The 219972-nt window shown below is 39.6% G+C and overlaps 4 protein-coding genes and 1 pseudogene across 7 annotated transcripts; 4 read left to right on the forward strand and 1 right to left on the reverse strand.

Moving 5' to 3' along the window:
• Positions 1 to 18151: 18151 nt before the first annotated feature.
• NRROS (negative regulator of reactive oxygen species) lies at positions 18152 to 42054 on the forward strand. The gene is made up of 3 exons (XM_069472742.1): positions 18152 to 18333; positions 35963 to 36083; positions 39829 to 42054. Exons 2-3 carry the CDS (start codon positions 35976 to 35978, stop codon positions 41797 to 41799), a joined length of 2079 nt encoding a protein of 692 aa, XP_069328843.1. The 5' UTR covers positions 18152 to 18333; positions 35963 to 35975; the 3' UTR covers positions 41800 to 42054.
• Positions 42055 to 64520: 22466 nt separating this feature from the next.
• Positions 64521 to 65325, forward strand: LOC138386372 (large ribosomal subunit protein uL11-like; annotated as a pseudogene).
• Positions 65326 to 74763: 9438 nt separating this feature from the next.
• Positions 74764 to 79144, reverse strand: CEP19 (centrosomal protein 19). 3 transcript variants are annotated; one of them, XM_069472743.1, is made up of 3 exons: positions 79091 to 79144; positions 75802 to 76001; positions 74764 to 75126 (listed from the first exon to the last, which is right to left on the reverse strand). In XM_069472743.1, the coding sequence occupies exons 2-3, from the start codon at positions 75926 to 75928 to the stop codon at positions 74765 to 74767; spliced, it is 489 nt and encodes a 162-aa protein (XP_069328844.1). In that variant the 5' UTR covers positions 75929 to 76001; positions 79091 to 79144; the 3' UTR covers position 74764. The 3 variants fall into 3 exon arrangements, with proteins under 3 accessions (XP_069328844.1, XP_069328845.1, XP_069328846.1); XM_069472744.1 differs by having other exon boundaries at positions 75802 to 75942; positions 79091 to 79112; XM_069472745.1 differs by lacking the exon at positions 75802 to 76001 and having other exon boundaries at positions 79091 to 79115.
• A 301-nt stretch (positions 79145 to 79445) lies between these two features.
• On the forward strand, positions 79446 to 110532 carry PIGX (phosphatidylinositol glycan anchor biosynthesis class X; the record flags this gene model as incomplete). The annotated part of the gene is made up of 6 exons (XM_069471989.1): positions 79446 to 79809; positions 83106 to 83169; positions 93756 to 93897; positions 104349 to 104562; positions 106244 to 106344; positions 110260 to 110532. Coding segments are annotated over 6 exons (1029 nt in total), but the record flags the coding sequence as incomplete, so codon positions are not given.
• Positions 110533 to 113864: 3332 nt separating this feature from the next.
• PAK2 (p21 (RAC1) activated kinase 2) lies at positions 113865 to 200715 on the forward strand. Of its 2 annotated transcripts, none has more exons than XM_069475170.1 (15): positions 113865 to 114101; positions 155720 to 155927; positions 172949 to 173049; positions 173412 to 173559; positions 175171 to 175202; positions 176174 to 176281; positions 179820 to 179952; positions 181419 to 181482; positions 182720 to 182768; positions 183532 to 183644; positions 184817 to 184934; positions 187172 to 187271; positions 189476 to 189672; positions 197488 to 197625; positions 198085 to 200715. In XM_069475170.1, exons 2-15 carry the CDS (start codon positions 155741 to 155743, stop codon positions 198169 to 198171), a joined length of 1575 nt encoding a protein of 524 aa, XP_069331271.1. In that variant the 5' UTR covers positions 113865 to 114101; positions 155720 to 155740; the 3' UTR covers positions 198172 to 200715. The 2 variants fall into 2 exon arrangements, with proteins under 2 accessions (XP_069331271.1, XP_069331272.1); XM_069475171.1 differs by lacking the exon at positions 113865 to 114101 and adding an exon at positions 128641 to 128690.
• The last annotated feature ends 19257 nt before the right edge of the window (positions 200716 to 219972 follow it).

A 219972-nucleotide genomic window follows, 5' to 3' on the forward strand; every position in this document is an offset into this window, starting at 1 on the left:
GAGGAGGGCTTGAGGCCAGGAGTTGGAGACCCACCTGGGCAACAGAGCAAGACCCTATCTCTACAAAAAATTAGTTGGGTGTGGTGGTACATGCCTGTAGTCCCAGCTACTTTGGAGGCTGAGGCAAGAGGATCACTTGGGTTTGAGGTTGCAGTGAGCTATGATCAGGCCACTGCACTCTAGACTGGGTGACAGATTGAGACCATATCTCAAAAAAAAAAAGAAAAGAAAAGAAAAACAAACTCCATTATGGGGAAATATGCATGTGTTTGTCATAGATAACCTATTTACATATCCAAAACCCTTTTACCTTCTAAAAGCAACTATAAATATTCTGGGATTATGAGTGCTGCTTGCTGGTAAATGGGGAGCTGGCTGGGAAGGCAGGAATAAGGGGTGGAGACCATCAGGCTTCCGTGGATGCTGTGTAACTAGTAGCTGTAAGGAATCAGTACTAAACTTGTAGAGAATGGCCATAATTTTTATCTGCCTCTACCCCTTCTGATAAAAGCACCCTAAGTTCCTTTATGATACCAGTCCTCCTCCACATTTAGTTCATGTAGTTTGAGTGGAGCTTCAGGAGGAGGCATATGACTCAGTCCAGAAAAATCAGCACATTCCATACCCCCCACCACAGCGACTGACTAGGGAAGAGGCACTTGGCCCCAGGTCACACCAAGGAGACTCAGTCTTGGGCCTTTTGCTGAACTATTTCAAAAGAGGCCATGTTTCCCTTAGAATTGCTGAACTCTTGGACCATTGGCCTGCAACTGCCAGAAACATCCTCGATACCACCTGGGAAGTGTCTGCCACACAGAGGAGAGCAGGGCTGAGGGCTGGAGAGATGTGATTTCTGCCAGCATTGTTTTATGTTTGTTTGTTTTTTTTTTTTTTTTTGAGACAGAGTCTCACTCTGTTTCCCAGGGTAGTAGGGTGCCGTGGCGTCAGTCTAGCTCGCAGCAACCTCAAACTCCTGGGCTCAAGCAATCCTTCTGCCTCAGCCTCCCGAGTAGCTGGGACTACAGGCATGCGCCACCATGCCCGGCTAATTTTTTCTATATATTTTTAGTTGTCCAGCTAATTGCTTTCTATTTTTAGTAGAGATGGGGTCTCGCTCTTGCTCAAGGTGGTCTCAAACTCCTGAACTCAAATAATCCACCCACCTCGGCTTCCCAGAGTGCTAGAGATTACAGGCGTGAGCCCCCGCGCCCGGCCTGCCAGCATTACCTCTTGTCAGACTTTTTAATTACCTGAGCCAATAAATTCCCCTTTTGCTAAACCAGTTTGAGTTGGGTTTCTATCACTAATAATTAAAAGAGTCTTAATTATTCCACATTGTACTTTAAGATACTTGTATAAATTACCTGGAGGAAGGCATACAAAAAATAGGCAAATAGAGAGACTGGTATTAAATCCTTTTAGGTATTAAAAAGTCATACTGATGGGAATACTTCTGCAGGGAAACCAAAACTATGTGAGCAGTAGGAAAAGTGACTGTTAAGTTTGGTGTAAGCAAATGTTGGTAACACATTCAGGAAACAATTTTAATTCTGTTTCTAGTATGACAAGTTGCAAGGCAAAGAATGAGAGTCATTAAAAGCTCTTCAAGAACGTATTTGGCAGTTTCCAGACAAGGCTTAGAAAAACAAAAACAAAAACAAAAAACAAAAACAAAACAAAAATACGAGAACATATTGTGTGAAGATGCTACTGTTGCTGTAACAGGTAACGTGATTTACCCCATGTTATGTGGAACAACAATGTGCCAGATTTATTCCCTTTGACCTTCCAGATCCATTCTCTTCCTCTCCCCCTGCTCTCTGCTCAGGACAGTAGACCTGTGTTGACTACTGTGTCCTCTGGCTCCTGGCTGGGATCCCCACCGGAGAGCCCTAGCAGGACGTTAGAGGCAGGAAGGAGAGAACGGTTGGGGTATTTGGCCTCCTGGCTGCCTCCAAACAGGGTCTGCTCAGGGAGATCACTTCCCTGGAAGAGAAGTCACAGAACTCAAGGAGCCATCTCCACGTCACTTCTGGGCTCTCACCTTCTGGGTTCTGATCATCGTTGCCTCCCCTCAGACCTAGGGATATTGATAGCCCTTTGTGGCAAGTCCTGGGCTCCTGCACTGCCACGACCACATCTTTGTACTAATCCCCTTAGTAAACCCTCCTCAAATTGCCTAATTCGCCTGTGCCAACTCTTTCCTCTGGTATGACATAATGTGTTGCAATACACATTCTATGTCCACACTTGGAAAATTGCATCTGATTGTGACTGCTGAGCCTCAGGAAAAATAGACGCAAGGTAGAAAAAGTCTAAAGGAGAGGAACCGAAGTGGTCAAGAAGCCAGGAGTGAGACAACAGTAAGATCAAAATGTGATGCCTGAGCATCAAATCTTTACATGAATAACTTATAGATTTGATTATAAAATAGAATGTTCAGGCCGGGCGTGGTGGCTCACGCCTGTAATCCTAGCACTCTGGGAGGCCGAGGTGGGTGGATCGCTCAAGGTCAGGAGTTTGAGACCAGCCTGAGCAAGAGCGAGACCCCGTCTCTACTAAAAATAGAAAGAAATTATCTGGCCAACTAAAATATACATAGAAAAAATTAGCCGAGCATGGTGGTGCATGCCTGTAGTCCCAGCTACTCGGGAGGCTGAGGCAGTAGGATCGCTTAAGCCCAGGAGTTTGAGGTTGCTGTGAGCTAGGCTGATGCCACGGCACTCACTCTAGCCCGGGCAACAAAGCGAGACTCTGTCTCAAAAAAAAAAAAAAAAAATAGAATGTTCATATTGGGAGCACATCTTGAACTTGAAGATATATATATATATATATATTTTTTTTTTTTTTTTTTTTTTTGAGACAGGGTCTCACTCTGTCACCCAGGCTAGAGTGCTGTGGCATCATCATAGCTGACTGCAGCCTCAAACTCCTGGGATCAAGAGATCCTCCTGCCTCAGACTCCCACGTGGCTAGGACTACAGGCATGCACCACCACACCCAGCTAATTTTTCTATTTTTCATAGAGACGAGGTCTCACTCTTTCTCAGGCTCATCTTGAACTCCTGACCTCAAGTGATCCTCCCGCCTTGGCCTCTCAAAGTGCTAGGATTACAGGTGTGAGCCACCATGCCGGGCCTGAAGATATACTTTAAATAAATAAAATGAAGTATTACTTCATGCAGAGGATTGTACACTCATGAAACCCATTACCCTAAGAGGTGGTAAAATTTGAAAGTAAAAATCAATTCCAAAAATAGTTTAAATACACAAATGAAGGAGTTTTAAGTCACCAAGAAAAACTTGAATTTTGAGGTTAATATCAAGATGAGAGAAAGGGAAAGGGGCTGGCTGAAACAGAGCTGACCAGACAATTCTTATGTCTAATAGTAAAATAAAATTTTGAACAAAACTTAGCAGAGTTTTCCACTTTAGTTGACCTTTCTGAAAACATATATCTTATACAACACATCTACTCCTTTCATTAGAATTCCGAACTACTATCTACTATTCTCTCAAGACTTTTGAACCGGGGGTCCATGGACGCAAGGGGTCTGTGTGCACTTATGTTTCAATATAGTTTATTTCCTCTATACTCGTATGCATTTTATTTTCTACATTTACAAACATGGTTCTGAGGAGTCCATAGGCTTTGCCAGACCACCACAGGAGTGTGTGGCTCAGGGTCTAAGATTGCCTTGTGGACTGAACCAGCCATCCGCGTTTCCCAGTGTGTAACGGAGAAGGGCTCTGCCTTGCTTCAAACTCTTGCAAGAATCCTGATTACCGGGGCACTTCCTAGCCCTTGGTCTGGTTGCAGAAGACACAGAGGACAGAACTGGGGCAGAAGCTAGTAAGGGGCCTTCACATGCCAAGGGCCTGTTTAGGAAGAATGAGCTATGGGAGCTGTCTTCTAGCCAGAGCACCGCAGTCACATCCCTTCCGTGGTTGCTCTAACATGACTCTGTGTCTTTGGTTCCATTCTCTGATCCCATTCTACAGCGCTGGACACACTTGGGACCATCAGACCGATGTCTGGGCCTCTTCACCCTTCCCTGCACTTCGGAAGCCACACAGCCCTGAGCCAGCCCACTCAGCCCGTCATTGCTTTGTTTTCAGTATGTAACCCTTTTCAGCCCAGACTGGTGACCCCAAGGGTTTGGATCCCTCAGCTTGGGCTCCTAGTCACTGGGCCCAGGGGCCAAGCGTCTGCCAAGTTGAGGACCACATCATACAGTTGTGCTGGGTCTTTGCACAAGAGCTCTCAGCAGAGGGCAGAAGTGGAGGCTGAAACCTAGCCTCTGTTTTACTCACCACGCCCTGTGCCCGTGGGCTGTATCTGGCTGGAGGGGCGCCTTTTCTAACTCACAGATAGGCATCGCGTAGCGGGGCCCTGGTGGTACTGCCTACCTAGTAGCTAATCCTTCCCCACATGGTTCATTGTGCAATTTAACCTTCATATAATGGAAGCCTCAGCATTGAGGGGTCCAAAGTTCTGAATAGTTACCTAGTCTATGCCCAACCCCAAACACTATGTCTCACTCCCGCTCCAGAAAGCATGGTATTTTGAGATCACCCTCCCTTCCTGCGTTTAGTTCTTAAATTGTGCCTGCAACAATCTCTCTCCCCTCTCTGTCTGCTCATTGATACATCATTATATCCTCATAGATTAGCCAAGAAATACTTATTAACTATCTTTAGTCTTTTATCTAATTCATAATGAATATCTTTGGTAGACATAATCAAAAGAATATAAAACTGATAGCCACTTAAACTAAAATATTTTAAAACTTGTTTTTAGCTAAAAATTGAAAAGTAAAATCTTCATGACAAAAAACTTTTTTTTTTTTTTTTTTTTTTTTGAGACAGGGTCTCACTCTGGCACCCAGGCTGGAATGCAGTGGCATTGTCATAGCTCACTGCAGCCTCCAACTCCTGGGCTCAAGCGATCCTCCTGCCTCAGCCTCCCCAGTAACTGGGACTACAGGCACCTGCCATGACACCCGGGTAACTTTTTTTTTTTGTAGAGATGGGGTCTCGCTATGTTACCAAGGCTGCCCTTGAACTCCTGGCCTCAAGGGATCCTCCTGCCTCAGCCTCTGGAAGTGCTGAGATTATAGCCCTGAGACTGGAGCCGTTTCTTACAATTTTTTCCTGCCTTGAGTTAACTTTTCCTTTGGGCGTTTCAAGTCTAAGAACATTCCCTTTGACAGAGAAAAGAGAAGCAAAATACAAATTGAGGAGTTCTGCTTTCTCTTTGTCACCCACCAACATGACAACATTGACCACAAACAGCGTATCCCTTTTTTGCTTTGAATATGACTTTTTTTTTTGAAACAGTCTTGCTCTGTCACCCAGGCTAAAGTGCTGTGGCATCAGCCTAGCTCACAGCAACCTCAAACTCCTGGGCTCAAGTGATCCTCCTGTCTCAGCCTCCCAAGTAGCTGGAACTACAGTTGCATGTCCTCATGCCTGGCTAATTTTTCTCTTTTTAGTAGAGATGGGGTCTCACTCTTGCTGAGGCTGCTCTCGGACTCCTGAGCTCAAGCAATCTTCCTGCCTTAGCCTCCCAGAGTGCTGGGATTAGAGGCGTGAGCCACTGCGCTCAGCCTGAATATGACTTTATGAAGCCTTTTATAGGCGTCAATTCATGTGAAGCTTTCACTTTCTCAGAAGTACATCAGACATTTCAATTACTCTGTTCGTCTGTGGACATAAGTGGGCCTCCCTCCTCGGCCTCCCAGAGTGCTAAGATACAGGCGTGAGCCACCGCGCCCGGCCATGGATGTTCCTAAGTTACTAAATTCTTTAGCATTTTTTTAACATCTCAAGCCACGATGTTTTCTCTTAATTGTTAAAATCTAAAATCTAACTGTACCCTACCATTTCTCCCACCATCACAAACTTGCAGAAGACACAGTTCCTTTCTCCCAAGCTTCCTGTCATTTCCACTCTGCCAACCAATTCCTCCTTTTGGCCAAATTTAGGTTCAGGGTGGCAGTTCCCCTTAGTACTTCCTCTACTCCCTGGAAGATGAAATTGTCAGCAAGCAATAATATCTAGCATCTCTTGGGTTCTTACTGTGTGAAAGGCAGCTTTACTATGAAGAAACAGAAGCACAGAGAAGCTAAGTATCTTGCTCAAGTTCATCCATCTGGCCGGGAGTGGAGCGTGGGCGCCGGAACCAGGCTCCGACTGCAGAGCCCAGGTCCTGTCTTTTGCTATGGGCGCCTGTCATATGGTCTGGGTTCATCTGGGTAGACTTCCAGCTGGCCTCCCATCAGCGTCTCCCTGCCTCTGGCTGCCTTTGTGATTTGGAGGGTCTGTGGTCCCTTTCTGTGTCTGGCTGTGGGAGCTGTGGGAATGCCCACCACAGCATCCCTCTGGTACCTCTCTTCTCCTTCCACCCTCAGCTTGCTATCCTTGTGACCCACAACCCGGCACACACTCCACTCCCAGCAGGGTTTCCTTGGTTACTTCCCAAGATGTTTTCATTTTCTCCCCTGGCAATTCATGCAGAAAGGCTTTTCTTAAACATCTTTTCTTCCTCCTGCCTGTGGACATTCATTATAGACTTGCATTCATTATAGACTCAGCAGGCAGAAAGACAAAGGTGGCATACCTCTGGGGACCGCTTGATTAGAGGCAGGTTCCCAAGTAGAATGATTATTCTGTATGTATCCCTCTCTAAACAGTTCTGCTTTTTCCCTCCTAAATTTTGATAAGTTTGGGGAATGTCACAACTCTTGAGTTTCTCTTTTTTTGAGACAGAGTCTCACTCTGTTGCCCGGGCTAGAGTGCCATGGCGTCAGCCTAGCTCACAGCAACCTCAAACTCCTGGGCTCAAGCAATCCTTCTGCCTCAGCCTCCTGAGTAGCTGAGACTACAGGCATGCACCACCATGCCCGGCTGATTTTTTGTATATATTTTAGTTGTTTGGCTAATTTCTTTCTATTTTTAGTAGAGATGGGGTCTCACTCTTGCTCAGGGTGGTCTCGAACTCCTGAGCTCAAACGATCCTCCCACCTCGGCCTCCCAGAGTGCTAGGATTACAGGCATGAGCCACCGTGCCCAGCCATATATGAATGTTTCTTATACAAACTTTCTATTAATAATTTTCAGCCAACCCGTGTGATTGAGGGCATAGTAGATTGAAACAAGTATCATTTCAATGAAATGATTTTAAATTCAGTGTTACCAAATTTAGCCTATAAACCACTATAAACTTAGAAAGTATTCTTTTCCTATCAATAATTCCAATTATCATGGCTGTTATTATAATGATACAGAATTGTAATTTCAGAATAGCTTAAATAGCAATTATAGCCCAAGCTGCAAATATTCCTATCACATAACCAACTGTAAGTCAGTTCTACCAATTCTTATTTTTAAGTTTGGTCCGAGATTATTTTGCCGATGTATATTTATTGTCTATTAATGCTTCTGCTAATATTTTGAGCATGTTTCAAATATTTCAGTTCTTTCTGTATTATTATACAGTTTTGGATAACATTTTACTGCTGTTCTTTTAGATGTACGAGGTCTAACTTACCCTAAAGTACAACCGCCGAGAAACACCATTTCAGAGTATCAGACACTACTGTCTCTGAAAATAATTCTATCACTCTATTTCCCAAGTGCCTCCGTTTCCTGTAGGGTGGTGGACTGTCATTTTTGACCTTTGCTGACTGAATCGCAGCGCCAGTTTCCCTGGGAATCCAGCAGCTTTGCATGTAGCTGCAGAGAATGTGGTTTTACTCTAGCAAGACTTGTAGTTATCATTGCTTTCTGCTAATTGCAGGAAAAACATTAATCTACTTTTCTAAATCCCGGTACCTCTTTTATTCCTCGATCTCTCCTTCTTCCCCCATCACTTCTCTCAACTTGGAGGGTTTCTTTGTATTTTTTTCCTACTTGGAGAACGAGTCAGGGTTCTTGACTGTAAAAAATAGAAACTGATTCTGGCTCACTCGAGCAGGAGAGGGATTGATTGGAAGGGTAGTAGGTAGATGTCAACGTGAAGGCTGGAGATGCAGATGAGCAACTGGCAGTACCAAAGGGCAATGGGTGTCACACCCACAGTCATGGTCACTCCATGGGGACAGCCTGGTTGGAAGTCTCTATCGCTGTGACTGCTGAACACTACCTCTGGCACTGCTGCCACCACTGCCTGAGACTGCTGCTGCCAACTCTGGAGCCAGGCAGCTTCTTCACATCACGTGCTCCAGGCCCATGGTTCTTGGCGCACATTCAGGCGGTTGAGCCTGGATCACAAACCACACTCTAACTTCTAAGGGATAGGGCTCTGTTTCCAACCAAGACTACAGAAGGAAAGGTGTTTCATGAATATATATTTGGCATCTGAAAGTAAAAATATTTCACTGCTGGGCTGGGTGCGGTGGCTCACACCTATGTAATCCTAGCACTCTGGGAGGCTGAGGTGGGAGGATAGCTTGAGCCCAGGAGTTTAAGAGTAAAAGGGTTTAGATGCTGAGCACCCCTCAAAAACAGCCCCCATAAATATTGACCATTCTAGATCCCAGCCTGAGGTGCATAATCCTCTTACTCCCAATAGAAGAAGGGAGTCATTTCTGCTCTCAAAAGGATGAGTGCCTCTTGCTCCTTAATAGGGAATATCAACTTCCTGCAGTTTTCTGATCTATAATAATGTAGAATTGATTTCTATATTTAAATCATTTAAAGGTGTAAATATTTATGTATTTATATTTGTTGCCTTTATATAATTATATTTAATATTTTACAGTAATATAATATAGAGTTTATTAATATATTGGAATATAATTAATGTATATTCATGATCTCCTTAGTAACCATCTCCAACATAGGATTAAGGATAATTATATTTTAAATAAGAAATCTTAGCTTTAAAAATCTTCAAAACATAACATTTAAAAACCTTTAAACAGATGTTAAAGGGAGAGTTCAATAACAGTAATTTTTTTTTTTTTTTTTTGAGACAGTCTCAAGCTAGAGTGCAGTAGCATCAGCCTAGCTCCCAACAACTTCAAACTCTCAAACGCCTGGGATCAAGCAATTCTCCTACCTCAGCCTCCCACGTAGCTGGGACTGCAGGCACCCGCCACAACACCCAGCTAAGTTCTCTATTTTTTGTACAGACAGGGTCTTGCTCTTGCTCAGGCTGATCTCAAACTCCTGGGCTCAAGCAATCCTCTCACCTAAGCCTCCCAGAGTACTAGTATTACAGGTGTGAGCCACCGCACCCGGCCAAGCAGTGAAATATTTTTACTTTCAGATGCCAAATATATATTCATGAAACACTCGGCAGCAATTATACCAAGAGAAACTCTGCACTTTTAAAATATATAGTTAAAATGCTGTCATTCTGTTCAACTAGCTTTAAGATGTTGCTAGCTGCTCTAATGTCCCATCTAATTTGCATTGTAAGAGTTAGGAAACAAGATGTTTTATATAAATGTGTTTTCCAGATAATTGGAGAGTATCCATTTAAACACTAATGTTTTTCATTCTGATTTAAAAAAAATTTTAAACAAATCATACACTTTTCTTTCTTACATTCAAGACACTGAGTCTATGTGAATCTATTCTTTTTTTCTGGTTTTATTTATTTTTATATGACAGCTTTATGGAGATATAACTCACATACCATACAATTCACACATTTAAAGTGAGCAAGGCAATTTTTTAAGCATATTTACAGAGTTGTGAAACCATCACCACAATTTTAGAACATTTTCAGCACCTCAAAAGGAAACGCTGTACCCATTAGCTGTCACTCTCCATTTTTTCCCCAACCCCCAGACCTAGGGAAGCACTAATATTTCTGTCACTATATATTTGCCTATTCTGGACAATTCATACAAATGGAATCATATAATATGTAATCTTTGGGGGCTGACTTCCTTCATGTGGCATAATGTTTTCAGTTTGTCCATGTTGTAGCATGTAACAGTACTTCATTCTTTTCATGGCTGAATAATATTCCATTGCATGGATATATACCGTATTTTATCCATTTGTCAACTGATGCACATTTGGATTGTTTCCACTTTTGTGGCTATCATAGATAATGCTGCTATGAACATCCAGGTACAAGGTTTTGTATAGATATATGTTTTCATTTCTTTTGGGTCCCTAGAAATGGAATTGGTGAGTCATATGATAACGTGATGTTTAACCTTCGAGGTTAAACAGACACAGACTGCTTTCCAAAGTTTCTGCATCATCTTACGTTCCCACCAGCAGTGTATAGAGTCCCAATTTCTCCACATCTTTGCCAATACTTGTTATTATCTGACTTTTTTTTTTTTTTTTTTTTTTTTCTTTTTGAGACAGAGTCTCACTCTGTTGCCCGGGCTAGAGTGCCGTGGCGTCAGCCTAGCTCACAGCAACCTCAAACTCCTGGGCTTAAGCGATCCTACTGCCTCAGCCTCCCGAGTAGCTGGGACTACAGGCATGTGCCACCGTGCCCGGCTAATTTTTTGTATATATATATTTTAGTTGTCCACATAATTTCTTTCTATTTTTAGTAGAGACGGGGTCTCACTCTTGCTCAGGCTGGTCTCGAACTCCTGACCTTGAGCGATCCACCCGCCTCGGCCTCCCAGAGGCTAGGATTACAGGCGTGAGCCACCGTGCCTGGCCTATCTGACTTTTTGATTCTAGACATCCTAGTGAATACAAAGCAGTATCTCATTGTAGTTTTGATTTGCATTTCCTTGATAACCAATGATGTTGAGCATCTTTTCATGTGCTTATTGGCCATTTGTATACATTCTGCAGATGTGTGTTAACATCCTTTACCCATTCTAAAGTGGGGTTATTTGTTTATTATTGAGTTGTAAGAATTCTTTATAGAAGTTAGTCTGTTTTTGATGACATAGAGCCTTCTTTTGAGCATCAGTGACAGGTTCACAGTGACACAGAGGGGCTCTCGTGGAGCCTTGGCAGTCTGCCCTATATTCAGAGGCAACACGATGCTGTCAGGGAGGATGAAAAAGCAGTTACAAAGGTAGGTCCTCATAAATTTGTGCATATCTTTTTTCTTCCTCTCTCTTTGCTATCATCCCTTGTTCTCACAGCTCTAAATATTTACTGTTATCCTAGGTAGAGGCCAAAGGTGACTCAGCTTCTCCCATCAATGAGGTGCCTGGGCTTTGAGACAGTTTTCTGCAGTGTTTTAGTTAATTGTAGTTGCCAGGAGTCTGATTTCTGGAAGAATTAGGTAGCTTTTTCTGTAACTAGAAATGGTAGGTTGAATAGGGTGGGACTAATTGGGGCAGGTTTTGGGGAAGTGAGTCTTTAGTAAAATCTCCCAGGCAATGGTAAGGACCCGGCAGAGAGGAGAGATTCCAAGGGAGGGGAGCAGCGAGGGGCGTCTGAACGCGAGGTCTTTAGAAGGGAATTTGCAGGATGAATGGGAAAGGCATCGTTGGTAACTATGGTGAGAAGCAATGAAGAGGAAGAGTCTCCATCAAAGGGCGAAGGGTCTAAATTCAGTCTTTTAGCGCAGTACTAGGCTGATGATAATTCGTTCTGGTAGGTTAATCTTCCTCTGTTTGCGGTGTGGAAAAAAAAAAAATTACTCCTCCCTGTTTCCGCCTCACCAGCCTCCCCTCCTCTGCCGACCCCACCCTGCCCCAGCTTGTGGCTAAACTGCCCAACTGCCAGCTCAAACCCACACTTCCCAGCATGCCTTGTACCATGCAGAGACCCAGTCCCCGCCATTCATTCTGCTCCCCAGCTGAAAGTGGCTCTAGCAGGTCACCTTCCAGATTCAGGGCGTCCACTGCAGAGCCTCTATCTCTCCGGGGGCCTCTCCTTCCTACCTCCCCTGTGGCTGAAGCTGCTACCACTTGACAGCAAACCACACTTGACACAGGAAGAGCAGGGCCCATCGCCCCAGGCCTCCATGAAATCAACAAGGGTGTGACCCTCCCCGGCGAGCTGCTTCTAAGCCTTCCGCCCTGCTTCCTCTCTGGGTCTCAGCAGGCCCAGTAGGGACCCCTCTGGTGGTCTTATCCTTGGCATGTAGAACTTCTGGGGGTAGGTGGGTATGAAATGAACTAGGGAGCTTTGGACCCCTGCTTTGTGGCAGTTTGCACCTTGCCCCACTGTCAAGGCCCTGTGGTCTGTCACGGACACTTCCTCCTCTCCTATGCATTCCTACACTTCTCAGGACCCTGCAGCTGACTCCCAGCCCTGAACCCTCCCTTTTCCAGGAATCTTTTTTTTTTTTTTTCTTTTTTTAGTACAGATGGGGTCTCACTCTTGCTCAGGCTGGTCTCAAACTCCTGACCACAAGCCAGCCTCCCAACTTGACATCCCAGAGTGCTAGGATTACAGGTGTGAGCCACCATGCCCGGCCCCCTTTCCGGGAATCTATCACCACATTTTTACCTTTGCTTGGGTATCTGGGGGTGGAAGGTGCATTCCAGACCAAGGAGATAGCAATGACGAGAGCCCTGAGACAGAAGCCTGCTTGGTCTGAATGAGGAGCCGTGGGACTTCATGCTTGAGTACAGTGTGGGAGAGCATGGAGTCAGAGGCAGCGGATGGGGGACAGGATCATGTGGGGCCTTGAACCCCTGGTAAGGACTCTGGGATTCATATTCGAGAATTATGAAAAAGGACTTCTAGGCCAGGCGTGGTGGCTCACGCCTGTAATCCTAGCACTCTGGGAGGCCAAGGCGGGAGAATCGCTTGAGGTCAGGAGTTTGAGACCAGCCTGAACAAGAGCAAGACCCCGTCTCTACTAAAAAAAAATAGAAATTATCTGGGCAACTAAAAATATATACAAAAAAAAAAAAAAAAAATTACCCGGGCACGGTGGCGCATGCCTGTAGTCCCAGCTACTTGGGAGACTGAGGCAGTAGGATTGCTTGAGCCCAGGAGTTGGAGGTCGCTGTGAGCTAGGCTGACGCCACGGCACTCTACCCCGGGCAACAGAGAGAGAGACTCTGTCTCAAAAAAAAAAAAGAAAGAAAGAAAGAAAGAAAAAGCACTTCTTGATGATCAACAAATGACGTTCCAAATCCTCAACCTCTCCAGCTGCTCTAGAGCAAATGACACTTTAAGCTTCATTCATTTACAAAACTTTTGATGAGCACCTACAAGGTGCGAGATTGAATATTGCTTGGGAACAAACCCTAGTCCTTGCCCACCAGGACTCACTGCCCAGGGACAGGCAGAACTGTCAAGCTGAGCACGATGTCCCACGGGAGGCGCTGCACAGAGCCACAAACGCCGTCCTGTGGAGGCACAGAGAGACGCCACCATCTTTCCTATGATCTCCTCCTTGACTGGCCTCATCTCGACCCATCATCGTCTTTATCTCTTCTTCAGTGTCCAACCCCACGCCCAGTCCCATCCCGTGAGGGTCCAGTTCAGAATCCTCCCAGCGGTTGTGCCCTTTGTGCTTGCTTCCTCCCATGACTGTCCAGCACCTGGTTACTGTTGTCCCTGACCGCCTTCCCTCTGCCCTGAACTGGACCGTGGTCCACTGCGTGTGCCCCTTCCCCTGGCTGTCCTGCCAGCCGCACTCAGACGCTGACAGGTAGCTCCCCTCGCATCTCGTTACCTTTGCACAACATGAAACCTTTGGTCCCATATTGATACTGCCCATGTTTCCAGAAAACGAAAGGCAGCGTCCCCACAGGGGTCAGTCACTAGGGTTGGTTGCAGAGGGAGGCTGTGGGCAGCAGGAGCAAGAGGAGCTGACATCAGGGTCTGAGAGCCCCCATGATGAAAGCAGAGGAGTGAGCACGCCAGGAAGGGCCCTCAGCCACCCCCACCCCCGACACACACACACACACACACACACACACACACACACGGTGCCCTCAGTCTTTGCCTTGACCCCTAAGCATTTCCAGGACCAACGTCATGAGGGGTTGAGTGGTACCAATGTGGGCGGTGGCCTCTCCTCCTTCCGGTTTTCATTTTTGGTTCTTAAAAACTTCATTCCAAATGAGGGAAACGAAACTACTGAAGAATCTTCCCCCGCAGCCAGCTGACACGGGGCAAGAGAACAATTCCCAGTTAAGACCCTAAAGGAAACCCCCTCCCTGTCATGCGCTGAGGCCAGGAGAAGAGGGGAAGGACCAGCTCACTGCCAGCCAGGCCCGGCCACCAGGGTGAAGGGCCCGACGGAAGGGCTGCCCTGGCTGTGGCTACAGCAGAGACAAGAGCAGAGGACCACCCTCTTGCCTGCGGGGAGCTGCCAGTCCCGCTTCCCTACCGCTCCGTCGCTGTGTGCAATGCCCCGCGTGCTGCTCTCTCACAGGCCCGGCTGGAGGGAGGAAGACCCTGTTTCTCCCGCTGAATCCTTGGCATCCTCTGCCCCTTCACCGTCTCTGCTGTCAGCCCCCCAACCCCTGGCCCTCAAGTGTCTGGTTATCATCTGGGAAAGCAGCAGGAGGGGAGGGCAGAAGCCAACGTTCCTTTTGACCTCTTTGGGAGACTGACAAGTCCCTCAAGTGACAAGCAAATACAAAGCTTGGTTTAAGAAAGAAAAAAAACCAATCCAAGCCCTCAGAAGGCAATAGCTAGAGAATTACAGACATGGTAGTTTTATTGCCTTCATTCTTCTTTTTCTCTCTTCTCTCCTGTCCTTCCTTCTTTGAGCGAATATTTACTGAGCCCCTTCATGTGCATTCGACAGTATATTTTTTGGGGAAAACACATGACCTCTGCCCTCAAAGGTTCATAGTGTAGTGGAGGGAACAAGACAAAAATCTAAAAAATGAAATCACAACAAGAGATGTCATGAGGCCAATGGCTGGGGCTGCCGTGGACACTGGTACTGTGTGTCCAGAGGGAGAGATGGCAGTCGCAGTGGGGAAGGCTTCCTGGAGGAGGGGGAGCCCAAGCCGTGTCTTTGGGATGAGGGGGGTTGAGGTGGGCAGAGGAGAGGCCATTCCAAGCAAGGAAACTCTCTGACAGAGTACAGAGTTGGGGAGCAGTTGCTCTGTGTTTAGGGAAATAGTGAGCCGCCCAGACTGGGTGAAACCCCCTCGCAGGCCATGTGTTGACGTGTGGATGGTAATCATGAGGAGAGGCTGGAGGCAGGCTCATGCCGAATGAGGCATCTGGACTTTCTCCTCGCGTTGGAAACTGCTTTCTTGCTTTCGCCTCAGATCTCTCGGAGCTCCCGGTGTGCTGCTTGACACTAAACTTGCTTTATTACTGTCGAGCAGGGAGCAGGTACAAACACCACAACACATGGAGCAGGCACAAAGAAAGAGGCACCGACCAGGCATGGTGGCTCACATCTATAATCCCAGTGCTTTAGGAGGCCAAGGCAGGAGGATCGCTTGAGGCCAGGAGTTTGAGATCAGCCTGGGCAACATAGTGGAATCCTCATCTCTACAAAAAAATTTTAAAAATAGCTGGGCATGGTGGTGCACGCCTATAGTCCTAGCTACTCAGGAGGCTGAGGTGGGACGATCACTTGAGCCCCAGAGTTCGAGGTGGCAGTGAGCTATGCTCATGCCACTGCACTCCAACCAGGGGGATGGAGCAAGATCCTGTCTGGGAAAAAAAAAAAGAAAAGAAAAGAAAAGAAAAGAAAAGAGAAGAGAAAGAGGCACATAGTCTCTGAGACTCTCACCACTGGGTAGGGGGGTGTGGTTGGCCAGGACAGGCAGGGCTGGATGCACCATGGGTTGTGTTTGAAAGGAAGCCCTTTGGTCCCCTCTGTCTTGAACAGCATAGTTGGAAGGGAGCACAGAACATCCAACCAAGCCAGAGAATCCTGAGCTGTGCGGTCAGGCTTAGAGCCTTGCTGGCTGTTTTCAGCTGCTAATCTGCATTGGTTTTAGCTGGAAGTCTTAGGGTCCCACCTGCTGAGCCAGCTTGCTGCTAGCCTAGAGGACAGCTGTTGGCATTATTTGCCAACCAGCTGGCTTGTTGGCCATCAAGACCACTGGTTTACTAAATTTTTTTGAGGCATAGCAGCTTCCTTTCTCAAAAGAAATCCTATAGAGAATCTCAATGTAGAAAACATTTAAAAGTGGAAATTCTTGGGATGAGGAGGGGATGGAATATCTGTAGTCCCACCCAGCCAGTCCTCAGGCATCCAGTTCTCAGTGAGGAACCCCTGAACCTGCTGGACCTGGCTTTAAACTACTGATTGAGGTAAGAGATGCTAGGGCCAGCCATTAAAGGGCTTTATGCAGGGAGTGAGACAATCCATTACACATTTTAGAAAGATGCCCGTGGCTGCTGGATGTAGTCTACATTGGAGAGGGACAAGATTAGGGACAGGGAGCCAGCTTAAGGAAGCTATTAAAATGGTCCAGATGTGAATTGATGAGGTCTAGACCCAGGGCACCGGCCCAAGGATGAAGAGTAGGGTTGGATTCAGGAAACATTTCCAAGTTAGAATCAGCAGTTGGCGATAGTTGGGTATGAAGGGTGGAGTCTAAGAGGGCTGGACTGCCTGAGTTGAAGCATGCCATAAATGGTGACAGCCACACAGGGAGGGAGATCAGCTGCGACAAAGGACGTGAGTTCAGTTCGGGATACATTGTGTTACGGCAACTCTAGGTCATCTGGGAGTTGATTGACTAGTAGACAGTTAAAAGTACAAGTCTGGATCTTCTCTCAGAAGAGAATGTTGGAACTAGAGATTAAAATTTGGGAGATATCAACATATTGGTAGGCACGGAAGACATGGAGCAGAGGATGTGCATGTAGTGAGAAGAAAAAGGCCTGAATCAGAAACTCTGGTTTGTAACAATTTGATCTTTATTTAGTTTTTTCACTGGTTTCATTGTTATTACACATGAATATTTTAGAGAGCAGCAGCAATTGGCTGGATGTTTGGAGCAGAAAGGACCTACTTCTGTTCTCACAGGACGGACATGTCAAGGATAACAGTGCTATCCAGCATCGTAAATCACCAGGCTACAAGAGAGGTGACCCCACCCTACTCTGACTCTCCAGATTTGATGGGAATCAGAGATCAGAACCAGAGGCCCCTTCTCTGAGCCTAGTATGGTGGTCCACACCACTCGCTCAGCATTACAGCAGACACTGTAAATGTTCTGCCTTCTCCACTAGACGGGGAGCCCTTGAGAACAGGAGCTCTGAGATAATGCACATAAAGCTCTTTGCACAGTGCCTGGCACCCCTTCGGTGGTGGCTATCTGGTTAATTCTCCTTATTCTTTTGAATTCTTGGCAAGAGCTAGCAAGGAACTTTGTACACATGAGGTATTAAAAAAACCCATCCAGGCCGGGTGCAGTGGCTCACGCCTGTAATCCTAGCAATCTGGGAGGTGGAGGCGGGTGGATTGCTTGAGCTCAGGAGTTCGAGACCAGCCTGAGCAAGAGTGAGACCCCCGTCTCTACTCAAAATAGAAAGAAATTAGCTGCACAACTAAAAATATATAGAAAAGATTAGCCAGGCATGGTGACCCACGCCTGTAGTCCCAGCTACTCAGGAGGCTGAGGCAGTAGGATTGCTTAAGCCCAGGAATTTGAGGTTGCTGTGAGCTAAGCTGACGCCATGGCACTCTAGCCCGGGCAACAGAGTGAGACTCTGTCTCAAACAACAACAACAACAACAACAACAACAACAACAACAACAACAAAACCATCCATGCAGTCTATGATCAAGAATCTCAAAAAAATAAATTAATTAATTAAAAAAAAAAAGAATCTCATGGCACTCTCTGACAGTCTACCACAAAGCAAGTTCTTTTTCTTTTTCTCTTTTTCTTAGCACAGTGCTGGGCCCATAAAAAGAGATTATTCATAACGGCTAGTTATGTGGATAAAACCAGACCAGTTGAATGGATGACCCTTCCAGACGGTAGACTCTCCCCCTTTACAATTGGAAACATTTGTTGCCCATTCCTGAAGTCTGCCAGCTTGGTCCTTGGATAGGATGTTGAAGAGTTTCTGGGTCACCGGACCTCACAGGCAAGGACCCCCAGCTGGCCACCCCCGCCAACCCTTAAACAGCAAGAAAGCCTGGGGAGCCTGGTTACCATTTCCGGAAATCATTAAAACATCCCACCTCTTTGGTGACTAAATCTGGCAGGTATTCCAAGGGGCCACTGCTTTCCCGCCAGGCCTGCTCCCATCCCCCGCGCCACCGCGCTGCAGTTCCCTCTAAGATGCCTATCTGTGCGAGCCTGAATGCTGAGTCGCTGAGCAGCTCGCTCTCCATGTGACTTCAGTTTCCGTCTGTTCCTTCCGCAAGTGCTAAAATAATCTGATGCCCCAGAGAAAGGAGGCAGCCCAGCCCCGCGTTTGGCTGCTCTCGAGGAGGCCGGAGCCCCTGGAGAGGATGCGCCCCACGGAGCAGCCTGGGCCTGCGGGAGCCGTGAGTATTTCCTGCGCGGGGGGCCTCCCCGTGGGCAGCTGTGGCCCTTCGCGAGGGGGGCGGGCTGGGGCGAGGTTGGGTGGTAGGAGGTCAGTGACCGTGGTCCGTAGCTCAGGGCTGACAGGGGAAGCTGTGGCCTGCTGCATCCAAGCTGTGCCGCCTCCGCGCTGGGTTTGGAGGCCACAGCTCCGGGTACAGGTGGAAATACCTCCCTGTAAGAGCACTTAGAGCTGAAAAAGGTGGTGTGGTGTGGTGTGGTGGAAACAACGAGGGCTTCAGAATCAGTCGTGGGTTTGATTCCTGGTTCTGCAGGGAGAATGTGAGCAGTCAGTAAACGTTTCTGAGCCTCGGTTTTTCTCATCTGCAAAATGGGAGCAATAAGGCTCCCTCCCTGGGCTGGGTGACTGGATATAATGAGACTACTCTGTGAACACTCACCATGCTGAGCGCTTGGATCTCCTTTCCTGCCCGACAGCATGGATGGAGAATCACTATTTCATAGAGATACTAAGACTTGTTAACAGCAGCTGTATTTATGCATATGTTATGGATGTCTTCCACGTGCCAGGGGCGTCCAAGGCCCCGGAGACAGCTGCGAAGAAGATGGGCAGAGTCCCTTGCCCCACAAAGCATTTGTCCTTGGGAGATTCACTAGGGTTCTGCTACTTAGATCCACAGCTAGTAAGTGTCAGAGGGAGGCTAGAACTCAGGCCCTTCCGACCCCTTTTCCAGTGCTCTTGCAAAGCCCTCATGGCCTCTACATGTGGGCCAGATTCTGAAGGGGTCAACATATATCCCCACATTCCCGGGGGCTGGACAGAAAAAAGCCAGGAGCTGCTAGTGTGACTCCATGCTGCCCCCAGAACGGCCTGTGGCTCCACTTCACCCCTGAGAGAAGGTGAACACGTGCCCCGTGGTGGCTGGGACTAGAGGAGGCTGAGGCAGGGTCCTAAGCGTGGAGCCTCTGGACAGGGCTGGCCCCGGGGCGTGCGCTTCCAGGGGAGAGAGGGGACCTCACTGGAGGTTTCTCCCATGATGGGTACAGCCCAGAGTCTGCATGGTAGAAACAGAATTTATGGAGCTGGCCTGCCACCCGTTTTACCTACTGGCTGTGACACAGTCTGTTCCCATGGATGTTGCTGGTTTGCTGGACTTTATAGCTCTGAGACTTATTTATTTTCCTCACACGCCCGTAGCCATATGTATGCCTGAGAGTTCCCAGAGGGGTGTATAGAATTGTGGGCCCAGGTAGAAACAACTCCTGCTTTAGGTTAAAAAAACAAAAACAAAAACCCAGCTTTCATCTAATGGTTGCCCTCATAGAAAATTCATGAAAACTCGTGTATATATGTTCCCCCATAGTTTGTAAGCCCATCATCCAAGAGCAGGCACTTCCCAGAGAGTAGGCTCCCGTTGTCTCTGTTCTGAGGTCTCTGGTCTTGTTGGCTGGTTTGGAAGAGCACTGCTGGTACCCATCATAGCTGCATCCTGGCTGCGGTGCATCCACGCTGCCACGTGTACACTAGACTCTTGTACGGACAACTAATGTGCCTTATGTCATGCTCAGATCTGCTTTGTAGCCACATAAGTTAGGGGAGGGTGGGCTTTCAACCGTGACTGAAAAACACTATCTTTCTCAGGTCATGCTTGTTTGTAACATTCTTACAGGTGTCTCTGCTCACTGATGCTCATTGATATGTCATTGCACATCAGTGACAAATGTTTATAATTTTTTTTGCCTTTGGTAGAGCTTCTTTATTATACTCATCCCTCCCCCTGCCACCATTCTTCTTAACTGTATCATGGAACAAGTGCCATGTGCTCCATGTGGGGGGTGCTCTGGGGTAGGTTGGGCGATGATTTCTGAAAGCTCAGAGAAGTGAGCAGAAGCAAAAAGGATACTGACGTGTGGATCTTCTAAAGCCTCACACACAACTCTAAACCTGAGTCCAGGGATCAGATTATTAGATAGGACTCTTTTAGTTGCAAATGACAAAACCCAACTCAAATTGGCTTCAGCAAAAAAAGAGGATTTATTATTTCAAATAAGTGAAAAGTCTGTGGGCAATAGCTTCAGGCATGGCTGGGTCCAAATGTTCGAACTGCATTGCCAGGAATCCATCTGCCTCCACCTCAGCTCGGCTTTCCCCTGTGTAGGCCTCACTGGCAGGGAGGTCCTGAGTTGGTGGCGAAGATGGCTGTTGGTGGCACCAGTTTGGCCTCTGAAGCAGAAAGAGAAAGCCTCTTTCCCATTACTTCTAGTAACTGTCTTTGCATTGATTTTCACGGGCTTGGCTTCTGGGACGTGCCTGTTATAATCCAATCACTGCGGTTAGGGAAATGGGGTGCTCTGTGGGGCCCAGCCTTATTCACAGGCCACACCCTGGACCCAGGAGTTGGGATCAGACCCTGAAACATTGACTTTTTAAGAAAGGAAGGGGGTTGGTTGTGCAGCGATATAAATGTATTTAACACTACTGAACTGTACACTTAAAAACAGTTAAGTGTACTGTGATAACTTTTATGTTACGTGTACTTTAATCACAATTAAAATTTTTTAAAAGAAAGACAGGGGGTGGTTTTCTCAAAGGGGAATTGAGGAGTTGTTACCAGGAGAAATGAGTGTGAGTAGGCAAAACCAACCAATTTTGAGAGCAAATGGAATCAGGTGCTGAGACCAAACCACGTGTCTTTTCTCACTTTGATGCGTGAATGACTTCAGAGTCCACAGGGGGACTAAAGGAGGAAGCAGACTCTGCCATGGTTCTCAAGTGATGTGGGCGCGAGGAGCAGGGCTGGTACCAGTTATGGGCTCAGTGAGGGTGGCCATAAAGCCCCCTGAGGTCACGGGACTCCCCTCCTCCAGCCCCACCCCTAAAGCTCGCCTAGGTTGTGTACTGTGCCTTGTGCCCCAAGCAACTTTCTCCTGCCACCTCCAGGAAAGATAAGAATTGGGAGGGGATTTTTCCTCGGGAGATAGCCCTTGGGGCTCTGTCTTTTCACCCTGGCTCTCCTCAAGCAGGACCTAAGCCTCTGAGGCAGCCCAGCACCTACAGTGCTGCCAGGGGCTTATCTTGGGGTATGCCTCATGTCCTCCCAATAACTTCATGTCACTCCATTTTGGATGTCAGCCTGGACAGTGACTCCTCCTGACCCCCCTGCTGTCACTCACTCCTCTCCTGGTCCAGCCCCCATCCCTTGGGGCCCTCCTGCCTTTCCAGGGTCTCCTCTCTGTGGTCCCACCAGGTGCCAAGGCTGAGCTGTCTCTCAGCCTGCAGGGTCAGTGGGGCTTGGGTCTTTCCCTCCCTGGCCCTGGGCCTCCTCCTTTAGGTCTCCCTGTTACCGCCCAGTCTGGTACTGAGACCACCTCACATGACTCCCCAGTGGCCTTTCTCTTGTTCCAGGTTATTGGGCCCTGCCTCAGGTCCTTACACCAAAGCTTTCATTTGGCTTCTTATCTCCTTCTAAATCCCCAGTTTTTTCTAGGCTCTCTAGCTCCCTTTGAAGACGTCTAACAGGCCCACATCTTACCCGTCCCTACAGAAAGCCATGGTCCCATGACACACTCAGGGGTGCTATTCAGAATATCAAGCAGCACATGGCACAGGCACTGACCAGTCAGAATGACATTGTCATTAGAAAGAGGGTCCTAGGGGGCTCTGCTGGATCAGGTGTTATCTCTTTGGTTGCTAGAGCATGGTGGGGGCCCCAGGAGTACCAAGAGAGGGGCCAGGCAGCTGGGATGGGGACTCATGGGATAGCTATCTACCAACAAATACATACCTGTGCACCCCAGGTGACCACTCACCTGACACACACTTCTCCCAGGCAGGTGAACATCCAGCACCTCCTACCTGGGCCTGAACTCAGTTCTGGTTTGGTTTCACTGAATACAACTATGTGACTTTAGCAATTCGCTTTGGCCTTTTTCAGTCTTGGATTTCTTATCTGTAAAATGGAAATAATAAGCAGGGACTTGAATAGATACTTGCACACCAAGGCTCGTAGCATTATTCACAATAGCCAAAAGGTGGAAACAAACTAAATGCCCATCAGTGGATGAATGGGTAAACAAAATGTGGTATGTACATGTAATGGAATATTATTCAGTTTAAAAAAGGAATGAGATTCTGATACATGTTATAACATGGACGAGCCTTGAAAATGTAACTTAAGTGAAATAAGCCAGACACAAAAGGACAAATGTTACACGATTCCACTTATAGGAATACTTAGAATAGGCAAATTCTTAGAGAAAGAAGGAATAGTGGTCACCAGAGGGGCTGGGGAGGAGGGGGAATGGCAGTTATTGTTTAAGGTACAGAGATTCACTTCCTGTCTGTGCGACAGAAAAGTTGGTTGCACAACAATGTCGATTTACTTAATGTCACTGAATTGCACATTCAAAAAGGGTTAAAATGGTAAATTTTATGTATATTTTACCATAATACATAAGGAAAATAATAATGCCTATTAAATAGCACAATATTAAATGAGATCAAATGTCTGTAAAAAGCCTTTGCAACCCTAAGTGCTATTATTATTATTGACCAATAGCATTAAGTTGTAATCCAGTTCTCTTGGCTTCATCCAAGAATTCCCTAAAAATCATTTTTATTTTTTAGGGAGGGAATTTTATAAAAATCACATTACTCCTATTCCTCTGTGAATTCAAGTAAGTTCTAATAAACAAAAGAATCAGCTTAGAACAGCTTGCCAGTATTATTTGAGCAATTTTGAAAAGGACAAAATGATCTCCCTCATAATCTTGAGACTACACCAGGAAAACTTTATTATTTTTCATCATTACATATAAAAATACCCATTGAAGAGCAGGGCAGGTTGGGTGCGGTGGCTCACCCGTGCACTTTGGGAAGCCGAGGCAGAAGGATCGCTTGAGGCCAGAAGTTCAAGACCAGCCTGGGCCACAGAGCGAGACCCCCCCATCTCTACAAAAAAATTTAAAAAATTAGCCGGGCATGCTGGCATGCGCCTGTAGTCCTAGCTATTCAGGAGGCTGAGGTGGGAGGATCGCTTGAGCTGAGGAGTTCGAGGTTGCCATCAGCTGTGTTTGCATCATTGCACTCTATCTGGGGTGACAGAGCAAGAACCTGTCTATAAAACAAGAAAGAAAAGCAGTGCATTACAGAGGATATCACTCATTCACACTTTACGGTGTGCTGAGAACATAAGGCAGTGGTTATCAATTTTTTTCTTTTGTAACAACACAGAAATATTTTCCCCCAAATATTAATAAAATATCTGACTTTGCAATCTCAGGATGCACTTCAATTGAAGTGACCCAGAAGATTAAAAAAGTAGAAGACACTTTTTCTTCAAAGTTAAATCACTTGGTGTGCATTCTGAAGTATTTAGGGGAATGTACTGATGACTGCAATCTCTTTTGAAATACATCAAAAAATAAGATGAATTAAAGGATGGATAGAAGGATAGACAGATGGATGACTATATGATAAAGCAAGTATAGTAAAATGTTAATATTAGAATCTAGGTGGTACATATACCAATGATCACTGCCTAATTTTTTCTGTTTTTCTACATGTTAAAATTTTTTCATGAAACGCGGAAAAGTGAAATTACTAACAATACCTAGTAACTGTTCACTTTCCTTTTCACAAACATAAAAATCATATAATAAAAAATCCAAAAGCTTCCACAGGAGCTTTAACTACCTATAATATACAATCATATTATATGGGTTATTAGATTATTACTCAACTGAACTATTAGGCTGTGATAGGCCTATTAGGCCTTGCAGGATGAATAGGAGTTTGGCAAGTGAAGATCTGAGAAAGTGTGTTTCCCACAGAGGAAACAGCATGTGCACATGTGTGGTTTAGTCAAGGATAACAAGTATCCCAGGATGGCTGGGGCTTGTGGTATTGAGGTTGGGTTGTTGCAGCAGTCACAGACCTGGTTTGAATTGCAGCACTAACATTCTCTAGCTATATGGCCCAAACCTTCGTGAGCCTCAATTTACCATGTGTAAAATGGGGATGATAGCATTTACCTAGTAGGGTTTTGTGATAATTATTATATGTAAAGTATTTGGCATTGCGCTTAATCCAAGGTGAGAACTCAATTAACATGAGCTATGACAGCTAAGAGCCCGGAAGGAATCTGGGAGCTGTTTGCAGCCCTTGAATACGATCCCATTGAATCGGTCAATTGTCAGGAATCCATATCATCTCATCCGGCAGCTGTACTCTTTCTCTGGGAAACCAAGTGGGGAGGGGGGAGATTTTTCATTTCTATTCCACTCTGGGTGCTAAATCTCTGTCATCACCTACAATCCCTGCCCAGAGTCTCCCACAGACACTGGGTGGTCTCACCTCCCCTGAATGTCCCAAGGGCCACACTCTGCCACTCCCATGGGTGGGAGGAGGTACTGCAACTCCTTCCTTGTATTTATTTCAACACCAGCTCCCTGTTTGCACACAGGGACTCTGCTTTCCCTTTCACACCGACACCACCTTGTCTCACTGCAGAAAATGTCTGCCCTGGGTGTTGGGGTGTCCTCCTGCAGGCCTTGGAGTGTGGCGAGGGTCCCCCTCCTGCACTTGAAATGAAGTCCACAACATTCCCTTGTGTCAACAAAGCTTTTTCACACACATTCTCTTATTCAGTCTTGACACGACCCTGTGAGGTCAGCAAGGCAGGTATTGTCACTATGGCCCCCATCAGAGTGCAGGAGCCATACCTGGGCCCAGGTCTCCTATCCCCAGTCCAGGGTCCCTTCCTCTACAGGTCTCACCTGCTTCCTCTTACCGAGGATGGTGGCAGGTAGTGACCCCCTCAGAAGTGACCAGAGAGAACAAACCTGTGATACTGAAAGGAAATGACATGCTGCAGCATTCGGGGCTGGGTGTCTATCCACAGAGATTATGTGGGTCTCTCATACACAAAGGTGGCCCTGAGGAGCCACCACCAGACATGCAAGAGGAAGGTATTATCTTCCAGTGGGAGCAGATTTGCAATTTTTTAAATACCTGTGGCCTCATGCAGCCTGTGGCCATGGAACACAACAGAGTGAACTGACCTCTGTTGGCTCTGACGGGCTGACGCTGACCACACAGGGAAGCCGGTTGACTCATCTGTGGCCCTGAGGAAATGAGGTCTGAGCAGGAAGTGCTCAGAGTGGGCTGCACACATGCATTGCCTGGAGTCACCCCAGGAAGAGCCCAAGGGAAGAAGGGTTGAGTGGCCCTTAAACCTCCCTCCAGGTGGAAGCAGAGCCTGGCTCATTCCCAGAGAAAGTCTCTTCTCACAAGCTCTGGTGGAGCCTTGGCTGACCAGGAGTGCAAGGCTGGGGTGGGAACCAGAGATCTGTATTTAAATGGTGCTTGGGAACCGCTGCACTCACTCCTGAGCCACCTTGTCCATATAATTTCATCTCCCTAGGCCGGGCGCGGTGGCTCACGCCTGTAATCCTAGCTCTCTGGGAGGCCGAGGTGGGCGGATCGTTTGAGCTCAGGAGTTCGAGACCACCCTGAGCAAGAGCGAGACCCCATCTCTACTAAAAATAGAAAGAAATTATATGGACAGCTAAAAATATATATAGAAAAAATTAGCCGGGCATGGTGGTGCATGTCTGTAGTCCCAGCTACTCGGGAGGCTGAGACAGGAGGATCGCTTGAGCCCAGGAGTTTGAGGTTGCTGTGAGCTAGGCTGACGCCACGGCACTCACTCTAGCCTGGGCAACAGAATGAGACTCTGTCTCAAAAAAAAAAAAAAAAAAAAAAAAAAAAAAAAAAAATTTCATCTCCCTGGCCTGAGTGTTCTCACCTCCAAATGGTGGTGGGTAGTCCCTTCAGAAATGCTGTAGTTCTTCTCAGAAGGGTGGTCAGTACCAAATTTGAATCAATGCGCATTTGCCAGAAGGGTCACGTGCAACGGATCTGTCCTTTCTCATACACATTCTCAGGAGCACACATTCAAGAACTGCCACAAATTCTAATGCTACAGCTCTTCATTTACTTGTCCAGGCTGAGAGGGGGACCCAAGTCCTGGAGGCCAACGTGAAGAGGCCTCCCAGTAGTACGGTCAGCTGCTTACAAAGCAGTGATCTCCCACCCTGGGTGTGTTTAAGCACAGGCAGGTTGACAACCTGCCAGGGACATTAGAATGATGATGAAGACTACTTTTTGAACATTCTTTTAAAACTTTTGTTAATACAGTAGCAGCCTGCAAAACAGGAATTATTATTCCCATTTTACTGGGGAGGAAAGTGAGGCCCAAGGTCAGAGCCAGGCTTTCAACCTGTTCCATCTGTCCCTTTAGCCTGGGCTCTTCCTTCACCCCTTACAGCCACCATTCCAGGGACTGGGCTATGAACATGCAACCGTAAATCTAAATCCCCTTGACCATGAAAAAGAAAGGTGATGTCCATAATGAAACTTATTTTAATTATTAGTCAATGATATTTTTCCTATGAATTCCAAACATGATCATTTTAAGCACAATCACAATAATTTCAATTCTAAGTACCTATAAGAAATTCTCTATTTCAGTGATATTTATCAGGCTCTGATTATGATGTATATATTAATTTTTAAGTTATTATAGATTAATTCTATCCTTTCAAAACTTGACTTAATACAGCAATTGAGGCTGATTTTTGGAAAATTAAAAAATATGAAGAAGCAAGAATACAGATACAGAAAAAGTAAATATCGGGGTGCCCTTCTTCCCACTGTTGAGATTCTGATATGCAGCCTTCCGAGTATGTTGTATGCACATGCATACAACATATGCATATTCTTGCATATTCTTTTAACAAACTTGAGGATTGTACTATATGTTCTGCTTTGGACTTTCTTTTTTTCTTTAATGTTATTTTATTATGAATATCTTTCTATGTCAATAAATATATTGCTCCCAAAGCATTTTTGATTGCAGCACACTGTTCCTATTACATAGTTGTATAACAATTCATTTAACCAATTCTTCCATTGTTGGACTTTTGAGGATTTCAATTTTTCGTTATTATTACTAATGCTAGAATGAATATTCCTTTAAAAATATTTTAATATACATGATAATTCCATAGGATAAATTCCTAGAAATGGAATCATAGAATAAAAAAAAAAAACCCACGCTTTCAAGGTCTTTGACAAATTGTGCTAAATCTTCCTTCAGAAAAAGTGTGCTGGCCAGGCGCGGTGGCTCACGCCTGTAATCCTAGCACTCTGGGAGGCCAAGGTGGGCGGATCGTTTGAGCTCAGGAGTTCGAGACCAGCCTGACCAAAAGCGAGACCCCATCTCTACTAAAAAAAAAATAGAAAGAAATTATATAGACAGCTAAAAATATATATAGAAAAAATTAGCCAGGCATGGTGGCACATGCCTGTAGTCCCAGCTACTCAGGAGGCTGAGACAGGAGGATCCTTTGAGCTCAGGAGTTTGAGGTTGCTGTGAGCTAGGCTGACGCCACGGCACTCACTCTAGCCTGGGCAACAGAATGAGACTGTCTCAAGAAAAAAAAAAAGAAAAGAAAAAGAAAAAGTGTGCTAATTTGCTTCTCCACCTGGAGGGTATGAGACAGTTCTTAGAGGGGTAAAAAACCCAAAAGCCATTGTATTGCCTATATTTTAACAAATTCATTATTAAGAGAAAGAGAAGGAAATCTTGAGATCTGAATTCATACATCACAGTTCTAAATGCTCTGTTGGCCCAATCCTCAGTTTGCAAGTTCTTTTTTAATGTACCCAGCATTTGAATATTGATTTTTTTCAAAATATAAGAATGTGTTAATTCCCTAAAAAATGCAGCCAGTTCTTTGCTTTTAAAACCATTCTTCATTTTCTTTTACATGTAATTTCAAAATCATAATTATATCTCAATTTTTAAAAAGTATATACATGGCTTATATTAAGGGAAAGGGAACACATGGTATCTTTTTAAAAGTTTTAAACATCTCCCTTAGATTTGATAGCCAGTTATTGAAGTTATCCTAAATTCACTTATCAAAAGTTGAATAGTTATCATATTGAATGTAAAGTTTGGGCCAAATTTGTTGTTGTTGTAGTTTTGTTTTTTTTTTTTTTTTTTTGAGACAGAGTCTCACTCTATCTCCCTGGGTAGAGTACAGTGGCATCATCGTAGCTCACAGCAACCTCAAATTCCTGGGGTCAAGTGATCCTCCTGCCTCAGCCTCCCAAGTAGCAGGGACTACAGGCCCATGCCACAATGCCTGGCAAATTTTTTTATTTTTTAGTGGAGACAGGGTTTCACTCTTGCACAGGCTGGAGTCGAACTCCTGAGTTCAAGCAATCCTCCTGCTTCGGCCTCCAAAAGTGCTAGGATTATAGGTGTGAACCACCGCACCCGGTCAGTGTGTTAATTTTTTGTAACTTTTTTAAAATTAAATTTCATACTTATAGAAAAGTTGCAAAAATAGCACAATTGATTCCCATAAACTTTTCCCCCAGATTCAACAATCGTTAACATTTTGTGTCACTTTTGCTTTCTCTCTCTCAATGTGTATATATATATATATACACTCACACATATGTGTATATAATTTTTTCAGTGTGTATTTTGTAAGAACAACGATCATAAATCTGGAAAGTTAACATTGATTCAACACTATTATTTCTTCCCCAGTCTGTATTCAGCTTTGGCCCCAGTAAAAATGTACAAAATTGAATTTTGAAAATATTCAGAAGTGCCCCAGTAATGTCCTTCGTAATAATTTGGTCATTCAGTTGAGAAGTCTGCAGATTTCTCCACTATAAAGTTGTCATTTTGGCCTTTGTAAAATTAAAAAGTAACTTGTGAGGAGATACTTTAAAACTATATTAGTATCTTGTTTCCCAACAAATTTTGACTTTTTATTTTTAAAATTTCTTGCATCTCTTGATGATTCTTATCTGCAGGATACACTTTGAAAAATATATTGCTGGAACACATTTCAGCCACTTTCTCTAAATTTTAAGAGGAATTTTAAGGTAGCATTATAAAGATAGCTTGTGTTCTTTGGAAATATGTCTTAATGTGTACAATTTTGTCCTTTATATTTAGGCCTGTTAAAGAGCCCAAGCCGTGTTTTAGTTAGGTCTTTTGCTGCCAAGATGTAACAGCTGAGCCAGCCATTGGGGGTGGCCGTGGAAGGGTGGTTATCATGAGAAAACATGAAGCTTGGAAACTAACTTGGCCTTGGTGAGAGCCATCAGGCCATCAGGAACCCCACAAGGCAGGCTTAGAGCCCATTCTCTCCACCCTCTCTCAGCCTGCTTGGGCCACCCTGTTCCAACTTCTCTGATCCTTGCCCTCCGTTGAATGTTCTATTCTTTTCTGTTCACGTGCCTTGCTGTCCACCTCTTCTTAGCAGCTGCTTCCCCATGGTGAGATCCCAAAAGAATTCATCTGTACCTTCTCTCTGTGTGCCCCGTAGCTCCAATTTGCACAGCTAATTACCTCATTCTCTCCCTGTCTCCACACCGGGATCACCCATATGGCGCTGGCAGCATAGAAGGGTTGACCCCCCTTGGTCAGGTATTTCCCCCAGATTCCGTCAGTTTGCTGGTGGTGGAGGCAGGTGGTGTGGGATTCTCCCAAGGGCTGCCCCTCCAGGGGGCTGTGGGTGTGGTGGACACAGCATGGACCTGGAAGTTCTGTTAGCGCATCAGCCTTGTTTCCTGAACTACAGTCGGGACGCATGATCTGTCACTGCTGTGCTCCGCTCAGATATGAGAAGTCGTCTGGAAGCTCTAGTTTGAATGTCAAAATTTTGGAATTTTCAGGACTTTGTAAGGTTTATGTGAATATGCATTTTAAACTTAACAAGTGCTTACTGAGCACCTTTCTGAGAAGAATGTTTGAAAAAGGCGTGATAAAAATTCCTAGAAATTTTGGGACAAAAGATTACCATAATTTTGCCTTCCCCCTTAGAAACTCCAACATTTATTTCATTTCCTCATTTTTTAATTTTGAAAATTTTGAAATTTACAGAAAAGTTAGAAGAAAGAACAATGCTAGATTTACCAATTGGTGATATTTTGCTTTCACTCTCTCCATTGAGCCATTTGAAGGTAGGTTACATAAATTATAGACATCACGAAACTTCACCCCTAAATACTGCAGCATGCATTTCCCAAAAACAAGGGCACTTTCCTATATAACCGCAGCATCATTATCATACCTATGAAAATTATCAATAACCTGTTCATATCACCTGTACATCTAAAAACACATCATTTATTACACATTTAAATTTCCCCAATTATCTAAAATTTTTCCTTTAGAGATTTTTAAAGGTCCCAAATCCACTCAAGCTTCATGCATTGCACCTGGTTACTTGTGATCTAAACAGACACCACCCCACGCCCACCCCCAGCCTTTCTTTGTGTTGGAAGACTTTGACCCTTGAAGAGTCCGAGCCAGCTGTCTTGCAGGACATCTTACAGCCTGGGTCTGTCAGATTGTTTCCTCATGACTGGATTCGGGGCAAACATTTTGGCAAGGGGTCCACCGGGATGGTGCTCTGTGATTCCCAAGGCACCACACTCAGAGGGTCAAAATATCAGGAGGTCTCACCATGGGGGATGCCAAGTTTGAACATTTGGTGAAGGTTGAGGTCCCCCTAATTTTGTGTTAAGAATCAGAGAGACCAAAGCAGCTTGCCTGCGCCCCTCAAATGCTTCCTGGGGGAAGGGACTGTGCGAAGTGGTCACAGACGGGGGCTCTGTTCTGTGTCATCTGTTCTCTGTGCCCGTCATCGGCTGCCCTTCCCCTTCTCCCAGATCCCACATGGGACTGGCTCCTTCATGTGTGCACGAAGGCAGACTCCCTTTCCTGTGGGCCCTCCACTGGCCGCCCAGTGCCCCGTGTGTCACGGGCTGTCCATCACACGTCCCCACGCACACCGCTGCGCGCTCTGCCTCAGCACATTCCCTCCCCCAGACCCGTCTAGAAATACGTGTTTCTAGCACAGAATGCCTGTGATGCCCACTTTCTCCGCAAGACCCCATTGCTTAAAGCTTTTCAGCGTCTGTGGTTATTTTGAGGAGGAAATTCTCAATTACATGGTAATACATGTATAACACTTGCTAGCAGCTCCGTTAGCAAAGAGGTTACAGTCCCAGCTCTGGCAGCAGCTGCTCTGGTAGTAGCAGTGGGGGTGTGGGAGCTGGGCCGTGGGGAGGGGTCTAGAGCAGCCCTAGCAAGAAGAGGCAACCACCCTGGCCCGAATATTTCTGCTGTCCACGGTGCCCCCAAATATTAGAAATCCAGCATCCTTTCCTTAAAACAAAACAACACAACAAGAACACTCCAATCTAAGTTAGTCCTTAGTATTCCCATACTTTTGAGCATGAGGAGACCTTTTTATGGTCAAAAATACCTGCAGATTGGCCCCTACTTGATGGCAGCTGTGCTCTATTATCAGCTGATTAAGACATTAGATAAAAACAGAAAGCTACTTATTAAAAGAATTAATAATCCTTAAAAAAGAAAAGTTATATTTTATTAATATGGGAAAATCTACCTCTATTGGAAAAAAAGGAGTATACATATGTGATTAAGTGTCAGAGGGACTGACAAAATAGAGATGCTGCTCTACTTCTGAACTATTGTGATTTTAGTGATAATAGGGACAGGGATACTTCAGGACTTCAAGAAACAGAAACCAGTTGAAAGATTTCACACACCCTTCATTTCCTGTCCACTGCAAAAGCAAGCAGCATCCATTTGTCCCCCACACTGAAGCCACTCCTTGGCCTGCATGTGGCCGGGTTCATCCGTCCGAGCAATCCTGTGCCCCAATCTGACATGATCGTGGGGGTGGAAATGGAAGTGTTGCCCCAGCTTCCAGCCAAGCCAGCAGGATCAGGGATGCCCTTTCCCAAATGGGTAAATGTCCCCATCCCTTCTCTTGTTTTGCACAGCCCATGGGGCCATCCAATCATACTCTTTTACCCTACTTGGGTCAGTGAGGCAAACCCTATTATTCTGTGGAAGCAAAAACGGCAAACAAGCATAATTTCTACAACAAAAGGGAATCTTCGCAGCCTGGTGTACATTCTTCTTCCTCACTGGTCGTGTTCTCCTGTTTCAGAATACAGTCTCAATTCGTGTTGGTGTCATGAATGGATCTATTCTCACCACTTATTTATTAGGACCAGGTCTAGAGGGAGAAAGCCAGGCCAAAAACTATGTTGTCTTTCTGCCTAAAAGGGAACACCAACTCTTAATAGACAAGGGATGGCTAGGGGTTGAATCGCAGGTTTTCATGATACCAATTAGAATGCATCAGTTTTCCAAACGAGACAAACCTTGTGAAGACAGGAGCATCAGGCAGCTCGGGGTCCCAGGAACACTGACCGACTCGCAGCCCCCTGGGGAAGCTGCTGGGCTGTGGCACCTGTTTCTGCATTCTGGGCACACTCAGGCTCAGACAGCGTCTTACAGCTGGAGGCACTGCGGAGTGGTCCTCTCCCACTGAGGGTAAGGTGGGGAGAGGGGAAGGTGTTCTGTGCGTACAGGGGAGGGGCATGGAATTTTCCAGTGAGATATGGCTTCTAGACTATTGGACTCTCGGCAGTGCCATGGCTCTGAGGAAGCTTTCTATGGCTACTCACTCTAGGAAGAGTGTTTCTCAACCTGAGTGGTTATCAGTGTGAAAGTCTTAATTTCTTTTCAGGGTCATTGCAGACTTTTAAAATTTATTACTGCTTCATGGCCATTCTCACATCATTGTATCAGAGTTTAACCAGGACACAGAAATCACCGAGATTATTTAAAACAGAGGACACATAATGCAGGAAATTGGCAACACGTGATAGAAGAGGCTGAGACGCCCAACAAGAAAAGAGACAGTCCATGGATTAGCAATTTCAGGAGCTCAAAGGAGGAGATGGTGTAACCAGAGACGTGGGGTCACCAGAAGAAGCTTAAGGATGTCTCTGTCCAAGGGAGACAGGGAGACACAGAGATACCCTGGATTCTCCCTGCCAGCCTCTAACCTCCCCAATCGTGCTGCCCACTGACAAACCAGCTGAGGGCCAGCTGGCTCTCGAGTTTGGGAAACAGCCGTCAGAAGTCAGCCGCCTGCCATCCAGAGCAGGGCAGGGAAGGGAAGGCTCTGAGCACAAGCAGATCTCAACCAATAAGCCTGTTCCTGGGATTAGCCTTGTTCGGGCATTTATTAATGTAGAATTTTTAATCCAACTTTGCTGCACACCTTTTACACATTTAGTATTAATATAACAATATATTCATCCTTCCAGCCAGGTTATTCACTCCTTTTTTCCTGCTTTGTGAGCTGTTCAATTACCTTGGAGATTACGTATAGGATTAACAAGTGCTCAACCAGCTCATTGATGTTTGAAACTCATAAATAATAATTATGTTATTATTAATAACTACCTTCACAGTTAATGAAGCACTTTCACGTACCTGATACTATTTTATTCTGTTAAAACTCTATAAATAGTCATTATTATTCCCATTTTATAGAAGGATAATCTGTGACTTGGAGACTTTATGTGAATTGCTCAAGGACAAAAAACAACTAACAGAGGCAGAATGTAAACTGTAGACTATCTGGTTCCAAATTCCATAATTTCCCCATGATCTCCTGCTGCTTCCTGCCAGAAGGAGTTGCAGGGGGGTGGGAGGGCGGGCACAGCAAGAGTTTCTCTGGGCTAGTTGGCTGAGTATAGAAGGAAGGAGAAGGTATATTTTAAACTTGCACAATTCTTGGTGACCTAGAAATTAAAATTTACTCTTGGGTGTAAGTGACACCAGGCCCATCTAGCATTCTGGTCTGAAGAATTACATTCTCCCTGAAGAGACTGCACTCTTGCCCTTTACACACCTAGATTCAGTATTTTAATAGGCAGAGCTGGCTGTTCTAGAAAGATCAGAGTCACAGCACCATGTACCTCCCCAAGAGTGACAGAAGAGGGGAGAGAGGAAGACAGGGAGGGCGTATGTCCAGGGGTCTCATCTCCCATCTCTCCTCAGTAGAGCACAGGACACCCAGTGAAACTTGAATGTCAGATAAACAATTTGTTACTATAAGCATGTATCTGACATTCAAATGGTGTCTTGCAATTTGCTAAATCTGACAAATTCTGCAAACTTCTCTCAAGGTTTTAGGGGCGGGGGTGGGGGGAAGGGAGCTGGGAGGATCCCGAGGACAGGAACCCATATGGCTCTGCCCGCGCCATCTGTGCCTGTGCAGGCCATCGGGTAGCAATTCCTGCACAGGTGCAGAAGCAGAAGCAGGGGCTGGAAGGGGGTCCCAGTGTCCGCCAAGTGCTGGTGAATTCTGAATTGGAGGTTCTGTCTGTGGTGAGGAGAGTGGCCTGGCCTGAGGTGAAGGTTAATGCTGATTTACTTGGCCTCACTCAGCTGGTGAGCATTCAGATCTGCCCCAACTTAAAATTAGCCTTTGAGACGTGTAAACTTATTTGAAGTAAGGAAGGAGGCAGGGGTGGAAGAGATCTAGATGTGTCAGGCAGAAAGGTCAGTGAGTGGCAGGAATAGGTGAGGAGGCGCATGTCGGCGTTGGTGCCGCTGGCCCAGAAGGCAGGAAGGCAGACACGGGGGCTTTCCCAGGTCGGTGTCAAGTGCGGGGCAGGTGCCATGCTGGGGCCAGACCTCTCCGTCTGGTTCGGAGGAACGCAGAGCTGGGAGGGCAGCCCCTGGGCTTGACTCTCCCAGCAGAGGGGCAGCCTGTGCAACACCTCTGACAGGGAGAAATGACCCTGGCGACTTGTCCTGGAGCTCAGGGAGGGAGACCTGGGGCTGGCCTCAGCCCTGCCACTAAGGCGGTCTGGAGCCATGAATAAGCCATTATTATCTCTGGGCCTTTGTTCATCTGACAAATACCACGGTGTGGGTCATGTTACACTTCCTTATGGTTCCTTTTAGTTCTAAAATTCTGTTGGTATATGTTTAATTTCAAGCCTTATCGTGACTGCCGTTTTGTGTACACTGGCCGGGCAAGAGGGCTGGTGCGCACTCTTTATCAATAATCTTTATTATATCTGAAGATTGCTTTTCCATTTTCCCCTCAATGCTTACCCCTATCCAGGCAAACCATCAAAATGCTTTTTTCAAAGGGCTATATTCAAATGAGTTAACCAATGAAATGGAGACTTTTCTAAAAGCCTCGTTTCAGCAAAACACTTAGTAACTCTAGGGGAGGACAGGCTGCAATTAGCATTTCAATCCCAGCTTGCCCTTCATTTGTTCACTCATTCTCTCAGCAAATATTTATTGAGCTCATGTGATGCATCAGGCAGATTTGAGCTGCAGGGAGGGAAATTTCAGCAGAACTGCAACACCCGGGAAACTCCAGGTGACTTGAGACCTCGTTTCTCAAACCCTTTGCTTCTGCCTGCTGTGCTGGACGCATTGAAGTTTAGCATTCAGCCGTCCCATCCATCAAATGGTAGAGGCAAACAAAATGAGTCTTTTTCAGTAGTTTTAGTGAAAGGTGAAAGGGTTGGATAAATTGAGGATTTGAATAACCTGTGGGTTCCACCCACAGGAGGAGCTGTGGGCCTCCAAGACCAGACATAACTGGGGACTGGGTCCTTCCACCGAGCATGCAAAGCAGCCCTCGGGGCTGTCCTTCTCACACCTGCCTCCTCCGTAGGGCTGCGCTTGAGATGGAGTTGCTGCCCCTTTGGCTCTGCCTGGGTTTTCAGCTCCTGACAGTGGAATGGAGGAACGGAAGTGGAATGGCCACAGCAGCTGCCCAAGGGGGATGCAAGTTGGTGAGTTTTCCCTTGAACTCTGCTTTGTCTGTTGCTCCTGTCCTGATGAGATTGAGTCCTTCTGGAAAGCAGATGGATTGTCGATCAAGAAGGACAGGGAATGAATGAGTACGAATCACTCTGTGCCTGCCCAGCTCCATGCCACGTGCAAGCTGCTCTTTAACCACAGGTTTTTAACATGATGCCTGGGAAAAGCCAGGCAGCCCCTGCCCCACCTTTTTCATACCTGCTAAAGACAAGAGGCCCCAGAGACAAGCCTAGGTCAGTATCCTGGAAGAAAAGTACCTTGTTAAAAACCTGGTTGGTTGAGCTCCACTAATGGCATTAGGATCTCTGCGTGAGGCATATTAAAGCTGGAGAAGCCCTGCCTCGGAGTTTCTGCATGAACCGACAGCAAAGGCTTCCGCAGCCTTGCAGAGCATGCTGCGTGCTGCCCTGCAGAGCCACATGCTTGACCTCGCTGAGGCTTAAGGAGACCCAGAGGGTGGTTCCCTGAGCCTGGGCAGTTGTCCTCTCCGGGGCTTTCAGCCTGTATATGGAAACAGATGTGCGTCATAATTGAGCACATTTCTAGCGATGTTCTCCCTTGCCTATAACTCAATGATATCAAAAGTCTGCTCAGGAAACACACAATAAATATTCCTTGAGCCCTAGTACATCCTAGGCACTGGGAAGACAAATTGGATGTCAGGCTAATACTTACATTCAAGAATGTGTTCTTAAAGCTGATTAATCTTACAAACCCAGCTGTCATCGTTCTTAACCACTTACAGTAACCTCTAACCACTATAGTACTGTGTGTTCCAGTATGGTATAGGGGTTACGAGCCAGACTGACCAGGTTTAAAACCCAGCCACACCACCCATTAGCTGGTGACATTGGGGCCACCCTGTGCCATAGTTCCCTCATCTGTAAAATATAGTGGTAATAATAATACCTGCTAATAATACCGTCACACTGGGTTGTTATGATGATTAAATGAGTTAATACATGTAAAGCACTCAGGACAGTGCCTGGTATATAGTAAATGCTATGTGTTTTATCTATTATCATTAATTTTATTATTGTTAATCTCGGCTACATTTGCCCTTCACCATTCCCTTACAGAGGCAATAACAGATCAACTCACAGTTGCTCCTCGGGGGTTACCCCGCCCACGAAGAGGAAGGGATAAAGGTGAATTCTTTGACAGCCTTTCAGAGTTCAGTCTACACCCTGCCTGACCCTCTCTGGCCTTGAGGCAGGAGTAGAACTTGGCTGCCAGGGAGCCCAAAGAGTGGGTTTCCTGTGGGAATTGAGGACAGAGAGTTCGAAGGCCAGCTACCCTCCATTGCCCCTCATGACTTTGGCCATTTGACGTTGTAAGACAGTGGACGTGGGAAGGTTTTCTGGTGCTGTGATGTGGCCATGTGGTCCGTTTGCAGCACTTCAGTGGGGCCACGGGGAATTGCAGAGGTGCGACCCCCATGACTGCACGGTTGTGTGGAATAGGGTCTCAGAGCTTGAGGAAATCCCCTGACCACAACGTTCCCCAGGGAGTCTCGGTGGAGGGGGAGACCAACACTTACTCAAAGAAAGAAATACACCTTGTCTCCGGATGGGGAGATCCAATTTTGTAAAGATGGAAGTTCTCCTCCAAATTAGTTCATAATTATAATGCAATCCCACTCAAAATTCCTAAGACTTTTTTTCAGAAAGGGGCATGTGGCAGGAGTTTGACATTCATTGTAATGTTCATCTGGAAACTATAAACAACTTAAATGCTCAGTAATAGGAGATTGATTAATTAGATCATAATAATAATTCTAGCTAACATTTATTAAGCATAATAATTGTGTTTTATGTAAATAATCACACTAAAAAAAAACCCATTAAAAATTACAAGTATAATTTCCATTTACAGACAGGGTAATGGAGGTCTCCTCTGGTTAGATAACCAGCCCAGCATCACGCATTTGATAAAAAACAGAACCAAGAGAGGCTGGCCCTAGAACTCTTGCTTTTAACCACTGTGCTATTCAGGCAGTGAAATGATATAGTTCCTAAAAAGGATGTGACCAAATTTATTTTTACTGCCAAGGCAATATGTCTATCATACATCACTGAGGGGGAAAAGTAGATTACTGAACAATTTGTAGAGTATAGTCTTGTTTTTTTTTTTTTTTTTAAGAGAAAGTACGTAATATCTTAGGGAAAAAAACATAAGGAAATCTAACAAAAGGTTAGTGGCATTTCTCTGAAAGTCTGAGATTACTGAAGAGTTTAGTTTTCTATATGTCAAACAGTATCAATTTTTAATTGTTGGAAGCTTGTATTTTAATAATCAGATAAAGAACTTGAGGCTGTAAGAGGTTAGCTCCCCACCCAGGGTCCAAAACTAGTAAGTAGCAGAGATGAGATTCAGACAGGAGTCTGTCATCTCTCCAAATCTGTGCTGTTTCCTCTCTCTCTCTCGGGATTTTCCTCCTCTGTCCCACTACCCTACTTGCCCTCTGGGATTACACCCACAATTTTAGGTAATCACTGGCCTTGTCTACCGACCAACCTGTAGAAAGGAATGACATTGCTCTTCTGTCTTATCACTTAAAACTTTTTTCCTGGACACCTAACTGACATCCTACAGCTGGTTGATTTTGCCAATTTTGCAAAGCATAGGTCTGAATTAAAGTATCCTGGATTGTGTGATCTTTGCAGTGAGATGGGGGTCGCCTCTCCGTCTGCCTCCTTACACTGCACTGCCTTGGGCATTCAGAGCTTTGGGCTCGGGCCCCAGCACTGCCGTGGCTCCTCACTGCTCCCTGCAGACTCACCTGACTTCTTGTTTTTTTTTTTTTTTTTTTTTTGAGACAGAGTCTCACTCTGTTGCCCAGGCTAGAGTGAGTGCCGTGGCGTCAGCCTAGCTCACAGCAACCTCAAACTCCTGAGCTCAGGCGATCCTCCTGTCTCAGCCTCCCGAGTAGCTGGGACTACAGGCATGCACCACCATGCCCGGCTAATTTTTTCTATATATATTTTTTAGCTGTCCATATAATGTCTTTCTATTTTTAGTAGAGATGGGGTCTCGCTCTTGCTCAGGCTGGTCTCGAACTCCTGAGCTCAAACGATCCGCCCACCTCGGCCTCCCAGAGTGCTAGGATTACAGGCGAGAGCCACCGCGCCCGGCCTCACCTGACTTCTTGTACAATTCAGAGTGGTGATGAGCTCCCAAGCCCTTTTAAAAGGTAATATTTATCAATCCAGAATACAGGGGTGCCTCCCATGCACAATTACTTTGGGTGAAATGAAGATGCCACAGTATTGTCGATTGTCAGTGGCTCTGTGAGATACACAGGTGTTATGCAATAGTGATAATAACGTAATGGCAACCATTCAGCAAGCACGGACTGCCTGCCAGGTACTGTGCTAAGTTCTTCAAGAGAAGCTGCTGGTTTAATTTCACAACAATCCTCCAAAGTAGGTATTATTTTTATCTCCATTTTTCAGAGGAAATAACAGACTTAGGCTAAATTATTTGCCCAAGGTCACACAGGAAATAAATGTGTTTTAAGGGAGGCCTGGAACTTGGCTGCCAGCTGACTAGTTAAGTGTGATAGTAAAGAACATTTTCCTATCCTATTTTAAAATTATCATCTCTAGCGCCATTTCCAGTGGTTGCATGGACAGTCCAATGGATGGACTGAGTTTCTGTGCATAGAGCTCTGCCTCAGGGCCTCCTCCCTGCTGACCAGTGTGTGTTTGGACCTAGGTGGGTGGAGCTGCTGACTGCCGAGGACAGAGCCTTTCCTCCGTGCCCAGCAGCCTCTCGCCCCACACCCGGATGCTCATCCTGGATACCAACCCTCTCAAGACCCTGTGGAATCATTCCCTGCAGCCTTACCCTCTCCTGGAGAACCTCAGCCTGCACAGCTGCCACCTGGAACGCATCGGCCGCGGTGCCTTCCAGGAGCAGGGCCACCTGCACAGCCTGGTGCTGGCTGACAACTGCCTCTCAGAGAACTACAAGGAGACGGCAGCTGCTCTCCACACCCTGCCAGGTCTGCAGAGGCTGGACTTGTCTGGAAACTCCCTCACGGAGGACATGGTGGCCCTCATGCTCCAGAATCTCTCCTCACTCGAGTCTGTGTCCCTGGCCAGGAACATGGTCATGAGGCTGGATGACTCTGTCTTTGAGGGCCTGGAGCACCTCAGGGAGCTGGATTTGCAGAGGAACTACATCTTTGAGATTGAGGGTGGTGCTTTTGACAGCTTGACTGAGCTGAGACACCTCAACCTGGCCTATAACAACCTCCCCTGCATCGTGGACTTTGGCCTCACACAGCTGCAGTTTCTCAACATCAGCTACAACATCCTGGAGTGGTTCCTGGCGGCCGGCGGGGAGGCTGTCTTTGAGCTGGAGACACTGGACCTGTCTCACAATCAGCTGCTGTTCTTCCCGCTCCTGCCCCAGTACAGCAAGCTGCGTACCCTCCTTCTGCGGGACAACAACATGGGCTTCTACAGGGACCTGTACAATGCCTCATCGCCGCAGGAGATGGTGGCCCAGTTCCTCCTTGTGGACGGCAACGTGACCAACATCACCACTGTCAACCTCTGGGAAGAGTTTTCCTCTAGTGACCTCTCAGATCTCCGCTTCCTGGACATGAGCCAGAACCAGTTCCAGTACCTGCCAGATGGCTTCCTGAAGAAAATGCCGTCCCTCGCCCACCTGAACCTCAACCAGAACTGTCTGATAACGCTTCACATCCGGGAGCACGAGCCCCCAGGGGCGCTCACGGAGCTGGACCTGAGCCACAACCAGCTGTCGGAGCTGCACTTGGCTCCGGGGCTCACCGGCTGCCTGCGGAGCCTCCGCTTGTTCAACCTGAGCTCCAACCAGCTCCTGGGTGTCCCCTCTGGCCTCCTTGCCAATGCCAGTAATATCACTACACTTGACATGAGCCACAATCAGATCTCGCTTTGTCCCCAGCCAGGTTCCTCAGAGGAGGTGGGCCCCCCCAGGTGTGTGGATTTCAGGAATTTGGCATCTTTGAGGAGCCTCTCTCTGGAGGGCTGTGGGCTGGGGGCTTTACCAGACTGCCCGTTCCAGGGGACCTCCCTCACTCACTTAGACCTGTCCAGCAACTGGGGCGTTCTGAACGGGAGCATCGCCCCTCTCCGAGATATTGCCCCCATGTTGCAGGTCCTTTCTCTGAGGAACGTGGGCCTCCGTTCCAGCTTTATGGAGTTGGACTTCTCTGGGTTTAGGAATCTGAGGGACCTGGATCTGTCGGGAAATTCTTTGACCAGCTTCCCGAGGTTCAGGGACAGCCTGGCCCTGAAGACCCTGGATCTCCGCAGAAACTTGCTCACAGCCCTTCCCCAGAGGGCTGTGTCTGAGCAGCTCTTGAGAGGTCTGCGGACCATCTACCTCAGTCAGAATCCATACGACTGCTGTGGGGTGGAGGGCTGGGGGGACCTGCAGCGTCTGCAGTCCTTGGCCGACTGGGCCTCGGTCACGTGCAACCTCTCCTCCAAGGTCTTCCGTGTGATGGAGCTGCCTGCGGGCGTGCCGCAGGACTGTAAGTGGGAGCGGCTGGACATGGGCCTGCTCTACCTCGTGCTCATTCTCCCCAGCTGCCTCACCCTGCTGGTGGCCTGCACCGTCATCTTCCTCACTTTTAAGAAGCCTCTGCTTCAGGTCATCAAGAGCCGCTGCCACTGGTCCTCCATATACTGACCTGGCTGCGTGCTAAGGTTAGAAATCTGGTCTGCGCGTGTGAGGACACTTTCTTGGCTAGATTTCAAGATCTTATGCAGAGGCCAAGTCTGATGAATTGAAGTCTAAATTAAAATTTAAAATGTTTCCATCCCTTAGTCCCTTCAAGTTCTTCCTCCATCATTGTGAGTTCTCCTCATCCTGGTAAAATATTTATTAAGTGACAGTCTATGAAAATAAAAGATAACATATCTCATAAATATTTTTTAAATCAAACGCAGTTTGTGTCTTTTCTTTTTTTAATGTTTATTAGTGGTTTCACTTAGATTGTTTTTTAGGGTCCTTCCATTGGTGACATCTATGGAGCTGAAAGGGTGGCAATTCAGTGGTGGCCTACAGCAAAAACAACTCCAAGAGCATGTCCCAGGGATGGTGAGAGTCAGTGTCTCTCCCCTCCTGCCTGGCTGGCCTGTATTGCCACCGCAGTCAGAATGGGCCTGTGGCAGGGCCCTCTCCAGGTGCCCCGGATCCATACCTGGAGTCTCTGGCAGACAGACATGACTCTTCCGTGGAAAAACTAAGAGAACAATAACTGGGCCCTGAGTTTTTCCATTCAGTAAACACCAGATGCAGCCCTTGTTCTGATGGAGAACGAAGAGGGAGGCAGAGAGCAGTTCTGCTAACTTATGAACCCTCCTAACTCTTCACAAAGAAATCACAAGTTCTTAGTCGATGTTCAGTGTCTGTATTCACCAGAGTCCTAGTTTCCTTTCTCCCTCGATGAGTAGTGAGCAATTTCTGTGCTCCTCTCCAGGGGAACAGATAACAAAGACACTGCCCCTGTCCTTTTGGTAGTTTAGAATTTACACTTTGAACTTTTTATCCCTGCTTACTAAATCATAAAAAGGGATTAAATGCAGTGGGGGAGGGAGGAGGGTGGAGAGAGGGTAGAAATCCAACCAACTGATTGCTATTACCATGCAGACTAAATGTCAGCAGAAATGTTTAGGCAAATCAAAGAGATAAAATCAGTGGTCTTACTTTGACAAAGCAGAAACTTCCCTTGGATTCTCCACAGGGGTTTGAAAAAGGCCATTTCAGTAAGGCTCCACATTCAATAGCATTAGTAGCAGGCCCTGTTAGATTTTGCCCTTATTATAACCCCAGTTTTCCACACTGCTCCTACCTAGTGCCTGGGATGTCTCTCAGATTGCCTTGAAACCTCTGTCTAGTCCTTCTGGGCAAGCCCAAACAGCTGATGCCCATCAGACCAGACTCTCCTGATTTCCTCTCTCCCTCAACAAAACCCTTTCCCTGGGATCCTGCTGTTTCCCCAATTAGACAAATGAATCTATCTGTGGCTGGTACATTTATGGCTTCTCTTTTTTTTTTTTTTTTTGAGACAGAGTCTCACTCTGTTGCCCAGGCTAGAGTGAGTGCCGTGGCGTCAGCCTAGCTCACAGCAACCTCAAACTCCTGAGCTCAAGGGATCCTCCTGTCTCAGCCTCCCGAGTAGCTGGGACTACAGGCATGCACCACCATGCCCGGCTAATTTTTTCTATATATATTTTTAGCTGTCCATATAATTTCTTTCTATTTTTAGTAGAGATGGGGTCTCGCTCTTGCTCAGGCTGGTCTCGAACTCCTGAGCTCAAACGATCCGCCCACCTCGGCCTCCCAAGAGTGCTAGGATTACAGGCGTGAGCCACCACACCCGGCCTATGGCTTCTCTTGAGTTCATGTGTCACCCCTGTATCGGTCAGTGTCCTTAGTTTCTTGCAACTGAAGATGGTTCTGTCTGATTTAAGCAGCATAGGAATTTAGTAAAAGGATATTGGGAAGCTCTAGACTCTCTGGGAGGGCTGAAGAGCAGGCTTGGAAATGGGAAGCCCAGCCTGAGCAAGAGGGAGACTCCGTCTCTACTAAAAATAGAAAAATAATTAGCAGGGCGTGGTGGCGCACACCTGTAGTCCCAGCTACTTGGGAGGCTGAGGCAGGAGGATCGCTTGAGCCCAGGAGTTTGAGGTTGCTGTGAGCTAGGCTGATGCTATGGCTCTCTAGCCAGGGCAACAGAGCAAGACTCTGTCTCAAAAAATAAATAAATAAATAAAATAAAGAAAGAAAGAGAAAAAGGAAAAAAAAGAAAATGGGCAGGAACACGGGCTACTGTACAGCAGTTGGGACCACAGCCCAAACCATGCCATGAACAACTGTGAGACAAGAATGCAGCCACCCCTTATAGGGGATGCCATGTTCTGCACTGCTGCCACTGCCACAGGATCACTGCCACTGCTGCCACCACTGCTGCAGTAAACACTCCCCCAATTCTGCCACTGGCTCCCGATGCATAGTCTGGAGCAAGTGCATGGCTGGTTGACCTTAAGTCTTGTGTCCCTGTCCTGGACACAGGAAGGACTGGGAAAGCAAACGCTGTGCCTTTTGGTGAGGTGTCTGTGGCAGAAGATGGGCTCTGCTTCCTCCAATACTCATAAGGGGCAGAGTTCTCAAAACATAGAAAGGGAAGTGAGATGCTGAGCAGACGAGAAGAATGTCAAGTAAGTACCATACCCTTTTAGACAGCATGCACATTTTAGCAGACGACTTCTGTAAGCAAGTTCTTAGCATAAAGGAATGACTTGAATGATGGCAACTCCAGACAGAAACTCAGGCCAGCAGGGGAGACAGTTTGGGATCCAGCATGCCTTTTGAAGCCCCTCAGGTTACAGCTGACCACCCATCCTTCCTGTTCTTAGGGTCTGGCCTGGCAGGAGGGCAAACTGAGAAGTCAGGACAGAGCCCTAGCCCTGCCTGTGGCAGCGACTTCAGAGGACTGTGGGCTTCCTTATCAGTTTGTGCCATTGCTAGGATCCAAAGGCGATTTCCTAGGTGTTTTTCAGTGTGGTAGGAGATTAGATAGGACAGGTAGCTTTCTGCCTCTGGTCCTGAGCTATGGATTCTCCAGCAAATTCTGTACTCTTACCCTACTTCCCCCTACCTCTACCTGCAGGTCCACTCTAATGTCCACTCAAAGAGTGCTAGAGAAGGAAGGACCCACAGAGTTCCCTGGGGGGGACCAGAAATGTCTGCCTAAGATGTCCCATCCAGCCCCACTGGGCACCAAGTGGCTCTCCCTCAGTGGCTGGGAAGTGGGGGGCCACCCTCGATTACCACATGCCAGAATATTCAGACAGGAAAATATTCAGAATCACAGATAAATAATGTCAGAGACTAGTCTATGAACATGAGTTAACAGTAATTCAGATTTTGAAAATCTAGTCATAAAACAAAAGTGTAAGATTTTTCTAGAAGAATGTAAGTTAGGAGTCAACTGATCTTTTTAAAGGACCCCAGTTGCAAGTAACTGGACAAACTAATCCTTGGTTCATATTGCTGGTCTCCTCTGGTCCTCACTGATGCATGCATGGCCCACTCTTACTTACTTACGTGACAGACAACTTCCATTTGCCCCTCCCGATCCGCTTTCCACCCTTTCCCGCCCTGTCCCAGGAGCAGACCTCAGTGGGCTCCCTCCCCCGTTGGCTTCCAGTTGTATTTGGCTGAGAAGGAGCCTTGGCAAGTTAGAAAGGAGGAGCAGAGTGAGGTCAGAATATTTATTCTCCTGACTCCTCCCTGTGGCTTTTCCTCAGACTGGCCGCACACATTAACCAAAGGTCATGCCCTTTCAAGGTGGCCCTTTGTACACAAATCTGTGCCTTGGGGTTCTAGGAAGTATTCACTCCACAGGTCCCTCCGCTCTGAGCCTGGGACGGGTAACAGGTCTGCCTCACCAGCCCCGTGTAATTGTGCTGTCCTGTGGCTTGCCTTTCCCTCCCCTCCCCTTCATATGTAGTCCCTTTGTAAAACCTCCCCGAGTTGTCCTTGTTTAATGTGCCGTCTGGTCCCTGTTGGGACCCTGAGTGATGCAGTTGGTTGTTCATGTAGTAATACTGGTATCAGGGAGCCACAGGATGCTGGGTGCACCAGGGCTAGGGAAGCACATGCCACAAAGGTGACATCCCTCTGACTCACTGTGGGTGGACGTGAGGGAGGTGGTGGACGTGAGGAAGATGGCACACCTCATTGTGTTACCAACTGTCGTCATATTTTACCCAAATTAGAGTGGGAGAAGTTTCCAGCCCTGGAGACCTTCTTTAAAAGAGGGTAGGTGTTGTGATGGCCAATGCAAACAGACGATGGTAGGAGGAAAAAAGTGTTATAAAAATATATTCCTCCCTAACCAGTCATCTTCTACTCTATCCTCATCAGTAATTACCAAGCACCTATTTTGTGATAAGTGCTTTATATGGATAATTTCACTTAATCTCAGGGAAACCCCTAGGCCGAAAGCAGTTTAGATTTGCCCAAGGTCACGTAGAAGATGTGAGCATCATGCTACAGAAGAGAAAGCAGCTCCAGCAAATTGACGTCTTATCAAGTCTATCAAACTGTCAGCTGATGGTGGTTAGTGGTTGCTGAACGGCACATATTTTCTGATTAAATGGCAAACCTGGAGAAGGGTCATACGGGGCAAAGGTGAGGAAGCCCAGAGTGGGCCAAGATCACTCACTTCAAATGAAGCTGTTCGGCAGGCAGCAGCACGGTTTGGAGGTAATTTATTAGTACAACCGAGGAATCTGACTTAATTCCTTCCTCCTTCAGCTGTGCAACATCTTCCTGCTGAACGATCAGGACCAAAGGCTGACATAAGAGGACTCTGGTTTTGCCATAATTTTAAAAGGTCATTGTGGGCATGGGCACTGATTAGGGAAATCATCTTGTCAGGGAGAAGATTGTTTCTGGCATAGTCACCTGATCCAAGATTTTCAAATGTAGAACCCAACTTTGGTACATGCGATTTCTCATAGAAGAAAGGTTAGGGTAAATACCAGTAGACAAAGAACTTACTCAGATACTAGAGTTGTTAAAACACTGACCCATTCACTCCAGGACCTCCGAGCACTCAGTTAGTTCGTTCTTGGTTCTCAGCATTACCAGGGATGGTAGATGTCAGATGAGGGCCGGCTAACCCCAGGAAAGACTTGAGAAGGATTGCAATGCATAGGTCTTGACACCCCAGATGAGGTGTCTCTCAAATTATACTTTTCAGGGCTCTTTAAAAACAGTCTTCTGGCTGAGTGTGGTGTCTCACACCTGTAATCCTAGTGTGGGAGGCCAAGGTGAGGGGATCGCTTAAGCTCAGGAGTTTGAGACCAGCCTCAGCAAGAGTGAGACCCTGTCTCTACAAAAAACAGGAAAAAATTAGCCGGGCATGGTTGCGCATGCCTGTAGTCCCAGCTACTCGGGAGGCTGAGGCAGGAGGATCGCTTAAGCCCAGGAGTTTGAAGTTGCTGTGAGCTAGGCTGACGCCACGGCACTCTAGCCCAGGCAACAGAGTGAGACTCTGTCTCAAAAATAAATAAAATGGAAAAAATAAAAAAATAAAAACAGTCTTCTTTAGTGATTGCTCCCAAGAGCCACCATGTCTTTCACTCATCCTAGACATGGTTTTTTTTTTTTTGAGACAGAGTCTCACTTTGTTGCCCAGGCTAGAGTGAGTGCCGTGGCGTCAGCCTAGCTCACAGCAACCTCAAACTCCTGAGCTCAAGGGATCCTCCTGTCTCAGCCTCCCGAGTAGCTGGGACTACAGGCATGCACCACCATGCCCGGCTAATTTTTTCGATATATATATTTTTAGCTGTCCATATGATTTCTTTCTATTTTTAGTAGAGATGGGGTCTCGCTCTTGCTCAGGCTGGTCTCGAACTCCTGAGCTCAAACGATCCGCCCACCTCGGCCTCCCAGAGTGCTAGGATTACAGGCGTGAGCCACCGCGCCCGGCCTAGACATGGTTTTTAATGGTCCCATCTTCATGCACGTGCAAGGACCATCCTCAGCAGCTGTGGTCGCTCCTCACGCACTCAGCCCTGCACTCCCACCACCTCCAGATCCCTTCATATGTGAATATGAAAACTAGATTCCAAACTCCCATCATATCTAAAACTCTTATCCCTGGACACAATGAGTTTGTAACCAATAATAAACAAATAACTCTTTGCTTATTTCAAACGTGTTTAGCTTATAAAGGGCAGCACAATAAACCATTTTACATATAAGAACATGCAGATTCTGACACCAAAGGAGTCTGTGTCTCAATGATTGACCCTTAGCAACTTTACATAACCGTATCTTACACGTTGCTGAGACTGAGAGAAGTTTCTTGCATTATCTCAAAATCTCAAGAGAGATAGACGGTGTTAGCAGATCACAGTTTGAAAACAGTCTTTCCCACAGATCTCCAAGAAACTTTATCTAAGAAGAGGGCGTGGGGAAGGTGTATGGCCAAACCAAATTCCAATGGAGGCAGAGTGGGTGTGAACACTGGAGTGGCCTGAACAGTGCAGCCCCGCTGGGGCCTCCCAGGCTCCGAGGGGGAAGTGGGGCCAGCACAGGCAGGGCACGGGCAGCGATGAGGACGGGGAGAGGGTCATGCTTTCTGGAGGGTGGGTGGCTCTTTTCCGGCTACTGTTTTCAATGTGGTGAGCACATCCCTTCAGCTTAATGCCCTGGAGAGGAAGCCCAGCGCTTCCTGTTATCTTACCAGTGCTGCAAAATGCAAGTTAGAAATAAAGAAAAAAGAGGAAAAGGGAAAAAAATGGGAAGTTCTCCTGGCTAGCTCAGGAATGCCAGCCTTTAGGAGGAAACTCAGCTCACTTTTTCCTGTAGACATAGAGGAAGAGGCACCTCCCAGATGTTGATTGTTTCTCAAATCAATTGGATCCAGAAAATAATGTCTTTCTATAAAAAAGACATTGTGAAAAACAACATAATAGACAACAAAGTTGAAGATCTTAAAAGGAAGAATAAGGAGATATGTATACTGCCAAAGAAATACACCTATCCCCTGCTTAGTGCCCTTAAAATCTTTCCATTCTGTAAGTCTCTACCCCAAAGTTTTGCAGGGTTTGAAAGAATCGTTTTAATATTAGATTTTGTTTTATTGTTTTGCTACTATGAGCATCTTAGCTAGCTACACAATACTCTGTGAGATTTAGTGGAAATAACATCTTGGCTTCCAGGGTGGAGTATGCAGATGGTGCTGACAGGTCACTGTGTATTTACATATTTATTTATTTATTTATTTATATCACCGTAATCAATATAAATAAATTTATTTTTAGTACCACCATACAGTTTACCATTCACCAAAATATAGCCTCTGGTTGGCTTGTTTTCACTGACAAACTTTTTTCTTCTGTTCTTCAAACAGTATTATCCCCATTAAAATTTTGCTTGGCCATGTGTGTTCGCCACGCCCTCATCTCAGATAAAGTCTTCCGGAGATCTGTGGGGAGGACTGTTTTCAAACTGCCACCTGCTAACGCCACTTCTTCTAAAATCTAGAGATTATGCAAGAAACTTCTTGTCTTAAATTGTCAAGCCAACCCTGACTTTCTTGAACTAGAGTTCTTAAACAGTATCATCTTCCTCCATCGCCTGTGTTTCAGTTCACAGAACATCCTTCCTCTGAAAGAGAGATAACAGCAACAAAAATTCCACCTTGATCATAATGGTTGATTAGAAAAAGAAACTCCCCTCCAATTTTCAGACTTTTCAGAAATGTCATGCTTTCCTTTTGAAATGCTTCCCTAATTTCATTTCCTACAATTTTCCTAACAGGCAACTACTGACTGCCCCATAGGTGGGGACAAAAGCAAAGAGGCTCAGACACCTTTGTTGCTATTGTAACCTTAGGTTGGTTGTTTTTTAATTACATCCAGCTTTGTTTCTAAAGATAATGTTTTACTACTCCTCTTTGCCATTAAGTTTCAACCATGTTTTCTTGTTTTCTTTTTATGAAAGATTCTCAAATGTTCCACAATACGTATCAGATCCCAGAGGAATGACCTTACATTTGTGCCCAGTAACAACCTGAGGTGCAGGAGGTCCACAGAGGGAGCTCCTCGGCCCCGCCAGCTGGCACTCCGTGGTCGTGGGGAACTTTGTGACACAGATTTGAATTAAGTTTTCTTGTTTCCTTTTCACTATTGGGAAAAAAAAAAACCTGTCACTAGTTACAAAAATGCTTACAAATTCTACTATGGCATTAATCAGATCACATACAATGCAAATGTTCATTAAGAAAGGGAGACTATACAAATAAAACCGAGGAGTTGAAAATGATCATGATATAACAGCAGATTTAACATTATGTGCATTGGGTGGCAATGAAAACACAATGCGCCATACGAGACATGCCACATTGCTGAGGAAAATCAATGTATTTAATGGATCTAGAGAAACTAATTGCTCAAGGTAAGGCAAAGAAATATAGACCCTCACCTAATTTCCAGTTTCACATGAATTTTAATGGTGTTTGGATATGTGTATAGGGATAGATGAAAGAAGAAATCACACATTTAAAAAAGAAAAGGGTCCAAACATGGAGAAAGAATGAGATACCATCATTGTTTAAATAAAAGTTTAGTAGTACAGTAGAAATTCAAAATATAGAAAAGTATGAAATAGTTCAGTAGATATATTGTCAGTAGGGCATATTATGTAATAGAAAAAAAGAGGAAAAAAGTAAAAATATTTGTAAAGACAGTTGCATTTAGAAATGAAAGAACTGTTTGCACAAAGGATGTGTTCACAAACAAAAAATGGGCCTTTACCAATTCAGTGTCTGAAATACAATACTGTGTGTGAAAGGAGGGAAAGTACAAAGTCTTTTTAAAATGTGCTTTTTTTACTTTTGACCGCTGGCACTTTTACTGCGGTTCCCATGGAGGGCGCAGTTCTGCAGCTATTCAACTTTCTATGGGTTTTTGGGTCTCTCCCCCCTCCCCCCCCCCCCCCCCGTTTCCAATCCTGCCCCAGCACCTGGGAGGTAGAACATCATTGTTCAACTTTTGAAGTTTATTCAGACCAACAGTGAACCCTTTTAACAACCTGACATTTTTTTTCTTCTGCATGCTATTAACTTGAGTACTCCCTACTTCTTGGCATTTAAAATCTTGTAAATAGGTACAATTTGTTTCTCAGGCTTCAAAGGAAGAAAAGAGGTAATATTAATACTTCTCTGAGAAGCTCGGCCTCTGGTGCCTGGCATTGAATCCGAATGGCTCACCACTGAACTTATCACCTTCTCCCTTCCTGATTTACTTAATCTTTTTCCTCCTCAATTTGCATCCATTAACTTCCCTTTTATTTCACTTTCAGGTGCTCTTCTCTGGTATACTTTTGTGAGTTCATGACCATATTTTATTTCTTTTGGGGGAGCTTAGTTTCCCCATGTTGACTTCTTTGCTCATGAATGTCTCTGGAGCCCTTGCAAAATGTTTTTGCACTTACTGTTTACTTTTGTAGTTTGTTTGTTGTTTCAATCACTGTATCATGTAGGGAGCTGTATTCCTGTTGCATGGTAACTAAGACGGTGACTGCCATGGCTTGTTTGTAAAGACTCAAATGGTGCCTGGACTTTGATGTTGTGAGGTTTGTTCTTTCTCAGAGGACAATTTAATTTTGAGTTGCTAGCCGAAACTACTACGTTGTCATATTACTGGGTTTCAATATTATATTCTAGATCCTGCTTAATTTCTGGTGGTGGATGACAGCTCTCATCACCGTTTTGGAGATGATTGAGTATAGCCTCTTTTGGGGACCTGTATCAAGTGAAGGAGTGTTGCTGGTTAAACCATACCAATCCTCTGAGTCATCAATGGCTAACAATGTCTATCTTTTAATGAAACATATTGTTTTTCATAATCCCAAGCAGCCCTTTTCCCCATATATAATTTTTTTAAAAATCAACCATTTGGTGATAAGCTTTTCCACTGTCAGTTCCTGCCTGGGGCTTATTTCAAGCCAAAATGCACAGAAATCTTACTCCCTGTTGCACGGCCCTCGGTGTGCTGTAGTGAGGGAATGGTAGAAAGGGAGGACAGTCCTGGGTCTGGCTTTAGAATCCACTCTGAGGCGACTCAAGGTAGAGGAGCAACACCAGTGTAGCAGAAAGTGCCTTTGACTAGGAGTTATGCCTGAGGTTATAGTCCCAGACTGGCTTCTAACTAGATGTGCACCCTTCAGCCAGGCATTGCCCTCCTGGACTTCACCTTCCCCACCTACAAAATACGGAGGTTGAACTAGATAATTTCTATAATTTCCTGTAAATCTAATATTCTGTGATTTTAAGAGCTTTCTGTTAGATTATCTGGGTGAATTAGGCAAACATTATAAATATTTATAAATAAAATATCTATTATAAATAAAATCAGAAAGAGTGGGAGAAGTCAGCTTAGTTAAGAAATGGAGCAATGCAGAGGTGTTTGGTTTGCGATGGCCCAGAGATGATCACGAAGCAGTCTTTCCTTCCTAGCCACTTTTATCTTATTGTGTACAACTGTGAGCTTCTAGATCTGCAAGAACACATGTGAGGATTTTTTTTATTTGTCATCTGGGAGAGTTTTAGATAACTCATATCCAAGAAGTCCAGTAACCCTTGAGACTGGTATGTCTCAGCTCTACCTTTCCCAGCCAGGTTTCAGGATCTCCTTGTGGGATGCTGACCAGGAATCTCCCTCTTAATGCCCCTAGAATAGGTTGGAATCCCCCCACACCAGTTGAGAGCAACTGAGGCGGACACGGCAAGAGGAAGGTTAGAAATGACTGAGCATGGCAGAGGGTACTCTACTGGAAAACTGCCCACGGGTTTCTTGGTATCAGTCAACCAGAGCTTTAAAGAAACAGCTTCTTCACCCCACCCCACTCCCAACCTCAAATCTGATGTCCTAACCAGGGAATTGCAACTCAATGTCTTCCCTATGCTTTCGATATCATAAACCTTTTAGGTCTGTTAACTTTGAGGAATATGCATTTATTTGCTTGGGGCTTATTTCCAGTCCAAATGCACAGAAATCTTACTCCTTGTTCCATGCCCCTCAGTGCTCTACAGTGAGGGAATGGGCACAGATCCTTAGGACCTTTATTCATTCAGCAAATATTCACTGAGCTCCTGCTCTGTGCCAGGTACTACTCAGCACTGGGGATACATACAAAGCTATTTTTTTTCCTCATTGTTGTCACTTATAAATTAGTTTTTGTACGTCCATGTCCCAGTCTCTCCACTGTTTCTGACTCTCCTCAGTATCCTTGAGAGCTGAGTACTGAACTACTCTGGTTGGTACCGGCCCGAGGTACTCCGTGCTATACTTGGGCAATGACAGGCAGGGTGTGTAATATAAGCTCTTTTCTGTGTCTTCAGTTTTCATAATTTAATGTGCTCCCGAAAAAGGAATCAGTTTCTGTTCCTGTGTTAACCACACATTCGCCACATAATACAACACAATAGTCCCTTTCTATTCTTGGTTCCAAAGCTGGGTGACACAGAGCATCAATTTGCCAAAGATCCAGTTATCCAACAGACATATTAGTCCAGACTCTGATCTCAGATTCTCAAAGAAAGTGGAAATCAAGTGGTATTAAGTAATATTGGCTTAGTCCTGGTGCCAGTCAACTGTCCCTTTACTTTCAGATCTGTTCTTCGCCCTTCCCTGCTTTGCTCTGGATCCATCCATACCCATATAAAAAAATGATTGAAGAAATAAGTAAATGGGGAAAAAGAGACAAATCTTCCTTGCAGAAGAATTCCAAATAACGTATGTAGATACTCCTCACTCTAGGAGGTGAAGCTTAACTTCCTCCTTCTTTCTCCCCCAACTTAGTGACTCACTTGCAAACAACGAAATATAGAGTGAAAAGCAGTAATTTTACAGTGAAGCAACCTGGCGGATACTACTTTAACTAAGTGATCAAGGTTAATATCACCAGTGATATCATGTGAATATCATATACCCCTAGATAGGATGTGATGGGCACATCATCTCTGTGGTATTCCTTCAAAAAACCCATAACCCTAGTCTAATAAGACAAACCCAATCTGAGGTACATTCTACAAAGTATCTGACCAGTATTCCTCCAAACTGTCAAGATCATGAAAAATAAGGAAAGACTGAAAAACTAATAACTAAACACAATGTAGTATTCAGGATTGGTCTCTAGAATAGAAAAAGATCATCAATTAAAATATCTGGGCCGGGCGCGGTGGCTCACGCCTGGAATCCTAGCACTCTGGGAGGCCGAGGCCGGTGGATCGCTGGAGGTCAGGAGTTCGAGACCAGCCTGAGCAAGAGCGAGACCCCATCTCTACTAAAAATAGAAAGAAATTATATGGACAACTAAAATATATATATACAAAAAATTAGCCGGGCATGGTGGCGCATGCCTGTAGTCCCAGCTACTCGGGAGGCTGAGGCAGTAGGATCGCTTAAGCCCAGGAGTTTGAGGTTGCTGTGAGCTAGGCTGACGCCACAGCACTCACTCTAGCCCAGGCAACAGAGTGAGACTCTGTCTCAAAAAAAAAAAAAAAAAAAAAAAAGATATCTGGTGAAATATGAGTAAAGTCTGGAGTTTAATTAATAGTTATATCTTAATGTTGGTTTCCTAGTTTTGACAAATGTATTAGGGGAAACAAATTGGGTGAAAAGTGTATGGGAACTTTCTATACTACTTTCACAACTTTTCTATAACTCTAAAATTATTCCAAAATAAAATGGCTATTTAAAAAATTTCCTAGCAACATTATCAGGAAGAAAAAACACGAATTATCAATATTAGGAATAAAAAGGAGACTATTGCTACAGATCCTACAACATTAAAAAGATAGTAAAATATTATAACTATCCTTGTGTAATAAGTTGGACAATTTAGATGAAATTAGCAAATTCTTTGGAAAATACAAGTAAGTACAACTGATACAAGAATAAAGAAAAAAATCTGAATATTCCTATAAGTTGGATCTGTAACTAAAACCTTCCCACAAGGAAAACTTCATGCTTAGATGGCTTTAACAGTGAATTACTAAAAATATTTAAGAAAGAAAAAATATTAATCTTCTTCAAATTAAGAGGCTGAGGTTAATCACTTGAGCCCAGGAGTTCAAGTCCAGCTTGGGCAATATAGTGTCTCTGAAACAAAAGATATATAAAAATAAAATAAAATATATTTTAAAATGTTTTCAAAAATCTTCAAATACTTTTAAAAAATAGAGAAAAAGGGAACACTTTTCAACCTGATTTATGAGGCCAGCAAAATCCTGATATAAAGATCTGAAAAAGGGCCGGGCACGGTGGCTCACGCCTGTAATCCTAGGATTCTGGGAGGCCGAGGTGGGAGGATTGCTTGAGGTCAGGAGTTTGAGACCAGCGTGAGCAAGAGTGAGACCCTGTCTCTACTCAAAATAGAAAGAAATGATCTGGACAGCTAAAAATATATATAGAAAAAATTTGCCAGGCATGGTGGCACATGCCTGTAGTCCCAGCTAATTGGGAGGCTGAGGCAGAAGGATTGCTTGAGCCCAGGAGTTTGAGGTTGCTGTGAGCTAGGCTAATGCCATGGCACTCTAGCCCTGGCAACAGAGCGAGACTGTCTCAAAAAAAAAAAAATCTGAAAAAGGCAATGCAAAAGGAGAACATTATTGGACAATATCTTTAATAAGATTGGATATAAATATCTAAACAAAATATTAATAAAGTCCAGCAATAGACAAAAAAAGATATTCTTTTGAGACAGAGTCTCGCTCTGTTGCCTGGGCTAGAGTGCTATGGTGTCAGCCTAGCTCACAGCAACCTCAAACTCCTGTGCTCAAGAGATCCTCCTGCCTCAGCCTCCCAAGTAGCTGGGACTACAGGCATGTGCCATCACACCCAGCTAATTTTTTGTATTTTTTTTAGTTGCCTGACTAATTTTTCTATTTTTTTTTAGTAGAGACAGGGTCTCACTCTTGCTCAGGCTGGTCTCGAACTCTTGACCTCAAGTGATCCTCCTGCCTCAGCCTCCCAGAGTGCTAGGATAACAGGCATGAGACATCACATCTTGTCCAACTTGATATTCTTATGGAAAAAAAAAAAAAGAACCTTGATCCTTCACTTCTCATCTTACTCAAAATTTCATTTGAAATGGATCATAAACTTAATTGTTAAAACAAAGTTTCTAGAAGAAAATAAGAGCATATCTTCATGATGTTAGGATAGGTAAAGATTATTTAGCCATGACACATAGGCAATACACACACACACAAAATTGATGAGTTAGATTGGTTAAAATAGAGATTATTTATCAAAGACACTACTGAAATAATGAAAAGACAAGTCTTACATTGGGAGACTTTCACCATATGTGCATCCAACAAAAGACTCATTATCTGAAAATATAAAGAACTTTTACAAATCAATAGGAAAAAGAAAACCTAAATTTGAAAAATGGGCAAAACACAAACAGTATTTCACAAAAGTATATCCAAATGGATAAATAAGCACATAAATAAGGTGCTCAAATCAGAAAAATGCAAATTAAAACCCCAGTAATTTACTAACACACATCTACCAGAATGGCTCACCTTAAAATTACTAATACCAACTGTTGATGAGGATATGGAACAACTGAACTTTATCCATTGCTGGTAGGAATTTAAATTGACACAATTTTGAGAAATTGTAGCATAGTATCTACTAAAACTAATCATATGTGTCTCCTATAACCCAGCAATTCCATTCCTAGTATATATTTGAAGAAAATGAGTCCACCAAAAGACATGTACAAGAACATTTTTAGCAGCTTTATTCACAATAACCCAAAACTGGCAACAACCTAAAAGTCCATCAATGGACCACTGGATAACCAAACTGATATATTCATATAATGGAATGCCACACAGCAATATAAAAGAGTAAATTACTGTTATATGCCACACAGTGAATAAATCTCACTGCTCAATGTTGAGCAAAGAAACCGAATGCCTTGGGAAAGTTGAAGGTAGGGGAATAAAGAAAAATAACTAAAAAAGAAAAAAAGAAACCAGATGCCAAAGAGTATATACTGTTTGATTCAATTACGTTCAAGAAAAGATGGGCTGGGCAAGGTGGTTTATGCCTGTAATCCCAGCAATTTGGGAGGCTGAGGCGGAAGAATCACTTGAGAACAGGAGTTCAAGACCAGCCTGGGAAATATAGCGAGATCTTGTCTCTACAAAAAATAAAAAATAAAAAAATTAGCCAGGCATAGTGGATACTGGCATGCACTTGTAGTCCCCAGTTACTTGGAAGGCTGAGGCAGGAGGATTGCTTGAGCCCAGGAGTTTGAGGTTGTAGTGAGCTATGAAGCTATGATCGAGCGAGCCATTGTACTCACTGTAGCCTGAGTGACAGAGCTACAAAAAAAAAAAAGAAAGAAAGAAAGAAAAAAAGATGAAAATAATCTGTGATGGTAGTAGTTAGTTGTTAGTTTTTCGGGGATTAGGAATTGACAAGGAAGAGGATGAGCCTTTTGGGGGTGCTGGAGATGTGTTATACCTCCACCTGGCTGATCACAGGGGTGTATACGCATGTAAACATTCATTGAACTGTTCGTTTTAAATTGGTGAACTTTACCTCCATTAAATAAAACGAACTATGGAACGATAGTAACCAATCTAGACAATGATAACAACGTAAACAACAGATGATAAAAGCCTGGACCAAAGCAATAAATGCGGAAATGGGTGCCTGTGTGTGGCAGAGGGAGTCGTAGTTTCTGAGATGGACTCTTCGGGATTTAGAATCAACAAAGACATCTTGGAAGGAAAGATAAGTGTAATGATAAAATAAATTTATTTCTTCGGCAATTTTATTAATATGTTGTATTTTAAAGGACACTGTTGCTTTAAATATTTGATATAAACAGTTTTTTAAAAGTGAATTGCTGAAGTGTTACAACCTAGCTTAGAAAAACTTGCCAAAGGGCTTGTTAATTAATGAACACACTTTGTGTAGACAACATGCTACTCCCTGTGAGAAAGAAAAAAAGGAGCTGCAGGAAACAAGCTTGTAAATAACAGAAAGGAGGGAAATACGCTTCCTCCAGCCGGTAAGGAACACGCAGAGAAAGGATGTAGGTGACTATCCTTTCCCCCACCCTTCCCACCCTGGACTTTTCCCTCATGGAAGAAGGGAAGAGATGCAGATATATTTGCTGGGGGGATTTTCTGTGAAGCAGGGTGTAAAAAAGATATTATGGACCACCCAAACCAAGGCAATTTTTCCGTTAATAATTAGCATCTATTTGGTAGATCACAGATGAGGTCCACGGATCTCCTGACCCACATCATGGCCACCATGAAAGTAAGTCTTAGCCTAAACTTGCACACACACATAATGTTTATTATCAGGCAAGTACATGAACAGTCTTGGAACTTTTCTGTAGACTTGATGAAGCCCCAGGTCTCCATCCTTTTAGGTACCACTCCATTTCACAGGAAAGAAATGAAACGTTAGTCTCCCGTGAGGATTCAGCTACCATCTTGTCAAACTCAACTTGCCCAAGTCTCTTCTGAATCAGTGGCTGGATCACAGGACCATTTAGGAGTCAAGCTGAGAGTGCTGTTCTACAGGGTGTGGGCCACTGGGCCTGTGTCCCTGCCCCTGCAATGGCAGGGAGTGCTCTTCAATATTTCCAAGAATCCGCACATCTGGGGTACCACCTTTGCCGGTGAAACCCCTCTAACATCCATTGTGCTGGTTAACAAAGCCTCCCATGTGACTGGACACAGAGCCATCTGAAGCATTTGGTGGTGGGCTTCACTAACCATCCCTGGAGTGTATGCTCCGGCATAGCGCATCTAGCCAGCCCTAGCTTGTAGATCCAATCTTGGTAACACATGTTTATATTAGATGTGATTCTGCTGGAGTCTTTAAATTACAAGACAATAGAACAGAAGCTGTCACAGAAATGGCTTCCCAACGGAGGGACACAAAGTCAAGGTTGGTGGAAGGGGAGGAGGCTCTGACAACTGGAACAGAGCTGAAAGGATTATGAATGAAAAAAATAGAAATAAGTGGTGGTGGTGGGGGAAACATGAAAAAAATGAGTTGCAGTAATAGTGCTTGAAGCTTTCTTAATGTGTTGCTTTTAATAAAAGGAGATTGAAAACATTTTTTAAACGTAGAAATCATAGCTATCTTCAAGTGAGCTCTAAGAGAGCTCAGCCCATAGATTACCCAAACCAGTGTTGAAATCCTACCTCTGCCACTCATGAATAGTAGGCTAGGTTGCCTACTATTTACTTCACTGTTCACCTTAGTTTCTTAATCTGTACAATAGGATCAGAAATTCCTCTGTGAGGAAACGAAAAGCCCAAACCCCACAGACACCTGACATTGGCACACTCCTGCCCCCTGGTGGCAATTTTCAGAACTATGTGGGCCATCGCGAGAGCAAAAGTAAAATGTGGAAGCTGTAAAGTAAAAACCATGAGTTGCCTTCCTTGTAACACACAGCAGTGTTTGAATTAATTTTCCTGCCTCCTCAGGGCTCTCTCCCTCCTAATACTCTCAGTAATGCAAACACACACTGCAGGAAGTTTCAGGAGTCATCTACTTACCCCAGAGGAATTGTATGCAGCATTTGTTTTCATTTTTAATTTTCTTTTTCCTCTAGATAGCACGGATTTGTGGGGCACATCCACGTTTTCATGTCATTAGCATGACCTTTTTAGGAGATGTGATCATGGAGTCAAAACAAGCCATTTAGAGACATGCAAAATTCAGCTGGAGGTCATTTCAATATGTAACACTGCTATAGCACTGGCGGGTAGAAAGAATACGAAAAGATTTCAAGATTGAAAGAAGCACTAAATTGATTAATTAGATTTAATTAAGGAGTGAGGCAATTGAGTTATGGAAGTTCACCCATTCTAAACAGGAGGTGTCCATCCCAAAATACTTGGCGTGAAAAAAAAAATAAACAGGAGGTAAAGTGGAAAAAAGTTCAAAGATTTAGGAGGAATTTAAATTGAATTGAACTCAAGGGAATAGGATTACAAACCCAAGCCCATCGGTAAGGCAACTTTCACTTAAAAAATTATCACTTATTCCCCCCTTTTTACAACTGTAAATGTGAGCTTGCAGTTAGAGTGGGAGAGGGGAAAAAAAAGAATGAAGGAAAAAAAGTAGGAGGAAGATTCTAAAAATGGGGACATAGTAAGGGAAGGGATGGGAGCAAAGTCCTGGCATATAGATGCCAAAATCAAAACTCTTGCCCTGTTCCTTAGCTGCTTGGTGTCCACACTAGGGCCTTTCCCACAGTCTGTGGCCTTGGCACCTTCTTGTTGCCTCTAGGTTGAGCAGGGCTCTTGCTCTGTTGTCCCACCTGGACATCCTTCAGTGGGTGCTGGCCAGGGTCCTATCCCCACCCTTCACATCTGGAGCTTCTATCTGCTACACTTTCTCCCACTGATGCTGCCTCAGGCCCAACCCTGGGTAAGGTTGTGATGTGGCTGAGGTGTCTGGGTGTGATTCAAGAATTCTGGAAGGAGTTTGGGGTTACAGCTTAGTAATTTACCAAGTCACAGTCTCCTGGATCCTTGGTTTCCTTATCTATAAAATGGATATATCTGTCTTCTCTAGCTCATAAGAAGTTGTAAAGATCAAATGTGTAAATATATGGGCAAGTGCTTATGAAAGGTGAGGCTTGTATCACTGTAAGGGGGTGTCATTGATAACTAGTATATGACAACCTGCTGCCTCCAGCCTTCCCCATGTGAACCCTATGGTGCTCTCAGGCTCCCTCCATCCTGCCTGTCTTTCCCCCCTCCTATCACAACCTGCTCTTTGTATATATCTGCTATCTATACCTTAGTATAATAATGTTAAATCAGAGATGTATATGATTAAATCTGAGATAATTATACTCTGTCCAGAGATATTTGCATAGTAAGTCGCATCTCTATGTGGGTGGTAAAAACATCTAGTACTTGTTCAAGAAATCTTAACTGACAGTTTGGGGTAGGAGAGAGAAGCAAGGCTTTCCACTGAATTTCATGCCTGAATTATCCCATCTGAGCTGGAATTCAGTGTGAATCTTTGGACCAATGTTTTAAAGGGCTAGCTTTCGAGACTTCCATTTTTTTCTTCTATGCACAAGGTTTTTTTTTTTTTTTCAAACTGGGATCATATTACAGTCACAGCATCCAGTGGACCAACGTGGTCCGCTGAGAGACATGCTAGTGAGAGAAAGTGTACAAATTCTGAAGCCGGATGACTTGGGTTCAAATCCCAGTTTTCCCATTTATTACCTGTGAACTGCTCTGGGCCTTAGTTTCCTTATCTGTAAAATGGGGGAAATTAACAGTATCTATATGCAGAGGTTTGTTGGGAGGATTAAATAGGTTAATAGGTCTAAAACACTTGGAATAATGCCTTGCACTTAGTAAGCATTAGCTAGTATTTATTACAATTGCATGTTTGAAAAAATTTAAACCATTCAGAAATTTAATTTTAAAACTAAAAAAACTCCACTTAAGCCCTCTACCTCCCACTTTAACCTCACTCCCCTTTCCACTGGCAAACTGTTAATAGTCACCTTGTGAACATCCTTAAAGAGTTTTTAACTGATTTATTTTTAAAATCATGGAAATACAATATACTCCCTATTTTGCCAACTTGTTTTTCTCTCTTAACCATGTAACTAGGAGTAATTTCTGGGTCACTACGTCTAGTTCTACCTACTTTTTCCTATGGGCTTCACAATATGCTACAGCATAGACATTCCACAGTTTGTTTAACCAATGTCTTATTGATGGGTATTGGGGTAGTCTCCAGCTTTCTGCTATCATGTTCACTTTTTGTACATTCTCTTCATAATTGAAAACCATCAGGCTGAAGCCCAGCAGGGCTTCCTTATTTCACCATCATAGCTCATTTCCTATTGAGCAAAGCTGCTTCCTCAGGTCAGCTCTTGCTACACCCTGCAGGGGTGGGAGCTATTTCTCCAGAAAGAAGAAGTAGAATGATCTGTCCTGGGCCTCAGGAGTAAACACACCCAGTCCCGTGATGGTGCTGCCCACACAGCACCCTGCCCGTGAGGCTCCAGGACAGCTTAATAAGCTGCTACAACAAAATCAACATCACTTTGGCTCCAGCATGGCTGATGGCACTTAAGAGGTCATAATAGTTCTGGCAACAGACAGGCTCCTTCTCACAATGATTTCACCACCTCACTGCAGAGATGTGTGTTCCAGTGTGACTCGGTGCCTCAGTGTCATCCCAGGACGTACTCCTGTGCTTCGGGGTCACTGTGCATACAATTCCCTTGTCAGGAATGTTCTTTCTTCTCCCTTCTAAATAGACAAATCTTCGTTTGAGGACGCATTCAAATCCAATCCCTTTTGTGAAGCTTTCCCAGTTGCTCTAGTCAACGCTAACCCTTCCCTCTGCTGAATTTCTTCAGCAAGAATGCCTTCTAAGTGCATAGCCTCTGTGTGAGGATGAACCCCTGGACCACAGAGCCAGTGGTCGCAGAAAGATTTAAAATAGAAGGCCACCGTATACCTTAATTCCATAGAAATAAAGTTACTGTAAGTGTCCTACAAGCAGAGAGACACTATGGAACATATTGGAGTTAATATGAACAAAAGGGAATTATAGGTTAGAAACACCAACACCCACAACATAAAAAGAAGGAAAGCAAAAACCTAGCATAATATTTCTCAAAGTGTGTTCTGGGGGGGCTTGTTAGAAATGCAAATTCTTGGGTCCCACCCCAGACCTACTGAATCAGAAACTCTGGGTGTGGGGCCCAGCAATCTGTGTTAAAATGAGTCCTGCAGGAGACTCTGATGCACCTTGAAGTCTGAGAACCAACAACTTGAGTAGAGACTCAAAGTTTGTATCTCCAGCAAGATAGAGACTTTAGCACCCACAAGTCACAGAAGGTGTGAAGAAAGCAAGTAGAGAGGGCTGCAGGTGTTACTCATGCTGCATCCAAGTCAGCTGCAAACATTGTCAAGCACCTGCTGGATTCTAGACTAGGTGGTAGGAAATAGGGAAACAAATCCAAGTGATATGTGCTCCTTTAAGGGAAAACAGGATGCATAAATAAGACAATAATTGTACAAGAGGCCGGGCGCGGTGGCTCACGCCTGTAATCCTAGCACTCTGGGAGGCCGAGGCGGGTGGATCGCTCAAGGTCAGGAGTTTGAGACCAGCCTGAGCAAGAGCGAGACCCTGTCTCTACTAAAAATAGAAAGAAATTATCTGGCCAACTAAAATAGATATAGAAAAAATTAACTGGGCATAGTGGCGCATGCCTGTAGTCCCAGCTACTCGGGAGGCTGAGACAGGAGGATCGCTTAAGCCCAGGAGTTTGAGGTTGCTGTGAGCTAGGCTGACGCCACGGCACTCACTCTAGCCAGGGCAACAGAGCGAGACTCTGGCTAAAAAAAAAAAAAAAAAAAATAATTGTACAAGATAAGATGGCCTCACTGCCGAAGTGAGTGATAGAGGCTGGTGACTCCCAGATGGGGTCCCCTAAGTAAGCTTGTTACAAATAAGATTCCTAGATCCCACCCTGTAAAATGGAGCCATTCCTCTCCTTGATCTGGACACTGAACCTCAATTAGGGCAGCGCAGGTTTACATAAGCTTCCTTGGCAGCCACTCCACAGTGTGTTCTTCCTGCATCTGCTGTCAATTAAACGCCCTCTGTGTGCTTCACATCAATTGCTATTAAGTTAACTCTTTCCTATCCTGTGCTCTTGCAGTGGATATTTCTTAATGTAAATGCCGGACTTTGTTTTTATCTCCATAATATCTCATCCTGTTGGGGTTAGTCCAGTCACTCAAAATATTATAAAATCTTGACCTTGTTTTTCAATTACTTGCCAGACTTAGTTATCTCAAATTTTAATAAACATTAATTCTGTACACTTGGAAGACAACATATCTGGAGCTCAGGAGAGGTGGAGGCAAGAGATTTTTTTAAACTTCCACGTATTAGGTACTTACTCCATGTCAGATACTGTGCTATGCATACACTATCTTATTTCATCCTTATGCTAGCCCAGTGAAAACAGGTATTAATATCCCATTTTACAAATGAGGAAACTGAGATGAAGGGACAAAGATAAAAGTATCCTGCTCTCTGAGGGGTCTTTTTCAGCTGTTAGTCTCAGTGACGACTGAGCATGCAGATGTTCATACACTCACAGCCATTTAAGCCCCACCAGTGGATGAAAGCCTGGAACGGGAGGGAGGGAGAGCAGAAGAAAAACTCACTCCTCCTTCCTTCTCCCTAGGGTAACATCTCTTCAACTTTTTCAAGGAAGTGAGGTCAGGTGTAGGAATGGACAATAAATAAATAAATACAGATGAAGTTGGATTTTAAAAACAAAGCTTTATTGGTATATAATGCTATAAAATGTGACTTGGTCATACAGGTGTCTGTTACATGATGTTGGAATTTGCATACAGTGGCTTTATCAGGCCAATATAATTGTTCTTCCTTGATTTCCTGTTTAGATTCTGCAGGAGGGAGTGATGATTAAGTGAAGGAGTAAACCCACATGACCCCTACTTTATCTGCACAGCATTTATGACCATCTGATATTTTTCTTATTGATTATTTCTCCCCCGTTTAGTTATGAGCTCTGTGAGAGCAAAGTCCTGGCTGCCTTGTTCTCCTCTGTATCCCTGTTACCTAGACTAGTACTTGGCACATATTAAATGCATAAAATATATTAGATGAATAAATAAAGAATGACTGTAAATATGGCATACACAATCTACATTTTAAGAAGCCTTAACTTTTCCATTTTCGGCTTGGAGGAGCCCAAGGTGCAACTTTCTTCGGGTTCATCCGACACCAGCTGCCTCCACCATGCCCCCTACGTTCAACCCCAACGAGATCAAAGTCGTATTCCTGAGATGCACCAGTGGCCAAGTTGGTGCCATGTCTGCCCTGGTCCCCAAGATCGGCCTCCTGGGTCTGTCTCCAAAAAAACGTTGGTGATGACATCGCCAAGGCAACCGGTGACTCAAAACAGGGGTCCCCAACATTTTTGGCACCAGGGACTGGTTTCATGGAAGACAATTTTTCCATGCATAGGGAAGAGGGGAAGGGGAAGGCGTAGCTCAGGTGGTGATGCAAGCGATGGGAAATGGCTGTAAATACATACAGATCAAGCTTCCCTTGCTGGCCCACCACTCACCTCCTGCTGTGCAGCCCAGCATGGGAGACAATTTTTCCACAGTGGGGGCAGGGAGGCAGAGCTCAGGCGGTGATGCGCAGCCCAGTTCCTAACAGGCCACTGGTAGTGGGCCTCGGCCTGGGGGTTGGGACCACAGACTGGAAGAGTCTGAGGATTACAGTGAAACTGACTATTCAGAACAGATAGGCCCAGATTGAAGTGGTACCTTCTGCCTCTGTCCTGATCATCAAAGCCCTCAAGGAACCACCAAGAGACAGAAAAACATTGAACACACCAGAAATATCACTTTTGATGAGATTGTCAACATTGCCAGACAGATGCAGCACCTATCTTTAGCCAGAGAACTCTCTGGAACCGTTAAAGAGATCCTTGGTCTGCCCAGTCTGTGGGCTGCAATGTTGATGACCACCACCCTCATGACATGATAGATGACATCAACAGTGGTGCAGTGAAATGCCCAGCTAGTTAAGAAAAAAGGAAAATATTTTAATAAAGGATCATTTCTCACACAAACACATAAACATGCAAGATTTAAAAGCAATATAAAGGCTGAGCAAGTCTCACCCTGGATGTGAATGTAGGCACACTGCTTAAATTATAAGAAAATATTGCCAACATCTTTTGCCAAGTCAAAGCTACCTTTTCATAATCTAAAGAACAAATACTGCCCTCTGATGGTACAGAGTTTTCTTTTTTTCCCCCATTTTTAATTTTAGCAGCAATAAACATCCTAGTTTCCATAAAATCAAACTACAAGTGTACGCAATGGCAGAGCCATTGGGAGGGGCTTTACTGTGCTTGCTATATATGTTCAAGATAATTCTCCTACCCTACCCCCACACTCCAACTTTTCCAACTAGATTGCTGCCCGACTTGGCAGTGCTAGGGTGGGCCTGCCCAGAAGTGCTGTCAGGAGCATAGTGACACAGCTTTGCTTGCTTGGGCCAGCTGGGGTGACCTAGAGGGGAGTGACCCTTAACATGGCAATTGTCCTTTATCTGTCTGGCTTCTCAGCTTGGCCTCTTTCCTTTTTTGCCTCCAGGTTTCTGCTCTTGCTTGTTTCCTGCTCTCAGCTCCTCTCATAGGTGGAAATGTAAAAAGTCTAAAATATGTTAGCTCATTGCATCAAAAGGCTAAAAAGATGTTAATCTCTTTATCATATGGGCTATCTGTGTCAAAATATACTTTTCAAAATTTAAAAAACATAATTCTCACATAAATATAAAATGAATATATGTTTAAGACTTATTAACTCATTGGCGTGGGAGACCAGTAAGACGGTAAAGCTGGTTCAAAGAGTATTTTGAAGAACTAAGAATTTACAGGCATTCACAAGGGATGTGAAAATAAAATTGTTAGGTTAGATACAAAAGTAGTTAATGTGGTATAGGGAAACCATAGCTTTCATGGTTGTCTTTTTTACTGGACAGAAACCTTCAAGTTACCATGTAACTGCACAGTGTTTAGGCTCTAATCAACTAGTAAATAGCAAAGTCAAACACAGCTACATTGTTCTAGAAATTTAAATAATCACTGGACAAGCTTTTAAACAATGCCCCAATATGACGAATGTTGGCCCTCATCCTTTGCTCTATTTGTAGCTTTTGGATAATTAACATGTTTATCTATTTTTCAAGGTCTTACCTTCTTTTAGTCTTTCCCTGTTTTGGAGTGTGTCATTACTTCTCAAATAGTGAATAGCAGATATAAGAGAGAAAAAATATAAGTTTCTCAAAACTTTTGTTACTAGTTGATAATTCTAATTTGAAGGTGGGGAGAAAAGAGGAAAAGTGAGGGAAGAGATTAAAAGTTTTGGATAAAATGAACTTTGAAGATTTTATATATTATGGATTTTAATTTATTCATTCTATTTCTGTGATTCATTATCAGAAATAACATACTTGGCCGGGCGCGGTGGCTCACGCCTGTAATCCTAGCACTCTGGGAGGCCGAGGCGGGTGGATCGCTCGAGGTCAGGAGTTTGAAACCAGCCTGAGCAAGAGCGAGACCCCCGTCTCTACTAAAAATAGAAAGAAATTATCTGGCCAACTAAAATAGATATAGAAAAAAAAATTAGCCGGGCATGGTGGCACATGCCTGTAGTTCCAGCTACTCGGGAGGCTGAGGCAGTAGGATCGCTTAAGCCCAGGAGTTTGAGGTTGCTGTGAGCTAGGCTGACGCCACGGCACTCACTCTAGCCAGGGCAACAAGGCGACACTCTGTCTCAAAAAAAAAAAAAAAGAAATAACATACTTTAAGTTTCTTGAGGATAGAGAATGCATCTGAACAAAAAATGTGAAAGTTATCTAGTATCCAGTATATAATAACAGGGAAGAGAGACAATGAAATCAAGAAATATTTAATATACTAGTAGTGATGAAATTTCTTGGCTCTAGTTAAAATTTCCTTCTAAGTAGAGAGGCATATGGTAATCTTGGTGGCCCAACTACACAAGACTACAATCAACAATTAACAAGATCAAGGGTCGTGAAGAATGCAGCGCTAATGGGATTTTCTGACCTAAGATTCTCTCACTAGAAATTGAAAGGTTCCCAGATCAAGTGTCTATGTTTAAGTTAGGATCAAGGAGCATTCATTCATTCAATTTGAAGAATACCCTTTCTGCCTTGAACATATACTGACAAATTTTGGGGGATTTGGTGTTTTTTTGTTTTGTTTTCTTTTTTTGCTTTTGGTAGAGCATGTATAGAAATATTTTTCTGATATCTATATATACATGTATTTATATTCTGATTGTACATTTTAAAACTATATATATTTAAATCAAACCTTTCTAATCTTTCATCACTTCTCTGCACTTTTTCTTTTCCCCTTTCCTAAACATCTATAATTCCATCTTTTTACATTTTCTTCTTCAAATTATTGGTACCATTGCTAAAACCATAGTAAGCATTTTATACCTACCCAAATGACTTTAAGCTCTGGCTCATTCTCTTCTCCTTTTTGTTCCTCATCAGTGTTCCTAAGATCAACATCTGAACTGTTGCTCCTTCAGACTCCTTGATTTCATAAGACTCCATAACTTTCTTGATTTTTATGGACTTCCCTCTCTATTTGTCTTGGTCTGGACCCTGCAGACACTGGATCTCATTAGTGCCAGAACTTGCTAAACTTCTGAAATCTCTTAACTCAGCATTCCCCTTCTCTGACTCCATCGCTTTGTCTGTTTTCTCCCAAGCTTACCTGCCCCAACTTGCTAACCCTGCCCTGGTGCTCCTTTCCTGGTACTCTTGATTGCTCAGCCCCTCCCATTTTACTCAGCTGCCTGCTGGCTGCACAGGACTCCACCAGCCTTAGATTCCAAGGTCCACTGCTTTGTTCCCCCCTTGCCAGTTCCCTGGCCTTCCGGAGTCCCTTATCCTTGCTCTGTTCACTGTATCAATCTCTTTCCAGAGGCCTCTGAGACACAGATGGCCCTTTTAGATCCAGAAATGGAAGAGGCCAATGGAAGAGTCTTGTTTTTTTTTGTTAACAGGAGTTTTTGGCTGCAAGAAACTGAAAAACCATTTCAAATGGGAAATTTATTTTTTAATATATTTATTTTTTTTAGAGATAGGGTTTTGCTCTGTCACTAAGGCTGGAGCACAGTGGCACGATCATAGCTCACTGTAGCCTTGAACTCCTGCCCCAGCTTCACAGCTCAGCCTCCCAAGTAGCTAGGACAACAGTTACACACCACCATGCTGGGCTAATTTTTAAATTTTTTGTGGGGGGTGGGTAGGGGCATGAGAGCGTCTCACTGTGTTACCCCGGCTGGTCTCGAACTCCTGGCCTCAAGTTATCCTCCCACCTCAGCCTCCCAAAGTACTGAGATTACAGGTATGAGCCACCACACCTGGCCCTAAAATGGGAAATTTATCATTTCATATAATAATATGTCCAAAGGTACGGTAGGCTCCAGAAGCAATATTTCAGGGCTCTGGGTCCATCTTTCTGTGATTCTCTTTGTTCTGCCCTCACCAATGGTTAATGTCATCCTTACGCTGGCCACAAAATGACTACAGTATTTCCAGATACCACATTCAGAGGCAACAATGTTTAGAGAAATAGAAGGGCCTTTCCTCTTCTCCAATAAATATAGAACACCTCTTAAATCCTTATAGACCTCCCCTTCACATCTTATTGGTCAGAACCAGGTAACATGGCCATCTCTAAACAAATCATAAACGATGGAATGGGACGACTGGGATTTATTTAGACCAATCAGGATTTGCCTTTGGCTCTGTGACTTGTGTGGGATGCTTATGCCAGAACAAACAAAATTGGACCTCTGTATGCAATGAAGAAGGAGGTTAAGGATGTTGAATAGATATCTGTGGCTGGGCACAGTGGCTCACACCTGTAATCCTAGCACTTTGGGAGGCTGAGGTGGGAGGATTGCTTGAGGCCAGGAGTTTGAGACCAGCCTGAGCAAGAGCGAGACCCCCATCTCTACAAAAATTAGAAAAATTAGCCTGGCATGGTGGCAAGTGTCTGTAGTCCCAGCTATTCGAGAGTCTGAGACAAGAGGATCACTTGAGCCCGGGAGTTTGAGGTTGCAGTGAGGTATGATGATGTCACTGCACTCTAGCCAGGGAGACAGAGCAAGACCCTGTGTCACCAAACAAACAAACAAACAAGAAAACCCCTACAGTATCTGCTATAGTGTGAAATAGTGAACTGTTGAGAGAAGGGCTTTATAGCCATAAAAGTTAAAATTTTTGAGTTTGAAGGTTGAGTGTTAATTTAACCATTAACACTCTCCTTGTAGATTTGACCATGGGAAGCTGTTTTGTTTGTTTTGGGGGGAGAGATGTATTATCCATTTTTGTTTGACACCCCCCCAATCTACTTTCTCCATCTATGTTGAACACACCCAACCTCAGATTTCCACCTGAAAAAAGGTCCCCTGTTCACCTCCCATTTTCACCCTAACGACTCACTCTTTCCCATTGCTCCTCCCCAGTGTCACTCTAATAACATGTCTCTGCTCGGCCCATTAAGGAGAAAACTGAAACCATTAACCTCAACAGGCCCCTGGCATCATAACTGGCCTACATCAGTCTTCTGTCTTGTTCTTCCCTCTCCTTTAAAGCTGTTTATTTCCAGACATCCTGGGGAGTTTCCACAGAGTAAATACTCAAAAGGTGTTTTATTGAATGAATGCATTTATTCTGTCCCTTCTCCAATCTTTTTCAATCTCCACCTCTATGTAGGGCTAATGAAGTTTCACACATATCTTTGGCTCTTCTTGCTTGGTCTTAGAACAATGGTCTGCAGACATTTTTTTTCCTATTTTTTAACAGCTTTATTGAGATATAATTTATATACTTCAATATATATTAATACTATAAAATTCACCTGTTTTTAAGTGCACAAATCAGTGATTTTTAGTGAATTTATAGAATTGTGCAAACAAAACACAATCCAGTTTTAAAGTGTTTCCATCATCCCCTAAATCTCTCTCATACCCATTTGCAGTCAATTCCTATTGCTTAGCCTTCGCCCCAGGGAACCGATAATCTGCGTTCTGTCTCTATAGGGTTGCCTTTTTAAAAATATTTCATATAAATACACTACATAATATACAGTCTTTTCTGTCTGGCGTCTCTCATCATGTGTTCAAGGATCATCCTTTGTAGCATGCATCACTACTTGGTTTCTTTTTATTGCTGAATTATATTCTATTTTGTGGATATTCCACATTTTGTTTCTGCAACACAGAGACCTAGTTGCCAAATCTAGTGGTCTTTCCTCAATTTTCATCCACTACTACTTTTGTCAAAATATTAGATAGGTGATTAAATAATGACAAAACCTTAATGAGTAAAATAATTGGGAAAGTACAGGTAGACAGATCTGGTCTTGTGAATCTCCCAGGACAAAATATTTAAGGTTAAAAAACTCACAGTACCTTGACACATAGGGTACTTGATATATACTTTCTTAATTGATAAATAGAAAAGATTCTGTAGGTCAGTTGTTGGGCTGACTCAGGGGTTCATATACAGTCTCTGGTAAGAGTGCAGGACACTCAGAGCTCCAAATGGAATTGCAATCCCAGGCTCACATGTGAACCAACCTATATCCTTTGATGAACCAGGGAATCTTAAGATCCAACAGACCGAGGCTAACTCAGGGCAAAACTGAACTTTCAGGGCAGCCCTTGAAGGATTGAGCTTCGTAGGCTGAGCCTGCGTCTCCAGAACTGGATTAGAGCTAGATCTGCTCTAAAAAGTGGGGGTTAGGGGGAATGTTAGATTTACGTAATATTGAGATAAGTTAAACTTTGGTTAGATACAATATTAGGCACGGAAAGACTTAAGGCAAAGTCAAGTGTTTTATTGTTTTAATATGGAAGAGGCTTGCATATGTTTACAGACCGCACAGAATGAGCCAGCAAAAGAACAAAGCTGAAGGCCAGGCGTGGTGGCTCATGCCTGTAATCCTAGCACTCTGGAAGGCCGAGGCGGGTGGATCGTTTGAGCTCAGGAGTTCGAGACCAGCCTTAGCAAGAGCGAGACCCCGTCTCTACTAAAAATAGAAATAAATTAGCTGGACAACTAAAAATATATGTAGAAAAAATTAGCCGGGCATAGTGGCATGTGCCTGTAGTCCCAGCTACTCGGGAGGCTGAGGCAGTAGGATTGCTTGAGCCAGGAGTTTGAGGTTGCTGTGAGCTAGGCTGACGCCACGGCACTCTAGCCAGGGCAACAGAGAGAGACTCTGTCTAAAAAAAAAAAAGAACAAAGCTGAAAATGAGAGAGAGAGAGAGAGAAGGGGACACAGAGAAAGAATAATTGATGAAGCAAGGTCATAAGAGAAAGGATCCAGAGCCCTTACGGAAACCAATTTCTCTGCAGAGTGGCAACTGCGGGGAGAAAGTGAGGGCAGAACTTTCCCATTTTACTTTTACACTCTGGTATTTGTTTAAAATTTTAGATAATGAATATGTATTAATTTTAAAATGCAGAAAAATTTCTAAGAGCTCTGCAGAGAAATTAATTTTGGACAGGCCAAGATACATGGAGAAAAAAATCCCCAAACTGCTCAACTCACATGATCTCCCCCTTCTGCTCTAGTTATAGTCAGTACCTCTATTGCATATGTGCTACTTTTGTTGCTTTGGCTAAACATGTAACACCTCAAAGGCAAAAGTTATGGACTATTTTGTATCTTTCTAAAACTTCTAACCTAGCAGACAAATGAGATGTGCTCAATAAACACCGAAAAACGCGAATTGGGAAGTGTGCTGCAGATGACGTTAACATCATCAAAAGATAAATATTCTGCTACATATGGGAATTTAGCGTATGATAAAGGTGACATTTCAAATCAATGGGTTGAAGATACATAATTTAATAGATAGTGGTGTGGGACAATTGTATGGGCATCTGGAGAAAAATCCAGTTGGATTTGCATTTCACATTTTGCACCAAAATAAACTCATATATAAAAAATACGATAAACTTAATCACATTTTAAAAATTCTGCCTAGAAAAATATCATAAAAAAATTTTAAAAACATTGACAAGGTGGAAATATTTGCAACTCATCATAGACCAAGGACTAATTTCAAAGACCAGCAATCCAATAGAAAAATGAGGAAAGGACATAACAGTTATTTCACAAAAAAAAGGCTCTTAAATATGTGATAATACTCAGTCCCACTCAAAAGAAGAGAAACACAAACTATGAGGTACCACTTTCAAATTATAAAATTTGGCCAGGCCTGGTGGCTCACACCTGTAATTCTAGTGCTTTGGGAGGTTGATGCAGGAGCATCACTTGAGGCCAGGAGTTTGAGACCAGCCTGGGCAATAGTGTGATCTTGTCTCTGCACAAAAGAAAAAAAAAAATTAACCAGGTATGGTGACACGCACCTCTAATACTAGCTACTCAGGAGGCTGAGGCAGGAGGATTGCTTGAATCCAGGAGTTCAAGGTTATAGTGAGCTATGATAACACTGCATTCCAGCCTGGGCAACAGCGGGACCCTGTCTCAAAATAAATACATAAATAAATAAAAATAAAGCTTGATTAACACTCTCTATTGATAAATATATGGGGAAAAGGTACACTCTCATATATTGCTGATAGTTTAAGTTGGTACAACCTTTACGATAAGTACTACCTATACACTGGTAAAATACACTCCAACTTCATCTCCTACCATTTTCTCTTTTGCCCCATCTGTATTAGCCACATTGGCCTTCTGCTTTTCCTCAAATATGTCAAGCGCACTCCAGCCCCAGGGCCTATGCACTTGCCTTTTTCCACTAATGCTGAAATGCATATCAATTTTTTCTTACCTCCTTCAGGTCTTTGTTCAAACATTACCTCTTCAGTGAGACTTTCTTCAATTACTCGATCTAAAACAATGGCTCCCACCTGCTCCACCATTCTCCTTTCACCGTTTTTTCTTCGGAGTACTTATCATCTGACATTATTCTACGTATTTATGTTTATTGTCTCTATTCTCCAACTAGACTTTAAACCCTTTAAAAGCAAGGACTTTGTTGTGTATATTGCTGTATTCCCAAACGTAGAATAGTATGTACTTAGAATGTAGTAGGTGCTCATTAAGTACAAATACTGATTGAGTGAATCTTGTGGAGGCCACTTAACAATATCTATTAAAAGTTAGAATGCACATACCCAGCAATTTCTCTTTAGGCATTTATCCTATAGTTATGCTTACACATGTACAAGATGGAGAATGTACAAGGTTATTTGCTGTAGCACTGTATGTAGTAATGAAAGAAGACCACTCAACTTTTAAAATAAATGACCTACATCTATACAATGGAATAAATCAAATACTACGTAGATACAGAAAGATCTGTTCTGATTTCAGATCTAATTCTGAAAATTCTTTTGGTACCTTTGGCAAATATACATATGAGACATGACTATCTTAAGATCCTGATGATAACACTACAAGAATGATTCCACTAATGGGGCACTTAATCGTAAAGAGACTAGCGATGGACAAGTAGCAAAAGTGAATAATTATTTTTAGTTTTATTTAATGAATATTAATTTCCTCATAGAAAACATGGAATTTCTACCATTTAAAAAATATTCTAGTAATAAATGTATCTATACACAGACAACCTTGTTAAACAAAGATCCTCTCTTGTAGATCCAAGTCATGAATAGGTCTAAACTGGCAGTACTTATTGTTCATTTATTATGGATGGATTTCCCACTTTATAAACAAACCTCTCATGGGAAGAGTTTTAGGGTTTCAGAATGTCTTTAGTATATATTTCCTGATATGATAATACAGGATAATTCCCTGTACCATATATGCCCTCCAATCTTGTCAAACTATACTTTGCTTACTGTTTCTCAAATACAAATTTCTTTTTCTTCTTCCCACTTCAGATGCCAATCAAATACAAATTACTATTTCTTGTTGTTTTACTACCTCCCTCCCTCTTCTTTCTAGCTGTCCTCATCTGGAATCCTACACAAGCTTCTATCCAAATATTACCATTTCAAGGACTAGGCAAAGTCCTGTCTCCCTACTAAAGGACAAAGTCTTCCCCTACTATTCTACACTACGATAATCTGGGCTCTAACCTTCTTTCACCTTTATTTAAGCATCTGGCTCTAATCTTTTCACTGCCTAATACTGTAAATTACCTTTTTCACAGGTTTTTGACTTATCTTCCAATTCAATTGTAAGCTCCTCAAAGGCAGATTCCTTTATTCCCTTTTTCCTATATTCCTCGTGCACCTACATAGTAGATGCTATAAATATCCTGGTTTTGAAAAGTAACAGTCAATCCAGTTATGACCCAACATATACATTTAGTGTTCTTTAAAGATTTTTCTAGAATCAATTTATGTACTTTGTATAAATATGGATATTCAGCTAGCCCAATAAATTTTTTGAGTGTCTGGTATCAGAACTCATCAGCTGACTCTGTGTCCCAGCCACAGGACTGCAGTTGTTCATCCTGTGGGAACTCAACCTCAACATCATAAACAAAATTTGGATCATCCTTCTTCTTCTGATTTTTCTCAAAAAGTTCATCCATGATGCTCTTCCTTTTGGCAAGCTCCTTGTCATCTAGTTTGTTCAGGTCTTCCTCAGGATCAATGGTTGTTTCCCGTCGAATTTGTTCCATTGTTTCTGCCAAACTCTGTCCCCACAAGTAACCTCGTAAAAGGCTGAATAACTTCTCTAGCTGCCTCAGGGATACTTGTTCCAGGTAACTCTTGTGTCGTGGATTATTCTTTAATTGTTCAGCAGCTCTGGAGCAATCTAGGAGGGAGGAAAAAAACCCTGTATACAACATACATCATATATACCACAAACAATTGATATACTACAAACTACTTCAAGGGCCAAAACAGAACAAAAAACTCAGAACCCTGAAAGCATTATCTCCATTATAGCCAAGTAGCTATGCGGCCTTATGAGAATGAACTATTATGTATAACCATTCTTTACATTGAGCTTTGAATATGGTGGGGAAGGGAAGGATGCATTTTTTACCTCCTCAACTTAAAATCACTTTGTGGAGATGTTAAATACTTTCAACTGGAGAAAATGTCTGAGAAGAAAAAGTGGTCTTATAGTTTTTAGATAGCAGTAGTGGTACTAACAAAAATCAAGATTATAAATAAACATTTGGAAGGAGAGAAGGGAATTAATATTACTGAATAATGCTATATCATTCAACCCATATAATAATCCCCAAAGGATTAAATTATCAATTATCAAACTGGAAAAAAATTATCAATTCCCTTTTACAGATTAGGAAACGGAAGTGCATTAATTTAGCCAGTGTCATACATCTAGTCTCTGAGTTGTGATTTGAACCTAGGTCTGTCTAACTCTAAAGGCCATGTCACTCCATTGCATGAGACTCAAATTGGTCTTATTAAGTAATTTAGAGAATATTTTTAAAAGGAGGCAAGATAAAACATGAGGTACCTGAAAACTTTGAAAAGTTTCGGACTGGCATAATTCGCTGGCGACTTTTCCCCTTGATTTCATTCTCATAGATTAAGATAATAGCTGGAGGCTGGAATTTAATCCCACATTTCTTGGCAGTGTACATTATTCCCACATACACTTCAGGGTAAATCAGAGGAAATCTGATGAAAATGTGTTAATTGCATAATGACTTCCTGCTAAAGGAAAAAGGAAAAAAACAACAACTCGGTAATGGATAAATCTCACCACCCTCCTCTCTCCTCCCTGGCAGATCTGGCTCTAGTCCAGTTCTGGAGACGCAGGCTCAGCCTACGAAGCTCAATCCTTCAAGGGCTGCCCTGAAAGTTCAGTTTTGCCCTGGGTTAGCCTCAGTCTGTTGGATCCCTAAGATTCCCTGGTTCACTGAAGGATGTAAGTTGGTTCGCCTGTGAGCCTGGGATTGCAATTCAGTTTGGACCTCTAAGTGTCTTGCATTCTTACCGAAGACTGTATATGAACCCCTGAGTCAACCCAACAATTGAACGATAGGTCTTTACTATTTATCAATTAAGAAAGTATGTATCAAGCGCCCTCTGTATTAAGGTACTATGAGTTTTTTGTCCTGACAGATTCATTAGACCAGATCTGTCTACCTTGTACTTTCCCAATTATTTTACTCATTGAGCTTTTTCTAATTACTTATTTAATTATCTATCTTTTCTTCTACTCTATAGCTACTTGAAGGTGGGGAGCATACCCATTTTTCACATCTCACCACAATACCTGGAACAGAGTAGGCATTCCATACATACTTGTTTAATGCTATGTATTAATAAAAGATAGCCCCTGTATATCCTCTAAGTATTTACAGTCTAGAAGCCTGATCAAAAAGGCAGACCTGACACAAATTAGTCTCTTCACATACAATAATGTTTACATGGCTTTTATTTCAGCTTATTTGTTTCACTATATGATATTTTTCCAGTTACAAGAAACACAGGCCGGGCGAGGTGGCTCACGCCTGTAATCCTAGCACTCTGGGAGGCCGAGGCGGGTGGATCGTTTGAGCTCAGGAGTTCGAGACCAGCCTGAGCAAGAATGAGAACCCCTCTCTACTAAAAATAGAAAGAAATGAGCTGGACAACTAAAAATATATAGAAAAAATTAGCCGGGCATGGTGGTGCATGCCTGTAGTTCCAGCTACTCGGGAGGCTGAGGCAGGAGGATTGCTTGAGCCCAGGAGTTTGAGGTTGCTGTGAGCTAGGCTGATGCCACAGCACTCTAGCCCAGGCAACAGAGTGAGACTGTCTCAAAAAAAAAGAAAAAGAAACACAGCTATTTGCAGGTTTATATTTTTATTCTCTCTTCTCCACCTTTAATGCCAAAATACTCATAATTATACAAATTGCTTTAGATGTGGCTATGACATTCTCAAGATTGCAAATGTCAAGAAACCTTGAGGTGCTGGGCATGGTGGCTAGAACTGTAATCCCAGCACTTTGGCAGGCTGAAGTAGGAGGATCACTTGAGCCCAGGAGTTCAAGACCAGCCTGGGCAACATGGTGAAACCTCATCACTACAAAAATTTTTTAAAAAAAATTAGCCAGGCATGGTGGTGTGCGCCTGCAGTTCCAGCTACTAGGGAGGCTGAGGCAGGAAGATCATTTGAGCCCAAGTATTCTAGGCTGCAGTGAGCTATGACAGCACCATTGCACTCTAGCCTGGGTGACAGAGCAAGACGCTGTCTCTAGGAAAAAGAAAAGAAAGAAAAAAAGAGAAACCTTTGAGGTAAAGTGGCTTAGTGTGATGATATCTTCATAAACTCAGTTCTATTGGAGAATCACTATAGCAACATAGTCACTTTAAAAATACTTAACAGTGGCCGGGCGCAGTGGCTCATGCCTGTAATCCTAGCACTCTGGGAAGCTGAGGCGGGAGGATCACTCAAGGTCAGGAGTTCGAGACCAGCCTGAGCAAGAGCGAGACCCCATTTCTACTAAAAATAGAAAGAAATTATCTGGATAACTAAAAATATATATAGAAAAAATTAGCCGGGCATGGTGGCACATGCCTGTAGTCCCAGCTACTCAGGAGGCTGAGGCAGGAGGATTGCTCAAGCCCAGGAGTTTGAGGTTGCTGTGAGCTAGGCTGATGGCACGGCACTCTAGCCTGGGCAACAGAGCCAGACTCTGTCTCAAAAAAAAAAAAAAAAGAAAAAGAAAAAATACTTAACAGTGATTATACATGTTTATTGCAGAAAACTGGGGCAAAGGAGGGGATTAGGAAACATACATAAAATAATCACCCTCGATTACTTCCAGTCTTTTACTAGGTATATATTTTTAAACTATAACATTTTTAATATCAAACATACTATTTCCTAACTTAAATTTAACAACCTATGTGATTATTTTACTAAAATGCAGTATTTTATGACTGCCAAGTGTTTTGTCTTATGAATGTGCCATAATTTATATTAGTCACCACTTATTTTTGGACATGAGAATTTTTACTCTTATGAAATTAAAATACATAAAGAACTGCTTTTTCAAATTCTTGTGGTCTGCCTCGAAATTGATGCGATGATCCTCCCCCACTCTCCTTCCTTTTCTTTTCTTCTCTCTCTTTTTAAATCAATACTACTTCCAGTTCACCTGACTAACATTGTTAGTAAACTTTCTAGGAAATCCCACATAGCACGATATAAACTCCACACATTGAAGCAAATGGCTGTACTCGTGAATGATGTATGCAACTGATACTCAAAATGCAGTTTGACTACAGACTCCTTTCTTTTTAAAATTTAACTTTAATTTTTACGGAAATAATTTTGTGCTCTGTTTGGAATGTAAAATAATTCTATGAGAGAATAAAAAAACTATCGTTCTCTGTCCTACTCTTCATAGGGAACCAGTTTCAATTTTTAAAGCTATGTCTTCCAAAATTTTTCTCTGTATTTCTTAACAACATGCGTATATTGCTATTTTCAGTTTTAGATCGTATTTCTTGACATACACTCTCTTTCCTCTTTGAGACACTCATTGGCCCTTAGAGCCCTCTGTTCTGCTCCAGTCTGCACTGGATGCTCTCCAGGCCTGCTTACAGATTCCATTCAGTTCAGAAAGACCGACAGTCCATGTACCTAATTATTCTTGCTGGATACGAATACATTTCTCCCCAGAGATCAATGACTGCCCATAATCTTAATTACCCCCCACAGCACTTAAGGGGGGGTACGGATTTCCCCAGGGGGTAGACGATCCTCTCCCTACTCACAATCCCACTAGTGAAAGGCTAACTTTCTTACCCTTAGAGAAATACAGAAAGCCCATCTTCTCCTGCAGGCCAACGTCTAAACCGCTGGGAGGGGGTTGTTTCCATCCAACCGCAGTGCACAGAGGAGCACTTCAGTCGATTTTGAGGGCGGGCGGAGCCTGGCGCTGCAGGAAGAGGCGACAGCCACAGCCCTGCCGACGTGACTGTGGACTGAATCCCTCAGCAGGACGCCTGAACTCCGCAAACACCTGGAAGCGGAGGTGGAGGCCGGAGCAGGTAGCGACAAGCGTGCACTCACGACAGCGTGCGGGGGATTCACATTCCAGCCGGGCGCTCGACGAGCCGTTCCCACAGCAACACCCCGGGCGCTCGTTACTGCGCTTGCGCGCTCCTCGCCCCGCCCCCTGCTGAACGGCGAGGGGCGGGGCGGCGACCGGGACCCGGCCTGCCGCCTCGCGCGGCGCCGGAACTTTTGCTGGCCTGGGCTGCAGGGGTACGGCGGGGCACGCACAGAGCTCTCGGCCTCAGTCCCTGAGTCCGCGGCAGCGGGCTCTAGGAGCGGCGTGAAGCGTGTGCAGGCCCCTTTCTCCGTCCGCATTTGGTCCCCGCACGCCCCTCTCGGGCGTCCGCCCTCCGGCGTCCTGGCTGCTTGGGTCGTGGCTGTCCGGGCGGTAGCCTGGCTGCTCCTCTGGGCGGTGACTGGGCGCACCCGCTGGCCCGCCACGGCCTTCACCGCCCCTTCTGACCCTGGTAAAGGGAGGGGCGAGGCTGCGCGAGTGCAGGCGGGGTTTGGGGGCCCCGGGGTGGGAAGCAGGCTGGACTCCCGAGTCCTCTCTGCTCCGCGGTTTGCAGAGGGCCTTCGGTTACCCAGCATGGGACGCTGGAATGGTAGGGTGCTCTGGAGGAGGTTAAAAACAAAGGCCGCGTGCTTTCCTCCTCCTTCCCGCCTCCCCTCTGGTGCTCTTAGCTCTGTGGCCAATCCTGGGTTTCTGGAGAGTCCGGCTTTGTTGTTCCGAGGCGACACTGACCGCTCTGTTACTAAAGTATTGAAAAGGAAGTACAGCCGTGAAGTGTCTTGGGATGATCTTGGAATGCATGAAGCTTCTGACCACCAAGGGGCCAGTATGGCCTTAGCGCTCTGTGAAGTGTGAGAATCCCCAAACTGAATATACAGACTGGGGAAACGAATAGTTTTCATCAATATCTTTGATAATAGACCGGATTGGGCTGAGGTTTTATTTTTCTTTTTTTGACTCTGGGCTGGGCAAACGAAGTGCTGTGGATCCAGTCCTGAGTCAAACACGGCCCCCAGCCGTGATGGAACTTTAATGAGGGAGACAGACGCGTGCAGGAATAATTAAAATAATGTGATAACGTTTGATAGGGGAAGGAAAGTCAGTACAAACCCAGTGAGTTTCTCCAGCTGTAAAATGAGGATGTCAGACCAGTATCTGTCAATCAGTGCAGTTTTTGTGCTTACATATTAGGTTTCCAAATTTATGAAAGGATTATGAGACCAAAAAGAATTTTTAAATAACTGGACTTGATGATCTCTAAAGGGTCTTCCACTGGCATTTTATAATTAAAAAGGGGTCGATATCCAGCGCCAGTTTAGGCTACCACAGTCAAATAAAGTAATTTCTTTTTTTTGAGACAGGGCTCCCTATGCTGCCTGGGCTAGAGTGCAGTGGTGTCATCATAGCTCACTGCAGCCTCAAACTCCTGGGCTCAAGCCATCCTCCCCTCCTGCCTGGGCCTGCCAAAGTGCTAGGATTACAGGTGTGAGACACTGAGCCAGCCAAATAAAGTAATATTTAAGAGGAAAAATCTTAAAGGTGAATTCAGATACAACAAATTCATTTTGAAAATGGTACTTTTGCCTAAAAGTCATAAATCTAGTATGTGCCGTACTGTGGTTGTAAAGTAGCTTTTCTACCATCCCAAGAGGAGTGACTTAGTACTCTCTAGTGTACATTACAATAGAGTTTAAGCGTATTTTTTTTTTTACTTTGTTGCGTTATTGAATATTGTTCATTCTACCTATCTGACTATAGTTTTGCACCCGTTAACCATCCCCACTTTATCCCCTCCTTCCTGTTACCCTTCTCAGTCTCTGGTAACCATTCTACTTTCTGTCTCCATGAGATCGATTGTTTTTAATATTTAGCTCCCGCATATGAGTCAGAATGTGTAAGATTTGTCTTTCTGTATTTGGCTTATTTCAGTTAACATAATGTTCTCTGGTTCCATCCATGTTGTTGCAAATGGCAGGATTTCATTCTTTTGTGGCTATATGACATGCCGTCGTGTATTTATACCACTATTTCTTAATCTGTTCATCTGTTGATGGACACTTGGGTTGATTCCACATCTTGGCTAATGTGAATAGTGCTACAGTAAACATGGGAGTGCAGGTATCTTTTTGATATACTGATTTCCCCTCATTTGGATATGTACCCAGCAGTGGGATTTTGGGGTTATATGGTAGTTCTAAGTTTTTTGAGGAACATCCATACTGCTTTCCTTAGTGGTTGCACTAATTTACATTCTTACCAACAGAACACAAGGGTTCCCCTTTCTCCACACCCTCACCAGGATTCGTTATTGCCTGTTTTTTTTGATAAAAGCCATTTTAAGTGGGGTGAGATGACATCTTATAGTAGTTTTGATTTGCATTTCTCAGATGACTAATGATGTTGAGACTATTTATCTGATTGTTGTAATTTAATTTATAGGTAAATATTGGCCCTTATTTCCCACTCTACCCCCGTTAAAATTAAACATTATGAAGAAAAATCTGGATTTGTATAAGAGGTACATACATATATGTTTATTTGGGAAAGTATTATATGCTTCTTCAAATAACAATTTCTTCAAATAGCTGGGTGAGTGGAAGTATCTTGGGCTTTAAAAGCCAGGAAAACTTTGCTTCTAAACAGTCACTTACTTAGTTGTATGATCCTGAGCCAGTTACTAATCTTTGTAAGTCCATCTTTTTGCCTGTGTACAAATGGCAGTAATTTTGCCTCTTTTGCTAGGTTGTGAAAGTTAAAACACATGTGAAAGCCCCAAGTAGAGGATCTGGCATACAGATATTATTTAACAAATATAATTTTTTTCTATTCTTTTTTCCTTCCTTCAAGTGGTTTCACCTTTATGTTATTTTTCTTCATCTTTTTAGGAATAAATCTTGTGGATTCAGCAATATTAATAATTTATGGTTTTCTGTTTGTTTTAATGTTCTTCCCATAGATTTACAGCTTTTGAAATGGGGCAAAGTTCCATAGCAGAGTGCCTGGCAGAGTTGGTGGTTGGTAGTAACTGAGTTTTTAGTTTTATGGTGCTTACATTGAGTAATAGTTTTGATGTCTGAATTCTGCACGGAGTCAGTATAGTGAGATTTTCAGATATTCTAAAGTAAGTTTATAACAGAACCCTTTGAACCTTTAAGTGCCTCTAGTTTTGCTTTTTTTTTTTTTTTTTAAATCTCTCCCAGCACCTCCACAAGGCATAAATATACCATCTTTCTAATTTTGTAGGCATGGATATTAGAATATACAAGTTGCCAGTATGTATCTGATACACAGTTTCAATGAGCTAGGATTAAAACTCAGATTTCCTGGCTCTTTAGTCATTCTGTTCCTTTTTGGTGTCATGGATATCCTTTATCACCTGAATAAAGTAATATTAATAATTATAATTAATAATAATTAATAATATTTATATGAAGCACTTACTGTGTGCTTCGACATGTATTAAATTCTTTTGACAACTAGCAGAGAGATAAACTATCTTGTCCAAAGCCACAGAGCTATTAAATGACAAACTGATTTGAAATCAGACAATCTAACTCCAAAGTCAACGTTCTTAACCACTATGCTATACTGGAAATAGATTTATATGTAGCTCAAATTGCTTAAATTTTAAAAGTTTTTAAACTGGTTAGATTTTCCAGGCAAGTAAAGCCTATTGAAATAATTCCTTTCTAATTATTTAAATGTCGTTTCATTGAGTGCTTTTAACAAAAGATCTTTTGATTCTTACAGGCATAAGGGCCACTTGTTCTGAAATTATTTTGAGGCAAGAAGTTTTGAAAGATGGATTCCATAGGTAAGTTGCCTGTTGATTTCTCCTTATATTAAAATACTGTCTTGCTTGAGTTTGAGGCTGCAATGAGCTATGATCATGCCACAGCACTCTAGCCTGGGTGACAAAGAAAGACCCTATCTCCAAAATAATAATAATAATAATAATGTCTTAAATAATTTGGAGCAAAATGTGAACAGTTGAAACATGGATAAACTGAAAAATCACTTGCTTTCTTAAAGTTTACCAGTGACAGATTTAGTATAGGTGGTTCACACTTTGAAATAATGATTATAATCACTGAATGGAGAAAAGAAGAAGAAAAAAAACATACTGTTCCCCATTAATAGTTATCTTTCGATATCTGAAAGGAATTGGTTCCAGGACCCCCTGAGGATACCAAAATCCTCAGATGCTCCAGTCCCTTATATTAAATGGTGTAGTATTTGTATATAACCTGTGTACATCCTCCCATGTATGTTGTATATTTTATATATACAGCTAGTAGCTATATATACAGTATTCCATTTAATCTTCACAATGGCTGTGAGATGGATGATATCTTTATTACTTTTCTGATGAGGATGCTAGGGCTCAGAGAATTTAAATAATTTGGTAGAAATTGGGTGATAGAGTTCTGGCTCAAATGTAATTCTGTTATACTTCAAAGTCGTGCTCTCAAGTACTATGATACAGTACTCTAAATCACTGTTTCTTTTTTTTTTTTTTTTTTTGAGACAGAGTCTCACTCTGTTGCCCGGGCTAGAGTGCCATGGCATCAGCCTAGGTCACAGCAACCTCACACTCCTGGGGTCAGGCGATCCTCCTGCCTCAGCCTCCCGAGTAGCTGGAACTACAGGCATGCACCACCATGCCTGGCTAATTTTTTCTATATATTTTTAGTTGTCCAGATAATTTCTGTGTTTTTTTTTTTTGTAGTAGAAACGGGGTCTCACTCTTGCTCAGGCTGGTCTCGAACTCCTGAGCTCAAACGATCTGCCTGCCTCGGCCTCCCAGGGTGCTAGGATTACAGGCATGAGCCACCGTGCCTGGCCTCACTGTTTCTTATTTACTAGACTTGGTTCCAAATCACCAAGCTATTTCCAAAAAGAAATTATCTTTTACTCAGGAGGCTGAGGAAGGAGAATCCCTTGAGCTGAGGGGTTTGAGGCTGTATGATTGTGGCATTACATTCCAGCCTGGCTGACAGTGAGACCCTGTCTCTTAAAAACAAAGAGTGACAAAACCCATAAGGATATCTTCAGAAAATAGAAATCCCAAAATTGTTTGAGACCCTCAGAAAATGCCAGTGATCATTTTTTCAAAAAGGCTTTTTAGTTGTGTTTAGAGCAGGTGTAGTTAGTCTTGCTAATGGGATGGGTAAAGGATTTAAGAGATTATAGAAGTAGAGCTCTAGCTCCTCTTATTAGAGTTGCTTCCACTCTGGGAAGGGCCAAGAAAATATTGGTAGTAGGGAACTGAAGTGCAGAATATGTAAAGGAATTATACAAAAGGGCCTAACTACTGTAAAGGAGTTCAGGATTTCCCCTCCCTACTGAACTATATTTCATTACAGTAGGAGAAAGATTACTAAGCTAACGGTTGCAGTCTTTGGATAACCTGGGAGTTAGGGAGAACTATAGAATATTGAGGTTGATGTAGATTCTGGGCAAAATTTTAGACCACATTATTAAAAGGATGGTTTGTGAACATAGAAGTGATGATCTCTGGAAACTGGCATGAATTTATTACAAATATTTCCTGTATAGAGTTACTTGATAGGTGAATCAAGGAAATGCTATAGTTATATCTGATTTTCTGAAAGACTTTTAATGAAGTTTTACATGTTACATTTGTGAACAAGATGAAGAAATGTGGACTGGAAGATAATACAGATAAATGACTTCATAAAGATTAACGTATACACTCATGTTGTGATTAACGGATTGAATGTCATCTTGGAGGGAGTTTCTAAAGGGTTTCTGTCTTTTAAAAGATATTTTTTTCTGATTATAAAAGTATTACCTGTTCATAAATACATGTATAATGTCCAGAAGGGAAGAGATTATAGATGTATTCCACCTTTATAGAGGCATAGTGAAATAGTGGCTAGAAATGTGGGCTTTAGGGTAAAACTACCAGAATTTAAATCTTAGCTCTTGGATAAGTTGCTTATCCTCTCAGTGCCTTGGTAAAATAGGAATTAATAGTACTAGTTCATAGTTTAATAAAAAATAATCTTCATTGAGTTTTGACAAATATATACACCCATGTAACCACCACCACAATCAAAATATAGAACATTTTATCATCCTACAGAATACCCATGTGCTACCCACTCCCAGCCCAACCACTGATCTGCTTTCTGACATTACAGATTTTCTAGAATTATATGAATGAAATCATACAATATGTGCTTTTTTTGTATCTGGCTTCTTTCACTCAGCATTGTGTCATTGAGATTGATCCACGTTCTGTGTAGCAGTAGTTCTTTTTTGTTGATAAGTGCTGAAATTTGTTTAGAGTTGTTTCTGGTGTTGGGCTATTGTTATAAATAAAGCTGCGATGAACATCTGTGTACAAGTCTTTGTGTGGACATGTTTCCATTTCTCTTGGGTAGATATTGAGATGAGTGGAATTGCTGGGTATATGATAGATATATGTTGAACCTTTTAAGAAACTGCCAAAATGTTTTCCAAAGTGTTTATACTATTTTAAATTTCCACCAGCAATGTATGAGAGTCTGTTTCTGCCACTTCCTTGACAACTCTTGGTATGGTCAGTCTTTTTAATTTTAGACATTCTGGTGGCTGTGTAGTGGTATCTCCTTGTAGTTTTAATTTGCATTTCTCTGATGACTAATAATGTTGAGCCTCTTTTCATGAGCTTATTGGCCACTTGTATATCTTTCTTTGTGAAGTGTCTGCTTAAATTTTTCATCCATTTTTAAAATGGGTTGTTTGTTATCTTGTTTTTTTTGTTTTTTTTTTTGAGACAGAGTCTCACTCTGTTGCCCGGGCTAGAGTGAATGCTGTGGCGTCAGTCTAGCTCACAGTAACCTCAAACTCCTGGGCTTAAGCGATCCTACTGCCTCAGCCTCCCGAGTAGCTGGGACTACAGGCATGCGCCACCATGCCCGGCTAATTTTTTGTATATATATATTTTAGTTGTCCATATAATTTCTTTCTATTTTTAGTAGAGACAGGGTCTCACTCTTGCTCAGGCTGGTCTCGAACTCCTGATCTCGAGTGATCCACCCGCCTCGGCCTCCCAGAGTACTAGGATTACAGGCGTGAGCCACCGCGCCCGACCTGTTATCTTGTTGAGTTGTAAGAATTCTTTATATATATATATTTGATATAAGTCCTTTGGCAGATACATGCATTGAGAATATTTTCTCCCAGTCTATGGCTTGCCATTTCATTTTCTTAGTGAAATCTTTCAAAGAGTAGAAATTTCTAATTTTGTTGGCGTCCTATTTATTATGTTTTTCTTTTATGGATCATTGTTTTTGTGTCCTGTGTAAGAAATCTATGCCTATTTCAAGATCATGGAAATTTTTTTTTAAAACTGTTACATGGGATATGATCCATTGTGAATTAATTTTTTTATATATTTTTAGTAAAGGTTGAAGTTAATTTTTTTCCATATGGATGTCCAGTTGATCCAGCATCATTTGTTGAAAGCACTATTTTTTTCTCAGCAAATTACTTTGACACATTGGTTGAAAATTAATTACCATATATGTGTGGATCTATTTCTGCTTTCTATTCAAAGTAGAATAGATTTGGCTCACAGGCCAAATGGCCTTGTTTTATATGGCCTTGAGCTAAAAATGATTTTTATATTTTTAAAGGTTAAAAAATAAAAGCAAAGAAAAATATGCAACAGAGACCTTATGTGGCATGCAAAACCTAGAATAGTTAGTCAAGCTCTTTGTAGAAAAAGTTTGCTAACCCCTGATCTGTACATCTATCCGTAGGCCAATAACGTTTCTCTGATGGCTAATAATGTTGAGCATCTTTTCATGTGCTTATTGGCCACTTGTATATCTATACTATCGTGATAATTGTAGCTTGGTAGTATGTCCTGAAATCAGAAAGTATGAATCCATCAACTTTGGGGTTTTTTTCAAAATTGTTTTGGTTATTCTAGATCCTTTGCATTTCCACCTAAATTTTAGAATTAGCTTGATGATTTCTTTAAAAAATTGTGGCTGGGATTGTTGAAACTGTGGATCAGTTTGGAGAGAATTGGTATGTTAATATTAATTAATGAGTGTTCCAATCCATGAATATGGCATCTCCGTTTAAGTTTTTTTTCCAGTTTATCTTAACAGTGTAGCTTTCAGAGCATAAGTCTTACATATGTTTTGTTAAATTTATTGCTAAATATTTCATACTTTTTTGATGTAGAGTATTGTTTTAAAATTTTCATTTTTAGTTTGTTGCTAATAATAGAAATACAATTCACGTTTGTATATTGACCCTGAGTCCTCGATGAAATCCCTTATCAATGCTTGTAGATTTTGTGTCAGTTCCTTAGGATAGTCTACAAAGATGATCATGGGTTTGCAAATAAGGACAATCTGTCTACTTTTTATTTCTTTTTCTTACCTTTTTTAACGGGGTAGGATCTCTAATACAATGTTGAATAAAAGTAGTGAGAACAGACATTCTTGTCTTGTTTCTAATCTTAAAGGGAAGAGTCTAAGTCTTTCACCATGAAGTATGATATTTGTGTTAGGTTTTTTTGCAGATAGCCTCTATCAGTTGAGGACATTCTCTTACATTCCTAGTTTCCTGAGAGTTTTTTTCTATGATTGAGTGTTAAATTTTGTCAAATATTTTTTCTTCATCTATTGTGAAAGGATCATCAATTATTCTGTTAATGTGGTGAAGCACATTGATGTTTCCAATAATAAACCTACCACTTGGTCAAGATACATTATCTTCTTGAAATATTAGTGGATTTGATTTGCTAATAACTTGTTAAGGATTTTTACTTCTGTGTTCATGAGGGCTTTTGGTCTATACATTTCTTTTGTTGTGATGTCTTCTTCTGGTTTTTGTGTCAGGGCATTGCTGGCTTTATAAAATAAGTTGGGAAATATTTCCTCCTCTATTTTCTGATTGTCTTATAATCATTGGTATTATTTATTCTTTAAGTATTTAATAGAATTCAACAGTGAAACCATCTGAGCCTGAGGTTTTCTTTATGGTAAGGCTTTAAATATTTTTTTAATTTTTAAAAAATTTTTATATTTTATACAGATTCACAGCAAAGAAATTTTTTTATTAGAAATACAAGATAGGCCGGGCGCGGTGGCTCACGCCTGTAATCCTAGCACTCTGGGAGGCCGAGGCGGGTGGATTGCTCAAGGTCAGGAGTTCGAGACCAGCCTGAGCGAGACCCCGTCTCTACTAAAAATAGAAAGACATTATATGGACACCTAAAAATCTATATATAGAAAAAATTAGCCGGGCATAGTGGCGCATGCCTGTAGTCCCAGCTACTCGGGAGGCTGAGGCAGTAGGATCGCTTAAGCCCAGGAGTTTGAGGTTGCTGTGAGCTAAGCTGACGCCACGGCACTCACTCTAGCCTGGGCAACAAAGTGAGACTCTGTCTCAACAAAAAAAAAAAAAAAAAAGAAATACAAGATATACAGCTATTCAGATACTCTATTGTGTCAGTTTAGTAATTTTTTTCTTTCCAGGAATTTGTCTATTTTATTTAAGTTGTTAGAATAAAATTATTCATAATATTTCCTTATTGCATTGTTAATATGGAAAGGTTGTATAGTAATGTTCCTTTTTCATTCCTGATATTGGTAATCTGTGCTTTTTCTCTTTTTTTTTTTTTTTGTGATCAATTGAGAGATTTATCAGTTTTACTGATCTTTGCAAAGAAAGCATTTCATTGATTTTTCTCTGTTTTTTGTCCACTCTATTTCATGGATTTATGCTCTATTATTTTCTTCCTTTTACTGCACTTAATATCTTCTTCCTTTTTAGTTTTTTTAAAATCGTTGATTTTAGACTTTTTTCTTTTCTAATGTAAATATCTTTGTATTTAAAGCTATAAGTTTCCCTCTAAGCAGGGCTTTAGCTGCATCCTGCACATTTTGACATATTTGTTTTCATTTCATTTACTTCAATATATTTTTTTTTTTCTTTTTTTTAGACAGGGTCTTGTTGTCACCCAGGCTACAGGGCAGTAACATGATCATAGCTCATTGTAACCTCCAACTCCTTAGTTCAAACAGTCCTTCTGCCTCAGCCTCCCATGTAGCTGGTACTATAGGTGCATGCCAGCATGCCTGGCTAATTTTTAAAAAAATTTTTTTTGTGTAGACATAGGGTCTCTCTATGCCACGCAGGCTGGAGTTCAGTGGCCCAATCATAGCTCACTGCAGTCTCAAACTCCTGGGCTTGAGTGATCCTCCTGCCTCAGCCTCCTGTGTAGCTGGGACTATGGGCACATGCCACCATGCCTGACTAATTTTTCTATTTTTTGTAGAGACAGGGTTTCATTATATTGCTCAGGCTGGTCTCCAACTCCTGGCCTCAAGTGATTCTCCCGCCTCAGCCTCCCAAAGTGCTGGAATAACAAGCATGAACCACTGTACCCAGCTTGGATTGGTCTTTTTATCCTTGTATTTCTCCCTGAAGTCTACTTTTTATGATATTAATATAGCCATCTCATATTTGTTAAGATTTGCATATCTTTTCCATCCTTTTACTTTTATCTGTGTCTTCATATTCAGTGTGTTTCTTGTAGACAGCATATTGTTAGGTGTTGCAATTGTATCCAGTCTGTCAGTCTCTGCATTCCAATTGGGGTCATTAGACCATTAATTTTTAATGTAATTATTGATATGATTGGTTTGGTTTAAATCTGTCCATCTTGCTATGTTTTTTCTATTTGTTCCATCTAATCTTTTCTCTTTTTTCTTGCTTTATTTTAAATACATTGAGTATTTTTTAAGCATTCCATTTTATCTTCATTTTTGGCTTATTAACTGTATCTCTTTCTTTTTTAATTGGTTGCTTTAGGGTTTACAATGTGCAATTGTTACCTATCACAGTGTATCTTCAAATAATATTATTCTACATCACAAATACTATGTGAGTCTTTTATCAGAATAGTTTCATTTCTTTCTCCTCTCCTTTATGCTATTGTTGTCATACATTTTACTTTACATTTTACTTGTGTTATAAACCCTACAATATATTGTTGTTAGTTTTGCTTTAAACAATCATATTTTTACATCATTTATTTTAATTGTGATAAAATACCCATAATATAAAATTCACCATCTTAACTTTTTTCTAAAGTGTATACTTTGGTGACATTAAGGACATTCACATAGTTGTGTTGCCATCAACACTGTACATTCATAGAACTGTATTCATTTTGTAAACTCTGTACCTATTAAACAATAACTATCCATTCTCCCTTCACCCCAGCCCCTGGCAATCACCATTCTACTTTCTGTGTCCATGTATTTGACTATTCTAGATATCTCATGTATGTGGAATCACATAGTATTTGTGACTTTCTTATTTCACGTAGCATCATAATGTTCTCAAAATTTCTCCACCTTGTAGCATATGTCAGAATTTCTTTTCTTTTTAAAACTCAATAATATTCCATTGTATGTATATACAACATTTTGCTTACCCACATTCATTCGTTGATGGACACTTGTGTTGCTTTTCCCTTTTGGCTATTGCAAATAATACTGCTATGAACATGGGTGTACAAATAGCTCTTCAAATTCCTGCTTTCAGTTATTTGGGGTGTATACTCAGAAGTGGAATTGCTGTGTCATATGGTAGTTCTATTTTAATTTTTTGAAGAACTGTAATATTGTTTTCCGTAGTGACTACACCGTTTTACATTCCCACCAACAATACACAAGGTTCCAATTTATCAATCATATTTAAAGCAAATAAAACATGAGAAAAAAGTCTTTCATATTCACCCACATATTTACTTTTTTTTCCTCCACAACAGGGTCTCTCTCTGTTGCCCAGGCTGGAGTGCAGTGGCGCAATAATAGCTCACTGCAACTTCAAACTCCTGGGCTCCAGCAGTCCTCCTGCCTTGGCTTCCTAAAGTGGTGGGATTATAGGCATGAACCATGGTACTCAGCCATTTCTGATGCTCTTTTGTTTGTTTGTTTGTTTGTTTGTTTTTGTTTTTGAGACAAAGTCTTGCTCTGTTGCCCAGGCTAGAGTGCCATGGCATCAGCCTAGCTCACAGCAATGTCAAACTCCTGGGCTCAAGAGATCCTCATGCCTCAGCCTCCTGAATAGCTGGGATTACAGGCATGTGCCACCACACCCAGCTAATTTTTTCTATTTTTAGTTGTCCAGCTAATTTCTTTGTTTTTTCAGTAGAGACGGGTCTTGCTCTTGCTGAGGCTGATCTTGAACTCCTGACCTCAAGCGTTCCTCCCGTCTCCACCTCCCAGAGTGCTAGGATCACAGACATGAGCCACCACACCTGGCCCTGTGATGCTCTTTTATTTCTTTGTTATAGATTTATGTTTCCATCTGGTATCATTTTCTTTCTCCCTGAACTTTTACTATTTCTTGCAGTGACAAATTCTCTTTGTGTTTATCTTAGTCTTTATTTTGCTTTTATGTTTGAAGGATTTTCTTCCTGAATATAAAATTCTAGATTGACAGCTTCTTTTCTTTTTATACTTTAAATAGGTTGTTCCATTGTTTTATTACTTATTCTGATCTTGGTTACTCTCTACAGAATGCGTCCTTTTCCTTTGATAACTTTTAAGATTTTCTTTTTTTTTTTTTTTTTTTTCAGTGATTGTATAATAATATGCCGTGGTGTGATTTTCTTTGTGTTTATCCTGCTTGGGGTTTGTTGAGCTTCTTGGGTTTATGGGCTTATGATTTTCATGAAATTCAGAAAAATTTCGGGCATTATATCTTCAAATTTTTTTTCTGTTAAATTCTCCCACCTTTTTCAGGTACTTCAATTATGCATATACTAGACCACTTGATATTGTTTAAATATCACTGAGACTGTTTGTTTTTTTCTGCCTGTTCTTTTTTCCTCTCTGTGTTTCAGTTTGGATGGTTTCTCTTGCTCTACCTCCAGTCACTGATCTTTGCTTCTTTAGTATCTAATTCCTTCTAATCATACCTGGGTAACTTTTTATTTTAGAAATTATATTTTTCATCTCCTGAAGTTACATTTAGTTTTTTTTTTTTTAAAAATCTTCTTTTTCCCTTATAATGTTCAAGTTTTTCTTGAAATCCTTGAACATGTTGGACTTATTTACAATGACTGTTTCAATGTCTTTTCTTATTTTTGTCAATTCTGTCATTTTAGGTCTGTTTCTGTTGACTGATATTTTTCCTGTTTATTGGTCACATTTCTCTGCTTCTTTGCATGTTTAGTAACGTTTGATTGGGTGCTAAACATTGTGAATGTTTTGAATATGAACATTGATGAGGGTGAATTTTGTGATCTTTATTTAAAAAATGCCGGGCTTTTTTTCTGTTGGTGGTTACTTGTTTATCAGCTTGATTCTATTAACCTTTTCTTGTATAGTGCTAAAGTTGCTAGGTATGGTGGCTCATGCCTGTAGTCCTAGGACTTTGGGAAGCTGAGGCAAGAGGATCCTGGGAGCCCAGGAGTTTGACGCCACAGTAAGCTATGATCATGATCATGCCACTACACTCTAGCCTGGGCAACATCTCTAAAAATAAATAAATAAAATAAAAAATAATGTTAGAGTAGCCTTTAAGGTTAATTTATCTACTAAGGCTGTACTGTCTTGTGGTCTCTGCTGAATGCTTCAGTCTGTGTGTTCTGGTTGGTTGGAACTTGAATGTCTTCCTATCCTATGTGAAATTTTGGAAGTTTTCAGTTTTCAGTTCACTTCTCATTTTTTGCCCAGTCTTGTGGAGTTACACCTTACTCATGCTTATCTTAATATTCAGCAGAAACTCTAGGGATTCCTATTTGGATTTTTGGAATTCTTTTTCCACAGGTTTCTCTCTGGAATTTACTACTGTGACTTACAACACTTCAATCTCCCTAAACTTCTATCTCTGTTTCCTCACATAAGCAAGAATACTGTGCTATGCTTTGGATCTCATTCCCTGCACTGTTTCAGATCTGCCTCCAGATGGAAAGCTGGGATAATGATACATTTAGGTTTATTATCTATTTAAATTAATTTTTGTATATGGGGTGAGGTAGAGATCAATGTTTATTTTTGTCTGTATAACTATTCAGGTGTTCCAGTATCATTTGTTGAAAAGACTAACCTTTCCCCATGAAATTATGTTGCTACCTTTATTGAAAATACATGGGTGACTATTTTTGGACTTCATTCCTTTCCACTGATCTTTGTCGATTTTCACACTAATGCTGTACTGTGGCTTATGATATGAATTACAAAAGATCTAATGGCTGATTCTGACATAGTATAAATATTTCGTTTGACTTTATAATCTACTTTTGGAAAATGAATTTGAAATATAGTGTTTCCACTAATAGGAATATAGTGCTATATTATCTTATTTGAGAATTGAATGAAGAGATTTACTGTGAATGTACTTGTCTTACAGAGACCTTTTAATCAAAGTGAAATTTGGAGAAAGCATTGAGGACTTACAGACCTGCCGACTCTTAATTAAACTGTACATCCCGACAGGACTTTTTGTGGATCCATATGAGTTGGCTTCATTACGAGAGAGAAACATAACAGAGGTACAGTTATTAGGGGATTTTTTTGAGAGAAAGTAATTTAGGGATGCCATAATTTGGATTAAGGACAAACAGTAGATAAGACAACACTGTAGCATTTTTTTTCATTTTGTCAAAGTGTATAAAGTGACATTTTTAGAGGTAGAATGGGAACATTCTTCCACAAGTGAGTGATACTTGTCAGGCATAAGCCAAGTAAATTGAGTTAGTTAAATGCTTTTTGGCGGGATGGTTCATAGTTTAGTGACTAACACAATTATATGTGTGTGTGTATAAGTCTTGAGAACATTAATGGTTAGTAGTTAGTGCCTCAACAGCAACTGTGTTAATTGAATAGACATCTGCATAATTTTGGTATGTGATGTCTATTTACTAGGTATCTATATGTCAGATATCTTCATTTTTTCAGAGGAAACAAGGTAAAATTAAGCATTAAAGAAAGATTGTGTCCCACACACTTTACATAAATTAATCTTTATAACAGTGCTGGAAGTAGTATCTTCATTTTATAGGTAAGACACAACGAGGCTAAATAACTTATCCAAGATCATATAGGTAAACGGTAGAGCCAAGAAATGAATCCAGAGTTGTCTAGTTCCAAAGTTGTTGCTCTTCCCAGAACCTTATGTTACCCCTTAGTTAAGAGTTTCCCCAATTTTGGTAAGGTTCACCTGGGGGTACTTTTTGTACAGATTATTGTCTTCCTGGGAAATCTTGATTTTATAGATCTAGGTTGGGCCCAAAAATCTGTTTTTAACAACCTAAATGATTTCTATTAAGAAATTTTGGAGGACTGTATATTCAGGGCACCTTGAATCTATGCTTGGGTTCAAAAAAAAAAAAAGAAAGAAAATTTGGGAGATACTGTCTTAGTTCATAATATTAATCTACATATGAATTTTTTAAAATGTAAAATAGATACATGTGTAGTTATTTGTTATGGCAGTTTATTTCTAAGTGTGGTTTAGGCCAGTTTCTTGTTTCCTTTATTTTAATTTTTTAAATAGATAATTCTCATGATTCAAAATTCAGGAAATATAACAAAGGTATTTAGTGATAAGCTTCCACCTATCTCAACCCCTAGTAACCAAGTTTCTTTTTGTGTTTTCAGTTTTTTGTGTATATTATGGCAGTTTATATACACATACAATTATGCAAGGACCTCATTTGTTTCTTTTCTTCACTGAATTATGAATTCTTTTTTTTGGAGACAGAGTCTTACTCTGTTGCCTGGGCTAGAGTGCAGTGGCGTCATTATAGGTCACAGCAACCTCGAACTCCTGGACTCAAGGTATCCTCCTGCCTCAGCCCCCCGAGTAGCTGGGACTACAGGCATGCACCACCATGCCTGGCTAATTTTTCTATTTTTAGTAGAGATGGGGTCTTGCTCTTGGTCAGGCTGGTCTCAAATCCTGAGCTCAAGCAATCCTCCCACCTCTCCCTCCTAAAGTGCTAGGATTACAGGCGTGAGCCACTGTGTCCGGCCTGAATTATGAATTCTAAATGAGGCTTTTCAAATTTAAAGTAATAGATTTCAAATTTCAACAGTTTTTGGCTTGTAATGACCAAGGTTGGAATCATATTTAAACCTACTTAATAAAATCACCTACCAGAACATGTTCTAAGAAAACAGAATTTTTTGGATAGAGGTACGCAAAAAGAAATCACACCTTTGGTTGGGATGAGATTTGAATATTTGCAGGTTAACTGTTACAAGAGAAGGCGGTAGGTAAAGTTTGCCATTATAGATTAATTGACAAGTTTATATTGATACTGATTTTCTTTTTTTTTTTGCTTCATCCACCATCATGCTATGATATTGATTTTCTGCTTCCTAATCTTCTAACCTAATTATTAATATAAGTCTTATAAGTGTATTTACTTCCTTATTTTAGAAATTTCTAGAAAAATAGATGTCACATTTGTGACATATAGACAGTCACGAGCTGATTTCCTGATATATCAGATGATGTTTCCTTCTGCCTAGCTCAGTTGAGACTCTGGCCCAATTCCTTGTGCAGAGAAATTTTGTTTTGCAAAGATTACTCATCTGGGAAAAAAAAAAGAGAAACTGTGTCATGAGAAGTGGTATTATATGATGAATTTAACCGCGTAGGAGGAAATTTATATGTAGGGATTGATTGATGCTTATATACCTGGATTAAGATCTTGACTGCTCCAGGAGTAAAATTTTCAGCTGCAGCAAATGGAAGTGTGGGTCCAAATCAAGTAGGTAGTGTGCCAACAAAATGGTTTGTAAGGAGTTTGCAATGGTTTGTGAATAATTCAAAAATTAATACAAGCCTTAAATAGGTTCACCAAGGATAAGGCACATCATATAAATATCATTTCATTTTTTAGGTAGGGTTATTAGATTTTTAAATGAAAAGTCTCTCACGGGCCGGGCGTGGTGGCTCACGCCTGTAATCCTAGCACTCTGGGAGGCCGAGGTGGGCGGATCGTTTGAGCTCAGGAGTTCGAGACCAGCCTGAGCAAGAGCGAGACCCCATCTCTACTAAAAAAATAGAAAAGAAATTATATGGACAGCTAAAAATATATATAGAAAAAATTAGCCGGGCATGGTGGCTCATGCCTGTAGTCCCAGCTACTCGGGAGGCTGAGACAGGAGGATTGCTTGAGCTCAGGAGTTTGAGGTTGCTGTGAGCTAGGCTGACGCCACGGCACTCACTCTAGCCTGGGCAACAGAGTGAGACTCTGTCTCAAAAAAAAAAAAAAAAAAAAAAAAAAGTCTCTCACATTCTTTAGAAACAGTATAATAGATTGAAACATAGGAAATTGCTGTTTTGTAGGTCAAAATGGAAACATGTTTTTGAAACCTTAAGTTTTATTCAGTCAAAATATGTAGTGATAGGACTTTGGCTTCTGGACAAGTTGGAGAACAGGTGACAGATTTAGTCTCCCACTTGAAACAAGCAAGAAATAGACAAAATATATGAAATAAAATAGGTGGTGAAGGGCAGTGATACTGAGAGAAGGGAAATAAGCAAGGTGAGCTCTAAGATTGTCCCAGCTTATTTCCTTGAGAGATTTTTCAGGCTGTAATGCAGGAAGGAGGACCCCAAGCAGAGCCTGGTGGACTTGAGTTAAGGAGATAAAGTTGAGATTCTGGAGAGACCAAGGTCATGAGAATTCACAAGAGAGGAGGAGGAGAGAACTTCTTTACAGAGGAGAAAACTCCAGAGATTCACAGAAGGTCCCCCTCAAGTATGTAGCTAAATATTGATAAGTGTATGTATTTTAGGAAACTACCTGATGGCAGGGAAGGAACCAGCTGATGAATTTAGAGGTAACACTGTCTGGCACTCACACAGAGCCAGGAGTAGTACCTCTTCCTACCAATCAGACTGAGAAAATTCTCAAAATTTATTGTGCAGCGGATAGAGTAAACAGAAGAACTTTTATTCAGTAGTGGGGGTTACTTTGTCCTGAACTGAACCTTACTTCAGTCCTGCATAACAAATCTTGTAAGTAAGACCTTCCAAAAATCAAACTGTTTCCAGGTAATTTAACTGTATCCCAAATAAAGCTCAAGAATATTTATGGGAATACAGAAACATCCAGCAACTTCACAATGTCTGGACTCTAATAGAAAATTAGCAAGTATGCAAGGATGTAGGGAAAAATGACCTCTAATGAGGAGATAAATCAATCAATTAAAATCAACCCAGAATTGACCCAGATGTTACAACTAACAGGCCCTTAAAACAGTTATTATAATTGTATGCCATATGTTCAAAAGTTAAGTAGAGACATGGAAGATATTAAAAAGGTCAGCATTGAACTTCTAAAGATTAAAAGTACAGTGTGTGAGATGAAAAATATGTTGGATGAGATTAATGGCATATCAAACATTGCAGAAGAAAAGAATAATGAACTTGAAGATATAGCAATAGAAGGTAGACTATGATATGTTAAAGATGTAAACCCTAAAATAACCACAAAAATAACAAAAAGTTATAGCTAATATGCCAGCAGAGCAGATAAAAATGGAATTATAAAAAATAGTTAATCCAATGGAAGGAAGAAAAAGAAGGTAAAGGGAACAAATGACAGATGTTATAAATAAAAAACAGATAAGATGATAGATATAAACTTAACTATATCAGTAATTGCATTAAGTGGAAATGTCTAAATAGCCCCATTAAAAGACAGAGATCAGAGTGGATAAGAAAGCACGACCAAACTATATGTTGCTTACAAGAAGTGTACTTTAAATTTAAAAACACAAGTTAAAAGTAAAAGAAAGGAAAAAGATATGCTCACACTGATCAGAAAGAAAGCTGGAGTTATTATATTAATATTGGATAAAGTGGATTTTGGAGCAAAGACTATTATCAGAGCTAAAGAAGGTTATTTTGATAATTGGATCAACTGATCATCAGAAGGAAATAACAATCCTAAATATTTATACACCACGTAACAGAGCTTCAAAATAACATGAAGCAAAAGCTGGTAGAACTGCAAGGTGAAATAGTCAAATCCATAATAATAATTGGAGATTTCAGTAGCCTTCTCTCAATAATTGATAGAACAAATAGACAGAAAATTGGTAAGGATATAGAAGATTTGTACAAAACTATCAACCAACTTGACCTAATTGGCATTTATAGAATACTCCGCCCAGTAAGAGTAGCATACACATTCTTTTCAGGTGCATGTAGAACATTTATCAAGATAGATCGTATTCTAGGCCTTAGAACAAATCTCAATAAATTTAGAGGAATTCAAGTTTTACAAAGTATATCCTTTGACCACAATAGAATTAAATTAGAAATCAATAACAAAGATCTCTGGAAAAGCCTCAAGTATTTGGGAACTAAATAACATACTTCTCAGTAGTTCGTGGGTCAAAGAAGAAATCAAAAGGAAAACAAGAAAGTGTTTTGAACTGAATGAAAATGAAAACACAATATATTAGTGGGATGTTGCTAAAACTGCTTAGGGGGAAATTTATAGCACTAAATACCTATACTAGAAAGAAGAAAGGTGTCAAATTAATGACCTCACCTGAGTCTCCTTCAGAAACTAGATAAAGAGCAAATAAAACCAAAGTAAGTAGAATGGAAATAAGGATTATAGCAGACATCAGTGGAATAGAAAACAGAAACACCATAGGGAAAACCAATGAAACCAAAAGCTGTTTCTTTGAGATGAATAAAATTGGTAAACCTTTAGTCAGACTGATCATTAAAAAGTATGTATCATTAGAAGTAACATCTTAGTGTGAGAAAAGTTCTATAACATACATTTCATTTTTATGAATTTTTATATTTTTAGACTGTATAAGTTCTTCAAAGGCACCAATTACTATGTCTTAATTGGGAAATGTTTTGGTTTTTCAAAAGAGCTTTAGTCCAGTCCATGGGAGAAAGATCTGGTAAATGTAGATGTGGCACAATTTTAAAGCTTAATTCATTTAGCTTTGCTGTGGTTGTTTGTGACTTGTAGTTGAGTGTTGTCATGGAAAAATATGGTGTCTGTGTCTGTTAACCAATGCAGGTTGCTCTGGGATTAAATTTTGATGCATAATTTCAATTTCTTAATAATAAACTATTGTTTTAGCTGTGGTGAAATGGAATAATGAATTATTTTTGCAGATCAGCATATAAGTCACTGGACTTTTTGGGGTTGCGTTGATGGTTTTGTACATGTTTGGGAGATTCTCCAGTATCTAGTTATTGTCCCGATCACTTTTGCTTGTCAGATTATGATCCTCTTCAAAATGTTTTTCTGTTGTTTTAAATCTAAAGTGATATGCACACCTCCAGCTATCTGACTTTTTTGGTCACTTGTCAATTGATTTAGTGCCCACTTGGAACATTTTTCTCTTCCCTTTCGTAAGTATGTCTTAAGAAACGCATTGCTGGCCGGGCGCGGTGGCTCACGCCTGTAATCCTAGCAGTCTGGGAGGCTGAGGCGGTTGGACCGTTTGAGCTCAGGAGTTCGAGACCAGCCTGAGCAAGAGCGAGACCCCATCTCTACTAAAAATAGAAAGAAATTATCTGACCAACTAAAAATATATATAGAAAAAATTAGCTGGGCATGGTGGCTGTAGTCCCAGCTACCTGGTACGCTGAGGCAGTAGGATTGCTTAAGCCCAGGAGTTTGAGGTTGCTGTGAGCCAAGCTGATGCCACGGCACTCTAGCCTGGGCAACAGAGTGAGACTCTGTCTCAAAAAAAAAAAAAAAAAAAAAAAAAAGAAACGCATTGCTGAAACTCCTAAGTCTGCTAAAAGACCTGAAACTTTTTGTGTGTTAGCTTCTGCTGGTTCTTAATTAATCTTGGTTTAAAATAAATTTGGGTCTCCATTGATGTTTATTTGTAAAAATAATTTTCTTATTTAAAAAATTGAGATACAGTTCACATATCATAAAATTCACCATGGGTGGGAACAGTGGCTCATGCCTGTATACAATCCCAGCACTTCGGGAGGCCGAGGCAGTAGGGTTGCTTGAGGCCAGGAGTTTGAGACAGCCTAGGCAACATAGTGAGACCCTGTCTCAACAAAAAATTTAAAAATTAGCTGGGTGTGTGGTGGGTGCCTGTAGTCCTAGCTACGGAGGCAGAGGCAGAAGAATCACACGAGCCCAGGAGTTGGATGTTGCAGTGAGCTATGATAATGCTCTGTACACCACCCTGGGCAATACAGTGAGACCCTGTCTCAAAAAAAAAAAAAAAAAAAATCACCCTTTTGATGTGTACAATTTAGTTTTTAGTACATTCACAAAGTTGGGTAGCCATCATCACTAATTCCAGAAACATTTCCAAATGAAACCACTTACTAAGCTCAATTTTTATTCAGTACCAGAAGTGTAATTTTTTGAGCCATCACCAAATAACCCTTTTGTCAACAGAGCCCTCTCTGAAGACCAAATTGCTGTTTCCACCTGCCTTATATCGCAGTTTAAATTCATGTAAAAAAGTATTCTCAATTTTACCGTACTTTTATTTCTATGTCCAAAAAAACCACCAAAAAACAACTCAAGAGGCCAGGTGAAGTGGCTCCCACTTGTAATCCCAGCTTTGGGAGGCCGAAGCTGGATGATTGCTTGAGCCCAGGAGTTCAAGACCAACCTGAGCAACATAGTAAGATCCCATGTCTACGAAAAATAAGAAAAGTTAGCCAGGTATGGTGGTGTGTACCTGTAGTCCCAGCTACTTGGGAGGCTGAGGTGGGAGAATGCTTGAGCCCAGGAGTTAGAGGCTGCCGTGAGTTATGATTGTGCCACTGCATTCCAGCCTGGGTGACAGAGCAAGACCCCATCTCAAAGAAAACCCCAATAATTAGAGAAATTGAAGATCACAATTCATCATAAGTTCTAAATAGCACAATCAAGAATATACTGTATGTTAGTTTCACTTATATTTAATTTTCAACTGGTCAAATATTGGCTGTTTTATATTATTTAACCTAATTGAATAGTGGAATCAGTTTGACCTGTCTTTGAATCTTGGCTCCTGTGCTTATTAGCTGTATTGTTTAACTACTCTGTTACTTCATTTGCTCATTTATATAATAGGGCTAATAGTTTTACCTGATAGGGTTCTTATGAAAGTTAGAGGAGTTAATGTTTATAAACCACTTAGCGAAATACCTAGCACATAGTAGGTGCTCAAAGAAAGGTAACCTTTATTTTTATTTTTTTTAACACCTTATTATTTATTTATTTATTTATTTTTTTTTTTTGAGACAGAGTCTCACTCTGTTGCCCAGGCTAGAGTGAGTGCCGTGGCATCAGCCTAGCTCACAGCAACCTCAAACTCCTGAGCTCAAGGGATCCTCCTGTCTCAGCCTCCCGAGTAGCTGGGACTACAGGCGTGCACCACCATGCCCGGCTAATTTTTTCTATATATATTTTTAGCTGTCCATATAATTTCTTTCTATTTTTAGTAGAGATGGGGTCTCGCTCTTGCTCAGGCTGGTCTCGAACTCCTGAGCTCAAACGATCCGCCCACCTCGGCCTCCCAGAGTGCTAGGATTACAGGCGTGAGCCACCGCGCCCGGCCGAAAGGTAACCTTTATTAGTACCAGGTCATATATGTATATATATATATAGACACACACACACATATATATATACACACACACATACTTGTTCATGTGAGAGAAAAATTTGGGCTAGCCAGGTGCAGTGGCACATGCCTGTAGTCCCAGCTACTTCAGATGCTGTGGCAGGAGTATCTCTTGAGCCAAGGAATTTGAGGCCAGCCTGGACAACATAGCAAGACCCTGTCTAAAAAAGAAAAAAGGGGAAAAAAAAAAAAGGAAAAATTTTGGCTCCATATTGTTTTGGTTTTTATCTAGTTGTACCCAAAGAGAGTTCATTGATGTATTTCTAGCATGAGGTCACTAGTAGTCTTCCTTAGGACTCTGCTCTTGACCCTACTGGTTAACATTTTTATTTTTAAATAAATGAATTTTGGGCTTAAATAAAAATACAGAAGACATGATTATCAAATTTATAAGTGCCATGTAGCTGTCAATAAAATCTCAACAACTTACAAAAATGGACTATAGCTAGAAAGTTAAAATTTAATAGAGGTAAATTCAAAGCCCTGCATTTAATTAATAAAAAAGTCAATCACTTAAAAATAGGATGAGTGTTACTTAAAGTTTTCTGCAAAAAGTGCAAATGAAAAGTATAGGAATGAATAGGTGGAACACAGAGTTTTTAGGTTAGTGAAACTATTCTGTATGTTACTGTAATGGTGGATACATGTCATTTTACATTTGTCAAAATCCATACTATAAGCAACATAAAAAGTGAACCCTATTGTAAACTACAGACTTTAATAATGTATCAATATTGGCTCATTAATAGTAATAAATGTATTACAGTAATACCAGATGTTAATAATAGGAAAAACTATGTGAGTATGTGTGGAGTGGTGAGGAGGTATATGGGAACTCTGAACTTACTGCTCAGTTTTTCTGTAAACCTAAAACTGCCCTAAAAAATAAAGTCTATTCGTTTAAAAAATATAGATAGATAGATAACATACTGAGATAAGGCTGCCAAAAAGCTAATCTAGGTTTTGCCTAAAGAAGGTAATATCGTTACTATATGAGTATTTTAAAAGGAAACTAATATGATGAATGATTTGGAAACCATGTCATAGAAACCAAGAGAACTGTGGATATTTCTCTGGTTAGGAGAAGACTTAGTGATGGTAATATGGTTGCTTTCTGATGTTTGAAGGACCCTTAATGAAATAAACAACAGATTTGTTGCAGACATTGTAAACAAGAAGAACTGGTGAGTGTTATAGGCCAGTACATAAAGTTCCTACTCATGAAAAAGAAGTGACCTTTAACAGTAGATAGATTGAGATGACTCAAAGTAATGAGCTCTCTACAGTTATTGAAAGTAGTCAAGCAGTGACTGGATACCTGAAAAATACCTTTGTTGGGACAGTGGTTTAATTTGACTACTTCTGAGGTCCTTATGACTCATGAGATTATAAAATTCCTTGACTTTTGCCAGTGAGCTCTGTTACTCCTGTGATTAACTGAAAAGGAACAACATGTGAAAAAAAATGTAGCACTTGGTGTCACTGTCAGATAGGAAAATTAGGATGCTCACTGTGATCGGAAGGAATTAATGCTGGTTGTTTCTCTAAGGTATATCAGGGCTTTGCATAGAGAATCTAAAGGACAATTGTTAGTGTGTGTATATATGTCCATACATGCACACGTAGATTATATAATGCCTTTATGTATATATACATATGTGTGTACATAAATATGTATGTATGGATACGTATGTATAATAAATACATTATAACTCAGAACTAATTTCTGCCATATGCATTTTCACTTTTGGTGTAGAATACTGTACTTATTTTAAAATGGTTTTTATAATATTATTTTTTTAAAAACTCATTAACCGTTTTTTCCTTTAACTTTTTATACCCACTATATAGAGAGTGCTGACATTTGCTTTGACTTCCTGACCACAGTGCTCTATCTTACTCACTGCCATCTCACTTGCTTCTCTGAAGAACAGGAAATTATCAAAATGATACCAATCATTTTAACTCAATAGAGGTTTAACTGTTTTTGTCATAATAGTTTTCATACTTACTGAATAATGCTATATTTATTCACAAAATTTTTCCTGGTACCTGTTTTGTCATCTAAACAGAGACTAATAAGGAAATTTCACAAAAATAATTTTTATTAGTGGGAAATTTGGCACCCTAGAGTATAATTTCCTGAGTTTTCTTTTAGTAAGCAAATTTTTATTAAATACAGGTGACATCCTATGTTTTCTACTTAAAATGGAGGATGGAAGGGGAATGGAGATTGTTTATAAGGAAGGTAAATTTGATACTTCTGTGTATCTGTATAGCAGTCTTCTGGTTTTTTGTTTTTTTTAATCTTCCTGATTCATTTCTTCTTTTCAATTAATATTTGTTTTCTTTTTGACAGGCAGTGATGGTTTCAGAAAATTTTAATATAGAAGCTCCTAACTATTTGTCCAAGGAAGCTGAAGTTCTCATTTATGCTAGACAAGATTCACAGTGCATTGATTGTTTCCAAGCCTTTTTGCCTGTGCACTACCGCTATCATCGGCCACATAGTAAAGATGGAGAAACCTTTATCGTAGTCAATAACCCAGATTTGTTGATGTATTGTGACCAAGGTGAGGGTTACAAGTCTTTTCTGAGAGTTGAAAATAAGAATAAAGGTATGGTGGCAATTCTGCAGTCTAGGACAAGGATGCCAAAGCATGCAACTTACTTTCTTTTTAACTTTTTGATTGTAAAATAAAGCACAGATATAGAAAAACTATACAAATACATAGTTTAGTGAATTATTATAAGGCAAATACCCTTGTAACTACCACCAAGGTAAAAAAAAATATAACTTTGCCAGCTACCCTAGCAGCAGCTTCACGTATTCTGTCCCAATCATAGCCTCCTTCTTCCCTCTAAGACTCATTCACTATACTGACTTTTAATCACTTCCTTGTTTCTTTATACTGTTGTTAAAGATGGGCATTCTTAAATACTTTACCTTAGTCTTTCCCATTTATAAAAATCTGGTATTTCCATTAAGTCTCTTAATTTACAGGCTTCTTTCTATCCCTTTCCTTTCTTCAAAACTAATCTGTTGAAAGTAGAGTTTCTCATAGTTGGGGTTTTGCTGATTGTACTAATGATGCAGTTCATCATGTTCCTCTGACTTCTTTATTTCCTTGAAATTGGCAGCTGACTGCAGAGTTATAATCAGATTTAGGTTTGATTCCTTTGGCAAGACTATAGGTGGTGCTATGTTCTTTTATCAGTAGTCATGTAATATAAGTAGACATATAATATGTGCTTTTTTTTGCAACATTGATCCACATTGCCCCTTTGCTGCTTTCTGTTTCTTCATACTGATATTGCAGGACTTGTGGTTTTGGTGTTTTGTTTCCACTTGCATGTATTTTGGTGTTTGAGGGGATACTTTATCACTGGTTTTGTTGCAGATTTTGTCTATGAGTTTTAATTGTTCTTTCTGTTTTTATGTGGGGATTGGGGTATATTTAAAAAACTACATTTTTGCCTTGCAGTCTTCCCAGAATCAAGACTTTTTCTTTAGTTTAAGAAGCTCCTTTCAGATTTTGGTTCTTTGTGTCTCCAAATTTGGGCTGACTTAGAATATTTATAAAAGTTAGTAGCACTGTTACTAAAACCTGGAGATAGGAAGTTTTTACTAATACATTTGCTACCATCATACCTTTCATGATGACAAAATTTTAGTATATGTGCTGCCGAAGCAAGGACCATGATGAAAAAATTAAAAAGTGCCTAGCTATATTAACTTTGCTCATCCAACCTAGTTTTCTGTTTCTATTCATTGTACCTTTTACTTACCCTAAATAAAGTTTGAAAAAGTGCCCCTCCTGAGAGCACATCAGGGGTTCTGGTATTATTCTGTTTTTTGATTTGAGTGCTCTTTTATGGGTTTGTTTCATATGGAAATTTATTGAGTTGTACATTTATGATGTGTTCACTTTTCTGAATGTATATTATATGTCACAAAAAAGTTTACATTAAATTTTTAAAAGAGTAGCCCCTAGTTTGAATGTACTGGGATTTGTTAAGAAGTTGTGTTCAACTTCTGCAAAACCTTTGTAATTTTATAATTTCTTAGCCATTCACTAAAAACGATGCTAAAATAACAGTATGTGATAGATGGGTCCAAATCATGCATGTAATATATTAAAATATTTGAATATTTTTATCCCAACATAAAAGACTTCTGTTGAGATTTAATACAAGCCTAGCCTTGAGTACTAATACAGGTTTTCTAATATCGTTTTCTATCACTTTTCTCAGAGTTCCCAATTTTGAAATGCTGGGCTCAGTCAGAAGTGGCAGCTCCTTGTGCTTTGAAGAATAGGGATATCTGCCAGTGGAACAATATGAAGTATAAATCAGTAAGCTAATATTTTATGTTGTATTTAGATCATGCTTCCTCATTTAAAACTCCTTCTATAATATTTCTGCCACATTTAATGGATTAGCATTTTATATGCTAACATAGAAATTTGTTTTTTGTTTGTTTTTAATGTTTCTTTGCTGCCGATGATAACAGTATTTCCTTATTTGGGTAAAATCACAAAATTACTTAATTTTGGGGCTGGAGATTTAGGGTTAGTCCTATGCCTCATTGGTCCAGAGCATAAATATAGCTGATACGCTTTTTAAAGGTGTGAAATGGCAAAGGAAAACAGTGGCATATTCATCTAGTTTCCCTTTATCAATAAAACTTTATTTTTATTTATAGCTTTTCATTAATTTTTGAACAACAAAATAAACTAACTTCATTATATTACATAGAACAAGTGGAAAAAGGAAAATAAAACTCAAAAGTATCATTTCAACTATGATAAAGTTTCTAGACAGCTGTATTGCTATTTTATATATAAATCTAGGCTGTTTCAGGCCATTTTAATAGTTTTAATCTCCCCAGCTTGTTTTCAGTTATTAAATCGGGTGTAGTATTAATGTCTAATACTTCATTAGCACTGGCTTTGTCTTAGGAGTCTACAGTTGTCTACTTACCCTCTTTAGTTTATGTAGTCTACTTCTTTCCTCTCTTCAGAGTGCTAAGTCTTTGAACAGTGTATCGCTTTCTCTCTTTTTTATCTTTTGTTCCTCTTTTATGAGCTGCCTTTTAACTGATGTGTGTAGTTTATTGTATATGTTTCTCCTTGTTCTTAATTCTCTTTAAGTCCTGCTTTCTTTGGTTGAATAGCACAATCTGTGTCATCATTTTTACAACTTACCTTTTTTGGGGGGCTGGGGGGAGACAGAGTCTCACTCTGTTGCCCGGGCTAGAGTGCTGTGGTGTCAGCCTAGCTCACAGCAACCTCAAACTCCTGGGCTTAAGCGATCCTTCTGCCTCAGCCTCCTAAGTAGCTGGGACTACAGGCATGCACCACCATGCCTGGCTAATTTTTTTTTTTTCTATATATTTTTAGTTGTCCAGCTAATTTCTTTCTATTTTTTGTAGAGAAGGGGCGGGGGGTGGTCTCACTCTTGCTCAGGCTGGTCTCGAACTCCTGACCTTGAGCTATCCTCCCACCTCAGCCTCCCAGAATGCTAGGATTACAGGCGTGAGCCACCGCGCCCAGCTGTTGTTACAACTTAATTTTACAAGAAGTCAAATGAGTTTGCAACAAAAATAGAATAAATTTAAAATTTAAACCAGTAGACACCATAACTGTCAATCAGATGACCATATGACAGATTTATTCACATGTACTATTGTGGATATTTAGATTTGAAGTAATTTCCTTGTGGTTGCTTAAATGTCTACCAGCTAGCTCAGAAAACGACTTATGGTAAAGCCTTACTACAAAGCACTGCCGTTTTGTATTGGAGAACTTTCTTTGAACAGACAGTTGGGAAGATGGATAACTGTGCAGATATCTTATGCAATGTAGCCATTGCCATATGGTACCTGAATTTTTTTTTCAAACTCTAAAATACATCTGGAGAACTGTGTTTGATTTTTTTATGTGAATGAAGAGTATGCTTAATGTTTATTTGTTATTTCTTGACTTAGAAAATTACTGATATGCATTGCTACAAAATAAGTAATGACCCTATTAAAACATTTTGAATTCAGCTTTCCTTAAAAGTGTGTAATTTGAAAAAAGAGATCATAATTAGGAACTTTAAATATATTTTTAAATTTTGTATTATATTTATTCTTCACATATACCAGAAAAATAGGTGACCAATTGCTAAGGTGGTGTTCTATGGTAAGGTTTGTTGAAGGTGTCATTTTTTTGACAGATGTTTTTCAGAAAGCACTTTGTTACAGGTTGGGTTGGTGACTTTAATTTTTTGAGTTGTGACATTATAATTCAAGTATTTTTAAAGAGAAACCAAAAATAAAAATATTCCCAAGTTACCTAAATTTTAATGTTTTTAAAATTTATTTTTAAACCATAAACTTTCCCAGAGTTTCTAGTTGAAGCCCTTTATCTTCAAAACCAAATAGAAAATAGAAACTAAGTTGAACATAAGGGAACTATTGCATTGCTAGTCATGATAAAGGTCACACTCAGTGGTTCAATTTGTGAGTAACAAACTTTTAAAAGCTATTTGGAGAGAGAACGCAAAACAGGAATGAAACGATAACTTAGTTTGATTATTGTTTTAATGTTTTTCCTCTAGGGCTTCAACTTAGATTTCTATATTCTAGTTTGAAACATAGTAAAAGGAAGTAAATGTTTATATTGATTACAGAGGTAACATTGGGATGTAGCAGCAGTCCTCAACCTTTTTGGCACCATGGGCTGGTTTCATGGAAGACAGTTTTTCCAGGGGGGGTGGAGGGTGGGGGAGGTAGGGAGAGGGATGATTTCAGGATGATTCAAGAACATTACATTTATTGTGCACGTTATTTCTATTATTATTACATTGTAATATATAATGAAATAATTATACAACCCACTATTGTGTAGAATCTAATGCTGCAAATCTGACAGAAGGCGGAGCTCAGGTGGTGATGCAAGCGTTGGGGAGCGGCTATAAATACAGATGAAGCTTCCCTTGTTTGCTCGTGCATCCCACCCACCCCCCACTACTCACCTCCTGCTGTGCGGCCTGGTTCGTTCATAACAGGCCACAGGCTGGACCCGTCAGGGGCCTGGGGGTTGGGGACCTCAGGGATATAGCTTTTCTTTTTCTACTTTTTTCTTTCCTCCTTATATATTCCCCTTATCCTTTCTTTTTTCCTTCCCCTTCTTTCCTCCCTTTCCCTTTCCCTTTCTCTTTCCCTTTCCCTTTTCCTTTTCAACAGGGTCTTGCTCTGTTGCCCAGGCTGGATTACAGTGGTGTGATCATAACTCACTGTAACCTCAAACTCTTAGGCTAAAGCTATTCTCCTGCCTTATCCTCTCAAGGAGCTAGGGCACGTCTGGCTAATTTTTAAATTTTTTTGTAGAGGCAGGTTCTCACTATGTTGCCCAGGCTGGTCTCGAATTCCTGGCCTAACAGGATCGTCCTGCCTTGGCCTCCTAAAGTGCTGGGATTATAGGCATGAGCCACCACACCTGGCCTCAGATATAGCTTTTCTTATAATAATAAACTTAACTTTATGTAAAACGGAGAAGTCAGAACAAATGAGAATTAACGAATTATTGTGGGAATTGAGTTTGATTCTGTAACATTAAATGAAATATTGGATCCAAAAGCGTCAAACAATAATGTTATATATATAGTATAGCATTGGCTGCAAGATATTTAAAAGGAAGCCGGGTGCAGTGGCTTGTGCCTATAATACCAGCTACTGGGGAGGCTGAAGCAGGAGGATTGCTTGAGCCCAGGAGTTCAAGACCGGCCTGGGCAACATAGCAAGATCTTGTCTCTAAAAAAAATAGAAAAGAGGGCCGGGCGCAGTGGCTCACACCTGTAATCCTAGCACTCTGGGAGGCCGAGGCAGGTGGATCATTCGAGGTCAGGAGTTCGAGACCAGCCTGAGCAAGAGCGAGACCCCGTCTCTACTAAAAATAGAAAGAAATTATCTGGCAAACTAAAATATATATAGAAAAAATTAGCCGGGCATGGTGGCGCATGCCTGTAGACCCAGCTACTTGGGAGGCTGAGGCAGTAGGCTCGCTTAAGCCCAGGAGTTTGAGGTTGCTGTGAGCTAGGCTGATGCCAGGCCACTCACTCTAGCCAGGGCAACAAAGCGACACTCTGTCTCACAAAAAAAAAAAAAAAAAGAGAGAGAGAGAGAAAAGAAGATCAAATTAAAAGTAAAAAAAAAATAGTGGTCTCACCTTATGACATGCATTTTAAATGTTTCTAACTTCTCTATCCCTTTCTCTCCATAGGTATATAAGAATGTGACTCTACAGGTTCCAGTGGGACTGACTATACACACCTCTTTAGTATGTTCTGTAACTCTGCTCATTACAATCCTGTGTTCTACTTTGATCCTTGTAGCTGTTTTCAAATATGGCCATTTTTCCCTATAAGTTTTATGCCCTTAAGTGCTTTCTATAAATCTAAATAAGACCTAGTCATTTGTGACTACAGGCATTCTTCTAGAATTTACTTATTACTTTTGTCTTTTGTCTTCATTTATGGCTGAAAATATGTTTACCAGAGGAAATTTTGGATTTGCTTGCTCAGCTAATTCCAAAATTTAGTGCTTGTTGCATAGAACCTTGATAATTTTCAAGCATCAAGTGGCAATAGAGGAAACTTAATTCTGTTGAATTAATATGTATTTTGTGAGAAGTTGATTTTGTCTTCATTTGGGATAGAAAAATGAGTTCTTTATTTAGTAGAAACAAATTATTCCTATTTTGTGAATAGAAACCTTTCAATTTAAGCTAAAAATTGAAACCACCATTATAAATAAGAATAAAATGATTTGGATGAAGATCAGTTTTATTTAAATGTAAATTTCATAAGAATGTTAAAGCCACTTTTCCAGAGTTTCAAAGAAAATCATTAAAGTAGAACAGCTAGGAAATTATTAATATCAAAATTGATTATTCCTTTTTAAAGCCCAGGCTGGGGTGCAGTGGCAAGATCATAGCTTACTGCAGCCTCAAACTCCTGGGCTCAAGTGATCCTTCCGCCTCAGCTTCCCAAATAGCTAGGACTGTAGGCACACACCACCCTACCCAGCTACTTTTTCTATTTTTTGTAGAGATGGGGGTCTCACTCTGTTGCCTAGGCTCATCTTGAACTCCTGGCCTAACAGGATCCACCTGCCTCAGCCTCCCAAAGTACTGGGATTACAGGCATGAGCCACCATGCTCAGCCTTGGTCATTTAAAAAAAAATAGTATCTTGTTTCTTGCTCATGTTTTCTAGCTCCTGTCTTCTTTAATCATTTAAATAAACGTATTTTATATTCTGTAACCAATAATTCCAATATCTAAAGTCCATATGGGCTCCATTATTTTCTTTGTAGTTTCTGTTGACTCATTCATGGTGCCTTATTTCCTCAGGTAATGTATTATAATTATATTTTGAGTGCTCATGTTGGGCTTTGGGAATTCTGCTTATCTGTGTAATCCTTTGAGACCGGGGTTAAGGGTGCACCTGTCAGTGAGGATTTGTATTTGTTTCTTCCAGGCCTCCAAGTACTACCAAGAAAGTAGAACCACTTTCTTGACAAATTTGAATTTTCATACCCTTCTGAGAGAAAATTTGTGGTTATTAATTTTAAAGGGAAATTTTTTTCTCCCTCCACACCAACTCCAGGCTAGAGCAGGCAAATGTTCTGTATGTCTCCCTGGGCTACTCCAGGGGATTTTTTTTCCTAGTCTTGGGAAAGTGTAGCCATTTGAGTTTCCTGTCCTATGCAGTCCCAACTTCTTTTATAGGCCCAAGGCCTTGTCTTCAGTCTCCTCTGTCCTGTGCAGCCGTTAAAACCCTAGAGATTTCTGAGATAAATAGGTACCCTCAATGCAATTTTGGCTTCACTACCCTGCTTACCACTCTTGTTTTCTGCTGCTTCTTTGGGTTGATGGTGGAGTTTGGAAGACTACCAGAGGCATTCTCTTTTCGTGCTTGCAACCTTAGTTATGCCTTTGAAAGTATGTCTTATTTTATCCAGTGGTTCTTTTTTTTTTTTTTTTTGAGACAGGGTCAGCTCTGTCGCCTGGGCTAGAGTGCAGGGGCGTCATGATAGCTCACTGCAACCTTAAACTCCTGGGCTCGAGCAATCTTCCTGCTCAGCCTCCTGAGTAGCTGGGACTACAGGCATGCACTACCATGCCCGGGTAATCTTTTTTAGGGGATAGGGTCTCACTCTTGCTTAGGCTGGTCTCTAACTCCTGAGCTCAGACGATCCTCTTGCCTCAGCCTCCCAGAGCACTGGAATTATAGGCGTGAGCCATATAGTGTTTATGTGTGTTTAATAATGGGAGCATTTTTCAGATTATCTAATAATGTGCCATATTGCTCCTTCATTCCTTTCTCTACTATACCCTCCATATCAATTGAGTTTTTGCTCTACATCCAGAGATGAACACAATATGGCTAACTCTCTTTATTTCCACTGCTATCTCCCTAGTATCCATCGTGATTACTGCCTCTCTAGTTTATTTCCTTACTATTCTTGCATTTCTGTACCCTATTCTCCACATAGCAAAGTGCAAACCACGTAACATCACTTCCCTGCTTAAATTGCTTTAATGGCTTCTTGGAATAAAGTGCAGTTTTCTTACCATAGTATTCAAGATCCTTCATGACTGAATCTTGTCTGCTTTAGTGTTTTCTTATGTTATTCCCTTCTTGTACTAAGCCCCAGCTACACAGGCCTTCTTAACTAACCATAGCAAGCTCCTTTTTTCCTCTTCCTGCCTGTAATGCTTTCCCCTGGATGTTTCTCATTGTAGTCTCTTTCTTTCTATTCTTAGCTTAAATGTTACCTCCATAAAGAGGCCTTCTCTGGCCACTCTATCCAAAAGTACTCTCGCCCAGTTTTTTCCTGATACCAGATAGCACTACTTACATCACTGTATTTTCATATTTGTAAGCTTTACAAAGGCTAGGTGAATCGTGTTCATCCTGTATCCCTGATACCTAAAAATGTTTGGTACATATTGGACACTCAAATATTTGTAGATAAGTGAATGCATTGATTAACTCTGTGGCTAAAACAGGGAGGCCTTAATTTGCAAGGAGATGGGACTTTTTTTTTTTTTTTTTTTTTGAGACAGAGTCTCACTCTGTTGCCCAGGCTAGAGTGAGTGCCGTGGCGTTAGCCTAGCTCACAGCAACCTCAAACTCCTGAGCTCAAGCGATCCTCCTGTCTCAGCCTCCCGAGTAGCTGGGACTACAGGCATGCACCACCATGCCCGGCTAATTTTTTCTATATATATATTTTTAGCTGTCCATATAATTTCTTTCTATTTTTAGTAGAGATGGGGTCTCGCTCTTGCTCAGGCTGGTCTCGAACTCCTGAGCTCAAACGATCCGCCCACCTCGGCCTCCCAGAGTGCTAGGATTACAGGCGTGAGCCACCGCGCCCGGCCGGGAGATGGGACTTAATTTAGCAGCAAAATTAAGAGTTTTGTAGGTAAAAAAGGAAAATGGATAATGGATGAATTTCCAGAAACAAATGTCCTGGAGCCAGATATGTATAACAACAATCATCTATCAGCATCTTCCTTTTGCAAAAACCTGACTGCAGACAATGGTGTATTAAATGATGAACTGGCTGTCCTTCTCAATACAGACCACCCAAAAAAAAAAAAAAAAAGGCAGTGCCCACCACTAAACTACAACTCCCAGCAGCCCCTGCGCGGTCCGCCGATTAGGAGGAGGTGCTCGTCTCCGCCCGGAGAGCTCCAGGGTTGGGGCGGGGAGGGGCGGTGTTCTGGCCCCGCCTCCGCCCCCCGCCCGCTCCACGCCGTCGCCCTCCCCCAGGGTTGTGGCCACGCGCAGCGGCGGCGGTTGTTCCGCTTCCCCTCCGGCCCGGGCCGTCGCCATTGCCGAAGGCTCCCTGCCTTCCCCTCCCTGGCTCCCTGCCTTCCCCTCCCTGGGCCTAGCGGTAGCAGCGGCTGCGCTCCAGCGCCGTTCCTCTTCCCGCCCCGCTTTCCCTTCCCTCCCGTCCCCTCCCCGCGCCGCGCGCTTGCCCGGGGCGGCTCCGTAGCCAGCCGGGAGCTCGGACGGAGGCGCCTCGCTGGGGCGGGGACCTTTCCTCGTCTAGGGTAAGTATGCTTACAGGCCCGCTCGCCCGGGACACGGGCCGTCTCCTTCCTCCTCCTTTCTCCGCGGCCTGGCCCGGCGGGAGCGGCCCGGGACAGCCGACCTACTCGGCGCAGGGCCGGGAAGCTGCCACCTGCGTGCTTGCAGCCGCGGCTCATGGGGCGGTGGCTCATTGTCTGCTCCCTAGGGCTGTTTTCTTCTCCGGCTTTAGCCCGAAATGGGAAGCTTGCTGGACTGGTGAGGTCTAACTCTTCCTGGACCCAGCCCTCCCCTGAACCGTGCCGCGCCACCGGCTCTGCCCTCTCTGTCTACCCTTCCCTCGCGTTTCAGCCTCTTCTTTTTCTCCGTTTACTTTAATGCTGGACCAAACCTCTTGGATTTCGTTCCTTGATTTTTCCTCTCACTGATTCTCAGCCTTTCCTCGCTAGCTTTCTGTTCACCCCCGTCTCGAGTACCTTTAACTCTTCTCAACTCCAGTGTGTATAACCTCTTTTCCATATTCCACGTTGGTAGAAACGTATAGTTTTCCGGGGAGTTGAGGGCCACCGCTTAAGAACGGAACTTTCTGACCTTCTCATAGTTCTTTGATCTTCAGCCAGGAGTTGAATATTTGCTTCTTTAGGTAACTTAGGTGAAGTTAAGGTTGGTTTTTCACCATGTTTGGCTTTCTTTGAAACACACAAAACGTTGCCACAAATTCATCAGTAGAGTCAACCTTTTGACACATTTTTTAAGGATAAAGTCATCCAGGAACCGAAGTGTGCAGAGTAATTGTCATTATCAGTTGGTGTGAGGTTGTGCCCATCCTTGTATCGAAATTTTAATGGGAATATTCTCCGGACAGTGAGAGTGTGATTTGTTTCTGCCTTGATAAATAACCAGCTCCCATTGATATTATCTCAGTACTACTTTACAAGTTATCTGTGGTTTCTTAGTTTTCTTTTTTAACCTTTAGAAAAGACAAAATGGTTAGGCCTAAAATTAGATTACGAAGAGCTGTGTTTTGGATCACGGTTGTGCACGTCACATTTTTTCCCCTGCTGTGTTTGACTCTTCCGCTCTTATAAGTAGGCAGGATATTGAAATGTAGAAGAATTTGCTTCGGGGGTTTTATTTTTGTAGAGTTGTCCAAAAGAATAACATTCAATAAAGTTAGATTGGGATGAAGGCAGTGAATAGTCATTTTTAAAGCAGGTTAAAACTTGTCAACTTTACCAGAAGCTTTGTGGCATTTGTAAAACACACTCCTGTTCATATATATGTATATATAGATATGGAAGATCTTTTTCGTGTTCTCTTAGGGATATTGCTTTAAGGCAACTGTTTCACTTTGTTATCTTCAATTTTTAAGTCTAGCTATTAATTAGCCAAGAACACTGATTTACATTTACATTATGAGAACTGAACCTCATGTTTTTTTACCTGTAGTATATGTAGGTCTTAAATCAACTGTTAGATTTTGGTAAAGAAGGTTGACCTAATTCGGTGTAGTTTGTGTTTTCACTAAATAGTTCCTTGTTACCTTTCCCTCCTGCAGGCTCTAAAAAAAAATGGCTTAATACTCAGCTTCAATACTGTCATTTGGTAGTATTGGTTGCCCTTAACTTAATGGATATGTTATTGCTCTTGGGGATTAAGGTGTAGCAATGTTGGAGTATGAAACTTGGTCTATGTCAGCTTCTCTGCCAGTTCTTTCTGTAAGCAGATATTTTTATTAAGGAAGAGTTCCTGGGTAGTTCACTTCTCTTAGGGCCCTGATTCATGGTTTGCTGTCGTTCAGAGAGAGAGTTATTCTTCTGGACTTAGTGACATTTAATACTAACCCTGAAACCCAAATTCATAAAGTTACCTAAATTTGCAGTTGGCATATATCTACTAAACAAATGAATAGGGGTTCCTATGGTTCTCTGATCTTTATGATATAGGCAGGTTTCCAAGTAAGTGTGGTTAACAGTTTGTATTTCTTTTCAATTATACTTCCTAAAGAGAGAACTTAGAACTTGTTCAGGTTGCTAAGGATAAACTTTCAATTACAGTAGGTATTGTTGAATTATTTCTATCTTCAATCTGTCAGTATTGGTTATTATAATAATATTTGAGTATAACATTTCTTTTGTCTTTCAGTTTTCTTTTTATTAAAACTTGAAACTGGGTTGGTTATCTTCAGGGTTTTGATCAGTTTGTTCTCATAAGCCCTTCCAGTTATTAGAGGGTTAACTATTTTCAGAGTAATGAGAGGGAAGGTGTTAAGTTACTTGCAAATTGTGCCTCAGAGTTCTTCCTTACATCCTTGTGCCTTGTCCCAGCAAAAAAGTAAAGGATAAAATAGCCCCATTGCCCTCAAGAAATACTGCTTGTTTTCTGTTGTGATGAGAATTGAGTTTCATTCCCTTTTCACTTCTTAGGATCACCAACCTGGTTAAAAGTAGTCAGTCTGAAAATGCGTTCAGGTTTTCAGAGGTCTAGCCTGTTACCTATCTCTGAGGTATGTTAGTACTTATTCCATGTATCCCAGATGGTTAGGAGCTGGAGTCCTGGCTTTTCTGCTTTACACTGGGCAAGATACAAGATTTTTCAAGACTTGCTTTTCTCATCTGTAAGATAGGGATAATAATAACAATAATACTAATTATGTAGGGCTATTTAGATCAAATGAGAGAGAATGCAGGTAAAGTACGCAATGCTTAACAAATGTTAATAGTCTGCCCTGGAATTTTTCAGGAGAAAAAAATAAAGTAGTTTCACTACTGAAATAAAATACAGATTTTTGGAATACAGGTTCTCAGATTTTAAAAGTATGCATATTCATCACAGAAAATTTGGAAAGTAGAGAAAACTATTAAGACAAAAATCACCTCAGTTTCAGCCAGCCGAGATAGCTGTCATAACAGACTAGAAGAGTGAGTTTTTTTCCCCCTTATTTTGGGAAATTAAATTTTAAAAGCAGTCATGCTTATTATAAAAGGTTCAAACAAGTTCATTAAATATTTAGAGTAAGAGCCATGTGTGGTTGGCTTGTACCTGTAATCCTAGGGCTTTAGGAGGCTGAAGTGGAAGGATCGCTTGAGGCCAGGAGTTCAAGACCAGCCTGGGCAACATAGGGTGAACCCTGCCTCTAAAAAATTTTTGAAATTAGTTGGGCGATGTAGTGCATGCCTGTAGTCCCAGCTACTGAGGAGACTAAGGTGACAGGAATATCCTTTGAGCCCAGGAATTAGAGGCTGCAGTGAGCTATCATCATGCTGCTGCACTCCAGCCTGGGCAACAGAGTAAGAACTTGTCTCCAGGCCGGGCGCGGTGGCTCACGCCTGTAATCCTAGCACTCTGGGAGGCCGAGGTGGGCGGATCGTTTGAGCTCAGGAGTTCGAGACCAGCCTGAGCAAGAGCGAGACCCCATCTCTACTAAAAATAGAAAGAAATTATATGGACAGCTAAAAATATATATAGAAAAAATTAGCCGGGCATAGTGGCGCATGCCTGTAGTCCCAGCTACTCGGGAGGCTGAGACAGGAGGATCGCTTGAGCTTAGGAGTTTGAGGTTGCTGTGAGCTAGGCTGACGCCACGGCACTCACTCTAGCCTGGGCAACAGAAAGAGACTCTGTCTCAAAAAAAAAAAAAAAGAACTTGTCTCCAAAAAGAAAATTAGTGTAAAAAATGAAAAGTACTCTTTTCTTACTTTCTAGTCCCATTCCTTAGCGGCATCTACTCACTATTAAGAGTTTTATTCATTGAATTAGAAATAAGTACTTATTGTATATTATATAGATTTTACATTGATTTTAAAATAAAAAATCTGATCATTATGTATTGTTTTCCATATCAGTACATAGAGTGGCACTTCATTTTTTTTTTTAAGTCATGAAATAATACATTGAATGGTAGTACTTTAATTATTCATGGTCATTTATGTTATTTCTAATTTTGAACAACTAAAACTAAAGCCTCAATGCTTTTCCTTATATGTATGTCTTTGTGCCATGCATATATATATAAGTAGTTCCATAGGAAGTATTTTTAAGTGTACATTTAAATTTTGATAGATGCTAAATTGCTTTCCAAAAAGACTTTACCAGTCTATATTTCCTTATTGAATTGTGGAAGCTCTTTACACGTAATAGATATTAATTCATTGCCTTCTGTTTAGGAAGATCTTCCCCTCCCATTCCACCTTTATATTAGGTTGTTAAGTATTAAATGTCTGATTTCTTTACGTACTAAGTTTGACAGTTGATACCTCTGACATTTCACTTTGACACTTCTTGTTTTATTTTTATTGTGAAGGTACATCCTCATTCTTTCAAATGCATATTTTGGCTTGTGATTATCTTTCACATTTTTTTTTTGAATAATTTTTGTGAAACCATGGATAAGTCAAAAATTCACGTTATTTTTTAGTGAGAGTTCCATCGTGGAACCAATGCAGTGCAGACAGCTGGATATATCAATGAAATGTTTGGGAAGGATGCGGCTGAGGAACACACAGTACATAAATGGTTTGAGAAGTTCTGTTCTGGTGATTTTAATCTTAAAAATGAGCCATGTGGGCGACCTCAGGCCAAAGTAGATAATGATGAGCTGAAAGCTGTAGTGGAAGCGAATCCATCCCAACCTATGCATGAGTTAGCAGCAAGGTTTGATGTTACTATTCCAACAATATTGGAACATTTGAAACAAATCAGCAAGGTAAAAGCAGCTGTATAGATGGGTACTGCATGGACTAAACGAGCATCAGAAGAGAAATCCTCTTGGAGCTTGCCTTTCTTTGCTGTCACAACATAAAGGCGAACCATTTCTTTATTGTTATGTGTGATAAAAAATGGATTCTTTTTGACAATTGCAAGCGTTCTGCACAATGGTTGGATGATGAAGATGAAGTGCCAAAGCACAGTCCAAAACCGAATGTTCATCAAAAAAAGCTACTGGTGTCTGTTTGGTGGTCCTGCACTGTTATTATCCACTACAGCTTCATGAAACCTGGTCAATTACAGCCTATGTCTGCTGCAACTGGTTGGACGAAATGATGAGCATACTTGTGATTAAGCAGCTGAGATTGGTCAATAGAAACAGGCCAATCCTCTTGGAAGATGATGCTTGACCACATGTCTCACAAACAATGCTGCTCAAACTACAGAAGCTGGGCTTGGAAACTGACTGTCATCCACCATATTCACCAGACCTGCACCAACTGACTACCACTTGCTCCAGGCTTTGTATCCCTTCTTTTGAGGAAAAATATTCAATTCTCAATTGAATTGTGGAAATGTGGAAAACGCCTTTTGAGATTTCATTGCCACTTGCTCTCCAGGCTCCTTCCCTGTTGGCATAAACAAGCTACTGTTAAGACAAAACTGCGTCAATAGTTTAGGTGCATACTTTGATTAATTGTACTGCTTCTTGTTTGAGATATGATAAACTACACTCTTGCCTCAAAATCGGACATTTCGTATTTAATGACCTAATAAAAAACATTCTTCTGTATTTTCTTCTGGTACTTATAATAATTGTTGTGTTTTAATCTTAATCCTTTTTGTGCCTGGTGGGTGTAAGAGAGTTTTAAAATATAAAATATTTTGCTGCAGAAATAAAATATAGGTATAAAAATATTTTCAGAGTTTGATGGAGATATGTAAATTAGTCACATTATATGGGAGGTTGGGAGAGGAAATACTGTAGTGGTTTGATTGTAAGCATCACATTGGAAAAGAAAAGTAAATGCCCCTCTTGTAACCCTATTTGTCATCTACCTAATTTGTTCTCATCTTTTGAATCTCAGCTTTTGAGTGTAACTTTATTTGGGAGTCTTTCTTGATCCTTCACTATGATTTAGATATTCTTATATATTCTCTTAATATGTTAACCCACAATCTTCCTTTGCAGTATACTGAAAGCATGAGCTACTTATCTGGAAATGAGTTATTCCTCAATTTTTGTCATTTGAAACTAATCATAGAGGGAAGTGCAAGGAGGAATTCAGTAGTGTTGGTTACAAGTGACATATGCATATGGGTCACTTTTTGCTTGTTTGTTTGTTTTGAGACACAGTCTCGCTCTGTTGCCTGGACTAGAGTGCCGAGTGCCGTGCCGAGTGCCGTGCCGAGTGCCATGCCATCAGCCTAGCTCACAGTAACCTCAAACTCCTGGGCTCAAGGATTACAGGCGAGTGCCATGCCCGGCTAATTTTTTTCTATTTTTAGTAGAGATGGAATCTCGCTCTTGCTTTGGCTGGTCTTGAACTCCTGACCTCAAGCAATCTTTCCTCCTCTGCCTCCCAGAGTGCTAGGATTTCAGGTGTGAAGCCACCAGGCCGGGCCCATACAGGGGACTTTTAACTGGTGTTACTGAGTTCTTCCTTACATCTTTCTGATCAGAATATCATATTGGTAATATTTTTCATGGAAATATTTCATACATTTTCAAAAGAGAGAATTTTGGTTTCACATTTATTTCATGACACCAAAGTACATTTTAAAGTATAATCTCATCTTTAAAATATTCCTATTCCTTTTAACTTTGAGATTATTTAGTAATTTATAGGCTTATGAATAAAGCAACGTTGTTATGTAATAAACATGTGAGTGATAAGACATGGGTAAAGCATTTAGACAAAATTTCAGGTGCTGTAAAGAGCAAATTATTAAAGAATAATACGTTACATTGGCAGACATAATAGTGGAAGTATTAGCTAAATGTTTGATAAAGTATCCCTATTATAAATTCTACCCAAACCTTTTCTGCCCTCCTGGTTAAATATTTATTTGAAAAAATAAAATTTTTAAAACATATTCTTTATTCCATTACCTATGGATAACTACTGTGGATATTTTGGTATGTTTCTTATCGGTACTTTTAATTCTTTATATATGTGTGTATATAGTTAATTTTTATGGAATTGGAATCATATTCTGAATAACTTGCTATCTGTTTTACTTAACATTAAATCTGGAATGTTTCCCTTTTTTTCCTTAAAAATTCTTTTAAAAATGATTTGTAATGTTTGCCTAACATTCCATTGTTTTGGTTTGGTTTCACTATTTCCCTATCTCTGGATATGTAATTTATTTTCCAATTTTTAATATAAATAATGCTATAGCTAATATCTTTCTGTGTAAATTTCTGTTTATGTCTGATTATTAGTTTAGATTCTTAGAAGTGGAATTACTGAATCAAAGGATATAAGCATTTAAAAACCCTTCAGAAAGATTTGATGTGTACCATCACTAGCAATATTAATGCCATTTTATTGCTGTCTTCATCAAAACAAGTGTCATTCTTAATGAAATTATTAAAATTTGCTTATTCCTTGGCAAATAAAAAATATATTTTAATTTACATGTTTTAAGTTATTACTGTTTTTGTAGATTTGATTTATTTCCATTATTCCTAATAGTTACACAGAAGTAACTAGATTTTTGTGTTAACTAGATTTTCGTGTATACTGTTTTTTTTTTTTTTTAAAGACAGGGTCTTACTCTTGTTGCCCAGGTGAGATCATAGTTCACTGCAGCCTCAAACTCCTGGGTTCAAGAGAGCCTTCTTCCTCAGCTCAGCCTCCCACCATAGGCTCGTGCCACCACGCCTGACTAATTTTTAAATTTTTGATAGGGACAGTGCCTTGCTGTGTTACTCAGGCTGGATAATTGTTATCTTTATTATTTTACTGGATTTCAATAAAAGTCCATTTACTTTTGTTTCCCAGGTTCATTGTTTTATCTGAAAATAATAGTAACTTCAACCTCCTTTTTATTTATAATAGTTCAATATTTATTTCTATTTTAGGTCTTTATTACATTGGCCTGAAACTCCAAGACTCAGTTAAATAAGAGAGGTGATCATTGTCTTGTAATGCCTCTGTTATTTTTACAATGATGGCAGCTGTTGGTATTAGAGAGAGATTCTTTCTTATTTTATTCTTTTCCTACTTCACAAAAAGTAGAAATGACTTTTGAATTTTTTCAAATGTTTTTGTACCATTTATGTGATAATATAATCTTTTTCTTTTAATTATTGATAAGGATATATAATAGTAAATTTGCTGTTAACCAAAGGTATCATAAGGCATATATTGTGAGGAACCAAAACCCCACTCACATCAGTCGTGTATACAGCATTTATTGAAGGGTTAGGTGAGAATCTCATACAAATTTAATGAAAACAGGCCATATAGTAATGTCTAGTTACTTCTGTGTACTCAGAAATCCTTACTTATTCATAAGTCACTTTTGATAATTTGTATTTTCTTAGGTCATACTCCTTTTAGTTTTCAAATTTATTATATAGGTATATATAATATTTTGTCGTTAAGATCTGTGGTATTCATTTCCACCTTTTATTAGTGAGTTTACTATTTGTCTTGATTTGCCAAATGTTTGTCTACTTAGTGGGTTTTTACTAACTAGTTTTGAGATTTTAATTTTATTTGTTGTTATTATTATTATTATTTTAGAGACAGGGTCTCCCTCTGTTGCCCAGGCTGGAGTGCAGTAGTACAATGGTAGCTTACTGTAACTTCAAACACCTGGGCTCAAGCAATCCTCCTGCCTTGGCCTCCCAAAGTGGTAGTATTACAGGCATGAGCCACTATGCCCAGCCAGTTTTGAGATTTATTTATTCCTTTAATTTTTTTGTTTTCTGAATCCCTGATTCCTACTTTTCTCTTTATTTTGTTCTCCTGGTGTCCCCTCCATCCCAATTTAGTGAATCTTAGTTCCTTTTTTTCTTTTAGTAATAAAAGCATTTAATGCTCTTAATTTGCCTCTGAGTGCACCTTTGACTGTACTCTTTAATTTACATAAATGGTGTTCAGTACTTTCCAAATGGTAGTTCTAGTTCTGATTTACTCTTTGACTCAAGAGGTGTTTAGGATACTTTATTCACTCCTGTATTTTCTTTTGTTTTGGTCAGTGAATATAGTCTTTTGAAATACCTTTTAAATTTATTGAGGATTTCTTCGTGACTTAAAGGATAATCCATTTTGGTAAATGTTCTGTGAAAACTTAAAAGAACATTTTCTGTTAATAATGTATTATCTGACTTTTTTTTTTTTCTTTCTTTTTTTTTTGAGACAGAGTCTCACTCTGTTGCCTGGGCTAGAGTGCCATGGCATCAGCCTAGCTCACAGCAACCTCAAACTCCTGGGCTCAAGGGATCCTCCTGACTCAGCCTCCCAAGTAGCTGAAACTACAGGCATGCGCCACGATGCCCGGCTAATTTTTTCCTATATATTTTAGTTGCCCAGCTAATTTCTTTCTATTTTTAGTAGAGACGGGGTCTCGCTCTTGCTCAGGCTGGTCTCAAACTCCTGAGCTCAAACGATCCACCCGCCTTGGCCTCCCAGAGTGCTAGGATTACAGGTGTGAGCCACCTCGCCCGGCCTATATGAGTTTTATATATACCTATTAATTACATGTAATGATTCAGATTATTTGAGTTACTATTTCTTACTAATAGTTCTTACAAATTCTAGAACTTAGTCCTTACTAGTTAATAATCAATTCTTCTTAACTTTTAAATTTTCTGAATCTGCCAAAAGCTAAGAGGTAGCATTATTTCTGAGAAGCTTGTTCTCACATTGGGACCTTTACATTTTTATTCAGCCCGAGGCCATATTTTAAAGTGGTCTTCCCTCATCACCTGTCTAAAATATCCTCCACCTACCTCCACTCAGTATCTAACTTCTTGTCCTTCTGTGTGTTTATTTTTCTTTTTTTTTTTTTTTTTTTTTTTTTTTTTTGAGACAGAGTCTCGCTTTGTTGCCCGGGCTACAGTGAGTGCCGTGGCGTCAGCCTAGCTCACAGCAACCTCAAACTCCTGGGCTTAAGCAATCCTACTGCCTCAGCCTCCCGGGTAGCTGGGACTACAGGCATGTGCCACCATGCCCGGCTAATTTTTTCTATATATATTTTAGTTGGCCAGATAATTTCTTTCTATTTTTAGTAGAGACGGGGTCTCGCTGTTGGTCAGGCTGGTCTCGAACTTCTGACCTTGAGCAATCCACCCGCCTCGGCCTCCCAGAGTGCTAGGATTACAGGCGTGAGCCACCACGCCCGGCCTGTTTATTTTTCTTTATGGCACTGACATCTGAAGTTATTTTTTTCATTTATTTGTTTTCTTTATTTCTTCGGTACTCTTCACTGAGCTTCGAACAAATAGGTGTAAAATAAGTATTTGTTGGTTGAATGAATGTCACTTTCTTTTATTTCTAATGATTTTTAATATTTTTTATTTAATTAATGGACTTTATTTTATACAGTACTTTTAGGTTCATACCAAAAATGAGCAAAAAATACAGAGTTCCTACATATCCTGTGCTCCCTGCATCCCCCTCCACCAAACCTTCCTACCATCAACATCCTGCACAGTGTAGTATATTTGGTACAATTGATGAACCAACGTTGACACATCATTACCACCCAAAGTCCACAGTTTACATTAGAGTTATCTCTTGATGTTATACATTCAGTGGGTTTTGATAAATGTATAGTGACACGTATCCACTGTTACAGTATCGTACAGAATAGTTTCCTTGGCATAAAATTCTCTGCTCTGCCTGTTCATCCCTCCCTTACCCCTATCCCCTGACAACAACTAACTTTTTACTGACTTCATCATTTTGCCTTTTCTAGAATGTCATATAGTTGGAATCATATAGTATGTAGCCTTTTCAACTTGGCTTCTTTCACTATAGCTCATTTCATTTTGGCACTGAATAATATTCCAGGATGTACCACAGTGTATTTACCCATTTCGTCTATTGAAAAATATCTTGGTTGCTCCCAAGTTTGGTGATTATGAATAAAGGTGTTGTAAACATTCATGTGTAGTATCTTGTTTTCCTTGAATTTTTATTATGTAAAATACACATAAAATTTATCATCTTAACTGTTTTTAAGCATACAGTTCAGTGATATTAAATATAATTATGATGTGCAGCCATCACCATCTGTCTCTAAAACTCTTTCATCTTATAAAAGTGAGACTACCCATTAAGCAGTAACTCCTCATTCCTCTGTCTGTCTGCATGGTTTTGACTACTCTTAAGCACCTAATATAAGTGGAATCATGCAGTATTTGCCTTTTTGTGACTGGCTTATTTCACTTAGTTTGATATCCTTAAGATTCTTCCATGTTGTAGCATACGTGAGCATTTCTTTCCTGTTTTAAGGCTGAATAATATTCCTGTGTGTGTGTGTGTGTGTGTGTGTGTGTGTGTATACTATATTTTGCTTATCCATTTATCCTTCAGTGGATGCTTGGGTTGCTGCCATATTTTAGCTCCTATGAATAATGCTGCAATGAACATGGATCTACAAATACCTCTTTGAGACCATGTTTTTAATTTTGGGGGGTATATACCCAGAAGTGGAACTGCGGGATCATATGGTAATTTTTTTTTTTTTTTTTTTTTTGAGACAGGGTCTTCCCCTATGTTGCCCAGGCTATATACTGCAGTGGTGCACACAGTCATAGTTCACTGCAACCTCAAACTCCTAGGCTTAAGCGATCCTCCTGTCTCAGCCTCCTGAGTAGCTAGGACCACAGGTGCATACCACCACGGCCATCTAATTTTTTATTTTTCTTTAGAGATGAAGTCTCGCTGTGTTGCCCAGGCTGGTCTTGAACTCCTGGCCTCAAGCAGTCCTCCCACCGCGGCCTCCCAGAGTGCTGGGAATACAGGTGTGAGCCACTGCACCTGGCCAGTAATTCTATTTTTAATTTTACTGAGGAGCTGCCACATTGTTTTCCACAGTGGCTGTATCATTTCACATTCCTACGAACAGTGCACAGGGTTCTGATTTCTCCACATCCTTGCCAACACTTGTGTATGTGGTTTTTTTTTTTTTTTGTAGTAACCATCTTAATGGATGTGAGGTACTATCTCATTGTAATTTTGATTTGCATTTCCCTAAGAGTTAGTGATGTTGAACATCTTTTCATGTGTTTATTGACCATTTGTATATCTTTGGAAAATGTCTGTTCAAGTCTTCATGTGTAGATTTTTGTGACTTAAGTTTTCAGCCAATTTGGGTAAATACCAAGGAACATAATCACTAGATTTTATGGTAAGAGCATATTGAGTTTTGGAAGAAACTGCAAAACTGTCTTCCAAAGTGGCTGTATCCTTTTTCATTCCCAACACAATGAATGAGAGTTCCTGTTGCTTCATATCCTTACCAGCATGTGGTGTTAACCATTGCTTTGGATGTTAGCCGTTATAATAGGTGTATACTGGTATCTCGTTGTTTTTCTAGTTTGCAGTTCTGTTAGGATGTATTATGTTGGTCATCTTTTCACATGTTTGTTTCTTTGCTATCTGTATATCATCTTTGGTGAGCTTTCTCTTCATATCTTTTGCCCACTTTTTAATTGAGTCATTTTCCTATTGTTGAATTTTAAGACTTCGAATATTTTGGGCAACAATCCTTTATATGAGATATTTCTTTTGCAAATATTTTCTCCCAGTCTGTGGCTTGTTTTCTCATTCTCTCCATTCTAATGATTTTTATCATGTGTTTTGATGTAATATTACTCGGTGCATGTGTAAATTCTACACTGCTGAAGATCTTCATTATGAATTATACCTCATCAATAAAAGTGATTGTCCTATTTAATATTTTTACATCTTATATTTTACTCATCTTAAATTCTTGTCTGTACTTTCTTTGTTTAATAAGTTGTTATTCAACTTTGTCTTTTCCTTGATGTTTTGTTTTCATTGTCTCTTTTAAATTACATGTAGTTTCTTTCAAATTGCATGTAGCTTTTTTTGTTTTTTACTTTATTCCAAAATTAATGCTTACAATATACACACTCATTGTTACAATGAATGGTTTGTGGTGTTTCTGTTATTTAATGCTTTCTGGGTTTGGTTTTTTTTTTCTTTTTTGAGACAGGGTCTCACTCTCTTGCCCGGGCTAGAGTGCAGTGGCATCATCATAGCTCACTGCAACCCCAGAATCCTGGGTTCAAGCAATTCTCCTGCCTCAGCCTCCTGAGTAGCTGGGACTGCAGGCATGCAGTATCACACCTGGCTAATTTTTCTATATTTTTGTAGAGTTGATGTCTCGCTATGTTGCTCAGGCTGGTCTCGAACTCCTGATCTCAAGCAGTCCTCCTGCTGTGCTTTCCCAAAGTACCAGGATTATAGGCATGAGCCACCATGCCCAGCCAACTTTTAGATGTTTAGAATGTATACATCCTGTTTTTGAAGTCCACCAGTTTAAGTGCATTCAAGTCTAACTCTAAATTGAAAAAAACTTTCTAATTTGTTGGTGTGAAAAAGAAAATTGTTTTGACTCCCTTATATCTGAAGACTGTAATGTTTTTCTTTCACTTTATCCTTTTTTCAAGACTTTTTTTCTTATATTGAGTGTTAACACAAATTATTTAAATTTTATTTAGATGAATTCAATGCTCATTGTTTTCTCAGTTTTACATTTAAATTGATTCATCATGTATGTTATCTAGCATACATTTTCAGCTAATGTTTTTAGTAGGAATTACTGTAAGCCACATTTAATGATTGTTAGATCACTAACTTCCTCAGAAATTCTGTTGATATTGTTCTATGTGGTCTTACATTAATCATTGCGTTTCAGACCTCTTTCCCCGCTTCCATTTTTTGTGTGCCAGCATGATGGAAGGAATTTTCCTTTTTCTTTTTATTGAAATATTTTGACAGATCATATCTTTTTGTTTGTTTGTTTGTTTTGTTTTGAAACAGAGTCTCGCTCTGTTGCCTGGTCTGTTGCCTGGGCTAGAGTGAGTGCCGTGGCGTCAGCCTAGCTCACAGCAACCTCAAACTCCTGGGCTTAAGTGATCCTCCTGCCTCAGCCTCCCAAGTATCTGGGACTACAGGCATGTGCCACCATGCCCGGCTAATTTTTTCTATATATATTTTTGGCCAGATAATTGCTTTCTATTTTTAGTAGAGATGGGGTTTTGCTCTTGTTCAGGCTGGTCTCGAACTCCTGACCTCGAGCGATCCACCCGCCTCGGCCTCCCAGAGTGCTAGGATTACAGGCGTGAGCCACTGCGCCCGGCCAACAGATCATATCTTGTACATGTTCACTAACGTTTTCTGAGACATTTCATTCCTTATGACCTGCACACTTGGTGCTTATTTTATTTTCGAAAATACCTTTTGTTATTACTTTTGTTTCACTTGTTCTGTTTTCTTCTTTGAAAAGGTTTGTTATTAAGTTGGTTCACCATTTCTTTTTTTTTTTTTGAAAAAGAGTCTCACTCTGTTGCCCAGAGTAGAGTGCGCTGGCGTCAGCCTAGCTCACAGCAACCTCAAACTTCTGGGCTCAAGCAATCCTACTGCCTCAGCCTCCCAAGTACCTGGGACTACAGGCATGTGCCACCATGCTCGGCTACTTTTTTCTATATATATTTTTAGTTGTCCAGCTAATTTCTTCCTATATTTTTTTTAGTAGAGACAGGGTCTTGCTCTTGCTCAGGCTGGTCTTGAACTCCTGACCTCGAGCTATCCTTCCGCCTCAAGCTATCCTTCCGCCTTGGCCTCCCAGAGTGCTAGGATTGCAGGCGTCAGCCACTACGCCCCGCCTGGTTCACCATTTCTATCTTCTGGGTAAGCCACTCACATGTTGCCCTTTTATCACTAATTTGAGTTTTTCACCTCCTGTGTTGTCTTTATTTCTGCTATTTGCAATCTTAATTTCTTTGCATCCTTTTAAAGGACCTTGCTCCCTTTCTTCTTCTTCTTCTTCTTCTTTTTTTTTTTTTTTTTTTTTGAGACAGGGACTTGCTCTGTCTCCTTGGCTGGAGTGCAGTGGCATCATCATAACTCACTGCAACCTCAAACTTCTGGGCTCCTTGCCTGGCTACCTTTTCTATTTTTTTTGTAGAGGTGGGGGTCCACTTGAGGGGGGGCATGCTTTTGCTCAGGCTGTTCTCCAACTCCTGGCCTGAAGCAATCCTCCCAACTCAGCCTCCCAAAGTGTTGGGATTATGGGTGTGAGCCACTGCGCCCTTCTCTTTTCTTCTTAAATCACTCACATTTCATCTTGGTTCTTTCTCTGTATATATGCCTGTTTCATAGAGTTTGCCAAATAGTGACTGCAAGTTAGTGCTGTGTCCTGAAGTAATTTACCTTCTAAGTCAAGCTCTGCTTCTGTATGAAGGGTAATCTTCCCTCTTCCTTGTGCTTGTTGTTGGGATCAGTGTTGGAATTTTTAACTGTTACGTATTATCTGATGTGCATTTGTCAGAAATTTTTGCGAATTGCCCTTGCCTCTACAGTTGACGGGGATTCTGGTTGAAACTTCTAGGTGTGTTGCTGAGGGATAAATACACAGTTCCTTGCCTGATTTCCAGTGATTAACACACACTCATTTAATGTGGTAGTTCTGGACTAGAGCAGTGGGATCATATTCTACCCTGGTTTAGTGTATAACTCTCTGAGCTGACATAGTATGGAAACAGCCCTGATTCTAGCATGTGCTGCTATTAGGGCTTTTCTGATTCCAACCTCCTACCCACAGCATGACACTTTACCTGCTAATTGACTATACCTCCCGGGAAGCAATTTGTCAGTTCAGGTTCTTTTGCCCTTACATAGTTCCACCTGTGTGAACCTTACATACACACAGGCACATAGATGGACACTTCCTTGTTTGTTTTCTGGAACTTTCATGATAGTCTCCTAACAAATGTATGTGGAAAGATCAGAGGAGAAGATAAAGAACTCTGACTGCCACAAAAACTGCTGCTGCATAGCAAGGGATGACTGACCAGTTTGTTTCTTTGAGGCAGACTCTGGATCTCTAAATATTAAAGGTATGGCTAGTGGAGAGGGACAGGGTGTATTCGTATCTTCTTCAGGCAGATAGCTCCTTTTATGAGGCAGAGCATGCCTGGTTCATGAACCTTTTTTCAGTTAATATTGAGTGAACTTACAGTCTTGGGGAAATCCTTCAAAGATCTGATATAAATCTTATTCATGGAGATTTGGAACAGACTGCATGGGTGACTTCTGATTGATACCATTATTTACTAGAATAAGCCTGTTCCAATTTTTTTAAGCCTAGGTAACTGCCCACTTAAGTATTGTCAGTCCTGACCTTCATTTTTCTGTAAAAGGTTTTACCTTAGATTGGTAGATTGTCACTTTGATAGTATGAAAGTGGTTCCATTTTGCATCTCTTTGATAAATCTAGTGAAGTTAAAAACTTTTCATATATCTCTCCCCCTCCCCCAATTTTTCCATTTTGAATTGCTGTTTGGAATTTGTGGCCAAACTTAGGGAAGGCTAGACTTCATAGTGTTTAACTCATTTGTTATCACTTTTTTGGTAATCTGTGTTGTTGCTTTTGTGTTCTCTCCCCATTCCCTACCTTACAGGCATTTTTCAAGCGTTTTCTGAGTCTTACCATTTTACTTCATTCATGCTTAGTCATTTTTTCACTTTTTCAGTAAAGTGATTTAAAGTGATTGGGTAGAAGCCAGGGGGAAGAAGAAAAAAAGAAAGAAGGATCACATTTGAAATACAAACTTACTTTCTTTTTTTTTTAATTTTAGACAAAGCCTATCTCTGAAACAAAATTTCTTTTCTTTTCTTTTTTTATTTTAGACAAAGCCTATCTCTGAAACAAAATTTCATTATACTTCCCGTTGCCTTTGTATGTGGGGACCTTTTTCTTTGCCTGGCAAGTTCCTTCTCATCCTTCAATAGCCTATTCTGAATTTTTTGCCTAATTGCTCTCTCATAAATAGGAGCTGTGGGTCCTCTTTTTCCACTGCATTCCATTGGGCCCTATCAGCTCTTATTTATTGCAGAATAGACATCTGTTAGTGTTTTCCCACTGACTCAAAGTTTGTGAGCTCCAAACAGAGACTAAATCTTTGATCTCTAGTATCTGACACATTTTAGACACTAAATAAATGTTTGAATAAATGAATTAGGAGAGACTTATTAAGAATTTTTTTTTTTAACTTTTTTTATTTTTGGAGACCAAGTCTTGCGCTGTTGCCCTGGGTAGAGTGCAGTGGTGTCCATCATAGCTCACTGCAACCTCGAACTCCTGGGCTTAAGTGATTCTCTTGCCTCAGCCTCCCAAGTAGCTGGGACTACAGGTGTGTGCCACAATGCCTGGCTAATTTTTTTATTTTTAGTAGAGATAGGGTCGCTCTTGCTCAGGGTGGTCTCGAACTCCTGAGCTCAAGCGATCCACTCGGCCTCCCAGAGTGCTAGGATTACAGGCACGAGCCATTGCACCTGCCCCCCCCAATTTTTATTTTTTTCCAACCATGTAATTTCTCTGCTTAGTAACTTTTAATGTGAAAGTATCAAAACAAGTATCTCTGGGAAGTGGAATTATGGATTTTTTTTTTTTTCGTTTAATCTGGTTTGAAGTGTTTGTAATGATCATGTACTACTTGTATTATAAGAATAAAAAATGCAATTAAAATCAAACCCCTCAGGCTTCCAGGTGTTCCCTATTGTCCAGCACCTGTGACTTTCTGGCCTCACTCAAGTTAGTCTTATTTCCCACTTCTTGCTACCATATGCCCTCTAATCTCCTTACTAGCTCATGAGTTATATCACACTTATTACTGTTCCTGTTACTTAGAATTCCATCTTCTGGTTAAGAATATGATCTGTTGTAAATGCTGGGTAATAGTATTAGAGATTGAGCAGTGAGAGTTTAGACTATTTAATGTCCTGAGGATTCTCATCCTGAATATATGGTTGTTAAGGTGTGAGGTTTCTGGATCACTTTTATCAGTTGTGAAGATCAAGATAAATCAAACATTTAATTGTCTTAGCTCTCTAGTGACCTTAAAGAAAATAGAATAGTGAATTTATCTTCAATTTTTCCCAGGTCTCCTAGCCTAAAGAAGAAAACCTTTGCTTAACTCTGATGGTGTCACAGATGAAATCTTTTCATTCACTGATTTATTCATTCAACAAATAATGACTCATCGCCTACTCTGGACTGGGTACAATGTCCAGTGTGTTAGTGATACAATGGTCAACAAGATGCTCGCTGGATCCATGCTTGTGGAGTTTTTATAATGTAGTTAGGGAAGACAGGCATTAAAAAAGCAAATCCAGTGTGATAATTGTTAAGATAGAAGGAAATAAACCAATGCTCATGGGATGGGAATAAAGAGACGTCAGAGAAGGTTTCCTGAGAAAGTGACATTTAGGCAAATAGTTGAAGGAGGTGTTTGCCAAGTGGAGGTGTTCGACAGAAAGTAGGGTGATGAACTTATCCCAGTTTGCCTAGGGATTTCCTGGTTTTAACACTAGAAGTCCCATGTTGCAGGAACGCCCTTGGTCCTGGGCAGATGGGGTGGTTAGTCACCAAACAGAAAGCCTCCCAGGAAGATCACGTGTGAAGACCTGAGATGGCTGTTGGAGAAACTGAAAGAGTGGGAAAACTTAAAACCTGTAGAGGGAAAGACTAAAAAGAGATGAGTCTGGAAAGTTAGACACGGGCCTGATCATGGGTGTATGTTTTGGGTTTTAAGAGCCATTGAAAGGTTGTAAGTAGGAGAATGAAGTGATAGTTTAATATTTTTAAAAGTTGCTACCTATGGTATGTAGGACAGAGTGAGAAGGACCTAGAATAAACTTAGGGATAATGAAGAACAGTGATTAAGTCATAAGCTGGTATGACTTGGAAGTTTTGAGGAAGCTGTTTTGGGAATTGGGGAATTACGATACAGGTGGGAAAGCCTGAAAAAATGATTTTTAAAACTTATTTGCCTCTGAGAATATTAATTTCTTAAAAATGGAGAAACCACACATTTTTATTCTGTATTTTTCTGTCTACTGGATAGAAATGTTACTAGCAGAAGAAATAATCAGCAAGTTTATTTAAGTGGTGACTAGTAACTTTTTTTCCCCAGATGTGAAGAATAATAGCATAGAACGTAGGAGGCATTGCTTTGAGGTCCTAGAAATTATTCTTTTCCCAAACACAGCAAATTTAAGAATATTAAATTATTTAAAAAATAAATGGTTTTGTCACCGTCAAAGTAGTCCCACTGAAAGGCTGACTGTGTGGTTATTATAGTGATGCTTCTCTTCTTCAAATCATTTTTAGAACTCTTCTTTTTGAATTGCTCTAGGAGTCTCTGGCACATTCTTTAAGAGTATCTTTTTCACCAGGCAAACTCTGTACTCTTGCCATTGCCTATTTCAGGTGGGTCCCTCTTGCTCTCTACATCTGCCCCACTGTGGTTTCTTTCTTTTCCTTAAATTTTTAAAAACTGAGCTACAATTCATATACGATAATATTCACCCTTTAAGATTACAGTTAAGTGGGCTTTTTAGTTTTTTAAGGTTGGGCAACCATCAGCACTAATTCCAGAATATTTGCATCCCCTCAGCGAAATCTTGCACTCAATAGCAGTCACTCATACCCTACGCTCTAACCACTAATCTGTTTTCTGTGTCATAAGTGGAACCATGCATAAAGAGTCCCCAGATTCAGCTGAAAGACAAATTTTTTAAAAAAGGAAAAAAAATGGAATCAAACATCACGTGGTCTTTGTGACTGGTTTCTTTTACTTAACACAACGTTTTCAAGGTCTATGTTGTGGCATGTATCAGTACTGGCATCCCTTTTTATGGTTGAATAATATTGTGTGGATATACTACGTTTCATTTGTCCATTTGTCAGTACGGGATATTGGGTTCTTTCAGTTTTTTACTATCATGACTAGTGCTGCTATGAACATTCATGTACAGGTTTTGGGGTAGACTTAAGTTTCTGTTTCTTTGAGGTATATACATAGGAATGGAATTCTGGGTCATATCGTAAGTCCATGTTTTCAAAGTGACTGCACCATTTTACGTTCCCACCACTAGTGTACGAAGGTTCCAATTTCTCCACATTCTCACTAGTACTTGCTATTTTCTCTCTTTTTGGTTATAGCCCTCCTAGTGTTTATGAAATAGTGCCTCATTGTGGTTTTGATTTCCATTTCCCTGTTGGCTAATGATGTTGAATATCTTTCTATGTACTTATTGGCCATCTGTATGTCTTTGGAGAAATGTGTATTCAGATCTTTGCAAAAGCATTTTTTATATGTTTATAAATTGAGTGCTTTAGATTAGTGCTTCTCTGGCATGAGGAACACTTAGAGGTAAAAAAAAATAGATTAGTGCTTCTCAGAAACTTTGTGTTTTAGACTAATAACTTTTGTAAAATACTATAAAATAGAAATGAAAGAAAAACTAAACTTATAGATTATAAACCTCATTTTTTTTTTTGTTATTAGAGTCAACTGACTTAGAACATGTGGAGAAAGGCAAAAAAAGTATTTCTTTGAAGACTGGTACTCCACATAACACTGTGAGCAGTACTGCTTTAGATTACTGAAAGGCGTTTGAAAAGTAATGCAAAGTTTTTCATGTTTGAACTCAAAGCAATTGCTTGATTCTTGTATTTTCTGCATTTCTAGCTATGGCTTCCAGTCCTAATTTGTTATTGAGGTAATCCTGCAGAGGGCTGCTTTTGAGGCTTGATGAAAACAAGCGCTTCACACAGATTTTACATAAGGGAGTTATATTAGTATTTTATTGGATAAGTTAGAGGGTACAGTTTCAGCAAAAGGTAACAGGGCAAGTTGGGCATGGGGCCAGTGAGGGATGGCCCTCTCACTCTCTGTTTTTCTCATAGAAGATAAACTCTCATTGTTGGTAGTATTGTGCTTGTTGAAGGGGGGGGTGGGCAGTCTGCAAAGTTTCCAGAAGCACAGAATGGAGGCTTACCATAAAGCCTTTAACACTTCCAACCATATCACCCTGAAACCCCAACATAATTATCTTGTTTGCAAATAATTTGCCCACCTTATTCTGACCATAATTTCTTACCTCATTGTTCACATTTACATCGTTAATAAGTAGGCATCATTCATGTGCCCCGTTACGACCCTGTAGCCATGACTGATCTGTGAGCCTGAACGGTTCATTATCTCATATCTTGCAAGGTCCAGGAGATCTAAGCATCCAGGAATCCAAGAGGGTGCCAGTTTCCTGACCTTTTTGTTTATTTGTTTTAGAGACAAAGTCTTGCTCTGTCTCCTAGGCTGGAGTGCAGTGGCACCATGGTAACCTTGAACTCCTAGGCTCAATCAATCTTCCTGCCTCAGCTTCCCAAATAGCTAGTAGTACAGGTGCCAGCTAACAATGCCAGCTAAGTTTTATATTTTTTATAGAGACAGGGTCTCACTCTGTTGCCCAGGCTGGTCTTAAACTCTGGGCCTCAAGCAGTTCTGCTTTGGCCTCCCAAAGCGCTGGGATTACAGGAATGAACCACCATGCCCAGACAGTTTCCTGACTTTTAAACCTTATAGTCTAGGGACCCTCAAGGATGTATTTTTATGCTATCCAAATTATTTTTTTGTTTTTTTGCTGGTGAAGATTCTGAAATAAAATGGGTCATTAGAAAGTATTTTATTTGTTTATAGTGGCCTTAAACTAAATGAAGGAGTATAGAGTATTTATGAATCATTATTTGAGGTGTGAGTTTAAACTTTTGTTGGTACCTCTGTGTTAAAAGCATTATGTTAAACAGTATCAGATACATAACAGAGGTATGGAAAGTGTTCCTTGCCAGCCAGTTTTTGTTTAGTTTTGTTTTTTGAGACAGAGTCTCACTCTGTTGCCCTGGGTAGAGTGCAGTGGTGTCATTGTAGCTCACTGTAACCTCAAACTCCTGGGCTCAACTGATCCTCCTGCCCCAGCCTCCCGAGTAGCTGGGACTGTGGGTGTGCCTCACAGCGCCTGGCTAAAAATACAGTGTCTTGCTCTTGCTCAGGGCTGGTCTTCACCTCCTGAGCTCAAGCAATCCTCCCACCTCAGCCTCCCAGAGTGCTAGGATTACAGGCCTGAGCCACCACACCAGGCTGCCAGCCAGTTTTTAATCTTGTAGAAAGAGAAGTAAAGTTAGAACCCAAGTGACTGAGTTAAAGGAAGTGTGTAAGTACCATACCAGAGGATGGGACTGTGTCATTCTGGGTCCAATCAGGAGAGAGAAACCATACAGTAATTTGAACATGAAAAGAATTATTGACTAACAAGGAAATTGAGTAATGAGGGATTAGCTAGTAAGAAGTAAATGGAAGTAGTTCTAAGAATAGCGAAAGTAAGGAGCAACTGAGATAGAACACCTTACCTCCCCCCAGAGCTGAGATCCAGACGTTGTTGGAGAGAGCATGGTTATTGATCACTGAATGGCAGAAAAGATTGCCAATAATGGTTATTTCTTGGCCATAGTTGCTAGGCATCTGCCCTCAAAGGTGCCAGGGAAAGCTGTTAACTCTGCTACAAAATTGCCCAAGAAGGGGATGGCAGGGAAGCAGGTGGAGCAGGGTTTGAGTTGATTAAGTGCTGCTGGCCACCTTGCCTGTAGGAGCCTGATGCTGGAGGAACCACCTACCCATCAGGAGTCTGGTGACAACTGGAACCAGGACACAAAATTCTTTTCTTCTATTAATATAATGTGTCTCTAGCACCCTCTACTGATAATGCTTAACACATCATGCCCCTGGCAAAGGAAAAATACATAAAGGTCCCAGCTCCATTTCCTGAGTAAGCATGGAATTGAGAGGATACTAGATCAATAACTAGTGTGGGAATTATATTAATTAGGAGCTCAGAGACGGAGTAGAGATCCTATCAGGTGATAACAGTAAAGGAGGAACTATGAGAGAGAGCTTAGGAGTAGATTTTTTTTTTTTAGACATAGTTTTGCTCCATTGCCCTAGTAGAGTGCAGTGGCATCATCATGGTTTGCTGCAACCTCAAACTCTTGGGCTCAAGCAATCCTCCTGCCTCAGCCTCCCTCCAGAGTATCTGGGACTACAGGCGCTCACCACTGCGCATGGCTAATTTTTGTATTTTTGGTAGAGACAGAGTCTCGCCGTTGCTCAAGCTGATCTTAAACTCTTGCCTCGGCCTCCCAGAGTGCTAGGATTACAGGTGTGAGCCACGGCACCCGGCCTGGGTGTTTTTTTTTTTTTAATTGGAGATGACTTAACTGTTTTTCCTCATGAAAAAACAGCACATGTTCATTTTAGAATAATTAGAATATAGACATTTTTGTTGTCTACAAAGACATATCCAGTGTTAATTGCTGATAAATTATGTCTGAGTGGATATAGCAGGGAGGGGAAGCTTTCTATGACAGTGTTTGCTGCTGCTTTTATATCTTTGTTTACAGGAAAAAATTGGCCTTGAGATGTAATAATGCTAACCTTTATAAACAGACACTTTGAGGAACTGTCTACCTTTGATATTTAAACTGTATGAAGTTTATTTGCATAACTTATTTAACAAGTTAGTCAGATAGACAATACTAGACATTTTGGTGCTATTCAAGTGACCATTTAGGTAAAGATTTTCTGATGGAATGTTGTATCTTGGAAGTGCATCTTTTCTTTGTCCAAAGATTTTTATATGGATGCTCCTTTTAGGAACAGGGTTCTAGCAGACTCGATATGGGAAAGCAAATTGGAAACTGAATCTTGCCCTTGTTGAGGTATAGAGATTAATCCTCCCCTAGATACCAAAGACTTCCGGTTTCTCATGAAAGAGAAAGACTTTATAATGCCATACTATTTCTTGGCATTTACATTTTAAAAATTAGATAGTGCTTCTAGAGAATGAAAACAAATATCTTGGGTGTTAACTGACAGCTGGGCTTATATAAATGGTTAGCATGTATAATGGCAGAACCATTTTCAGAGAAATATCCGATACTACTAAATCTAGACTAGTTCTTGTTGACTTGTTATCCTTGTAACCAGCTTGGTACAGAAGTGAATTGTTTGCTTCCCTATTTTGACAGATTTAAGGAAAAAATTAAAACTTTCATGTAAGTTTAGTTTTTAATCCGTTTATATACAATTTTTGACTTAGAAATATCTGATTTATGCTGGGGATGGTGGCCCATGTCTGTAATCCCAGCACTTTGGAAGTCTAAGGCAGGAGTTCAAGACCAACCTGGACAACATAGCAAAACCTCGTCTCTACAAGAAATAAAAAAATTAGCCGGGAATGTTGGCTCACAGCTGTAGTCCTAGCTACTCTGGAGGCTAGGACAGGAAGATCGCTTGAGCCCAGGAGTTCCAAGGTTACATTGAGCTATGATTGTGCCAGTGCTCTCCAGCCTGGGCGACAGAGTGAGATCCTATTCCCCTCCCCGCCCCACAAAAAGAAAAGAAATATCTGACTTAAAAATACCCTTCCTCTTACTCTCTGACTATGTAGGAGCAATTGTATAGAAACCTGGGTAACGTTTAGAGCAGTGCTGTCCAGTTGGAACTTTCTGCAACGATGGAAATGCTCTTCAACTGCACTGTCCACTATGGTAGCCACTAGCCACATGTGTCTACTGAGCATTAGAAATGTGGCTAATAAGACTAAGAAACTGAATTTTATTTTTACTTAATAGTAATTTAATTTAAATAGCCATATATGGTTAGTATGGCCATTCATGTTGGATACTATAGTTTACAGAATGGTATGTTTGTAGGGAAATAAATTATAAAGTAGAGAAATAATTTGAAGATGACTTTAAGAACAAATTCCTATTTAGAATTGACCTTCCTATGTGGTAGCACTCTATATCTCCAAAATATCTTAATTTGGTAGTGGAAAATTTTTTTCACGCCATTGATGTACTTACTAAAATTTAGCCAACTGAGATCCATATCTTCTTTTAAGGCATCTTTTAAAAATGTGTAACACCTCGTGATGTTTGTTTCTATAACGTATATACCTAGTCTCAGTTCATTTTAGTAAGCATTTGTTACACACATACTGTGTGCCAAGCTCTGTACTGAGTGCTGGGAATACTAAGATTAATAAAGCTTGATTGTTGTCTTTAGCAACTATAGTTGGAATTAAGGGAGAGAGAGGGAGGCGTAAAGTGAAACCTTTAAGTCTTCACTTTTTTTTAACCTCTGTGTGCAATTTGATACTGTTTAGGAATATTCTTTTTTAAAACTTTCGTCATTGTTTAAAGAAACATTTTTTTTTTTAAGTAAGGTTTTTGTTCGTTTGCCTCTCCGTCTTTGCTGGATTATTTCATTTCATTTTATACTCTCCCTTAAGTGGCATGTAGTCTCGGAATTCTCTTCACAGCATACAGGATGATGTGGCAGCCTGCCACTCAGGACCATTCAGGGTTTCTATTTGAGTAGCCTGCTTGCCGTTTGTGACCTTTACTTAGTACCTGGAGTACCTTATATCCACCTTTTATCTGTGGAAGCTCTCCTTCAAGTCATTTACCAAGTCATGTTCTTTCACATCATTGTGATGTGGTACAAGTGATCTCTTACTCCTCCGTACTCATGCATTCATTTAATAGGTACGTACTGATTGCCTACTGTGCTCCAGGTTCTTTTGATCTATGAGGGCAAATCAGGCATGTCACCTGTGGACTGAGACGGTAAAGAACCCGTATGACTCCTCAGTCACTCTCTTCCGTTTTGGTGGTGATGTGTTAAGATGGTGGAACTTTAAGATGGCAGCAGGCTTGATCCCTAAATCACCTTAAGGAGAAGAGCTAACTTTCTCAAACTTAGTATCCATAAGAAGTAAACCATTGTTGCCGTTGAGATTTTGGGATATGTTTGTTAGACAAATGGTGAGCCTTATAAACTGATACCAAATTTTCTTAAGTAGTCTTACCAATTTACACTCCTGCCAGCAGTGTATGAGAATTCTCTTTGTGCCACATCCTTGCTAACACTTGGTTGTGGTCAGCCTTCTTAATTTTTGCTAGAGTAAAAGGTGTAAAATGGTATCTGCTAGAGCAGGGGTGGAGAGCCTCTTCATGTTGGAAGGCCACATTAATTTAGCTGTAATCAAATAAGGCCGCATTCAAGAGCTTCAATTAGATATACTTAAAAATGTACATTATTTTGTAAAAATCTAACTACTAGGTACTTAATAATTTCAAAAAATGAAAACTGTGTTAATTTTAAAGTTAACTAACCTTTTAATGACTTTGTTGTGTCCGCTTTTTGTTGGAAAGCATTTCAATATTTGGTTGCATCTTGGAGGTCTGCAGTTTCAGTTGATCCTGAGGCTGGGTATTAGTCACTTATGACCTTAAGGGCATCTTGATTTGGGTTAGGTAGGAGAATGTAGATTCGTAAATGGTTGAAAAGCAAGAAAACATTTTTCGGGTATATTGCCAAAGACATGGGTGTTCTACTGTATTTTTCTGTATTTCAACTAGATCTTTCTTAGCATCAAACAGTGACTTTAAAATGTCATCTACTTGAGAGCTCAATCAATTCCATCTTTAGTTCTTTAGGTACCTTCCTACTCATCAGTGACCTTTGCTACCTGGGGAAACTGTTCATCCAAAATTCCTTTTGAAGAAGTTTTTTGAAAAAAGCTATCTTTTTTCAAAGATTTTTTGGATTTTTTTGCCACATATCATGTATGGAGTTAGTTTTACCTTGCAAAGAAATATTCAAGTCATTTTGATTTGACATGATGTCACACAGAAATCTGCATTCTTATGGAAATTTTCTTTCAGTAATTCACATTGCTGATTCTGTTCTTAAAATTTAACTCTCTGTTCTCACAGAGATAAAATTTTGACTAACAACTGTCCCTGCAATGGCCAACACACTTTAGAACACACTGAATAATACCTCATGGTTCAACTTCAGCTTGTTAGGAAACTGACTATACTTTGTTGCATTTGCAGGAATATAGTTCACAATACTTGTAACTCATTGCAAAGTGTCACAGAGATTTTGCTGATGCAAGATACAATGAAAAGAAATGAGAGCATCTAGATCGGTTAATATTTTTTTTATCTGTGCAATAAATTCTTCATGTTTTCCTGTCATGGAAAGTACACTGTCTATACATACACTCACTAAATTTACCAAATTCAGTCCAACTTCACAAGATTTATCTTGAAAGTTGTTGAAGATACCTATTCCCCATGTTCTGTTCACAAGAGTGCCCAAAGTGAGTAACTCTTCATAGCAAAGAAAATCTTCTGTTATGACCTGAAGGAAGTATAAATAAAACCTATGCTGAGTCAGAAGTATCAGTTGATTCATCCAAAGTAATTGAATAATACATATTTTCCTTTTGAAGTATTGCATGAAGTTGATCTGTAAAGTTGAATGCTAATTCATGCTGCCGATCAGTTATGGTTCCCCTCCGAAGAGGCAGATGTTCGTACTTTGAAACGTTATCAGGGTCTAAGCATTCTACAACTTTGACAATGCATCCTTCCACAATTTCTACATCTCTGAATGGCTTCCCTTTTTCCCCAAGTATATAACCTACTTTATAAGTTGCTTCAGTGGCATTATTTCCAGATCTAATTGCTGCAAGAAAGAATTGTCATTGCTTTTGTTTTTCATCTTTTAATTTCTGCAGTGTAACCTTTTTCACCTGTCCCTCTAATTTAAAATATTTGTGGTCCTTATGAATGTTATAATGCTGATAAACATTGAGTTTCTTTAATATTGATATTGCAGTATCACAAAGCAAGCAAATCATCTTTAGCAAGAACAAGATGATACTGCAATTCCCAATCTTCATTAAAAAATCTGTTTTCTTCCTTCAGTGTTCTTTTGGTCTTCTTTAACATCATGGGCTGTTAAGCAGACAGCATTAAAAAAATATTGTTGAGCTGTACAATTGTTCACAAATTCCACTTCAAACAGAAACACAGTGCACCATTGTCAAAAGCTGATAACAGACTGGCAGACTCAACCCCCATAAACTCTCACCAACCAGCCTTGTGGGGTAGTGGTGCCAGTCAGGCGGGGGGAGTTAGAACTAAATCATGAGTGTGGACAGCCGTCAGTTTAGCCATGTGGCTTACTAATGTTCTAACTGTGCCAGTCAATCTGGGAGGATTATTTCATTGAAACTTATTTTATTCTTTGGTATTTTAAATACATTCATTTTAAAAATAAAAATATAAAAGATGAACAAAAATGTATTAATAAAAATAAAAGGATTTGTTCTATAAAATTTGAACTCAGTCAAAAGGCCACCCACACTTAAGGACCTAGAAGGCCATATATGGCCTTAAGGCCGCAGATTCCCCAACCCTTGCTAGAGGCTTTAATTTACATTTCCACAATTTCTGAAGTTGGGCATATTCTCATGTGTGTTCGCTGTTTGTCATCTATGAAATGACAGTTCATGTCATATGCTCATTGTTAGGGTGAGGAGCTCACTGCACAGGTAGAGAAATTTTTCTCTCACAAAGATTAGAATAGTTTTAAAGAAAGAAAATTTATTTTACTTCCCAAAGGGTCAGAAGGACACAACACAAAGAGAAAGGAGAAGTGTCAGCATGGAGGACAAGAGATTTTGGTTTTTATTAGGGATTTAAGAGAAAGAAAAAAGACAAAAGTGATTGTTGCCAGCTGATAGCAAAAACAGTTATGTAGCTTCTGCAGCTGCTTTTTTATTTTTTTCTTTGTGAGGCTGGCTTATCAGAGTCCTTGGAATCTGGACTAGCAAGAACTGGAGCAAGAAGCTTGCATCCTGCTGTCTGCTTAGGGCTCTTAAAGGCTGTGAAAACGAACTCTTAAAGATACCATAGGTGGTTAATCTTAAAGACAAGGAGTTGAGTCCCAGGTATTTAATCAGACAAAACAGGGGCAGTGCTGTTGTGAGTTTCCAAAGGACAATTATGTGCTGTGAGTTTATTTCTCCTTCTGTTTGATAGTTTATCTAGTTTATTAGCAAGGCCGTCCTTTCACTCATTATTTTATTGCCTTGCTTGTCTTTTTTTTTTCTTTATATGAATTTTTTTGTATATCCAAAATATAATTTTTGTCACTTTTGTTGCAGATTTATCCTGGTTTGTGACTTGTCTTTTTCTTTAGTTTCGTACATCTTGGTATGATGTAAGGATCTTTCTTTACCTGGATTCCCTTGAGGCAGAGGACTTCTATATCTTTTCCTTGTTAGGAAGTACATTCCCAGGGAGCAGAAGTGTGGGAAAGGGGTGAAACATGGAAGGAGCAGTAGCCAATATGAAAGTGTAACTGATGGCTCGTCCTATTGTATTGTGCCCCCTGGAAGTTATATAAAGTCACTGGATGAGAAAAGGAAATAATCTCTTTCCATCACCGTTAGCCAGAGGCTTACCCCAGAGTTAACTCCCGTGTATTACCAATGTGTGGGTGCCACATGTCATTGCAGTGTACAGCTCAGACATGAAATGAGGTGTTGTCATGTTGTACCTGCATGAAAGGGTTGACCACAGCAAGTATATAGCTGGTTGCTGGAGTAGCAGCTTGAACAAGGGATAGGTGAGGCTAGGAGGATCTGCAAAGACGTACAAGTGGTGTGGTATCTGGTACGGGTTCCAATGTTTGTTTAATTTTTTTTTTTTTTTTTTTTTTTTGAGGCGGAGGCTTGCTCTGTCTTCCAGGCTGGAGTGCAGTGGCACCATAGAACTCACTCCTGGGCTAAAGCGATCCTCCTGCCTCAGCCTCCTGAGTAGCCGGGGCTACATGTACATGCCACTGCGCTTGGCAAATTTTTACTTACTTTTTTAGAGATGAGGTCTGGCTGTGTTGCCCAGGCTGGTCTTACACTCCTGGCCTCAGGCGATCCCTCTTGCTGTTGTCTGTCTGTTTGAAGTGGTTGACTGAGATTAAAAGCACGAAAGTCAGTGTGGAACGGGAAATGAGGGTGGGTGGTGTCCAAGGTTTGAAAGTTGTTCAGTGTCCATGAGACACATGTTTCTCATTCATAAGTACTCAAGATTGAGAATGAAATAAAAGTATTATTTTCTTTCAATTTGTGTGTGTGTGTTTTTAAGATAGTTACTAAGATTTTAGGATGAGAATACTAATGAAGTTGTTTGGACCTAACTACTACATGAATGAAGCTGTTAGGAATTTCCTTTGGCCTAGAAAAACTGTGAAATACTTACTGAGATAGCAAGGGTGTCATGAACTGAGAAGGTTTGGGAACCTCTGTCCTAGTAACTTTATTTTTTTAATGATAGTATAAACAGTATCTTTTTTTTCCATTTCATTTTCTGTTTAGTATACAAAATATCAGTTGAATTTTGTCCTGCAAGTGTGCATTTATCCTAATGATTTATCTATAGTTTTGTAGACAGTCTTATTTATAATTATTGTTACTTGTTTCTTCTAATATAGCAAGATATTGACAACAAAAGAAAAGGGATAATAATGAATTCAGATAAAAACTTTTCAAGCACTTTTCACATCCTGTAGTCTCATGTCCCTACTCACTGTGAGAATAGGAAATAGAGGTATTATTCTATTTTATTGGTGATTTAATGAAGGAACTAAAAGAAAAAGTGATTTGGCTTTCAGTATGCAACTTGATTAGTGGCAGCAGTTTCTTTGCCTAAACTGGCTAACATTTTTTATTTGAAAAACACATTTTGAGTTTCCATGATGTATATAACACTTTGCTCGGTACTGTTGGGGAATAAAAAGAACTATAAAATTGTGATCTCACAAAGCAGAGAGTTCAGTAGAAAAAATATGATACTTAATAGTAGATAATAATAGAGGCATTGTCATAATTTGGTTAATGAGTATTTGCTAAATGTGCAATACATACAATACAAAAAGTTCTATTGTAGATATGTTAATCTCTAAAGATGTAGGAATAGGACAACATGAGAATTTTCAACCCCTGCCAGTTTATACTCAGTTCTGTTCTAATTGTAAAGCTAAATGAGGTTCATGTGTTGTCTGCAAAGTAAACAGTACAAGGATTTTTATCATTTTTTTTGTAGTGAGCAATGGACTGTTAGATTGGACCTTTCTGGTATCTTATTACAAGCAATGTTGTTCATTCTACAAAGTTCCATCACGGGGCAGAGCCCCATGCTTCCCTATGCCACTTGGACAGAGCCTGGGTAGAGTAAGCTCCCAGGGTATCCACCTTGGATACACTAGGATGTTATTGTAGCATTATCTGTAACAGCAAAAGACTGCAGGCAACTCAAATGGCCATAAATAGGGGAATGGCTGAACTAACTACAGTATATCACATATTAAAGTATTATGAAGTTATAAAAACTAATGAGAAAAATTATATACTGCCATGGAGTGATCTCCAGAGTATACTAAGTGAAAATGCAAGATGAGAGGAAAATATATGTATGGTATGCCACAAATTACCTAAGGGGGTGGGGAGAAGGAGGCATGTCAATACACACACATACACATGCTTATATATTCTTTTTATTTTTTTTTATTTTTTTTTTATTTTTTTTTTTTTTTGTTGAGACAGAGTCTCACTTTGTTGCCCAGGCTAGAGTGAGTGCCGTGGCGTCAGCTTAGCTCACAGCAACCTCAGACTCCTCGGCTTAAGCGATCCTACTGCCTCAGCCTCCCGAGTAGCTGGGACTACAGGCATGCGCCACTATGCCCGGCTAATTTTTTCTATATAGATTTTTAGTTGTCCATATAATGTCGTTCTATTTTTAGTAGAGACGGGGTCTCGCTCAGGCTGGTCTCGAACTCCTGACCTTGAGCAATCCACCCGCCTCGGCCTCCCAGAGTGCTAGGATTACAGGCGTGAGCCACCGCGCCCGGCCTATATATTCTTTTTAAATGGAAGGATAAACCAAATTTTTTCCCGGCTTTATTGAGGTATAATTGACAAAACTGTATATATTCAAAGTGTACAACATGATTTGATATACATACACCCTGTATAATGGTTACCACTATCAAATTAATTAACACATCCGTCACCACCCATAGTTACCATTTGTGTGTGTGTGTGTGTGTGTGTGTGTGTTTCTTGGGAGAAGGGCAGGGGAGTGAGGAACCATAATTTCTTTTAATGGTTACACTGGGGGAGGGAGGGAACAAAATGAAGAGGACTGAGTTAAAAGCTAGACTTACATCTTCCTTGTATATTTGATTTTAGAACTTTGTAGAACTCTAGTCATTATTTGTTTTCCTTTAGGAAAGAAGAGGAGCTGTGCTTCACTTTTGGGCACTGACAATACTTAATTTTGCATCATTTAATTAAGTTGTTGGTGAATTAATTAAGAGTTGGTGAACTGACTTCCTTTTTTGAACAGGAGGGTTTGAATCTTTGGTACATGACTGGAAAAATTTGGAGCATATTTGACAACTTTTTATAAACTGCCCTTAAACAGAAAAGTCTGCTGTTCTAATATTAAAGACTTGATTCATATGGGAATTGGTTACAAATCAAATTTTCACGTCACCCCATTAGAGGTGACAAACTACTCACTTGGCCTTATGCCCCCCAATTCCAGAAGGGGCTGAATGTTGGCAGCTGTGTTAAGAAAATATGGTCAGTGCCTGTGAAGTCGAAACTAGTCATGATGCTAAGATTGTTTGGCTTTTTTTCCCCATTCACAAGTATAGTTGATTTTGCAAGTAATTAAATAATTAGTACAAAATATGCAGAAACATAAGCTAGATGTCATTAAAGAGGAAAGTGTTTTGATTTTTGTCTAATGTAATTATCTAATCTGCCTAACAACCTCTCTAAACTAATGTTTATATGAATTTTTAAAAAATCCTAGTGCATATATCTTTTTCTATTTTTGCCAGAGTATCCTTGAAATAGGTTACAAGAAATAGGATATCTGAGTCAAAGGGTCTGTACTCTTAAATGGTATGTTATACTTCTTTCCTATGAAATGAAAATCATAGATTATTAAACCTATCCTCACAAAATTTCAGGGGGAAAAATCAATATAATGTCCTAAATATGAGAAAGAAGAAATAAAAAGCAAAACAGTTTATACTATGTATTTCCATTTGTAAATACTAATCACCACTATACTGTCATTATGAAGTGACAGAGGCTTGTGTCTATGCGTAGGCTGGGCCAGAGTACAGTCTCATCCGTATGGACCACTGTCAGTGACTCAGCCAGCATGAGCATAGCACTCTTGGTGACATGATTTTCTAAATTGTGAGTAAATGTCTGGATAAAGTCTGAGCAGAACAAAGTATAAACTATTCTTGGTTTAGATAATGATTCCATAACTGGAAAATTTGGTGCAAAAACTGCAAAAAATATCTTCTGTAGTAGGTTCCGATAATTATAATTTTTTAAAATTATAAATCAGTACATAGAATGTTTAGGAGTTGTGAGTACATTGCAGAACATCTAATATCTATGACCTCTGCTCACAAAATGCCTGTAGAACTGCTTTTCATTCCTGATATTGTTTATTTTTGCTTTCTTTCTATTTTGATTATTTTTGCCAGAGATGTTTTACTAGTTTTGTGTAAGACTCAGCCTTTAGCTTTATCTTCTCCATCATGTATTACTCTTCTATTACGTAATTTTTTGCTTTTATCTTGATTATTATTTCCTTTCTACTTTCTTTAGGTTCATTTTGCTATTTTGGGAGCTTCTTAGGTTGGACACTTGTTAATTCTTAGTTTTCATTTTCTAATGTAAAAGTTTAGAGCTGTAAGTGTCCTTAAGTGCCTCACATTCTGCACCGTTTTTTGTTGTGCTGGTGGTGAAATATACATGACAAAATTTACCATTTTAACCATTTTTAGGTGTACAAGTCAGTGCCATTAAATACATTCACAATGGTTGTACAACCATCACTACTATCCTTTCCCAGGACATTTTCATCATCCCCAGTTCTGTATCCATTAAACAATAACTCCCCGTTTTACCCTTTCCCCAGACTCTGGTAACCTCTATTTTACTTTCTGGCTCTATGAATTTGACTTCTCAGAAGTGAAATTAATACAGTATTTGCTCGTGTTTGGCTTATTTTTTTCTAAATATGGATCCTTTATAAATAAACTAAATGTTGTTTATTCCTTGTGTCCTCTTTTTCAAAAATTCCAATTTTTTAGAGGTTGGATGTTCTTGATCTGTCCTACATAGCTATTGTAACCTGGCTCACTATTTTCACATATTTGTACATTGTCATCACTTTTGGTGCATTTTCTGCAAGTATACCCATGGCCCTATCTATGTTTTCAGGTACGGTATTCGGTTCTTTGTATTTTTTTTTTGGAGGGGGGTATAAATTTAAGGAATACAAGTGCAGTTTTGTTACATATATTGTATAGTGGTGAAGTCTAGGGTTTTAGTGTAACCTTAGCCCCCCCTCACCCTCCCACCCTACGTTTGACTTATTTTATTTAGCATAGTATTTTCAAGGTTCATTCTTGTTATAAAATGTATCAGAATTTCATTCATTTTTAAGGCTGAAATTTTATTGTATGTATATGACACATTTTGTTTATCCAATCCAGCAAAATAGTTTTTTGTTGTTGTGTTGCTGTTTGGGTTCTTTTGTTGTTAGTGAAAAAACATGGAGGGTGTTTGTTTGTTTGTTTGTTTGTTTTTTTAAGAGTCTCACTCTCTTGACCTGGCTGGAGTGCAGTGGCCTCATCATAGCTCACTGCAACCTCAAACTCAAGTGATCTTCCTGCCTCGGTCTCCTAAGTAGCTGGGCCTATAAGCGTGCACCCCACGCCTAGCTAAATTTTCTGTTTTGTAGAGAGGGGATCTTGCTCTTGCTCAGGCTGGTCTTGAACTCCTGACCTCAAGCAATGCTCCTGCCTTGGCCTCTCAAAGTGATAGCATTACCGGTGTGTCTGGCTGATACATAGTTTTGAAATTCTAAGTCAATTCTAAATATTTTCTTATTTTCATTATGGTGTCTCTTAACCAATTTTTTTAAGAGGTGTTTTAAAATTTCTGAACACGGGTTTTTTTCCTTTTACCTTTTGGTTACTGATTTTCAACTTAATTGAATTTGATTAAAGAATATGTAGTGATTCCAATCTTTTGAAAAATACCTTTTTTTTTTTTTTTCTTATTTTAGAGACAGGGTCTTGTTCTGTCACCCAGTCTGTGGTATGATCATAGCTCATTTGTAGCTTTAAACTTGTGGGCTAAAATGATCCTCCTACGTCAGTCTCCCAAGTAGCTGAAATTACAGGTATAAGCCACCATGCCTGGCTAATTTTTTAAAATATTTTGTAGCAAGCAGGTCTCATTATGTTGCCCAGGCTGATCTTGAACTCCTGGCCTCAAGGGATCCTCCTGCTTTTATCTCCTGAGTCACTGGGATTTCAGGAGTGAGCCACTTTGCTCAGCCTAATTTACCTCATTCTTGAAAGAGAGTTTTGTTTGATCTGCAGTTTATGTTGGCAGCTTTTTCTCTCAACACACTGAGGATATTCTGTGGTCTTGCTTTTGTTGTTGATATTAAGAAGTAAGCTGACAGTCCAACTACTGCTCCTGTGAAGTCTGTCTTTTTTTTTTTTCCTTTGGCTGATTTTAGGAACTCTTTGTCTTTGATGTTCTTAAAGTCACTGTGATGTGTGTACCTGTAGGTTATTTTTTATCCTGCTTCTGATTTATTACACTTCTTCAACTTATGGATCTGTGTTCTTTATCGGTTCTGGAAATTTCTCAGCTATTAATTTACCCTGTGAACAAGTCTCTTCATTCTGTCATCTTCTGGAATTCCAAATAGATGTGTGTTAGACCGTCCAACTTACTCATCTTCTCTTTCCTTTTTTCCTATCTCTTTGTGTCTCTGTGTTGTATTCTAGAAACTTTCTTCAGATATGTCTCCCAATCCACTACTTCTCTCTTCCACTGGGTACTGCTTTTTACTTCAACTGTTGTGTTTTCAGGTATTATATTTTTTCTTACTGAACGTTCTGTATGGTGTTTTTCATATTTGCTCTTTTCTGTTTTTATTTTCAAGCTTCTTACATGTATTCTGTGTCAGCTCATTCCATATCTATTTCACCAGTCTGTTTTGGCTAGTTCTCAATCATGGTGCCTTGTTTTTCTTATTTATTTTCTTATTTTTAACATGAAGTGCTCCTTTCCCTTAGAGCTTTATTGGGACCTGTGTTGAAGTTGATTTCTCCCATGGAGGCTTTATATTTTCTTCTGTCACTCATCAGAAAGTATAACCAACTTGGGACCACATTTAATGAAATCTCTTAGGGGTTTTTTTTTGGACCTCATGGGGGCATGAATTCAGATCATAAACACAAATTTTGTTGTTAGGATTTCTCAGAGACTTTTTTCCCCCTGCTTGCCATCACCAAGCTCAAAATGCTGAAAATTTTCTTCTTCTTTTCTGTCCAGAGGGATTTATTCCTGATTTATCTTTAAATAGATTATAGCCTTTTAGATCCTAGCCTCATGTGGGAGGGACTTCTATTAGACTTTTTAACGTAGGCCGACTCTGGGTTGTATCACCTGTCCTCTGTGACAGCCAGCAAAGTAGAAGCATAAGGTCTTCAGGATTCAGTCAAAATCCTTCGAGAATAACTGGATTAGTAAATTGCTTACTCTTTTGAGTTTCTGGTTTCACTTTGTTTTGGGGCTCCGTGGAATCATCCCTTTCATTTTACTAGCTCACCCATGCATTTTAAAAGATTTGATATGTTATCCAGTCCTTTATTTATTTGAGTTTGAAGCAAGATTTTATTTTCCTTCTGTATTTTTTACCAGTCCCCTGATTGTGTTTTCTGCATCTCTTTTCCTCCTCTTCCTCTTTTCTTTCTGGCTTTCTTATTAGTGGGCCTGATGTTATAGCTGTTGTCACCAAATGAGAACACTCCTTTACTTCTGAGAATTTTTTTTTTGAGACAGAATCTCACTCTCTTTCCCTGGGTAGAGTGCAATGGCATCGTTGTAGCTCACTGGAGCCTCAAACTCCTGGGTTGAAATGATCCTCCTGCCTCAGCCTCCCAAGTAACTGGGACCCTTTCCTTCTGATTTGTGAACCTTTTGTTTATAGTGTATGTTGTTATCTTCAGGTGATTTGGAGGTGTTTTCATTGGTTCTTTTGCTCTCAAAGGTATTTGAGGCTTTTGGGGGGGGGTATCATTGGTGTTGGGGCTCCTGCAGCTTATTGAGAGAGTGTTAGAAATCTGATTAGTGTTGTGTTACAGCATTTATGAGGTACTGAAAAATCAAGGCTCACTTGTTATTTATATAAAATGTAAAGCAAACTTACGCTTTATTAATCATATTTTTCAGTAGTTTATGGTTTATACTTGGAATACCATAGTTCCGCGTTCCCCAACCCCTGTGCTGTCTACTGGTCCACTGCCTGGCTGCAGAGCTCCGCCCCACCCCACCCCCATGGAAAAATTGTCTTCCATGAAACCAGTCCTTAGTGCCAAAAAGATTGGGGACCACTAGTTGATTCCAGTGGACTCTCATAAGTTTAGTAATTTCCACTAATTGGACTGACTGGTTCCAGACACCACTACTTTTTTCATTTCTGCTGTATATTTAGCTACCCCTAGTCTCCTTCAGTAGACAATTGAGGAATTGTTTGTGTTTGAGTCGTGTCACAGTTCAACAATGGGCCTGATAGAAGAGTACAGTGTGTTTGGGGCACACTTTTTGTTTCGCCTACTTGTTTTTCACTGAAAAGTAGCAAAGTGTTTGAACAAATTTGGAGAGAGTCAGTACTTATCATTTGCTCTTTTTTTATAAAACATTTTTGAATAATGGTGGAGCAAAAACAAGGTAAATCAGTATTTTATCATGAATTGTTTTGTATTCAATTATTGGTTTTGGCTAAAATATAAGGTGAATTTAAAGAACCTCATTACAACCTGTATTCGGCACTTTTCAGGCCTTAGACATTGTCAGTTGCAGCAGTGTACTAAAAAATAACACTGCTTTATGGAAAAGAGAACTGAAGTCCATGACTTAGCCGCGAGGGAGGAAAAGTGTAAATCTTTCCAAAGATATTTTTGTTAATATAGGGGAGTTTATATGTTGTTTAGTGAAATGCTGTTTGATTTAAAAAACTAATAGATTCAAGAAAAATAATATCTCATCTGGGGACAGAGTCTTGTACCAGGAATCAGTAAACATTGTTGTCTAATCCATGCATAGTCCCTGCCTTTAAATTGCTTGAAGTCTTGAGCAGGAAAAAACATAAAATAACTAAGGATGTATAGTTATAATTCATTGCCAAAGAATGGTCCGGTATATTAGCATAAGTAAGGAAAAAAGAACATGAGATTGTTAGAAACTTAAATTTTAGTCTTAGTTCTGTTAATAATTAGATTTGTGTGACTTCATGCAAACCACTTACTTTTTAGTGGGTTAGTTTTTTTCACATATAAAATAAGGGAGATGGGCCAGATGAATTCTAATCCTTTGTAATTTTTAATAGTCTCTGAATTTATTTTCCTTTGTAACTCAAGTTCAGAGGATGTGAGAGATCATTTTGAGCAGGGATAGACAGGAATGACCTTACGTAGAAATAATTTTTACTGAGCCTGAAAGATTTGCTTGAGTAGATAAAAGGAATGAAGAAAAATTAAGAATGCAGAAATAAATATATGCACAAAAATTATTTAGGCCAGGAAAGTCCATGGTGTATTTGGACAATATGAAGCACAGGATTTGTGTGGTACATCCATGAGAGATCAGATTAATTCAGCAGTTTGGAGTTAAATGGCCCTAAATGCTAGAGTTTAGTCCTCAGTCTATAGGTTGTGGGCAGCTGCTGAGGAAGATGTAGCCAGGGAGAGTGATACCATATGTTACTTTTAGTCAACTTCTATGCGATGATTAAAGTGTATTTAACCAGTTCTAACTTCTTTCTCTAAACAAAAAATGAGCACATAGAAACTCTTTAGGAAGCTAGAGTTTATTCTAATTCCCTCTGAATGACAACTGAAGATATAAGAGACTAAGAGAAATCCTGAGATTAAGTGATGAAGTCTTCAGCTAAACTGGTGGCAGAGGCATCAATATTGTACCAAGGGTCGTGCTTACATTTATTAAGATCTTATCACTTAATGTGGCATATTACTTAGAATTGTTGCTATCACATTTGTCATCTTGAGTAGTTTCATTAGGGACATCTATGACTCATGTGTTTAATATTAAATTTGAGTTTTGTTTAGGCAGATACTTCTTTAAAGGGTAAGTCAAGGAACCCTGAGGCACAGTTAAGTAATTTGCCCAGAGTTACACATTTAAGTAAATAGCAGAACCAGGATTCCAACGAAAGCTGTCTGATTCCAGACCTTATGCTGTTAACCACAAAACTGGACAACATGTAGCTGGGGTTTTTTTGTTTGCTTGTTTTGTTTTAATTTAAGGTGCACTGGCAGTTTCTAGTCATGTTCTATCTATGAGCCAGCCTTAAGGATAGAATTTGTGGTCTGTTTACACTAAGTAATTATTGTGCCCTGACTGTGTTTTTTAATACATCTTTTAGCCACAGCTCTTATGGTAGTGATTAAGTTAAAAACTACTTATTAGCTGCAGATAACCACTGTTAACATTCTGATGTGACAGTTTGGGAGGCCAAGGTGGGAGTATTGCTTGAGGTCAGGAGTTTGAGACCAGCCTAAGCAAGAGAGAGACCCTGTCTCTACTAAAAATAGACAAAATGAGCCAGGCGTGGTGGCACGCACTTGAATCCCAGCTACTCGGGAGGCTGAGGCAGGAAGATTGCTTGAGCCCAGGAGTTTGAGGTTGCTGTGAACTAGGCTGATGCCACAGCACTCTAGCTGGGTAACAGAGCAAGACTCTGTCTCCAAAAACAAACAAACAAACAAACAAAAATTTTTCATGTGAAAAATATAACTAAATAAATTTAAAAATATTTTGATGCATTTTTTCTATAAATGCTATAATGTATTTTGAAGCTTTGTTACATTATCCTGATTTTTTCACTTAATTTACATAAATAGTGCATATTAATATGTGTTCATAGTGTACCTGAAAACCAAACGTTGTAACTTTGCATGCTGTTTCTGTTGTAACTGGTGATTAAGATGAAAGTGAGCTATTCCAGGGATAATCTACTGTGCCTTGGTGTTATGATCACATTAACACCAAAACATTTGTCTTGATTTAGCCATTCATGAAATAATCCTTGCAATATTGTTCCTAAGCTTTCTTCCTTCTTTCTGTAGCAAGATAGGTCCCCTCTCGTAATGCACACTGATAGCAGCCCATACTTAAGAACAGCCAGTTGCACATTGCATGCACCCTACCCTAAAACAAACCCCACATGATGTTAGGAAGAATCAGCTGATGGCATGTCATCTATACTACCTTAGATCCCACCCTCATATCTTCCTTGGACCAGTCTTTTTCACACAGAGATCTAGATCTTTTTTACTCCCCTTTCCCAGCTCTTCTCTAGCTAGTTATCCCCCAAAATGTATGTTTTTCCTTCTTTACCTTCTCTCATTCTTCCTCTTGTAGGCTGAAAAATAATTGTCATTTTGGCAGATAAAATATACAGTAGTGCTGGTAACATCCTCTCACCGAGGAAAACAAAAGCTATAAGATTTGGAGTAGAATTATGTATAATAATCTCTTCATCCCCTAGTTCTCAAATTGAGCCTACTTTTCTTCAGGTATTAGCATTCAAATTAAAAAATAAAATAAAAATTTATTTTTAATTTTCTCTAAAAACAGTTGGCATTCTTTGTATGTACATAAAGTTTTGTTTACTTTGATGCATTAAATAACCTTATAATCAAATCAAGATACAATTACCGAACAAAATCTTGATTAGGGCTGGGCTCACACCTGTAATCCTAGCACTCAGGGAGGCCAAGGCGGGAGGATTGCTTGAGGTCAGCGGTTTGAGCTTGTGATGAGCTGTGATGATACCACGGTACTCAACCCGGACGACAGAGTGAGACTGTTTCAAAGGAAAAAAAAAAACCCAACAAAACCTTGTTTAGTGGGGAAGTGTGTTGCTACCTTTTTATATCAGAACTAATGTGTAAGTTGGGGATCCCCTCCCTTTTAGTACTGATTTTAATGTATGCAATCCACTTTTTTTAAAGACATAAAATATATACCTATAAGTATGTAGAGACAAAGTTAAAATTTCCACTGAATCAACCATGTGGATAAGAGAAGTTGCCTGGTCAGGGAATTACTGTATCACAGAACCTTGGGAGGGTTGTGGCCATACTCTGCTTCTCAGCCAAGCCCTGGATTTGATTTTGTCAGTGTACCTAGATTGATCAAGCTTCTTATGACTGTAAAACTCAGAAGAGACTAATGTGTATAAATTAGAATATCAAGTTTTCAGAGAGACCAAATACTACATCAGTAGCACAGTCTTCTAGGAATCCTTTAGGAAAGATTATGTGAAGGCTAAGTTGTAACCACAGGGCTGGTGTGCAAGGAATCAGAGGGGTGTTGTTTGATAGGTTTAACAGCCAGGCATCCATTTCTGCTCTAGAGATAGACCTAACAGAGATATCCTGTGGTTAGCTGCTCAGAACATATTCTTCCTCTTTGGAACTCTCTTATTTTAAGATTCCATGTTATCTGTCTTTTTGTTGGAACAGTCTCTTAGAATCAATTGATTACATGGATAGCTTTTGCTATATTAGTGTGATCATGCTTTCCACTTGGCTTTTCAAACATTCCCTTAGCTAACCATTTACCAACTTTATTAGGGGAGATTACCTTTGTTGATAACCAGTTAACGTTGATTTTTCCAGATTTTGCAAATGTTACTCAAAATGGATAACATTTTCTAATTTGGAGTTGTGGCAAGGAGTAGTTGCTACTATTTTGTGCTTGTAACTCTTTATTTTGTTATTAATTGTATTTTTTTTTTTTTGCCTATGTTTCAGGCCATTTCATAGTTCTGAATCATGTCTGATAACGGAGAACTGGAAGACAAGCCTCCGGCACCTCCTGTGCGAATGAGCAGTACCATTTTTAGCACTGGAGGCAAAGACCCTTTGTCAGCCAATCACAGTTTGAAACCTTTGCCATCTGTTCCAGAGGAAAAAAAGCCCAGGAATAAAATCATCTCCATATTCTCAGGCACAGAAAAAGGTAAACAACTCTTGTGGTTTTGTGAGTCCCAAGTATTAATTTATTATATTATAGTATCCCATGTCGATATCTTTTTTGGTAAGAACAATAAAACATAATCAAGAAAACAACTAATGTTAATATATAGACAATATTTAAAAGGCTAGTTTATTTTAAATTGTGATAAAAAAGAATAAAACTATAAAGTTGTTACTCATCCTACTTGTTATGGCCAATGAATTTCTCTGTTCATCTTCTTTATTTTCTGAGACCTTGGCTATAATTTATGGCTTCCTGACATTAATGGGATATAAATCACAAGATATTTGAGGAAGACATGTTGTTGTTATTAAATAGAATTGTGATAAAGGGTCCACAGTCCCCTGTCTGAAATTCCTAGAGCCACCTGTATTTTGGAATTAAGAATTTTTCTGATCTTTGAGTAATAAATACTGTCTTTTTATCATGTATTCGATAAATGCCCTCAGACATATCTGAAGAAGACTTAGTAATCAACACATTGATGTGTCTTCAGCAAAATATTGTCTAGTCTGCAGTTTCTCAGCCTAGGCACTATTGACTTTTTGAGACAGTCTCGCTCGGTCACCCAGGCTACAGTGCCTTAGCTCACAGCAACCTCAAACTCCTGGAATCAGGTGATCCTCCTGCCTTAGCCTCCTGAGTAGCTGGGACTTATAGGCGTTAGTCATTACACCCAGCTAATTTTTTCTATTTTTAGTAGACATGGGGATCTCTCTCTTGCTCAGTCTGGTCTTGAACTCCTGAGCTCAAGCGATCCTCCGGCCTCAGCCTCCCAGAGTGCTAGGATTATGGGCGTGAACCACCAGGCCCTGTCCACTATTGACATTTTCTGGCCAAATAATTTATTGTTGCAGGGAGTTGTCCCTGTGCATTATAGGGCATTTAATAGCATTCCCAGCTTTTACCCACTAGATGTCAGTAGCACCCTGCAACCCAGTTGTGACAACCCAAACCGTCTCCAGACATTGCCAGATATTCCCTGCGGGGCAAAATCAGCCCCAGTTAAGAACCACCAGTATATTCAAAGGCGGGATAAAGACTATAAATAGTCTTGTATAAGTTGAAGTCACTAAAGTAGTTTTGGTGTCACTAGACGAGGAAATCTATTGGTTTTCAATTTTTTTTTGGATTTTTAGAATTGGATAAGGGATTATGAACCAATATTGGATATTAGAATAAGGGTAAGAAATTCATTTTTTAATCACATTAAGCATGGTAATATGACTCTGATAGCTGCTAATAGGTATAAGCAGAGATAAAGATATATCTCCTACATGGAGAGGTAAACCCAAGTGGAAGAATGGTGCTTTGTATATAATACTTAATACACATTTAATTTGAGATTATATGATACATATTCAGTGAAAATTTGGGTTAGTATTAATAAAGGATCAAATCTTGGGTAATTTAGATTTGTAAACAGGACATAATCATTGAACAGTTGAAAACCTGTTCATTTATTTTAGTGTAATAATTACACTTATTTGTAATTTCAAGCCCTTTTTTTTTTTTTTTTTTTTTGAGATAGCATCTCACTCTGTCACCTAGGCTGGAGTGCAGTGGTGCAATCATAATTACTGTAGCCTCAAACTCCTGGACTCAAGCATGCCACCCGGCCTAGCTAATATTTCTACTTTTTGTGGAGAACGGGGGTCTTTCTGTGTTGTTCAGGCAGCTCTTGAACTCCTGGCTTCACACAGTGCTGAGATTATAGGCGTGAACCACTGCCCCCACCTAATTTTGCTTTTATTAAGATTTCATGTGAAGTCATAACTGAAAAGCCTAATGGAAGTATGCTTTTAAAGTTTATTTAACAGAAGCAATAGAGTGTGTATTTGGCATGTTTGAGAATGCAAAATATACTTGGACTGGATCAGATAAAGGATAAAGGGGAAAATGAAACAATGAACCAAAAATTATGCGTGGGAAGAAGGTGAAGAAGTATGTGTATTGCAGAACGACAAATCCATTATCTTCCGAAGTAGTAAATCAGTGTATTTCAAGTGGGAAAACCTAAAAATGGCAGTGTAAACACTGCATTTAAACTTAAGGAGGTTAGGAAAAAATGATGGAGGTTAGTACTAGAAAAACTTGCTAAAAGAGTTGAAATTACGTACCTATGGAGAATCAGAGTCCAAGGATTCTGTTACTTAAAATAGAATAAAACATACTTCGACAGCATTGGAAAGGGGAATAGAAGATGATAAAATGAACAAAACAAAAGAGAAAGTGGGGACAGTCTAGTAACTTGACTTTGGTTAATGGAAGGATTTGTGAGCAAATTGAACATGCGTTTACATAAATGCAAAAGAGCATACCCATCTCTCTGATCATTTGGAGGATCTTCCAGTTTTATCCTCCTTTACCCCTTCTTTCCATTCCTTTTCTCAGAATTTTCAGCTACAGCTAACTCAAGGTCCCCCCTTAACAAAGGCGGGGTGAGAGTACTTCCCATTCAGTTTTTACTGATGATTTCTGAAGTCTTTGTTTTCTTTTGTTTATAGTTAAGATCTGAAAACGTTTTAGTGCTAATCTTAAAACTTTACAAGCTCTTTAAAAAAAAACTTGCCTTATCTAATTTCTTTTTCTCATCCTCTTAAAAATCTGTATTATAGAAAATATCAAACATATACAAAGTAGAAAGAATATGGTAACGAATCCCCATCATCCAGCTTCAACAATTATAATCATTCTGCGTTCACTTGTCTCTTATTTTTAAATAAAATTTACAAATATCAAAATGCACAAATATTAACTGTACAATTTTGACAGATGGATGATACACCCATGTAAGCCATAATCACTATCACTATGTCACATAATAGACCATTTCTATCTCCTCAGAAAATTCTTTAACATTCTATCCCAGTTAACCTAATCTCCCCCTGCCTCCAGGCAACTACTGAGTGATTTTTTTTTTTTTTTTTTTTTTACCTTCAATCAGTTTAGCCTGTTTTAGGACTTTATATAAGTATAATTTTGTTTTAATATTTTACTTTGTGTTGACATCATACACACAATAGTATATATAATACATATATTTTAGTAAAACACCCTTGTACTTAACCACCCAGCCTAGAATTTTATCAGTGGCTCCGAAGTCCCTGTCTGTCGCACCCCATGCTATCTTTCTCCTCCCCCTTCCCAATGTCCACCATTCTGAGTTTTGCATTTTTTTATTCTTTGACTTTTTATTACAATTTTATAACATTTTTTCATTCTCAAATATATGGTTTGGGCATGCCTGTTTTGGAACCTTTTCTGAAAGGAATTATACTGTCTGTACTTTTTCTGGGACACATTTTTCATTCAGCTTTATGTTTTAGAGATTTGATATATACAGCTGTAGTTCATTTATTTTCACTGCTGATATTCATATATGTAACTGTAGTTTGTTCATTTTCACTGCTGTATACTATTACACTGTATAAGTGTACCGTAACTTGTTTAACCAGTTTCCTATCAGCAGATATTTGTGTCATTTTCATGCATAATGCTGCTGTGGATAATCTGGAACATATATCTTGGTGGATATGTGCAAGTGTTTCTTTAGGGCAGTGCTCAAGCTTCAGGTGACCCATTAGTTTAGTTTTTCTGCTAATTAGAATTGTCTGGGAAGTATAACGAACTCTGTGTTCAAGCTCCATCCCATTCCAATTGAATCAGAGTCTTCAGGGGCTTATCTGGGCATCAGTTTTGGTTTTGTTTAAATTTTCAAATGCCCCAGGTGATTAATGTGCAGCTCATGTTAAAAACCAATGGATTATGCAAGATGAAAGAATGAAAAAAAAATCCAGTGCATTAGCGGGTTATGAAATCTGTTTAGTGGATGACACAAATTTGAAATAATCAGAGTATGCTACACATAGCAAAAGAGTTGTTTCATGAAACATTTGTTTCAGCCATATGTGTAGTGGGTTAGGATATAAAATATGTTTCTTTATGTGTGTCTTGGTCAAAGATTTAAAGGTTGCTCAGAAGTATATTCTTAGGAGTAGAATTGCAAGTTTACAGGGTATTCCCATGTTTGACTTGACTAGGTTTCTCAGATTGTTTCCTAAAGTTTTTTAATGTGCATTCTCACCCACAGAAGATGAGAGTTTCCATTGCTGAACATCCTCACCAATTTATATTATAGGACTTTAATTTCTGCCAGTCTGGGAGGTGTGAAATGGTAGCTCATTGTGGTTTTAGTTTGCAGTTCCCTGATTACTTAGGACATTGGGCATTTTTTCAGGTACTTTCTTTGAAATACCTATTCAGGTCTTCCATCAGTTTTTCTCTTGGGTTGTTAATTGTTTCCTTATTTATTAATAAGCATTCCTTATAGTCTATACTAATCGTTTGTCAGCTATATGTTGTTAAATATAGTCTTCCAAGTTGTGATTTGCCTTTAAGTAATATTTTTTGATGAATAGAAGTTAACTTTGATATAATTGATCAATTCCTTTTTTAATAGTTTGAGTTTTTTTGTGCTTTAAGAAATTTTTGTTTAATTGGGGTCATAAAGACATTTTCTTATTTTTCTTCCAAAAGTTTTATAGTTTGCTTTTACAATTTAAATTGTTGAGACATCTGGATTTTATTTTTGTACATCTGTGAAGATACCTATTTTCACTTTTTTCTATAACCTGGATAATTAGTATCCCAGCACCATTTATTAAATCTTCACTCATTTCCCCACTGACCTGCAATATTTACCAGGTTTCCATGTATGTGAGTCTGTTCCTGTGTTCTGTTTTACTCCATTGGCTTATTTGTCCATACCTGAGCTAATACTGCCTGCTGTGATTACTGTATCATAATAATTCTTGATACCTGATAGAACAAATCTCCTACCAGGTTCTTCTTCAAGATCTTACTTATTACTTTGGCCTTTTGCTTTTTTCTATGAATTTTAGAATCTGCTTATAATGTACTGTTTTACAAATGTTGCCAATATTTTTTAGTAGAATTACATTGAATTTGTAGGGCAAGTAGGGGAGCATTGCATTCAGCTTTGTAGTTCAGAGTAGAGACTCTGCCAGAGCCTCTTTGTATAGCTTGCTTGGAGTGGAGTTTAAGAGCACATCGTTTTTTTTCTTCTCTTCTTTTTCTTTCTTTCTTTTTCTTTTTCTTTCTTTTTTTCCCTTAGAGACAGAGTCTCGCTTTGCTGCCCAGGAGGCTGGAGTGCACTGGCATGATCATAGCTCACTGCAGCCTTGAATTCCTAGGTTCAAGGGTTCCTCCTGACTCGGCCTCCCAAGTAGCTAGAACTACAGTTGTGCACCACCACACCTGGTTAGTTTTTTTGTTTTTTTGTTTTTTTTTTAAGAGATAGGGTCTCACTATGTTGTACAGGCTAGTCTCAAGCTCCTCGCCTCAAGCAATTCTCCCATCTCAGCCTGCCATGAGGCCACAATGCACTGCCTCCTTTTCATTTTGAGAGAGAAACATATGGACACACACAGAGGTGTGTAATGTTTGGAGGGTACGGTGCTCCTTGATTCTTCCCATTCCCTGGGGCTCTACCCTCCCTTTCCAATCCATCTTTCACACTTACTGTTCCTACCTGGAAGCTGAAATTTCTGACACAACCCTGTCAGAGGTTTAGGAGGTAAGAATGAGGGAGAACTTTGTATATGTATGCACATTATGCTCTTATGAACACAGAAATCAGCCTGCTTAGCTGGTCCCACTGTGTTATCCCATTCATCACCCTGGTGGTTGCTTCTGGGTCCCCCCATTTCCCACCCCCTTTACTTCTAGCTTCAGCCACCTGCAACATTTCTATAGTAGCATTTTCCCATCTACATCCTGAGTTACTGTTTCTCTCTTTAGTTTTATTGTAATTGCTTTTCATTTTTAAGCATTCTTCATAGATTTTATTGTGTGAAATACAGGGATTTGGTGATGTAGAAAGGTAGGACTATAGTATGTGCTTAGTACATCATCTTGAAATAGTCTAAAAAGGAAAAAATTATATTTTTTAAAAAATCATAATGACCTTAAGACTTTTGTCATCTCTAATATAAAGCCTGATTTAGAGATATTAATTTTATTCTACTAAAAAATGTGTATCCCTTACTGCCATCCTTACTAACAGACAGCTGATATTTTCATAAAAAGAAAGACAGACTTTGGCTAGGCATAGTGGCTCACATCTGTAATCCTAGTACTTTGGGGGGGCCGAAGCAGGAGGATTACTTAAGGCCAGGAGTTTGAGAGCAGCCTGAGCAAGAGCAAGACCTCGTCTCTACTAAAAACAAAGAAGTTAGCTGGACAACTAAAAATATATATATATAGAAAAAATTAGCCGGGCATGGTGGTGCATGCTGTAGTCCCAGCTACTCGGGAGGCTGAGGCAGAAGGATCGCTTGAGCCCAGGAGTTTGAGGTTGCCGTGAGCTAGGCTGACGGCCACGGCACTTTAGCCTGGGCAACAGAGTGAGATTCTGTCTTACAAAAAAAAAAAGAAAGAAAGAAAGAAAGAAATACAGTGATAAGCAAAGCAGATGGTGTCCCTGCCCTCATGACACCATGTAAAAACCATAGCATATAATTACAAACTATAAGAAGTGATGCAGAAAAAGTGTAAGACATCTGTCTAATCTGGAGTATCTGAGAAGGCTTCCTAAGGAAGTGATAATAGAGCTGAAGACTGAAGGATGGGTAATTGAAACAGCGGTTACAAAGTGAGTCCTATGCCTAGAAAAGAACTTGTTTTAATGGCCCAGCCACAGGAGGAATCGTAGCACATTCATGGAGCTGAGTGCAATCCAGTGTGATTTGATGAAAGCAGAGAGGGCGAAAGAAGATTATAGCATGATGTATGTAGAGAAGTACAGGCAGCAGAAGAGGCTGGCAGGGATCAGGTCATAAAGAGCATTGTATTCTATGCTGTAGAGGTCAGATTTTGTCCTAGTGCCTGGGGCAGGCATCGTTACAGAATTTTAAACAGTAGAAAGACCTGGTCACCTTTCTGTTTCAGATAGGAGAGACTGGTAGTTGTATAGAAAATACATTTTGTTGGAGGTCTAAGGCTGAAGTTGAAAACTAGTCAGGCTTTTGCTGTAGCCCAGGTGAGAAGTGGCTTAACCAATCTTATAGTTTTAATAATGAAAATGGCAGTGAGCCATTGTCTTGGCTTATTTTATAAGCTTTATTCAAGTAATGAGTGTTGAGTGGTATAGTGTTTATTAACTAAAGCAGTTTTCACATCTGGTTATTCAACCATTTCTGGTTGGTTATGGCTTAGATCTGTAAACATCCTTTCTAATCTAAAAATTCTAAGATTAATAATAGGAGCCCATACTTCTCTGCCTGTTCTCTATAGAATGCCCTTCTGTGTGCTGGAACAAATACGGTTTCACCGATTTGAAGCTATTCTAGGTCAAAAGAACAACACGGTAATCACTAATTGTTAGACTAGAAACAGAAGAGTATTCCTTTTAAACAGATGGTTTTTTTTTTTTCCTTTTTTTTTTTTTTTAGCGTTAGAGTGTAGCTCAAATGTGGCTTAAAGGATGTGACCGTAGCCTACTTAGGATTCTTTTAAATACCTTTTGTCAACATATGACTCAGGGCCTCTGCCTCTTGGCTGAAGGTTGCTGTGCCTGCCTGCTGCTGTTTTGTTGTCTAATGAAGTGGGAAAGTGATTCTAAGAATCTCTTTCCCCCAGGACACTAGTAAGTTGTGCATTTTATTAAAAGAAGTTTCTTTCCCTGGTCCATTACTTCCTTTAAGTGATCCAGTTGCCTGGTGCACATCCTGTAGATGATTGTGTTTGATAAAGCAGAAGTGGGAACTTCTATTTTATAAAACATGAAAAGATTTCAGATTTCTCCAAAGCTAAAATGTTTACATAAAATTGTTTTTGTTAGTCCTTTCGTTCTTGGCTTCTAGAATTACATAGCAGTATTAAAGACATTCTATATATAGAAGTATCTTTCCAGCACATTGTTTGAGACATGCTTTAGTATCTTTTTGTTTTAGATAGTTTCTAATATCCCTTTCTCTTCCTACTGAACTACTGAAATGTAAGAAGTATTTGTGTGTGTGTTATGTAAAAACAAATGGAATTAAATAGATTTTTAGGATATCAAGTCATTTTCTTTTGAGTGGACTAATATATGTAACTGTATCATGTCTCTTTTTAAACTTTTTATTCTATACCCCTAACATATATGAAACTTCCTTTAATGTATTTCTCTAAACTCTTAACATTCCCAAGTTGCAGAATATGAATGGGCCTTAGACACACCAGGGGTCAGGGATTCTCTTGCTACATGCCTTATCTCTCCCCTTTTTGTATACCTGTTTCATGTTTTTTTCGTATTTCAGCCTGTTCCCCCCCCCACCCCCGGTGTGTGAGGAAATATAGCCCTCAGTAGTTTGGGGCTTTATTTCTTATAACTTCAGTCACTGGAGACAGACTGATTCTCAGGGTGTCATGTCCAGCTTAGTTCAAGTATTCACCCCTGAACCAACTGGTCAAGGGTTCGTGGGGAGCTTTGGGTGACCTGGCTTGAATTAGATGCCTACCTTGGACCAGTCATCTCTGATCATGGTCATATAAGACAATGGTATCTTTCCCAACTTTATGCATAGAGAAAGGGCGAGGAAAGTTCTCTCAGAGATGAGATGCTGAGCAGATTTCTAAGGAAGAAGAAACAAATATTTTCATGGTACATGAAATTGTAAACTATTAGTTTATAGTTGGCTAATAAATACTTCCTCCTATATGCAGGATACTGAGTTAGAAGATGAGATATAAAGACAATAGAGGACACAACCTCAGATTACTCAAAGTCTAATGGAAAATGAGAGGTTGTTTAATATAGATGTAACTGTGCGTTTTAGTAAAGATGGCAAAATTAACCCAGGCTTAACAGTTGTACTACTCTTGGCTCCTTTCCACAACCAGTGTGCCCTGCACTCCTACCATAGCCAGATCTTACAAGTAAACACTGTATGTACCTTGAGAGGTGGTGGACATTTAAGCACATATGTGTCATCGCTAGTCAAAAAAGTAATATTGTGTTTCCCACTAATGCGAGATCAGTATATCTTTGTAAACAAAAAATGACATACAGTAACATTTCTAACTTTATATGTGTAGACCTATCAAACAGCATGATTTTTAACTATGATATTAAGAGAATCTTCTGGTTAATCATAGCATATTGACTACATACTTTTCTTTATTCCCCCTCCCAAGATCCAACTAAGATGACAGAAAAATTTTTTAAAGAAAATATTACAAGGGCAAAAATAATAGGAGAGGAGACAGTAGTGTGCAAGGGGTTTCAATACACATTGAAAGACTGAAGTGGTGGAGAGGTGGCACCTGGCTAAGCAGAGGAAGGGGACACATAACCTAAGTGTTTACAGGTGGGAATGGCTGTGAGAAGTGCATCAATTTCTCTTGTAAAAATCCTGCAGGCTTTAATTTAGAGGCACACAATATCATGTGTGTGGTGGTGGGGGGGTGTGATACACATGCTGGAAACAAGGAATTAATTGAAAAACTGCATAGAAAGTTACCAAAGGCCCTTTAGGACTCCTCTTTTACTCCATACATCCATGGAAATATAAATCCCCATCCTCTGGGGGGAAAAAGAACAGACTCTATTTACATTTATTTTGGGAGAAATTGAACCAGAGAGGCCCCTATTCTTGTCAGGTAGTCAGGAAAAGTTGAAGTACCAGAATAAAAAAGATGGAGTCAATGAAAGTCAACACACTAAACTCCTTTCCTCTGCCCCGCTTTCAGAATACTTGCAGCCTGACTCATAGCCCTCAGACAAGAGACTGGAAGATTTTTCTCTGGATAAAAAGGATAGCCTGGAAAAAAAAATGGTTTAGGTACCCTATACCCTATCCTCATCTTTAGTGAAAATGCTGACTTATTTTCCAGGTTACTTTTTAATATTTTGTATGAGTAGACAGCAAAGAATCACCAGACATTTGTAAGAAACCCTTAAACATAAGAGAGTCCAAAACAACAGGGGATTAAAAAAGGAATTTAGGGCCAGGCCAGGTGGCTCATTGCCTGTAATCCTAGCACTTTGAGAGGCTGACGTGGGAGGATTGCTTGAGGTCAGGAGTTTGAGACCAGCCTGAGCAACATAGTGAGAGACGTCCATCTAAAAAAAAAAAAAATCAGCTGGGTGCGGTGGTTCATGTGTAGTCCTAGCTACTTAGGAGGCTGAGGGAAGAGGATCGCTTGAGCCCAGGAATTCGAGGTTGCAGTGAGCTATGATGATGCCACTGTACTCTAGCCTAGGGGACAGTGAGACCCAGTCTCGAAAAATAAAAAAGGAACATAGAAGAAACAGACAACGTAAGGAGTAAACAAACCCAAAACCCTAGCCTATACATATGCAAACACTATATAATCTTCAAAGAAAGAAGATGAATTGAATCCATGAAGCAAGAAAAGGGCTCTCAGAATGATCAGAGAACAATGAGAAATAATTCTTGAAAATGAACATTTAAAATTACCAAACAAAAGGTATCAATAGGAGGAGGATTGGAAGATAGTTAAGAAAATTCCCCTAGAGAGTTAAACAAAAATATAAAGATAGAAAATCTGAGAGAAAAGGTCTAACTAATAATGATCTAACTAAGGGACTTAGAGTTCCAAAATGGAAGCGTAGAAACAAGCTGGCTTCACCCCTCACCCCACCCAGAAAACCAAAAACCCACAGCACCAAGATTATCACCAGCAATATCCCAGAACGCAAATAGGAGGAGGAGACAGTTCCTGGCGCCACAGAGATTTGAAAAAACTCTGCGTGGACAGTAAGAGAATCGGGCTTCTAGATCCATGATGTCCCTTCCCCCCATCTGCCCAACACCAAGCGTGCAGAAAATCCCCCCCACCAAGTCTCTGTTTCTGCTCTTAAAAAAGAGATCAAAGTGGACAACCAGCCTCCATACCATCTTGGGTTCCCTGACAGGAAGCCTGTCCCTACCTCACCCATTGGGAGTGCCTGAAGGGTGGAATATTCCTGAGGACAGTCACACACAAAGCGGGAGACAGGACTACCATCCCCAGCCCTGGAAACACTGTTCTATAACTCGGCCAAAGGAGACACCAAAATCAGAGTGGCTGTTCAGCAGTACCGCACTGTAGGAGGTTCATTCCACTCCACGGGCACCCTGGGCACTTGTACCCTGGGCACTAGCCGCTTACCAGCCTTCCTACACTACCTGGATTTGGCTTGGGCTGCGCTCTGATTGTTTACCAAGAACAGAGGCAAAGCTGGGCTTATGGTGCCATCTAGTGTCAAATGGAGGCAGCAACCTAGCGGGGGAAGAAATGAAAATCAACAGGTAAATTACAAACAACCTCTAAGCAAACATATCAGTAAAAACCAAAACAAGGCAAACAGAGAAGACTGGAATAAATTACTATAAATAACTGATCCTTCAGTGCAAATACATAGATGTACCTCTGCAAGAAACAATAGCAAACAGGGAACCACGACCTTCCCAAATGGACAAAGCAAGGAACCAGTGACTGACCCTATTGTGATATTTGAACTCTCTGACCAAGAATTCAAAATAGCAGTTTTAAGGAAGCTTGGTAATCTCTAAGATAACACAGAAAAGCAAAAAGAGATTGAAATAATAATACCAAGCAGAAATCTTGGAACTGAGAAATACCTTTGCTGAATACTGAGCCTGGCCCCATTTATATTAATATTAATGGCCAGAATAGGCAAATCTGTGGAGAAAGAAAGTAGATTAGTGGTTGGGCTTGGAGTGGGGTAGGGAGTGGAATGGAGAGTGATTGCTACTGGGTACAAGGTTTCTTTGGGGGATGATAAAAAATGATTGCGGTGATGGTTGTAAAACTAAATATAAAACCCATTGGAGGGTACATTTTAAACAGGTGAACTTCATGGTATGTAAAGAGTTATAGCTTAAAAAACAACATAAATAAAAGATAATAACAAAAAATATTTAGTTGATCCACAAGAAGGCAGAAAAGATTGATAAAGCAGACCTAACTATATGCTGCCTGTAAGAAATCTTTAAAACAGGCCGGGTGCGGTGGCTCACGCCTGTAATCCTAGCACTCTGGAGGCCGAGGCGGGAGGATTGCTCGAGGTCAGGAGTTCGAGACCAGCCTGAGCAAGAGGGAGACCCCCCCCATCTCTACTAAAAATAGAAAGAAATTATCTGACCAACTAAAAATATATAGAAAAAACTAGCTGGACATGCCTGTAGTCCCAGCTACCCGGGAGGCTGAGGCAGTAGGATCGCTTAAGCCCAGGCAACAGAGCAAGACTCTGTCTCAAAAAAGAAAAAAAAAAAAAGAAAAGAAATCTTTAAAACATAAATCCACAGAATAAGTTAAAATAAAGGGACAGAGAAAGGAATGCTAACAGTGAAAAGAAACCTGGACTAGCTATATAAATACCAAACTAGATTTTAGAGCTAAAAAATATTATCAGGGATAAGGAAGTTTATTTCATAATGATAATAGAGTTGGTTCATTAAGATAATATAACAGAACTAAACACTTGTGTACCTAACAACAACTTCAAAATATGTGAAGCAAAAACTAATAGGATTTCAAGGAGAAATAGATAAATCCAGTTATATTTGGAAATTTCAATACACTTCTCAATAATTGGTAGAACAAGTAGACAGAAAATGGGTAAGGATGTGTAGTAGATTTGAACATAACAGTCAACCAACTTGACCTAATGGACACTTATATTTTAATAGAACACTGTACCCCCAAACAGCATATACACATTCTTTTTAAGTATTCATGAAACATTTACCAAGATAGATCATATTCCAGGGCTATAAAAAAAAGTCTCAGTAAACATAGAAGGATTTAAATCATATAAAGGGCATTCTGTGACCACAGTGTAATTAAATTAGAATCAATAATAAGAAGGTCTCTGGAAATATTTGGAAAGTAAATAAAACACTTCCAAATAAATGAAGAAATCAAAAGGATATTTAGAAAGTGTATTAAGCTAAATGAAAATTTAATACTTCAATATTTGTAGGGTACTGCTAAAGCAATACTTAGAGGAAAATGTATAGTATTAAACATCATATTAGAAAAGAAGGCTGGGTGCAGAAACTTGTGCCTGTAATCCGCTACTCAGGAGGCTGAGATGGAAGGATTGTTTGAGCCCAGGAGTTCAAGGCTGCAGTGAGCTATGATCAGATCACTATACTACAGCCTAGGTGACAGAAAAAAAAAGAAAAAAAGAGGAAAGAAAGAATGATTTTAAATCACTGGCTTTAGTTAAGTCATACTAATAAACTAAAAGGGAAGAGCAGATGAAATCCAAAGTAAGTAGAAGAAAGGAAATAATAAAGCGAAATCAATGAAATAGACAAAAAAGCAATAGAAAAAGGCCAATGAAACCAAAAACTGGTTCATTGAGAATATCAGTAAAATGGATAAACTTACAGCCAGACTGACTGGGAAAACAAGAGAGAAGACACAAATTACTAATATTGAGAATGAGATAGGTGGCATCTCTACAGATTGTACATATATTAAAAAGATATGGTAATATTAGTACAAATATGCACCAATAAATCCATTAAGTTAGATAAAATGGAGAATTTTCTTAAAAGGGAAAAATTTCCAAAGCTTAAGAAGAAGTAGATAACCTAAAAATCATGTATCTCTTAGAATTTAGTTTGTAGCTAAAAGCCTCCTCACAAAGGAAATGTCAGACAAGTAGCCTCATCGGTGAATTCTACCAAATATTTTAAGGAAGAAATACTACCAATTCTATACAAACTTCTAAAAATTTGAATACGAGGTAATGCTTCCCAACTTATTTTATAAGACCAGCATTACCTGGATGCCCAAACCAAACACATTACAAGAAATGAAAGCTATGTATCAGTCAGTATTCCTCAATGAATATAGATGCAAAATCTTAGCATGTTTTGGCATTTGGAATCCAGCAATATACAAAAAGGTTTATACATCATGCCAAGTGGATTTCAGTTTAGGAATGCAAGGCTGATTTAACATCTGAAAATCAATCAATGTAATTTACTGTTAACAAAATAAAAAGGATATGCCATACGTTCATCTCAATAAATGTAGAAAAAGCATTTGGCAGAATCCACTATCCATTTCTCTTAAAAGTGTTCTGCAAATTTGGAAATAGAAGGGAATGCCCATAACTTGATAAAAGACATCTTTGTAAAACCTACCACTGTCATTGAATTTAATTGTAAAAAGTGTGACTATTCCCCCTTAGCTCAGGAAAAATATAAGAATTTCACTTCTTACTATTTTTTATTCAACAATGTCCTGGAGTAAGGCAGTAAGCCAGTGCAAAAAAAAAAAAAAAAAAAAGGAATCCAGATTGGAGAAGAAGTAAACCTGACTTTATTCACCAACAACATGATTGAATTTTTATAGAAAATCCTATGATATCTGTAAAAATACTACTGGAAGTAAGTACAAAAAGCTTTTAGGATATAAGATCAGTATTCAAGAGTCAATTGTGTTTCTATATGCCAGCAATGAATACTTGAAATTGAAGATTTAAACTGTGTCATTTGCAATAGCATCAAAAATTATGAAATACTAAGGCAGAAATCTGACAAAAGCAGTGACAGATCTGTGCTCTGTACACTGACAATTACTGCTATGGTGTGAATATATCCCCCAAAGTTCATGTGTTGGAAACTTAATCCCCAGTGCAACAGTTCTGAGAAGTGAGACTTTGAAGAGGTAATGAGAGACCTCATGAATGGATTGATGTCATTATAGTGGGAGTGAGTTTATTATAATAAAAGCAAGACTGGCCCTCTTGTGCAATGTAATGCCTTCTGCCCTGTTGTTATACAGCAAGAAGGCCCTCACCAGCTGTAGCCTCTTGATCCTAGACTTCCCAGCCTCCAGAACCATTCACCAAATAAATGTCTATTGTTTATAAATTACCTACTCTGTGGTATTCTGTTATAGCAGCACAGAACAGACTAAGACAAATACAAATGTTGCTGACAGAAATTTTAAAGACCTAAATAAATGGAGAGATGCACTGTTGTTATAGATCAGAATACTCACTGTTAAGAAATTAAGAAAGAAATTCTCCCTTAATTGATCTGTAGATTCAATGCAATCCCTATCAAAATCCAGCAGGCTTTTTTTTTTTTTCTTTTTTTTTGAGACAGCGTCTCGCTTTGTTGCTCAGGCTAGAGTGAGTGCCGTGGCATCAGCCTAGCTCACAGCAACCTCAAACTCCTGGGCTTAAGCGATCCTACCGCCTCAGCCTCCCGAGTAGCTGGGACTACAGGCATGTGCCACCATGCCCGGCTAATTTTTTCTATATATATTTTAGTTGGCCAGATAATTTCTTTCTATATTTAGTACAGACGGGGTCTCGCTCTTGCTCAGGCTGGTCTCGAACTCCTGACCTTGACCAATCCACCTGCCTCGGCCTCCCAGAGTGCTAGGATACAGGCGTGAGCCACCGCGCCCGGCCTCCAGCAGGCTTTTTGTAGAAATTAACAAGCTTATTCTAAAATTCATATAAGGCTAGGCGCCATGGGTTATGCCCGTAATCCTAGCACTTTGGGAGGCCGAGGCAAGAGAATCACTGGCCAGGAGTTTGAAACCAGCCTGGGCAACATAGCAAGACCCTCTCTCTACAAAAAATTTAAAAAATAGCCGGTGTGGTAGTGCACACCTGTAGTCCCAGCTACTCAAGAGGCTGAGGCAGGAGGATTGCTTGAGCCTAGGAGTTAGAGGTTACAGTGAGCTATGACTGGGCCAATTCACTCTGGCCTGGGTAACAGAGCGAGACCCTGTCTCTAAAGTAAAATAAAATAAATAAAATATAAAAATGAATAATAAAATCATATGGAAAGACCTGCAATAGCCAAACAGCTTTGAAAAAAGGACAAGATGACTTATATTATGTAGTTTCAATGCTTGTTACAAAGCAGCAGTAATCAAGGCAGTTTGGTATTGGCATAAAGGTAGACAAACAAATCATTGCAACACGGCAGAGCATCCAGAAATAGATGCTCATATAAATAGACAATTGATTTTTAACAGTAGTTCAAAACAAGAATCAAAATGGCATTGGCCTTCCTAAATAACAACCCTAGAAATTGTAAGGGGGGAAAACACATTTTTAACCTAAAAAAAAAAAAAAAAAAAAATATATATATATATATATATATAATTACTATCAATTAAAACAAAGAGATAAAATCAAGAGGAGGAAAATAGGATCCAGAAAACAGATTCTAGCACAGGGCACGAATGAAGGATGTTGTGGGACAGCAACCGTGCAGGAGGCTACTATGTGAACTACTACAAGTTAGAGCAGGAGGAGCTAGAGGGAGGTGGTCCAGGGGAAAGGAACTGATGTGTCTACATTTACAGAGAATATTATTGATAGGTGTGTGGCAGAAATACTGCACAAATAACTTACAGAGAGACCTTAGAAAAGGTGGGTAGTTTTTAAATGTAGCAGTTAATAATGCCAATAAAAAGAAAGGATTAGGGTTTCACAAGAAAGGAGATACCACTCCTTTGTAAACTACTTTATAGTATATATTATCTACATAGTCATAATAATGTAAATTTTACTTTCTGAGTGAATATAGCTAGATGAAAATTGGGTTTGATAAGCATTATTTTCCAAATTGTTCAGTATCTGAGATGTTGCCTTTTATTTATGAGTGAACCAGTGCTCCAGGGGGATTTCTCTTCTGCTTGTGCCCTTTTATTCAGGCTTGGTGCTGGTCAGTCCTGTGCTTCTTTGTCAGGACACTGTCCAGTTGTCCCCACCCCTGCTTTATGGCAGAACAGGTTATTTTACTTCATTTACCAGTTTTCCATCAACCAGTGTGTTTTTAGGGGAAATCTCTTTTCCAGAGTAACTTTGTTCCTAATCTGTTTTAGGAAAAATATAAACATATAAGTGCCTGATTATTAATCTTATTTAAATAGGCTGATTCTTTTTTTTTTTTTTTTTTTTTTTTTTTTTTAATGCCTTCTAGGAAGTAAAAAGAAAGAAAAGGAACGGCCAGAAATTTCTCCTCCATCTGATTTTGAGCACACCATCCATGTTGGTTTTGATGCTGTTACTGGAGAATTCACTGTAAGTTTACCTAGTTGGGGTCATTTAAAACATTAAAACCAGCACTCAAACATTTTCCTTTAGTATTAAATTTGAAGTTAACTTTTCTATCCATATGTTCACTGTGAATTCTTGCTGTTACGCACTTCTTGTACGTATTAGTGGTTGGATATTTCTTTTTCCTAGAGAACTGAGCCTATTAATAATAATTATGCAAAATAGATCTAGAAAAATAGACCTTTCGAAAACTAGACTTTTTAAAAGTTAGTTGAACCTACAATTGTGTAGATTGGTTTATTTTATGTATTTTGTCATTTATCTCTGGAAATTGATTTTATTAGAGCAATTAAACCACAACTAATTTCTGAATATATTTTTGTTAGGGCATGCCAGAACAGTGGGCTCGATTATTACAGACTTCCAATATCACCAAACTAGAACAAAAGAAGAATCCTCAGGCTGTACTGGATGTCTTAAAGTTCTATGACTCCAACACAGTGAAGCAGAAATATCTGAGCTTTACTCCTCCTGGTAAGACACTGGTAAAAGACTGAATCAAATGGAAGAGATGTGAAGTACTTCTAGATAAAAAAGATTACTTCTGGAAAAATAAAAAGCTAAACTATCGTGCTCATCTCTAATTTTTTCCCTGCATAGATTCTGCCTTTTGTAAACTGGGCAGTTTTTAAGCATAATATGGATCTGGGGATTATATTAATGTCATAGCTTTGTCAGAAATGAAAATGATGAATGTTTTGACCTTTTGTTTATTTGGTTTTTTCCTCCATACTGCATTTAAATAACTTTCAGTGATACAAGGAAAGGATGCTTATTTATAGACATGTTCAGACTACAAATACATTTATTGTTAGTGGGATAGGAAGAATTGTTTGTTTTACTATAAATGTACAGACTTTGAAGTAAAACATATTTAAGTCCACTCAAAAATTGAAATTCATTAAATATATAAATATAAGCATTACAGTAACTAAAAAAATTTATACCTCAGAATTAGAATACCATTGGGTACGAATTGGTGTATAGTGGATTTGTAAAAATAGTTTATATGTTCAAATGAGGATCAGAATAAAGTCCATACATTACAGTTGGTTGATATCTCTTAGAATCTCTTGATATTTAGCTTTCTCCTTCTGCATGCTGGTTCTTACGCTTTTTCTTACGATTTATTTGTTAAAGAAACAAGATCATATGTGCTGTTTCCCTCTGTTTAGATTTTGCTAATTACATCCCCAGGGTGTCATTTAATATGTTTCTCTGTCTTTGAAGTCATACATGTACTTTTTAAAAATAATATGACTGAACTAAAATCAATCATACATGTGGTTTTAATTCATTGTACTTAATATGTGCATCCTCACAGAAATAAAGGCCTCTTTGCAAGTGATATCTTGACTTTTTTTGCTTTAGATCTAGTACATCCTTAGGAAAAGGTCAGACTTGTTTGTAGAACTTTTGTGTCAAGCAGTAAGTCTGTGTAAATTAGTAATTTTTTTAAAAAAATCAATTTTTGACCAGAAAGTGGTAGCTTTTTTCCATCATATTTATATATACAAATATATATATTGAAGTCTCTATTAAATATACATATAAAAACGTATTTTAAAGAGAAAAAACAAAACTATGTCAAGATTTTACTTTGTACAGTTGCCCTTGTCTGAATTGTTGCTTTAAGTTTCTCAGTAGGTACTTTTCTGGAGAAGGTGTCTTTATGAATAAATTTGTTTTGTTTTAATAAATACAGATTGATAAGTATAGTTTAAAATACATTTTAATAACTTCATTGAGGTCTGATTTACATGCAATAAAATTTACTCATTTAAAATATATAATTCTTACGTACCCATAATTAAAAGTTTAAAAATTTAAAAACTAAGTAAATTCAATGATTTTTTTTTTTTTGTAAATTTACAACATTTTATTAAGATTTGAGATTCATTAGCTCGATCTTATACAAATATCTTCCTTGAATACTGGTATTGTCATTTTTATTGAGAGTTAATTCAACTTAAAGTGAAATCAGTTTAAGAACATTTCACTTGCTCTGCTTTTTTTTTTTCTTTTATCATATGAAAGTTTTATTTCTCAAATTGTTAACATTATATTTTTTTGTTTCGTATACAGAGAAAGATGGCTTCCCTTCTGGAACACCAGCAGTAAGTTAATTATGTCATTTCTTATAGCTCTTGTTCTAATTTAGGTTACCCAGAACAGATCTCAGTTTTTATTTTGCTTTTTAAAATTAATTACAGCCACCAGAGATAAATACTTGATATGTGTTTTTAGCTAGCCACTTGATTAGTTGAAGAAGATATATTAAGTAAGTAGAAATTCCTTAATATGATACTTAAAGTAATTAAAATTTATAATGACCTTCAGAGCAGGTTAGCTACTTTTGGTAATGTTTACATATACAAACATGAATACAAATAACTTGCTAGCATATTTCTCCCTTACTCCAAATTCTCCTTCTGGACTGTTCTGCTGAGTATAGACCAAGAAAACGTACTGAGCAATTGAAACTTGTCATATTCTTCAGAGTCATCTGAAACTTTATCTAAGTTTTCATGTAAACACACTTACCCCCGGAAACAGTCACTGTTTTATTTTCGTTTCCTCATTTGAGAGGAAACAGTCTTCTGGAGTTGTATGAGGACCAAATGAGATAACATGTAAAATACCTACCTACCATATACCTGTCATATAAAGAGCTCCGTATGAGGGTTAATTCCTTCTTTTGCTTCATTTGCCACAGCTTTTTCTGGTGAATCTGGTTATTTTAAATGTCCCAAAATGACTCTGACATATACAAAGCCCAGGGGATCTTTGGTTTTGGTCTTAACAAATAAATTGATTATTTACTTTTAGGGCATTGCATATGTGTAACTATTTAAAGCATATAAATAAATATTCTCTATTCACATGTACGTTTATTTCATAAACTTTCTCATAATTCATAGAATCACGTTTACTTTTTAAATGATACTAGAATGAGTTGGGTTTAATGGTTTTGAAATGAGCTATTAAAGAAATTAACTTTTTCAAGTATGTCAAAAAGAGAGAGAGTGACATTTTAACCTATTTTATTTGACTTGTCTTCCTTACTTTGCTCATGTGATAAATGCAGCTGAATGCCAAGGGATCAGAAACATCAGCAGTAGTAACAGAAGAAGATGATGATGATGAAGAGACTGCTCCTCCTGTTATTGCCCCACGACCAGATCATACAAAATCAGTGAGTGTTTGATTAGTGAACTGAGCCGTGTGTATCTGTGCATGTGTGTTTTAAACAAACAGTAGTCTGTGTTGGACTTACAGTGATTGATTTTTTAAAGCCCTGAATTTTTATAATTTTGCACTATGGAGAAACTTAACTAAGAGATCTTCACCTAAAGACCACTCATCAAAAACTAGTTGTTTTTTTTTTTTTTGAGACAGAGTCTCACTCTGTTGCCCAGGCTCGAGTGCCGTGGCATCAGCCTAACTCACAGCAACCTCAAAATCCTGGGCTCAAGCGATCATCCTGCCTCAGCCTCCTGAGTAACTGGGACTACAGGCATGTGCCACCATGCCCAGCTAATTTTTTCTATATATATTTTTAGTTGTCCATATAATTTCTTTCTATTTTTAATAGAGACGGGGTCTCGCTCTTGCTCAGGCTGGTCTCGAACTCCTGAGCTCAAACGATCCTCCTGCCTCGGCCTCCCAAAGTGCTAGGATTACAGGTGTGAGCCACTACGCACAGCCAAAAACTAGTTTTTTTTTTAAATTAAAATATGATAGCTTCATTAAAGCTTAAAATACTTAACTCACTGGGATTTTTCTTTCTATCTACATTACATCCTCTTTTCCAGAGAATTCATCTGTTTTTCTGGCTTTCTCTGTTTATCTCAATGTAGATAACTACTGTATCTAAAACTTAAATCTTTCCTCTTACCTAGATTATGTATTAGGTTACTAAGTGTGGAATGTCCGATTTCCTTAAGTTCGACAGTTGATATCTCTGACGTTTCACTTTGACACTTCTTGATTTTTTTTGGTTTATTGTGAAGGTACATCCTCATTTTTTTCAAATGCACATTTTGGTTTGTGATTGTCTTTCAAATTTTTTTTTTTAGAGCAATTTCTGTGAAACCATGGAAAAGTCAAAAATTTGTGTTATTTTTTTAATATGAATTCTGTCGTGGAACCAGTGCAGCATAGACAGCCCTAAATATCAATCAGATGTTTGCAAAGGAAGTGGGTAATGAATGCACAGTACGTCGATGATTTGAGAAGTTCATTCTGGTGATTTTAATTTTGAAAATGAGCCATGTGGATGCCCTGAGACCAAGGTGGATAATGATGAGCTGAAAGCTGTAGTGGAAGCGAATCCATCTCAGCCTACATGTGCATTAGCAGCAAGGTTTGACAGTACTATTCCAACAATATGGGACCGTTTGAAACAAATTGGCAAGGTAAAGAAGCTGGATAAATGTGTACTGCATGAATTAAACAAGCATCAAAAGAGAAATCATCTTGAAGCTTGCCCTTTACTGTCATGACGTAAAAGTGAACCATTTCTACACCATATTGTTACCTGTGATGAAAAGTGGATTATTTTTGACAGTCACAAGCATTTAGCAAAATGGTTGGATAAAGATGAAGTGCTGAGACACAGCCCAAAACCAAATATTCATCGAAAAAAGCTACTGGTGTCTGTTTGGTGGACCAGTGCTGGTATCATCCACTACAGCTTCATGAAACCTGGTCAGTCCATTGTGGATGTCTACTGCAACTAATTGGATTAAATGATGAAGATGCTTGCGATTAAGCAGCCGAGATTGGTAAATAGAGACAGGCCAATCCTCTTGCAAGACCACATGTCGCAAAAAACAATGCTGTACAAGCTACAGAGGCTGGAGTTGGAAACTTTTTGTCATCCACCATATTCACCAGACCTTGCATCAACTGAGTATCACTTCTTCCAGGCTTTGGACCACTTCTTGTGAGGAAAAATATTCAATTCTCAACAAGCTGTGGAAAATGTCTTTCACGATTTTATCTCCATTTACTCTCCAGGCTTCTTCACTGCTGGTATAAACAAGCTACCATTAAAATGGCAAAACTGTGTCCATAGTTTAGGTGCATACTTTAATTAATTGTACTGTGTCTTGTTTGAGATACAATAAACTTTGATTTGAAATTGGACATTTCATATTTAATGACCGAATTTTTTTTTTTTTTTTGGCATTTTACATTTCTCTCAAAGCCTTAATGTCATTCAGGAGGCAGATGAGAATGAAATTCCTAAGCCGGTAGGGGAGAATTTGAATATTTATGACCTTAGATCGAGCCTGAGAGAGAGGAATAACTGCAACTGCTATCCTCCTCCCTGTTTTAAGAGAAGTAGAGCATGGGGAAGGTGCTGTATGGTGGCATAGTTGGTAGACAGAGCCCTGAGGAGTGCCATGGATCCTGATCTGATGATCTCTGTTTTCTTTCTTTCTTTATTTTGATTTATTTATTTATTTTTTTTTTGAGACAGAGTCTCACTCTGTTGCCCAGGCTAGAGTGCCATGGCGTCAGCCCTGCTCACAGCAACCGCAAACTCCTGGGCTCAAGCAATCCTTCTGCCTCAGCCTCTCGAGTAGCTGGGACTACAGGCATGCGCCACCATGCCCAGCTAATTTTTTCTGTATATTTTTAGTTGTTCAGTTAATTTCTTTCTATCTTTTTTAGTAGAGATGGAGTCTCATTCTTGCTCAGGCTGGTCTCAAACTCCTGACCTTGAGTGATCCACACCCGCCTCAGCCTCCCAGAGTGCTGAGATTACAGGCGTGAGCCACGGTGCCTGGCCGATCTCTATTATCCCTTAGAACTAGCTGTTTGAAATGAAATGGTAGCCATTGTAATTGTTTAAAAAAATTTGTGAGAATTAATAATAGTTATTTCAACATCAAGATTTCTTATCACTTATAGTAAAATCATGATTTTTAAGCTGTGCTTCTTTTGCTACATTTTAGATCTGATCACACATAAATGTCATTCATGAACCTGCTGTTTTGCTAGACAGACCTTTTTTTTTTCCCCCCCCATAAGGAACAGAGTCTTGCTCTGTCACTCAGGGTGGACTGCAGTAGTGCAATCATGGCTCACTGCAGCCTTGAACTGCTGGGCTCAAGCCATCCTCCTGCCTCATCCTCCCAAGTAGCTGGAACTATAGGCACTTGCCACCACGCCTAGCTAATTTTTTTTTTCTTTCTTTTTTTTTTTTTTTTTTTTTAATAGAGACAGAGTCTCTCTGTGTTGCCCAGACTGGTCTGGAACTCCTGGCCTCAAATGATCCTCATGCTTCGGCTCCCAAAGTGCTGGGATTACAGGCATGAGCCACGGCACCCAGCCAGACTTTTAAAATATATACATGCCATACCAAAGAAAAATGTTTCACGGTTATTCTTCTTAGTCACATGTCTTTTCTGAAAATATTATTCTCATTTTTTACAACAATGGAAGAGACAGCTTAGTTTTGGTTAAAAATCAGGAGCTGGGCATGGTGGCTCATGTCTAGTCCCAGCAACTCAGGAGGCTGAGGCAAGAGAATTGTTTGAGCCCAATAGTTCAAGGTTGCAGTGAGCCATGATCATACCACTGAACTTCAGCCTGGGTGACGGAACAAAACCCCATCTCTATTAAAAAATAGTAATAAATAAATAAAAGAACTGAATAGCATGCAGTAAGAATATCTGAAAGTATTATTCCTCAAATCTCAGTAATGAACTATGTCTCTGCAGATTTACACACGGTCTGTAATTGACCCTATTCCTGCACCAGTTGGTGATTCTGCTGTTGATGGTGGTGCCAAGTCTTCAGACAAACAGAAAAAGAAGACCAAGATGACAGATGAAGAAATTATGGAGAAATTAAGTATGTTACCTACATTTTACATTATTCTTAAATTGTTAACAGCTCTTAAAACACTTGACCCATGTGTATTTTAATTTATACCTTATATTTTGACTTAAGGCAAAAAGAATATTGTTTTCATACAGGAAGAATAGCTTCAATAAAAATTTAGTAAAGCCAAAATAATATCCCCATCTTTACCTGTTGATTTGAAAGGTATTATGTGTTGATTCTTGAGTAGTGTCTCTGCAATAATCAGTACCTTGGGGGCAATACTTTTTCTCTAAGGAACATAGTCAGAAACCTTGTCAAAGGAGGTTTGTAAATGTTTATACATACCTATAGCTTCTCAGTATGAACCCGAAGAAACATCTTAAATAAGCAAACAAAATAATTTTTCTCTATAAATATAGTAGGCCTAAAATCTCTTCCAGGGAAAATTTTTTTCTCTTCTCCCTTTTAATCTATCAGCTATCATTGGCCTGTGTCAAGTATTGGAAATAATGTAAACGGTTCCAGGTAGAGGGTAGCAATGTCTGATCACAAATTACAGCAACTATAGTTATAGAGAACACTGACTTAGAGAAATGAAGGAAAAGTACTTTAAGGGTGGATTGTTTTAAACATTTATATGCTCTGTGTTTATTTGCTCTTGATTTCTCAGTGCTTTCAAGTATAAACCTGTTTTTACTCTGGCATTCTATGGACATACATACTATTCTTTCTTTTAGGGAAGCTGCTACTTAAAAAAAAAAAATTAACTGGAACAGTGATTCTCATCACTCAGTTGTGACCTTTAGCTATCACATCTCCATCTTTTTGGTATCTTTGCCTCTTATTGTTGATCTGTTCTTGTGCTTGTTGACTTGAGGTTGGGCACCTATGTAAACTTATTTATGTGAGTTTCCTTGATATGTCCCTGTCTTTTTTTTACCTTGAGCAAGTGAAAATTTAGTGTGGTTTTTCTCATGTTTTGACTTCCTGGTAACAAAAATATAAGTTATGGTTTTATATCCAATCTCTTAATTCTAAAACCTGTTTCTTAGTTGAACTTTCCTAAAACAAATATATGATCAGTTTCTATCATAGTAAAGTAAATATATTAAAAGATGGAAGATACACATTTATCTGTTTACCCTGGAATTGCCCAGTTTTAAATCTGAACATCTGAGAATCCAAGTACTCTCAGAATGACAGTTTAGTCATTCTCAAATGTGATCATTTTTTAAAAAGTGATTAGTTAGAAGGTCTAACCTAATGGAAATAATGTGTCTTCTTGCTTCTGATACTTTTAAACTCTTATTATGTATTTAAGTTTCTTTAGTGTTTTGTGTTTGAAACATTATTTTTAAAACTTAGTATTATGTTTGAAAATTACTGTTCTAGAGTTTTTGGAGTTTATTAAAAGGAATAGTGATATCAAAATTAATTTGCACTTAAAATGCTTGACCGAGCTTCCAAATTTTTGTTCATTTTGTTTAAAATAGGAACTATTGTGAGCATAGGTGACCCTAAGAAAAAATATACAAGATATGAAAAAATTGGACAGGGGTAAGTATTTGTAACTGTATTACCATAATATTCAGTACACTCTAGGTATACAACATGGTATCTCTTTTGCATGCTGACATTGAGCACTTAGAGTATTCTGTGACTGGTACCCTTGGGGATTTATGTAAATAAATAATGTAGTTACTTCTGGATGCTATTGAAAAACTGTGCTAGTTAGCAATGACTTTATATCACTGTTTCTTAAATGTCATTGTCCATTGGTGCTAAGGAATTCGGTAGGTGGAAAAATTGTCCATAAAATATATTTAAAAGGTAATAAGAATATTTGCTGCAGGATTATAGGCAATAAAAACATGCATTTAAATCATATCATTGAGTATTGATCTTTGAGTCTACCGATCTTCTAATTTTGTCCAATAATTTATATTCTTAAACTATACTAACTAAACTCTTTTTTTGGTGTTGTTTGGAAGCAAATGAACATCTTAAATTTTTTTATGTTATTAATCTCTGGAAAATTTCTGTGAATTTAGAAAGGGAGCTTAAATTAAGCCTTTTTTTTAAAACTTCCATATGAATTTCTTTTCAATAACTAAATGCAATTGCAGCACTGGTTTGAGAACAAAAAATTGAAAACCATCTTAATATTTTTTAGCATGATAGTGGATAAGTTGTATACTGAATAATATGCAATAATAGTGAGTGAACAAGCATAATATCTATCCATATGGATGACCATCACAAATTCAGTGTTGCATAATAAAAGCAAATTGCAGAAAAATACATAAAATGGAACTATTTGAAGTTTAAAAGTTAGGCTAAGTATATTTTATGGAGGTATACCTATGTCCTTTGTAGTTAAAAGTATAAAGAAATGTGTGGAATGCTACACATCAAATACAGGTTACCTTTGGGAGAAAGGAGGATGCTGTCAGAAAGGGCAAACAAGAATCTTCAAATTTATTTGCAGTTCTTTGTTTCTTCAGCAGCGAAGTATATCCATGACTGTATATTATATATTTTTTTCTTTTCTTTGTCTTATTTTTCCCTACATTTTGTAGGTCTGAAATATTTCAAACATAAGTTTTGGCCACAGGATTGCCTCTTTTTCTTCTTTTTTTCCATTTCCTTTTGTTTCTGCTTTTACTTCTTTTAAAGATATTAGGTCATAAATGCTCTTCAATCCTTTTCAATTGTTCTAAATATAAAGTCTTTGGATATTATAAATTGCAGTGATTTAGAAACCTTAAATATGGTTGTGTCTTTTTCCTCCCAGGGCTTCTGGTACAGTTTTCACTGCTACTGATGTGGCGTTGGGACAAGAGGTAGCTACTTTTACATCTAAATGTTACCATTAGCCTTTCATATAGAAGGAAACTAGATAGAGCTGAGAATAATCAATAGAAATCTCTTTTTAAGTTGAACATGTTGAAAGAATTGTTCTATATAATATTATAGCACTGCTCTCATTAAGGGGAACAAAGAAGGAATTATGAGTTCAGTGTCATAAATATACAAATATTAAAAAATTATTTTCCTAGCTTGAAATGTAAAGAGGATTAGTTTCTGCTGCTGGACTGACCTTGGGTTTGTTAATCAACTTAAATATAATTCTAGGCTGGGTATACTTTGGGAGGATCATTTGAGGACAGGAATTCAAAACCAGTCTGGGCAACATAGCAAAACCCCATCTCTATAAAACGTAAGAAAAATTAGCTGGACATGGTGGTGCGCGGAAAGCTGAGGCAGAAGGGTTGCCTAAGCCCATGAGTTCGAGGTTATAGTGAGTTATGATCATACCACTGCACTCCAGCCTGGGCAGCAGAGGAAGACACTGTCTCAAAAAAAAAAAAAAAAAAAAAAGTCTAAAAATATTTAGGCTTTATGTTTTACAAAGCATTGTGCATAGGCAGTATGGAAGTAAAAGTACTATCTGTGAGTAATCTCATTGTGTGATTTAATATATGTACCTATAACCTCACTGTGTAATATAATGTATGTACAATAAATTAAATTATTAACTGATTGGTGTTTGTAATTTTCTAGGAAACCTGTTCTGATTTTTTTTCCATTCGGTTTTCATTGTAGGTTGCAATCAAACAGATTAATTTACAGAAACAGCCAAAGAAGGAATTGATTATTAATGAAATTCTAGTAATGAAAGAATTAAAGAATCCCAACATAGTTAACTTCTTGGACAGGTAAATAATATTTCTTAAACATTGGGATCAGAAATGTGGAAATTTTAAGTCTTACAGTTTGGGGAGGTTAGCCACTTGAGAGTAAAATGACAATGCTGAGAAGTAAACTTAATTGAAGGAGGAAGAGGAGAGGTAAAAATAGCACATTACAATTTTAGAAAGTCCTTTCTCTAGAAAGATAGCAATTGGCAAGTGAGAGAAGGCAGTAAAATTAAAGACCTAGCTGATGATGATATATTCATTGCAAATGATCAGAAGCAAAAACATTAAAGAATGGCCAGCTGTGATTCATGTCTTGACTGACAGGTGACTGGACACCCAGTTTTTAAACTTTCAGATCAATTTTTATTTCGGATACAATTTCATGGGCAAATTGTATATGTCTATCAAAATCTGATTTAGCTTAGGAATTGATGGTAAATAATGGAACAAAAAAACAGAATAGAAAATTATGTATATTATTATACCTGTGTTTTTATTTATTTTTATGTAATAAATCAGCAAAACAACTGTTTTTTAAAACAGTCACATGTATGAATGAAAGATGACTAGTTGAAAACAATAATAGTGGTTGTATTGGAGATAGAGGATTATAGGTGATTTTCTTACTTCTGTATTTAAATTTGTTTAGAATAAGGAAAATAATATAATTTGAGACCTAAGCTTTACTTATGGGGACCACGTTTATGGAAATAAACTTTCTTGTACATGTCCCTGCTTCTTAAGATAGTGTTTCGAGTCAGTATGTCATGGTGGTTAGGATAAGGCTTTGGAATCATTGATACTTGGCTTTAGATTCTGGTTCTGTCACTTACTAGCTATGTGATACTGGATGAGTTACTTAACCTTTCCAAGCCTCTGTCACTTTATCTGTAAAACAGGACTAATAACGTCTGCTTTGTATGGTTATTTTAATTGAAATAATCTAAGTACACACTCAAACTACAGTTGTGGGCAAACTGTAATTTTAAGGTGATTCAGCATCATAATGTCCCTCAGTTTTATTTTTCTGTGCTGTTACATAGCACCTTTTCATTTTTCTTCTTAGTTCTCAGGCTACCAGTTCTCTAGTTTTATTATTCGGGTATTTAACATCTGAATTCTTTAACATCAAATACTATGTATTTACAAAAAATAAAAATGTGAGTATATTTTGTATGTTCTATTTTTAGTTACCTGGTGGGAGATGAATTGTTTGTGGTAATGGAGTACCTTGCTGGTGGGTCACTTACTGATGTTGTGACGGAAACCTGCATGGATGAAGCACAGATTGCTGCTGTATGCAGAGAGGTGGGTTTGTTCCCTTTTTGATATGTTACAGTGATGAATAGTTAACAGGAGGTGAAAAAAGGAAAGTTTTTCTGCACAGGTAATTATTAATACTGTGTGAGATACTTTCTCTATGTACATTCTCTGCAAGTTACTGTATCTCTATACCATTTCATTCTACATGAGAGTTTCAGCCCTTTCTTTCAAGTGTGAGATAATTTGGGAATGAATTATGGACCTCTAAAGAGCTGAATTCACAGGTAAATTTCAGTAGGGTGATGATGATAGTTTACCATCCTAATAGGGTGCTTTCAAGAGTAAAACGGCTTACCATTAAAAATACACCACTCAGCAGTGGAAGCTAGGGGCATCTTGGGTAAAGCAGGACACATGTTACCTTAAGTATCAATAAGTCTGCTTCTGGCTTTATTGGTTTCACTGACATGAAGAAACTGTTGTTTCTTTATATTCGTTAATGAATTTCTAGACATACTGTTTGCTTAAGCCACAGAATTTTGCCAAATTGCCTAAGTTGAAGCCAAAAACAAGCCTTCCTTCTTATATCTATATCTAATCTCTTTCTACAGATGAGACTTGGGTTAATGGTTTGCATGTTATCATTGAAATGTCAAATATCATAAGAATCATTGTCAAAAAGGGCAAAATTTATAAGTTTAATTTAAAAGTTTATAAGATCAGGTGATGGAAACCCTAAAAGCCCTGACTTGACTACTACACAGTCTCTGCATGTAACAAAATTACACATGTATTCCATAAATATGTACACATGTAAAACAAAAGGCAAATCTAAGCAAATAAAAGTTTATCAGGCTATGTTATGTTTTCTGTGATTTGGCTTTTAACAATTCTACAGTGACACATAAGTGAATTATAAACTTTGTTCATGTTATGATACATATGATGTTCTCATTTTTCAGCTTTCATTAAGGTGTTAAATATTCTTTGAAAACTTTAATTCGAAGTTAATTGTGTTCTACCTGAGGGGTATTACCTCTTTGGTTGAAAGGAAGAAAGAAGAACTCTTTAATAATTATTAACATGAGGTTTCTTAACAAAGAATGTTGATCACTTAAAAGCTGATAAAAAGAAGTTATTTATAATGAATTTATTTTTCTAATACATTTTTTCATAATTGACATAAAAATTAATTTGGGGAGTTCTCTAATTGCCACACACTTGGTTTTTCTTCTATGTGCCAAAATTTTTAAATTGTGACAAGTTTGTTTACTTGTACAAGTGTTTCTCTGGGGCTTTGTTCTTTTTAAGAACCTGATTAATGCCAGTAAATGTAGTAATACCAATTTATCTTTTTTTCTCTGAATAAATAGTAGAAGATTTTGAATGAGATTTTTAGTTGTTTTAAATAATGTACAGACTTTATTTGTTCTAATCTGATGGGAGTTGCTGTACTTTCATGGGAGTAAGAAATAAAAGCACAACTAACTTTTTCCGGGTTTACAACTTATACTCTCAGTTTATATAGGGCAAGCAGGTTTTTGAAATGTCATCTCATTCTTGTATTTAAAAAAGGGAAGAATTTATCCTCACTTTTTGACTCAGTGCTTTCTGAAATGTAGCATAAGAGGAAAATTATTCTTTCGTTATTTGTGTCCTGGTTGTGGTTAATAGAGCTTAATGTAAAATCCACCATAGATGAAATGGAAAAGACATTTTATATCACATTGATGAACAGCTGAATGGAACCAGGCCACTCAGAATCTTCCCCGCTTCTCAGTGGCTTACATTAATTAGACTTCTGAGTATCTCAGATTCACGTGGTAGTGATCACAAGTTTATTCATTACTGTTAAAATGATTTCTGAAGTGCATGTTTACCAAGTGCTGTACATCTTTGGGCATTTAAACCTGAAAAAGCCTAGAAATTATGTAGCCCCATCCATCATTTTATAAGTGAGACCATTGAGGACTGAGTTGTAATCTCAGGGTTTTAACTATTATTCAGTGGCAGACAAAGGACTAGATAAGACATTACTTAATAATGTCTTTGGGTGTAAGAAAATGGCACATGTGCAAGATGAGTGGGTGTGCATCTAATTAATTAAGGCATCTTATTTTCATAACGTTGCATATGAGAAGATTTTTTTCTTTATAAATATAAGTATTAGAGGGTCTTCTGCTGGATACCAGAGATAGTGTTCAAACCATAACTACTGTATGTGAACCTCCCTTAGACTTTTCAGGGACTGATTAATTAATAGGTGTTTTTCTTTTCTTCAGTGTTTACAGGCATTGGAATTTTTACATGCTAATCAAGTAATCCACAGAGACATCAAAAGCGACAATGTGCTTTTGGGGATGGAAGGATCAGTTAAACTTAGTGAGTAACAAATGAACAAATAACATATTTGTTATTTGTTGTTATAATTCCTGCCTTTTGTTTTCAAAAACCCTTCTGCTATTCATGTTTTTATGATTTAATATATGAAGGGGTGGGAATCTAGTGGTAAAGAATATGGACTCTTAACTAGATAGCCTGGGTTTAAATAGCAGAACAACACTTGCTGAATAATTTTGGGCAAGTTATTTAATCTCTTTGTGTCTAATTTCTCATTTGTTCGATAAGGAAAATAATAATACCTATGTCAGAGAACTCTTTGGAGGATTACAACTTTTAAGTGCTGAGGAACAGTGCCTGGTACTATTGTAATGTTGATGCTGTCTTTCAGAGATGAACTGGAATTTGTTTCTGCCGTCTGTTAAAGTAGTTTTTCTCACCATGCTGTTCAGCCTTTGAATTCTGTAGAGCATGGCCTAATCAGGAGAGGGCTATATGACCCTGACCTCTGGGATGACAAGGAAAAAAATCCCATGTAAACTGCTTTCTCTGATTATCTTCTATATCAGACATGGTAGAGTCATGAAAAAAATCCTGAGCCTCTCTTTCCTTTGCTGGCTATAATCTTGCTTCCCTCCAAACTATGCCCGCTGGAGGATTCAACTCAACCCTTGCTGAGGGTTCTCCAACTCTGCAAAATTCAAAATATTTCTTAGATCAAGAGACCAAAAACTTTTTCTTCTGTTCCGCTAGAGGATTTGGCTCCTTTTTCAAAAACTCTTTTATTTTTAAACTACATCCTCCAACAGTTATTCAATCAGATGGTCATAATATAAGATTGGTAATCTTTAAGTAATCTTAGTGGACAAATTCTCATACATTTTTGGTGAATATACATGTAAACTGATTTAGACATTTTTGGACATTTTTTCCCTGGTTTTGCCACTTAATAGATGAATGACCTTAGGTAAGTTATCTTTAAGTTGTTTTTATATGTGTGTCTCAGTTTCCCCATTTGTAAAATGGGAATAATTATAATAATGTACCTATCTCATGTGGTTATAATGAGGATTAGATATCTTAATTCTTATAAGGTACTTGGAACAGTGCCTGGCCTATTATAAGCACTCATTTTAGCTATAAATATTATTTGACCAAACAATTACTCTTTTAGGATTCTGTCTTATAGAAATACTGAACTTATATACCACAATAAGTACAAAGATGTTCTCTGCAACATCATAAAGAAAAACTAAAACCATCTTAAGTGTTAAGCAATAGGAGGGAATGGTTAAATAAATTAAGATGTTTTTATATTTTGTAGTTTTTAAAATGAGACAGATTATGTACTAATATGGAAAGAGCTCTAAAAAAAATCAAGTTTTAAAAAACAGTTTACAAGATAGCCTAGTTGAGTAAAACAAACCAAGCAATTCATAGATATTATTCATACATATGTAAATGCATAACAGAAGGTCTAAAGTTTGTTTATAAACCTAGATGTTAACAGTGGTTACACATGGAGTAGAATGAGTTTAATAGTGGAAGGAAGGAAAAAATTCTAAACACTAATCTTGACTTTTTCTCTGAATTAACATTGGATACTAAAATAGGGATCCTGCTCTTTATTTATAAAATGAGGTAGTTGAGTAGAATAATGCTGGTGAGGACCTTATCAATCATTGCAGTTAAATGTATTCTTTTTCTAGGCTCTTTGCTAAGTTAGATGTTTAGTGATTCTAGCTTCTGTTTATTTTATTCAAAAGTCGTTTTTATGTCCTGACGTTTGTCTGATTCACTGCATTTAGTTTTCGTGTCCACCTTTGATTACTTTTTCTTTTAGACCTCTTTCAATTTTATTAAATTTTTTAGGATAGGTTTCATTATTCAAAATAAAAGGGCTCCTGATAATTTGTACTCAGATTGTGGGAATTAAAAAGTGAGAGTATGTAACATCATCAAAATATTTTAAACTCAACCAGGCACGGTGGTGTACACCTGTAGTCCTAGCTGAGGCAGGAGAATAGCTTAAGCTCAGGAGTTCAAGGCCAGCTTGGGCAACATAGCAAAACCCTGTCTCTTAAAAAAATTTTAAACCCCATTCTGGTTTATTTTATGAATAAAATCTTAAAAACAAGAGGCTGAGTAGTCAGCATGTAATTATGTCATCTGAAGTGAATTCTCTTGATAAAAACTGTCCATGGAAACCATTAACTCTAGATGTTTTGTTTTGTTTTGTTTTATAGCTGACTTTGGTTTCTGTGCCCAGATCACCCCTGAGCAGAGCAAACGCAGTACCATGGTTGGAACGCCATATTGGATGGCACCAGAGGTGGTTACACGGAAAGCTTATGGCCCTAAAGTTGACATATGGTCTCTGGGTATCATGGCTATTGAGATGGTAGAAGGAGAGCCACCATACCTCAATGAAAATCCCTTGAGGGTAAGATCAGTCAAACACTGGCTTTATCGTAAGGAAAATACTTTTCTTTAAAACATTTACTTAGGACTTACTTGTTCCAGGCCCTGGCCAAGAATTTAAGGTAGAAAAAGTTGATAAAACCTATTCTCATCCTTACTCTGCATCTAAAACTCATTTGCCTTCTGAGTTATGGAGTTAAACTTGTTAAGTAAAGAGTTCATAGATTTTTAGAAGTAAGCTGTATGATTTCTTATTTTAAATATAAAGTTTGGCTCTAGCTCTCTCTCTGTTTCTCTAAATCTTTTTTTCTTCTCCTTCTTTTAATTGACCATATATCGCTAAGCATTATTAGTTATTAAGGAAGTGCAAATCAAAATGACAAGATACCACTTCACACCTGCTAGAATAATAAGTGTTGGTGAGAACATGGAGAAATTGCTGGTTTGGAAAACAATTTCACAAAAGGTTAATACTGAGTTACCATATGACCTAGCAGTTCCTCTGCTAGGTACATATCAAAGAGAATTACAGGCATACGTCCACATAAAAACTTACACATGAATGTTCATAGCAGCATTATTCATAATGGCTAAAAAGTGGGTCCAGACCAAGTGTCTGTCACCTGATAAACAGTGGAATACTCTGTGGCCATAGAAAAGAAGTAAGTACTGATACATGTTGCGACATTGAACCTTGAAAGTATTACACTAAGTGATACTTAGTGTATCACTTTCACTAAGTGAAAGAAGCCAGACAACAGATGGCTTTGAATTTTGACGCTCTTTTTCCTGATATTTTCCATCCCATTGTCAAAGATTTCCATTTCAAGTGAGCAGTTAAAGTACTTTCATAGTAATAATTAATTTGGAACACTTTTAAGAACAATTTTTAAAGCTCTCTAATTTCATTCATTCATTTAGTCAATATTGATTTGAGTACCTGCCATGTGCCAGACACTATAACCGATGAAAATGCCTGCCCTCATAGAATTTACATTCTAGTGGGAGGAGAGAGACAATAAGGGTATTTGCTTTCAAAAGGGTGCTTGCTTTGCTGAGGCAACATTTGGACACAAGAGGTAAGAGAGTAATACTTACCTAAGGAAAGAGCATTCCAAGCAGAAGAAATAGCAAGTACAAAAGCTCTAAAGCAGGAGCATTACTGGTGCGTTCATAGATCATTAAGAATTCCAGGCTGGGCACGGTGGCTCACGCCTGTAATCCTAGCACTCTGGGAGGCCAAAGTGTGCGGATTGTTTGAGCTCAGGAGTTCGAGACCAGCCTGAGCAAGAGCGAGACCCCCCCCTCTACTAAAAATAGAAAGAAATTACATAGACAGCTAAAAATATATATAGAAAAAATTAGCTGGGCATGGTGGTGCATGCCTGTAGTCCCAGCTACTCGGGAGGCTGAGACAGGAGGATCACTTGAGCCCAGGAGTTTGAGGTTGCTGTGAGCTAGGCTGATGGCCATGGCACTCTAGCCTTTGCAACAGAGTGAGACTCTGACTCAAAAAAAAAAAAAAAAAAGAATTCCAGCATAGCTAGAATGCATTGAGCAAACAGCAGGAAATAAGGTAGATCAATGGAAAAAATGAGGCCAAACTGTGTAGTGCCTGTGAGGCCTTTCAAAGGATTCTGGCTTTACTCTAGGTAAAATGGACAAACCATTAGAGAGTTTTGAGTATAGGAGTAAATTGGTGTTACTTACACTTTAATAGGATTTATCTGGCTACTTTGTTGAGAAGAGATTCTCAAGGAAGGCAAAGACAGAAGCAGGAAGACCAGTTAGGAAGCTGTTGTAATAATTCAGACAAGAAATTATGGTAGTTTAAACCAGGACGGTAACAGTGGAGGTGGTAAAGAGTGGTGGGATTCTGGATATATTTTGAAAGGAGTGTCTATGTGAGAGAGAAAATAAGACCTAAAGGGATCTATTCCCAAGTAACTTAACTGAATCCCTGAACAAAGCTCAAGAACATTTATAGGGCTGCAGCAATAGTCATGAGTATGCTCAGGCTTAAGAAGAGGCTCACCTGCATTGTCCTCTGCTGAGGCCAGAGGTCTGGTTGAACTCCAGTGAGACCAATGAATCACCAATGCCAGCTCCCATCAGCAGGTCCAGAAGCTGGTCAGAAATGGGCTAATCTTTGATCAGTCTGTGACTGTCCATCCCTAGGTTCAACCCAGAAAAACACTTTAGCCGACAGGAAGGGCGGGCCTAGGGGCAAAGGTAAGTGAAAGGGTACTGCCAATGTTCCAAGTGCCAGAAAAGGCACTTGAAGAGGTGAAGAGGATGAGAATTTTATACCAGCTGCTCAGAAATACCGTGACTTTGCCAGATGCAATGGCTCACACCTTTAATCCCAGTGACTCAGGAGGCTGAGGCAGGAAAATTAACCTGAGGCCAGGAGTTTGAGCCCAGCCTGGGCAACATAGCAAGACCTCATCTCTGAAAAAATAAGAAAAATTAGCCAGGCATGGTTGTGCATGCCTATAGTCCTAGCTACTCAGGAGGCTATAACAGGAGGATCGCTTGAGCCCACCAGTTTGAGTGTGAGCTCTCATCGTGCCACTGCACTACATCCTAGGTGACAGAGCAAGACTTTGTCTCTTGAAAAAAAGGAGAGAAAAAAAAAGATTTCAGTGAATCTAAGAAGATTGACCACCACATGTATTAGAACCTATACCTGAAGGTGAAAGGTATTCAAAAACAAACAGATTCTCATGGAACACATCCAAAGCTAAAGGCAGACAAGGCCGGCAAGAAGCTCAGACTGGGCCGGGCACGGTCGCTCACGCCTGTAATCCTAGCACTCTGGGAGGCCGAGGCGGGTGGATTGTTTGAGCTCAGGAGTTCGAGACCAGCCTGAGCAAGAGCGAGACCCCGTGTCTACTAAAAATAGAAAAGAAATTAGCGGCCCAACTAAAAATATATATATATAAAAAAAAATTAGCCGGGCATGGTGGCGCATGCCTGTAGTCCCAGCTACTCGGGAGGCTGAGGCAGAAGGATTGCTTGAGCCCAGGAGTCTGAGGTTGCTGTGAGCTAGGCTGATGCCGTGGCACTCTAGCCTGGGCAACAGAGTGAGACTGTGTCTCAGAAAAAAAAAAAAAAAAAAAAAGCTCAGATTGGGTCACACAGGTCTGAGACCAGGAAAGTATGCAAGTTCCATGAAGAGTGCCTTCAGGCCAAGAAGGAAGAAGTCATCAACACTCTGTCCAAGGAGGAAGAAACCAAGAAATAAAGCTCTTCCTCTCCAGTCTGTACATAGTGGCCTTAGCAATTACATAGATCAGTCATTCAGATAAAACAAAACTTTATCTGCCTGGGGGGGAAAAAGATTATTTATAGGAATACAGAAATAGCCAAGACCCAGCAAGCACCCAGACATCCAAAGTTTACCAAGAGGCAAAGCAGCAGGAAACTGCAACCCATAATGAGGAGAAAAACTAATCAATTGACCCAGAACTGACACAGATAAAAGAATTAGCGTACAAGGCCTCTAAAACAATTTTTAACAACTGCATTCCAGGTGTTAAAACAGTTAAATAGAGACATTTGAAAGGTATATATTTTATAAAGACCTAAAGCAAATTTACAGATGGAAACTCCCATGTTTGAGATCGGATTAATGGCAGATTATACATTGCAGCAATAAACACTATCCAAAATCAAAGCAAAAGGACAGCAGTGAACTTTTAAAAAATTAAATAGCATCAGTGAGCTGTGAGACAACTTCAAGTGTTCTAATATGTGTGATAAAGTTTTGAGAGAAAGAAATCAATCAACCTTAAATTCTGTAGCCGGCAAGTGTCTTCCAAAACTAAGGTTAAGTACTTTCTCAAACATAACAAAAATTAAAAGAGTTAATAACTATATGGGTAAATACATAATTTTTTTCTTATATAAATATCTTCAAAAGATAAAACTTTAAATAAAAATAGTAACCATGGAGACAGGAGATGAACATATGCGTAAGTAAAATGACAACAAAAGCATACACATAAAGGCCAACAGGGAGAGCCATAAGAATCTTCTGCTTTGTGGAATGTCATCTGATGGTAGATTGTGATAGTTGAAAGATGCAAGCTATAAACTCTTAAGCCAACGCTAAAATAACAAAAGAGAGAGTTACAACTAATAACTAAGGAGATAGAAATGCAGAGTTAAAGAAAAAAGGCCATTTATAGTGTATACATATATCAAAACATCACATTGTATCCCATAAATACATACAGTTATTGTCTGTCAATTAAAAATAAAAATTTAAATAAAATGAACAAAGGACACATTGATGGGAGTATGTTAAAGGGGACACAGGGGCCAACTGAAAGAGCTTCTGATGGTCAGCTAGAGCAATTTGAACAACAAAATAGAGCAATATGAGGTTATATCCCAAAGTATGAAGTACCTGTGAGTCAATGCTGTTATAAATAACTGATTGAATAAATAAATGGGAGAGGGGAGACAAATCTCCAATGCAGAAGAATTCCAAACAATTTATATTTGGAGGTAGAATACAACTAACTCCCCACTCCTGAAGTCTGGGCTGCACCTAGTGACTTCCTTCCAAAGAGTACAGTATTGGGTGTGAGCATGGGGGGAACTTTACAGTGGAGAAACTTGACAAGCACCACCTCAGCCACGTGGTAAGGTTAACATCAACAGTCCGAAGTCATGTTGATAGTATGTATCTTTGATACCATGCAATGAAAATGGCACTCTTAATTCTGTGATCTTCCTCCCCAAAACCCATCATCTCAGTCTGATCATGAGAAAAACATCAAATTCTAATAGAGGGGCATCCTACAATATAACATAATGCCTGACCAGTATGTCCTGAAAATTGTCAAGGTCATCAAATACTCAGAAAGTCTGAGAAATTGTTACAACTAAGAGGAGTCTAATGAGATGTGACAACGAAATGTAACGTGGTATCCTGGAATAGAAAAAGAATGGGAGAGTGAATGAAATAGGGAAGTCTAATATGATTGCTGGAAGCACCAAGGGCCCATGTGAGATAAGTGGATATGAATTTTTAAGTGATGCCAGTTAGCATGGATATGATATATGTTTTTCTCCCACCATACTTAGCTGTTATAGGTACCAGCAAAGAGTAGGTAGAATTTTAGCCACATTTAGCCACATGAATGCTGTGAGGTGAAAGTCAAGGAAGTGATCGTGTGAAAGGAATGATGGACATTGGAAAGATGGATGGGATTTAGGTCCCAGTAGAGTCATAGGATTGCTGGTGTTAGGGTACTAGGAATGAAAGGGATAGGAAGTAGAGTACGACTGAGATTTAAGGGTTATGGTTGTTGGTACTGACAAGCTATAGGGTGTGACCATGGGTGTGTGTGGCTAAGGTAGGCAAAAAGACAGGAGCATCAGAGAAGAGGAGGTCAAGAAACTGTAACGTGTATCTATGTAGCTATTGAAATCACCACAAATTATAACAGGAGTAATGTTAGAGATAATGGTATGGAAGGAACTATTTATTCTCTTGAAGGAGTGAGGGGGAGACCTCGGGTTTGGTAGTTATTTGGAGTAAAGAAAGGTAGATATGCGTTTGAAAGCCTGGGAGTTACAGAGGAAGAGAGAGAGATCTCATAGAGCAATGAAGAGCCAAAAGGACATTTATTTCATCTGCAGGCCCAGAGTTGTGGGTGAGAAGAAAGCCACCGCTAGAGAGCACTGCAGGTGAAAGTGAGGCGAATGAGCAGAGCCCTGTGAGCATTAGAATGGAGAGACCAGGGAATGCCTGCCATCTCAGAGACGAATTCTTAGAATGGAATTTTTAAATGAAAAATTTGGGAGAAATATGTGAAGAAAAGTTAACTTAGGTGACAAGTAAATGGGCATGCTCATACACTTACGGTTTGTGTATAAATTGGTATCCTTTTTTATGGCATTTTGACAATATAGCAAAAACCTTAAATAAATAATTCAGGAGAAAATCTGGTTGACCTTGAGTTTGGTGATGTTTTTAGATACAACACCAAAAGCACAATCCATGAATGAATAAATTGGACTTTGTCAAAATCTTCTGCTTTGTGAAAGGCACTTAGCAGAATGAGAAGACTAATCATAGACTACAAGAAAATATTTGAAAAACACCTAGCTGATAAAGTACTTGTATCCAAAATATACAAAGAACTCTTAAAGCTCAACAATAAGAAAACAAACAACCCAATTTAAAAATGAGCAAAAGATATGAGCAGATAACTCACCAAAGAAGATGCACAGTTGGCAAATAAGCATATGAAAAGAGCTCATCATGTAATTAGGGAACTGCTGAATTAAAACAGCAATGAATATCACTACACACCTATTAAAATGGTCAAAGTTCAAAAAACTGACAGTACCAAATGCCAGGTAAGGATATGGAGCAATAGAAAGTCTCATTCATTGCTAGCAAGAATGCACCACTCTGGAAGACAATTTGGCAGTTTCCTACAAAACTAAACATAATCTTACCATGTGACCTGCCAGTCATGCTTCTAGGTATTTACCTAAATGAGTTGAAAACTTGTCCACGTAAAAACCTACACACAAATGTTTATAGCATCTTTTATTCATAATTGTCAAAAACTAGAAGTAACCAAGATAGCCTTCAAAAAGTGAATGTACAGGCTGTGATACATGCATACAATGGAATATTATTCATTGACAAAAAGAAATGAGCTGTCATACCACAAAAAGACTTGGAAGAACTTTAAATGCAAATTGCTTACTAAAAAAATACAATCTAAAAAGGCTACATGCTGTATGATTCTAATCAGTGGTTGTGGGATGTGGAGAGGATGAATTTGGGGATCTTGAGGGCAGTGAAATTATTTTGTATGATATTAAATGGTGGATTCATGACAATATTCATTTGTCAAAACACATAGAACAGCTGGGCACAGTGGCACAAGCCAGATAAGTCCCAGCTACTCAGGAGGCTGAGGCAGGAGAATCACTTCAGCCTAGGAGTTCGAGGCTGCAGTGAGCTATGATTGTACCACTCTACTCCACCCTGGGCAACGGAGAGAGACCTTCGTCTCAAAAAAAAAAAACCAAAAACACTCATAGAAGTATGTAATACAAAGAATGAACTATAATATAAACTATGGGCTTTAGTCTAATAGAAATGTGTTAATATTGGTTCATTTGTCACAGGCATACCATGGTATAATGTAAGATATTAATAATAAGGGAAACTGGGGGTATTTGTGTTGGAACTCTGAATCTGCTCAGTTTTCTGTAAACCTAACCCCTCTTAACAGTCAATTAAAAAATAATTCCATTTCTAGAAATTTAAAGGAAATAATTAGAAGTATAAGGATTTTCTAAAGGGGATTTATTAAATACGAAACATCCATATAATGCACTATTTACTTTAGCCATTAAAATAATTTTGTAGATACTATTAGTAATGATAAGGCTGGGATATAACAAAATTTTAAAAGATATTTCAACAAATCCCATTGTTTTGAGTAATATATATGACTTGAAAAAAGCTTGAGAATAGTAAACCAGATGGTTGATGGTGGTTGTGGTCATTTTTCCTTTTACCTTTAAGTATTATAGTTGGTTTGGTTTTTTAAGCATTATGTATTGCATTTATAATCCAGCCAAAAAAAGGTGAAGCTGATTTTGGAAAAAGAACATAGGGAAATGTAACATCTAAAAGTAAAGGAAATATTAAATCTAAATGGGTAGAGATAATGATAACCTCACATATTTATAGTGATTTTCTTTAAAGAAGTAAGAGTTTCATAAACTTTATAAAATCCTCTCTCACTTTGTTGTTCTACCTTGAGTATGTCAAAGGTGTTTTTCTATTATTTAGGCCTTGTACCTGATAGCAACTAATGGAACCCCAGAACTTCAGAATCCAGAGAAACTTTCCCCAATATTTCGTGATTTCTTAAATCGATGTTTGGAAATGGATGTGGAAAAAAGGGGTTCAGCCAAAGAATTATTACAGGTAAATTTGGAAGGATTCCATTTTTGGAAAAAGTTGACTTTTTAAAGTATCCAACAGTAACCCTATTAACCAATCATAGGGTTAATAATCATATTTCACTATTAATCACCAGCAGTATGGCAGCTGCTGCATTTTAGGGTTTCATTTGCTGGGAATAGAATTCTGATAACACCATAATGTTCAGTTTTTTCATATTACAACTTTCAGACCTATTCGTTGCTGGCATGTGTATATCTATGGGTCACTTAACTGTAGATCTTATGATAGTACAAAAACTAAAACAATTCTTTTTTCAACTATAAAAGTATGTGTTGATTATGTTGGCTTTATACAGTATTGAAAGATATGTGTTTAGTTTATTAAATAAATTATGTCTTGGAACTTTATTGAAAGAAATTATTTTGTTTCAGAGTTGATTGAGGACATTTATACATTTATTTTTTGCTTTCTTTCTGGCAGCATCCCTTCCTGAAACTGGCCAAACCATTATCTAGCTTGACACCACTGATCATGGCAGCTAAAGAAGCAATGAAGAGTAACCGTTAACATCATTGTCGTGGCCTCATATTCTTTTTTCCATTTTCTAAAAGAAGTCTTTTAATATATGAAAATTATTACTCTTTTGGGGGTTTAAAGAAATGGTCTGCATAACACGGAGGAAAAAAAGCAAGCTACTATTCTCTGAGGACGAGAAAATTGCAAAAAGAAAATTATGACTTTCAGACGAACCCCTTCTTTAGGGTCCAAAAGGAATTGTGGACTGAATCACTAGCCTTACGTCTTTCAGCAGACAGCCTATCAGGGCCATTTATCATGCTTGAGATTTGCATTTTATTTTGCTGACTTTGTTGTAATAGATACCATTCATTGTCCCCTTTTGGGATATTTTCAATACTTGAATGGCAGATTCGAGTTTTTCAGAGTATTTGTTTCATCTGCTAGTCGTCTTTTTTCTCCTTCATTAGCTTTCCTTTTCCTTGACTTGCTCCTTTTGAGTTGCTTTGAGAAGTTTTCTCATCCTAAATTCAAGACAAGTGTGATAGAAATTATGTTGCTCCTTATATTGGCAAAGGAGCTCAGTATGGTTTAACTTTGTATAGAAGTTAGGAGCAGCTACTGTTACATGTTATATTTTAGTTCAGAACTTGACCTGAAGGAAGGGAAGAAAAAGTATGTGATTTGTACCTTTTTTAACAAATGTGAAAAAGTCAATTTTAGAAATTTCATGGTAGTGAGTTTGGCATTTGTTACATGTATAGAGAGAAGACTAATCTATATTTATAACTAACTAAATCATTGAGATAGAAAAAGAATCCCATTGACTATACATTCTTACAGTTTTATCTTCCTTTCTATTGCCTCTTCAGATTTGGCTTCAGGAACCAAAGTGATTTGTTCTTGTTCCAACTTAGGCTTTATGACTTTGGTTAGTGCCATGACTTTTCCCTTCCCTTCTTCCCCACCCAGCCCCTTCATTTTGGAAATAAATTTTTGTATATGTTGCAATTTTAGGTTTAGGTTTGTTTTTTGTTTTTAATTAACCCTCTCTCACTTCACACATCGCCCCACCCTGCCGTGGCAACTAATACAATAACTCTTGAATTTTCTGAATTTAAAAGTTAACTTTTTTTTTTCCCATTTAACGGATAACAGTATTGGGGGCTAGCAGAGACAAAGTGAGAGACTTAAACCTTGGTGAGCTCTGAAATAACTAGATGAGATTATATTCACGAAAGAGAAATGTCAGTATTACAGAGAAGCAGCTTATGACCAGTAAACTGTAGAGATATGTCATAAGTTACATTGCTCCCAAACCATTACCAATGTTTTACTATCTATGAGAACTTAAATGACAAAGTACTTCCTGAAGAATTCATGGGTCATTTGAGATGTTGAGTTACTTTAGTTTTTTGGGGTTTTTTTCTCAATTAAGTAGAGAATATTCATGTAAAAAAAAACTGGAGAAAAGAAAGATGAAATGTACTTGTTGAAAGAAATACTTTTTTTTAATTTTAAAGATTAAAAAAAGGTCTGTGACCTATAGCATTAATTATTCGAGTACCCTTTTTTTCTCCCCTCCACTTCTCTTTTTTCCTCTACTTCTCTCGTTATTTTTCAGTTGTTTTGCTTTTTGAGTAGGTATTGTTCCTTCTGACATAGCTGGAGAACCACATTAAAGAGAAATATCTGTGGTTTGGTTCTGGCAGTTTGTTCCCACCATCCCCTCCCAATTAACTTCACTCCTGCTTGCCATGTTGCAATAGTACAAATCATGAATAAAAATAATTTTGCCATTTTGGAGTACATTGGGGAAACTAGTAGGGTTTTATTTCCTGTTATTCCCATTATATCTGTGTTAAGATACAAGTATAAAGAGAGAAGTGGCTGTTTATTGATAAGACAGGAAGATTTTCAGAAAAATGAGTTAAATAATTAATGAAACTTATATTTAGAGCACTTAATGGTCTCCTTTCAATATAATACTTGATTTCCTTTTTCTCTGGACTGTGTTGGCCTTCTACAGCTATTACTAAATTACAGGAACAAGCTGGTTTATTTCTGGTGGAAAGCTACAGTGCCTCTTGGGTTCCAGATTTGAACATTCTTTCTAAACAGTTGTCTGAATGGATTATGATAAAGAAGATGCTACCAATGAAATAGAAAACCAGCTAGATGATAAGACTGATCATCATGACCACTTGAGAAGGCACTTTCATCCTAAGTCATAAAGACCATATTCATTGAATATGTGCCAATGCCCCATTTTATGCTTGTGACTCAACAAAGGGCTTTTCAGTTAATAGAAGCAGTTTGGGATTTGTATTTACAACTTCTTTGATGGTTACCTGCACGTCCATTGCTGGCAACGGACTTTGTCATTAAAACCTGACTCCTAGGTTAAGGGAGCTACACTGTGGTTTATTCTTTCCTTACTTGGATAAACTAACCTGTAATAGAAATATACTTTGGTTAATTCTGAAATGTGTCATTTTTAAACAAAATAATCTTAAAAGCAATACAGATTTGTGATTTATTAGTTAATTTTAAATTAAAATGTCCAGATCTTGTTGAAAGAACAATTATATCTGAATCAAGATTCATTTTTTAAAAATAATTGCCTTTTGTATTCCCCGTTTTTATCCTCACCTTAGGATGAAAATTCCCATTTAAATCTAAAAGTTACCTTAGTAGTCCTCTTGTTATTAGAACAATATTACTATAGTACTTATTTATTATATTTTAGACTGTCTGGTGGTCTTAAAGTTATCTTTTCATTTTCTTTTTGCTGCTTTTAGGGACAGTTAAAACTGGGAAACCGTGAAAACATTGAGCATTTTATCCTACCTGAATAGTAAACAAGTAGAATGATTGTGTATCGTGAGACACCAAGGCTAACACAACTCTGTCTTCACGTGTTGGGTGCCTGGCACATAGTATGAATTCTCTTCCCTTCAACATATAAATATTAAGCTGCTTAAAATTTATCTAGTAACCACCAATCCTAAATGAGCCTGTGCCTTTAACAAGCAATTTTAAACTACCTATGAGTATTTCTTTATAGGGCTCACTTAATGTTTGTTTATATATACTGTATTCTAGCCAGAATAATTTTAGATCTGATCAGGTAATAGCTATAATTAGAAAAAATAGGTGCTTAAAGAATTTGCATCGGTTTTTAAATCTAAAATTATTAAAATATAGTGAGATCCATATCAAGTGAAATGTCAAAATACTATAGATTATAGCTAAAATCCAAATTAATACTCTGTTTGGGTTTTTATAGTGAAATTTCATAGTAATATAAAAAGCAAATTATCTCCACTGCTCCCACAGTAGATAATAATATTTAAGCAGTTACATCAGTTTTTCCATAGTGTGTGTATGTGTGTGTGTGTGTGTGTGTGTGTAAGAAAAATATACACACAATTTTTTTTCTTCACTCAACACATTTATTGAACACTCTGGCAAAGATGCTGTGGTAGATGATGGAGTTACAAAGAAGAATCAAGCACTGGCCTGGCCTTGAAAGAACTGAAGTCTTTCTCCACCATTCTAGAATGTTGCGAAGACAAGAGGCAGAAAGAAATATATGATAATTCTGTCAAATTATCATTTTACATTAAGAAAAACAATTACATTTAGAATTCAACATCTTTGGTTGGAATGTGTTGGCTTTTTTCTTGTTTCGATAGAGGTGGAATTAAGTGAAAGTAGCTTGTCTTTTCTGTTGTGTCTTCAAATTTTATAAAGCCTTTTATTTTTAATTTAATCCCATTCAATTATTTAATTGTTACATTGACATTAACTGCTGTATTTGATGACTTTGTTCAATAATTTTGTTCTTTCAGGGCTAGAAATAAACTTTTTTTAATGTTTATTTTTCCCTTTCCTAAACTTCCATTCTTTCTTTTGATCAGAATAGCATAAAAGATCAAGTGTTTAAACGTCTAAACCTTTGAATGGCGTCATGGCACCATTTTGAATTTATTGTAAAAGTCCAAATCGGAAGGTTTCTAGAAATTTGTAGATAGTAAGCTTGAGCTTTCCCTCTTCTAAATCAGTTTCAGAATAAAGTTCTTATAAATGTTCCTATATCAGACCTAGGGAAACACTTCTGATTTGTTTGAACACCTCCAATAATTTGGCTTGAAATTCTAATGCTTCCCTGGCTGAGATAATAAAAATCTAATGAGAATTTCTGTGTTAAATGTACCAAGAAACCTTCAAGAGTACAATACTGGTATGACTTCGTTATACAAATTTAATTTGGAATGTTGGGTACCCTAACATGGGAAACAGCTGCAATAATAGTTCACTATAAAAAAGCTTAAAATACACATTTTTTAGCCTGGGTGAGAGGTGTAGGCAATGCTTGCTTTAAATGTATTTGTTATGCTATACAGCTGTTTAGTCCTATTCTAACATTTACCTTTCCTTAATTATAGCAAATGGTAAAAGCATTTACCTAAGAAAAGTTCTAAAATGCCAAGATGACTGATTTGAGAAGCTCTATTTCTAGGGCTTAGTACATGCTTTACTACTTTAATGTTTGTAGTGTTTTTAAAATTCAGGAATTATTTTTTATGGTAAATTATGTAATAGGTTTTATCTTTTGAGGAGAAGGAGTATGACAATGACGGGGAACATTTTAGGCCTGGTTATTCTAGATTTTTAACAAAGTAACAGACATACTAGGTCATTCAGTATGGAATGTCCGATTTCCTTAAGTTTGACAGTTGATACTTCATTTTGACACTTCTTGGGTTTTTTTTTTTTTTTTTCCTATTATGAAGGTACATCCTCAGCACGTTTTGGCTTGTGATTATCTTTCACAATTTTTTTTTTCGAGCAATTCTTGTGAAACCATGGATAAGTCAAAAATTATTTTTGAATATGAATTCCATCATGGACAGAAAGCAGCACAGCTCAAAATATTACTGAAGTATTTGGGGAGGATGTGGCTAACGAAGGCACAATACGTTGATAGTTTGAAAAGTTCCATTCCGGCGATTTTAATTTTGAAAATGAGCCATGTGGGTGACCTGAGACCAAGGTGGATAATGATGAGCTGAAAGCTGTAGTGGAAGTGAATCCATCTCAACCTACATGTGAATTAGCAGCAGGGTTTGACATTACTATTCCAACAATATTGGACCATTTGAAACAAATTGGTTAGGTAAAGAAGCTGAACAGATGGGTACTGCAGGAATTAAATGAATGTCAGAAGAGAAATCCTCTCAAAGCTTGCCTTTCTTTGCTGTCAGGACATAAAGACAAGCCATTTCTACACGGTATTGTTACATATGATGAAAAGTAGATACTTTTTGACAATTGCAAGCATTCAGCACAATTGGTTGGATAGAGACAAAGTGCCAAAGCACAGTCCAAAACCAAATAATCATCAAAAAAAGCTAATAGTGTCTATTTGGAGGCGTAGCGCTGGTATCATCCACTACAGCTTCATGAAACCTGGTCAGTCCATTACAGCGGATGTCTACTGCAACTACTGGGGCGAAATCATGAGGATGCTTGTAATTAAGCAGCCAAGATTGGCCAACAGAGATAGGCCAATCCTCCTCCCAGATCACATGTTGCAAAAAACAATGCTTCTCAAACTACAGAGGCTGGACTTGGAAACTCTGTCATCCACCGTCACCAGACCTTGCACCAACTGACTACTACTTCTTCCAGGCTTTGGACCACCTCTTGCAAGGAAAAATGTTCAGTTCTCAACAAGCTGTGGAAAACACCTTTTGTGTTGTCATCACTACTGGCTCTCCAGGCTTCTTCACTGCTAGCGTAAACAAGCTACCAGTAAGATGGCAAAACTGTGTCCATAGATTAGGCGCATACTTTGATTAATTGTACTGCTTGTTTGCGATATAATAAACTTTTCATTCACAATCAGACATTTCTTATTTAATGACATATTAAAAATTAAAATAATCTGCCAGGCGTGGTGGCTCACAACTGCAATCCGAACACTCTGGGAAGCTACAGTGGAGGATCACTTTAGCTCAGGAGTTCAAGACCAGGCTGAACAAGAGTGAGACCCCGTCTCTACAAAAAATAGAAAAATTAACTGGGCATGGTTGGCATGCAACTGTAGTCTCAGCTACTTGGGAGGCTGAGGGAGAAAGATCACTTGAGCCCAGGAGTTTCAAGTTGCAGGGAGCTATGATGCCACTGCACTCTAGCCCGGGTTAGACTCTGTCTTAAAAAGAAAAAGAAAAGTAATCTTAAAGGAGTTGTAATAAACAGTGCCAGTCACCATGTTTAACCTTCCTCACTGAGGCACCTACTTTTAACTCTTTGAGCTGTTTTTAGCATATGTTTTCACATTTCTAAATTGTATATGTATACTGGTAATTCTCAGTGTTTCTATATTTTTACTTTAGTGACTTCCTGCTGTGGCTGTTGAGAATTTGGGTACTATCCCTTTCTCCCATTTCCTCTCCCTCTCGTCTCCCAATTAAAAGGTGGCAATTTTTTATAATCAGTTTTTACCTTATGTGGGAATACTGTTCTCTTGAATCAAGTGGCTCATCATTACATGTCATTTATCGTACAACTCTTTGCTTTTCCTGTTGTTAATTTTCTTGTGTTTTGTTTCCTCCTTTTGCGGGGAGTTAGCTATGCTCCCCGCAAAAGTTTGGGTCCCTCAGACAGGGGTCGTTGCAAAGGATGAAAAAATAGTAGGAAACAGAAATAAAAATAATACACAGAGCCAAAAATATAGTTTATGAAGATTTATGAAAATAGATGAAGCAGGGTGCCCGGAAGGTACATCTCTTCCGTGGAAATGCAACCCAGACTGAAGTTTTATGCAGACACTTACAGGGCAGGTACAGGTTCTCGGTTGCCAAGGGCAACGGGATTTACATAATAATAGGTAGTTTGGGTTAGGGTCAAAGTCTTCTAAAAGGCGACTACAGATCCTTAAACTAACTCTATGTAGGTGAACAATGAGTTATAAAATCTTAGGGCAAACTTCTAAGTTTTATGATAAGGCTATTACTTTAGCAAAAACAGAGACATCGTGGCTCTGGTTATTGTATATTAGAACAGCAATTTCAGAAGGTCAAGCATGAGCTGTCTCTTAAGCTCTTTACGTTAACCGCATGGTTCCATCTGGGCCCAGCTCGGGCAGCAGCATATCTATTTGATCAGCTCTCATCTCTGGTGGCCTGTCTTTGTTGATCAGCTCCAGCATCCTATGGCTCTAGGCAAGACCTGCTTTGTCTTTCAAAACAGGTGAGAGCCATAGGCCCGGATTGCAGCATCGCCTTGGAAAGCAGCTGCTACTGACCATTGAGACGCCTTCCTGAGGCGAGGCAGCTTTTGATATGCGAACTAACACGTTTACATTTTCCTTTAGGGCAAAGCCTTGTTTGACTTCTGAAATCATATCTGTCTCTAAAAATATATGGGGCATTTCTATAAGTCAATATTTCTTAGGTTCAATATCCTTTGAAAGTTTCTACGTTCCTATCATTAAACTTCCGGGCTTGCTACAAAGTTGCAAAAGTCCTCTGAAGACGATTTGCTATACAATTAAATGTCTCAGCTTATACATAACAGTTCTTTTTTCTTTCTTGGAATTTTGTTGGGGCTCCAGTTGGGGTTCTGTTGCTCTCCTGGCCTTCTGCACCTCTGGCATCTAAGACTCAACTTTACCTGTCTCTTGGGTTAGATCCTTTGTTTCCTCAACACCTTATCTTCTTGCTTGGTTTATTCCCTCATGTTGGAGAAGTACATTCTCTGCTTCCTGAGAAAACGATACATGAGAGGTAAAAAGTTTAAGAACTTGCATATCTGAAAATGTTTGGGTTTAACTGATAGTATAGGATTTTAGGTTGGAAATTATCTTTGAGAATTTTGAAGTCATTTCTTCATTATCTTATAGCCTGCCATTTCTGATAACATCTTTATATATGACACATTTTTCTGCCTCTCTGGAACTTTTGTTCTGAAAATTTACCATGAAGTGCCTTGGCAATAGTGTGTATATTTTCATTGACTTTGGGCATTTGGTTGGCAGGCCCTCTTGGTTACTGACTCATTTGCTTCAATTCTGGGAAATTGTCTTGTATTTCTTTGAAAATTGCTGCTTGTATTTTATTCTGTTACTTCTCTCTAGAATTCTCGCATTAATCTCCCTTGTTTCTGATCTTTTCCCCTTTCCATCTCTTTGCCTTTTGTTTTTACCTTTCTGGGAGAATTTCCTTTTGTTTCTCTCTGACTCTTTTTGATTTTTTTTATTTTGTTTTGTTTTTTGTTTGTTTTGAGACTGAGTCTTGCTCTGTTACCTGGGCTAGAGTGCAGTGGCATCATCACAACTCACTACAGCCTCAAACTCCTGGGCTCATGCAATCCTCCTGCCTCAGCCTCCTGAGTAGCTGGTGTGTGCCACCATGCCTGGCTAGTTTTTTGTTTGTTTGTTTTAATAGATAGGGTCTGATAGGCTGATCTCAAACTCCCAGCCTCAACCTCCCGAAGTGTTGGAATTGCAGGCATGAGTCATTGTGCCTGGCCCCTATCCTGATGTCTTTAAGAGAGGATCTGATTTTATTTTATTTTTGAAACAGGGTCTCTGTCACCTGGACTGGAGTGCAGTGGTGCAAGGCTCACTACAGCCTTGAACTCCTAGGCTCAAGCATTCCTCCCACCTTGGTCTCCCACAGTACTAGGCCACTATCCTATTTTAAATTTCCAAAAGCTCATTCTTGTTTTCTGATCTTCCTTATAACCTTCTGTTCCTATTTCAGTGCATTGCCTGAGGCATTAATTATAAGGATCTTGTGTTAGTTTAGGCTGTCATAGCAAAATACCATGGACTGGGTGGTTTAAACAACAGAAACTTATTTATTAATAAGTTCTGGAGGGGCCGGGCGCGGTGGCTCACGCCTGTAATCCTAGCACTCTGGGAGGCCGAGGTGGGCGGATCGTTTGAGCTCAGGAGTTCGAGACCAGCCTGAGCAAGAGCGAGACCCCACCTCTACTAAAAATAGAAAGAAATTATATGGACAGCTAAAAAATATATAGAGAGAGAAAAAATTAGCCGGGCATGGTGGTGCATGCCTGTAGTCCCAGCTACTCGGGAGGCTGAGACAGTAGGATCGCTTGAGCTCAGGAGTTTGAGGTTGCTGTGAGCTAGGCTGACGCCACGGCACTCACTCTAGCCTGGGCAACAGAGTGAGACTCTGTCTCAAAAAAAAAAAAAAAAAAAAAATAAGTTCTGGAGGGTGGGAAGTCTACAGTCAAAATGCTGGCAAAGTAGGTTCATTCTGAGGCCTCTTGGCTGGTAAGTGGCCACCACCTCACTGTGTGCTCACAGGACCTCTTTGTGGGCAAGCTCTGGTGTCTCTTTATAAGGACACTAATCCCATCTGAGGGCCCACCCTCATGACCTCATCTAACTCCAGTCACCTCCAAAAGCCCCCATTGGATGGGTGGCCCCATTTCCAAGTGCCATCACTCTGGAGGTTAGAGCTTCAACATACGAATTCGATGGGAACACAAGCATTCAGGCCATAATGTCTATCTTCCTTTTTTTTTTTTTAATTTCTAGAATGTGTGTTTTTTCTGGATTCCCTCTTACTTTGTTTTTAACTATCTTTTCTGCAAAGACTTTTTACAAGGTTTGGTAAATACTTGCATATTAATGTTGTTTATGTAATAACAGTAGTATAGCACCATGTCAGGTATTGCACTGAACAAATACTCATTTAACACATTGATTTTACGTAATTCTCACCTGATCCTCTTGGTGCTATCCAGCAGTCATTCATTTTGCTCCCAGATCTTGTTTCTGTTCCCTTTCTCTTCAATCCATCTCATGATTCCCAACCCCTTTATCCTACCATCTCAACACACAACAGCTTTCTTCCACCCTACTGCCAGAATTTTACGGCGTTCTACTTTTGCCATGTCCTTTCAGGCTTGGTGGAAGATGTTCTTCCTCTCAGCAGCTAACCCCACTGGAACCTGTTCTCTGTCTTCCACCACCTCCCAGGCCCTCAGGTCACTTTGGTTTATCCTGGCTCTGCTGTACCTGCCACCCATTTCTCTGTTCTCTCTAACACTCAGCAAAACAAAAGCATGTTCACAAATCTTCCATTTGAAACAAACTTGTTTTGACCTTTTTCAGCTAAACTTTTGCAAAGAGGAGAATATACTATTTTCTCTTCATCATCATATTGCCTCTTCCCTCAACATGTCATGGAAACCACCCTTGCCAGCATCACCAATGACTTTCTAGTAACTGAATTCACTAGATCCTTTTTAGTCCTTCCAAATGACTTCTGTAACATTTAGCACTGTTACTACCTCCGTGAAGTGAGCCTCAGTTCCTGGGGCACCATTCTTTCTGGGCTTTCCTCTTGTACCTCTGGCCATTCCACAGCCTCCTCTGTGGATTCCCCTAGTTAGCTGTTCCCCAGCTTGCATGGGCTTTGGATCTTCTCATGATTTTGTCTATCACTTGATGACTTGCAAACATATTTTCCACCTACACCTTTCTTGCACTTCAGATAAATACTGGACATCAGCACAGGTCCTTCAAACTACAGTCTGGACTGATCTCACCTCACCCCTCATCTGTCCTAGCTATTCACTCCAATATGGGAAGATCAGTGGCTGGGAGTTTCATCCTGGGTTATGCCCTTTCTTTTGCCTCCCATATCTGGTGAGTAGCAAGCTCTATTGATTTTACCTACTTAATACTCTCTTGGAGCCCCTTCCTCCTCTCTGTGCTTTAGTTCAGGCTGTGAGCATTTTAAGGTGAATAATTATTTCATCAGCTTTATAACTACTCTTCCCTCACCGTCCTGCAACCTGTCCGCACTTCTGTTGGGAGTGACCTTTCTAAGATACAGTTCACTCTTCTGCTTCAAATGCCCAAAAAGCATGGTTGAAAATCCCCTTAACAATCTGGGCCCTCTCTGATCCAAGTAAAAACTTTAAAAAGTTATTGCTGGCCGGGCGCGGTGGCTCACGCCTGTAATCCTAGCACTCTGGGAGGCCGAGGCGGGTGGATCGCTCGAGGTCAGGAGTTCGAGACCAGCCTGAGCAAGAGTGAGACCCCGTCTCTACTAAAAATAGAAAGAAATTATATGGACAACTAAAATATATATATACAAAAAATTAGCCGGGCATGGTGGCGCATGCCTGTAGTCCCAGCTACTCGGGAGGCTGAGGCAGTAAGATCGCTTGAGCCCAGGAGTTTGAGGTTGCTGTGAGCTAGGCTGACGCCACGGCACTCACTCTAGCCCGGGCAACAGAGTGAGACTCTGTCTCAAAAAAAAAATAAATAAATAAAAAAATAAAAAGTTATTGCTGTTAAAAAATAAAACAATACAGCCCTATGATACAACAAGCTCTCCTCCTCCTCAACTAAAAAATGTTTAAACAGTTGTATGATTCTGTCTTACAAACAAGGTGATTTCCTACTTCTGAGGGATGGGGAGACTAGGAGCCGAGGAAGGTGGCCTCTGAAATCCCCGTTAACTGAAAAGCCGTCTTCAGACAAGTTGACATGGATTCAGCTTCCTGGTATGCTGGGAGGCTGCAGTTTTCACATCTGTAGAGAGAGTATGTACCTCCCAGTATTGAGTGGTGCATGCCTCGCAACAGACGTTGAACAAGAGTTAGTTTTCTTGCCCTTGAGTTTTCCATGGCTTATCGTGACTATCTGCAATCAGACTTAAGGCATTGTAAAGATACCATGTTTTTCCTCTTTTAGAAAAGGAAGAATACAGTAGTTCTCTTATTTGCCTCTTTTTAGTTTTTTCACTAGTTTAAAATGGTTTTATAATGTGCAATTTTGCACATTGACCCTGGGCTTTTGTATAAATGTTTGAGAAGACGCTATGAAAAGAGTCCTAAGGGAAGGTAATGTTGGTATTTCTCAAGGACAAACTAGTTATAGTTCCAATACTAATCTTTTTTCTCTCGAGAGATTCAGACAAACTTAAATTTTTACTGAATTCAGCCAGGAGATTCTCATATTAAAAAGATTTTAGCTAATGTGCTCACTGATAGAAGTTTTTGAGAATTCATAAAGCTGGAGTTTTTAAAAATTGTTATGACTACATAATAGTTGTATATCTTTATCAGGTATTTTGTGATGTTTTGATATAGCCATACAATGTGAATTAATCAAATCAGGGTAACTGGGGTATCCATAACCTCAGGCATTTATCATTTCTTTGTGTTAGGAACATTCCAATTCTATTCTTTTAGTTATTTTAAAGCATACCCTTAATATTGTTGATTATAGTCACTTTGTTGTGCTGTCAAATATTGTTCATTCTGTCTAACCAGCTGTATTTTTGCACCCATTAACCATCCCCACTTTAACCCCCCTCCCCATTACCCTTCTCAGGCTCTAGTAACCATCATTCTACTCTCTTGTCTCCTTGAGATCAATTATTTTTAATATTTAGCTCTCACATATGAATGATAACATATGAGATTTGTCTTTCTGTGCTTGGCTTATTTCACTTAATGTTCTCCAGTTCCATTCATGTTGTTGCAAATGGCAGGATTTTATTCTTTTTGTGGCTATATAATATTTCATTGTGTGTATGTATCACAATTTCTTTATCCATTCATCCACTGGTGGACACTTAGGTTGATTCCAAATCTCGGCTAATGTGAATAGCGCTGCAATAAATATGGGAGTACAGGTATCTTTTTGATATACTGAATTCCCCTCCTTTGGATATATGCCCAGCTGTGGTGGGATTGCTGAGTTACATGGTAGTCTATTTTCAGTTTTTTGAGGAACCAACATACAATTCTTTTTCTTTTTTTCTTTTTCTTTTCTTTTTTTCTTTCTTTTTTTTTTTTTTTTTTGAGACAGAGTCTCACTTTGTTGCCCAGGCTAGAGTGAGTGCCGTGGCGTCAGCCTAGCTCACAGCAACCTCAAACTCCTGGGCTCAAGCGATCCTCCTGCCTCAGCCTCCCGAGTAGCTGGGACTACAGGCATGCGCCACTATGCCTGGCTAATTTTTCTATATATATATTTTTAGTTGTCCATATAATTTCTTTCTATTTTTAGTAGAGACGGGGTCTCGCTCTTGCTCAGGCTGGTCTCGAACTCCTGACCTCGAGCGATCCACCCGCCTCGGCCTCCCAGAGTGCTAGGATTACAGGCGTGAGCCACCGCGCCCGGCCCCAACATACAATTCTCCTTAGAGGTTGCACTAATTTAGTGTATGAGGATTCCCCTTTCTTCACATCCTTGCCAGCATTCGTTGTTGCCTTTTTAATAAAAGCTATTTTAACTGGGGTGAGATGATATCTCACTGCAGTTTTGATTTGCATGTCTCTGATGGCTAATGATGTGGAGCATTTTTTCATGTACCTGTTGGCCATTATGTCTTTTTTTTTTTTTTTTTTTGAGAAACATCTATCCAGATCCTTTGTCCATTTTTAATCAAATTTTTTTATTTTTTCCTATTGGGTTGTTGGAGCTTCTCATATATTCTAAGTAATCCCTTGTCAGATGAGCAGTTTGCAAATATTTTCTCCCATTCTGTGGGTTGTCTATTCACTTTAATTGTTTCCTTTGCTGTGTAGAAGCTTTTTAGCTTGATGTGATCCCATTTGTCCAATTTTGCTTTGGTTGCCTGTGCTTTACGGCTATTACTCAGGAAGTCCTTGCCTAGACCAATGTCCAAAAGTGTTTCCCCAATGTTTTCTTTTAGTAGTTAGGTCTTAGAGTTAAGTTTTTAATCCATTTTGATTTGATTTTTGTATATGATGTGAGATAAAGGTCTAGTTTCATTCTTCTGCATATGGATATCCAGTTTTCCCATCACCATTTATTGAAGAGACTGTCCTTTCCCCACTGTGTGTTCTTGGCAACATACAGAATGCAGTTATGTCATCCTAGCTCACTGCAACCCCGAAGTGTTCTGTGGAAATGATGTATCACATTGATTGATTTACATATATTGAACCATCCTTGCATTCCTGGGATGAATCCCACTTGATCACGATGAATAATCTTTTTTTTTTTTTTTTTTTTTTTTTTTGAGACAGAGTCTCACTCTGTTGCCCAGGCTAGAGTGAGTGCCGTGGCTTCAGCCTAGCTCACAGCAACCTCAAACTCCTGGGCTCAAGCGATCCTCCTGTCTCAGCCTCCCGAGTAGCTGGGACTACAGGCATGCGCCACCATGCCCGGCTAATTTTTCCTATATATATTTTTAGCTGTCCATATAATTTCTTTCTATTTTTAGTAGAGATGGGGTCTCGCTCTTGCTCAGGCTGGTCTCGAACTCCTGAGCTCAAACGATCCGCCCACCTCGGCCTCCCAGAGTGCTAGGATTACAGGCGTGAGCCACCACGCCCGGCCGAATAATCTTTTTAATGTGTTGTTGAATTCGGTTTGGTAGTATTTTGTTTAGGATTTTTGCATCTATTTTCATCATAGATATTGGCGTATAGTTTTTTTGTGCATCTGTGTCTAGTTTTGGTATCAGAGTGATACAGGCCTCATAGAATGAGTTTGGGAGTATTCTTTCCTCTTCAATTTAAGTAGGATTGGTATTAGTTGTTCTGTGAATGCTTGGTAGAATTCAGCAGTGAAGCCAATGAGTCCTGGACTTTTCTTTGATGGGAGACTTTTATTACTGCTCCTATCTCATTATGTGTTATTGGTTTATTCAGGTTTTGGATTTCTTCCTGGTTCAATCTTGGTAGGGTGTATGTGTCTAGGAATTTGTCCATTTCTTCTAGGTTTTACAATTTATTGGCATTTAGTTATTCATAGTAACTCTAATGATCCTCTGGATTTCTGCAGTATCAGTTGTAATGTCTGTTTTTTCATCTCTGATTTTATTTATTTTGGTCTTCTCTCTTTTTTTCTTAGTCTAGCTAAAGGTATTTTATTTTGTTTATCTTGCTTTGTTTTGTTTATCTTCCAAAAAACCCCAACTTTTTGTTTCATTGAGCTTTTGTATTTTTGTTTGTTTGTTTGTTTCAATTTCAGATATTTCTGCTGTAATCTTCATTGTTTCTTCTACTAATTTTGGGTTTGGTTTGCTCTTGTTTTTCTAGTTCCTTGAGATACATTGTGAAGTTGTTTATTTGTAGATTTTCTACTTTTTTGATGTAGGCACTTATTGCTATAAACTTTCCTCTTACTACTGCCTTTACTGTATCCCATAGGTTTTGGTATGTTGTGTTTTCATTTTCATTTGTTTTGAGAAATTTTTAATTTCCTTCTTAATCTCTTCATTGACCCTACTGGCCATTCAAGAGCATATTGTTTAAGTTCTATGTGTTTCAAATGGTCCTCTTGTTAATTGATTTCTAATTTTATTCCATTGTAGTCAGAGAAAATACTTGGTATAATTTCAATTTTTTTGAAATTTTTAAAACTTGTTTTGTGGCCTAACGTATGGTCTGTCCTTGACAATGATCTATGAGCTGAAGAGAAGAACATGTATTCTGCAGCTGTTAGATGAAACATTCTGTAAATATCTATTAGGGCCATTTGGTCTATAGTGTAGATGAAATCCAATGTTTGTTGATTTTGTGTCTGGATGATCTGTCCAATGCTGAAAGTGGGGTGTTGAGGTCTCCAGTGGTTATTGTATTGGGCTCTATCTCTTTCTTTTTTAACTCTGATAATATTTGCTTTATGTATCTGAGGGCTCCAATGTTGGGTGTATATATATTTACGGGTTTTTCTTTCTTTTTTTAAATTATTTTTCTTTTAAAATTTCTTTTTTTTTTTTTTAATAGAGACAGGGTCTCGCTCTTGCTCAGGCTGGTCTTGAACTCCTGAGCTCAAGCAATCCTCCTGCCTTGGCCTCCCGTAGTGCTAGGATTACAGGTGTGAGCCACTGCGCCCGGCCATATTTACAGTTGTTATATTCTCTTGCTGAATTGACCCCTTTATCATATATAATGAGCTTCTTTGTCTCTTTTTTTAGATTTTGTCTTGAAATCCATTTTATCTATATGCTGCTTAGCTCTTGCCACAAAAAAGAAAAAAGTAATTTAAGAAACAAAAAAAAATTTTTTTTAGAAAAAAAAATTAAAAAAAAAGAAATGTATTTTATCTGATAGAAGTATAGCTACTGCTGCTCTTTTTTGGTTTCCATTTGCATGGAATATCTTTTTCCATCCCTTTATTTTCAGTCTATATGTGTCTTTATAGGTGAAGTGTGTTTCTTTCAGACAACACATAGTTGGCTCTTGGTTTTTTTTTTTTTTTTTTTTTTTCCCATTCAGCCACTCTGTGTCTTTTGATTGGAAAGTTTAGTGCATTCACATTTAATGTTATTATTGATGGGTATGGACTTATTACTGCCATGTTATTATTTGATTTCTTATTTTCAGTCTTCTCTTCCTTCCTTCCTGTCTTCCTTTGTTAAAAGTGCTTTCTCTGGTAGTGTGTTTTAATGTCTTGCTTTTTATTTTTGTGTATCTCTGGTAGGTTTTTTGTTTTGTTTTGTTTTTGGGAGGCAAGCCTCACTCTGTCACCTGGGCTAGAGTGCAATGACATCATCATAGCTCATTGCAACCTCAGACTCCTTGGCTAAAGTGATCCTCTGGCCTTATCCTCTTGAGTAGCTGAGACTAGGTGCACACCACCATGCCTGGCCTGCTGTAGGTTTTTGATTTGAGGTTACCACAAGGCTTGCAAAAAACATTTTATAACCAATTATTTTGAACATATGACAACTCTGCTTACAAGCAAACAAGCAAAGAGAAATCTAACCGAAATTCTACCCTTTAACTCCATCCCACCCACATTTTTTAACTTTTTGTGTTTCCATCCATATCTTTTTATACTATCTCTTTAAAAGTAGTAGTTACTTTTGACAGGTTTGTCTTTTAGTCTTCCTACTCAAGATATAAGTGGCTTATATACTGCAATTATAGCAATAGAGTGTTGTGTATTTGTGTACTTACTAGTGAGTTGTATACTTTCAGATGATTTCTTATTGTTCATTAATGTTCTTTTCTTTCATATTGAAGAACTCCTTTTAGCATTTCTTGTGGGATAGGTCTGGTGTTGGAAATCCCTCAGCTTTTTGTTTGTCCATCATGTTTGAAGGATATTTTTGTAGGATATTATATTAATATTCTAGGGTTAAGGTTTTTTTTCTTTCATCACTTTTAATATGTCATGCCACTCTCTCCTGGCCTGTAAGGTTTCCACTGAAAAGTCTGCTACCAGATGTATCAAAGCCCCTTTATATGTTATTGTTTTTCTTTTTTCTTGCTTACGTTAGGACCTTTTCTTTATATGTGACCTTTGGGGGCTTGATTATTAAATGCCTTCAGGTAGTCTTGTTTGGGTTAAATCTGCTTGGTGTTCTATGACCTTCTTATACTTGCATATTGACATCTTTCTCTAGGTTTTGAAAGTCTCTGTTATTTCTTTGAATAAATTTTACCCCAATCTCTATTTCTACCTCCTCTTTAAGGCCAATAACTCTTAGATTTGCTCTTTTGAGGCTATTTTCTAGATCTTGTAGGTGTACTCATTCTTTTTTCTTTTTTTCTCTTCTGACTGTGTATTTTCAAATAGCCTATCTTCAAGTTCACTAATTTTTTATTCTGCTTGATCAATTCTCCTGTTGAGAGACTCTGATGCATTTCTCAGTTTGTAAACTGAATTCTTAAGCCCGAGAATTTCTGCTTTTTTTTTTTTTATTATTTCAATCTCTGTTAAATTTCTCTGATCGGCTTCTAAATTCCTTCTCTGTGTTGTGTTGAATTTCACTGAATTTCTTCAGGACAGCTATTCTGAATTCTTTGTCTGAAAGATCACATGTCTCCATCATTCCAGAATTGGCCACTGGTACCTTATTGAGTTTGTTTCATGAGGTCATGTTTTCCTGGGTCTTTTTGATGCTTGTGGATGTTTGTCAATGTCTGGGCATTGAAGAGTTAGGTATTTATTTTAATCTTTGCAGTCCAGACTTCTTTGAACCCCTCCTTCTTGAGAAGACTTTCCAGATATTCAAAGGAAGTTGAGTGTTGTGACCTAAATCTTTGGTCACTGCAGCCATATCAGCACTAGGGGGTGCCCCAGGCCTAGTAATGCTCAGACTCCTGGTGGTACCAACTTGGTGGACTTCTGTACTCCACCATCTTGCTTCCTGTGGAGCAGGTTAGACTTGAGCTGAACATTAGTAGGATTGGGGTTCAGGTCCAAGCACTTAGACAGTTAAGATATGGCTGAACAAGTGGAGGAAGGGAAGTTATTTTAGTCAAAGGTGTCAGCACAGGTTGTTGTGATCATAGCAGCCCAGAACTCCTAGGCTCAGACAATCTTCCGTCCTCAGCCTCCTAAGTAGCTAGGACTATAAGCCTGCAACACCATGCCTAGCTAATTTTTAAAATTTTTTGTAGGCAGGGCACGGAGGCCCATGCCTGTAATCCTAGCACTCTGGGAGGCCGAGGTGGGAGGATTGCTGGAGGTCAGGAGTTCAAGACCAGCCTGAGCAAGAGCAAGACCCCGTCTCTACTAAAAAATAGAAAGAAATTAACCGGACAACTAAAAATATATAGAAAAAATTAGCTGGGCATGGTGGCGTATGCCTGTAGTCCCAGCTATTTGGGAGGCTGAGGCAGTAGGATTGTTTGAGCCCAGGAGTTTGAGGTTGCTGTGAGCTAGGCTGATGCCATGGCACTCCAGCCTGGGCAACAGAGTGAGACTCTGTCTCAAAAAAAGAATGTAAATAAATTTTTTTGTAGAGATGGGGGTCTTGCCATGTTGCCCAGGTTGGTCTCAAACTCCCGGCCTTAAGAGATCCTCCAGCCTCAGCCTCCTAAAGTGCTGAGATTACAGGTGTTAGCTATCACTAACCAGAAACCCTCAACTTCTGTCTAGAATTGTCATTTGGCCCCCATAGCTGCAAGAGAATCTGGGGAAGAATATTTTTAAAAGCTAGGCACATTGCCTCCCCAGCAAAAACAGACTTGTTAGTAAAGAAAGGGGACCGGAAATGGTATATAGCAGTGGCTACCATAGCTTGCATGTGAAAACTGCTCGATTTGAATTTTTCCTAGCTCTTCCCCTAATATTTTTTCAGGGCATTTTTACATCTGTTGACTCTTTTGTTACTTCATGGTTGATAGGGATTAATATGCTCACTTTTCTTTCTTTCTTTTTCTAAGGGGAGGAGCGAGGAGAAAGGTTCAATTTCCTTTTTTTTTTTTTTTTTTTTGAGACAGAGTCTCACTCTGTTGCCCTGGGTAGAGTGCAGGGCCATCATTATAGCTCACAGCAGTCTCACACTCCTGGGCTCAGGCCATCCTCCTGCCTCAGCCTCCTGAGTAGCTGAGATTACAGGCAGGCATCATGACGTCCGGCTAATTTTTTCTGTTTTAGTAGAGACGGGGTCTTGCTTTTGCTCAGGCTGGTCTCAACCTCCTGACCTCAAGTGATCCTCCCACCTCGGCCTCCCAGAATGCTAGGATTACAGGTGTGAGTCACCTCACCCGGCCTTATGCTCACTTTTAGATAGGAGGAAAAAGGCCAGAGAGGTTAAAGATCTTGCTCAATATTACCCAGCTAGAATTTCAGCCTTTCTGCTACCTTTCTGCTTTAGCTCTTCTAAGTTAACAAAAAACAACTTTTCAACTCTCTGGGTCTCATTTTGAAGAAATGTAATTGTTTGCATTATGAAACCATATGTAAAATTTAAATATAGCTGGCAGTGTTGTACATTTAGTACCCCATCAGTGGGAGGGGACCACAAGTACCTGCTATAAATTCCTGATTAAGTGATTGATTGATTTAGCTTACTTAACTGAAGCAAGGCAGGCACCCAGAACAGGAGCAGAAGTGACCCTGACCAAATGGTCCTTCATTACTGTTCCTGGCCCCTGAGCTTCCTCTAGGGGGCGTCGCTGCCACTGTCATTCTCCTCAAAGATAGAGCCTGCCCGAGGTTATGCTCGGGTTTACTCACCACTCTGGAAGAACTCAAGTGTAACAATGTGACTGTTCAGAAACACGGGGCTCTTTTGGTTCTTGAGTCAAACTCAGTATCAGCAAAGCCACATTCTCACAGGGGGAAAAAGCAAGTCTAGGTGTCTCTCCCACTTCCCAGCGCTCCAGAGAGCCCGTCTCCCTGTATTCATAGTTATTCTTTTAAAAAATGTTCAAGTGCATAGGTAATAGAGAAATACATTCTCATGTTTTACATTTCAGCAATTCAGATAAAAGAAAGGCTCCCCAATCCCAATCCAAGTTCCTAGCCCAAAAGGAAACTATTACTACTTTCTTTCCTTTAAGACCTTTCTCTGTACATTACATCTAGATATTGGCCAGTTATGTAAACCAAGCAGTTCTTGAAGGGTACAATCAAAGAAAATTTATGTTTCCTTCCATCCTAACTCATTTTATGGTGCTAGTTCTTCCCCATTCCATGGATGAAATTTAGAGCAAAAGTAGTTTTACCAATGAGCTCTACAAATATTCAAGAAAAAATAATTCCAGCCCTGCATAAATTATTCTAGAATATAGAAAACATTCCCCAAATTCTATTATGAGTATGGCATAACCATTATACCAAATAATAATTGGAGGAGAAAATTGTAGGACAATCTCATTCATAATCATAAATACACAATTATTAAACAGATCGTTAGCACACCAAAGCTAGCAATATATAAAAAAGATAGTACATCCTAATCCAGTAGGGTTATGCAAGGTTAGTAAAATTTAAAAATCACTATAATTCACCATACTAGTAGATTATGCAGGCATCTCTATAGATTAAAAAGAGCGTTTAGTAAAATTCAGTATCAACTCATAATTTTAAAGTATATATTAGGAGTGAACTTCTTTAATCTGTTAAAGTGTACCTACAAAAACCTGCAGCAAGAAATCATGCTCAGTGGTGAAGCACTGAAGTCATTCCTCTGAGATCAGAAAAAGACAAAGATGCCCAATATTGCCACTTTGATTTAAATTTGAAATCGGAGAACCTAGTTAATGCAGTAAGAAAAAGAAAAGATATAAGAATTGGAAAGCAAGATTAAAAACTGTCATTATTTTCAGATAAGGTTGAGAACACAGGGAACCCAAAAGAATATATGATAAGCTATTAGAATTAATAAAAAATTTAGCAAGTTTGCTGCATACAAAATCACTGTGCAAGGGTCAGTTATACTAAACACTGGCAACAGATAGAAAATGTAATCTTAAAAATCTACCATTTTGGCCGGGTGTGGTGGCTCACGCCTGTAATCCTAGCACTCTGGGAGGCTGAGGCAGAAGGATAGCTTGAGGTCAGGAGTTCGAGACCAGCCTGAGGAAGAGCGAGATCCCTGTCTCTACTAAAAAATAAAAAGAAATTAGCTGGACAACTAAAAATATATAGAAAAAACTAGCCGGGCATAGTGGCACATGCTTATAGTCCCAGCTACTCGGGAGGCTGAGGCAGTAGGATTGCTTGAGCCCAGGAGTTTGAGGTTGCTGTGAGCTAGGCTGATGCCATGGCACTCTTGTCAGGGTGACAGAGTGGGACTTTGCCTCAAAAAAAAAAAAAAAAATCTACCATTTTGCCCTGATCCACCACTGAAGAAAAAAAGTAAAAGAAAAATCTACCATTTGTAATAGATCAAAAATAAAAAGTACTTAGAAATAAGTAACAACAACAAAGTACAAGACAGTTGTAGAGAAAAGGTGAAGATTGTATTGAAAGATTTTAAGATAGATTGGGAACTGTTTTATGGACAGTTGAAATTATGCTTGTTGAAAAGAAAATTAAAATGAAATAATTTAATTCAATTTAACCCAGATTAATGAAACATTGGTTCAAAGTCAGAAATATATAGTCCCCTGAATTTTAGTATTAAGAGGCAC

Source organism: Eulemur rufifrons, chromosome 7 (genome assembly GCF_041146395.1).
Source record: "Eulemur rufifrons isolate Redbay chromosome 7, OSU_ERuf_1, whole genome shotgun sequence".
Taxonomy (NCBI): Eukaryota; Metazoa; Chordata; class Mammalia; order Primates; family Lemuridae; genus Eulemur; species Eulemur rufifrons.

Excerpts from the sequence above, each read along its gene's own strand:
- CEP19 (XM_069472743.1), bottom strand. The coding sequence starts at position 75,928 with ATGTACACTGCCAAGAAATGTGGGATTAAATTCCAGCCTCCAGCTATT. Across the intron at positions 75,127-75,801 it reads AAACTTTTCAAAGTTTTCAG|ATTGCTCCAGAGCTGCTGAA; the intron begins GTACCTCATGTT and ends CCTCCCTCCTAG.
- NRROS (XM_069472742.1), top strand. The coding sequence starts at position 35,976 with ATGGAGTTGCTGCCCCTTTGGCTCTGCCTGGGTTTTCAGCTCCTGACA. Across the intron at positions 36,084-39,828 it reads CCCAAGGGGGATGCAAGTTG|GTGGGTGGAGCTGCTGACTG; the intron begins GTGAGTTTTCCC and ends GTTTGGACCTAG.
- PAK2 (XM_069475170.1), top strand. The coding sequence starts at position 155,741 with ATGTCTGATAACGGAGAACTGGAAGACAAGCCTCCGGCACCTCCTGTG. Across the intron at positions 173,050-173,411 it reads CTGTTACTGGAGAATTCACT|GGCATGCCAGAACAGTGGGC; the intron begins GTAAGTTTACCT and ends TATTTTTGTTAG. Across the intron at positions 183,645-184,816 it reads ATAGTTAACTTCTTGGACAG|TTACCTGGTGGGAGATGAAT; the intron begins GTAAATAATATT and ends TTCTATTTTTAG.